The 288,358-nt window shown below is 43.7% G+C and overlaps 1 protein-coding gene across 1 annotated transcript; it reads left to right on the top strand.

Moving 5' to 3' along the window:
- Positions 1-84,953: 84,953 nt before the first annotated feature.
- Positions 84,954-225,943, top strand: LOC309388801 (carboxyl-terminal PDZ ligand of neuronal nitric oxide synthase protein-like). The gene is given in 13 exon segments (XM_081946444.1): positions 84,954-85,264; positions 113,702-113,773; positions 124,015-124,107; positions 139,142-139,146; positions 139,148-139,213; positions 140,454-140,562; positions 166,358-166,499; positions 177,378-177,535; positions 178,462-178,629; positions 181,494-181,659; positions 202,809-202,961; positions 215,482-215,779; positions 219,054-225,943. Coding segments are annotated over 13 exon segments (2,016 nt in total). The 5' UTR covers positions 84,954-85,141; the 3' UTR covers positions 219,517-225,943.
- The last annotated feature ends 62,415 nt before the right edge of the window (positions 225,944-288,358 follow it).

Genomic DNA, 288,358 nt, shown 5'->3' with positions numbered 1-288,358 from the left:
TACGAGGACTGTGGTAAATCCTGAAGATGGAGGCAGTTCTGTCAGCAGGTCCATGGACACGGCACCTGTCCGGGGTCGGCAATGGCTGAAGCAGCCCTGGAGGAACTCCCGTCGCTGACTCGGCCTGCCGACACTGTACACAAGAGGTGACGTACATCTGCATGTCGTGTCGTAAGCAGGGCCACCAGAAAGTATGGGAGACCAGATTCAAGGTCTTGAAAAGGCCAAAATGTCCCGACGCCAGATTGTCATGACACTGGGAGAGAATAAGTCCCCGAGGGGCCCCGCGGGCACATAAAGCCAGTCCCAGTACCTCAAGAGGTCATTGTCGAAGGTCCACGGGGAAGCCGGCCCTACCTCTGTCCTCCATTGCTCCACCCACTCGTCGCACCACTGCGCATCCTGTATCTGAGGCTGTAAGTTCATGGGCTCATGAACTGCAGCGAAGGATTCGACGGGCAAAACTGTCCGGGGTGGTAGCGGGTCTGCAGTGTCAGAGTACTCTGGTTTCTGGGACAGTGCATCCACCCTTTGGTTTTGTGCACCTGGGATGTAGGTCACCCTGAAGTTGAACCAGGCAAAGAACAGAGACCACCGGATCTGGCGCTGGTTCAACTTGCGCGCCGTTGTCAGGAACTCTAGATTCTGATGGTCTTCCGGACCTCGGCTTGATGCCTGGCCCCCTCCAGGTGATGCCTCCAGGCCTCAAACACCACCTTGATGGCCAATAACTCCTGCTCCCAGATGGTGTAATTGCGCTCGGAAGGATTCAGTTTCCGTGAGTAATAAGCGCAAGGGAAAAAGGTACCACCAGGTGCATGAGCCTGCAGTAACACCGCGCCCATCGCGATGTCAAACGCGTCTGCCTTCACCACAAACAGACAATGGGGATCAAGGTGTTTCAGGATTGGCTCCTTTGTGAAGGCATGCTTCAGGCCCTCGAATGCATGTTGCTCCGTGGGCCCCCAGCGAAACGGTACCTTCTTTTGCAGGAGCCGAGTGAGGGGCGCGGTCAGGAAAGCAAAGCTGGGGATGAAGGTCTGGTAGTAGTTGGCAAACCCGAGGAGTCGCTGGACATCCTTCACACGCTGAGGAGGTTGCCAACTATGCAGCGCCTCTACCTTGCCCGGTTCCATCGCAATTCCTTCAGTGGAGATACGGTGCCCCAGGAACTCGATGGTAGACTGCCAGAACTGACACTTCTCCAGCTTTGCAAACAGACGATGCTCCTGGAGTCATTGCAGGACCAGGCGTAGATGTTGCTGATGATCCCTCCGAGACATCGAGTAGATCAAGATGTCATCCAGGTAAATGATGACAAACTGATCCAAGAGGTCCCAGAAGATATCATTCATGAAGTGCTGGAAGACTGCCGAGGCATTGGTCAAACCAAACGGTATGACCATGTACTTGAAATGTTCATACCGGGTGCCGAAGGCCATCTTCCATTCGTCCCCCACCCGGACTCGGACCAGGTTATAAGCGCCACACAAATCCAGTTTCATGAACACTGTCGCCTCCCAGAGCCGCTCCAACAACTCAGGAATCAGGGGCAGCGGGTAATGGTTGCGCACCGTGATGGCATTGAGGCATCTGTAATCGCAACAGAGTCTCAGATCCCCGGTCTTCTTTTTGACGAACAAGACCAGGGAAGACAGTGGTGATGACCAGGGCCAGATAAAACCCCGGGTGAGGTTCTTGTTCAGAAAGTCACGCAATGCGGCCAACTCCGCCTCAGACGTTGAGTACAGGCAACCTGCATGGAGCTTGGCGTCTGGTACCAAGTCAATGGGGCAGTCATAAGGCCGGTGCGGTGGCATATGGTCCGCCTCCTGCTCACTGAAGATGTCCGCGAACTCCGCTAAGTCCACACAAACACCCTGGGCAAGCTGAGCACCTGGCCTGCACAGAAGTGATGGGTGTGGTCGACACATTGCAGGGACAGGAACGTGATCAGGTTCTGGGACCAATAAATCTGAGGGTCGTGTGCCTGCAGCCAAGCCAAGCCCAGGACCATGGGGAAATGCAGGCCAGAAGCAACATAAAACTGGATGGCCTCTTCGTGCTCCCTGAGGACCAGACACAAGGGCTGCATGGTGGCCATGATAGGCCCAGCCAGAAGCACCCATCCCTCAATGGTCTCGACCTGCAGTGGTGGGTCCACCGGACACAGAGGGACAGCGTACTTGGTAGCAAATGCCGTGTCAATAAAGTTCGTGGTAGCCCCGGAATCGACCAAGGCATGGGCTGGAATCCCCGGCAGACCAGCCAGAAGGATCATGTGCCAGGGAGGGCCATCAATCTTGGTTTCGGCGTGTGCCCGACCTAAAGTCTCCCTCAGATTGGGCTCCGCCCATTTCCCGACACGTTGTTCCATCACTGAGTGGAGGCCGCAGAACTTGCAACCCCCCTACTCTTTTTTGGGCAAACTGTGGCCAGGTGTCCAGGATCCCCGCAATAAAAGCACAACCCCCCTGCGCACCATCTATCCATCTCAGATTGTGACAAGCGGGATTTGGCAGCACCCAACTTCATGGGCTCCTCCCATGAAGCTAGGGTCTCCTGTGGGATTGGCACCGCACTGGTCTCCTGGGACGTGTGGCAAGGCCTCCGCCTCTGCAGCCCGGCGTCTGTCTGGAGGCACAGGTGGATCAACACGTTGAATGTCAGTGGCCTGTCCACCCACACCAGCTCGTCCTGCAGGTTATCCGACAGGCTGTCTTGAAACGTGTCCATGAAGGCTGCCTCATTCCAGGCCGAATCTTGACTCAGCAGCCGGAATTCACTGACATACTCCTGCAAAGAACCCTGGCCCTGCTGCAGCATCTTGAGCAGTCTGGTAGCTGTTTCCTCCTTAATGGGGTCCTCATACATAACCCTGAGGTGCTGACAAAAACCCCTAAAATCATCCCGCAAATGGCTTGACTGAGACAACGGGAATAGCCCAACGAGCTGCGGTGCGTGAGAGCAAGCTGATAATAAATCCCACCTTCGTACAGTCAGTGGGAAAGTCCTCCTCTCTCAGGCTGATAAATAGCTGACATTGTCCCAAGAACGCTGGGAACATGACCTGGGTGCCATCAAAATTGTCTGGCACAGCCACTGGACACTTCCTCCGAGGCTGGGGGGGGGGATAGCAGGCCCCTGCAGCTGAGCCATCTGTCCAGCCAGCAGAGCCAACTGCTGTGCCAACTGGGCATTCTCAGCACGTAATTGCTCCATCGTGGCTTAATGAAGCTTTGTTTGTTTGGGGCAGGACTCAACTGTTCTGATCCCTCTCCATCCGGCAAGGAATGCCGACACAGGCTTGGCTATTTGCCACGTTTTAATCACAAAGATTACAACTCTGTTGGCTGCAAACCCAGGCAAGAATCACATACAAGAATAGTTGGCAGCAATCCAAATCAAACAGAACAGACCAGACAGAAGATCCTCAATACTGTTATGAGCGGTTGAGTCCTGCAAAACCTTCCTCCCCAAAGTCCCATCTTATATACACTCTTGGGAGGGGCCACGCCCCAACCACCTGAGCTTCATTATCTTTTATGAGCTTGTTTCCGGAGCAGCTGTTGCCTTCGTTTCTCCGCCCTTCTTAATCTGGTGTCAGAGACAAACTCCCTCTGATCTTCCCCACTGCTCCATGCCTCAGGTGCCTCCTGGTGGCCAACCAGCCTCTCTGGTCCCTGCTCTGCATCTGAACCCTGCTCAGGGTCCTCCACCTCCTCCATAGCTGACACATAGGGTTCGTGGCTATCTGAGTCTCTCAGCAGCTGCAAAGGATCCTGCTGAGTCACAACAGATAATGATATCTCAAAAATTGAAAATAGTCTTCCTGAATGCTGGACAGTGCCACAATTTAACAGTTTTAAAGAAAAAATATGACAGACTGGTAATTTCTACCAAAAAGTTAGGTTGCGAGTATTGTGCAAAGCATAACTTCATAAAAGAAAAAAATGTTCATGTGTCAAAAGAATGGAAATATTTTCAGATTGAGGCATCAGGAAAAATAAAGAGGTACAACAGGCTTTTCTAAGGAAAAATTGAAAGAATTTTTTTCATCAAAATCTTATAACATTTGTAAAGAGAACTTAAAACAATGTGAGCAGGATTCAATAACAAAAGAAATAGATAAGATCAATGAAAAATATGTACGTACTACTTGTAGAGTATTTAATACACTTTATATCCTGGCACAAAGATATAAACCATTTTCAGACATAGATGATGAGATAGAAATGCAAATTAAAAAAGTATTAGATATGGGAATAGGATTACATTCACAAAACTGCAGTGAAAATAGTTGATTTCATTGCAAAAGAAATATAAAAAGAAATATTTATTAAAATTATTAAAAATAAACTTTTTAAAAAAGTTTTTTATTTTTTATTTTTCTACAAATATATTGTTGTGTGAACAGTGTGGAACCAGAGTTACATTTTGGTACAAATAAAACAATACTCTTCATATTTAACACTATTTACAATCTCATAGACTTTTAGTTGAATTATTGATATTTTGTTGAATTATAATCTTTCCTTAATTATTCCATATTTCAGTATATTAATTTTATGCTAATCTCCATATTCTTGATATCACTCATTTTACTACAGATAGAATACTGATAATCATATTTGTGTCAACTTCTAAAGCGTTGCCATGACTATTATCAGGCTGGTATGGGAAGGGGGGGGGGGGGAATTCCATGCATGCCTTTGGCCGGAGTCGGATCTCATGTCTACAGCCTAGTTGGAGAATATGAGTTATGACGCAGGACAGAAGGGAGGGGATACAGGGGTAAAGTTCAAATGCAATTAAGCAAAAGCAGTTTTGGCTCCACCGGAGTCCACGCCAGAATATCGATCCTAATAAATGATTGGATTTCCTTTGAGCTATGTCTGGAGGCTTGTAAATTAATTAGGCCATCTTCTGGGAACTTCAGAGAGCCAAAAAAAAATTCCGGGTTTCCTGAAGCCCAGGCGCTCCGAGCACTACCCTAATGTTTAGGCTGCTTGGAGGGAAAATCAGGCAACAAGAGATTGATTGCAGCTGGAGGTATGCAGCAATGCCAAGCCTTTCTAAGAAGCAGAAGCAAGAGAAGATAAATACTGGTGGAAATTCCCTTGCCCTAGTCCCCAGATACAGGGAAGGGTCTCAAGCAAGCTGGCAAGCGTGGACTGGAGGTGGGACTGGCAACAGAGGGAGGATTTTTACCAAACCACCCTTCATGATGAGGGATCATCATGCCACCCAAAAGAGAGGGGAGGGATATCTGATCCTGTTGAAGGGAGGAGATGCAGACTGGAGTGCAGCCCCCCTCCCCCTCCTGATAGAAGGAGAAGGAGCCCTAAACGGCAACCAGTGCCTCTCCCACGCAGCAGGCAGGCTGCCAAGAGCAGGCAACCCCCTCCCTCTCTCCGAACTAGGGGTGAAGAAGATGACCAGCCATATCAGGTGCAAGCATACCAAGGCCGACAGGAGGCTGGAGGATTAGGGCTGAATGACCCACCCCAATTTAGGGGAAAGTTTCACGGAGACTCAGACCAGCTAGCCCTATTCCTTGATTCAGCTGATATCCACCTAGAATGCTATGGGCACCTCTACCCATCCAGAGCCATGATGAATGCCATCACAGAGCATCTAGAGGGAGAAGCAAGGGAATGGCTAGCAGCCCTCCACAAGAGGAGGTCCCCCCAACTGCAAGACATAGATGACTTCCTGCAACTGCTAGAGGGCAGATTTGAGGAGGAGGAGGACCCATATGCAGAAGAGGAACTCAGCAACGTAAAGCAGAGGGGCCGCCCCATCAAAGAGCATATCTGTGAATTTAGGAGGGTTATAGGAAGGCTACCCCCTTTACCAGAGCAGCTGCTGGTGCATTTTTTCAGAACAAGCCTGGACAAGCAAATTCCCATGCCTGAACTACCTAAGGAACCTCCCTCATCCATGTCCCTGAATGAATGGCTGGAGACACTAAAGAAGGGATGGGAGAATACCAAAAAGGCGCTAACAGATGCGGCAGAAGCCTACAAGAAGCAAGCTGATAAACATCGTTCCCTACAACCCCCCTTTCGAGTGGGGGACAAAGTTTTTTTGTCTACTAAATACATAAGATTAAAGATGCCTAGTAAGAAATTAGGTCCAAAATTTCTAGGTCCTTTCCCAATAGAAAAGATAATTAACCCAGTGACAGTTCGACTCAGCCTACCCAGACTCTTAGGGAAAATTTACCCGGTATTCCATTGTAGCTTATTGAAGCCGGTAAGGGAGTCTAGCACGAGACCATCCACCCAAAATCCACCTCCTCCCGTAGTGGTAGAAGGGGAAACACATTATGAAGTGAAAAAAATATTAGATTCCAGTCTGTATAGAGGTCGTTTACAATATTTAGTGCATTGGAAGGGATACCCTTTGTCAGAAGCTACGTGGGTGAAAAGTTGGGATCTGAAAGCAGATAAATTAGTGAAGCAATTCCATGAGAAATTCCCTGATAAGCCAAAGGGTTCCCCTGGGGGAGGAAGAGGTGGTTAAATTTTGATAGTTAACATTTATGTTATTCTCTTTTCAGGAAACGTTTTTCTCTTGAGGAGAGGCCGCCTGTCAGGCCTGTAATTCTGTTCCTTTTAGGATCTTTGGCCTGCCACATAATTAAAACATATATATTATGCTGTTTCATTGGTATAGTAGTTGGGAGGGGGGAATAGAAAGGAGTAGGATTGTGGAATGTATTGTTATGGATTTCTTAGAAGCTCAAGGTCGTCTTTTGTCTCCGCACCTCGACACCTGGCCGGAAGAAGAGGGGTGTACATGCCAGCATGGAAGATGAAGATTGGACCATGTGATGAATTATGGGGTGTGGGGATAGATGATGAACTTTTAACTTGGGGAATTCACCGGATGTACCTTAGAGTTGAAATTTCAACAGCATAATGCCAACATGCCTGTCTTATTAAATTGGAGTTTTAAGGACTACTTTGCCTTGGACAATGATTTAATTCTGCATGATATTTGGAACGCTGACACTCAGGCTGCACAAGGTGCTTGATCAACCTAACCACAGTCCTGAAACTGGGGATCAGAGCAAAAAGACTGGCCCACCTGATCCGGTTCAAGCAGGTTGATGGTCCCTAATGGGAGGAGCCTATGCCACCCACTTGACTGAACCAGTGAGGCTAGAGCTAGCAGATCACTGGGAAGTAATTCGATTCATAATAGCCCCCAAAATAACAGACGCAGTCATACTGAGACTTTTCTGGCTAGACAAGTGGGGAACAACTATCTGGTGGCAAGGGGATACCTGCAGATGTAGGATATCAAGAGGCCCCCAACCCCTCCCACTCCAGCAAGCAGAAGCACCACCCACGCTGGAAACCCCCCAAGAGAGCCCATGAGAACAACTGGCAACCACATCCGACAAAACCCCAGAGGCCGAACTGATTCCGGTAGAATATCAGGACCTCGCAGAAGTATTCAGCGAGGCCGAGTGCGATGTTCTGCCTCCCCAACGGGAGACAGACTGTTCCATCGAAATCATCCCTGGGGCAAAACTACCCAAGCCCAAACTGTATGCCATGACGCCCCAGGAAATGCAAGAGATGTGCAAATACATAAACAAAAACCTAGCAATGGGGTTCATTGAGCCAGCCAAGCCATGGGTCGCGGCACCAATCCTCTTCAAAGAAAAAAAAGGATGGCACTATGATACTGGGTGTGGACTTTTGAGGGATAAATGGGGTGTGCGTACATAACCTATACCCCTCCCACTCATGAAGGATATGCTGTCTCATCTGGCCAAAGGAAAAGTCTTCACCAAACTAGACCTCAGAGAAGCATACTACCGAGTACATATCAGAGAGGGAGATGAGTGGAAAACAGCGTTCAACTGCCCCCTAGGGAGCTTTCAATTCAAAGTGATGCCTTTCGGGCTGCAGGGGGCCCCAGCGGTATTCATGCAGTTAATAAATGAGGTGCTGCACAAGCATCTCTACAAGGGGGTCCTCATCTACCTAGATGACATCCTTATCTACACGGAGACCATGGACGACCACGTACCCCTGGTCCGCCAAGTTCTGGAGAAACTTCTGGCAGCCAACCTGTACATCAAGGTATCAAAATGCAAATTCCACTGTGCACGGTTAGACTACCTGGATTACCGAGTGTCAAATGAGGGAATAAAGATGGACCCAGCGAAAATGCAAGCCATCCTAAGCTGGCATCCCCCTCGCACCCACAGACAGCGACAAAGCTTCCTAGGGTTGGCAAACTTCTACAGGCAATTCATCCCCTCCTTTGCGAAGATTGCCAAACCCCTGACAGACCTCCTGAGGACAGGGAGCCCAGGAACGAAACCTCATCCAGGACAACCCCTACCATGGGACCTAACCTGCCAAGAGGCGTTCGAGACACTAAAAGAAATGTTTGCAAGGAGCCGGTGCTGAAGCATCCTGACCCTGAGCAACCTTTCGTGATCCAGGCAGACGCCAGCGATGTGGCAGCGGTGCTACTTCAACCAAGGAAACTTACAACCTACACCTCCCGCAAGCTCACAGACACAGAGAGACGATGGGCCGCAAGGGAAATGGAGGCTTTCGCAGTGAGATGGGCAGTGCTAACCTGGAGACACATGTTGGAAGGGAGCCAGAAACCGTTTGAAGTCTCGACTGACCATAAAAATCTGGAGGCGCTTAGGACCCCACAGAAACTATCACCCAAACAAGTCCGATGGTCTCAATACTTCAACCGTTTTGATTTTGTCTTAAAGCACATTCCAGGCAGGAGGAACTTTCTAGCTGACGCCCTCTCCCGCATGCCTCAGTACAAATGCGAACAGGAGCACGTACTAGACACCATCATTCCCTCTACTCAAACAGCTGCCCAAGTAACCAACAGGGAGCAACGCCGTGACCAGCAAGGCCAACCCGCAAGCAAGCTAACCACTCAAAACTGAACTGTTAGCAAGTCCCTGGTTCCAAAACAACCAACACATCTTGACGAAAAGAGATGACCTTGCATGGAAGGGGACAAAACTCTATGTCCCAGAATCCCTACATTTCCTAGTTCTCCAGAGGAGTCATGATGCCAAACCGACAGGCCACTTTGTGTTCCTAAAGACTTTACACTTAGCCCAGAGGCAATTCTGGTGACCTGGTAAAAAGTAAGATGTGGATAATTACGTGAAAAGTTGCACCATCTGCGCAACAATGAAGAGACAACCAGGAAACCCCCCCACCCCCGGACTGTTGAAAACAGTAGCAGAGCCAACAAGGCCATGGGAGGAGATCGCAATGGACTTTATAGTAGAGTTGCCAAAAAGTGGGGGAAACACGGTGATTTGGACTGTAATCGATCTGTTCTCCGAACAGGCACACTTCATACCCTGTAGAGGACTACCCTCGGCTCACAAGCTGGCTAAACTGTTCGGGAAGCATATCTACCGATTGCATGGAGTACCTCAAAGAATTATCTCAGACAGAGGGGTCCAGTTCATGGCTAAGTTCTGGAGGGAGTTCCTGTGGTCCTTTGGATCATCTCAGGGTCTTAGTTCAGCTTTTCATATGAGCACCAATGGGGCAGCAGAGAGACTGAACGCCATGATAGAGCAGTACCTGAGGTGTTACATGAACTATCAGCAGTCCAATCGGGCAGACCTTTTATCTTTTGCTGTCCACAGTAGCACAGGACTCACACCGTTCAAAATAGTGAGCGGTATGGACTTGGTCCCAATGCCTGAGTATCCAAGGGATCCCCTCTCCTCAGTCAGCTGGACTTATTGGATGTCGATGCTGAAATCAACCTGGGAAAATGTCAAAAATGCACTGGCTAAAGCAGCACAAACCTATAAGAAACAGGCAGATAAACACCGGGCTCCACAACGGCCATTCCGTGTGGGAGAGAAGGTTTACCTCTCCACAAAATATTTGAGATTAAAACTGCTTAGCAAGAAACTGGGGCCGAAGTTTATGGGACCGTTCCCCATACTAAAGATCATCAACCCAGACACAGTGCAATTGAAACTACCTCGATTGTTGAGGAAGATACACCCAGCATGTCATAGTAGCCTCTTAAAACCTGTGATCAGATCCACTCTGAGACCACTACCCTGGGAATCCCAGGGCCCTATGGTCATAGGGGGCCAAACCCATTATGAAGTTCTGCGAATCCTCGATTCAAGGTGGCACAGGAGACAACTCCAATACTTAATCAAGTGGAAGGGCTACCCATTATTGGAGGAATCTTGGGTGAAAAGTAGAAATATCCAGGCTGATCGCCTCATAGCAAAATTCCATGCAGAAAATCCAAGCAAGCCTGGGGGAGGGACACATCCCTAAATTATATATCTGTAGTCAAATTTTCTTTGTGTCACACACGTTGCTTTCGGGAAGTAAGGGGAGCCAGATGTCAACTTCTAAAGCGTTGCCATGACTATTTTCAGGCTGGCATGTCGGGGGGGAATTCCATGCATGCCTTCGGCCAAAGTCGGATCTCAATTTTGGCTCCACCGGAGTCCACGCCAGAATGTCGATCCTAATAAATGATTGGATTTCCTTTGAGCTATGTCTGGAGGCTCGTAAATTAATTAGGCCATCTTCTGGGAACTTCACAATTTGTTATGTTTATCAGACTTATATAATTTTAATAGTAATACACATATTTATATTGAATTATAATCTTCCATTGTTCCCCTTTCTAATTTTAAGTTATGGCACTGTTTTTTTTAAAGTTTTTTTTATTAGATAAACATTAAAAACAGTGGACATAGTGTAGCATTTCTGGCATAAACATTTCCATATAGTGATTAGATCTTGCAACAATTATATTTTGTATCCATTACATAGGTATGTGTAGTCAGTCAGATTACCTGTCCATTGATCCTTTCTTTTATATAATTACTAATCATACAAGTACATATCCAATTCCTACCTATCACACATTCTTAATACCATATTTTCCAATTTTTAACTTGTCTGTGTTTTTCTGTCCTGGCTTTTCCCCCTCATTTCTAACCATTGTTACCATTTGTCCAGATTTCATGATATTCCGTCTCAGTTGTCTTTGAGCTCTAGAGTCGGTCTGTCCATTTCTGCGCACACCAGTATCTTATTTATTATTTCTTGTTCCGAGGGAGTCTCTTTATTTTTCCATTTTTGTGCAAAAACCAGTCTTGCCACCATTAAAATATGCAGCATTAAATATAGTCCATCTTTGCCATGTTTTTCTTTTGTGATCCCTAGTAGAAATAATTCTGGCCTCAATTTCATCCTTTGATTTAACATCTCTTCCAAATACTTTCCAAATACTTTCTTATCTGATACCAAAAATCCCTAGTTTTCCTGCACTCCCACCATATATGGTAGAAAGTCCCTAGTGCAGCATTACATTTCCAACATCGATGCCATGTTATATTTAAAAAATTATGATCTTTCATTATTATCTTGTTCAATATGTTGTTTTCATGCCAATCAAATTCACTATATAATTCCTTTCACTACACATAAAATGTTGATAATCATATTTGTCACATTTTAACAAATTTATATAGTTATACTAATAATACACATAGTTATATTAAGTTATAACCTTCAATCTTTTGCTTATTCAATATTTCTGTTATTTTTATAGCCATCACCGTTTTATTCAGATGTATTCAAAAATTTTCATCATTAAAAGCCTAGATTCCCTTCTTATTATTAATTCAACTGAAAAATATATATTATATTAATCCTCCATTCTCTAACTTCCAGCCATATTTTAGCTTATCTCACTGTTATTTTAAGGAAATGCCCCGCTTTTTATCCATCATCTCTCACCTACTTTACAGCTTTAATTTTCCATTTCTTAGCTTCTCCCATATATTTTTTCTTGGATCTTCTTTATCTGCTTGCACTGCTTGGCCAATCCTCTTAAATATTTCTTTGTTCTCTACCTTACTCCATTGTCTAAGTTTCAAATTATCTACTCTTACCCCTGTTTCTCTCCCAAAAAAATATTTTTGTATTTCCAGTTTCTGTTTAACTTTGCTTAAAATACAGTATTTTTTGGAGTATAAGATGCACTTCCCCTCCCCCCATCTTATACTCTGAATGTAGTTTTTTGGAAGCTTTTTTTCAGCCCTAATGAGATGCTAACAAGTGATGTGATCTTCCATTTCAGGCAAAGCAGGGACGATCGGAAGATCGCTTCACTCGTTAGCACCTCATTTGGGCTGAAAAAAAGCTTTGAATATTTTTACTGCAGCATACTGTTGGAAAAATGTCCCAGTTTGTTTGAGCTGGGAGAAGCCAACGGTGAAAGATTTGAAGACTGCCTTAAGAGGTACTTTTGTCCAGTTTCTCTTTTTTGGAGGTAAACCTCTCAAGGACAAGGCAGAGAGTTCTGTGACTACATGATTTCTATTCTTTTGGGGATAATCCCTTTAAGGGCAAGGCAGGGATTTTTCCTATCAGCTATCTGAGTTTTCTCAATGGTTTCCTTCAGGCAAGCTCTGGGCTGGTTTGTTGATTCAGCTTTGTTACATTTTTACAGGTGTGAACTGCTTTTGGCTGAATTCCCAGAGTTAGGCAGATTTTTCCCTCCTATTTTCCTCCCCAAAAACTATGGTGTGTCTTATACTCTGAAAAATACAGTACTCTCCCCTTGGTTTATTTCATCAATCATTCTTATTTTTATCTTTTTTGTCTTGTCTTCTTGCTTGTTGTTTTGTCTGTTCTGTTTTTCCAGCTGCTCTTTTAGTTCCCAAGTGCCCTAATTTCTCTTTGTCTTTTGTGTTATAATTTCCAGCTTTTCATCTATGCTCTGCATTTTATTCAAAATCTCCTCACATCCTCTTGTCAAGATATCTTTAACACCCAGGATTAACAACACAATTTTTTCCCAGTTTCCACTCATTTTTTATTTATTTATTTTGTTTCTTTTTGTCCAACAGTCCAACAATCTTATTTTCAAACCTAAAACCACTTCTCAAATGATTCGATATCCAATGTCTAAGAGATTTTGTATCCCAAAATTAAATTAATCAGTCAATCAATCTGTTCCTCTACCTTTTTTCCTTGGGTGCCAAAATCTCTGGTCCTCCCTATTCTATTATTTTCTTCTATGTTTTTGTACTGCCTCATTTAAGAAGGCAGTCTTATCTCTTCTAGCTAATCTCTGGAATTCTGCATTCAATTGAATGTATCTTTCCCTTTCTCCCTTGCCTTTTGCTTCCCTTCTTTCCTCAGCTATTTGCAAAGCTTCCTCAGACAGCCATTTTGCTTTCTTGCATTTTTTCTTGCAGATGGTTTTAGTTGCAACCTCTTGTACAATGTTGCAAACCTCTGTCCATAGTTCTTCAGGCACTTTGTCTATCAGATCTAATACCTTAAATCTATTTGTCACCCATACTATTTATTCATCAGGGATATGAACTATATGGCCTAGTTCTTTCCCCTACTTTCTTCAATTTAAGACCAAATTTTGCAATTAGAAGCTCATGATCTGAGCCACAGTCAGCTCCTGGTCTTGTTTTTACTGACTGTATAGAGCTTCTCCAACTTTGCTGCAGAGCACATAGTCAATCTGATTTCTGTGTTGACTGTCTGGTGATGTCAGTGTAGAGTCATATCTTGACCATCATATTCTCTTGACAAAATTCTATCAGTCTGTGCTCTGCTTCATTTTGTACTCCAAGGCCAAACATGCCTGTTATTCTGGTTATCTTTTCGCTTCCTACTTTAGCATTCCAATCACCCATGATGATAAGCACATCAATTTTTAGTGTTAATTCTATAAGGTGCTATAGGGCATCATAGAACCGGTCAATTTCATCCTCTTCAGCACCAATGGTTGGGGCATAGACTTGGACTACTATGATGTTGAATGGTTTGCCTTGGATTTGAACTGAGATCATTCTGTCATTTTGGGGATTATATCCCAGTATTGCTTTTCTTACTTTTTTATTGACTGTAAAGGCTACTCCATTTTTTCTGAGAGATTCTTGCTTGCAGCAGTATACCTGATGGTCATCTGAATTAAATTCACCCATTCCTGCCCATTTTAATTTACTGATTCCTAAGATGTCGATGTTCAGTCTTGTCATCTCTTGTTTGACAACATCCAGCTTGCTGTCAGGCCTGCAGCTGGTTCCTTTTAGGATCTTTGGCCTGCCACACTAACATTCTTTTCTACTATGCTTTTCATTAGTGGGGAATTGGGAGGGGGAATAGTAAGGAGTAGAATGTGTTGTCAAAATAAAATATTCCTTTCTAGAAAGCCAAGGCCATCTTTTGTGCTCTACACCTCTGAGCCTGACTGGAACTGGATGGGTGGAACTGCCAGTGTGGCAGTGGAAGATTGGACCATGTGATGGACTTGTGGGTGTGGGGGCAAGATCATGACATTTCAACTGGGTGGGAAACCCCAGGAACCTTTCAGATTTGGGTTTCCCCAGATGTGCCAACGTGTCTCTCTTAATAAATTGGAACTTAGAGTAATACTTTGCCTTGGACTCTGATGTAATTTTGGATGATATTTGGAATGCTGACAATTGCCTTGATTCACGGATCTTACATTTCAGGTTCCTATGGAGATCTTTACAGCATCGGACTTTTCTTTCACCATCAGATATATCCACAGCGGGGGAGGAGGAGCCAATGTCACAACAAGACAGCATGCAGTCTTGATTGTCCAAGACCGCCGTTGATACTTTTACTGCTGTACGGTCCATATGGACCTGTCAGGCCTGTAGTTATGTTCCTTTTGGGATCTTTGGCCTGCCACACTTTCTATTAATTTCTTATGATGTTTCATTAGTGTAGTAGTTGGGAGGGTGGAATAGAAAGGAGTAGAATTGTGGAATGTGTTGTTGTCATTCTTTCTAGAAGCCCAAGGTCATCTTTTGTCTCTGTACCTCGACACCTGATCGGAAGCGGAGGGGTGTAGATGCTAGCGTGGAAGAAGTAGATTGGACCATGTGATGGATTATGGGTGTGGGGATAAGATCATGAACTTTCAACTGGGTGGAATCCCAGGAAGCAAATCAGATTTGGGATTTCATAGCACAATGCCAATATGTCTTATTAAATTGGAGTTTTAAGGATAGCTCTACGTTGAATTCTGATTTAATTCTGCATGATATTTGGAATGCTGACATTATCCCAAATCTCCCTTTAAAATAAATCTCCAGCACCCTCCCCCTCGCACGGGGGGGGAGGGGCTGGAAAGGGGTGCTGAATTCCCAACGCTGCCAGGGACAGCATAAAATATCAGCGAACAATTATGAGTAAGCTTTTGGAGATAAGAAGTTGAGATGAGACACTTCTCTGCAAATCTTCAAAGGCAAAGGAATTTCTGCTTCAAGATTTATTGCATCTGGGAAGAGGCACAGCCTGATGGGGATGGAACGGAGGGGGCTGGAAAGGCTTTTTCTACATCCAACTAGAGGATGGCCAGAAGATTTGATAAATGGAGATCCCAGCCATCCCCACGCAGTCATCTCTGATGGGCTTCCCGGACCATTTCGGACAACTAAATGTGAGTGCATGCTCCCCCTCCTTCCCCCCAGTTTGGAAGCAAGGCTTGGAAAAAAACCTGGAGTGGAGGTTTTGACTCCTTCCAGACAGCGATAAATGAAATGACTTATTATTCTGCAACTGAGTTGAAGACAGATTCCCTATCAAAATGGGAAATTCAACCCAGCCAGCAAGAAGGGATTTGGCCAGCATCTTTCACTTGCCAGCCACCGCAAATTGGGCTGCAGCTTCTGAATGAAGCACCCCCAGATTTGGTTTTCTTCCCAGAGTATGGATGGATGAGATGCCACTGGGCACCTCCTGTGCCATCAACATGGGAAAATGCTCCAAGCCAGCAGAGGGCACCTACTTGGCCCATCTCAAAGACAGCAGAAGGGTCCTTGGCACATAAACCCCCCTAGCCAGCCATCATTGGTTGAACTGAAACCTGTGAATCAGGCAACCCCAGGATGGGTCTTAACCCCAGGTCATGGATGGGAGGGATGCCAGTGGGCACCTGCCCTCCCTCAGCAGATGGCACCATGGCAAAAAACTGGGCAGTGGCCACCCGAGGGATTGACCTCCCCACCGGTTCCAGTCTCCCCTGAAATGCCCCAAGAGGTTCTTACCCCACCTTCCTACAGAGAAGCAATCTCCACAATGGAAGAAGGGTTTACTAAAGGGAGGCCTGCAGGATGGATGGCAGGACAATGTGCATCTGCAATGCCCCAACAGGTTCTTACCCCACCTTCCTACAGAGAACCAATCTCCACAATGGAAGAAGGGTTTACCAAGGGGAAAGCTGCAAGATGGATAGCAGTCCAATGTGATGAGGCGGTTCCGAAGTTTAGAGATGTAACTAGGTTCCTTTCCTCGGGGGGCCAATAAAATGCCACCGTTGCTGTCAACTTGGCCACAGAACATCAGAGTGCTTGGCTCCAGCCCCAATGCCACAAACGTGCACACCAACCACCAGGGTGGTAAAGAGAAGGCCCCAGATGCCACCACAAAAGAGTCATCTGAACCACCAACCTCTGGAAGAGGATCCCCAACTTAAGGTGACAAAGAGTCCTACCAAAGGGGAGGCCTTGGAAGAGGCAAATGCTGAAGAACAAACGTGTGTACCAATCGCCACGGCGGTAAAGAGAGGGCCCCAGATGCCACCTCAGAAGGGTCATCTGGGACAACAACCTCTGGAAGAGGATCCCCAACTTAAGGTGACAAAGAGTTCTACCAAGATGGAGGCCTCGGAGGAAGCAAAGGGCAAACAATCTCTGGAGGAGGATCCCCAATTAAGGTGACAAAGAGTCTTACCAAGGGGGAGGCCTCAGAGAGGGAAAAGCCCAAACAACCTCTAGAAGAGGATCCCCAACTTAAGGTGACAAAAAGTCCTACCAAGGGGGAGGCCTCGGAGGAGGAAAAGGGCCAGCCGTGGATGATTGAATTCAAGAGCCCAGAACCTGCAGCATCTGCAGCAGAGAGCCCTAACCGGCCATGTGAAGAGGTCACAATGGACTTCATTGTGGAACTCCCAGACAGCAGTGGGAATAAAGTAATCTGGACAGCTATTGATTTGGTTTCTAATCAGGCACACTTCATTGCTTGCTCAGGGTTGCCATCCGCAAACGAATTAGTGAAAATGTTTGTAAAACACATTTATCGCCTGCACGAATTGCCCAAGAGGATCATTTCAGACCGCGGAGTCCAGTTCACAGCCAAGTTCTGGAGAGAGGTCCTGAGATCCATTGGGTCCACACAAGAACTGAGCTCAGAGGTTCATCCCAGCATGAACTGCGCAGCAGAGAGAGACAATGCGGTGGTGGAACAATACATCCAGTGTTTTGTGGACTATCAGCAAGACAACTGGTCGGACTTGCTACCCTTTGCCGAAGTGGCGTACAACGATGCAGTCCACATCAGCACTGGATTTACTCCTTTCCAGATTACCAGTGGCATGGAATTTGTTGCCATGCCTAAGTTGCCGAGAGAACCTCCTTTCTCCATGTCTTTGAATGAATGGATGGACACGCTAAAGAAAGGATGGGAGAATATGAAGAAGGCTCTAGCAGTTGTGGCAGAAGCCTACAAGAAGCAAGCTGATAAACATTGCTCGCTCCAAACCCCCTTCCATGTGGGGGACAAAGTTTTTGTATCTACCAAATACATGAGATTAAGAATGCCTAGCAAGGAATTTGGTCCAAAATTTCTAGGTCCATTCCCAATAGTGAAGATAGTTAACCCAGTTACAGTTCGACTCAGTCTACCCAGAAGTCTAGGGAAAATTGGCCCAGAATTTCATTGTAGCTTGTTGAACCCAGTAATTGGGTCTAACATAAGAGCATCCACCCAAGCTTTCTCTCCTCCTGTAGTGATAGAAGGGGAAACACAATCTGAGGTGGGGAAAATAGTAAACTCCAGGGTGAATAGAGGTCGCTTACAGTACTTAGTGCACTGGAAGGGTTACCCTTTGTCTGAAGCTACTTGGGTGAACAGTGGGAACCTAAAAGTGGAGAAGTTAGTAAAGCAATTCCATGAGAAGTTTCCCGATAAGTCAAAGGGTCCCCCTGGGGGAAGAAGAGGTGTTTAATTGTGTTGTGTTAACTTTTATGTTATTCTGTTTACAGGAAACCTGTCAGGCCTGTAGTTATGTTCCTTTTGGGATCTTTGGCCTGCCACACTTTCTATTAATTTCTTATGCTGTTTCATTAGTGTAGTAGTTGGGAGGAGGGAATAGAAAGGAGTAGAATTGTGGAATGTGTTGTTATCATTCTTTCTAGAAGCCCAAGGTCATCTTTTGTCTCCGCACCTCGACACCTGACCGGAAGCAGTGGGGTGTAGATGCCAGCATGGAAGGAGATTGGACCATGTGATGGATTATGGGTGTGGGGATAAGATCATGAATTTTCAACTGGGTGGAATCCCAGGAAGCAAATCAGATTTGGGATTTCATAGCACAATGCCAACATGTCTGCCTTATTAAATTGGAGTTTTAAGGATAGCTCTGCCTTGAATTGTGATTTAATTCTGCATGATATTTGGAATGCTGACACCTAAACCATCCTGTAGAGACAGTGAACCGGGAGACAAATCCTTGCTGGTCTCAGGGACATCGCAAAGTCCCTGATTGACCCAAGGGAAGCTCTCCAAGCTGGCAGTAAACAGACAGCCCCCAGGCTGACAAAGTCGGAAACAGCTCCGGAAAAAAGGCAGTAACAATGAGTCTATCTGGTGAGATTTTTTCTTTGAGAATGATTGCCCAAAGAAAACCTTTTTTAAAAGATAATTTAGTCCGTTAAGCAAAAGAATAAAGCGGCGAAATTTATCCCTATTGGACTGCCTTAGAAAGTTTTTTTTCCTTTTTCTTTGCAATAATGTTTTGTGGATTGAAGTGATTGTAACGCTTCCGGTTTTTCCTCTTAAGTGAATGAATTGATTTTTTTTCTCCTATTCTTTGCTACCTTATTTTTTGGCTGAACTAAAACCTTTTTTTATTTTAATAATCCTCCCTTCTACTGCTTATTAAATTTTATTAAAGACATTTAGAGACTTTTGTTTTTCTTAAGCCTGAAACGAATAAGAGTAAGTTGAATCTGCCATTTGGAAGCCAGAACTTGTTTTTTTTTAAACAATGTATCCTTTGTTCTATTTCCTTTGATTCTAATGATGTAACTGGAAGGTTTGCAGCTTACTTGTGGAGACTGATAAGAACTCAAGGGCATGGACTGTTCTTTTGCAGGTGCCTTTGTGAAATATTTTGGGCAAGGGAAGGAAAAGAAAAGAAAAAGATAGAAGCCTTCCTTTTTGAAAAAAATTAAAAGAAACTTGTGCTTAAGTAAATTCAAAATAAAAGTACTTTTATACATAAAAGAGACATTGAAGGCGAGAGTGGCAGTGGATGTTAGACTTTTTTTCTCTTTTTTCTCCTCTCTCCTCTTTCTTCTTCTTCTTGGAAATATGTATAAATATGCAGATGAGGAAACCCTAAGTTTTCAAGTTTTTTTGGATGGAATTCAAAATATATTGGAAGGATTTGAGAGATTTGAGAAGAAGTTGGATAGACTATTGTCTTGCACAGCAAAAGATGAAGGGGTTGGAGCCCTAAAAATTAAAGAAGAGAATGAAGATATAGAAGATAAAGATAAGATAACAGATGAACTTACTAATGGAGCATTCATGAGTGAAAGTGGAAAGAAAGGAATATGGAAAAGTGAATTTGATAATCTGGAGCGCTATCCCTCTTGTCAAGATATGGATTTGATGATGGAATTAAGAAGAGAAACAGCTTCAGAAATACGTCTGATAATCATAGACATGTTAATTTCAACACCAGCTCCAGGGCAACGAGACTATATGAGAGATCTTTTAAGCAAAAAAGTGCAGAGAGAAGTTTTTAAAAACCTTATAAAGAAGTTAATAAGAAAATTGACGCAACAACTGGCAAAAGAGATAAGGTTGTTTTGTTACTAGAAAGATACAGGCTGATAATGAATGTTGATAATTAAAAACTTAGTTAATTTTTGGTGATTAATAAGTAGGATTTTGTAGATGCTTTTAGAATGTTTCTTTAAATGTTTATTCGTTAACAAATAATTCATTATGATAATAATAATGAAATAATAATTTCAACTAGTAAAAGCAATTTTGATATAAACTACAAATTGGGACCTGGGAAAAAGATTTATCAATTTTACTAATAAATTTTTGTTTAGATTTTGCTATAAAGATGTAATCTTTCTCAGGTACTTATAAACTCTACTAACAAATTTTTGTTTAGATTTTATTATAAAGATGTAATCCTTCTTGGGTCGGATGAGAGGAGATGTGATATAAATAGTAAAAAAATTTAGATAACTACAATAACAACAAGGAAATGTTAATGGATAATGTTTAATGATTTCTACATGTGTTGGCAATGGTAAAAGCAATCAGATATAAGTTGGGAGGAAAAACGAATATGTTATAAAAGGGTAATTATTTCAGGTTTATTGATATAGTTAATGAATGCCAGTAGGTGGTTGTGTCTTTAAATACAAATGATTCCAGATAAAAGCACGTTTAAATAATTCTAGTCAAATGAGAATGATGGTACATTGATAGTAAAATACATAAAGATTTTTGATTTAAAATGTACAATTCAATATGAAGGAAGTATAAATAATGATTGTGGTAGTAACGCACAAAATCTATTTGTCACCAATCAACATGCTTTCTACAAGATGTAATGAAGAATGATTCTTTTTTTGTGTTTTTGTTTAATTAAAACAATAAAAAATTCAAAAAAAGGATATATCCACAGCTGAGCGTCTTTTCGGCTTTGTCCCAACCACTTCACTCTTTCTGGTGCTACTAGTACAAGCCCTCTGCTCTTCCCCAGTAGCATATTGGACACCTTCTGACCTGAGGGGCTCATCTTCCGGCGTCATATCTTTTTGCCTTTTGGTACTGTCCATGGGGTTTTCATGGGAAAGATATTGGAGTGGGTTGCCATTTCCTTCTCCAGTGGATCACATTTTGTAATATATATTATATAATATATTATATTATATAAAATATATTATATAATAGTTTTTCATTAATATTTTAAAACTCTTGTAACAAAATCTAGTTTTCTGTACCTCTTTTATTGTTCTTATTTAAGTACTAGCTGTACCCGGCCATGCGTTGCTGTGGCCCAGTCTGGTTAAATGGAAAAGAAAGAAAAGAGAAAATGCAAGTCCCCCGGCAGAGGTGGCCCCCGCATGGAAGTGAGCCACGGTGGCCCCTGCAAGAGCCGCCACGGAGGATGCTCCCACAGGCCCCAGCCTGGCTGAGATGAGGAGGAGAGGAGGAGAGGAGGAGGAGATGGGCGCCGCCCCTAACCCGGCTTTCCTCAGCGGTTGCGGCAAGAGGAGGTGGCCGGTGTCCCCTGAGGAGGAGGAGGAGAAGGAAGGAGCCACCCCTGGTGACGTGGACACGAGGCAGCCCCCACTGGCCGCAGCCCCATCCAAAGACGCCGTCGCCACTGCAGTCGCCACCTCACGGGGCACCCAGCAGCCGCCCCAGCCCCGCTGCGCCTCAGGCTGACACCGCCATCACCCATCGGAGCCGCCTTGGCGAGGCCGTAGCTGGCTCCCTGTGAGGGGGCTGGAGAGCGCACACAGACGGCTGGGCTGAGGAGACACTCTGCCTCCACTTCCTCTGGAGCTCCACTGGGCTGGGCGGGGGGAGGCTGGCTTAAGGGTGGGAGGAGGCAGCTGAGGGATGGGGCAGGCACTGTCCTGCCGCAGACAGCAAAGGCCTGGTGGGAGGGGAGGAGAGAGAGGGGAGGGGGAGGCTGAAAGTCTTCAGCTCCCCTTGGTGGAAATGGCAAAGCTCATTGGAGGAGGGGCGGAAAGGGGAAAGGGTGCAGCCGCAGCCCAGCCACACATATAAAGGGACCATCGGGACAAAGCTGTAGAGAGGCTGAACTGTTCCGAATATACTATACTGAAGAAATGAATGCTATGGTATAGCGTGTGTTGCTTTTACATCCAGCAGATGGTGCTGGTTTTCAAAAAAGCATGTTTTTACAAAAAAGCATGTTTTTACCTGTTACAGGTGTGACATCTATATAATATACATCTATAAAAACATGCGCATAGTTGAATGCAAAGTTGTGTCAAAATTTCAAACAATCGGTGAAGAACTTTCGGAGATTTAAGATTTTGAACAAACAAACATTACATTTTTATTTATATAGATTAAATGCATGGCATAAGATGAGGTGAGAAGTGGTTGGGAGGGGAGGGGTGAGAAGAGGCTGGGTGAGGCACCCCTCAACATGAGTGACATCAAGTTAGCTATGCCCACCAAGTCACATGATCACCCAGCCATGCCTTCACAGCCGGTCATTAGGGCAGAGAACTGGTTGTTAAATTATTTGAACCCCATCACTGCTTATAATTTCATGTGAGTTTGGGTATCTGGTTGATGGGAATAGACATGTCATAATCATATTTAAGTGGTAGATGAGAATGAGGAGCAAATTCAAGTCAGGCTTGCGAGAGCCCCAAATGACAAACAGCAGTAGGAACAGCAGCACTGAAGGTTTTCTTGATTTGGAAAACCTATATAATCCCCCAGAAACAGACTATTAACTGTTGAATGAGACACATCCTTAAGTTAAGGAAAGGTTGAATTATGACAGTATTTTAGCTGCTGCTTAGTACAAATGAAGCATTTTGATTTCCCATTGCATTCCTCAAGAAAGTATTCATCCAGATATGTCCATAAACTATTAGTATAGTAAGTTGCAAGTATTGGAGGGCTCAGTCAACAACAGATGATTCAGGAGCTCTTGAAAGTACAGGTCTGTTGAGATGGGCCAAAATGAATATAAGAAAAGAGTGTGTTGCTCAGTGAACTTCCTCTTGCCTGTTTCTCAAAGTTGGCCCAACGTTTTTTTAAAAAGAATTTTATTAGTTTTTAAAAACATTTATAGGAAAGGGTAAGTAGGTATACAAAAAATTTTGACAGCTACATCGTGCCAAACGTAGAAATCCCCCCAAATCTCACAACTTTTACAAAAGAGAAAACCAAAAAGTAAAAGATAAACAGTAACAGCTTTTTGTTTTACATTGTATCAACCATATGTTCAATCATCTCTTGTGTCACTTCCAGCAATTACATTATATCAACAATTGCAATAATGTTTCAAATATATTTATTTTTGTGACCTGAGTCTTTTCAATATTGCTTCCTCCCCCCTGTTTTCTGGCAGAGCCACGGCCCCTCCCTCCTTCATATCTTGTGCACTGTCCCCTGTTTCATCTAGGAGAGCACTGTATTTTTTAATGAAGGCCTCTGCCTCCGCAACTGTATTAATTCTAATTCTGCTACACTCCCAGAAAATCAACATTCCTTCTGGCAATAACCATCTAAACCAAACTCCTTTATTATATAATTTCTTTGATAAAGAGGAATATATATACTTCTTCCTCTTATCTCTTATTTTTTTCGGAATTTGTTTAAGAATGGTTATTTCGTTATCTTTATATTTTAATAGTCCCCCCCTCTTTGAGCTCCTAAAACCTCATCTCTTGTAGTCTTCCTAAGAAATTTAACATGTACTTCCCTTGGAACATTGTGTGTTCTAGCATATGCTGAGTTGATCCTATAAATCAAATCAATGTCCCACCACAGCTGTTCTTTATCCCTTTTAATATATTCTGCTAAAATTGTAGTCATAATATCCTTAAGATCTTCATCTTCTGTCTCCGGTAAATTTTGAAATCTAAGAAAAAAGGACATTCTTTCAAGGTCCATCTTTATCATAAAGTTTTCAAGTTCTCTATTCCCCTTCTGAACTATCTTAACCTCCTCCCTCAACCCAACAGCGCCCTCCTCCAACACCCCAATCTTTTGTTTATTTTCTGTTGTTTGCTGTTGTGTTTCTCTGAGACGTTCATTTAAGTCTGCCAATTGTTTTTTCAGTTCGTCTTGTCCCTTCATAATAGTTTGAAACACTTGAGCAACAGATAAGTCCTTTGAACTCTCTTCAGTTGTTTTTGGTTGTAAAAATGAAGCAATTTTTGTCTGTTGCGTAGTCGGGCTAGACGTAGAAGATGTCGGCGCTGAAGATGCCTTCCGAGGCGGTGGCTTTTTGGGCCCCATGTTAAGTTCAGAGATACCTATAAATCTTATACAAAAGAAATGGCGTCTGTGGAATGCACCGCTGAGAGAGATCGTGGAGGCAAACAAGCCCAGAGGTAAAAGTTAATCCTCAATCACAGCTCCAAGCCAAAGGATAAGAATCAAATACTCCAAATCCAGAGGGACCACATAACAAGAGAGGCTCCAGGAGATCTTCAGGGTATAATAATAATATAAAGCCAGAAATTCTTTCAAAGGGGAAGCTTCATTCATAAGAGCAAAGAAGTTGGCCCAACGTTTTAACTTAACATGCTGTCCAACTGACCACCTATCAGATATTTTCAAACTTGTACCATAAAGTAAATATTACCATTAACTGATTTCAGGAGGGGCTACTTACATGAATACAAGTCATAAGGTGATCTATAGATAGATGTGAAGCCTAATGGTAATGGAATCAAATAATAAATTTAACCTAACAGGGAGTTACAAAAGATGTGTTATCACTTGAAAAGGACATTCTTAGAGATCAAGTTGAGAAGTAAGGTGGGACAACTGTAAACTACTTCTTTAATTGATAATTATAATTTTCTTTAAAAGATCAATCTAAATCTTGCTATATAAAAGGAAAAATCCCTTAATTTACTGATCGGAGGAAGCATTCCCATGTCTGGGAGAGAGCTTCCAAGGTAGGGGTGGATTTCAAATGTTTTTACTACCGGTGCTATGGGCGTGGTTTATTTTGTGGGTGTGGCCTATTTTGTGGGCATGACTTGGCGGTCATGTGACCAGATGGGCAGTGGCCAACTTGTAAAATGTGGTGAAACTCACTTAACAATGCTTAGCAACCAAAATTTTGGTCATAAGTTCTCTTTCTTTTCTTTCTTTCTTTCTTTCTTTCTTTCTTTCTTTCTTTCTTTCTTGTGTGTGTCTCTCTCTCCCTCTTTCATTTTTCTTTCTCTTTCCTTCTTTCTCTTTCTCTCTTTCTTTCTCTTTCTTTTTCTTTGTCTCTTGCTTTCGTTTTTCTCTCTCCCCCTTCCTTCCTTCCTTTCTTTTTTTTCTTTTTCTTTCTCTTTCTCTTTCTCACTCTCTCTCTCTCTCTAACACACACACACACACAAACACACACACACACACACACACACACACATGGTCTGAGCACATAGATGAGGCCCTTCCTTGGGAGTTATCCTGCGTGGATGCGTCTGGCTGCAGCAGTGGCAGCAGAGCAGACCCTGCCCTTTGGCCCATTCCCCTGGCCGCATCAACTGCGGTGGCACCAGCGGACGGTGGGATATTCTTTCTTTTGGTGGAGAAGGAAGAAAGTGCTCTGAGGGGGCAGGCAGTGCACACCTGCAGGAGCCCTGGGACATCCACCTGATACCTGCCCAAAAGAAAGAATATCCCACTGTCCGTTGGTGCCGCTGGGGGAATGGGCCCCCTAAGGGCATGGTGTACTCTGACACCACTGCTGCTGCCACTGCTGCCAGGCGCATCCATGCAGGATAACTCTCCAGTGCAACACGGTTCTTGGAGGGTGGGATATTCTTTCTTTCAGCAGCGGGAGAAGGAAGAAAGTGCTCCAGGAGGGCAGTCACCAGGCGGATGTCCCGGGGCTGCTGCACATGTGCACCTCCTGCCCTCCTGGAGCACTTTCTTCCTTCTGCTTCCAAAAGAAAGAACATCCCGCTGTCCTACTGGTCCTGCATGGCACAGTTCCGGGACAGCAGGATGTTCTTTCTTTCGGCAGTGGGAGAAGGAAGAAAGTGCTCCAGGAGGGCAGGCGGTGCACATGTGCAGCAGCCCCAGGACATTCGCCCGGGAAAGAATATCCCACCATCCATTGGTGCCACTGCACTTGATCCAGCCAGGGGAACGGGCCCCCAAAAGGCAGGGTGTGCTCTGCTACCACTGCCATTGCTGCCAGGCGCATCCATGCAGGATAACTCCCCAGTTCAATGCAGTTCCAGAATGGTGGGATATTCTTTCTTTTGGCGGCAGGAGAAGGAAGAAAGTGCTTCAGGAAGGCATGTGCCAGGTGGATGTCCCAGGGCTGCTGCACATCAGTGGTGGGATATGACTGGTACTCTCCGCTGCCTGCTGGGAGCACCAGGTACTATTCCGGTAGGATGCTCCAGAGGGCCCACTTGCCCGCCCTCTCTCCTTACCACTATTTGAGCCGACTGGGGCATTTGCACATGCGCACAAGGCATATGGTATCTGCACGATGCTCCGCCAAGAAACTGGAGCGTTGTGGGGGGTGGATATGCATACCAGTTGCAACGGGAGCCAGAACCCATCACTGCTGCACATGTGCACCACCTGCCCTCCTGGAGCACTTTCTTCCTTCTCCCGCTGTCAAAAGAAAGAAAGAACATCTTGCCATCCTGCTGGTCCTGCATGGTGCAGTTCCGGGATGGCGAGATGTTCTTTCTTTCTTTTGGCAGCAGGAGAAGAAAGAAAGTACTCCAGGAGGACAAGCTTAGGGGAATGCTGCAGAAAAGGCTGCCTTCCACCCAGGCCCATGTGCCTCTCATGCTGGCTCCACGGGGCTTTGGGCTCCAAAGCAGCCCACTGGCTTTCCACCCAGCCACCTGCCTGCTCCTTGTAGATCAGCCCATCCGAAGACTGAAGCCCTGCAGAGCTGGTACAAGAGACACACGGGCCTGGGTGAAAGGCAGCCTTTTCTGCAGCATCCCCCTCCCCTCTTTGGATCACCCTGCAGTGGGGAGGGCTCTGCCTTTGCAGAAATGTGGTGGGTGCATGTGCAGTAGCCCCGGGATGTCTGTTTGCCCTCCCGCAGCATCATTGCTGCCACCATGGCCCACTCAGCCCCACCACAATGTCTGTGTTTCCACCAAGGGCCACCCACCCACCCACTGGCTTGGCCGAACTGGATGCCGACCACAGATGGCAAGCGGGCATGGGGACTGCCAATAGGGGCCATGTGGAAGGCAGGGAAGCATGGTAGTGCCACAGGGAAGGGAGTAGGCTGTTTGCTCCCTTCCCCGCAGCCCTGCCATGCTTCCCTGACTTCCACGCAGCCTTCTGCTTGCCTGCCTTCACAAGCTGGCCACCGGGAAGGGGGCAGGGGCAGCTAGCTAAGCAGTGACTCATAGCCTTACCTGGCAGACATATTTGGTGCAGCGCTTCAGGCAGACAAGCTGCAGAGCAGAGACTGGGTGGGGTGAGTGAGTGACTGGGGAACCGGTTCATGGGTGTGGCCAGCCAGCAATCACTACCAGTTCGGCTGAACCAGTCCCAACCGGTAGGAATCCACCTCTGGTCCTAAGGGCCTCCAGATTTTTGTGATCAGTCCAAACTTCAAATGGCACTTGGCTCCCTTCTAGAAAGTGCTGCCAGGTTTTTTTAAAAGTTTTTTTTTAAAATTTTACTACAAACACATTGTTGTGTGAACAGTGTGGAACCAGAGTTACTGTAAAGGCTCCTCTCCTAACTTAAGGAAGTGAAGACTCTTGAAATGGAGTATTTCAAAAGGATTCTTTTATTAAGAAGATTGGAAACCATTAGAGTCAAAGCAACATCTGAATCCCCTTAGGCAATGCAAGTAGAATTAAAGCAGTAGAGACCCCTCCCATTTGTTAGAATGCAGATTCTAGCCAATACACAAGTGTGAAGATGTTTCCTTTATCAACTGCACTGAGAGCCAAATAAACATACATTTCCATGGCTATCTTCCATTACACAATAAAGTGCAATGCCCCAGATGGCCACCATAAACATTCTCCCAAAAGGTGATTTCGGCGCCAGGAAACCAGTTGTAAAATATCAGTTGTCACAGGCACTGCTAATAAATTGACTCCAAGGCACCCCTCTTTCCAACTGAATGGCAGTATCACTTTTAGGGATCTGACAGTTACATTTTAGTACAAATAAAACAATACCTTTCATATTCAACACAATTAACAATCTTATAGACTTTTAGTAGTAATAAACATATTTTGTTGAATTATAATCTTTCCATAATTATTCAATATTTCAATATATTGATTTTTTTTGCCAATCTCCAAATTCTTGATATCACTCCTTTTACTACAGATAGAATACCAATAATCATATTTGTTATGTTTAACAAACTTATATAATTCTAATAGTAATACACAGATTTATATTGAATTATAATCTTCAATTGTTTCCCTTTCTAATTTTTAATTATGCCACTGTTATATTTAAAAAATATCCCCTTTCTAATTCTAAAAAAAAAAGTTCATCTAAGTTATATTTGATAAGTTATATAATTCTAATAATAGTAATAATACACATATTTTGTTAAATTATAATCTTTCATTATTATCTTATTCAATAATTCAATATGTTGTTTTCATGCCAATCAAATTCTACATATCAATCCTTTTACTACAAATAAAATGTTGATAGTCATATTTGTTACATTTTAACAAACATGTATGGCTATACTAATAATGCAAATATTTATATTAAGTTATACTCTTCAATCTTTTGCTTATTCAATATTTTTATATGTTATTTTTAACATATATATATATATATATATATATATATATATATATATATATATATATATATATATATATATATATATATATATATATATAATATGTTATGTTATTACCATTTTATTCAAACATATTCAAAATTGTCATCATTAAAAACCTATGTTCCCTTCTTATTATTAATTCACCTGAAAAAAATTATATTAACCCCCCTTCTCTGACTTCCAACCCCATTTTAATTTATCTCACTGTTATTTTAAATAAATAGCCCCCCCTTTTTTTTAATCCATCATCTCTCACTAGTTTTAAAGCTTTGATTTTCTGATTCTTAGCTTGTCTCCCATGTTCTTTTCTCTATCTGCTTGCAGTGCTTGGCCAATCCTCTGAAATATTTCTCCCTTCTCTATCCTATTCCATTGTCTAAGTTTCAAATTATCTACTCTTACTGCTGTTTCTCTCCCAAGGAAATCTTCCTGTATTTTTATTTCATCTTTAATTTCCCTTAAAATATTCTCCCCTTGGTTTATTCCATCAGTCCTTATTTTTATTTTTAACTCCTTTTTGTCATCTTCTTGCTCATTGTTTCCTCTGTTCAGTTTTTTCAGCTGCTCTTTCAGTTGACTCCTCTCTTCCTGAGCGTCCAGGTTTCTCCTTGCCTTTTGTGCTATAATTTACAGCTTTTCATCTATGCTCTGCATTTTATTCAAAATCTCCTCACATCCTCTTGTCAAGGTGTCTTTAAAATCCAGGATTAACAACGCAATTTCTTCTCGGATTCGACTCATTTTTGTTTTTTATTTTTATTTATTTTGTTTCTGTCTAAAAGTCCAACAATCTTATTTTCAAACCTAAAGCCACTTCTCAAATGATTCGATATCCAATGACCAAGAGATTTTGTACCCCAAAATGAAATTAATCAGTCTGTTCCTCTAATTAGTCCAAAAATGACACCTTCATAAATCCCTCTGCCAATTCATTTTTATTTTGAAGCTTTCAGGGGCCTTTTTAGTAATTAAGTTTTCTTAATCCTGCACTTAAATTTCCACAGCCAGGTCTTTCCAGGATTTGGGGGGTATGTGGTACCTTCCTTTATCAACAGTTGGCACTCTTAAATCAGCTTTCAAGCTTATTCTTCTTTATACAAATGTACTATAATACTCCAAAATTTAAATGTGGTATTAACTTTTTATATAAATAGTTCCAGCATTTTAAAATGCCTTTCCAAGGCCCAATTCCTGTCCATTTTAAAAATCCAATCTTCTGTATTTTAGCAAGTTTTTTTATTTCCTTCCTTTAATTCTTTTCTCTTCCATTTCACAAATCTAAAAATTTTCTCAAAATAGCTCTGTCGCCACCACTTTAAAAGTGATTATGAGTCTCTCTTTCCTGAATATTCTTTTGGGGTTACACTTTGAATTGAAAAGGATTCTTCTCACCTAGTTCCAAACACTGTTCACCAAATCCACCCCAGCACTCTTCTTGGATGTTAAGCTGTCTCTGGCTTTGTGACAGCCATTTTAGGCTGTTTCTTCTCTTGACATGGCATAGAAGAAAAATGCCCCAGGGCTCTGCAGGAGAGTTGTAATCTCCCCTGAAACCTCATAGTATGCTCTTCCTTAGGTTTACCCTCCCAAGGGTTTTTTGGCTTTTTAAAAAAGCCCACGAACAAGCAGAAGCCAGCACAGGGGATGGAGAGCTCTGTTCCTTCAGCTGTTAGACACTGGGACATCACTTCCTCTCCCAGGTTAATAGTGGCCAATGAACTGTGAAAGCCTCTTTCTCCTGCACTGCCCAGCTTCATTCAGTGTCAGTGACTTTTCTGGAAGTGCAGGCGCATGGTTGGAGGTTTCCCTCCTTGTTGTTCTGGAGGAGGACTGCCCCTATGGCCACTGGCTTCTGTCTGAATGACTAATGGCTCCTTGGGGTTTGGCTGCTTTAGGACAGGTTCCTCTGTGAATAGCCATTTGAGTTTCTCAAATGCTCCCTGGCACTCCACGGTCCATTCTAGTGGTTGGCTGGGTCATGGTTCCCCCTCCCTTTTTTTCCTGTTTTTGGCAGTTTGATGATGGACAGGCCTGTTTTGGCAAAAGATGAGATGAACTGTTGGTAGAAGTTTCCAAACCGCAAAAAGCTCTGCAGTTGGTTGTGGGTTGCCACTCCAGGATGGCTTTGACTTTTCCTGGGTCCATTTCTACCTTCTTGCTCAACACATAGCCTAGGTAGTTGAGGAGGGTCTTATGGAACTCACATTTGGATAGCTTGGTGTATAGGTTTGCAGCCAGGACATTTTTTTAGTACCTGCTGGAACAGTTTGATGTGCTTCTCCATCATTTCAGTGAAGATGAGAATATCATCTAGGTACACTAGGACCCTCCTGCAGCACTTCGTTTATGAGTTGCATGAAGATCACAGGGGCCCTTGGAACCTGAATGGCATTACTTTGAATTGGAAGCTTCCTAGTGTGCAGTTAAATGCAATATTCCATTCATCCCCCTCTGTGATCCTCATCCTATAGTATGCCTCCCTCAGGTCTAGCTTGGTGAAGATCTTCCCTTTTGCTAGATGGATGAACATGTCTTTCATTATGGGAAGGATACATTCATGATGGTGAACTTATAGCACCCAGCGCCTTTCTTTTGGGGTCATGGAGTACATTTTTGGCTTAGAGAGCTTTGCACCTGGTAGGATCTCAATGGCACAGTTGGTGGCATGATGGCAGTGTAGCACATTACATTCTTTCTCACTGAACATCCCTGCCAGGTCTCAGTACTCTTTGGGGATTAGCTGGGTTCCTGGCAGTAGCTCGGAGGGGCTTTAAGGCACTCAATTCCTTCAGTTTCTGCCCAGTGCTGGACAGCTCCTCCCTTCTGCCTGCCCTGAAAAGGCAGAGGGCCTCTTCCTAGCCTCATTTTTCTTTCTCCCCCTTCCCACTAGATGGTTTGGTCCCATTTGTCTAACCAGGACAATTCCAGGATCACTGCCTCTGTCATGTTCGGGACTATTACAGACTGGATTATCTCCCAATGTCAGCCCATCTCTAGTTGCACATGCTTAGTATAGTGTATTGCAGGGGAGCCTCCTATCAGTGATCTATCTACTGGCTCAAATCTCATAGCTTGGGGCAATCTCCTCACTCTGATCCCTAGCTTCAGCACTATTGGTAGAAACCTGGTGCAGCCTGAATCTATTACAGCATCCATCTTTCCTTTAATTCCTGACTTTGGCACCATTATTCTTGCAGAGATGGCAAAAGGACAGATGGCCTCACTCACCATAGGGTCATTTCCACCCTCTTCATTGCTGTCATAGGGGGCAGGCTGCTGGTCCCTCTGGGCCTGAGTTCCCTCTCCCTCACTTGAAGGGTGTGAGACCTTGATGGCCTGGCATGCCAACCTTGACTTCTCCATCTCTGATCTTCCCTGAGTCTTTTCCACCCCTCCAGTATTGTTAGAAAGGTGGCCAGGGCTCAGGACCCCAGGGTAGGCTTATGAAATTTGGTTTAATGTCAAGGCTCCAACTAATGAACTCAAGCAAATCAGAATCCTGAGACTTGGCCCCTTCTCAAAGATCTTCTTTAATAAACCCATCAGCACAGCTTCAACTAAATCCCACAGTTTCAGTATATATAAACTAGAAAATAACTCTATCCCCAAATGTCACAGATCACAGTTGGCCAATTGAGTTAATTGGCAGGCTCTTCAGGCACTCCTTTCCCAACCTTCTCTGTTGCCAGTGAAGATGATCTCAGTTCTCATGAGAAAGTTCTCTATTGTGTCTAGTAAGGCATTCCAACCTCCTTCCCATCTTCCCTCCTGTATGCCAACTGAGGAAAAGAGAGATGGCTGCAGCCAGGTTCAATTCAAAGTTGACAACTTTACTGAAATCTAAGTATACTAGGTCTATAGCATTTTGCTGGTCTAAATAGCAATTTAGTTGCTATGTCAAAGAATGAAATAAGATTGATTTGGCATGATCTGTTTTTAACAAATCCATGCTGGCTACTAGTTATAACTTTATTTCCTTCTAGTTGTGTGCAGCTCTGTTTTTTCATTATCTTTTCCAGGATCTTCCAAGGTATTGATGTTAAACGGATTGGTCTGTACTATGTTTTCCTGAAAATAAGACCTATCCCGAAAATAAGCCCTAACATGTTTTTTCCTGTGTATGTCTAATATAAGTCTTACCCTCAAAATAAACCCTACTTAAGCACCTGCATAGCCAGCTGCCCACCCATTCTGTCTGGCTGTGGTGCCACATCCATGAGGCAAGATAGATAGGTGGAGCTGCACCAACTTATCTCAGGAACCCCGTAGCCAGGTCATCCATGCCACAACACCTGCCTTGCCTCGTGGCAGTGGCAGTGGCTCCAGCAGCCCTGTACAGCAGGACCTCACATGGCTGCTGATCCACTTCTTCTACTTGCTCGTGCAACCGCAATGGAGCAGGATTGCCGAGTGATGCACTGGTGCCACACCTACTAGGCAAATGTTGTGGTGTGGATGGCCTGGCTGCAGAGGCCCTGAGATAATCCAGTGTGGGTGCCTGGGGCTACTCCATCTCCACCTCGCCTTGCGGCCATGGCACCACCACATCACTCAGCCTCCTGCTTTGTTGTGGCCATGTGAGCAAGCAGAAAAAGTGGGCCAGTGGCTGCGCATCCTGCTGTATGGGGATGCTGGAGCCACAGCCGTGATGCAAGGCAGGTGTTAAGATGTGGGTGGCCTGGCTGCAGGTGCCCTGAGATAAGCTGGTGTGGGGTGTGTGGGGCAGCTCCAACCCCCACCTCATGGCAGTACATGGCCTCCTGCCCCACCATGAGCAAGCAAAAGATGTGGGCCTCCCATGTACTCTTAAAGTACATGGGGGGGGGGGATAAGATATTCCTCAAAAATAAACCACGGTTCTTATTTTGGAGCCCAAAAGAAAATAAGCCCAGATCTTCTTTTTCGGGAAACATGGTAGTTTCCTGGGTCTGTTTCCCCCCCCCCTTTCTTGAAGATGGAAACCACATCATCCCTTTTCCAATCGTCAGGTACTTCCCTGGTGCTCCAGGATTTTTGAACGATATTGTACAATAGTTCTGAGACCATCTGCTACCATTCACAATCTGCCAATTCTTTCAGAAATCTGGGATATAATCTGTCAGGTCCTGGTGATTTATATTCATCAAGGTCAAATAGGTGTTCTCTTACCATTTTCTTGTTTATTTTAATTTTTATTTCTAATTTGTCTTTTACAGTAATTTTTTTTGGTATGTTGGGCTATATTCTTTTGCATGAAGACTGATGCAAAGAATGAATTAAGCATCTCAGCTTTCTCCCTACTGCTTGTTACTTCCTTGCCATCTTCTCTCTTTAGTATATGTGGATGGTCTTGAGAGATAAGGGAAAGAGATGCTGCATAGGAAACAGACAATAGAAAAGGCTTAAAGATAGGAGGAAAAAATTATCTGGGACCTGCCATAATTGAACAGACATTAAAAGTGGTGACCTTGCATCTTTAGACTTGCAAGATTCTTTTAATGTAGCCTTAGAGTAAAGTAATATTAACTCACTGAATTGTGTTTCCTGTCTGGTTTATTCAGGAGGCATGACATCATCCCAGTTAGGCATACCAGATCTGAGCTGCAAAACTCAAGAAGACCACTAGATGATAGCATAGAGATTAAAATACTCAACACTCTCTTTTGCAGCTGAGATCTGGAGTACCTAAATAATGGGATGGGACACCCCAAAACTAAATATGCTTGGCAATATGTGTACTTCTGTACTTCCACCTAGCAAGTAAGAAGCCTATAGATCAAAGCTATAAATAGCTTCATTGTGAGTCATCTGAATTGCTCTCATTCTTGCATATTGCTGTGATTTAATTGTTGAGTTGAATAGAATAGAAAATTAGTGCTCTCTCAGCAGTTACCATGGTTACTCATGCCAGCAGGTCCAGATGCACATTCTAATTACTGCTCTGTCTCACTCTTTATGGAAATAAAATATAAACCAATACAAAGTGCGTTTTAAAAATGGCAAAGAATGCAAGTGTTAGGATATACAAACAGAACAGATGGGTTTATTGTCATGGTAACATGGCTATCTGGAGGGTTCCTTCAATGCAGAAGTAGACAACTAGTCAAATATAATATTGCCTGTGCAAAAACAACATACAATGGCATGCTTTTCTTAATCCAATTTGGGATGGCAAATTATTTGTATGGATGTATTCTTATATTGTTATCAATATCCCACTTTTACTTATCTTGGATGCTTCCAGAAACAACATCTTTGTTATGTAATTGCCCTATTTATTTCCTTTATACTAGTGTACTTATTCTATTTGAAATCATATTAGATTTTTCCACATCAGTATTCTCAACATCTTTTTGATTTAGCTATCAGAATTACTCATCTGGAAGGGCAGCCACCATTCATTGCTCAGCATCAGGTTAGTAGAACTATGTGTTCCAAACTGCTAAACTCTAAAGGTTTAATTTGGATTTGTTTCAGTGCTGTCTGCCCATCATCTTGGCCACTTTGGATTTGTTTCATTGGCTAACAATAATTACATTTATTTACTTCATTTTTCTACACGAGGAGTTGGCAGCAAACCAATTTAGTATACTACCACCACAATAATGTAGGAACTTATAATTCAAAACAATTAAACTAAAATATTTGTATAATAAAAGCCATATTTGCCAACATGTCAAAGCATAAACATGGTTTGTTCAGTGTTCTATATAGAAGGTAATACATAATATTTTATATATTTTTTATATTTATTGATCTGTTTCTTTAGGTACAAAGTAATAGATCCAAGTAAGACATTAATAACAGGCTGAATCAGTGTTTGGTGCTGTGGAAGCAATCTTCCAAAAGATTGTCCCAGAAAGCTATCTTATTCAGTAAAAGTGGTTTTTATAAATAACCAAATATTATTTGTTGCAGTATGCTTCCAAATGAATATTTTTTAAACAATTACCTTGCCTGAAGACACATTGGAAATGTCTATTTCATATGCTGACACTGAATTGTATGGCTTGCTGAAGGATTTTGAAATTGTTGGAATTTCCACATTTCCCCTCTGTTCTTAGGGCTCCTACGAATCTCACATGGAATACTGTTTTGAGGAATAACAAACGCATTTCATGTTAATTACACATGTTCTTTTTCTGAATGACTTTATACATTTTCTGTCCTCTCCTGTAATAATCATTTTAGACATTGTCTATCCATTGCAGGATGAAAACCTCTTTTGTAGATGGTTCCACCCCAGGCGACTGATGGAACCTGACAGGTTCCAGACAGAGCTTGGGCCACTTCCTGTAGCCCTGACCCGCTCCCGGATGGAGGACCTGGTGGCCGCATGGAATAGTGCGGCGGCCGGGGCCTTGGACCGGGTGGCGCCCTTGCGGCCTCTCCGGTGGCAGGGAACCACCCTGGCCCCTTGGTTTACCGAGGAGCTGAGGGTGATGAAGCGCCACAAGAGACGCCTAGAGAGCAGATGGAGATCCTCTCGCGCCGAATCTGACCGAACACAGGTAAGAGCCCATTTATGGACCTACCTTGTGGCACTAAGGGTGGCTAAATGCCGATATTACGCCACCCTTATTGCGTCCACAGAAAACCGCCCTGCCGCCCTGTTTTGGGTGACCCGCTCCCTCCTTTCACAGAGGCCGCGGGAAGCCCCTTTGCAGGGTAGGGCAGAGGAATTTGGGGAATATCTGCAGGACAAAATCGCTCAGATCCGGAGTGAATGGGTCCCCTTCAGTGATCCTGGGGAGACACCGGAGCCGAGTCTTGAGGTAGCACTCTGGGAGGAGTTTGACTCTGTTGCCGCCAAGGATATGGACAGGCTACGTGGGCGACTGTGGGCCACCACATGTTTATTGGACTCGTGTCCCTCCTGGCTTGTACTGGCAACCTGGGAGGTCACACGAGACTGGCTCCTGGGACTGGTGAACGCCTCACTGAGGGAGGGGTTCCTACCAGCCGCCTTGAAAGAGGCGGTGGTGAAGCCCCTACTTAAGAGGCCTTCTCTGGACCCAGTAGAGTTAGCCAATTATCGTCCTGTCTCCAACCTTCCCTTCTTAGCGAAGGTTGTTGAGAGTGTGGTGGCGCAACAGTTCCCTCGACACCTGGAGGAAATTATCTATCTAGACCCGCTCAGTCCGGTTTTCGGCCCGGCCACAGCACTGAGACAGCTTTGGTCGCGTTGGTGGATGATCTCTGGAGGGTGAAGGATGGGGGTTGTTCCTCCATCCTAGTCCTGTTAGATCTCTCAGCGGCTTTCGATACCATCGACCATGGTATCCTACTGCATCAGCTGGAGGGGATGGGGATGAGGGGCACCGTTTTACGGTGGTTCTCCTCCTTCCTCTCCGGTCGGACACAATGTGTGTTGACGGGGGAGCAGAGGTCGACCCTGAGGCTGCTCACGTGCGGAGTGCCACAGGGGTCGGTCCTCTCACCTCTCCTGTTCAACACATACATGAAACCGCTGGGCGAGATCATTCGAGGATTCGGGGTTGAGTGCCATCTGTATGCAGATGACACTCAGCTATATATCTCTACCCCGAACCACCCCAACGAAGCCGTCGAGGTGATGTCCCGGTGTCTGGAAGCCGTCCGGGTCTGGATGGGTGACAACAGACTCAAGCTCAACCCTTCCAAGACGGAGTGGCTGTGGCTACCGGCGCCCCGCTTTAGCCATCTCTGGCCATCGGGGGGGGGAACAACTGCCCCCGGTGGATAGGGCACGCAATTTGGGCGTCCTCCTAGATTCCCAGCTGGCGCTAGATGATCATGTGACAGCCGTGGCTAGGGGGGCGTTCCACCAGGTTCGCCTGGTGCGCCAATTGCGCCCCCTACTAGAGCGGGACGCCCTTCACACAGTGACTCAGGCCCTGGTGACTTCCCGTCTTGATTACTGCAATGCTCTCTACATGGGGCTCCCCTTGAGATGCACCCGAAGGCTCCAGCTGGTTCAGAATGCAGCCGCGCGGGCTATTATGGGGAGTACTAGGTACTCTCATGTAACACCGTTCCTGCGCGAGCTGCACTGGCTGCCTGTGGCTTTTCGGGTGCGTTTCAAGGTGCTGATTGTCATCTTTAAAGTGCTCCATGGCTCGGGACCTAGTTACCTGCGGGATCGCATTCTACCCCACACATCCCTGCGACCAATCCGCTCTCACAGAGTGGGACTCCTCCGGGTACCTTCCGCTAAGCAGTGTGGGTGGGCGGTGCCTAGGAGTAGGGCCTTCTCTGTGATGGGCCCAACCCTCTGGAATGACCTCCCCCCCGATATTAGAACTACCTTGGACCTCCGCTCCTTCCGTAAGAAACTCAGGACCCACCTGTTTCGACTAGCCGGCCTGGCCTAATTGTAATTACAAATAACACTCACTACTGACCTTCCTGGATGGCTTTTTAAATTTTAAATTTTGGGGTTTTAAATTGGTTTTAGAATTGTTTTAATTATTTAATTAGTTTGGGTTATATATATAGACTGTATGTTTGTGTTGTTCTGTCTGGTGTTTTATGTCATGTTTTGTTGTTTTTATATATGAACGGTCTGTACACCGCCCCGAGTCCCTGCGGGGAGAGGGGGCGGTCTATGAATTTAATAAACCTAACCTAAACCTAAACCTTTGTAGTTTCAAAACTATATGATCCTGAACTTTCTTTTGCCAATTGGGCCTACAATACTTGCTGATGTTGTTGATCCATCTTGTTTTAGGTGTCTCGTGGGTGCTTTTTATCAAGTAGGATCCATTCTATGATTGCCTTGGTACACTTGCCATCAATTCTTCTTGCTATGTGACCGGCCCATTTCCATTTCACTTCTTTTACTCTCTTGATGCTATTGAACAAACGTTTGTTTCTTCTCTGTTACATGTGAAGCAGGGGTGGATTTTGGCAGGCACTACTGCCAGTTCGCTCATGTGCATGCCATGTGTGTGTGTGTGTGTGCTGCATGTGCATGCACAGTGCTATTTAAATTGTTCTGCGCATGTGCAGAACTGAAAAACAAGATGGCGGTGCCTATGGCGCCGCCCGAGGAACCAGTTCAGGAGCGTGGCAGGGGTCGCTGCTGGTTCCAGCAACCCAGGCCACCAAACCACTACTGGTTTGGCTGAATTGGGTCCGAACGGTAGGAACCCACCACTGATGTGCAGGTCTTTCTATGTTGTCTTGCAATGCAACATAATTTTTCCATGGCTCTTTGCACCACTCAAAGCTTTTAAATCAATAGTGAGGTTATGTTTCATTGGCATGTTAGCATGGGTAGCACACCCTGAACAAAAACTTTCTCTTCAGGCATAGGGGGAGCTTGTTTTGAAAATGATGCTTAGCTTGCCAAATGCCAGTCAACCACATTTAATACCCATTTATCTTTTATTGTATCACTTTCCATTGAGATCCATTGCCCAAGGTATTTGTAGTGTTCTACTACATCTAGTTCTTCTTCAGATATATATTTCTTTCTTTCTTTAGTGAATTTATTAAACAGAACCTGGCTCTTTTTCAGATTTATTTTTAAGCCAAATGGTTCACATACTTTGTGCAGCTCTTGTATGCATTTTGTAGCTCTTTTTTTAACAGATTAACATAATTGAAAGGGACCTTATAGGTCATCTAGTCCAAGACCCTGCTCAAACAGGAGACCCTACATCATTACTGACAAATGGCAGTCCAATCTCTTCTTGAGAGTCTCATGTATGGAGCTCCCACAACTTCTGAAGGCAAGCTGTTCCATTGGTTGATTGTTCTCACTGTCAGAAAGTTCCTCCTTATTTCTAAGTTGAATCTCTCTTGGTCAGTTTCCATCCATTATTCCTTGTCTGGACTTCAGGTGCCTTGGAAAATAGCTTGACCCCTCTTCTCTGTGACAACCCCTCAAATATTGGAACACCGCTATTAGGTCTCCCCTGATCCTTTTCTTCACTAGACTAGCCATGCTCAGTTCCTGTAACCGTTCCTCATATGTTTTAGTCTCCAACCCCCTAATCATCCTGGTTGCTCTCCTCTGCCCTTTTTCTAGAGTCTCAACATCTTTTTTATAGTGTGGTGACCAAAACTGAATCCAGTACTCTAGGTGTGGTCTTAGTAGGGCTTTATAGAGTGATATTAGTACATCACTTGATCTTGATTGTACCCTTCTGTTAATGCAACTTAGGTATTGCATTGGCTTTTTTTGTTGCCACTGCAAACTGCTGGCTTATATTTAGCTGGTTGTCCACTAAGACTCCAAGATCCCTCTCAAAGTCAGTGCTATTAAGCCTGGTTTTGCCCAGTTTATATGTGTACTTTTGGGTTTTCTTCTGGGAGAGCTATTTTTTTGGGAGAGCTACAAAAATGAGAAGAGAACAACATAACCGGCAAATCTTAAGTGACTTAAATTTAAGTGACATTGATTTTTAATCCATCTTTTTCCCAGTCTAGTTTATGAAATATTCTTCAAGACAGGCTGAGAATAGGATAGGTGGTATTGTATCATCTTGTTGTCTACCTCATTCTATGTTGATTTCCACTTTAAGATCATTAAGGCAAATTGTCACCATTGTTTTCTTTTATATATTGATTGTAGTAAATTTATGTAATGTGCCTACATCTTGGTTGAGCAATGCATTAATTATTGCTTGCTGGAATACTGAGTCAAAAGCCTTTTTGTAATCAATGAAAGCCATGCACAGGAGCATGGTGTACTTATTGTGCCTTTCAATGACTTGCTGAATTACTGGATGTTATCCATTGTGCTGTAGCCACTTCTTTTTTTTTCCAAAACAAACAAAACACATCATTCTTTACATACTGTAGAAAGTGTATCAGTTGGTTACAAAAAGGCTTTCGTGCATCTCTTCCTCAGTCAACAAACATAATTCATATTAACTCAAGTATTTTAACTCAGATATTTATACATGTTACCATCATCACACCTCCATTTTCATTTGACTATAATTGTTTAAACATCCTTCATCATAAAATATACCAAGATTTAATACATAACCACATACTGGCATTTCATTTACTATTTCTAAAATCCTCTAATAACACTGAATCCTTATGTCCTATTCTAGCTAAACATCCATAATATTTAATAACAAAATTTTCTAATCCTTCTTTCCAAATAACTGTTTACAATTTACATCCAGTTTCCTTATGTGGGTATACATATACCGTGTTTCCCCGAAAATACGCCAGGGGCTTATTTTATTTTGACCCACGAAATATGGCCTTGGGTTTATTATCGGGGGTGGGTGGGGTGGGAGTCTTATTTGCGCCAGCCGAGCGAGTGGCCGGCACTGCTCTGATGTGTCCTGTTACCGCCCTGCGTCGGGCTGGGCTTTCTTTGCGAGGGGGACAATCTGGGGAGTGAGAGAGTTAGGAAGCCGGGGCTGGCGTGGGGCCAGTCAAGCGTCTGATTCATCCCCAGGGGTGAGCGTTTTGCCTCCTCTCTGCCCCGGCTTGGAAGCTGCAGAGGAAGCCTGCCATGCCCGGCGAGGGGGGGAGAAGAGACGACAAGAGAAGGCAGGTCTCGCTCCACACCTCTCACTTCTCCTCCACCCCACCTGCCACCCCTCTCGCTAAAGAGACGGTGGGGAAGGGAAGCAGCCTGGATTCTGTTAGCATTGGGGCGGGGTGGGAGGAGTTGGGCTGCGACATACGCGTCCTACCCAAGACTTGCAGCTCCGTCGTGTTTCTCGCTGTTTTGTCCAGGGAAGCACCCTGTAAAAAAAAATCTCGCGAGTTCAACTTCCCTGGGCAAAACAGCAAGGAACACGACGGAGCTGCAAGTCTCGGGCAGGACACATGTCTCGCAGCCCAACTCCTCCCACCCCGCCCCAATGCTAACAGAATCTAGGCTGCTTCCTTTCCCCACCATCTTTTTAGCGAGACGGGTGGCAGGTGGGGTGGGGGAGAAGTGAGAGGTGTGGAGCGAGATGTGCTCCTCTTGCTGTCATTTCTCCCTCCCCTCCCCGGGCATAGCAGGCTTCCTCTGCAGCTTCCAAGCCAGGGCAGAGAGATGACGAAGGGTGAAACGTTCACCCCTGGGGATGAATCAGATGCTTCACTGGAGAAACGGACACACGCCAGCCCAGGCTTCCTAAATCTCTTGCTCCCCAGATTGTCCGCCTTGCCAAGAAAGCCCAACCCGATGCAAACGCCGCCTCCAGCCACCTCTTCATCCTGGTGAAACTACGTTTTTAAAGGATGATCTGCGGGGGGGGGGGATTTCCTGCACATTGGCAGTGGCGTCTCCTCACAGGGCTTCTCCCGATGTCCCAGGGGCGAAGCAACATCCCATAAAGGAAGGCATGGAAATCCATACAACTGGGGATGTCAGAAGAAGCCTTGTGAGAAGACGCTGCTGCCAACATGCAGGAAATCTCCTCCCCCTCCCCCTTCAGATAGTCTTGTGGGCTGGCCGGAGAAGTCTTCAATGAAATTCGCTCTGTCTGTGCCTCTGCAGGCAGCAGTATCTCCTCGCAGGTCTCATTCTTCCTTCTCTTTGGCCGATTCTCATATATTTTCAAGCAAAACACTGCCAAGAGAGGGAAGTATCTCTTCTCCCTTCCTTGCCAAACTTTGAGTGTAGACGTAACGTTTCACAAAGCTCCTTAATCCGCGGCTGTTGGCTCCCTCGCTTTGTGTTTTTTATACACATACCGACATACCCACCCTTCCTGGGAATGCCGTTTCCCAGTCCCAAGATTCCGTTTCCAAGGAAAGAAGAGCACTGGACTTTCCCCCCTGCCCTGACTCCTGTCAGCCTCAACTTTGCTCCTGAAACCCTGCGGGCCACTTCTCTGCTTGAGCTCAGCCGAAGGGGGGGTTGAGGGCAAGGGCAAGATGAAGCTGATTGCTTCCCCTTTGCCTCCTCTCCCAAAAGCAATCTCGGGCGGAGCCACTTTTGCAGCAGGAGACTCAAGCCGGCCTTCTGAAGGGTACTGTAGCAGCAGCTATCCACAATTTTTTTACCCTTATTTTGTCCCGATCCACGTGGCTCACTGGGCCACGTGGGTCGGGACGAAATAATGATTTAAAAATTGTGGATAGCTGCTGCTACAGTACCCTTCGGAAGGCCGGGGCGAGGAGCGTCGGGTGCATTATTGGCCTCCTGCTGCTTTTGTGGCCGCAATCGATGGCAAAGGCAGCTGCACCTGCCGGAGGCCACGGCCTGAGCAGCACCCGCAAATCAGCTGTTTTTTGAATGGAAGCCGGATCAGCTCAACTGATCCGATTAAGGAGCTGAGAAGCGCTGAGGTGACTAGGGAAGGGAAGGGCTTCCTTCTGTACTTGCCATGGCACCCTTTCACTTGGGCTTATTTTCGGGGAAGGGCGTATATTTACACCCATCTCAAAAACCAGGCAAAAACCAGGCGTGGGCTTATTAGCAGGACATGGCGTATTTTCGGGGAAACACGGTATTTGTTATCATTATCCCTCCTTTATTTAACTATATCCTGTATCATAACATTTCCCCCCTAATAATCAAGACTTAACTGTATTTAACTTAGTTCTTTTTTATTAACCTTTATATATAATCCAAAAGGATTTCTAATCTTCCTTTCATGGGTACCATTCAATATTCATATCCAATTATTACTTATCATAACACTACATATTATATACATTATTATCATTATCAATTATTTATTTAACTATATCTATTGTTACTAAATTTCGCTAAGTTTAACTAGTTTTAAATTATACTCTTCCATCAATTAACCTATATCTTTCCAGTAGCAAAACAGTCTCATATCTTCTGCCATTCATGGTGTCAATCCTCTAATCATCTCCTTAATCAACTTTGTATGGACTCCTCTTAGCAACTCTTTGCTTATAAAATCTCTCATGTAATTTTGATGCCCTTCTTCTGTTTCCTTAATCAGCTTATCTTTGATTGGCGGTAGTGTTATCAATGATATTGCTAATAAAATTTCTCTCTTTAAATCTATAAATTCTTTTGCTTTATCTTCTTCCGTATCTTTCCATCTGGGGTAGATTTCCCTTCCATTTAATTCCTCTTTCAGTATTCCACTCTTTCCATTTTCAGAGACAAACCAATCACCATAAATATCAGCAATTTTAATTTCTTTATATTCATTTTCCTCTTTGATTTTTAGGATTTTAACCACCACTTTTTCCACTTGATAAACATCTCCAACTTCTTCATCATATTTTGCTGTTAGATGCTGTAAGTCTTCCAACTTCTTCTCTATCCTCTCATATGTGTTTGATAATTTCTGTATTTCTGAGAATATCTTTTGCAGATTTAAAGTTTCTTTCTGCTGTTGAAATTGTGCCATTATCTCCAGCTAACAAACACTGCTGCTCTAGCTTGGAAGGTTTTAACAAGATTAAGCATAGATTCACAATAATGTTTTATTTTCACTTTTCACTGGTTAAAGATATAGTTCAAAGGGACATCTGTATGTTTTTCTTCTTATCACTCTCTATAAACAAGCAGTGAGACCTTGGAGTGCCAAGCCAGGATAATCAGTGAGAAAAGTAAGAGTGTTTCGTTTCCAATACACAAACCTCCAGCCTCCGAGTAGTACTGTTATTGTTGCAATTTTCTTTGTTTCTTTTTGTTTCTTTTTTGTATTTCAAGTTTAAAAAAGTCCGATTCTTGAATGAGTTAGAAGAACACCCACAGTAATGAAAGAGGAGAATTTTAGTCCATAGGTTACAAAGAATAATAAAAGAAAAAAATAGAAGAAGAAAAATTCCATCCATGAATTCCGGTTAATTCCGCCACTTATTTCTTCTGTTCTCCAATTTAAATTAATTGTAAGTTTTTTATAGGCAGTCTTTTTTAAAACGATAAAAATTCCTCACCAGCTGGAAACACTTTCTCTTTCCGTATCCTTCCATTATGGAGCCACCCCGACTTCATCAGCTTAATGGCTGGATTTTTTGTCGCTGGCTTAAAGAACTTCTCCTGGATTGATCAGGGACTTTGCGATGTTCCTGAGATCAGCAAGATGTTTTCTTCCTGTTCATCGTCTCTGCGGGATGGTTTAGGTCCGTTTGGACCACCCAGCGGCAAACATATCGACGGCGATCTTAGAGCATTGAGATTGCAAGTCATCTCATCGCAACATTGGCTCCTCCTCTCATGCTGTAGCCACTTCTGAACCCTGCTTGCTCCTTTGGCTATGTATCTTTTAATGTTCTCAGTAATCTTTTTGCTATTATTTTGGTAAAAACCTTGTAGTTGACTGAAAGAAGGCTTTATTGGGTGATAGTTCTTTAAATCATCTTGGGCCCCTTTTTTGTGTATAAGAATCACTTCAGCATTTTTCCATGCATCCGGTATTTTTTCTTCTCTGAGGCATCTTGATTATAGTGTGATAGGAAATTCCAATAGGAAACAAAGGCAACAACAGAAGCAAAAATTCTTACTTTAAGATCAGATGTTTATTGTTTCTAATAATTTGGAACATTAGAAATGAATATATAAAAGACATAATAGCAATAATACACTGCATTAACATATTAATGCAGAGGGCCAATGAGAAATAGCAAGTCCTACAAGGACTGCTATAAATCACAGAGGCACGAGCCGATCCTTTATACTGTTCTTCTAACCACATACATGTTTCACAACTTCACTAACTGTCACATTCTATGAACACCTGTGTAACATTACCTTCAATTTCTCATTTCCAACAGTTTCATTCTTCCTGTTTTAAACAAATCCATATAAGTGCATATTTTGCAAAAACATATTTCACAGTTAGCAACAGTTCAGCAGGATTACAAATATTTCTGGTAAATTTTGAAATCACCCTAGCTGAAAACTTTGGTTCATATCTCTTTCTTCTGGGGCCTTCTATTATCCATAGGACTTACTGAATCTAATAGATCAATAGGCAATATTTCTTGGTTCTCACAATAGTTTTGCTAGTATGTTGTATAAACTATGACTGCTTTCCGCACTTCAACTGTAACACAGTTATTTCCTGAAGCTTTGCTATTTTCAATGATTTATGACACTTGATACTTCTTCCACTAGGACAGCGATGGTGAACCTTTTTTGGCTCGCGTGCCACAAGTGGGGGGAGCGCAGGGGGGATGTGTGTGGGCGTGCCGCACCCATAATGCAACACGTGACCCCTCCCCAGTGCGCATGCGCGCACAACACACGACCCCCCCCATTTTAACATGCTTTTTTCGCCCTCCCCAGGCTCCAGAGGCTTTATAGGAGCCTGGGGAGGGCGAAAAGAGCCTCCCCTGCCCCCCAGAGGCCCTCTGGAGGCTTCAGGGATGGTCTGGAGGATTCACTGAAGCCTTCGGAATGCTTAAAACCACCCTCCGAGCAAACCGGAAGTCACTTCCGGTTTGCTCGGAGGGTGGTTTTAAGCGCTCCAAAGGCATCAGGGAAGCCTCCGGACGGTCCCTGAAGCCTTCGGAACGCTTAAAACAACCCTCTGAGCAAGCCGGAAGTCACTTCCGGTTTGCTCAGAGGGTCGTTTTAAGCGCTCCGAAGGCATCAGGGAAGGCTGCGGACGGTCCCTGAAGCCTTCGGAATGCTTAAAACAACCCTCCGAGCAACCCGGAAGTCACTTCCGGTTTGCTCGGAGGGTGGTTTTAAGCGTTCCGAAGGTTTCAGGGAAGCCTCCGGACGGTCTCTGAAGCCTCTGGGGGGGGGCAGGGGGGCTCTTTTCACCCTCCCCAGGCTCCTATAAAGCCTCTGGAGCCTGGGGAAGGCGAAAAATAGCTTTTAAAAAGGTGAACTCAGCTGGTCAGTGCGCACATGCACGCTGGCCAGCTGACAGGGCAGCGCCTCACGTGCCCTGACAAATGGCTCCGTGTGCCACTTGTGGCACGCGTGCCATAGGTTTGCCATCACTACACTAGGATATCTGGCATTTTCTCTTTTGTGGGTGTTTTTACTTTTGATCTTTGTATAGCTCTGAATAGAATTTTCTATTATTTCCGCTTTTTGTTCTACACACAGAACCTTCTTCATGTTTTAATGCAAATACTTTTTTGTGTTTATAAGCTTACATTTTGCTCTATTAATCCCTTTTGCTTCAATTGCCTTTTTCACAAGCTTCACATTAAACTCTGTTTCTTCTTGGACAGATTTTCTTATGGTCTTGCAAAGTTCAACATACTCCAGTTTATTAGTGAAATTTCTGATATTCTTCATTGTCTGTCATTTTTTCATTAAATCAATAGTTTCATCAGAGATTTTTGATTGTACCAAGTATGTTTCCAGTGGTGCTATAGATGTCTCCTATATACAATACAATACAACAGCAGAGTTAGAAGGGACCTTGGAGGTCTTCTAGTCCAACCCCCCTGCATAGGCAGGAAACCCTATACCATTTCAGACAAATGGCTATCCAACATCTTCTTAAAGACTTCCAGTGTTGGGACATTCACAACTTCTGGAGGCAAGCTGTTCCACTGATTAATTGTTCTAACTGTCAGGAAATTTCTCCTCAGTTCAAAGTTGCTTCTCTCCTTGATTAGTTTCAACCCATTGCTTCTTGTTCTACCCTCAGGTGCCTTGGAGAATAGTTTGACTCCCTCTTCTTTGTGGCAACCCCTGAGATATTGGAAAACTGCTATCATGTCTCCCCTAGTCCTTCTTTTCATTAAACTAGACATACCCAGTTCCTGCAACCGTTCTCCATATGTTTTAGTCTCCAGTCCCCTAATCATCTTTGTTGCTTTTCTCTGCACTCTTTCCAGAGTCTCCACATCTTTTCTACATCGTGGTGACCAAAACTGAATGCAGTATTCCAAGTGTGGCCTTACCAAGGCATTATAAAGTGGTATTAACAGTTCACGTGATCTTGATTCTATCCCTCTGTTTATGTAGCCTAGAACTGTGTTGGCTTTTTTGGCAGCTGTTGCACACTACTGGCTCATATTTAAATGGTTTCTACTTGGACTCCAAGATCCCTCTCACAGTTACTACTATTGAGGAAGGTACCACCTATACTGTACCTGTGCATTTCGTTTTTCTTGCCTAAATGTAGAACCTTACTATTTTCACCATTGAATTTCAGATAGTGCCCAATGTTCAGATAGTGCCCAATGTTCAGGTTTGTCAAGATCCTTCTGTATCTTAAGCCTATCTTCTGGAGTGTTGGCTATTCCTGCCAGCTTGGTGTCATCGGCAAATTTGATGAGTTCCCCATTTATTCTCTCATCCAAATCATTGATGAAGATGTTGAAGAGTACTGGGCCTAAAACAAAGTCTTGGGGTACTCCACTGCATACTTCCCTCCATGTAGATGCAATTCCATAGAGGACTACACGTTGAGTGTGGTTGGTCAGCCAGTTGCGAATCCATCTGGTCGTGATGCTCTCCAACCCACATTCTTCTACTTTATGTAGTAGTAGGTTATGGTCTACCTTGTCAAATGCCTTACTGAAGTCCAAGTAAACTATATCAACGGCATTCCTCTGGTCCACTAATTTTGTCACTTTGTCAAAGAATGCAATAAGATTAGTCTGGCATGATCTGTTTTTGACACATCCATGTTGGCTTTTGGCTATTACTTTGTTTGCTTCTTAGTGTTGCTTGATTATCTTTTCCAGAATCTTTCCTGGTATTGAGGTCAGGCTGGTAGGTCTCTAGTTTCCTGGGTCTATTTTTTCCCCTTTTTTGAAGATGGGAACCACAACAGCTCTTTTCCAGTCCTCTGGCAGTTTCCCTGTACTCCAGGATCTCTGAAAGATATAGTTTAGTGGTTCTGCGGTCTCGTCTGCCAGTTCCTTCAGAACCCTGGGGTGTAATCCATCCGGTCCTGGTGATTTGAATTCATCTAGGGTAGACAGGTGCTCACTTACCATTTTATTCCCTATTTCAACTTGCATTCCTAATCTGATTGTTGTGGTGCTGCTTTTGATAGGTTGGACTGTTTTATCCCTTTGTGTAAAGACAGATGCAAAAAAATGAGTTAAATAGTTCTGCTTTCTCCCTGTTGCTTTTCATCTTCTTGCCACTTTCTCCCAGAAAATTGTTTCCTTAACCTTTTTCTTGTTTTTAACATGTTGGAAGAAGCTTTTTTGTTATTTTTTACTTTTGTGGCAAGCCTTTCTTCATTGTGAGCCTTAGCTTTCCTCACTTCATCTTTACAGGGTCGGGCTATTTGCTGATATTCTGCCTTAGTTATGTCCCCCTCCTTCCACTTTTTATACTTATCTTTTTTGTCTTTCAATTTGTCAGAGAGTTCTTTATGCAGCCATGCTGGTTTCTTTTGGGAGCTGTTATTTTTCTTCTTCATTGGTATTGTGCTAGACTAGATTACTTTTGTAATCTCATTTTTCAAAATTTCCCAAGCTTCTTGAGTTGTTTTCCCCTTCAGGAGTCTCATCTATGGAATTCTTCCCAAGATCCCTCTAAGTTTATTGAAATTAGCTCTCTTAAAGTCCAAGACTCTAGTTTGACTTTGTTCTACTACTTGTGTTGCATAATGTTGAATTTCAATATTGCATGGTCACTTGCCCTCAGGGTTCCTGTGGCTTCAACATCTTCTATCATTTCCTCTCTGTTAGTGAGAATTAAGTTCAATATGGCCAATCCCCTTGATCCCTTCTCTACCTTTTGGGAAACAAAGTTGTCTGCTAGGTTCGTTAGGAACCTATTGGATCTTCCACTTGGTGCAGAGTTTGTTTCCCAGTTGATGTCAGGGTAGCTAAAATCCCCCATTACTATTGTAGTGTGCTTCCTACATACCTTAGTTAGCTGACTAGCAAAATGTTCATCTACTTCCTCTGCTTGGTTGAGTGGCCTGTAGTATAGACCTATGGCAATGTCATTTCCCCCCCAACCTTTAATATTGACCCAAATGCATTCAAGATAGTTCTCATCATTGTTGTGCTCTATTTCTGTAGAGATGTAGTTATTTCTTATATATAGTGCAACTCCACCTCCTCTTTTATTTAGTCTATTTCTTTCAAATAATTTAAATCCTTCTAGCTGTATGTTCCATTTGTGGGTTTCATCCCACCAAGTTTCTGTAATGGCAACAATATCCTATCTGCCCTCTTTTACTTGAATTTCTAATTCACCCTGTTTATTCCTCATACTCTGTGTATTGGTGTATAGACATTTGAGTCCATTTTGATTGACCCTGTGTTTACTGTCTACATAACCTGTGTTATGCCTGACTGCCCCTATTTTCTTACCACTTGTATGATTCATGCACATGGTGTGGCACTCACTATTTTTTTATTAAAGGTTTTGACAAATTTTACAAATATTACCCCTTCCCCTTCCCACCCTCTGACCCTCCCTCCCCCCAACCTCCCAGAGTAAAATACAGGGTATAAACATTTAACAATCATACGCTAACATAAGCTAACTGATTTTGACATTCTACCTCCTCTTGTGCTTTAATTCCCCTTTTGTTAAGCTAACTTTAGGTAAATTGTAACATTCTTTGTGCCTTCACTCATAAGCTAACTGAAATTTCCTAGTCTGATATTTATTTTGAATATAGTCAATCCAGCTTCTCCATTCCAACTTACATTTCTCATCCGAATGGTCCTTTAAATATGCTGTCATTTTGGCCATCTCTGCTAGATTTACTACTTTTATCGTCCATTCTTGAATAGTAGGCAATTCTTCCCTCTTCCAGTACTGCGCCACCAACAATCTTGCTGCCGTCATTAAGTTCAAAATCAAATTAGTCTCTATAACTGTACAGTCTGTAATTATACCTAATAAAAACAGCTGGGGGGTGAACTTTATCCTTTTTTAAAATATATTTTGAACAACCCACCATATTTTTATCCAAAATGCTTTGACTTTTTTGCAAGTCCACCATATATGGTAATATGTCGCATCAGCACAATCACATCTCCAACATTTAGGTTGTAAATTCGGATACATACAAGATAATTTTTTGGGATCTAAATGCCATCTATACAACATCTTATAAAAATTCTCTCTCAAATTCTGAGCTTGCGTAAATTTTACATTTCTTACCCAAATCTTTTCCCATGTTTCCATCATTATTGGCTCTTCAAAATTTTGTGCCCATTTTATCATACAGTCTATTAACTAACTCTGTTTCAGAATTTATTTCTATCAGTATATTATACAACCTTTTTATATGCATTTGACTCTGGTCCCTAATTTGTTTTACCAAACTATCCTCATTTTGCGTGATACCAATTGTCTGATCTTTTTTCCATCTAGCTTGTAACTGTCCATACTGGAGCCAGGTTTGAGTTACCCTTTCCTCTCTTAATGCGTTCAAAGGCTTTAACTGTAGTACACTTCTCTCTATATTAAGAAGTTCTCTATATCTTATCATTTAACCTATATTGGTATTTTTTCCAGACACGCAATAGGGCATTCCTTAATATATGGCTTTTAAAAATCTTATCCACCTTCTTATCATATATTAAATAAGCGTGCCAACCATATACCAAATCATATCCCTCAATATTCAATATTAAATCCTCTGTTAGATTAATCCAATCACTAATTGTTGATAAAACTACTGCTTCATAGTACAATTTTAAATTGGGCATTTTCAAACCTCCTCTTTCCCGTATATCTTGCATTATTTTAAGTTTTACTCTTGGTTTCTTCCCCGCCCAGACAAAGTTTTTAATACCTTTCTGCCATTCTTCCAAATTTACATCTTTTTAAAGTATTGGTATCATTTGAAAGAGAAATAGAAACTTAGGCAAAACATTCATTTTTACTGCTGCTATCCTTCTCAACAATGACAATTGTAATTTTTTCCATTTATTCATCTCTAACTGTATTTTATGCCATAATGGTTCATAATTATACTTATATAATTTCCCATTTGAGGTTGCAATGTAGACTCCTAAATATTTAACCTTTTCTACTATCTCGCATCCTGTTACTCTTTCTAGTTCTTCTTTTTGATTTGTGGTCATATTTTTAACTATCATCTTTGTTTTTCCTAGATTTATTTTGAACCCAGATACTTGACCATATTGATTAATTATGTTCATTAGACCTACAGCTGATTTCCCCGGTTGGGTTAAAGTTACAACCAAGTCATCTGCAAATGCTCGTACTCTATATTCATAATGCCTAATCTTAATTCCCTGTAGGTCATCTGACCCACATATTCTATTCAACAATAACTCCAAGGTTAATGTAAACAATAATGGAGACAGGGGGCACCCCTGTCTTGTTCCTTTTTCAATTTTGAAGGATTCTATTAAACTGCCATTAACTATAATTTGTGCTGTCTGTTTCTGGTATATTGCCTTGATAAATTGAGTGAAATACTCTCCAAGATGCATCTTTTGTATTATTTTTATTAAAAATTGCCAATTCACTCAATCAAATGCTTTCTCCGCATCTAAGAATAAAAGCGCTGCGGGGACTTGGTTGTTCTTCCCCAAATATTCCAATATATTAACAATTTGTCTTACATTACTTTTCATTTGTCTCCCCTGTATAAAACCGATTGATCATTATGAATCGTTTGTTGTATAATTGACTTCGGATTATGATCTGTTAGAGTTCTCGGGCATATCTTCGTCTTCTTCACCCTAGAAAGTAAATCATTTGTAATTAGTATGAAATCAATTCTGGAAAAGGATTGATGCCTATCGGAGAAAAATGTAAAATCCCATTCTCTAACATTCCGTTCTCTCCAAATGTCTCTCAGTTCCATATCATCCATCAACTCAAAAAAGGATTTAGGGAGTCTTGTTCATGTTTGACTATTTTGCAGTAGTCTCTTCTTGTCTTTGATGGTGTCCAGTACTCTGTTCCAGTCACCCAATAGTATACACAATCTATAATCCCATTGTATTAATTTAGTATGAAGCAACTTGTAAAAATTTTCTTGTTGATTGGGAGCATATACTCCTGTTAAGAGTGTTTTCTTTCCTTCTATTAGTAGTTTGATTGCAATATATCTTTCTTGAGGATCTGCTTTGATTAATTCAGCCTTTAAATCTTTTCTTAAGTATATAACTATACCATTTTTCTTCTCTGGAGCAGATGTCACAAAGTATGGTCCCAATCCTGCGTTCATCAAGTATTTCTGATCCTGTGTTCTAATGTGTGTTTCTTGCAAACAAATTATATCATTTTTAAATTGTTTCAGATATTGAAATATTTTTTTCCTTTTTTGTGGTGAGTTTAAACCATTAACGTTCCAGTTTAGAAATTTAATTGTCATCTTCAGCTCCCTGAAGCTTTCTAAGAGCTGCCTGGAAATCTTGCTGGGATTTCGCCTTCGGTCTTGCTCCCCCCACAGCTTCTGTGTTCGTATTTGTAATTTCTTGGATTATTGTCTGGGCTTGCTGCATCTCTAATTCTTGCTCTTTGCTTTTAGTGGCCACTCGAGTTTGTCTTTGTTCCCTAATTTCTTCTATCTCCTCAGTAAGTCCAGAGCTTGCTCCCGCTTGTACCTGAATATCTTGTTGTCTATTCTCGCCTGCTTCTTTTCTTCCTTTAGGTCCTGGGGATGGGGGGCATCCAGCCTTTAATACATTGCTATAAAAATCTCTTGCTTTCCAAACTGTGTTAAGACGATATCTTTGTCCTTGATAATTCACCACCAATCCGACTGGGGCCTCTCATCTAAATTGAATCTGGTGACTTTTAAATTCATCCACTAAAAATGCATAATCCTTTCTGGATCTCAACATTTTTGGGGGGATTTCCTTCAATACTACCACATCTTGTCCTTCCACTTGTAACTTATTTTTGTAAATTGCTTGCAGTATTTCATTCCTAGTTTTCCTGGTGACAAAATAAATTACAATATCTCTTGGTAGTTGTCTTGGTAATCCATGAATTTACACAGTAAATTTTATCGATCTGCCAGGCACACTCCACCTTTGATTCACCAGTTAATTGGGCAAAAGCTTCGGCAAAAATATCACTCAGATTTTTCTGGTTCTGTTCTTTCAAACCTCTTATTCTTAAAGCAAATTCCATTGTTCTATATTGTATCATTGTAACTTCTGCCTCTGATTTATCGATTTTACTTTGTGCCTCCTCAACTTTATTCTCCAACCTGATGTTAGAGTGATTAAATTCTTCCACCTTCTCATCCAGATATGTTACATAACCAAGTAAACCCTTAAATGCATCTACAATGTCCTCCCTAATCTGTTGATTACGGGTTTGGATTAAATCCTTAATTCCAGACATTTCTTCAGACACGTTTTTAAAAGCATTTGAAATCCTTTCCTGCAAGACAACAGCTTGATCCTTTAATGACTTTTGGAGATCTTCAAGTGTCAGAGTTTTTGTTTCTACTGGGAGTAATAAAGATTGTAATCTCTGTGTCTGGGCTGGGGAATTTCCAGTGCTCTTAGAAGCGCTTGGGTTTGCTTGCTTTGAAGCCATTTTGAAATATTCAAACAAACTTTTCAGCGGCCAGTTTATTAAATCCAAAAAGTCCACCGTTTCCCCCACGTTTGTTAGCCAATACTGTTTTCTTTGATCTTAAACTCTTGAATATTTTAACATCGTTAACAGGCAGTTAACAAATGCTGCCCCTTTTAAGTTTCACTTTCGACACACCCTTTATTATTCAATCACCATTTTTAAGTCCTTTTGTCTTCACAGAGGGAAGTATATTACTCCGGAATTAAGGTATGGCACTCACTATTAAATGCTTGGTTTTGCTTGACAGCAGGAGTGATAATCTTACCCACACAAACATCTATGTTATATGCACTGATAACCCTATGAGTTTTAGATGGCTGGGGACAGAAATGTTCTGTATCAATTAATACTCTGTCCCCGGTGTTCAGCTTAAATGTTTATCCAGAAAATCTGTGAATTTAATGCCAAGTAACTCAGTCCCTTTCTTGGATGGGTGCAAACCATCTCTTTTGTACAGTTTTTCATTGGACCAGCTGCAGACACCATGACTAATAAAACCAAAGCCTTCCCTTTTATACCACTCCTTTAGCCACACATTAAACTCTGCTACATGCTGGCCCTTCCCTTTTTGTTCCTTATATACTGGTAAAACCTCTGAAAAGATAAGCCTACAACCTATACTACTAAGTTCATACCCCAACTCTGGAAATTATTCTTCCCAGAAAGTACAACTTTTTGGGACAGATCATTTGTACCAAGATGTATAATAGCATCAATGTCACAGTCCTTACTTGCATTCTTGACTATCTTAAGAATACATCTCTTGTCTCTGCTGGCAGTAGCACCTGGCAGACACCTGATCTCTTTTAAAACCTCCATATCCTTTCCTAAATTTACATCCCTTACGATTGAATCACCAACCAGAAGGTGACTTCTCTTTTTGCATACCTTGCTCTTCTTGTGCGACTGATGTGTGATACCTGGTTCCCCATTTCACCTTTCCGAAGAAAGTTCTTCATTTTGGACCATGATCCCCTGCTTATTTGAGTCATCATTATCACAACTACCTCGACCTGTCTCTTTAGTGTCCCCATTAAGGTCAGCAAGGGCGCTATATCTGTTATGCTGTGTCACAGCAAAAGCTTTGTGTTTATGCTTCACAGCTCTCATTCTGCCAGATCCTACAGTTGTCCAGATTGCTCTTCTCCTGCAGGATCTTTGCGGTAGAGGGGGCTGATAGCGTGGTATCATCATAGAATGGAATGGCCGAATTGGACACCTAATTTCTGCTTAGAGAGCACAGATTAAAGATTGTAGATAGGTAATCTGTCTATGTAGACTAGTAATTTGTTTACAAAGGGGACAATATCCAAATTTGAAAAGAGTACTGCGAAAGACAGGTGCAAAACAGCTATTACATATATCAGGAACAAAATTTTATAATGTTTTTCTTTACATTTCTCATTAGCATATTTGATCACCAAAACCTGTCTTCTGATCAACAGGGCTGCCAAATATATTGTAAAAGCAAATTCAGTGGCATGGCCTTCATCACCTCATCACCTTCAGACTACAAGAGCATAGCCAGGTGTAGACAGAGAATTAAGGATTTATTCTGTGTCCCTTCTTTGTGTATCTTTTGTGCACTATTTAGCCACCAGATTGCTAATATGAGATCCCTTCCTTCTACTTTTCCTCTCACATTCACATCCAGAGCTCAAGTTCTTAAAATCCATTCCCAATAATTGCTAAGGTACTAAACATTGCCTATCCTTGTGAAACAGTTCCTGTTAATAAATCTCCTTTCTCTCAGGCTTTACAGTTATAAAACCTGAGTCACTAATCATTGCTCAGGTCAGATTTCTATGGTCAAGAATACATACAAGCACATACAGAATGCTTTAACCTCTGTTAGATGAGAGAGAACACTTAAGATGAACTACTCAAATCTCAGACTACAGATCAGCTGGTTCAGATTTAGATACTAAACACTCTTATGTTCTCAGTTCCTGATTATTTCTATCATATGACAATAAAGCCCTTCTCTTGTCTTGCATGCAACCAGATGAAAGGGGGAAGAGAGAATAGTGAGATGTGGGTAAATAAGGATTCTCAGAGATCAGAAGCATGACTGGAGGGAGGGGGATTTTTCCCCACCCTTGGACAAGCGGCTTTAAACGGTTTTGCTCTCTGCCCCCAGAGGAGGGGGGGAGCCATGCAACGAAATCACGCTCATAGCAAAGGCAGATTTTGGACTGCAATTGTGTAAATGAGGTGATGGTCTGAAAACTTTGAAAACTTTTGGTTTTTGCCTTCTGATCCCGAAGCTGGCAGGGCAAGATGTCACACTTCCGTCATCTTCATAGACACTGAAACGTGACTCCACCCATAGAAGCTTCAGGCATCTTGTCTTTGTCTCCGTGGCACTCAGACAAATCTCTTGTTACATTGGACTCTGGGCTTGGAACAAAGGACTTTATTACTTTATCGCCAGGAGCTGAATATAGAAAAGGTTCCTATCTGCTTGGACTCTCTGCCTCGTAACCTCCTCGGCAGTTTTCCTCCCTAATTGTTTCCTCTCTGTATTGATGTTGTTATCTCTTTGTTCACTATAATGCCACCCAAAAGACCACCTCTGGGGAAGCCGGGCTTTGCAGTCTCCGCCCCGACATCCTCAGTGTCCAGCCCCAGCGGACAACAGACTTTAACCTCCCTGCTTCAACCCAAGCCTTCTGAGGTGGACTTTCAGCAGATGTTCCAACAGATTTTAAAGGGACAGGAGGATTTAAAAAATCAATTCAAGGAGATGAATGAGCAGCTTAGAGAGAACCAAGACCGGGCGATTAATAATTCACAGAGATTGGATCTTTTGGAGGAGGAGACGGCTGAGATGAGGGGGGGAGGTGGGGGGGTGTGCATAAAGGGAACCAAGAGCTAGAGAACCACCAGATAAAAATGGAATTTGAAAGAATGTCCTTTTTCCTTAGGTTTCAAAATGTGATTGAGGCAGATGATGAAGATTTAAGGGACATTATGACAAACCTTTGGCTGAATACATTAAAAAAGACAAACAACAGATGGGGTGGGACATGGACCTGGTTTATAGAGTAAACTCAGCATACGCTAGAACACATAATGTTCCAAGGGAGGTACACATTAAATTCCTTAGAAAGACTACAAGAGTTGAGATTCTGAGTGCACAAAAGGGGCAAGCACTAAAATTCCAGGATAGAGAAATAGCCATTCTGAAACAGATCCCTAAGAAAGTGAGAGAGAGAAGAAAAAACTATTCGCTATTAGCGAAGAAATTATACCATAAAGGGGTGTGGTTCAGATGGCTGATGCCTGAAGGTATGCTAATTTTCTGGGAGGACACAAGAGTCAAAATTAATACAACCATAGAGGCTCAGGCCTTTATGGAAAAAAATAGAGCCCTCCTAGATAAGCCTGATGATATTACACCAGATACACAAGACACGGGAGGGGCCGGAGCTCTGCTGGCGGGGGGAGAAGGGGCAACATCGAGAAAACTCAGATCACAAAAATGAACAAGAAAATCTGTTTGACGTAAAGTGATTGAAATTATTTGAAGATAAAAGTTTATATGCTGACAAAATATTATCGATGTGTAATAATCTAATGTATTAATAAATAAAATGTATGAGTATGGGGGGAGGGACCACCTCCTGCATATTGTAACTGCCAAAATTTGTAACTTATTCCACTACCCCTTTCCTTGTTTATTTTTTTAAAAAACCAATAAAATTTTGTTTAAAAAAAAGGATTCTCAGAGATCTGCAATAATGTCTGCCAATTCTCATTCATTTGTCAGAATTATGAAAGCTGTGTTATAGTGTTGTGTCACTAGCTCAAAGGGAAGCTGGTTGAAACCTTTCAACCTTAGGCAACAAGAAAATTGGTGGAATGGTGGGACTGCCCACATTAGAAAGGAATATTAGCAACAACAGCAATAACACAGTAAAAGGGGAAAGAACAAACTTTTTTTTAAAAAAACCTGTTAAGTTTTGAATCAGCAACCTCTAGATTAGAAGACATTTTTGCGGACTGTACAGTTGAACAAAAAAAACCCTTAAAGCAAATATTATGACATGAAAGTTTTTTTTAAATCTATATGCATTTTTATGTTTTAGCTTTGTTTAGCTCCCCAAAAAACAGGACCTACCCAAAAAATAAGCCCTAGCCAGTTTTCCATGTCTATGCTGAATATAAGCCCTACCTCTAAAGTAAGCCCTACTTGAGTCTGTGCAGCCAGTTATCCGCCCATTCTGTCTGGTTGCTGCTGACACAAGGCAGGGGGTAGAGTGGAGGATGAAATGAGGTGGGGGGGATGGAGGATGAAACAAGGTGATGTGGTGGAGGATGAAGCTTCTTCTCCTTGCTCTCCACCAGAATAGAGCAGGAGCAGATTCACCCAATTGGGCAGCTTTGTCCTTCACCTCATTGACTTGTTTCGTCCTCCACCCTCATAACCTCTCTTAGTGGCTGTGGCACCAGTGCATTGCTCAGCCTCCTGTTTCATTGTGGTGGCAGGTAGAACGTTCGTCCTCCACCACTGCTATCACCTTGCTTCCTGCTCTGTTGTGGGCATGAAAAAAATAAGGGGGAGAGACCTCCTGCCAAGTTCATCTTGTGGAGACTGACGCTTGACTCATCGTAATGCGGCCAGCTGGTGGGGAGAAGTGACAGGTGAGGGGGTAGAGGCCCCACCCTTGACTCTCAGCTCTCTGGGGTCTGCCTCGCACAAGCTTGACCGATCAGGGCTTCTGCCGAGTCTTCTCACTGGCATGGTGGGAACTTCTCCTTGCCGTAGGGGAAACCGCTGGCTTAGGTGGTGCCTCGGCTGCAGGCATCTGTCAAGTGGGAGGGGGAGTGGCCTGAAGGGGGATGGATGGGCTGACTCTGGTGGCTGCTCTGGGAAAGGGACAAAGGCCCACTGCTGCCTGATCCTGCCGTAGGCCACATCGTATCCTACTCCTGGCTGCATTTGGGTCGCTGGTGTTGGCTGATAGGTGAAAGTCCATGAGGAAGCGAGCCAGCCACAGTTGGCATAGTAGCTTTCCCCATGCTGCATTGACTGTGACAGCTGCAGCGAGAGTGGGACAAAGTTCCATATTGAACCAAACCCACTGCAGCCTGAGTCATATTCCCTGCCAGGCAGCTTCAGTTCCACTGGCTGGGGTCAAGGACTGTCATGGCTTGTCCTGCTGGGGTCCCATGGGAGGATTCCCAAATGACGGTCATGGGCAGGCCCCTGGGGATCATGCAGCTTCGACTCACCCAGGACTGACTAGCACCACTCTCCTCTTCAGGCGGGTATGACCATCAGCCTCTTTGGCGACTCCTCTCATAAGCTTCCCACTGGCTGAATGTGTCTCAGCCAGGTGCCCTCCATCGCGGATCCAGCCCACCACTAGGCATTCGCAGGGGCTCACCATTAGTTCAGGCAACCTCCACTGCCATTATCCAGTTCTTCATCTTCCCGAGTCTTCCTACTCCCTGGGCTGACCAGGGAGCAGCCAGGCTCAGGACCCCAGAATGTAGTTCCGGTTGGAGCGAAGTGGTTTTTGGAGTACTGGCTTAATGTCAGGCTCCAGATTGTGCACCCACCACAAATTGAACTCTAAGGCATTTTGTTTTCTCAAAGAACAAATTTATTTAGATGTATCATCTTGACGCTACTGGTGAAAAGCCAGTACTAACATTCCCGGGCTTTTCACCCCAATATAAGTTTCAATTTTCTTAAGTTTCCAAAATAATCGGTCACATTGTCCAAGATGAGAGTTGGTTGCTTGGCGACTTCTCTCCTCTTCTTCTAGTCCGTGAGCCATTGGAATGTGCATGACTCATCGGCTAGTTACCATATTTTTTGGAGTATAAGACACACTTCTCCCCCCAAAAGAGGGTGAAAATTTGGGTGTGTCTTTTACACCGAATGTAGCCCCCGCCCGCCTGCCCCCACCCTTTGGTCTCTGCCTCCCAGCAATTTGCCTCCTTTACAGCAAACAGCAAACAATCTGTTTCAATTTCAGCATAGCCTGATTAGCACAAGCAGCTGATTGTCGGTTGGATCGGCCTCCCGACCATTAGCTATTTCAAGCTGCAGGGATTGCCATTGCCTATTGCAGCCTTCACTTGCCCCATTTTCGGCCTCCACATCCCATTTTTGGGTTCTGCACGCCCTGTTTTCAGCCTCCGTGTGCCCAATTTTCTGCCCATTCTGATCCCCGCTGTCCAGAACAGGTGGAAAATAGGGCGCACAAAGGTGGCAATAGGATATGGCAATCCCTGCAGCCTGAAACTGCTAGTGGTTGGGAGGTCTGACGATCAGCTATTTGTGCTAATCAGGCTGTGCTGAAACTGAAATGGGCTGTTTGCTGCAAGGAGGCAAATTGCCGGGAGGCAGAGGCAGATTTTTTTTCTTGTTTTCCTCTCAAAAAACTAGGTGCGTGAAACTAGGTACTGTGAAAAATACAGTATGTTGTGGTTATTGAAGGCTCCATCCTCCTCCAGTTCAAAGCTGTGTCAAACTGAATCAATGTTAGAACACCCCAGGATACAAACAATCCCACATCTACTTAAAATTCAGATTTGACATCAGGAAAACATCGGTATGTAAATTTAACTTTGTGTATATGAGTGTGCATGTATACCTATACCTACAAACATATAAAGTTATATATAACCAATGTTATATATAACCAAGAAGATCTACCTATTAGAAAGGAAGCAATTGGCCATTGCTTTTCTGGAACAGAAAAATGAAAGGGTATAGCACCAAGGGAATTCTTCAATAAGAGGATGTGGTAGTCTGCAGTCTGGACTGAATACCTTGCAAGCAATTGTCAAGAGTGTTTCATTCTAGACAAATTTTCTTAAACCAACTTACAGCTAAATCAGGATAAGCACAGAATAAATTAAACACAAAGCAGATCCAGATTTTCTGCTTGGCCTGCCACCAATACAGGCTTCAAATTGCATACAGAAAAGAGAGCAACGTTCTCCTATTCTCAGCCCATTAATTGAACCCTGTAACTATATTTTCCAGCTTTAATTTAAAACTGCCCTTTTCTCACTACAGTTGTCTTAAACTCTTCAGAATAGATTGTCTCCATGCTTTGTTATATTCTATTCTAAGTCCCAAATCCTACTGGTTGCATGTCCCCTCCTCTTCAGCAGCTGGTCACTGTCCTTGTCAGCCCTGCTCCAGCTGGCTCTGTAGAAAAGACAGATGCTTGACTCCATCAGAAGGTTACAAAGCTCTTTTACTAGAGACAACTGGATGTAGCGAAAACAAGGCCAGATCTGGAGAAAATCCACGCAAACTGTTACATTGTTCCAAAACCTTTGCCCTCCCCCATTTGATAAGTTCATCAGTGCCCAATAGGATGATAGCTGGATTTTATGAGAACAGGACACATTGAGAAGTAGCTAACATTCTATTCCCAGGTCCTGAGCACCCAAAAATCCTTGAAGTGGGCCAGATAAAACAGGTTCACTCCTCTGCTTCCTGTTCAAGCTGGTCTCCCTGCCTCACCATTTCCCGCTTTCACAACAAGCAACCCCCATCTCCCTCCTTCTCAGGATTGTAGCAGGCTGCAGTACAAGTGATGGGGAGGGCAGCCTGACATGCTGCCCCTCTTCACAGAAATATTAGTCCGGGAAAGAGAAAGAGATATAGAGAGTGGTTAGTTGGTGTTCTGTGGTTTACGTGGATATTGGTTGTGGAATCTCTGGAGTTAGGAGTGTGCACATGCTGTATATCCATCCATTCATTTTCAGAAGGTGGGAAATGTTTCAAGGTTATGAGAGCCTATGGGAGTCAATAGTGTCTTTAATTTCAAAATGCTGTTCCTCTTCAATTGAGGTTGGATTTGGAGGTTCCTGGTTCCAGCTACAGGGAAAAGGAGAGTGCCAGTTTTAACAAGCTGCAATGAAATATTGGATAAATTCATCTGAGGTTTCGGGGAAGTTTCAACTGTACTGTGACAGGGCTGATAATGTTAGAAATGGGGAAAAGACCAATGTATTCAGGGCCCAGGTTTTTTTGGGACTTTTGTCTAGGTATTTGGTGGAAAGGTAGATTTTGTGTCCAACTTTAAAATCCTTTGGTTTAGCACATTTTTTGTCAGCTTGCTTTTTATGTGTCATATGCACATGATCTACCACCCAGAGGATCACAGACCAGGTGATTTGTAGTTGGGTGATCCAGTCTGCCAGTGAGTGATCTGGGATGTATTTTGGGGCAGTTCTGGCATGGAAACAAATCCCTGTTCCATGGCCACTTTTAAAAGAGTAAAGCCAGTGCTATTATGCACAGATTTATTGTATGCCACTTCTGCAAATGGGAGGCGGTCTGACCAGTTGTCTTGGTAATTAATAAAGCATCTCAAGTGTTTTTCTAGGAACCCATTACTTCTCTCACATGTCATATTAATCTGTGGATGATGGGAACTGCGGAGTTTGATTCAGTTGTCATCGAGGATTTGGACAGGTTACGTGGACGTCTGCGACCTACCACATGTTTATTGGACCCGTGTCCTTCCTGGCTTGTACTGGCATCCTGGGAGGTTACACGCGACTGGCTCCTGGGCCTAGTGAACGCTTCGTTGGGCGAGGGGTCTCTGCCGGCCACCTTGAAAGAGGCGGTTGTGAGACCCCTACTCAAGAAGCCTTCCCTGGACCCAACGGAGCTAGCTAATTATCGTCCGGTCTCCAACCTTCCCTTTTTAGCGAAGGTTGTAGAGAGTGTGGTGGCCCAACAGTTTCCACGTCACCTGGAGGAAGATGATTATTTAGACCCGCGCCAGTCCGGCTTCCGGCCCGGGTACAGCACGGAGACGGCCTTGGTCGCGTTGGTTGATGATCTCTGGAGGGCCAGAGATAGGGGTTGTTCCTCTATCCTGGTCCTATTAGATCTCTCGGCGGCTTTCGATACCATCGACCATGGTATCCTGTTGCGCCGACTGGGGGGGTTGGGAGTCAGGGGCACCGTTTTACGGTGGTTCGGCTCCTACCTCTCCGGCCGGACGCAACGTGTGTTGGCAGGGGAGCAGAGATCGACCCTGAGACCCCTCACTTGTGGGGTGCCGCAGGGGTCGGTTCTCTCGCCACTCCTGTTCAACACATACATGAAACCACTGGGCGAGATCATCCGTGGCTTTGGGGTGGGATATCATCTGTATGCTGATGATACGCAGGTATACATCTCCACCCCGAACCACCCCAACGAGGCCGTCGAAATGATGTCCCGGTGCTTGGAAGCCGTACGGATCTGGATGGATGACAACCGACTCAAACTCAACCCCTCCAAGACGGAGTGGCTGTGGCTTCCGGCCCCCCGGTTCAACCAGTTGCTTCCATCTCTGGCCATCGGGGGCGAGCAACTGGCCCCCATGGAACGGGCGCGCAATTTGGGCATCCTCCTAGATGCCCGGCTGTCCATGGATGACCATGTAACAGCCGTGGCAAGGGGGGCGTTCCACCAGGTTCGCCTGGTGTGCCAATTGCGCCCCTTATTGGACCGGGATGCCTTGCGCACAGTCACCCATGCGCTGGTGACGTCTCGCCTGGACTACTGCAATGCTCTCTACATGGGGCTTCCCTTGAGATGCACACGGAGACTACAGTTGGTCCAGAATGCGGCCGCGCGGGTGATTATGGGGAGGACTAGGTACTCCCATGTAACACCTCTCCTGCGCGAGCTGCACTGGCTTCCTGTGGTCTATCGGGTGCATTTCAAGGTTCTGATCATGATCTTTAAAGCGCTCCATGGCACAGGACCTAGTTACTTGCGGGATCGCATCCTGCCCCATACATCCCTACGACCAATCCGCTCACACAGAGAGGGACTTCTCCAGGTGCCGTCCGCTAAACAGTGTCGGGGGGCGACACCCAGGAGCAGGGCCTTCTCTGTGATGGGCCCAGCCCTGTGGAATGACCTCCCCCTTGATATCAGGATTACTTCCGATCTCCGCTCCTTCCGTGTAAAGCTCAAGACCCACCTCTTTCAACTGTCTGGCCTGGCTCAACCGTAGTTTATCCTTTTCCTCCTGACAGTCCTTTTTTAAATTGTATTATTATTTCGGGGTATTTTAATGACTAATTTAATTTTTATTATTATTAATGTAATGTATTTTTAATTATTACCTCCTCCATGCATGTATGTATATGTATGTATATGTGTGTATTTTTATGTTTATATGTATGCATGTATATTTTATTGTACGCCGCCCCGAGTCCCTTGCGGGGAGGGTGCGGCTAACAAATTAAATTTCTATTCTATTCTATTCTATTCCTTGTTTGGTGCCTAATAATTTTAAGAATTCTTACCAAAATTGGGAAGGGGTATTGAACTCCCCGGTCTGAGATTATGTGCTCTGGCACCCATGTAATCTGTACATGTGCTACACGAAGAGCTTTGCTAAAATGTGGGCTGAAGGGATATTTGAGCAGGGTCTGAAGTGTATCTGTTTGGAAAACCGATTTGTCATGATCTAAATAACTGAGTTCCCTGAGCTTTCAGGGAGCTCGATAATAAAATCCATAGAGATTTCCTTCAAAGGAGCCTGGTGATTAGGAGTCCTGGCTCTTTTCCTGGGCATTGTTTTGCTATTGCACATACCAGACAACTAGCCATGTTTGCCTTTTTCAGGGATGGCCACCAGAATTGGCGTTTTATCAGCTGTAGGGTTTTTTATGAAATGAAAGTGCCCTGCTGTTTTTGAATCATGACTTTTTCCCCTAGACTAAAGTCCATCGGCGTTTAGGGATGTACAGTTTCTCTCTAAACCATGAAAGGCCCTCACATAGTGAAGTCATTTCCGTGGTCATTAAACCAGTTGTCTTTTAGTTGTTATACTGGAATTCAATATGCTGGAATGCAAACACGCAATAAAATATAATCCAACCAGTGTCTTAAACTTTAAAATAGCTGATTTTAACAAACTCAGAGAGAGCGTAAGCAAAATTTCATAGATAGAAATCCTAAAGTGGAAAACAACTGAAGAAGTGTGGAAAACACTGAAAAATATGACCATAAAAGCCCAGTCCAATACAATACCACTAAAAAATATAACAAGAAATCCAAGAAGAAACCAGCATGGCTGCACAAAGATCTCTCTGACAAACTGAAAGACAAAAAGGATAACTATAAAAAATGGAAAGAGATACACACAACTAAGGCAGAAAAACAGCAGATAGCTAGAATCTGCAGAATCTGGTCAGGAAAGCAAAGGCTCAGAATGAACAAAGACTTGCAACAAAAGTCAAAGATAATAAATATGTTTCTTTTTATATAAAAATAACAAGACAAAAGTCAAGGAAACAGTTGGTCCACTAAAGAGAGAAGATAGCAAGGAGGTAACAGGCAGCAGAGAGAAAGCACAGCTGTTTAATTCATTCTTTGCATCAGTCTTCACATAAAAAGAAACTATAGTCCAATCTACCAAAAATATAAGTATAAGACAGACTAGAAATAAAAATTAAAATAAGTAAGAAAATGATAAGAGAACACCTGTCTGACCTTGGTGAATATAAATCAACAGGACCTGATGGATTACATCCCAGAGTTCTGAAGGAGCTGCCAAATGTTTTCTCAAAATCATTGTATCATATCTTTAAAAAATCTTGGAGCACTGGGGAACTAGCAGAGGATTCCCTCTGCTGATGTGATTCCTATCTTCAAAAAAAGAGGGGGGGGGAATGACCAGACCCAGGAAATTACAGTGCTATCAGCCTAACATCAATACCTGGGAAGGTACTAGAAAAAAAACAGATGTGCGAACATCTAGAAAGAAAGAAAGTTATAAGTAGACCAATCAGCCTAATAGGAGTAGCCAACCAGTAGCCAACATGGGTTTGTTACAAACAGATCATGACAAACCAATCTTATTTCATTCTTTGACAAAGTGACTAAATTAGTAGACCAGAGAAATTCTCTGGACATAGTATATTTAGACTTCAGCAAGACATTTGACAAAGTAGACCGCAACCTGCTTCTTGATAAGCTAGAAAAATTGGGAATAGATATCATCACCACCAGATGGATTTGTAAGTGGCTAACAAACTGTACTAAACTAGTAGTCCTTAATGGTACTACAGCTACATGGAGGGAAGTAAGCAGTAAGAAGTAAGGTTCCATCTTAGGCCCAGGGACAAGATACACTAATATCAATGAAATGGTGGAATAGAATTATTAAAGAAAGGATGCAAAAAGAGTAACATATTAAAATGTGACTGGCAAAAATTAAAATATCTTTAATTTATTTTAAATAATTAAATAGAATTGTTACATTGCCCCACAGCGAGTTGTCCTGTGGCAATTTGGCCATGGCAAGTTGTCCTGCAGCAAGTTGGCCGTGGTGAGTTGGCTGTAATGCATTCGCTGTGACATGTTGTCCCATTCCCCACCTGGAATGCTGCATTCAGTTTTGGTCACATTACAAAAAAGATGTTGAGACTATGGAAAAAGTGCAGAGAACAGCAACTAAGATGATTAAAGGCCTGGAGACTAAAACATATGAAGAACGGTTGCAGGATTTGGGTTTGGCTAGTCTAGAGAAAAGAAGGACAGGGGAGACATGATAGCAGTATTCCAGTAGTTGAGAGGCTGCCACAAAGTTGAAGAGGTCAATTTATTTTCCAAAGCATCTGATGGCTGGACAAGAAACAATAGATTGAAACTAATCAAGGAGAGAAGCAACCTGGAATTGAGGAGAGGCTTCCTAACAGTCAGGACAATTAACCAATGGAATAGCTTGCCTTCAGATGTTGTGGGTGCTTCATCTCTGGAGGTTTTTAAGATAAGAGTCACTTATCTGAAAAGGTATCTCCTGCTTGAGCAAGGGGCTGGACTAGAAGACCTCCAAGGTCCCATCCAGCTTTATTCTGATTCTGACTATTTTCAGCATGTCAATTACTTTGTTATGTGTAGTTTTAGGCTGCTTTTCTTGAGCTCTTGTGGGGCTGCTATTTGCCATATAGGGATAACTGGCCAGACAAGTTCCAGCTTAGCCCTGTTGTATTGTGACAGTCTAGATAAAGTGTCTGCCAAAAAGGTATGGCTGTGCCTAGTAGACCTGTTTGGGGGACAGTTTCCTAAGGGTTTTAAGGGCCTCCAGATTTTATAATCCATCCAGATCTCAAGGGGACTTTGCTTCCCTCTAGGAAGTGTATCCAGATCAGGAGAGCCCATTGTACCACATAAGCTTCCTTTCCCCATATTACTCACGCTGCTCTGTTTCCATGAGTTTCTTTGAAGTGTATGCTGAGGGTTGTAGAGCCTCTTGTTCATTTTTATGCAGTAATACAGCTCTCATGGCTACAATGCTAGCATCTGTTGCAGCATCCCTTTGGTAATGTGATCAAAATTCAGATGCTTGGCAACTGATTCATACCTATGATAGTTGCAGTGTCCCAGAGTTATGTGATCACCTTTTGTGACCCCCTGACAAGTAAAGTTAATGGGGAAGCCATATTCACTTAGCAACTGTGTTACTAGCTTAACAACTGCAGTGATTTACTTAATAACTGTGACAAGAAAAGTTGTAAAATGAGGCAAAACTCACTTAACAAATGTCTCGCTAAGCAACAGAATTTTGGGGCTCAATTGTGGTAATAACTCAAGGAATACTGTACTGCAATGTTTCCCTTCCCTTCCATCCCCCTTTTCTTTAAAATGCAATGTAGGGATCTTGCCACTTTCTTTTTATGAAGAAATATCAGTCTTCTGTGCGAAAAGTGATTAATGGAACTACAGAAGAATGTAAGGGGAAAAAACCTTCCTGTTCCTTTGATTATTATAACATTAGAGAGCAAGAATGGTTTCACAAGAGGAGAAAAAAATATAGAAGGGCCTGCATTACTGGCAAAGGACACCATGTGAGAATGTAGCGTGAGTGTGTGTAAAAAACTGGAAAAGCAAGGGAGAGACATGGACATAGGGAACAATCACTAAAAAGGAAATAGAGTCAATGTTCCATGCCTTTTCTGTACTAGTGAGAAAGGTAAAAATCAGGAATGACTAATCAGATCTTGCAGGGGCTGTAGTTTGGATTGAGCACCAGCCCACTATATTTGTTCAACCCAGACTGGAATTTTGGAAGTTGACTTAAATAGCGAGAAGTACCAAGAGAGGCTACAGTACTGAATTGTCCTTAGATGAGATCACCACTACTTTCTACTCAGCCATGAGTCAAAGCTTCTTCTTACTGTTATTACAGCACAGGGCAACATCAGGGCAACATCCTTCACCAGGGACTTGGACAGATGCAATAGAGACAAGGCAGGGATTGGCAAGCTGCTTCCATACTTCACTTGTTCTCTGAGACATAGGTCAGTTATCTAGGTCTTCTGCAAAATAGGAATCCCAGCTGCGAAAAGTAATACATAATAGGAAAAGGCATACATAATAGGAAAATGGAGCACCAACTCAGGATTTGTGGTACAAAAATTGTAGGAAGGTTGAATTTAAGATTGGAAGAAAAGCTAAAAAGCAAAGATATAACAGTCATGTGAACTACTTCTGAAAAGGAAATGAAGGTAAGATCAGTCTCAATATCAGTGAATAAGAAACCAGAAGACCTCTTAAAGAAGCCAAAGTGGCTAACCAGGCAAATTATAAAGGAATTCAAATTATAGAAGGAAACTTACTGGAAATAAGACAATTCAAACAGTCTACGGTTTCAGCCAGAAATATAGGAATGAAATCAGAAAGGCAGGGCTGAAATAAGTTAAGACTAACAAGAGAAGCAAAATCTAACAAAAAGGTTTCTTCAAATATTATAACAAAAAGACAACTAGAGTAGTGGACTCACCACTTTCTTGGAGTAGTGCAAAAATCAAGAAAATCTAATCAAAAATCTAATCAAGTAAAATTAGAAAGTGGCATCATGGTAAAGACTCTCGACTCCCACTCAGAAGGTTGAGAGTTCAATTTTAGGTAACGGCAAATGTTTCTCTCCTTTGGTACAAATAAAAAATATCTGCTGTGTGCTTCATGTAGCATAATGAAAGGTATCCGGCAGTAGTGGGTTTCACAATTTTTTACTACCTATTCTGTGGGTGTGGCCTGTCTTGTGGGAGTGGCTCGGCAGTCATGTGACTGGGTGGGAGTTGCTTGGCAGTCATGTGACCGGGTGGGAATGACCAAGATAAAGTCACTGAATTCTTTGCCCCAAAGAATGACCTACAAAAAGAAAATATATAAAAAAGGAAATTTATTATTTTGTGCACTTACTACTTAAATAAGAATAAAATAAGTACACAAAACAATAAACGAGCTACTTACAGAAGGAAGATGACTGTCCTTGCCTGTCTTCAATATCACTGACCACCTTGCTCCAATGACCTGCACAAAGAAGAGACACAGAAATGAACTCTTCAATTGAATGCACTGCATTAGGATGAAACCAGCACACAAAACAATAAAAAGCTACTTACAGAGGAAAGATGACTGTCCTCACTGGTCTTCAACATCACCATTTCACTACCTTGCTCCAATGACCTGCAAAAAGAAGAGACAGAGAAAGGAAGACTTTAATTGCATGCACTTAGACCTTACATGAGAATAACACAATGAAAGAGATACACTCAAGTACTTACTTGTGTTACTGGTTTTGTGGTTTAAGATATTTCCAGATTGTTCTTAGGCTTCCAGACTCCTCAGCTGCACTTTTCTTGGTCTTCACTTGTGGATCATCAGCCGTGTGATGGTGTGCTCTGAGCCACTTTTTGACTGTAGGAATATCTCTTAATAGGCATGCCAACAATGCTTATTGTCATTAGATTGCTAATGTTTAGAACAGTTAGGCGGGTTCTTTGTTCTGAACATATGAGGTTCATTTTTGAGAACCCCCTTTCTGCCTATGCTGAACTAACAGCAATTGTCCTGACAATATCTCTAGCTTTTTTGATACTGTCAAGAATTTTGTAGGTCTTTGGATCTTTGAGCACATTTTCCAAAGAATCTCTGTAGTCGTTCAAATCAATTTCATAATTAAAAATTTCACCAAAGTCTATCAATCCTGCCTCTGCTTCTGCCCATGGAACGGCTACATCTTCAATGTTCCAGTAATCCAGCTCCAAATATGTGAAAATTGTAATTTGTTTGCGTCTGGCAATTGGCTACCTGTTTTTAGATGTTCGCAATCCATCAGCCTTTTCTTCAAATTGGTAATGATGCTGGAGAAAAGATTTTCACGAGGAAGGGCAACAAATCGTTGACTTGGAACTAATTTTATGTTTTTGAAGGCTTCTGAAGCTAGCATTCAGTCAACTTTTTTCATATGGACCATTTCCCCTTCTAAGCATTTCAAATGTTTTAATTGATTGCAATACCAATTTTTTTGCCTTGATGATATGTTTCTCTCCTACAGGGCATTTGACAGAAGAGAAATCTCATTTAGAATATCAATCATGAGGGCCAAATCATTTTAAAAAAATTTTCAAAACAGGAAGCCATGCCTGGGAATTTTTCATTGCCCAGAAAAAATTGATGTAGCGCTAGATAAGCACGCCACACAGCTATGGTTGACCTTAAACTACAGGCAGCCCATCTTGGTCCCAAAACTCTGCCAATCTTCACGATTTCAATGCCCAGTTGTTCAGAGATCTGGAAAAGTTCATTCTGGCTCTTGCAGGATTTCTGGAAAGTGGTGTGTATCTTGTCAAGGAATATCTTGAAGTGGTTCACTTGTTTGATTTCTTTTATCGCATCATCCAGCACAAGTTGGAGGCGGTGGTTCAAGCAGTGCCAGATTACAATGTTTGTGAAGTCTTGAGCTATGGTACTGACTTCAGATTTTCTCCCAAGCATAACGCTGGCACCATCGGAGCAGGATGCTATTAAATTCTTCTGCAGATATTCGGTGGTAAACCCAACTTTATGTAAGCTTCCCATCGCTGCAGAATATATGGTCTCCTTATCTTGTTTCTCCAATTCCACCAGCTCAACAAAAATGGTTGCTGGGCATTCTGAATCCTCAACTTTAACAAAAACTATCAGAACTGCTTTCACTGATAGCGTTGAACCTTCATCGATTATTAAACACACCTTTAGATTCTTTGCAATAATGCTGGCAAACACTGTGGTTTTAATTTCATTTTCAATGAATCCAACTATTTTCACTGCGGATCTCCGTGAATGCAAGCCTACTTCCATATCTACTCCAATCGCAGTTAGCAAATCTATCTGCCCTTTGATGTCTGAGAATGGTTTGCATCTTTGTGCCAGATTGTAAACAGTAAAAAATATTTTGCTAGTACTGGATAAATGTTTGTCAGTTGACTTATCTATGGATTTGGTTAAAGCATCCTGCTCCTGTTGTTTACTATTCTCTCTACAAATAAGGTGTGCTTTTGATTGAAAATGTTCCTTCAATTTTTTTCTGAGAGATGATTGCTGATTCTCCTTAGTTGTCCCTGCTGCCTCAACCTGGAAATGTTTCCACTCTCTAGAACATTTCTCTAATGAGAACAGTACTCACAACCTAACTTTTTGTCGGATACAGGCCGTCCATCATACTTGTCAAACTCCAGTTGTCAGGAAGTTTTGGAACTTAAGTGGAGGAGATGGACTTGCTGCTTTCTCCAACTTACATGTGCGCCTAATATAAGTCCTACCCGTCCAAAATAAGCCCTACTTAAGAGTCTGCCCAGCCACCCATGCCATCTGGTTGCTTGCTGTGCTGCAGCCATGAGGTGAGGCACGGTGGTGGTAGAGCTGCCCCATGCACTCTGCACTGGTTTACCTCAGGGCCTTCACAGCCAGACCATCCATGCCTTAACACCTGCTTCACTATGGCAGCACTGGCAGCCGTGTGCAGCAGGAGTATACATGGCTGCTGGTCCACTTCTTCTGCTTGCTCATGGCTGCAATGGAGTAGTAGGCTGAGTAGTGTGATGGTGCCACGACTATGAGGTGAGGCAGGTATCAGGGCATGGTCTGGCTGTGGGGGGCCCTGAGATAAGCGTGTTGGGCAGCTTCACCCCATGCCTCGCAGCGGCAGTACTAACACATTGTGCAGCCTCCTGCCTCACCACAAACAAGCAGAAGTGGCCTCCCATACAAGGGGATAACAATAAGACACCTTCCAAAAATAAGTTCTAGGGCTTATTTTGGGGCCCAATAGAAAATAAGACCTGGTCTTATTTTGTGGGAAACACGGGTACGTATACATATACACATACATACAGGTTTTATAGTTCAGCAACATAGAGTAGCTGTGTGAGCCTGGGTCTCCACAGTGCTTAGATTTTCTTATCAAATCCAACAATCCAAGAAATACTTAATCCGTATTTGACAATGATCACTTCCTATTTGTTTTCATCTGGTGTAAATATGTTGTTAGGGAAAAGGTGCACAGCTGTTAATTGAACCATTATGTTATACAATAAACAACTGTCTATACATGTAGAAATATCTGTAACTTTACAGATCTCCATATTTAGAAATAATCACCACCACTATTATAAATTGTGTACAATTTGAGTTTTTTTTAAAAATGAATATGGTTGGTTGGCTATGCTCTTATGCTCTTTTCCTATGTAAATAATTCTCAGTGGATCAGAAAACATCCAGAATTGTTTTCTTTCTTCCTTTTCTATTACCTTATATTTATTAAAATCTTTTACCAGTCATGCCCTCCAGATGGCACAAAAAGATCAGACTTCAACTAACCTAGATTAGACCATAATCTTTTTAATAATTAGTATTTAATGTCATTAGTTGCAAATCAGTACTAATTAAACCTATTAGGTTTTATGTTTGCCATTTAGAAGAGTTAAGCAATAAATATACACTTCTAAGGAGTTTACTATTGGCTGTGTTGTACATTTCATATCTTATGGAAATGTATTTTGACTTTGCAGACACAAGTAACTGGACCAAACTTGACTGAGTCATTGTCAGAGCAATTGCTCCCTTTAACTCACTTTTGGTTTCTATGACATTATCTCAAAATGATAATCAAGTGTGATGAATTAATGGTCACCTGGATTATTTTAGCTAAATCAGTTTGAATAATGGAACTTGAAAAAAGCTAAAAAGAACACTAGGTGTGGATGGGGAAAGGAGAAGAGCCATCAAAGGAGAGAGCAATTGTAAGGCTTTTACTTCTTAAAATTTGTTAAGTATGAAAAAGCCATGCATTACAAGATAATTTTATCTTGGCTGAGATTGAAAGCCCCTGTTTACGCATACTATATTGTCCTTATGCATGTCTCATCACTATTTCATGCTTTACAACAAACTTCCTGAAGCTGGAAATTAGCAAGTAAACAGCCTTCTTTTATCCTAATCTTTTCTGTCTCCTGCAGATATAAAGTTTTCCTTCTTGCAATACAAAGTTAGGGGCTGTCTTATCCTAATGATCTGATTCTTAGCCACTCTTCTGAAGGCATTTTCTTCTGGCAGTCATTCTCCTGCAATATCCTGCCACAGTCAAATCTGGCAGCAGATCTCCAGGCTACAGGGTCTTGGAAGGATGGGGAATGAAGTGTGTGTCTAAATTGAAAAATGCTTAAGCCTTCTGTGACTATTATTACTTTTCATCTTGCCAAAGAACTGGGTGGGGGTGGGGGTGGCAGAAGAGTGAGATGGAATGTGGAGGTTACAATCTTTAACCGTGAGAGCCAAGCACACTTCTGCAGGTGTCAGCCAAGACGTGAACTATTATCAAAACAAAAGGTTGATTCCTAATTGGACAATGTGATCCATTCCATGGGAGGAGGGGATGAAACTCATTTTTAGTTATGCTGGGTTGCATGGGAAAATTTAGAGTTGGTTTTGCTTTCTTCAGTGCCAAAATAAAGTTTTGCTCTTGGGATTTTAAAGTTCCTGAAAATGTCTGCTATTATTGAGCCCATAAGTCAGATGGTCGACATTGAAGCAACTTTCCTAAAACTCCGCAGCTTGCTGGGTTACCTCCAAGAATGCTGTGGGGAACTCAGGGAATGATGTCTGGAATGGAGTGTCAAGGTGGAAGTGGCAATGAGGACCAGGGTGGCACCAGCAAAGGAAGGCTTGGTGGTGGCACAGACAGACTTTTCAACCAAGTGGTCATGACTCGGTTGAAGGTGTGAGCAGAGAAAGCAGAGCAGTCAGTGACATAAGACTAGGATGCGATGGCTGGGGCTTTCTACCCTGGCACCATGGAAAGGTGTGGTGGAAAAGTCAGCAGAGACTGAGTTTCTGCTGATCCCACCCAGGGTGACACTCACCCGAGGATCAGATTGGAAAGCAAAGAGGACAGTGGAGTGGATTGGAAGTACTTGACCGCATGCCACAGCCCATCAGTGGAGCAGCTGAGGGAGGGGTTCATGGGAATGGAGATGTGAGGCTTGGTGCATATACCCCAAGCAGCAGGGCCAGGCCAGCCAAGTCTTAGCAGTCCCTTTGTCCCTGCAGCCCCAGCTGGGGCCTGGGGGTGCAGCACCATTGGGCACTATTGCTCTCCAGCAAGGGGTGCAGCAGGCCAGAGTATGGTCAGTCCCCCAGGGGTGGCTGCTCACCCACCCAGCAGTGCTGGACAGCCTCAAGTTTCACCTGTGGCTTCAAGCTTCCAACCCCAGCCATTCCCACATGCAGTGATGTGACTGCTGCTGTAGTGGTTTGCCCCAGGACACATGGAGCCCTCCCAAGATAAGAGCCATGTTCAATGGGAGACCAGAGAAGCTGGCTTTCTTCCTGAATCAACTGTGAAGCCATATGATCGATTTCGGCCCATTTACCTGGATGACGTAGCATGCGTGAATGCTGTTGTGGTGAGCCTGGAGGGAGACCTGGAAGAGTGAGTGACACTTCTACATGTCAAAGGGGCTCCAGAGCTGAGGAGTCTCGATACTTCCTGGATGAATTCCGTGCCCAGTTGGAAAAAACATGCAGATCTGTAGAGTGAAGTCCGAGATCTGAGCCATCAAGCAGGGGAGCAGACCAGTGACGGAGTACATCTGTGAGTTTTGGAGCCTAGCCTGGAAGTTGAGGGGATGGCCACCATGGTTGCTTATGTCCTACTGTCATGATGGCCTAAACTGTATGTGCCATGGTCTCCCAGATGATATCTACGTGTGGTACCAGATGGCAACAAATGTGGAGTTGGATCTGAAAGATTACAAGATGCATGGAGGAGCCGAAGGCTGACCGAGAATAAGCCAAGAGAGGCACTCGCTGGGTTGGAGAACACCAGCCACGGCATCCTCCACCCTGAGGGAGGCCCCTAGATGCGAACCCAGGCTGTTTTTCAGATGTGGAAAGGAGGGCCATAGGGGTATAAACTGTCCAGAGTCCAAAACCATGACAGCCCCAAAGACTCCAAGCCCATTGAAGACCAAAAGGACACTGAAGAGGGTGAGGGAGAAAACCATGGGCAACACTGCTAATCATAGAGGTCTGTCTCCCAACCAGTGAGGGGAAGGAAACTCTGACTGCTGATGAGGCCAAGCTGACCCTTTATGAAAGTGACACCGAAGGAGAAGATGACCCAATGGTAGGTGGAGCCATTGCTCCTTTCACTGCCTAGGTGGAGATTGTAGTGCCCCACTTGGAGGTGAGAGGAATCGTAATGGCCCTGATAAGCTCAGGATGCACCTGAGGCTTGGTCAACCTGCAGACAGTGAGGAGTATAAGATTAAGAATAAGGAAGCTACGCAGCCCAAGAAGTTTAAGCAGGTCAGTTCAATAATAGGAGGGCTACCTGCTTACTATCTGACTGAGCTGGTGAGCCTGTGAAATGGGAGTCACAAAGAGACTATCCAATTTGTGGTAGCCCCCAAAATGGAGGAGGCAATAAAATTGGGATTGGCATAGCTGAAGAGATAGAGCCCAACAGTATACATGGGAAACCTCATGGGGTGCTTAATGATGGCCCCAGGGAACCCAAAACCTACAGGCATAGCAAGCTGTGGCCACAATCAGGGGGAAAGGAAGGGCCTGGGCACACTAGAATGGCTACCAAAACAGCACCCTGGGAGCCTGTCATTCCTAAGGAATAGAGAGACTTCACTGAACTGTTTAGCGAGAAGGAATCCAATGTCCTGCCCGCCTCCCCCAATCATCCTATGGACTGTGCAATTGAGATTTTGCCAGGGGCTAAGCTCCCTAAGCCTAAGATGACCCCCAAGGAGATGGGGAACTAAGAAACTTTGTCAATAAAAATCTTGTTAGGGGCTTTATCCAACCAGTGAAATCCCGAGTGGCTGCCCTCATGCTGTTTAAAGAGAAAGAAAATGGCCGTTGAGGCTATACATGGATTTCTATGGGATCAACAGGGTCTGCATGGAAAATATTTACCCCTCTCTCTCATGAAAGACATGCTGGGATACTTATCCAAAGGATGATTACTAAGCTGGATCTCATGGTGCCATGCTACCATGTGAGAATTAAAGAAAGGGACAAGTGAAGAATGCATTTAACTGCTCTTTGGGATGCTACCAATTTAGAATGATGCCTTTTGGGCTGCAGGGAACACCAGCCATTTTAATGCAACTGATAAATGAAGTGTTGCATGAGCATTTGTACAAGGGAGTCCTTGTGTACCTGATTGACATCTTCATCTGCTCTGAGATGATGGAGGAGCATGTGAAACCAGTGTACCAGGTGCTTAGGAAACTCCTGGATACTAAACTGTATGCCAAAATACGAGTTTCATAAAACCAGTCTGGACTAATTAGGGTACCGGGTGTCATGTGAGGGAATAGAGATGGATCCAGGGAAGGTGAAAGCTATTTTGGAGTGGCAAGCCCCCCAAACCAGAAAGCCACTGCAGAGTTTCTTAGGGCTTGCCAACTTTTATAGGCAGTTTATTCCCTCATTTGTTCAGATCACCTTGCTGATCACAGAGTTGCTCAAGACTGGGGGAGGCAGAGTGAAGCCTAAGCCTAGCCAGCTGTTAACTGGACTATGGAATACCAGGTGGCATTTGAAAAGTTCAAATGGCTTTTTGTGGCTAAATCGGTCCTCAAATACCCAAACCCAGAAGAACCATTTGTAATACAGATGGAAGCTAGCAATCTGGCAGTGGGGACAGTCCTGCTCCAGAATAATACAGAAGGAAAGTTGCAACCCTGTGCCTACATGTCTCACAAACTAAATGAGAGAGACGCTGGGTAGCGTGGGAGAAAGAGGCTTTTGTGGTTCATTAGGCCTTGCTAACATGTAGGCAGTTCCTAAAAGACAGCAAGGTCCCCTTTGAAGTTTGGACAGATCACAAAAACCTGGAGTCTCTGAGGACCTCTGTAAACTCTCCCCAAAGCAAGTGCGATGGGCTCAATACTTAACAGATTTGACTTCACACTAAAATACATTATGGGAGGAAAGAACTTCTTAGCAGATGTACTCTCCCAGATGCCCCAATACAAGAACACTTGGGAAGAGGAAGTTAATTCTATTATATCCTCCAAGCAGCTAGCGAACCAAATCTCTATGAGATGGCAGATGTGAGGGACCCTGAAGCTTTGGTTTGAGACCCAATGGGGAGAGATGACAATGAGAGGGGAACTGGCCTGGAAAGGAGGCAAATTGTTCCTGACAGCCTGAAAATGCAAGTCTTGCAGCAAAGTCACAACGCTAAGCAAGCCAGCCACTTCAGGTTTCTAAAGACCTACATTGGCCAGAAGGCAATTTTGGTGGCCGAAGATGAAAAAGGACACAGAGAGCTATATGGCGAGTTGCCCCATGTGCGCTTCAATGAAATGACAATCAGGAAAGACCCTGGACTACTATAGCAAGTAGTCAATTCAACCAGACCTTGGGAGGAAATTGCTATGGATTTTATAGTGGAGCTACCAGAAAATCAGGGGGAACACTGTAATTTGGACTGTCATGGATCTATTTTCCAAGCAGGCCCACTTTGTGGTGTGTCCCAAACTCACATCAACCCAGAGACTGACCACGATGTTCAGGCAACATATCTACCGACTGCATGGAGTGCCAAGGAGCATCATCTCTGATTGAGGAGTGAAATTCACAGCAAAATTTTGATGTGAATTTGTAAAACTAGGATCCTGTCAGGATCTTAAGTCCAGGTTCCATCCAAGTATGAACAGGAATGTAGAACAAATGGAACAAATGGTAGAAAATACCTACGTTGTTATGTTAACTGTTAGATACTCCCCCCTCTAGTTGTTGCAAGGACAATAGTAGTTTCCAGTCAGGTCCTCTCTTTTCAGGCGGGAACAGAGAGAGACCTGATTGGCTGAAGCGCTGGCCAACTCCCCTTTAAAAAGGGAGCTGCCAGACCTCTCACTCAGTGGATGCCTGTACTTGACCAAATAAAGAGCTGTTGTTATCTTAGCCTTTTGTGCCTTTCATTACCCAATCTAACACTGGCAACGAAGGTGGGATTGGAAGACAATTAGGCAGACAAAAGAGCGAAACTCACTAACAAAGAGCTCGGTCACAAGGCAGTGATTCCACCTGGAGCGCAGGAAGGCATCAACCGGCCATTACAAACCCAGAGAGAGTCACGATGGCCACCTATGCCCAACCACCTCCGTTCAACTCAGCATCGGACGACTGGGACGCTTATCTGCTGCGGTTCGAGATTTTCTTGGAGGCGAACGATCTCGGTGGCGTTCCGGAACCCAGGAAAAAAAACCTGTTCCTGAGTTACTGCGGCCCCGAAGTTCTAGAGACCGCCAAGAACCTTTCCGCGCCGATGCTGCTACACGCCGTCTCCTGGACCATCCTCCAGCAAATGTTGAAGACGCACTACACTCCGAAGCTGTCCAAGTACGTTCGGCGCTATCACTTCAACATGAGGAACCAGATGGACGGCGAGACAATAAACGAGTACATCGTGGTGCTCTGGAAAGCCGCAGCCCATTGCGAGTTCCACGAGCTAGACGACGTCATCTTGGACAGGATCATCATGCGGGTCCGAGACCAGAGCCTACAGGCAAGACTGCTGGCGAGAAGCAACCTCTCCCTCCAGGTCGCTCTCGATGAGGCAAGAGCAGCCGAGTCAGCGCAGAAGTCCGTCGAGACCCTCCAGCGCCTCCACGCACCCGCTGAGGCAACCAAGAGCACACGCGTCCACCATGAGACCATCGAGCAGGAGAGCTCTGAAAGTGACGAAGAGAGCAGCCACCGCATGCGCAGTACCCGCGCAGTGCCAGTGCGAAACTTCAAGTCGCCCGGCCTGCCCTGTGCCAGCTGCGGAGGCAACCACGCAAGAGCAACCTGCCGGTTCTGGGACGTGACCAATGTTTCCTCTAATTTTTTTTCAGTCGGAAAAGTATAGTGTTTGAGCGGCACATTTTCATGCCTGAGCACCTGAATTTTTTTCAGATGTCACCCAAGACAACAACGAAATCAGTGTTATTTGAAACTCAAAGTTATATTTATTCAAGATACACGTTTAATTAAAAGTGTTACACATCAGTATCACTTATAACTGCAAGTCTGCAATATTAAAATACTTGTATAGTGTTTATGGTAACAATGTTTACTCCAGCTTTATGTTTCGACATCAGCACTGCTGATGATGTACCTATAAGGTTATTACAATTATCTTTTCCAATTCATTTTGGATTAAATAAAAAAGAGCTTTGAAATGAATATATAAATGGCACTTAATACCAGTAATATTAAAATAGTAAATGTTTGATATACTTCATTTTAATGAATTTCACTTGATATACTTCATTTTAATGAGTTCACATTCAATTGCAAAAGTTGCCTATACACTGTATGCTTCTGTGAATGTATTGTGTGCAATTTGCTATTTTAAATGTGTAAAATTATTAAAATCCCCATACATAAAGTCTCATTCACATGTAACAGTTTTCTTCCATCATTAATTTGTAAACTCAAGGATTTATTGCCTGCATGTTCAACAATGCTTGCTGATTGTTTAAAAATTTGTGGGAATTTGTTCCTCTCTATACAGGTGGTTTCAGTAACCTACTACTACTGCAAAACTAATTGCAAAACATTAAATTTTATTATTTTTAATATGAAAAAATAATTTGACTCATAAAATCTTATTTTTTTCATGATGGCTCACACAGAAGTTGCTTGCTATTGGAAAAAGTACATTCTAATAATGAATAGCTAAACAGAATAGGAAACTGCATTATCCAAAACTCTAAAAAAATGAAGTGAAAAATATTTTAGCCACACTTTTTTCAAATCTTACTCCTCCTACAACCCAGTGCTTATATTGTAGTTAAGGTTTTAATTCTAAAGAATTTCTAAACTCCATACTATTTGCAAATATAGATTGTTAAAATGGCTCTACCATAACAAATAAGAGAAAAAACACACCTTCCTTTTGTTTATAAAGTAGTGATTTTAGTTTGCTCCAAATGATTTAACTATGGAAGTCACTATTTTAAACTGACAGATAAATTTAATTAGATTAAAAGCAAAAATATTCTCAATGACTTTGAAAATCTCAATGAGTTATCAAATATAGGTACTCCTTCATTACAACGTGGGACTGGAATTTTTATTACTCAGCAATGCGGTCACAAAGCGTGATGTCATGTCATGTGACTGGGCTCTCTCGCCTCTTTCTGACTCCGAGGGCAACAATCATGTTAGCCCAGGGGTCTGCAAAGTTGGCTGTTTTAAGACTGGTGGACTTCAACTTCCAGAATTCTGAGAGTTGAAGTCCACCAGTCTTAAAACAGCCAACTTTGCAGACCCCTGTGTTAGCCCAAAGCCTGGCGCTGGGCCTTGCTCCCCCATTGGTGGAGCCCCGAGAAGCGAGGAGGGAGAAAAAGAGATGGAGGCCAAGGAGCTTCCCCCCCAGCAAAAATCTAACCGGGGAGCCGGCCAGGCAGTAGCAAATTAGCCGATCACGCGCGGAAAGCGAGGTCCGACCGGGTGGGCAGCGAAACTCCAGGGCTCTCTGTTCTACTTCCCCGTGAAAACTGTTGCCTCTGAAGTGTTTGCTCTACTGTTTTGAACCTTTAAGCGCCCCTTTCTCTTTTTTCTTTCCGACTCACAATGATTAGGGAGAATCCTGAAGTCGGGCGGGGCCGAGAAGCGAGGAGGGAGAAAAAACCTCAGTCTCTTTTTCTCCCTCCTCGCTTCTCGGCCCCGCCCGACTTCAGGATTCTCCCTAATCATTGTGGTTCAAAAAGAAAAAAGAGAAAGGGGCGCTTTTTTGAAACCTTAACCCCCCCCCTTTCCCTTTTTTCTTTTTGACCCACAATGATTAGGGAGAATCCTGAAGTCAGGCGGCAATGTACTGCGGTAGGAAAGGTTTAGCAGGAGCCTGGAGGGTGTTTGGATTGTGATTCCCTAGCCGTTCTGTAGTCCGTGTCCAGCAAATATGCGACGCTGCGCAGCACTTAGAAACTACTGCGTGGCATATTCCAGGCATGTGCACGGCCGCGCAGGCGCGCACCTTAGAGGGAACAGTGGACGTGACGTGCCAGCAATGCGAGTGGAGGGGACATATCACCAGAGTGTGCCGCAGCGAGTTCCCGGTGACAATCAGTCGCCCCGAGAGACCGGAGAAGGGGGCAAACCAAAGACAACGTCCCAGCCAGAGACAACTCCGACGGTCAGAGGCCGATGACCAAGTGGCCAACCTCACTGCATCTGCCCAGGAACACCAGAGCCGCCACCCGAAACCGAACGTCCCGGTCCTAGTAAGGCACATCCGAATCAGCTGCCCCAGGAAGCTAAAAGTCACAGTCTTTCTCGAGGGAGTCCCCTGTGAGATGGAGATAGACACCGGGTAATCTCTCACGATCATCTCATGGGCAGTGCTGAAACGGACGATCCCCACAATGCGGAAGGAGGACCTCAAGAGCCCCGATGTCCGCCTCCGCAACTATCAGGGAAACCTAGTTCCCCTCATGGGGCAAGGCACGTTCACCGTCCGCTACAAGCGGATCACCAAGAAGCTGCAGGCAATCGTGGTGCGGGATAACTCCAGAGTCTTTTCGGACTAGACTGGTTTCAGGCTCTAGGGATGGTCGTGGCCGAAGTCAACGCCCTAGACGAAGCAGGCCAAGCATCAACCGCTGCCACCCCCCCGCAGCAGAAACCATTTTTAGGGAGTTTGAAGACATTTTTGCCTCTGGTATGGGTGAGTACAAGGGGGACCCCATATCATTTAGCCTAGACCCCAATGTGGCCCCAATTCGGCTCAAGTCCAGGAGAGTGCCTTTTGCCCTCCGACCGAAAATTGACAAAGAAATAGACAAACTGGTGAGCCAGGGGATCCTCGAACCAGTTGATGTTCCATCCTAGAGGGGAGGGGTGTTAGATACTCCCCCCTCTAGTTGTTGCAAGGACAATAGTAATTTCCAGTCAGGTCCTCTCTTTTCAGGCGGGAACAGAGAGAGACCTGATTGGCTGAAGCGCTGGCCAGCTCCCCTTTAAAAAGGGAGCTGCCAGACCTCTCACTCAGTGGATGCCTGTACTTGACCAAATAAAGAGCTGTTGTTTTCTTAGCCTTTTGTGCCTTTCATTACCCAATCTAACATTAACTATCACCAATCCAACTGGCCTGAGCTCTTACCATTTGCAGAGGTAGCAATAATGTGATGCATAGTAGCACTGGGTTTATCCCATTTAAAGTAACCACAGGAATAGCAATAGCATTTAGACTTATATACCACTTCATAGTGCTTTTCAGCCCTCTCTAAGCAGTTTACAGAGTCAGCATATTGCCCCCCAACAATCCCCTCATTTTACCAACCTCAGAAGGATGGAAGGCTGAGTCAACCTTGAGCCTGGTGAGATTCGATCTGCCAAACTGCAAGCAGCCAGTGATCAGCAGAAGTAGCCAGTAGTACTGCACTCCACCCACTGCGCCAACACGACTCCAGATATTTGCTTATGCCAAAATATCTAAAAGAGCCTCCCTCCTCAGTAACTCTTACAGAGCGGCTAGACTCCCTAAAGGAGACTTGAGGAAATGTGAAGAAAGCCCTAGCAAAAGAGAAGGACAGAAGCAACAAGCTGATAAAAAGAGGACTCCACAAAGAGAGTTTAAGGTGGGATGGAAAGTGTATTTTTCCACAAAGCACCTGAGGTTAAGGAAATAGTGTAGCAAGTTAGGTCCCAAGTATATAGGTCAGTGATGACTATCTTTTTCTGGACCAAGTGCCTAAAGCATGTGCATGCATGCGAATGCATGTATGCCTGAACCCCAAAATGCAATGCATGCCTCCACTACACAGGTGCCCCACCCCCTGCACAAGTGTGTGCCCCCTGCGCATGCATGATCCCCTACACGTTCCCCCCATGCATGTGCTCCCCCGCATGTGTGTGTGCCCCCCGCACATGCCCCAAACCCAACACATGCATGGCAGATACTCGAAGACTAGCCAGCTGGCAGGAGGCACATGTGCATACAAGGCGGAGCTGAAGTGGGACAACAGCTCACGTGCCCACAGAGAGAGCACTGTGTACCACCCCTGGCACGTGTCCATAGGTTCGCCATTATGGATATAGTCCTTTTCCTATTATGAAAATCATCAATCCAGTTACAGTGGAGCTACAGCTGTCCAAAATATTAGGAAAAGTGCACCCCGATATTCCATTGTAGTTTGTTAAAACCTGTTCACGGGTCTAAGTTGAGATTTGTAGGAAAAGAAACTAATCATAGTGGGGGGAGAAGAACACTGAAATAAAAAGGATCTTAGATTCTAGATATTGCAAGGGAAATTTGCAGTACCTAATGCAATGGAAAGGGTAACCTATATCAGAGGCAGAATGGGTCTGTAGGAAGTTATCACCTAGCCCTCATCAGGTCAAAGCCCACAATGTTAAGGCAGATCGATTAGTGACCAAATTCAACTCTAGGTATCCTCAGAAACCTGGGAAGCATGTCAAGGGGAAGAAAACGAAAACACGATGTTAATATGTGTTTAATATTTTTCAGGTATCTTTTTTTCTCAGGGTGTCTGCATGTCAAGCGTGAAAAATGCTTAAGCTTCCTATGACTATTATTGTTTTTCAACTTGCCAAAGAACTGAGGGGAGGGAAGGGTAAAATGGAATGCAGAGGCTACAATCATCAACCATGAGAGCTAAGGACACTTCCACAGGTGCTGCCCAAGGCATGGACTATTATTAAAACAAAAGGCTGATTCCTAATTGGACAATGTGACCCGTTCCATGGGAGGGAGGGGATGAAACTCATTTTTAATTCTGCAGGGTTGCAGGGAATTGGTTTTGCTTTCTCCAGTGCTGCAATGATGTACTCAATATTAAGTTTTGCTTTTGAGATTTTAAAGTTCCTGAAAATGCCTGCTTGTGAACAGAACACTCTACTGTTTAATTGTCAAAGAGGAATTGTGATTGAAATGTGACCAGCATACTTTTCTGCAGTCTCGAGGACTTGAGATTTTAACACAGGGAACTGGATGTGCTGTCTGAGCAACATGTTTAGCGAGTAAATTATCATTACTGCCTGAATAAAACAATAACAGATCTAAGTTTCCTTTTAGTGCCCTAAAACTAAACACATTAGTATGCGCAGCTTTGTCCGTCCTGCCGCCCACGTCTAAGGGCAACGTAACTGCTGAAATGGCCAGCGACAAGAATGGAAGACGGCTTCCAGGAAAGCAGATGAGGTAGGATCGAAGATGCTGCCCGAAGAGACTTAACTGTACAACTGCATTGCCTCCCTCCCTGAGTTTCTCTGGGAACCCCGATGTCCTTTTCTATTTATGCTTCTCCAGCGAGTTTGAAGTTATATCTCTACTGTGGCCAATACTACATAAATACGCTGAAAACAGAATAGCTCGGGCGCATCTTCTTCCACTTACTCTTCCTTTTTTTCTCCCCCTTTCCACAAAGATGCTTCTAAACAGAGCTACTTTCATCGCCCAATAGTTCCCCGCAGGGAACAGCGAACCTCAGGCCCTCACTTTTACGGCGTGTGGTCTGCTATCCACAGAGAGCGCGGCGACCAGACGCCTCTGCAGTCCCGCCCCCGCCTGCTTCGCCATTCCTTCTCGCAGGAAGGAGAAAGCCCTCCCACCAGACTATTGGGTCCCGGCTTTGCCGGGCTTGGCGCATGCCCTGGGAACGCGCTGCCTTTCCTTCCCGGGGGTGTCCCTCTGTACTTGAGGCACCACCGGGAGAAAGCCCAGATCCCGCCTCCAACCAGGTCCCGCCCCATTTCGAGATCAGGCAGAGGAGGCGGATAGTGCCGTCGCCGCCACGGCCGCCGTGCCCTTCACTCCGTCGCCAGCTTGTCGCGCGCGGTTCGCCAGGTTCTACGCGGCTTGGCCGGGGAGCCGCTTGTTTTCCCTCGCCATGCCGGTGGGAGCCTCTCCCTCGGTCAGGTCTCGATACAACCTAGTGGACGACAGACACGATCTACGCATCCCACTGCATAACGACGACGCCTTCCAGCATGGCATCGGCTTCGAGGCCAAGGTAGGGGCCGACTGGCCGAAGGGGCGCCGTCTGATGGGGCCGGGGAAGGAGTGTTTAGCAGCCTCTGGAGCGCCTCCAAAGAATGGGGGGGACGGACTAGAATTGGGCAGGAGAGGAAACGGGACTTTCGGCGATTTGAATTTCGGCTTCATTGGTCTTTCGGAACTTCCTCCGCTCTGATGTGGAACAGTTTAGGTCGCTCTTCCTTTAGTCGTTCTCGACTCACGTTTGGATGTGTCTTTGCGGTCCTCTCATACTCTACACTCGGATCCCGACGCCAAATGTAAGAAAGGTTGAAATGAAGCTTGGGGCTTCGGCTTCCAACGCAGAACACCTTCGGGGAAAGAAAACGCCGGTTCCTGTTGATTAGGTCGGCTCCGGTGGTTGTCTTTCCTGCTGAGCTTCGCCGTTGCATCTTTGCGCAGCTTTTCGGGGTGGTGGTGGTGTCAAACTGTTGTGGTTACGATACAAATGGAGGCTTATTCCTCCAAGGGTAAGTCCGGAGATGGCATGAAGTTGCTTTGGATGGGTAGATGGTTCTGCAAAAGACGCTTCCAAGGTATGATTCCTCAGTAGCAGAGTCTGCCTCGTTGGCTTTTCTAGCTGTTCATTGGTTCATCTTCCGCTTGCATTCTGGGAATTCAGTTTTCAGGTTAGATTACACCTGCAGGTACTTCCTCATTTTATTTCGCTAGGATTTAATGCCTGAAGTTTTAAGAGCAGGTGCTTTTCTCGTTTGACTTTATTCAGGGACCCAGCTTTTCCGAGTTCTCTTTTCTGGATTCACGTAACTATGCAGCAATTGTACTGTGACTATTTTAGAACTTATAATTCAGGGTAGCAATAAGGGCCAATGGACTATGGCTTTTTACCTTACTGTACTTCTAACCTACAAATCTCATGGATATCTTTCAGAGAACTGTCACTATGCAAGATTACTTTGGTCTCTAGAACTACAACTACAATCTACAACTCTACAGAGTTGTAATGAAAAAATGAAGTAGCCTATTGAATGTATCTTTTTCTAATTAATCTTTAATATAAGGAATTAAAATGAAATTAATTAATTTTTGTGATGCTCTTATGACTGTTAATTGATTCTTTAACAATGTAGAAGTGCAGACTTGCAAAACCTAGAATCAACTTTATCACAAAGAAAACAAAACTAACTTCATATTCAAGTGTTGTTGGAAAATTGCTGGAAACATAGATGAGGAGGTGACTTCCCAGTCTTTTGCCGCATCATGTATATTCTCCAATTATCCTGACAAAATAGACAATCAGAAGGCTTAATGAAAATAATACAATATAGAAATAAGCAATTGATCCAGTGAAAGAGCTGAGTGTTGGGTACCAGGGATGGATGGATGAGTCAAAAAACAAAGATAGCAACCAATCACTTGGGTATAGGGATCATTGTGGAGACAACTGGTAGGTACCCAAAAGGAAAAAGTTCAAATATTTTCCCTAGGCTCCTTAAAGGTCAGCTGCTTGCAGCAAGGGCATTTGGGCTCTGTGGAACCTGCATAACACAAACAAGCTCAGAATTGGTCTTTTCTTTAGACTCTGAAATTATTTTGCTGTATATAATCTATGCTAACTATTTCTCAGTTAATAAAAACACTTTGAATTCTTGAGAATTAAAAGGGCACACGTAAGATAAATTAAATTGCATTCAAAATTATGTTGTCTTGCACTGATATTCTATTACACTCATCATTGATGGTCTCCTTGCAAGGTTCTTTTTTGTTTAACGTAAGTTCTGGTTAGGTGTCTAATAAGTATTATCTATTTATGTCTGAAGTAGTCATTTCTACTTCAGACAGAGAAGTTCCACCCTTAGGGACTGAAAGGAATGAGTAACTAACAACATGTTATTTACAGAATCCAGGTTCTTCTTCTACTATATTATATGTTATGTAGTTATTTATTTGGGCCAGATATGATGCCCCTGTAAATAGTGTTCACAAGAGGAGAAAAAAGAAGTTGAGTCTGTCCCTGCACACTGCAGGAGATTTTCCCTTATGCAGTGGCACAGAACCTCAGTAAACTGGCAGATGTGAGGGAGGAAAACACACCACAAAACGTTAGATATCATTACTGCATTGATTCTATTAATATTATATTTCTGCCAACCCATATACAAAAATATTTGTGAAATTTACAGGAATATAGCTATATTGTTATTGGAAAAAGGCACCATAAATGGTTATTTTTGAGTCCATCTTAGGGAAAATGTTCTCCTTGGCATGTGGGTAATGATCTGTATGGTCAGATGTATTGATAAGTACTTCATCCAGTGAAAAAACTGGCTACTTTCCATTCAGAGCCTTCACTTAGTTATTAATATTTGGAAATAAATTTGGTGAGTTGATATGCTATATAAATTTGGTGAGTTGATATGCAATATAAATTTGGTGAGTTGATATTGATAACACAATTTTGCTATATTTTTGCTATTAATAACTTTATGGCACCCTTAACAATGCCTTGTGCTTAAAAGAAACAAGCAACCAAATGTCTTATAAGGAAGGATATTTTGGGGAAAACAGAATTTTGCATTCCATGAAGAGCTTTACTCACACTCCTATGAATGACACCACAGTCGCACTTCAGGTCTCCTTGCATTATTCAGGTGGTGGAGGACTTGGACACATATGCATATTGCATAGAGTATAGAGTCAATTGAAGGAGCATCATTGTGTGCCCAATTTTGAGATTTTGTAATTTGACTTTGTGCATGAAACCAGCTTTAACATCAAAGTGCATGATTATTATTGTATGACTATTGTACACTGTAAAAACTTTGCACACTATTTGGATGAATAACCCTATAAGGTGTGAGAGGGACCTTGGAGTCCTAGTGGATGATCATTTGAATAAGAGCCAGCAATGTGCAGCAGCAGCCAAAAAGCTAATACAATCCTGAGTTGTATATACAGAGGCATAGAATCAAGTTCACATGAAGTATTAGTGCCACTTTACAAAACCCTACTAAACCACACCTGGAATACTGCAACCAATTTTGGTCACCATACTACAAAAAAGATGTTGAAACTTAGAAAAAAGTTCAGAGAAGAACATCTAAGCTGATCAAAGGCCTGAAGACTAAACCATATAAAAATGGCTGCAGGTTTTGTCTGACTAATCTGAAGAAAAGAAGAATTAGGAGTGACATGATAGTAGTATTTCAGTATTGGAGGGGTTGCCACAAAGAAAAGGGGGTCAAATTATTATCCAAAGCACCTGATAGCAGGACAAGAAGTAATGGTTGGAAACTAATCAAAGGGAGAAGCAACCTGGAATTAAGGAGAAACTTCCTAACAGTGAGGGAAATTAACCAGTAGAACAGGTTGCCTTCAGACATTGTGTGGGTGCTTCATCACTGGAGTTTTTAAGAAGAGATTGGAGAGTCACTTGTCTGAGATGGTATAGGTTCTCCTGCATGAGCAGGGGATTGCACTAGAAGACTTCCAAGGTACCTTCCAGCTCTATTCTATACTAGTAGCCTCTCTTGTTATTCTAGTGTCAGCTAATTTCCACTTTGTCTTTATCTCCTTCATAGTTCATCTGGTTTTGAACTGTTGAGCAATTAATTTTTATAGGATACAACAATAACTAAAAGTACATAATAAAATGCATGAGAAGATAAAGAATGATCTAGAGCAGGGATAAAGAATGATCTAGAGCAGGGGTGGGTTCCTGAACCGGTTGGTACTGGTTCGCTGTGTGCACTCTTTGTGCGTTGCTCGTGTATGCACAGTTAACTAAAAGTTGTTCTGAGCATGTGCAGAAACATGCTGGCAATGGCAGAAGAGACCGGGGAACTGGTTCGGTTGAGTGGCCGGCCTGGGTCGCTGCCGGTTCTACCACCCAGGCCAAATCATCACTACCGGTTCGGTCGAACCAGGCCGAACCGGGAGCAACCCATCTCTGGTCTAGAGTGTAAAAATGCTAGAAGCTAAACTTAAAGAGAAAAGAGTCAAATGATATATCAGTGACAAAGGGAGACGCGTGGATGAGAGGGCAAAGTTTATACAATAAGCATAAGTTGGAGGTATCTATTGTCAGGCCTGCAGCCATGTTCCTTTTGGGATCTTTGGCCTGCCACACTTCTACTATGCTGGTCTATAGTGGGAAGTTGGGAGGGGGGATAGTACGGAATTGAATGTTATGTAGTCAAAATAAAATTCCTTTCTAGATTGCCAAGCTCATTCTTTGTCTTGGTATCTCTGCACCTGACTGGAATTGGATGGGTGGAACTGCTAGCATGGCAGGGGAAGTTTGGACCATGAGATGGACTTGTGGGCGTGGGGGCAAGATCATGAACTTTAACGGGTGGGGAAAACAGAGAAGATTCAGATTCGGTGTCAGGCCTGCAGAGGTTCCTTTAAGAATCTTTGGCCTGCCACACTTTCTTATAATTTCCTATGCTGTTTCATTAGTGTAGTGATTGGAAGGGGGGAATAGAAAGGAGTAGGATTGTGGAATGTGTTGTTGTGATTCTTTTCTAGAAGCCAAGGTCATCTTTTGTCTCCACACCTCGACATTTGACCGGAAGAAGCTGGGTGGAGATGCCAGCGTGGAAGAAAAGGATTGGGGCATGTGATTGATTATGGATGTGGGGATAGATCATGAACTTTCAACTGGGTGAACTCTCAGGATGTAAATCAGAGTTGGAATTCCACAGATGTGCCAACATACCTGTATATTAAATCGGACCTTTAAGGATGATTCTGCCTTGGACTTTGATTTTCTATCTGCATGGTATTTGGAACGCTGACATTCAGGTTTTCCCAGAAGGTTGACAGCATGGCTCTCTTAGTAAATTGGAACTTTGAGCAAGACTTTGCCTTGGACTCTGATTTAATTTTGGATGCTATCTGGAATGCTGACATTAACCCGAATCTCCCTTAAAATACTTCATCAGCTACTCCAAGATTGGAGCTCTGTTCGGGGTTCTGAGAGCCAGCACTGACCCAAATCTGGGCAGTGTAAAATCTCAGTGAAGATGGAGGAAGAGAAGAAAGCCACAGAGAAAGCATCAGATGACGGATCGCCTATCTATGTCGAGACCATTTACGTGCCTTTCAAGTTGTAAAACTAATTGTATTTTCTCCTGACTGCTGCATGTGGAATATTTTTTAATCCATATTATTTACCTCCTTCTACAACATCCCTATGTAGGATCTTAGTCAGTCTGGGTTGAGGGTCTTGTGTTGACAATTCTTACAGCTGTATTTAAGTAATAACACTTCTGTGAGTGTAACTTCATATTTCCTACATTTACTGTATCCGGACTCAAAATATAGAAATCCCAGACAAGGTACCTGAAATCCTGTAAGAAACTTACAAGAAAGGAGTTTTATAACATTGTCATGCTGCTTTCTTTAGAAAATGCATTCAGGGAAATTATTGCTTGCCCTTTTCAAGTTTATTTTATAGATGGAACATTAGTTGAACTGAGTTATATGTCTCAGTAACTTTTGAATATGACTTCTAAATGTTAATCGAGTTATTCTAATAGAATAGATTCCATCTATGTCCCAAGGGACTATTGGATACTTTAGGGTAAATTATACATGGAGCCCAGCTAGTAGTGAGGGGGTGAAGTAACAATAATGAGACAGTCTTCTTCCTTTCTCTACTTCCATAAATTTCAGAATATTTCAGGCTGAGAGCTTCCATTCTACATACTATGACTTCTCAGCAGACAGCTGGTGATGATAATCCAGTACTAGCATTTGGCTCTGTAATTTAAAGGGATTTCTGTTTCTAAATTACAGGGAGGAAGATTCTGAATTAAACTAGGAGCTTAGAGGAGGCATGTCGTGTACTGGAGCTGGCTGGCTGGGGAGGTTCTGAAATCATATCAGTTTTTCCCAAAAAGGAAGAGAGCTTATATTCAAGAGATAACAATTGGTTGGAGAGCCTGATTTTCATCTTTTAAATATTCTGAACAGTTAGTTAGCAACTCATATCCTCTTAAGTAATTATATAGCAGGTTTAACAGAAGCTCTGTTTAGATATTAAAATTATGGTACAACAAAGTCAACCAAGTGTTGTTTTTTGAAAGTCACTGTTTTCCATGTGCCATTCATGTACGTACATGTATAATATAAGTTTTAGATGGATGTGGAAATGTATATTTGTGGAAATGTATATTTCTGAAAAGGTTGCTCTGTCTTCTGGAACCAAATAGTCACAATTAGACAACTGTACTTGTTCCTGCATATCACAACTGATTCTGCTTATTTTGTGCATATTTGTTCCCCTTGGTCTTGTGCAGCTCCTTCAGATTACACACTTTGTTTACTTGCTTGAGTGATTCAGTAGTTCCAGGTTGAAAAAGAAAAGAACTGGCTTGCTCAATGTCACAGGATAATCTGACTTCTTTTCACCACTGAGTCTCCTCCTTCATCCTGTCTTTTGAGACAACATGCCATTTATCTCCAGAGTTATTATATTAACAAACATTAATGTAAGGGGGTGGGGGGAGGAAGGCAAAGTCGGTACCTTGTTTGGGTTGCAGCACTAGATTCCTGCTTTATATTTAGATTAATCACTATAATTTTTCATTCCATTCTTGAATGGTCTGCTTGAAGCCAGAACTAGCCAATATGCTATGAATCAAAATCATCGAATAGTAGTTAATTGCACACACCATTCTTCTCCTCTCATAAACTAACCACTTTATTAAAGTAAGCAAATGACTAGGTTTCTATTAATTTTTCAGAGTTATCATCTGATTGTTGGTTTTTATACAGGTTGCCAAATGGCATGAAAGTTGGAACAACAATTTGTAAAATTATCTTCTATAGGAATTCTGTAGAACTTTGAATGATTATATTAAGCAAATGGAATGGAAAAACTCACTGCAATGGCTGCTTTTCTGGCCAAGGGCCACATAAATCTAATGCGATGGCCATCCATCTGGTATCCTTTTATTTTATTGTTTAAGTTTAAACACTGATTAAGAAGTATTTTCCTGTTTTTCTTTTTAAAATAAAATTCAAAGGAAAGTGGCAGCAGTGAACTAATTTGATTGAAAGCTAAAATTTGGCCAAGGATTATTAATTTTATCTAGTGCTCTGTTTTATTTTTAACATTGCCATTTCCTACTTTCTCTCCACTATTCAAAAGTAACTATCATTAAAATATAAAATTAACATAGAGTGGATACTACAAACAAAAAAATCTAGGTTGTCAGCAATACACAATGTCTATTGATTTAGTGTGTCCCCTCAATTTTATTGGATTTTATACTTTGATTTTCCTATAGTGCCCAAAGTAAAAATATAGTGTAGATGTAGCTTAACTGCCTTCTTTCGAAATGGGATCTTTTAAACAGTTATAAAAATAATATAGTACGCTGAGGAATGTTGTGGAGAAAGTAATTAGAGCAGATCTGGGCATTTTACAACTGCCAGGTCACATCTGGCCCTTTGGCTATCCCTGTCTGGCCCACATGAAGTCAATTGGATATTAGAAATCAGATAGAAATAAATATACATCATGTGTGTAATACAACTCCATTGCTTTTATTTTGAAAGCAACTATTTTTTCAATTTACATAAATGTGTGTGTGCATGTACGACTGCACACCTTCACAGCCCTATTGGTTTTATCCTCCACAACAGGACCAGTTTCTCATGTGGCCCCTTGGGAAAATTAATTAGCCACCCTGAATTAGAAAATGCTATATTTAGACCTTCTTCAAAGTAATACATGGCCAAATGTTAAAAAGAAAGACTGCATATTCTATTGTGTACCAAACCTTAGGTGAAGAACTTTAGAACCTCTTTGCTTGTCCTCTGTGTGTGTTTTAGTTCCTCATAAGGAATGTCATTTAAAGGAAGGTTGTTGGGGAAGAAATAATGTACCAGTGCATGTGTAGTTAGCAATATATATCACATGTGGCAGGCTAAGCAATGAATAACTCAATTTAATCCTCGTGTTCAGGAGTTTTGTCACATTCCATCCCCCAAACCTGAACCTAAGAAGTATTTTTACAACTTTTTTCTGGAGATAATAGAGTAGCTTGAAGTGGTGATGGGTAGACAATATTGATAGGCATATCAAATCAAGGTAACGAAAATCTAGATAATCACCAAGATATAATTGTCTGTATTATTAAAATCTATACAGTTCTGCAAATTTTCCGTGCTGTTTTCGTTTTCCAAACTGAATTGTTCTCTACTACTATACTATGTCTCTACATTCAGGGGTATATGCGTCTATAAAGACATCATAGAAGAAAATAAAATTGTGTATTTAAGAGAGGCAAGAAATGTTTCAGATAACTAATAGCATTATTATTATTATTATTATTATTATTATTATTATTATTATTATTATTATTATTATTATTATTATTATTATTGCATCAACATAATTGTATCACAGCGGCCAGTTGTTTCGCCGGATTTGGCATTAATTACTAGTCGGGCCCCACCCAGGGGCCTAGGACGTTGTAACGTATTTTTGTAATATGTGTGCGGATCCAAGCAGTGCGGCCTTTTGCATTTGACTGATGATTATTTTATCAATTTTTAACTGTTTTAAATGTAATTCCAGTGCTTTTGGAATAGCACCCAGTATGCCGATTACCACTGGAATTACCACTGCTGGTTTGTGCCATAATCGTTGAATTTCGATTTTTAAGTCCTGGTATTTCGCGATTTTTTCATATTCCTTCTCGGCGACCCTGCTATCACCTGGTATTGCGATGTCTATGATTGTAACCTTATTTTTTTCCAGTGTAGGAGGGGGAGTGGTCACGTGTGGGTATTCTCACAGCATGATTGGTCCAAAGACTGAGAGCAAACGCTTAAATACTCTTGCTTTCCTTTCCTTCCCTGTTTCCTCTCAGTCTTTTTTGGTCCAATCACTTGAGAATCTGTAAGTAGATAGAAGATTTAGTAATTTGTGGATTTCCTTATCTAATTTGGTCTGGATTTGGCTAATTGTGCATTTAAAAACTTTTTATATTTAGAATAAAAGTTTGAAAAGTTTGCAGCTGCAGTCCAAGAGGCAGTTTCTGCCTCTGGGCGGTCTGGGGAGGGTCCCTTGGGGATCCAGATCTCCCATCCACGAGCACAGAGCCTAGACCGACCCCCGGGGCCGCGGGGGTGCCGGCTCTTGAGCAGCTGCAGCCATGCCGACCGTTCCCGTTAAAGAGGACAAATTCGGCTCCACGAGGTTGTTGGGCGGCGAGAGAAGCCGCTGATCGCTGGAAGCGGCGTTTTTTCGCCCGGGTGCGATCCTTTGTGAATGAGATGGGCGAGCGAAGGGGGAGCGCGCGGGCCTGCCGTGGGACCCCGGAGAGCCGCCAAGCCGTCACCACTGCTACTGGAGGCCGGGAGAGCCGGGACGCGTGGTTTTTTTGGCATTCTTTGCCGCGCCAGAGTCCCGGCGGCCATGTTGGATCGCGCCACGTGCGCGAGGATCCCGCCATGTTTGGAGGCCTACTGGGGGCCTGGTTGGAGGTGGGCGGCCTAGCAGCACGGGTCCAGGCTCTGGTAGAGCCTACAGCGGCCTTCTCTCTGCAATCTCCGGAGCTCCAGGACACGTGAGTGTGGGCGATGGAACAGAGCGCGACTACTCCCCAGGGCCAGGCTGAAGGCCCGGCGCGAAGGGAAGTAAGTAAGGGGGGGCCAGGGATCCCTCAGTTAATCCAGGGGCGGGCCCAGCGATCTTCCAGGGCCTCCACCGGGGGGAGGCTAGGAGACATAGAGTATTGGAGAGGGCCTCTACCGGGGCTGGAAGGCAGGCCAGATCTGTGGGGCGGGGTTCTGCCAGCAGGCCTCGTTCACCCATCAGGCCCTGATCGGAATATTCCTCTCCTAGAGGCTTCAGCCCTTCCTCCCCCTCTGTCTCTCCGCCCAGGTTCCGCAGGTACAGTTTGGCGGTTCAAATCCCTAGTACAGGACTCCTGTGTGAGCAGGGGGTTGGACTAGATGATCTTCAAGGTCCCTTCCAACCCTACAGGCGGGGGAGGTCTCTTTCTCCTTCCCCCTCTGTCTCTCCGGGGTTGGCGTGGTTCCTCACGCAGGTTGGCACCCCAAGGCCTGACCTTAGCCTATAGGGGGGGAGGATTTAGATCCACCCCCTAAAAGCTTTAGGAGCCTCGTTCATCTGCCATTGTTAGGGCATCGCCCAGGGGGATAGGGGCTCACGCCATGCTATATCTCAGTATAGAGCATCGTTTCCGTCTATGGTAGGCGAGACCTCTGCCATGGGGGAGGGGACTCCCCGGGATGTGGGGTTCTCTGAGGACGTGGGGGAGCTCTAGGGCCAAGAGTTCTCCGCCCAAGGGTTTTTTTCCCCCGGCCATGCTCTAGGTCCTGCTGAGCGAGGCTAGAAAGGCCACCAAGTGCGCACGGGTGACCCTATAGTCCCTTCACCCGGGGTCACTGATATGGCCATGGTCTCGGAACTCGGCCACAAACAAGGAAGAGTCCAGCCCCTCCCTTATTCACGGAGGTTGCTGACCTATCGGTAGTCCCGCCCCTGCAATTTTTCTAACCCTGGGGGTAAGGATAGTCTCCTCTATACTGGTGAACAGGCCTTTGCAAAGGCCGTTCATCTGCCCTCCATTGACGGTCCGGTGTTCACCCTGGTCTTTTCCTCCCCAGTGGGGTCTGGGGACGCGGCAGATGAGTGGAAGCCTGGAGTTAAGCGGGCGGGACTTACCTGCAGGAGTATTTGATGCCACGGCTTGGACCATTGAATCGGCAGCCGCGGCTTCATATTTCAACCGGGCTTCAGTCGTGGGGATTCACCAGCTCCAGGATCACATTCCGATCCAAGACGAACGGTTACACCAGGGCCTTAAAATTGTTGCTGCTGCCCAATTTCAGCGGGCGCTGCTTTGGACTCAGTGGAGTTGGCGTCCAGCGCCTTGGCCTCCTTGGCGTCTTCCCGCCGCCATTTTGGGGCTCCGTAATGGAATCTAGCGGCTGTCCCTTTCAGGGGCACCAACCTTTTTGGGGCGATTCTTGATCCAATTCTTGTTGGAATCAAGATTCTAAAGCGGTCTCATCCTTGCCGCAGGCAGTCTTACAGGGCCCCTAAGTTTGATCATCAACAACGCTCCCTTCCTTTAGGTCTGACAGGCAGTTTTCGCGGCAGCCCTATTGGGACCGGGGTAGGTTCCAGCATCAGGCCGGGCGGCCTTTTCATGGGGGCGGCGGTCGCCCGTGCCGCAGAGGTGGTGACTCGAACCCGAGTCGTCCCACAGGCGGCCGTCTAGCTATCTATGCGGATCGTTGGGACGGCTTCACGTCCGTCTCTTGGGTGAAGTCCGCGGTGCGCCAGGGCCTCAGGTTAGAGTTTCTCTCCATGCCCCCGGACCTTTCAGGTCGTTCCCTCCGACGCGGAGCCTGGAGTGCCGCCGCCTGAGGGATCAGGCAATCAAACTTCTCCTGGACATTCAGGCGGTGGAGTTTGTTCCCCGGTCAGATCGGGGACTGGGCCTCTGCTCCATCCTGTTGTGGTTCCGAGGAGTTCGGGGGGTTGGCGAGCACTTCTGTATCTCAAACGTCTGAACCGTTTCTTGGTGTATAAACGTGTCAAAATGTCTTCACTCTGGTCTATTCTGCAGGGCATCAGGAGAGGGGCCTTCCTGGCGTCAGTAGACCTCACAGAGGCCTATCTTCACATCCTGAGCTTCCCGCCTCTCCGCAGGCTCCTACGGTTCTCGCATGGGAGCCAACGTTATCAGTGCAGGGCTTTTCCGTCTGGGCCTGGCCTCGGGCCCCCGCACCTTCACGAAGGGCTGGCAGGGCTGGCGGCGCTGGCGGCGCACTTTCGGGCCATTCCAGTGAGACTTCATGTTACCTGGACCTGCCTTGGGCCAGGTGGGGTCCCTTCCGCAGGCGATTTCAGGCCTTCAGCTCACAATCCGGATTCTTCAGTCCCTGGGGTTCTCAGTATACTTCCCCAAGAGCCATCTGTCCCCCTCCGCTCGCATCCTTCCTCTGGGGTTGGTGATAGATTCGGAGGAGGGGGTGATGCGCCTATCTCAGGGCAGTCAGGTCGGGTTGCGCCAGTTGGCGGAAAGGGTCCGTGTAAGTCGGGCCATATCTGTCCTCACGTTATCACAGTTTCTGGGCTGGATGGTGTCGTGCTTTGGGATGGTGCCGGGGGTCCAGGCTCCACCTCCACCCTTTGCGGTGGGAGCTCATTCCGTTCTAGAGGGACTGGATGGGCGACTATCTCCGTGCTCTCCGCCCCCCGGCGGGGGTGCGGGCGTCCCTGCGGTGGTGGTTGTCACCGGCCATCCAGATGGGCTGTTCTCTGGGAGCAGGAAAGAGTGACAGTCACCACGGCCGCGAGCCTGTTCGGGTGGGGAGCTCTGGTGGGCTCCCGCATAGCTCAGGACAGGTGGACCCAGACAGATCTCTGGCTCAATATAAATTGGCTAGAACTGAAGGCGGCCAGACTCGGCCTCCAACACTTCCGGTCCTCGGTGGAGGGCCGGCACATGCTCCTCTGACGGTCAGTGTGGCCGCCAAGGCTCACATCGATCGTCGGGGGGGACGTGGTCTTGGGCGCTCTGGCTGGAGGCTCTGTGGCCGGGCGCCTGGGGGGAGAGGCACCTCTTGTCCTTGGTCTCGGAGCACATCTCTGGCCCTTCCAACCGTCAGGCGGAGTGGCTGAGTCGAGCCACCCTGGACAATGGCAAGTGGCAGATCCATCCGGACCTCTTCCGGAAGATTTGCCAGCAGTTTGACATGCCTCTGGTGGATCTCTTCGCGTCTCCAACGTACGCGCATCTGTCCCGGTTCTTCACTCGTTTTCAGTCCCGGGGGGCAGAGGGGACGAGCACTCCCAAGAGCTGGGGGCCGGCGGGCCTCATTTACGTCTTTCCCCCCAATTCCGCTCAGCCCGGGGGTTATCAGGTAAGTGGTGATGGAGAAGGCTCTGGTCATAGTGGTGGCCCCCTTTTGGCCAGGTGACATTGGTTCGCGGGTCTCACCCAACTATCGGTGGCCCCCCCGTGGAGGATCCCACGGGAGGAGGTGGTCTGGCGACAAGGGGTCCTGATCCCTCCGGGGCCCCGGGGCTTCAGCTGACCGCATGATTGCTGAACGGGGTTTGCTGGGGGCGGCCCAGCTGTCCTCTGGGGTCTTCCGTACCACCGAGGCTTCCAGGCGTCCGTCCATGAACCGTATCTACAATTCGACTTGGGACGCGTTCGTGAGGTGGTGCTCCCCTCATCAGATCTCTCCGACTAGGGCCACCATTCCTAATGTTTTAGATTCTTACAGAAGGGTTTAGAGAACGGTCTGTCACACAACGCCTGGCGGCGCCAGGTAGCTACTTTATCTTCGGTTCTGGGGGGAGCGGGGTCCCCCTCGCTGTCTCATCTTCCCCTGATCAGGAGGTTTCTTAAGGGGGCGGCTGATCTCCGGCCTCCCCCTGTTCACAGGTTCCCCACGGGGGACCTGCTCCCGGGTCCTCAGTGCCTTGCCGGGGGCTCCATTCGAGCTGCTCGGGTCGGTTCTTCTCAGGCTCTTGTCCCTTAAGGTTGTTTTACTCGTGGCATTACATCTGCTCGGCGTATCTTGGAGCAGGGCACCTTATCATCCAGGAATGATCTCTGTCACTTTCACTCTGATAGGGTAGTACTTCGACTTGTCCCTACCTTCTCCGAAGGTGAACACTCCTTCTCACAGGGATCAGGAGATTGTTCTGCCGGACTTGGTCTGGGGCCGTCTTCAGGTGGGGAACGGCCCTGGCATTGGCTGGCTGTTCGTCAGGCCTTGCGCATTTTCTCCGGCGAACGGCGGAGCTCCGCGGGTCGGAGGCCTTGTTTGTTTCCTTTCATCCTAGGTCCTTGGGGGCTTGGGTGTCTTCGGCTGCCATTGGCCGTTGGCTGCGTCAAGCCATCCAGGGGACGTATGCGGGGGCGGGGCGTCCCGTTCCCTCAGGGATAATGGCCCTTCCCCACTAGGCGTGCCGCGACTGCGGCGGCGTGGGCCACTAGGGCCCTCCTTGAAGACATCTGTCGGGACTCCACTGGGGCGTCCCCGACACCGTTCATCCGGTATTATCGTCTGGGTTTGTTCGCTTCGGTGGAAGCTTCCTTGGAGGAAGAGTGTTGCAAGGGGTGGTAACAGATGCTCCCCTTGGGCCATAGTTATTGGTTAGGTTATCCCTCCCTTGGGACTGGGCTTTGGTATGTCCCACACGTGACCACTCCCCCTCCTACACTGGAAAAAGAACGTTGGTCTTACCTGAACGTGTCTTTTCAGGGTAGGAGGGGGAGTGGTCACGACCCGCCCTGGGTTTGGTGTTGGGGCCAAGGGGAGCCCGGGGTCCTCCGGGGGAGGGAGGTGGTGTTGTTTGTGTTTGTCGTTCCAGTTCTGCTGTTCGCCTTCGAGGAAACTGGGAAGGAAAGTAAAGCAAGAGTATTTAAGCGTTTGCTCTCAGTCTTTGGACCAATCAGGCTGTGAGAATGCCCACACGTGACCACTCCCCCTCCTACCCTGAAAAGACACGTTCAGGTAAGACCAACGTTCTTTCTCAACCAGTGTGATGTCTGGTGTGTTATGCGCCAGTATTTTATCCGTTTGTATGCGAAAATCCCACAAGATCTTGACCATCTGACCCTCGACGACTTTTTCAGGCTTATGTTACCAGTTTGTTGCTGTTTTAATATTATAATTTTTGCACAAATTCCAGTGGATCATTTGTGCCACTGAATTGTGCCGCATTTTATAGTCAGTCTGCATGATTTTTTTACAGCAGCTGAGTATGTGGTCAACAGTTTCATCAGCCTCTTTGCAAAGTCTACATTTGGCATCATCAGAGGATTTTTCGATTTTGGCCTTAATGGCATTTGTGCGGATAGCTTGTTCTTGCGCAGCCAGGATTAGTGACTCTGTTTCTTTCTTTAATGTACCTGCTGTTAACCATAACCAAGTTTTTTCACTGTCCACTTTATCTTTTATGTTTTCCAGAAATTGGCCATGCAATGCTTTGTTCTGCCAACTCTCCATTCTTAATTTTATCACATCTTTTCTGTATTCTTGTTTCGACTGTTGGGCCTTCAATAGATTTTTGTTCTTTACTTCAATTAATAGATGTTCTTGACTTTCTTTTAAATAATCAGCCAGTGGATGCTTTTCTTCTTCAACTATTTGCCTCACTTGTAATAATCCTCTGCCACCTGATTTTCGGGGCAGGTATAGTCTATCAGTGTCACCGCGTGGATGTAAACTGTAGTGCATTGTCATTAGTTTCCTGGTTTTTCGGTCCAAAATGTCCAAATCAGCTTGTGTCCAGTTAACTATACCAGCTGTGTATCTTATAACTGGTATTGCCCAGGTGTTTATGGCCTTGATTGTATTTCCACCATTCAATTTAGATTTCAAAATTTTCCTAACCCTGTTGGTGTACTCTCCCCTGACAATAGTTTTTACTTCTCCATGCTTGATGTTATCCAACTGCAGAATGCCTAAGTATTTGTAGGCTTCATTTTCATTGCATTTAATTAGTTGACTGTTCTGACCCCCCTTCCTCCGTTGCCCACACAGCACACACACTCCGGAACAGTACAAGGGAACAAGGTTTATTACACGAACAGACAAGAGGTTTCATGGCAGCAAGCCACCAAGTCAAAACTCACAGGGACAGAACACAAAAGCAGCTATCCAGCTTGCCAGGATCCCAGACTAGAGCTTCTGGCATAAGTCCTTTGTTGACTGCTACGCAGAGCCTCTCCAGAGTCAACCCTTTTATAACCTAAAAAGGGCGTCTCCCAAACAGCACCTGAGAGCTCTTTACTGCCTATAATTACGCCCACGCTCCTTGCATCTCTGGGCGCGCCGGAAACGGGCATCTAGAAACGCCCTGCTAAGTTCTGAGTCACTGTCACATGAGTCCTCCCCGCTGCTCCAAGGCAGGGCATCGGGAGTCCTCCTCCTCTGGCTCTCACCGCTGCTCCATGCCTCTGGCGCCACCTGGTGGCCGACCGGACTCTCGGATCCCTGCTCAGCCTCCGAATCCTGTCCAGGATCGCCCATCTTCTCTGGAGCTGACTCGTATGGACTATCACTCTCGGAGTCTGGTGGCAGCGGCAGCGGCACCGGCTGGGCCACAACACTATCCCTCACCGCAGGGCCCTTCCCCCGGGCCTGACACTCGGGATGCGGTCGGGAGGGAAAACGTCCATGATAGGCCCGCACCAAAGCTGGAGCATGCACAGCCGTCGCATCGGTCCAGGTCCCCCCCGTCCGAGTCCTCGTCCGCCCAGTCAACCAAATACTGGAACCGACCCTTGAGCCATCTCAAGTCACGGATCCGGGTCACTCTGTGCGATGGCCGTGCGTGCACCTCAGGCGACGACGGCAGGGACAAAGAGGGACGTCGGAGAGGACAATCCGTCCGCTCAGGGATCAGGAGCAAGCGATGGAACACTGGGTGTACTCGTATCGAGCGCGGGAGGGTCAGGCGATAGGCCACCGGATTGATAACGGCCTCCACAGGGAACGGCCCCAGATAACGGTGATCCAACTTCCTCGTAGGCCAGTGGGACGGAAGATGCCGCGTGGACAACCACACGCGATCACCCACGGCCAATTCTGGCACCGCACGGCGAGACCTGTCCGCCACCCGCTTGTAATCCTCCTTTGCCTGATTCAAGTAGCGGCGCACCATCTGGTGAACCGCCTGAAGCTCAGAGAGGAAATCCTGCGCTGCGGGGACCGGAGAGTCCACGGGGGTGAGAGGGAAAAAATGAGGGTGGTACCCGACGTTCGCCATGAAAGGCGTCATCTGTGTGGAGGAGTGCTGCGAGTTGTTGAACGCAAACTCTGCCACGCCGAGGTACTCCGCCCAATTGTTTTGCTGCTGGTTCACGAAGCAGCGCAGATATTGTTCCAAAATCCCAATCACCTTCTCCGTCCCTCCATCGGTTTCGGGATGGTGCGCCGAGGACAGACAAACTTGGACGTCAAGAGCAGCCATCAGCCCTTTCCAGAACTGGGCCGTGAATTGTGTACCACGATCGGAGACGACCTGGTCAGGTAGGCCGTGCAGCCGGAACACGTGCTGGATGAACATGCAGGCGGTGGCGCGGGCTGTCAGCAATCTCCGGCAGGGGATGAAATGCGCCATCTTGGTGAGCATGTCCACCACCACTAGGACCGTAGTGAACGGACGACGGAGGAAGTTCCATCAAAAATTCCATGGACACAGCTTCCCAGGGTCTGTCCGGGGTCGGCAATGGCTGTAGCAAGCCTGGAGGAGCTCCCGTCGCTGATTTGGCCTGTCGACACTGCACACACGACGTGACGTACGTCTGCACGTCGTGTCGCAGGCGAGGCCACCAAAACGTACGGGAAACCAGGTGCAATGTTTTGAACAGGCCAAAGTGTCCCGCTGCCGGAGTGTCATGACACTGGGAGAGAACCAATCCACGGAGCGGTCCTGCAGGCACGTAGAGCCGATCCCGATACCTCAAAAGGTCCTCATCAAAGGTCCACGGGGAAGTCGGCCCTACCTCTGCCCGCCATTGTTCCACCCACTCGTCGTTTCGCTGCGCATTCCGTATCAACGACCGTAAATCCACTGGTTCCTGGATTGCAGCGAAGGACTCGACGGGTAGGACCGTCCGGGGGGGGGGGGCAGTGAATCAGCAGGGTCTGAGTACTCCGGCTTTCTAGACAGGGCATCCGCCCTCTGGTTCAAGGCACTGGGGATATACGTGACCTTGAAGTGGAACCGGGCAAAAAACAGAGACCACCGGATCTGGCGTTGATTCAGCTTCCGCGCTGTTGTCAAAAACTCCAGATTCCGATGGTCTGTCCGGACTTCGACCTGATGCCTGGCCCCCTCCAGGTGATGTCGCCAGGCTTCGAACGCCGCCTTGATAGCCAGCAACTCCTTCTCCCAGATGGTATAATTGCGCTCGGAAGGATTGAGTTTCCGAGAGTAATAGGCGCAAGGGAAAAGGGTGCCATCAGGGGCGTGAGCCTGCAATAACACCGCCCCCACCGCGATGTCGGACGCATCCGCCTCGACTACAAAGGGGCGATGGGGATCAGGGTGTTTCAAGATCGGCTCCTTTGTAAAAGCGCGCTTCAAGGCCACGAACGCCTGTTGTTCCGTGGATCCCCAGTGAAACGGCACTTTCTTTTGCAGGAGCCGAGTGAGGGGTGCGGTCAAGAAAGCAAAGCCGGGGATGAAGGACCGGTAGTAGTTGGCAAACCCGAGGAGTCTCTGAACGTCTTTCATCCGTCGAGGAGATTGCCAACTTCGTAACGCCTCCACCTTGCCTGGCTCCATCGCAATTCCTTCAGGGGATATACGGTGCCCCAGGAACTCGATGGTGGTCTGCCAGAACTGACACTTCTCCAGCTTGGCAAATAAGCGATGCTTTCGAAGGCGCTGCAAGACCTGACGCAAGTGCTGTTGATGATCCTTCCGAGACGTAGAGTAGATCAAGATGTCGTCCAGCTAGATGATGACAAACTGATCCAAAAGGTCCCGAAAGATATCATTCATAAAATGTTGGAAGACAGCTGGGGCATTGGTCAACCCGAACGGCATGACCGTATACTCGAAATGTCCGTATCGGGTACCAAAGGCTGTCTTCCATTCGTCCCCCGCCCTGACTCGGACCAGATTGTAAGCTCCACGTAAGTCCAGTTTTGTAAACACCGCGGCCTCCCGGAGCCGCTCCAACAACTCGGGAATCAGAGGCAACGGGTAGCGATTACGGATCGTGATGGCGTTCAAGCGCCGGTAATCGCAACAAAGTCTTAGATCCCCAGTCTTCTTTTTGACGAACAAAACCGGGGCAGACAAGGGCGAAGACGAAGGCCGGATAAAACCCCGGGCAAGGTTCTTGTCAATGAAGTCCCGCAATGCGGCCAACTCCGGTTCAGACATGGAGTATAGGCGGCCCGTCGGGAGTTTCGCATCAGGTACCAGGTCAATGGGACAGTCGTAAGGCCGGTGCGGTGGCAGTTGGTCCGCCTCCTCATTAAACACGTCCGCGAACTCCGCTAAATCCGGCGGCACTGTCACCTCGGCCGAACTGGGCATCTGAGCCGCGCAAACATGACGGGTGTGGTCCACGCATTGCAAGGCCGGGAACGAGATGTGGTTCTGCGACCAGTGGATCTGGGGATCGTGCGCCCGCAGCCAAGCCAGGCCCAACACCACGGGGAAATGCAGACCCGAAGCCACGTAAAATTGGATGGCCTCCTCATGCTCCCCGAGGATCAGGCACAAAGGCTGCGTGGCGTTCTTGATGGGCCCAGACAGAAGCACCCGACCGTCAATGGTCTCCACTCGCATCGGAGGGTCTACCGGGCACAGAGGGACGTGATATTTCGTGACAAACGCTGCATCCATATAATTCATGGTAGCCCCGGAATCGACCAAGGCATGGGCTGGAATTCCCTGCGGACTACCCGACAAGAGAATGTGCACTGCAAGAATCAGATGTCGTGGAGGCCCCTCCGCCTCTGTTACGGCCTGTGCCCGACCCGAAGTCTCCCTCAGATCGGGCTTTCCCCGTTTCCCGAGATGGAGGTCCATCGTTGAGGGGAGGCCGTAGACCGTGCAGCCCCCCCTACCCTTTTTGGGGCAAACCAAAGCCAAGTGTCCAAAATCCCCACAGTAGAAACACAACCCCCCTGCACGCCGTCTCTCCATCTCCGTGCGTGACAAGCGGGGTCTGGCTGCACCCAACTCCATGGGCTCCTCCTGTGGGACAGGAGTCTCTCGTGGAACTGGCACTCTCAGAACCTCCCGGGACGCTCGGCGAGGCCTCTGCCTCTGCAGCCGGCCGTCAATCCGGAGGCATAAATGAACCAACGCGTCAAACGTTGGAGGCCTGTCCACTCTCTCCAGCTCATCCTGCAGGTCCTCTGACAGGCCATCCTGAAAAGCATCCATAAGGGCTGGCTCATTCCACTCAGAGTCCTGACTGAGCAGCCGGAACTCGGTAACGTAGTCCAGTAAAGAACCACGCCCTTGGTGCAACTCTTTCAGGAGTCTGGTGGCTGTTTCTCCCTTGATGGGATCCTCAAACGTCAGCCGAAGATGAGTACAAAAACCCTGGAAGTCGTCCAGCAGGGGGCTCGGCTGAGACAGCAAAGGCGTAACCCACCGTGCTGCTGTGCCTGAGAGCAAGCTTATAACAAAGCCCACCTTCGTCTGGTCGGTGGGAAAGTCCTCCGCTCTCAAGGCAATGAACAACCGGCATTGGCCCAGGAATGCCGAGAAAAGTTTCGGACTGCCATCAAACTTATCCGGCATGGCCACTGGGCATTTCCTTCGTTGCTGCTGGGGGGGTGGGGGGTTGACAGGAGCAGACAGCTGCGCAACTTGCGCTGTTAGCAAGGCAAGTTGCTGTGCGAAGAGAGCATTCTCCGCCTGAAGTTGTTCCATTACAGCTGAATGGAGATACGTTTGGGGTAGCAGTCAATCTGTTCTGACCCCCCTTCCTCCGTTGCCCACACAGCACACACACTCCGGAACAGTACAAGGGAACAAGGTTTATTACACGAACAGACAAGAGGTTTCGTGGCAGCAAGCCACCAAGACAAAACTCACAGGGACAGAACACAAAAGCAGCTATCCAGCTTGCCAGGATCCCAGACTAGAGCTTCTGGCATAAGTCCTTTGTTGACTGCTACGCAGAGCCTCTCCAGAGTCAACCCTTTTATAACCTAAAAAGGGCATCTCCCAAACAGCACCTGAGAGCTCTTTACTGCCTATAATTACGCCCACGCTCCTTGCGTCTCTGGGCGCGCCGGAAACGGGCATCTAGAAACGCCCTGCTAAGTTCTGAGTCACTGTCACATGAGTCCTCCCCGCTGCTCCAAGGCAGGGCATCGGGAGTCCTCCTCCTCTGGCTCTCACCGCTGCTCCATGCCTCTGGCGCCACCTGGTGGCCGACCGGACTCTCGGATCCCTGCTCAGCCTCCGAATCCTGTCCAGGATCGCCCATCTCCTCTGGAGCTGACTCGTATGGACTATCACTCTCGGAGTCTGGTGGCAGCGGCAGCGGCACCGGCTGGGCCACAACAGTTGGCCATTGGGCATTTCAATTCCCTCATATGTAGTGATTTTGCCCCTTTTTATGGATACAGTGGCACATTTTTCCATGCCAAACTGCATTGAAATATCGGTGCTGAATACTCGGACTGTGTTTGTCAATGATTGGATTTCTATTTCTGACTTTCCATAGAGTTTCAAATCATCCATATATAATAAATGCAAAAAATTTTCGGCTTCTTTGGCTGTTTGGTAGCCTAATTTCATTTTTTTAAAGATTACTGATAGTGGGATCATCGTGATGATGAAGAGAAGAGGTGAAAGTGAATCACCCTGGAAAATTCCTCGCTTGATATTAACCATTATTATTATTATTATTATTATTATTATTATTATTATTATTATTATTATTATTATTATTATTATTATTATTATTATTATTATTATTATTACATAATACCTGCCTGCTGATTCTGTAGAACATTCAATTTTTATACTGCTGTTATCAGACTTAAATTAAAACTCTTTTATTTCTTTATCTAAATTACCGACACTTTTCATAGAACTTCCAGTAAGATTGGAAAAATTTTCTACTTGAAGTTAAAATTTATTTTTCCTGTATTTTGCAGAATATTATTAAATTTGAGTTGTGCGACATTTGTACATTTGTGTAATTAGCTTCTCCCTCTAACTGTGATACTGGGATATGAAAAAAAAGGTGAAAGTGCATTGTACTTTGTCACCTTTATAGTATACTAATGATAATTTTAGAACTGTTTTATGGCAGTTTTTGATTTTTCCATCTTGGATTTGAAACATGAAGTCATCCAAGTCATTCAGAAATTACATAATAAATGAGATTATAAATCTCATTTGTCAATGGTTTAACTGAAATGAATGCAGTGCAATTTTATGACTAAATATTTTTAAAAGAAAATAGTAAAAAAAGGGAGAGAAGTTGACATTGTTATTAATACAAATGCTAATCTTTATGATGATATTAAAATTTAAGTGAATCTCACAGCATGCATATATGCTGAAGGTGCATGAAATGCTGTTACCTTCCCACTGAAGTGGTACCTGTTAATCTACTGGTATTTTGTATGTTTTTGAACCGCGAGGTGGGCAGGAACTGGGGCAAGTAGCCCAGGCTGTCAGTTCTCCAGCTGACAAGCTCAGCATCTTTAACCACTGAGCCATCACAGTTAAGATATACAGGATAAATTTAAAGGAACTATTAGCTGATAAATCAGTGTTTAGTAGTTGTTTTCTTCAGGGAACAGGCACACAACTAGTGAAAATTGCCCCCAACCAGAGCCTAAACTAGGAACACAAAGCTGAGAACAAATTCCTAGAGCTTCCCAAACTGTTTACCTGTTCTTTCTAGGAGGTGCAATACAGTCCAGAAGAAGAAAATTACCCCATTTGTTTGCCTTTCTTATATTCCACTTCAGTTTATTACCCCCCATCCAGCATAAAGACAGCATTGGAAAACAATGATGTGAAGAAATAGGGCTGCTCTACGCCTTCCCCCCGCTACCTCTTCTTCCCAGAGTAATCAGGAAGATCCTGTCAGAAGAGGCAGAGGTTCTGCTGGTGGCACCGTTCGGGTCCAGGAGAACCTGGTTTGCGGATCTGGTGAGTCTCTCGGTTGCACCACCGTGGCGGATCCCTCCACAGGAGATCTCTCTCAGCCAAGGGGTTCTTCAACATCCAGAGCCCCAGTGGCTGCAACTGGCCGTCTGGCACTTGAGAGGGATCTCCTGAGCAGAGGCAGTTTGTCAGACAAGGTGATTGGCACCATTCAGGCGTCCAGACGGCCGTCTACGACACGTATCTATGATGCCACCTGGAATACCTTCGCCAGATGGTGCACTGCTCGTGGTACGTCTGCATCTTCCGCTACAGTTCCTGTCATCCTGGACTTCCTACAGGAAGGTTTGGACAAAGGTCTGGCGCTTAACACTCTGAGGCGTCAGGTGGCAGCTCTGTCAACCATCCTTTCAGTTGAGGGTTGCTCCTCACTTGGCCGGAATCCTACCATCCGCAGTTTTCTCAGGGGGGCGACCAACCTGAGACCTCCAGTGGTTCACAGATATCTGTCTTGGGACCTCAATGTAGTGCTGAGGGCTCTCATCGGTCCTCCGTTTGAACCACTAAACTGCCAGTCTCAAACATCTCACATTCAAGACAGTCTTTCTGGTCGCTATCACTTCAGCTAGATGCATATCGGAGCTGGCTGCCTTGTCAGTCAGGGAGGACTTATGCCTCATTCGGCAGGACAGAGTGATCCTCAGGTTGGACCCGTCCTTCATTCCGAAGATCAATTCCTGGTTCCATCGGGCACAGGAGGTGGTCCTTCTGGATTTTTGCCCGCACCCTCGTCACCCGAGGGAGAAACACTGGCACATGCTGGATGTGCGCAGGACTATTCACAGATACATCAAACGCATGGCCAGATTCCGGAGATCATATCTTTTCAGCCGGCCTCCCAAGGCAAGAAGGTGTCTTCGTCTACCATCGGCGGTTTAGAAGTTTTCCAGTTTGATGTGGACACGGCTTATCTACATGCTGACCTAGATGAAGAGATCTACGTGAGAGGCCCTCCAGGATTCCGACAGCAAGAAGGGGATACCTGTTTCCTAAACAAAAGTCTTTATGGTCTGAAACAGTCAGGTTTAATGTGGTACTTATGTCTTACTGACAAACTAAATTCAATGGGCTTTATTAAGTCCGAAACTGATGAGTGCGTGTTCACAAAAAGATCTAACAATGAGATAATTCTTGTTTATGTTGATGATATTGTTTATATTGGCCCAAATAAGAAAATGAGTGAGATTTTTGCTAAAAGTTTGCAGAAATACTTCACATTGAAATCTTTAGGTCATATTAGCACTTACTTAGGTGTTCAGATTGACAAAACACAGAAGGGGTTTAGTCTTTCACAAGAAGAGAAAATTGATCACATTCTGCATCATTGCAACATGAAAGATGCTAACACAACAAAGACACCCATGCAAACAGATTTTCACAACTTGACACATGAATCAAGTCCTGAGTTTGAGGATCAAACACTTTATCGTTCAGTCATTGGGTCACTATTGTACATTAGTAGTTGGACCAGATCCGACATTGCACTTAGTGTTAATCTCTTATCACGACATGTAGGTAAGGCAAACAATTTCATTGGACATGCGTTAAGAAGTTATTGAAATACCTGAAACATACTAAACACATGAAGTTATTGCTAGAACCAACACATACTGATTATGCAGGATTATGTTGTTATGCAGATTCTGATTGGACAAGTGATAAGAAATCACGCAAAAGTACTTCAGGTTACATGATGTTCCTGAATGGATGTCCTGTTTACTGGCAAGTGAGAAAACAGAATTTTGTTTCTTGTTCATCTACTGAAGCTGAATATGCTTGTGTTTCGGATGCATGTAATTCTCTAACATGGTTTGATGCTTTGATCGCAGATATCTGGACACGTCCGATTCGACCGATCACCGTGATGGAAGACAATGAATCAGTGGTTTATATTTCTGGGTCACATTTCACCGGTTCTAGGTCCAGACACATTGCCATTCGTTATCAAAACACAAAGCAATTAGTTAAGCAAGGTTTTGTTAAATTGCAATATGTATCTACACATGATCAAATTGCTGATATGCTTAACAAACCGCTTCCAGCAGCTCAACACGAGTATCTGCGGAAGAAAATGTACCTTATTTGATGATGCCCGCTCAACTGGCAAAAGAAGGGGTGTCACTGCGTTTATTTGGTTTGCCAGCTGTGCCTACATTCTGTGCAGCATGAACTGTCTCTTATCAGCAATGATTTACTGCGCATGTCATTACATCACATTCCTTCTTCCTTCCTTCCTTTGTCTGCATGCCAGGCAGATAGAGGCTCTACCAAAGATGTAATTAATTTAGTTAATAAGTTTGTATTTTTACTTTGTTTACAATTAAAATGTTTTTTATTAGATTATGCCTCGTTTTATTTCGCTTACTTCAAAGGTATGCTTTCAAGGAATGCCAAGATTCACACCTCGTTAATTCAGGGTGGAATTCACACCCTGACAGGCTTTCCAGGATGTGTTGATGGCCTGTTTGTGGCCTCATTCTGGTCATACCCTGGGTGGTGGGTCTGGCCTTGGTTCCGGGGCTGGGGTTGAGCACACACATGCCATGTGGCCCATCCCCCTTCATGTGTAGCATTTCAGCGGACTTCGAGGGAGGGCTGGTCTCAGGGCCCGCTGTGGTTCCTCATCGGTTGGGCGGTTTCAGGTCAGGTTCACCTTTCTCTTTCGTGTCTGGTTGCTTTCTCATGTCATTGGTGTGCAGCCCACTGTTGACTTTTGTTGCTTTTTGGAACCGCTCAGAGAGTCGATTTGGGATTTCATGGTGTGCAGTTACCTGGGCAATTTGCTTGTCCAGGCTTGGTCTGAAAACATGCACCAGCATCGGCTCTGGTAGAGGGGGTACCAGAGCCTCCTAAATGACCCTCCTAAATTCACAGATGTGATCTTTGATGGGGTGGCCCCTCTGCTTTAGGTTGCTAAGTTCCTCTTCCGCATATGGGTCCTCCTCCTCCTCCTCAAATCTGGCCTCTAGCAGTTGCAAGAAGTCGTCTATGTCTTGCAGTTGGGGGGGGGGGGCTCTCCTCTTGTGGAGGGCTGCTAACCATTCCCTTGCTTCCTCCTCTAGCCCCTCTGTGATGGTATTCATCATGTCTCTGGGGCATGGGTAAAGGTGCCCATAGCATTCTAGGTGGATATCAGCTGAATCAAGGAATAGAGCTAGCTGGTCTGAGTCCCCATCAAACTTTCCCCTGAATTGGGGTGGGTCATTCAGACCTACTTCTCCAACCTCCTGCTGGCCTCTGTATGTTTGCGCCTAATATGGCTGGCTGTCTTCCTCACCTCTAGTTCGGAGAGAGGGAGGGGATTGCCTGCCCTGGGCAGCCTTCCTGCTGCGTGGGAGAGGCACTGGTTGCAGTTTCGGGCTCCTTCTCCTTCTATTTGGTGGAGGAGGAGAGCTGCGCTCCTTTCTGCATCTCCTCCCTTCAACAGGATCAGATGTCCCTCCCCTCTTTTGGGTGGCATGATGGCCCCTCATTATGAAGGGTGATTCGATCAAAATCCTCCCTCAGTTGCTATATTGCACTCCCCAGGGCTTTGGGAACCTGGCTTGTGGCCAGTCCTACCTCTAGTCCACCCTTGCTAGCTCGCTCGAGACCCTTCTCTTTATTTGGGAATTGGGGTAAGGGAGCTGAACTTCAGCTGCCTTAGGGGCCAATTTCCAACAGTACTCATCCTTTCTTGCTTCTGCCGCTGGAAAAGGCATCGCAGCTTGGATGTCTGGAGCTTGGATGTCTGGAGCTTGGATGTCTGGAGCTAGCCACATTTCTCCAGCTGCAATCAGGCTCTTGTCTGCCATGGTTGCCTGATTTTCCCTCCAAGCACCCCAAATATTGGAAAGTGATTGGAGAGCCCGGGATTCAGGAAACCTGGAATTCTTGATAAGAAGCAAAGGATAGAAGCTAGCCAGAGGGAGATCCAACTTGGAAATAAGGAGGAATTTCCTGGCAGTGAAACAGCTTGCCTCCCAGAGTTTTCACTGATGGTTTCCAAGAAAAGAATGGATAACCGTTTGTCAAAAATGATATGGAACACCTGCCTTGGGCATGGGGTTGGACTAGAACCGTGATGGCGAAACTATGGCACACATGTCACAGGTTGCATGCAGAGCCCTCTCTGCGGGCATGCCAGCCATTGCCCCAGCCCATCTCCACTGCGCATACACATGTGCCTCCCACTGCCCAGCTGCTTTTCTGGTCTCTGTTGAACATGCACGGGGGGAGGCATGCACAGGGGGACACTTGCATTGCATTTCAGGGCCTCGTGCAGTGCCCCTGCATCCCATTTTGACTTTCAGGCTGATGCAGAAGGGCTTCCAAGCCCAAAATGGGGCACGGGGGGTGCGCGCATGTGGCCCCCTGAACCCTGTTTTGGGCCTGGAAAGCCTGTACCAATCTGGAAGCCAAAAATGCCCCCCCCCCGCAAATGTGGGAGTTGTATATGCATTGCATTATGGACATGGGAGCGCCGTGTGAGGCCCCCCATGCTCCATTTTGGGCTTGGATAGCCTCCAGCACCAAACTGGAAGCAAAAAATGGGTGGGGGTGCAGTGCATGCATGGGGGTGGGGTGCATATGGGGGGTGTTACACGTATATTGCATTATGGGTGTGGGTGCCATGCGCACTGTCCTGCATTCGACACGCGATGACAAAAAGGTTAGTCATCACTGGACTAGAACATCTCAATGGCCCCTTCTATTTTCTATTATTCTAAATGTATGTTATAGCTCAGCTATGGCAAACCTTTTGGCTCGCGTGCCATAAGTGGGGGGAATTCAGCGGGGTTGTGCCTGAGCGTGCCGCACCCATAATGCAAAGTTCGACCCACCCAGTGCGCATGCATGCATGAGAGGCGCTCCCCCCCATTTTTTGCATGCTTTTTTCACCCTCCTCAGGCTCCAGAGGCTTTATAGGAGCCTGCGGAGGGTGAAAACAACCTCCCCCACCGAGGCAGTGACTTCTGGTTTGTTCGTAGGGTCGTTTTAAGCCCTCCAGAGGCTTCAGGGACTTTCAGGAGGCTTCCCTGAAGCTTCTGGAGGGCTTAAACCGACCCTACAAGCAAATCGGAATTCCGGTTTGTGGCCCTACGAGCAAACGGAAGTCCGTTCCCGAACTTCCGGTTTGCCCATAGGGCCGTTTTTTTGTGCTCCGGAGGCTTCAGGAAAGCTCCTGAAGCCTCCGGAGGATCTCCAGGGGCGGGTGGGGGCTCCTATAAAGCCTCTGGAGCCTAGGGAGGACGAAAAATGGCTTTAAAAAGGCTGAACTCAGCTGAACTCAGCAGACAGGGCAACACCTTGCGAACCCTGACAAATGGCTCCGTGTGCCACCTGTGGCACGTGTGCCATAGGTTCGCCATCCCGGTTATAGCTTATTCAATAAATAGGTATCTCTCTCCCACCCCAACCTGTCTCTTTGCAGATACAATGAGAATGTAGATACAGCGGTGAAGTACCAGTGTCCAGAGCAAGCCATCTGTGCATAGTTGTATCACATACAAGCCTTATCCTTATATACTTGTATCCAGATTTCAGTTACAATTGTACAACTTGCAATGTTTGCAGCATGCATCCTCTTGTCTCCACCTTCACTCTACAAATGAATGTGCCTGGAGGATACTAGGTTGGAGAAACTGATTTATGTATTTCCTGGGTACAAAGAGGAGTAGCAATAAATATTTTCTTGCTGAACAAATTTTAGCCATCCAGACTTAGAATACTTTGGTACTCTGATATTCTGCTGTAACCCTTCTATTCTTTCTCCTCCTCCAGTATATTGGCAGCTTAGATGTACCTCGGCCAAACAGCAGGGTAGAGATTGTGACTGCTATGAGACGCATCCGGGTAAGTGATGGCAATACTATTCCAGCTGTTTATACATCTTTCAAACATCTCAAAGAGAGATTGAGTTACCCTAGTCGCTATCTCTGTTATTCAAATGTGTGCACTTTTCCATTAAATACTGGCTATCTGCATTATTGCATTCGGAATATTCTTCATCCTGTAAATTCTTCGAAATATGGCTGTTTCCACATGGCTGGAAAATCTAATGCGCTGAATTAACACTGGTGTGATCAGTTTTGAATGCCTTAGAACCGGGATGGCAAACCTACGGCACGCGTGCCACAGGTGGCATGCGGAGCCATTTGTCAGGGCATGCGAGGCGTTGCTCTGTCAGCTGGCCAGCGTGCGTGCGTGCGATGGCCAGCTGAGTTCAGCCTTCTTTAAAGCCATTTTTCGCTCTCCCCAAGCTCCAGAGGCGGACACCCCTTCCGCAGGAATAAATGAGCGGGCCTCGGCTGCCCCCATTGGTGGCCGGTTGGTGTTGTTTGCCGACCGATGGGAGAGTATTACATTGGATCTATGGGTCCTAAATACGGTTTGATTTGGTCTACGGCTGAATTCCTCTCCATCCCCCCGAATTTCTTTCGAACATTCACGTCGTACAAGTGTGAGGTTAAGAAGGAGCTTATGCATCAGGCAATTGCTTACCTGGTGGAGATCCAAACTGTTGAGTTGGTTCCTCAGGAGGAACGGGGCATGGGGTTCTACTCAAACCTCTTTGTGGTTCCAAAGTTTTCAGGGGGATGGAGAGCAATTCTAGGACTTTAAAAGATTGAACCGTTATCTAGTGTATAAGCGTTTTAAGATGGCTTCCCTTCATTTCATTCTGGAAGGTGTCAGGGAAGGTGATTTTTTGGCCTCCATTGATTTGACAGAGGCCTATCTTCATATTCTAATTCTCCCCAACAAAGGAAGTTCCTTAGGTTTTCCTACGCTAGTACTCACTACCAGTACAGGGCTCTTCCCTTTGGGCTGGCGTCGGCCCCCAGGACCTTTGCGAAGGTCCTGGCAGCCCTAACAGCTCATCTCAGGGCAGTCCATATCAGATTACAATGCTACTTAGATGACATCCTCCTCCAGGCGAAGTCGCTGGAGCGGTCGCTTCAAGATCTGGGCCTAATGGTGGAGACACTGCAGAGGTATGGGTTCTCTGTTCACTTTCAGAAAAGTCACCTGAGGCCTTCTACCAAGTTGTTGCATCCGGGTGTCATAGATACTGCCACGGGAATGGTTTTCCTGTCCCAGGACCGGTCGCCCCGTATTGGCTGCACAGGCCTTGGTTCGCGGACCTTGTAGGTCTGTCCACTGCCAAACCCTGGAGGATTCCGCAAGATTCAGTGTTATTGGAGGATTTTAGAAATAGCAAATGAAATGCCAGTATGTAGTTATGTTTTAAATCTTGATATATTTTATGATGAAGGACGTTTAAACAATTGTAGTCAAATGAAAATGGAGGTATAATGATGGTAATATGTATAAATATTGGAGTTAAAATACTTGAGTTAATATGAATTATGATTGATGACTGTGGAAGAGATGCACGAAAGTTTTTTGTAACCAACTGATACACTTTCTACAGTATGTAAAAAAGGAGGATTCTCTGTGTTGTGTTTGTTTTGAAAATTAAAAATTAAATAAAAATTTAAAAAGAAAAAGGGAGCTCTTGAGGGAGGCGAATTTCTCCTCGCAGGTAATCCAGACCCTCATTGCATCTAGGCTCCCCTCCACAGCCAGAATTTACAATGCTACTTGGTCTGCTTTTTGTAAGTGGTGCCGTATGGCGCACGTGGACCCCAAACGCCCTTTCCTGCCACACATCTTGGAATTCCTCCAGGATGGGCTGGAGAAGGGTCTGTCTCATAATACGCTCCAGAGGCAGGTTTCGGCTCTGTACACTGTCCTGGTGTTGGTCGTCCAGGAATAATAATAATAATAATAATAAATTTATTTCTTAGCCGTACCCTCTCCCGAAGGACTCGGGGCGGCGTACAATAAAACACATAAAAAACAATATGGACAATACACACACAGAATAAACGAACACGCGTACATGGAGGAGGTATGAAGATAAGAAAAGACAGTTAAAACATAGGAAAGCCTGGGCTGCCCACCCAGTGGTAAAACAGTTTATCAGGGGGGCGGCTAACCTTCAGCCCCCGGTGATTCACAGGTTCCCATCTTGGGATCTGCCCACGGTCCTTTTTGTTCTTGTGGATCCCCCCCTTTGAGCCGCTGAGGACCGTCTCCTTGCAGTTCCTTACTTTGAAGGTGGCCTTCCTGGTCTCCATCACCTCTGCAAGGAGAATTTCCAAGCTGAGTGCTCTGTCGGTGAGGGAGGACCTCTGTGCCTTCTATCCCAACACAGTCGTGCTGAGACTTGATCCCACTTACATTCCCAAGGTTAATTCTTACTTCCATAGGGCTCAGGAGATTGTCCTTCGGACTTTTGTCCCAATCTCACTCATAGTAAGGAGAAATCCTGGCACAAGTTAGACGTGCGGAGGGCTCTCCGTATTTACATCAAGCGGACGGCATCCACTAGGAAGACAGAGGCATTGTTTGTGTCATTTCAGTCGTCTGCTGCAGGATCTAGGGTGTCCCCTTCCACCATTGGGCGTTGGCTGCGGGCTTGTATTGCCCGGACTTATGAGGCACAAGGTGCCTCAGGGGATTACTGCACATTTTACTAGCAGTGCGGCCACCATGGGTGCGTGGAATACCCAGGCACCTATTGGGGATATTTGCAGAGTGGCTACATGGGCATCTCCATCGCCCTTCATAAAGTACTACAGGTTGGATGCCTTTGCGTCCGCTTCAGAGAGTGCTTACTCCCTCGGGAACTACGGACCAGTGAGTTCCGGCCCTACGGACTGCCACTTTGGTATGTCCCTTTTTGACCGTCCTGCACGATCAACTGGAAAAGGAACGTTGGTCCTACCTGAACGTTCTTCTCAGCATGGCGCAGGATGGGCCAGTTCACCCACCCACCCCAATTGGTTAGGTCCGTGTTCCTCGGGGCTGGTTATGCTGTGGGGCAGGGCCTGCTCTTCTTTTGTTTTCCATGGTTGGAGCTGCACTTCGTTGGAATTGGAACCAAACAGCGGGGAGCTGGAGGCATGGCTTCAACTATGACTTAGTCTCTTGGGCAAATATGAATTGAACAACCCAGGCCTGTCCTGTGCCACGCTGAGAAGAACGTTCAGGTAGGACCAACGTTCCATTTCTTCAACTAGGAAGTTGCGATGGCCAGCTGAGTTCACCCTTTTTTAAAGCCATTTTCGCCCTCCCCAAGCTCCAGAGGCTTTATAGGAGCCTGGGGAGGGTGAAAAGAACCCCCCCGCCCCTCTGGAGGCCCTCTGGAGGCTTCATGAGCTTCCCTGAAACCTCCAGAGCACAAAAAAACGGTCCTATTGACAAACTGGAAGTTCAGGAACCAACTTCCGGTTTGCTCGGAGAGTCGTTTTGAGCACTCCGGAGGCTTCAGAGACCTTCAGGAAGCTTCCCTGAAGTCTCCGGAGCAGTCAAAACAACCCTCTGAGCAAACCGGACTTCCAGAGGGCCTCCAGGGGGGTGGGGGAGGCTGTTTCCACCCTCCCCAGGCTCCTATAAAGCCTCTGAAGCCTGGGGAGGGTGAAAAAAGCATGCAAAAAATGGGGCGTTGCGCCTGTAGTGCACGCATGCGCACTGGGGGGATTCGCACATTGCATTATGGGTGCGGCACACCCGCACACAACCCCCCTGCATTCCCCCCACTTATAGCACGCGAGCCAAAAAAGGTTTACCATCGCTGACCTATAAGGTCCCTTCCAACGCTGTTAATCTGTTAAATCGCGCCATATCACAATGTTTTGGGTTTTTGTGGAGCTCGGGTGGGCATGACTTCCATGTGTCGCATCCAGCTTGTGGGCTGCCAGTTTGGAGGGCCTGCTCTGAAACAATGCAAATGACCAGCAATCTGCAAGGAATATAAATCTTTCCATTCCCCACCATCCAGTCAGAGCTGAAGAAGATTCTTGGATGACAAGGGAAACATCCAGTTCCCTCTTGGAAAAGCATCTTTGTGGAAAAAAATAGTCTTTTTTATTTAAAATGGGTATAAATAGTTACTGGAATTTATTTTGTGTATTTCAATAAGATAAATCTAAACTTCCATGGAATTGTGAACATCTTTCTAGATAATGTCCAGGTCAGTAGGTTCCATATTTTGTAATCACACTTACTTATTGTTATACTGATTGTGGCATAAATCTTGAACTAAGCTATTGTTTCAAGAATATATGTTTAATTAAAACTATATATTTCTATATGACTATTACTTTTTAAAAAAGAAGACAATTCCCCAATATACATTATATACCAAAGAGCAGACCAGGCAGGGCCAATTATTCTGGATGACTGATGACATCATCCAATTATTATTGTAATTGCCACCTACTATTTGTGGTGAAGGTATCACTATAGTGATCGATGTGTGGTTCGAAGTTATCATTACTCAGTGTTGAAGAAATAGCACTAACTGTTGCCTGTAGGCCTTGGCAATAATTTCTCCAATCCCCTGCCCAAGTTCCCCAGGCCTTTCTATTATTATTTTTTCTGAAAGACTACACATAGTAAAGGACAATCAACTTTCTTGTCTGCTCTGCCCCTCAACTTGATCTTTATTATTCCTCCTAATGGAATTAAACAGGGAGAGAGGAGAGGCGAAGCAGACGAGCAAGTATTACCACAAGAACTTGAGTTAATTATAAAATGTCTTACCATAACCATGAAACTGCTTGGTTGGACCTATGTAGTCAACAAAAGTTCAACTTGCATCAAGGTCATCTTTACTCTTTATTTTACTTTGTAGTAATATTGAAAAAATAAAGTTAGACCAGAAGGAAAAGTCAGTAGTGGACAGGGACGTGCGGTCAGGGGAGGCAGGGGAGGCAGAGCCTCACCGCTCTCATCATGAAAAGAAAAAAAAAGGGGGAAAGGCGCTGAGGAGCCTTGGGGAATGGGACCACATGTGCAGGAGGGAGGTGCAGGAGGATCCTCTAGCCTCAGCCTCCCTCCTGCACACATGGTCCCATTCCCCGCCTTCTGTCGGGTTCTGACGCCGGAGCTCATGGTTCCAGGGCGAATGCCCATGTGCGAGCGGCTCCCTTCCTTGCACTGAGCAACGGCGGGTTTATGGGAAGTTGCTCGCGAAAGCGGAAAGTGTGACGGACTTTTCGGACCAGCGGCTACCGTTTCCCTGCCAGCTCGCTCGCGAAAGGACCCTGGAAACCGAGTTGTGGCCGGCGCCTTGTTAAGAATTGCGCTGCTGAAAGAGACAGAAAAAGCAGATGTATTTTTTTTACAATTATTAATTTGTGATGCGATATTGAACGTAGCGCTTAGAAGGCCATGACTGATTCCAAGAAAACTAAGTGGGGTCAGATTTGATTAATCTTCGGTTAAGATGGGGACCCAGGAAATACTAGGCGGGGAATGGGACCACGTGTGCAGGAGGGAGGCTGAGGCAGCCTCAGCCTCCTGCACACGTGGTCCCATTCCCCGCCTTCCTGATGACGTCACCAGCCTCACCAGCCATAAACCTCACCGCACATCACTGGTAGTGGATCATGCTCAGAACAGTGAGCTTAGGAGGGAATAAATCATATGATATCCACTCCAGAAAATTTTGTTAGCTAGAAGATCTGTATGGAAGAAAAATCAAAACCAGCTTTAAGCATGTTCTGTATTTACAATATCAGAAGAGGCTTAGAAAATAAAATGGTGGGTATGTGTAGGTCAGTACTTCGTTTCCTTTTTGGTATATTGGTGCTTTATGATTGATAGCACACTATGGCAAAGGTTTTGTGAAAGTGCCTGTAATATGCTCTTAACATTTTAAGTATATTCATTGTCTCAAAAAGGTTGGGCACCTCTGACTGAGTAACTGAGAGCTATACCAGTATTCTCAGTTCAGTTTTCAGGAGAGCTCTTGGGACTTTCAGGTGAAAAGTTGTTTCATCTGAAAGATGAAGAATTGTTTAAGTTTTCTCCCTGTTCCTTCAAGTCATCTGCTTGTTTGTCTCTACTGAAAACTAGAAAGGACAGACTGATTTGCTATTCTGCTCATGCTCTGATTTTGCCAATTGGAGTACTTCCCAAATCCTCCGTTTCCTACTCTGATTTATATTTCTCCCACCTCTCCTTGCTTTGCATGAAAAGTAGCAGCGTGTGTGTGTGTGTGTGTGGTTTTGGCATCTGTCTGGAATGCTTGGAATTGCTGTGACCTTTCACCTTTTCCTGTGTTAAGGATTTTGTGATCTGCTGCCAAGATGCTACATAGTGTTTGAGAATTAACGTGAATTACATTTGCTAACTCCATTCTACCAAAACACTAAACATTAATGCAGTTCTCTTCTGATGATATATCTTAGGGTCCATCCTTTCATTTTATTTTGCTCTGAAATATGTCCTCGATTAATTGTGTGCTCACAACAATGAAGCAGTGTGGTGGAGGGTTGAAATATAAACTTTATATTTAGTTTAGCAGCATATGCATTTTAGCAAACTAAACTTTATACCTAATAAATTCTATATCTTTTTTGCCTTTACATAAAGTTCAGTACACAAGACTCAGTGGGTATGTTGGAAAATATTTGTAGCTCGGGTGGTAGATAATGGTGGTGGTTTGTTCTCCGAGCTTGTTGCTCAGAATGTTTCTGTCAGGCCTGCAGCTGGTTCCTTTTAGGATCTTTGGCCTGCCACACACCCTATTATTTTACTGTGCTTTTTCATTAGTGGGGAATCGGGAGGGGGAATAGTAAGGAGTAGAATGTGTTGTTGTCAAAATAAAAAAAATCCTTCCTAGAAGCCCAAGGTCATCCTTTGCCTGTACACCTCTGAGCCTGACTGGAACTGGATGAGTGGAACTGCCAGCGTGGCAGTGGAAGATTGGAGCATGTGAGGGACTTGTGGGTGTGGGGGCAAGATCATGAACTTTCAACTGGGTGGGAAACCCCAGGAAGCTTTCAGATTCGGGTTTTCCACAGATGTGCCAACAGCTCTCTTTATTAAAATTGGAAGTTTGAGGAAATTTCTGCCTTGGACTCTGATTTAATTTTGGATGATATTTGGAATGCTGACAGTATCATCATCAGGCTAGGTAACATCATGAGCAGAACTTCGGTTGAAATGTTTCAGTTTTCCTTTTATCAGTCTTATGTATTCAGCTGGTTCCTCACATGACATGATCAGCCAGGGTGACCTCACCACCAGATGATCTTCACATAATCTGACCATTAAAAATATCTCATAAGCGTGTATCTCATATTTTTTCCTATTTATCTCTCTTTCACCTTTTACTTTCGTTAGTGGATTTTGAAAAATCAGTACAGAGAGTATGTACCAGTGTTTCTAATCTTTGGCTGCTTGAAAATGTATGGACGTTTCCCAGCCAGCTTTAGCTTTGCTGGCTGGGGAATTCTGGAAATTGAAGTGCAGCCAATGTTGGGAAACATGGTCAAAGCACTTTGATACTTACAACGTTTTGAGAAGATAGTTAATTGAGAAGAATACACTGGGTATTTTGAACCCACCAAAGCAGTCTTTCTGAACATTCATAAAGATTCAGAATTTTATCATACACAAGAGAATGTTCAATATCCCAGTATGGTTCTGCTACAAAAAATGTTTTCATCCCCAATTACCTCAGGGAAAACCAAGATATCAAATATATTCTGGTTGATTATTAGTTTCTTGTTCCTTATTTGCATGAAATACCAGCTAGGAGCTAACTGACCTTGGCTGATCTTGAAAAGCCAAGTAGAGTCGGATTTGATTAATACTTATTTAGGAAAAGAACAGGAAATTCCATGTCCTAGTTTGCAAGCTACCTAAGAAGTTGAAAAACTGTCAAAAAGGAATGAAATTTATTTAATCCTGCGCTAAAATTATGCATACACTACTTCATGTCATATCAGTTGAATGTGAGATACTATAAATAATGTTATTTCAACAGAATAACAACACTAGCAATAATAGAAACCATAACACACGAATCAGACTCCTAAAGCACTTTTCATGATGATTAAGCCTGAAAAGGCAGAGTAAAAATTAGAAGAAAGTCAAAAGGCAATTTCTCCATTTTCTGTCTTTTAAAATAACATGAATTCTAAAATAAAAGAAATATCTCAGGATGGAAAGGGTAATAAAGAAGTAACACAGTATGTTGGCTTGATAAAGTGTACACCTCAGAAGAGCTTAACAGATGTGTTTCTATCTTTTTTTATGGTACTGAAAAACCACATTATGGAGAGCAAAACTGAACTTCAGGTCTTGTGATAATTCACAAGGCATCAGGCGAGGCAGATGGCGGAACAGGGATGGTGCAATGCCGCAGCCCCTGCACACTCGCCCTCCCCACATCTAACTCGTCCTCCAACTCCGCCACACATGCAGGATGAGCCTCCTGCTCACCTCTCCACCTGCAATGGCAGGAGTTCTTAAGAGGCAGCCGAGACTCCACTCCCTTCCCTTTCGTCAGGGCCATTGTGGGTGGAGTGGGGTGGGCTGCATAGCCGAAGAGCAAGAGGCTGGCGGGCTGCAGCTGCTGCCAGACACTGTTGGCAGCCACACACTTGCTGCCTCTTGTGTGCGTGCTGAGGAGCTGGGTCGTCTGGCTGGGCAGGGCCACAGTCAGTGCAGTGGAGGCCAGTCCCTCACCATCTCCGGTATCGTGTTTCCCTGAAAATAAGCCCCAATGCATCTTTTGGAAGGAAAAAAATATGACTGAGTCTTATTTTCAGGGCAACGTGGTAGAACTAAGGAAAAATTTCCTGACAGAACAATTAACCAGTGGAATAACTTGCTTTCAGAATTTGTGGGTACTCCATCACTGGAGGCTTTTAAGAAGATACTGGACAGCCATTTGTCTGAAATGGTATAGAGTCTCCTGCTTGAACAGGGAGTTGAACTAGAAGACCTCCCAGGTCCCTTCCAACTCTTATTCTATTAGAAGAGCTCCAAAATCCCCCCTTATCTGTTATTCTGTATACTTTAAATCTTCATTCCAGCTGTTGGTAGCAAAAGAAAATGGGAGAGGGAAAACTGCAAAGCTACTTGTCTATTGAGATTCTCAGTCATCCAGGTGATGGTTGTCCCAAAAGTGCTTTTTCAAGAAGTTTATCTGTGTTGTCAAGGTCATCTGAGTAGTGCAAATGGGTGTGGAGCCTTCTTGGAATTGTTGACTGTGTTGTAGACTGGAGATAGATTATGTCATATTCTTCCCCCTGTTGAGAGAGGGCTGTTCAATTTTGACATAGATGGCCTCTTTGACCCCCTTTCAAACCAGCCGTTTGTTAGGGTTCTAAATACCATGCAGAAATAAATCATTGTCCAAGGCAAAACATTCTTAAAGGTGCAATTTATTCCGCAGGCATGTTAGTACGGCTATGGAAAATTCCAACTCTGGAAGTACATTCTCTAAGTTCAACCAGTTGAAAGTTCATGATCTCTCCCCACACCCACAAATCCATCACATGTTCCAATCATCATCTTCCACGCTGGCATGTACACCCATCTTCTTCCGGCCAGGTGTCGAGATGCGGAGACAAAAGATGACCTTGGCTTCTACAAAAGAATATCAACAATCCATTCTACAATCCTACTCCTTTCTATTCCCCCCCTCCCAACTACTACACTATTGAAACAGCATAGAAAATTATTAAAAAGTGTGGCAGGCCAAAGATCCTAAAAGAATATAACTACAGGCCTGACACCGTTCCTCTCTGTCCAAAGTTTGGACTTTGTTGTCTTCAAAAGAATGGCCTCTGTGTTTTAAATACAGATGGACTGCTGAAACTAGTCCTGATGGCTTTGTTCTCCTATGTTGGGTCAAATAGCAAAGCTACTTCTCCAAAGATTATTGGCAAACTGCAAGGGAGTATGGAAATTGCAGGAAGTGGCTCCTTCCAATGGGAAACTGCCCATTGTAAAACTCTTATGTTCCCGCTTTTCTTTGGAGCAGTTACTGAATTGAATTGAATTGAGTCAACTTGGAAAGACTCCATAATTGCATCATAGAGACCCAGAAATGCAGATTATTTGTTGTGGAAGGGGGTTGTATGCCTTAATGATTAAGTGGCTATAAGAGGGACAGTAACAGTGGTGAGAAAATGTGGTAGGCCAGCACAGGTTGGCATGTCCTAATGTTTGCTGAGCAGTACTGAATTTAGGCCTTACTAACACCTGTGTTTCACACCTGACAGTATGAATTCAAAGCCAAAAGTATAAAGAAGAAGAAAGTGAATCTGTTGGTATCTGTAGATGGTGTGAAAGTGGTACTGAAGAAGAAGAAGAAGGTAAGTTTTTCATTTCTAAAACTTGTATCCTGTTCTACAATTAAACATTCCTTTTTGTAAATTAGAAGTGCTTTGGAAATTTTGGTCTCTGAAATAATATCTGTACAAGTAATCTTCGATTATGGTCAGTTGAATAGCAACCATTAAAAGGTACTACAAATCCCTCTCCGAAAAGCTACCTATGGCTTGGTTTCAAAGTTTTGTCTGTTGCAATGAGACTGTGGTTGTTTACTCTTGTAGCCAACATCAGGAACCACCTCCCACCACAGCTTGCTGGTTCTCTACAGACTTTTGGCCTGCTCAGCCATCAGCTACCTAAGGGAACCTAAAGCTAGGCAGTAGAAGCTGTTGGTCTTTGTGGAACTTTGGAGCTTGTAGGCTGAGGCCTTCTTCCCATCCAGCCAAAGGAGCCTAAAGTCGGGCAACAGAAGCTACTAGTATGCTTGGAGCTGTTAGAGCAGGGGTGTCAAATTCTATTTGGGGCTGCATCAGGGTTGTGTTTGACCTTGGAGGGGCGGAGGGCAGGGGATGTGGTCAGTAATGGGTGTTGCCAGCTTGATGTCACTCGATTAGGCTCTGTTTTCAGCTGCAACAGCCTCCTGTAGTCTTCTGCCAGCAAAAATGGAGCCTGAGGGCCTGCGCACAGCCTTCCCAAGTTCTGTTTTTGCTGGCAGAAGGCTGCAGGAGGCTGTTGCGGCTGAAAATTGAGCCCAAGCACGCCGCATATGGCCTACCAAAGCTCCGTTTTCACTGGCAGAAGTGCTAAGTCTTCGACTTGCAACCGGTCCTAAAGTCCTCGACTTACAACCAGCCACAAGTCCTCGACTTACAACTGACAGCCAGCAACAAGCTCAGCCGCATCTGATTGGCTAAAGCGCGGCTATCTAAGCATATCTATTGGTCGCCCTGCTTGACAGCTCTAGTATAAATAGTTGTCAAGCAGGGCAAGGTGCTGAATTCGTCTGTACATATTGTTCTACTGAATAAATATAGCTGTTCTCTTACCTCAGCTGCCTTACGCCTCTTCTGTTAATACTGAATCTAACACTGGCGACGAGGATGGGATGCTGAAGGTTCAAATCTGAACAGTCAAGAGGAAAGGAAAATCAATTAATTTCCTTCCCATCTACCAACCAACAATTTTTTACCTCAGCTCAGTTCTAAGACAACTATGGCTTCGCTGCCGCCCTTCGCACCCTCTGGGACCGCTGGCGAGTCCTGTGATGGCTTCTTGGAGCGTTTGAGTGCTTCCTCATCGCTAACAATAACCATCAATTACCCTCGGACCGCAAATGCAGGGTTTTTTTGAAGTCGTGTGGTCCCGAGATATTTAATACAGCCAGAGCTCTCGCTTCGCCTTTATTATTATTATTATTATTATTATTATTATTATTATTATTATTATTATTATTATTATTATTATTATTATTATTATTATTATTATTATTACTTGAACTTATTAGTCGCCCCCTCTCCCCACAGGGACTCGGGGCGACGTACAAAAGTATTATATAGCGTACAGAGGAGGTAAGAATAAATAAATAAGTTACAATACCTAAAAAAGTTAAAACCCCAGTGAAATTAACCCTTAAAAACTAAAATTACCAATTAAAAATGCCCTGGGCTGGAGAGATTGTAGTATTATGCCAGGTCAGCTAGTCGAAACAGGTAGGTTTTCAGCTTCATACGGAAGGAGCGAAGGTCGGTTGTTGTCCTGATGTCTGGGGGGAGGTCATTCCAAAGGGTGGGGCCCACTACAGAGAAGGCCCTACTCCTGGGCGTCGCCCTCTGGCACTCTCTGGAGGACGGCACCCGGAGTAGTCCCTCTCTGTGTGAGCGGACGGGTCGCAGGGATGTATGGGGCAGGACGCGATCCCGCAGGTAACTAGGCCCTGTGCCATGGAGCGCTTTGAAGGTGGTAACCAGCACCTTGAAGCGCACCCGGTAGGCCACAGGAAGCCAGTGCAGCTCGCGCAGGATAGGTGTTATATGGGAGAACCTCGATCTCCCCATAATTACCCGCGCGGCTGCATTCTGGACCAACTGCAGTCTCCGGGTGCACCTCAAGGGGAGCCCCATGTAGAGAGCGTTACAGTAGTCCAGGCGAGACGTCACCAGCGCGTGAGTGACTGTGCGCAAGGCCTCCCGGTCCCAAAGGGGCCGCAATTGGCGCACCAGGCGAACCTGGTGGAACGCCCCCCTCACCACGGCTGCCACGTGATCTTCCATAGACAGCCGGGCATCAAGGAGGACGCCCAAATTGCGCGCCCCTTCCACCGGGGCTAATTGATCGTCCCCGATGGCCAGCGATGGCATATGCTGGTTGAACCGGGAAGCCGGAAGCCACAGCCACTCTGTCTTGGAGGGGTTGAGCCTGAGCCTATTGTCATCCATCCAGACCCGTACGGCTTCCAGACACCGGGACATCGCTTCAACAGCCTCGTTGGGGTGGTTTGGGGTGGAAATGTACAGCTGAGTGTCATCAGCGTACAGATGGTATCCCACCCCAAAACCACGGATGATCTCGCCCAGCGGCTTCATATATATGTTGAACAGGAGAGGCGAGAGGATCGACCCCTGTGGGACCCCACAGATAAGGGGCCTCGCGGTCGACCTCTCCTCTCCTGCCAACACACATTGCGTCCGGCCAGAGAGGTAGGAGCGGAACCATCGTAATACGGTGCCCCGACCCCCAACCCCTCCAGACGGCGCAATAGGATACCATGGTCGATGGTATCGAAGGCTGCCGAGAGGTCTAATAGGACAAGGATGGAGGAACAACCCCCATCCTTTGCCCTCCAGAGATCATCCACCAACGCGACCAAGGCTGTCTCCATGCTGTGACCGGGTCGGAAGCCGGACTGGCGCGGGTCTAGATAATCAGCTTCCTCCAGGTGGTGCGGAAACTGCTGAGCCACCACACTCTCAACAACCTTCGCTAAGAAAGGAAGGTTGGAGACAGGACGGTAATTTGCTAGCTCCGTTGGGTCCAGAGAAGGCTTCTTGAGCAGGGGCCTCACCACCGCCTCTTTCAAGGCGATTGGTAAAAGGCCCTCACCCAGCGAAGCGTTCACCAGCCCCAGTAGCCAGCCTCGTGAGCCCTCCCAGGAGGCCAGTACCAACCAGGAGGGACATGGGTCCAATAAACATGTGGTGGCTCGCAGTCGCCCGCGCAACCTGTCCAAATCTTCGGTGACAACAGGGTCAAACTCCTCCCAGCATGGTCTCTCAAGACTAGCCTCGGACGTCCCCACTGGAGCACTGAGGTGGGTCCATCCCCTTCGGATCCGATCGATTTTATCCTGCAGGAACTCTCCAAATTCCTCTGCCCGGCCCAGCAATGGGGGGTCCCACTGCCCCTGTGACAAAAGGGAGCGGGTCACCCGAAACAGGGCGGCAGGGCGGTTCTCTGCGGATTCTATAAGGGTGGCACAATACTGACGTTTGGCCACTCTTATTGCCACAAGGTAAGTCCTTACATAGGCTCTTACCTGTGCTCGGTCGGATTCGGAGCGGGAGGACCTCCACTTGCTCTCTAGGCGTCTCCTAAGGCGTTTCATCGCCCTTAGCTCCCCGTTAAACCAGGGGGCCCGGGTCGATCGTGGCCTTTGGCCGTGTACGAGCTCAACTGGGACACTCTTATTAGCAAGCTGAGGAACCACTATGACCCAACGCCATCCGGAATAGCCCCTTTCAGACAATGTGTACAGAAGGACACTGAGGCTGTAAGCCAATTCTTACAGTCTCTCCGTACGGCGGCTATTCAGTGTGAATTTGTCGACCTCGATGATTCTTTGTTCGAACAGTTTGTCTGCGGGGTTCGCGATCTACGCCTGAAGCGAAGATTGCTTGCCCGGGCAGACATCACCCTACAACAGGCAGTGGAGGAAGCCAGAGCCGCCAAACTCCGAGCAATCAACAGCTGAGATGCACTGCTACCAGTAATCGCTTGCTCCTCCCCAGAGAACCTGCCTCATCGATGAGCTGGTTCCCCTGGATGACCTAGAGGAGGACCAGGTAGACCGCCTCCGAGCTCTACCCAGAAGGCTGCCACCTCAATCGGCAAATCGCGCAGCTGCAAGCGCCTGTTTGGGCTGTGGGGGCAACAACGCCCGCTCCGTTTGTCCCTTCAAGGCTCCTATTTGCTGCGCGAAGAAGGGCCACCTCGCCCAGGTATGCCGTGCCACCCTGCCACCTGCACCTCAGCCAGAGTACCAGCCACTGCTTCAGCCTTGCGGTCAGCCACCGCCATCGCGCCAATAACAACGCCGCCTGCAGCCGCGGCGTCACCAAGCATTCACCGGATGCCCCTGCAGTGTTGGTCAGCAAGGCATTGGCTGACTCCAAGAAGATCTCCGTATTTCTACTGGTCGAAGGGTCGCCCAGCACATGGAGGTCAACTCGGGATCCTCCCACTCCCTCCTCTCCTGGACCGCACTGACCAAGCTGTGCCCTGCTGTCTCCCGTGACCAGCTGACGCCGCCTGATACGACCCTAAAAGACTACCAGGGGACTCAAATTCCCACCCTGGGCAGTTACTCTGTGTGGGTTGACTATGGGGAGTTCCACGGAAAACTCCCCATCTTGGTGGTAGGGAAGCCATTGCCCGCCCTCCTGGGGCTTGACTGGTTCCCATCTCTGGGCCTGTCCCCATTAGGGATGCATCAAACCTCGGCCACTTCCCCTATCGTGGAGGATGTCATTGCTGACTTCGCTGACATCTTCGACGGTAAGCTGGGGGAATATAAGGGTAACCCTATATCTTTGAATTTGGACCCCCAGGTTGCTTCAATCAGGCTCAAGTGTCGCAGGGTGCCTTTTGCCTTGAAGCCGATGGTCGATGCCGAGATAGACAAGCTGTTGGCGCAGGGAGTCTTGGAGCCCGTCGACCACGCTAAATGGGGGACCCCCATAGTGGTTCCCGTTAAGGCGACGGGTCTATCAGGATCTGCACCGACTATAAGTTGACCATTAACCTCGGCCTCCAGGCAAACCCCTATCCAGTCCCTGTTGTGCAGCATCTGCTCCATTCTTTGGGGCAGGGCTGCATATTTGCCAAACTGGACATGGTGCAGGCCTACCAGCAGCTCCCGGTGGATAACGAGGCCGCCACTGCCCAGACCATTGTCACCTACCGAGGGCCTTTCTGCTGCCACTGGCTTCAATTTGACGTATCCGTTGCCCTGGGGATCTTCCAAAGCCTCATGGAGCATTTGCTCCATGGACTCCCAGGCATCATACCCTACTTCGATAACGTTCTGATCGCTGCCCGCAGTCGATCAGGACTCATTGAAGTTATACGGAAGGTCCTCGAGCGTTTCAGGGACACGGGATTAAAATTAAAGCGCAGCAAATGTTCGTTTGCTGTGCCAAGGGTGGAGTTCCTGGGTTTCTTAATTGATGCCCAGGGCATCCACCCCACCCCTTCCAAAGTAGCTGCCATCCGGAACGCCCCCACGCCCACCTCTAAGACGGAGCTGCAGGCGTTCCTCGGCCTTCTGAATTTTTACTCTCCTTTTCTATCTCATAAGGCATCACTAGCCGAGCCGCTGCATCGGTTGCTCGACCGATCCATGGCTTGGTGCTGGGCCAGCCGTGAGGCGCATGCGTTCATGGCTGTCAAAGCAATACTTACGTCAGCAGCTGTCTTAGTACAATACAGTGGCAAGCTGCCGCTGACGGCATGTGACGCCTCCCCTTTTGGTCTGGGGGCGGTTCTGAGCCATGTACTCCCCAGTGGCTCAGAAGCCCCCATAGCTTTTTATTCCCGGACACTCTCCTCTGCTGAGAGGAACTACAGCCAGATCGACAAGGAGGCTCTGGCTGCTGTGTCTGGGATTAAAATGTTCCATGGCTACTTATATGGACGGCATTTTATGCTGTTCATTGACCACAAGCCTCTCCTTGGGCTTCTGGCCGGTGACCGTCCTACCCCTCCCATTCTCTCTTTTAGGATGACCCGCTGGACGGAATTCCTCGCAGCGTATTCCTATACGCTGCAATACCATCCGGGCAAGCAGCTAGGGCATGCTGATGCCCTCAGCCACTGTCCCCTCCCTACTGCTGACCTCACCCTGTTCCCTCCACGTCCATGCTGTCCATCGCATCCCTGGACCTGCCGCTCATGGCCTCCGATGTGGCGGTCCACTCTCTGGCTGACCCCATCCTTTCTCAAGTTTTCACTTGGGTCCAGAGAGGGTGGCCATTGGGAAAGGTCTCTGAGGAATTCCACCCCTTTAAGACCTGTCAGATGGAGCTCTCCCTCCACAGCGGGTGCTTACTTTGGGGTGACTGAGTCATCGTCCACCCTCCCTTCGCCAACAGGTGCTCCACCGCCTCCATAGGGACCACCCAGGCATAGCTCGCATGAAGGCTTTGGCTCGCAGCGATGTCTGGCGGCCCCGCATGGATGAGGAGATAGCATCTTGGGTAGGCCATTGCCACTCCTGCCAGGTGTCCCGGCCTGCTCCGCCCTCTGTACCTGCCCGGGACTGGGTGATTTCTAGGGGGCCCTGGTCTAGAATCCACCTGGATTTCGTGGGTCCTTTCCATGGGCAGGGCTTCCTCGTGGTCGTGGACGCATATTCCTGTTGGGTGGAGCTCATCCTTATGTCTTCCACTACAGCGGAGAGCACCATGCAGGCTCTGTGGCGCCTCTTTGCGACACATGGGCTGCTGGACACTATCGTGTCTGACAACAGCCCCCAATTTACGTCCACAACCTTCCAGGAGTTTCTGGCCATGCAGGAGATCCGCCGTGCTCCAACCGCCCAGTACCATCCTGCTTGCAATGGCCGGGCAGAGCAAGCTGTCCGCTCGGCCAAAGAGGCATTGGGCAGAATGGACTGGGGCGACTGGCCGGCAAGCGTGGCTGCTTACCTTCTAGGTCAGCACTCCACCCCTTGCCCCTTAACCAATAAAAGCCCCGCCGAGATGCTGATGGGCCACCGCCTGCGAACCACCCTGGATAGGCCGCACCCACTCTATACTGGGCAGCAGCCTTGCAACCTGGGCGCCCCTTCCCGCCTTTTCAGGGAGGGGGACATAGTTTATGCTAGAAACTTTTCTGGGGATCCAAAGTGGGTGCCTGCCACCATCACTACTGTAACCGGCCCCTGCTCTTGCAGGGTCGGATTCCCAGATAGCAGCGAATGGCGGCGCCATGTGAATCAACTGAGGTGCCGCCTTCCACCCGAGGCCTTCTCACAATCAGGCCCCACCTGCCCGGCCACCACCGTCCAGCAGCAGCTCCAAGTTTCGCTTCAACCCATTGTTCCATTGTTACATGGACTTCCGCATGAGGCCTTCCCTCAATCAGGCCTCTCCTACCCAGCTACCGCCTTCCGGCAGCCTGCCCAAGTTCAACTTCCGTCCACGGTTGCACCTTCCATCCATCCTCCGCATGAGGCCTCCACCCAATCAGGCCTCTCCTACCCGGCCACCGCCTACTGGCAGCCACTCCCCGCGTCGCCTCCATCTGTCGCTCCACTACGCCCAGATTTACGAATTCCACTGGATCCGCCTCCGGGGGTAGGCCTCGATGACGTCACCCGGAGCTACACTCCCTTCAGGGAGGAGCTACCACAGGGACCTCTTACCTTGTTGATGGCGCCGCTACAACTGGAGCGTTCTGGGCGTGTCCAATGCCGGCCCACCTACTTAAGTGATTACGCATGCGCTTCGTTTGCACATGCGCCTGCGCTAGGGGGGAAGGAGTGCTAAGTCCTCGACTTACGACTGACAGCCAGCAACAAGCTCAGCCGCGCCTGATTGGCTAAAGTGCAGCTGGATGAACGCGGGCTGTCTAAGTATTTCTATTGGTCGCCCTGCTTGATAGCTCTAGTATAAATAGCTGTCAAGCAGGGCGAGGTGCTGAATTCGTCTGTACATAGTTAGTTATTGTTCTACTGAATAAATATAGCTGTTCTCTTACCTCAGCTGCCTCATGCCTCTTCTGTTAATACCGAATCTAACAAGAAGCACAGCTGGCGGGTCCTTTGCTGTTTCCAGGGCAGTCCCTTGGGCCAGATCTAAGCACCCCTTGAGCAGGATGCAGCCTGCGGGCCTTGAGTTTGACCTCCCTGTGTTAGAGCATCACATCAGCCAGGTGCCTCTTTGCAAAAACCAAAAGTAAGTTGGGTGCTGCTAGGTGAGGAGCAGGCCAAGTCCTGCAAGTCCCTGGGTGGCTGAATGGAGGTAGACCTCACCCTCCAAGCTCTAACAGATCCCGACACACTGATAGCTTCCGCTGCCCAGCTTTATGCTCATTTCGATGACTGAATGTCCAAATTGGGAGCAGACAGAAGCCTGCAGAGATCCGAGGAGCAGGGAGCAGAGCATTAGAGTGCCTTGGGGTGGGGAAGGCCTTGGGAAGCTCAAGTCAGGTGGGCCTGGGCCTATGCTAGACCTTCCTGGGTCTCTACTCCTGAGGCACCTAGGTTCCGCATAATGGCTCATGTATTTGTTTAACGGCCACATCTGGAAGAGTAGGGAGTGGGGGGATCATTAAGTGAGGCTGTCTCATTTACTGTCACAACTCGAAACCATAATGGGGAGACTCCAGTACAGTTGTAAGACAAGGACCTCCTGTATTACTATTATTTTCACAGAACTGTATGAAACCCAACAAACCTCACTCTTTCTTTGTTAGATGCCTGCAGCACCTAAGACTTGTTTCTGCTGGCACAGCACTTGATCAATGTAATTCTCATCAATCACTCTAACTAAAGAACTTTCCGAAAGAGGAAAAAAAAGTTTTTGCACTCTGTATGAAACCCAACAAACCTCACTCTTTCTTTGTTCCTTATTGTAACTTAAAAACAGCTCTGGCTATTAAAAGTTAGGTAGCCCCTCTCCCCGCTATGTCACAGATCACATTGTCCAAGTGGGTGCTCTGTCATCTCCTTGGCAACCAGGTTCAATCTCTGGTTATCACCTGTTGGGATGACCTGTTGGTTCCCAGAAGATATCAAGTTGTTTTGGCTGGTGTGCATTCCAAGCCTCTCTCCCCCATCCCCAAGCTGTGTGGCAGCTTTGGAAATGGAAAGATGGCTGTGACAGACTTGATCCGTTTCAGAGCTGACAATCAGGTGGATAAACAACAAAACTGAAATGCCATGAAACAAATTATTAATATATTCCCATACTTCTTTAGAAATATGACATATTTCATATCCACATCCTAGTCAAAATCCACATCTCCATTAAACATTAAACTCAAAAATACCGTATTTTTCGGAGTATAAGATGCACCAGAATATAAGACGCACCAAGGTTTTGAAGAGGCAAATTTTTAAAAAGCAGGTAAGTAGATAGAGGGAGAGAGAGAGAAATACAGTAGGTAGGTAGGTAGGGCGAGAGAGAAGGTAGGTAGGTAGGTAGATAGGTAGGTAGGGATAGAGAGGGATAGAGAGACAGAAATACAGTAGGTAGGTAGGGAGAGGGGGAGAGAGAGAGAGAAAGAGAGAGAGAGAGAAATACAGTAGGTAGGTAGGGAGAGAGAGAGTAGGTAGGTAGGTAGATATTTCCAGGTATATTTATCCATGTGCTGGAGAAGGAAATCGCTGACAGCCTGCAGCACCTAAGACTTGTTTCTGCTGGCACAGCACTTGATCAATGTAATTCTCATCAATCACTCTAACTAAAGAGCTTTCCGAAAGAGAAAAAAAAAGTTTTTGCACTCTGCAAACTTTCCAAAAACAACCCGTTTTTTGTGAAAATGGGCCTGTTTTTTTTTCAAATAAAAGGCATGAATAGCCTGGGGGGGGGGCTTGCAGAGTGCTCCTTGGGGGGGACACCCAAAAATGAGCAAAAAATGACCCTTTTTGTCAAAGAAATTGCATGCATAGCCTTATGGAAGCTTATAGAGTGCTGCTGGGGGCAGGGGGGGCAAAAAACGGCCCATTTTTTGCTCATTTCTGCCCTCCCCAGCCCCCAGGAGCTCTCTGAAAGCCTCCATAAGGGTATGCACAGCCATTTTGGTGAAGGGGCGGGGCTTCAGGAGGCAAAAAAATGCTCTATTCTGTTGTGTCCTGTGATTGGTCAATGCGTCTGTGCTGGCTCGAGGAAACAGACTAGTATTCCTATTGGTTGTCCGTCTGACAGTTCTGCTATAAAGAGCTGCCAGACGAGAGAGTTCATTAATTCCGTTACTTGTTTCAGTGTTGCTAATAAACCGTTACAGTAACATCGCCTTCGCAGTTAGTGTACTCTTCAAGTAGAAACATAAAATATTCAATGTATAAGATGCACCCAGATTTTCAGCCTCTTTTTTGAGGAAAAAAGATGTGTCTTATACTCTGAAAAATACGGTACTTGGTTAACATTGTTCAAATCATCAAGAGAAATTACATAATGTCCCCCATTTTTGTTTCCTCAAAGCTACTTCAATTCTTCCATTGGCATTCTTCTTTATACACTAACATATATGATGACATTCTTGAGGTATTGGTCATCATTTGTCTGACTTGGCAATCTCATTGGTTCACCCTATGGCTCTGTCTAGCTTATCATCATTCTTTATGCTGTATTTCTTTAGCCCATGGAAGCAATTGTTTTTGTGTCTTATCCTTGGGTTAATTTTATTAACCTTTTTATCCCAGTTTTGGTCCTCTTTCTCCACAGTTCCTTTGCAGACAATCAATTCCTATTTGCGTATTAGACTAAAGTACCTCAGACTCAAAGCCTTGGAACATGAGTTATTTGTTTCAAGAAATATTATTTCTAGAGATCATTCTTATATTTTCTTTACTACCTTTACTGTATTTTCTGTACTTCCTTTCCCATATTTTCAAAAGACATATTATTATGCATATTTTATATAATATATCAAAAGTAATAGCTAGATATAAAGATTAGATGGTGAAAGATGGTGATAATATGCATGTTCTAATGATACTGTTATTGTTATACTGTTGTACTATAAAATGGGGATTAAAATGTTGAACAATTAAATAATGAAGGCTTATATTTTAATACAAATATGCATAAGAATATTGTTACAATTATATAAGTATGATTTAAATAACAAATAATATTAACACTATTCTTATTATTTGTATTCAAATGAATGATACCCAGATGCCTCACTGTTCATGTATTGATATTGATGTATATTCAAAAATAATAATTTTTTTAAAAAAAAGACATAACTACATGAAAACATTATTTTGAACACTTACAGTGGGGCAAAAAAGTATTTAGTCAGCTACCAATTGTGCAAGTTCTCCCACTTAAAAAGATGAGAGAGGCCTGTAATTGGCATCATAGGTAGACCTCAACCATGAGAGACAAAATGTAAAAAAAAAACCCCAAACTATCACATTGGCTGATTTGGAAATAATTTATTTGTAAATTATGGTGGAAAATAAGTATTTGGTCAATATCAAAAGTTCATCTCAATATTTCGTTATATATCCTTTGTTGGCAATGACAGAGGTCAAACATTTTCTGTAAGTCTTCACAAGGTTGGCACACACTGTTGCTAGTATGTTGGCCCATTCCTCCATGCAGATCTCCTCTAGAGCAGTGATGTTTTGGGGCTGTCGCTGGGCAACACGGACTTTCAACTCCCTCCAAAGGTTTTCTATGGGGTTGAGATCTGGAGACTGGCTAGGCCACTCCAGGACCTTGAAATGCTTCTTACGAAGCCACTCCTTCGTTGCCCGGGCGGTATGTTTGGAATCATTGTCATGTTGAAAGACCCAGCCACGTTTCATCTTCAATGCCCTTGCTGATGGAAGGAGGTTTGCACTCAAAATCTCACGATACATGGCCCCATTCATTCTGTCCTGTACACGGATCAGTCGTCCTGGTCCCTTTGCAGAGAAACAGCCCCAAAGCATGATGTTGCCACTCCCATGCTTCACAGTAGGTATGGTGTTCTTTGGATGCAACTCAGCATTCTCTCTCCTCCAAACACGACGAGTTGTGTTTCTACCAAACAGTTCTATTTTAGTTTCATCTGATCATATGACATTCTCCCAATCCTCTTCTGGATCATCCAAATGCTCTCTAGCAAACTTCAGATGGGCCTGGACATGGACTGGCTTAAGCAGGGGGACACGTCTGGCACTGCAGGATCTGAGTCCCTGGCGGCGTAGTGTGTTACTGATGGTAGCCTTTGTTACGTTGGTCCCAGCTCTCTGCAGGTCATTCACTAGGTCCCCCCGTGTGATCCTGGGATTTTTGCTCACCGTTCTTGGGATCATTTTGAGCCCACGGGGTGAGATCTTGCGTGGAGCCCCAGATCGAGGGAGATTATCAGTGGTCTTGTATGTCTTCCATTTTCTAATTATTGCTCCCACAGTTGATTTGTTCACACCAAGCTGCTTGCCTATTGCAGATTCAGTCTTCCCAGCCTGGTGCAGGTCTACAATTTTGTTTCTGGTGTCCTTTGAAAGCTCTTTGGTCTTCACCATAGTGGAGTTTGGAGTGTGACTGTTTGAGGTTGTGGACAGGTGTCTTTTATACTGATAACAAGTTCAAACAGGTGCCATTGATACAAGTAATGAGTGCAGGACAGAGGAGCCTCCTAAAGAAGAAGGTACAGGTCTGTGAGAGCCAGAAATCTTGCTTGTTTGTAGGTGACCAAATACTTATTTTCCACCATAATTTACAAATAAATTCTTTCCAAATCAGCCAATGTGATTGTTTGGTCTTTTTTTTTATATTTTGTCTCTCATAGTTGAGGTCTACCTATGATGCCAATTACAGGCCTCTCTCATCTTTTTAAGTGGGAGAACTTGCACAATTAGTAGTTGACTAAATACTTTTTTGCCCCACTGTATACTCTAAAGATGAGTAAGATTGACTTTGGGCAAAGTCCACCTTTTCTAGATGCCATACTAGGGCCATCAACTTTAGCTAAAATAAATTCTGGACATTCCTCCTGTGTAACAAATGACATGGAATGTACTTTTCTATGTGTGCATACAGATGTGTACATCATTGGTGGGGTCCAGATCCCATTGCAACCAGTATGGTGCAATGGGGCCGGGCGCCCACCACATGCATGCATGCAGCACACTCATGCATACCCACTGCCCGCGACGCTCCAGCTGCTCAGCGGAGCGTCGCACAGGCGCCGTATGGTCCATGCGTGTGCGCAAATCCCCCAGTTGGCTCAAAGGAGAGTGAGCGGGCAGGTGGGCCCTCCGGAGCCCGTACCAGAGCGTACCGGTCATGGTGTATATATACTTGTCAGAAACAATTTTTCTCAATAGCAAAGCCAAAACAAACTATTAATTAAATAAATTTCTGATTTAAATTAATTTCCTATGAATTAATGGAACTTAAAATAATTTGACCCCCCTCTGCATATAGCAACTGTTTTTCTTACTCTCTCACATACAGAAACATATCACACTTAGAATACTGCATCCAGTTTTGCTCATTATTAAAAAAAAGATTCTGGGAGGAGTGCAGCAAAGAACAACAAAGATGATTAGGGAGCTGTAGATTAAAACATGAGAAATGGTTTCAGGAATTGGGTTTGTCTAGTCTACTGAAAAGAATGACTGGAAGTGATATGATAATAGTGTTTCAATATTGGAGGGGCTGCCACAAAGAAGGGAGGCTCAACCTATTTTCCAAAGAATCAAAAAGGCAAGACAAGAAACAATGGATGGAAACTAATCAAGGAGAGAAGTAACCTAGAAGTAAGGAAAATTTCCTAACTGTGAGAACAATTAACCAGTGAAATGGCTTAGCTTCAGATGTTGTAGGTGCTACATCATTCAAGGTTTTTAAGAAGAGACTGGACAATCACTTGTCTGGAATAGTATAGGGCTGTGATGCGAACCTATGGCATGCGTGTCACAGGTGGCACACGGAGCCATTTCTGAGGGCACATGAGGTGTTGTCCTGTCAGCTTCAGTGCGCATGTGTGCGCTGCTCAGCTCATTTCCGGTCTTGATTTTCAGCCGTTTTTCGCCCTCCGAAGGCTTCCCTGAAGCGTAGTGAGGATGACAAACTACCCAACGCGCAAACCGGAAGGGAGCTGAAGCCTCTGGAGGGAGAAAAACAGCCCAATGGACAACCCGGAAGTATGTTCCTGAACTTCAGTTAGTGCGTTGGGCTGTTTTTGCTCTCCCCAGGCTCCTAGAAAGTCTTGGGAGCCTGGGGAGGGTGAAAAACGGGGCTACCGGGCCCACTGGAAGTCGGGAAATGGGCAGTTTCCAGCCTCTGGAGGGCCTCTGGGGGGTGGGGGAGGCCATTTTCGCCCTCCTCAGGGTCCAAGAAAGCTGTGCGTGCATGCACGGGGCAGCCGAGGATGTGTGTGTCACGTGCACATGGACAGGGGGCATGGCGCAGAGGGCATTAAATTATGGGTGGGCATTCGAGCGTGTGTGATAGCGTGCCCGTGCTTTTGGCACCCGAGGCAAAAAAGGTTTGCCATCACTGGTATAGGATCTTCTGCTTGAGCAGGGGGTTGGACTAGAAGACATCCAATTTCTGTTCCAACTCTTTTATTCTGTTATTCTTTCTTCTGGTCAGCAAAATAGCAGAAGGCGTGAGGGAGCAGAGAAGACTGGATATGGGGTAAAGAGAAGAGCTAATAGCACTGGGAAAGGAAGAAACAGAAAGATTGGACTGGGATGAGTGGGAGAATGTAAATACAGAAAGAAAGAAAGAAAGAAAGAAAGAAAGAAAGAAAGAAAGAAAGAAAGAAAGAAAGAAAGAAAGAAAGAAAGAAAGAAAGAAAGAAAGAAAGAAAAGAAAAGAAAGAGAAAACCTGCCCAAGCATTACCAAAAGGATTAAAATAATTAAACAATCAACAGGGATGAACCCAATTGGTGGCCGACAGATAATCTTCAAAGGCTTTCATGCTTTTCAGCTGCAGAGAATGCAGTCATTGGCTCCTATTCAGCAATATTTTCCATTCTCAGTGAATATGATATAACCACCTTCCCAGAACAATGTAGCTATGAAAATGCTTGTTCTTTAGTAATACTGTCTCAAGGACATTCATTTCCTTAGGAGTTTTATAAATGTTATGTCACTCAGTGAAGCATCTGTCCTGCTTATACGCAGCTCTCTTTTACAGAAGAAGGAGTGGGACTGGGATGACATCAAGCTACTGGTGATGCATGACCCAATCTACAGGTAAGAGATGCGAGTAAGCAAAGCATGGGTTAGCAGCCTCAGTATTGGCCCCTGGGAAAAAGAAAAGTTAACTAGCAGTGTTCATATTATAGGCAAGTCTCCAATGACTTAAACAAGGTTCTATTTTGCAGACAGGTCTATTGAGAGCAATATCAATAGTACTGGGACTTATATACTGCTTCATGAACAAACAAAATGTGAAAAAGCTATGATATTTATGTAGTTACTTACCAAGCACATCTAACTTATGTTAAAGTAACCAAAATATCTTTACAATCTCCAAGGTCCTTTTGAGTACCCGTTTGGAAATTGAAAGTTCAAAAATTTGACACACCCTACCACTTCATAGTGCTTTATAGAACTCTCTAAGTGGTTTACAGAGTCAGCATATTACACCCAACAATCTGGGTCCTCATTTTATCGACCTCAAAAGGATGGAAGGCTGAGTCAACCTTGAGCCAGTCAGAATTAAACTCCTGGCTCTGTGGGCAGAGTTAGCTTATAAGACTGCATTTTAATCACTATAGCTCTGAAAAAAGGTATAAACTGCTGGTAGAAAACTGATCTTTACGTGGGTTTGTCTCTCTTTCCCCAGGTCATTTTGTTCCAGGTTGTAGGATATTTGGACTCTGCACACAGTCCAGAATGAATCCAGATTGGGACCTAAAATCAAGCTAGCACTTGGCAGAGGTTTTTAGGTCTTGATGTGACAGTGACGGCACTTTGAATGATAGTGTCTATTTCAGACTTCCCTTTTCACCAGTCCAACTTCATGTTTTAGTACATGAGCACTGTACATGCAGAAGTATTTGTAGGAGAATTAATAATCTTTTGGATGGAATTCTAGAATTCATATTATAATTCTATCATGCTGCAGCTATAACTTGCATGACAGAAAATATTAATTGGTAACTGACCATATGCATTTTAAGAGTCAATCTAAACAGAAAGCATTGGAATATTATTACAGTGTATTAATCATATTAGCAGGTGGTAATAACATACCCTGATTAATAAAGTATCTGGTTAAAAAAATAACGTGTAAATGATAGACTAAAGGAAAGGAATAAATTGCAAAATGGTAATAATGGAAAGATATGATTACATTTGCCAGTATTAATGAGACAATCAATGAGAATCCATACCTTGTCTTGGCTTGCTTTTCTCCAAGACAGTGACAGAATAGCCTGTTTCCTATGTGGCATGTATTATTGCATATATATTTCTGCTATTTTTGCAGGATATTTTATGTGTCCCACGATTCCCAAGATCTGAAGATCTTCAGTTATATTGCAAGGGATGGCTCCAGTAACACCTTCCGCTGTAATGTTTTCAAGTCCAAGAAAAAGGTATGTTGCAAATTGACAAGATACAAGCTTAGGGCCTCTTATAAATCCCTCTAATAACTGAAGGTTATTAGAGTTTGTATCTCTATTTACATGGAGTCTATTTACATGGGAATTGTAAACAGGTTTTCAGTATTTTCCTCTCATTAGGTAAAGGGGATTAGGTGTTATGGGGAAGGAGCTTCTTTGTATTCTCTAAACAAAATATTTACTTATGCTCTGTGTTGATGGTACTTGAAATAATGCATTTCCTCCAGCATCTTTCCTCAACAACTGGTCAAGTAGCTAATAAAAAGATGTCTGGAAACAGGTCAAAAAGTGAAAGTCCTGACAAGATGGAGGATTCATACACTGTTCTCTTACAGAGCAATGAATTAAAATGGTGGCAGCAAAGGGAGCAGTATCAGATCACGGGGAGAAAAGTTACTAAATTAAGTGGGAAAGTATAAGGAGAGGGGGGAAATGGAGAATAAAAGAGCAGAAAGTTAAATAAAGAAGATAGATGGTATAAAGGAAAAGAAGAAATTGGGGCAAGGAGGAAAACTCCAGCAAAATAGCAGTGCAGCAAATGAAAGAGAATAAATCTCACTCAGGAGCCCAACTGAGCAGCTCAATGCTAGAAAAGAGGCAACAGAGTAGTGAACCAGCAGTTGAACAGTGAACAAGAATGGAGGATGTTGGAGGCAGCAAACCGGTGGATTATAGTATATTCGGTAATTGCCTAGACCCATACTCCAATCTAGGCTGTCCGGCTTGAGGGGGCAGCCAGGCATCCCAGGGGCCTAGCAAACTAGAGGCATCCCAATTACCACAGCCCTCCCACTGTGAACTTTCAGCCTGGCATCTCTCCCCAGTGACCTGCCCCAGGTGGCGGTCTTGATCAACATTGCCTCCCCAGAAAGATCAGCAGATCACTACCACCCGCTCCTGCTAGCCTGGCAGTCCTTCCCAGTGGCCCATGTGGTGGAGTACAAAGGGCCTGGAGCAACCATCCAACCAAGGGAAATGGTGGCTGAGAAATCAGTGGTGGCAGAATGGGTAAGAGGAGAAACGCAGCAGCAGAATCGGAGGAGGGGAGAAATGCAACAGCAGAATCAGTTGAGGGGAGATCATGCTGTTTCCCTGGAAAAAAGACCTATCCTGAAAATAAGCCCTAGCCCGATTTTTACACCTGCGCCTAATATAACCCCTACCCCCCAAATAAGCCCCAGTTAAACCCTGTCCACTCCATCTCACCATCTGGTTGCTTGCAGCCGCAGTGGGGCAAGAGGACACGCGGCACCACCACAAGGTGACGTGAGGCGAGACAAGTGGCAGGGGGAGCTGCCATGACCCCTGTACATGCGCACCTCAGTGCCCCCGCAGCCAGGCCACTCCTTGCTCTGTGACCTTCCCAAGCCCATTCAATGACCCGGCTGCCCAGCCTGTCATTTCCCTCCTGTGCCAGACTGCCATGCTATGGAGGATGGGTGGGTGACACTTGGTCCCCTTACCTGCTTCCCCCTCCATTGTTTCAGAGCCAAGGGGGAATAATGGCGAAAGGCCTCCGTCGCTGCTGTGCATCAGCTGTGGTTGCCAGAGTAGGGGCGTTCTTCACCCACCCACCCCACTGCCACCACCCCACAGATCACCTGCCCAGGAGCTGCTACCTCCTCCCCCTGCTGCTTCAGTCCTGCGGCACCATCTTGCACTGCCTCGGCCCTTTCTGCTGTTTCAAACGTGACAGCTCAGGAGGCCTGCAGCTCTGCCACTGCATTTCAATAGATGCCAGCCTATACAACTTTTCTCTATATGCAGTTGACATTGTCATTTTATAACTTTGAGACCACAATTTCTGCCATTTCTCTAAATCTATTCCATACCCAAAGTTTTTCCCCCAAGCTATCATAGTTTCTTTAACTTGTTCCTCTTGTAATTTAGCTTCTAATAAATATCCATATAGTTTTTAATTACTTTTTCATCAGTACCTGTTAAAATTTTATCTAACTCAGTCATTTCATTGTAAAGACTTTTTGATTTTCTATCTTCATTATATCTAGATTGTATCTGTACGTACGAATACCAATTCATTTCTATTCCTTCTTGTTTCAACTCTTGAATAGATTTGAGTTCACCCTCTGTATTCAATATTTCAACATATCTAACTGTTTGTTCCTTTTTATATATTATTGGATATGAAAATGCTTCAATAGTTGATATCCAGGCTGGAGTTTTTAAGTAGTGTAATCTTTTAATCTTTTCCCAGTTTAATAACAAGGCCTCCCTTATATAATATCTTCTAAAATAACCATGTGCTTTAGTTCCCTTATACCGTAAAAAAGCATGCCATCCCAACAGTAAATCATGACCCTCTACATTCAATAATCTAGAGTTTTTTAGTGTTACCCACTCCTTAATCCACATCAGATTTGTTGCTTGATAATATAACCAATCAGGTAAGCCCGATCCTCCTCTTGTTCTAGCATCTTGTAACAATTTAAGTTTTATTCTTGCTTTTTTCCCTTGCCAAATAAACTTCAAGACTATTTTATTTAGATCTTCAAAAAAGTCCTTGCCCAATCTGATTGAAATTGTCTGGAACAGGTATAGGATTCTGGGTAAAATGTTCATTTTAATTGTAGAGATTCTTCCTATCATTGATAGTTGTAGGTTTTCCCATTTCATCACGTCAGTCGCAATTTGTTTTAGTCTAGTATAATTGTCCTCCTTGAGAGTGCTATATCTAGCTGATAAGTATATCCCCAAATATTTAACCTTGCTTGTAATTTGAATCTGCAAAGCTTCTGCCAACTTTTCCTTTCGTCTTGATGATATGTTCTTTGTCAAAATCTTTGTTTTGTCTTTATTTATTTTCAAGCCTGCTACTTTTCCGTACTCCTCTATTCTTTCTAACAATTTGGGTGCTGTCTCTAGTGGGTCTTCAAGAATAAAAACCAAATCATCTGCAAACGCTTGTAGCTTGTATTCTTCTTTAATTTTCATTCCTTTTATTTCTTCTTCTTCTCTAATCTTTCTATTTAAGACTTCTAATGTTAAGACAAAAAGTAACGGTGATAATGGACAACTTGTCTCGTACCTTTCTTTATTTCAATAGAATCTGTCAATTCTCCATTTACCATTATCTTTGCTGTTTGTTTATGGTATACCATTTGGATGGTTTGGATAAATTTCTCATCAAAATTCATCTCTTCCAATTGTTAAAAACATGAATTGCCAATTCACGTTGTCAAAAGCCTTCTGTGCGTCAAGAAACATCAAAGCCATTTGTTTTTCGGATGGGCCGCATAGTATTCCAAAATATTCAAAATCATTCTCATATTGTCTTTAATTTGCCTCTTTGGTAAAAAAAAACCATTTTGATCAGAGTGGATAAAGCTATTTAGGTACTTTTTGAGTCTCTCTGCTAGTATAGATGCAAATAACTTGTAATCTGAATTTAATAAAGATATTGGTCTATAGTTCTTGGTTTGTGTTAGATCAGTCTCCTCTGTAGGTAGCAATACAATGTATGCTTCTGACCATAATTTAGATATTCTGTTCTCTAATATCACTTCATTCATAACTTCTAATAGTGGGAGAGACAAGGTTTCTTCAAATGTTTTGTAGAATTCCGCTGCTAATCCACCTGGACCTGGGGCTTTTCCATTATTTTGTTTTTTAAGTGCTTCCGTTAGCTCCATCATTGCTATTTTGCTTTCCAACATTATTCTAGTTTCATCTGATATCTGGGGAAGATTAGTGTCCTGTAAATACTTTTTGACTCCTCCCTCTTCCATTTTCTCTTGTTGATAGAGCTTAGCATAGTAATCTTGTATAAATTTCTTTTTCTCAGCATTTCCATAATGAATTGCTCATCTCTTAATTGGAATATTTTCTTTGCTACTCTCTCTCTTTTTAATTTATATGGCAACCATCTACCTGGTTTGTTTTCATTTTCAAAATAATTCTGTTTAGTGCCTCTGATTTTTTGTGCCAGTTCTTCCTTTTCCAGTAGATCCATTTTATGTTTAATTGTATCCATTTTTATTTTAACATCTTTTTTTTGTGGCGATCTTTGTAGCTCTTTTTCCAGTTTTTTATAATCGTTGTCTAGGGCTTTATGCGTTTGTCTTTTCTTTGAATTTCTCTTCCTTGTGTTGTCTATTATCAGACCTCTAATAACAGCCTTCATTGTGTCCCAAAGATTCTGCATTGATGTGTCTTCTTTTCTATTTTCTTTAAAGAAAAAAGCCAATTCTTTTTCCATTTTCTGTACAAAGTCTTTTTCTTTCAATATGATATTATTTAATGTCCATCTAGATCTTGTCTTTTGGCCTTTCCATTTAATTGTAATTGGATTATGATCCGCCCATGTGCTTGTTTCAATCTCAATTTCTTGTACATTGCAAATTAATTCTGTTGAGGCCCATATCATATCAATTCTGGAAAATGATGAATGTCTATTTGAATAAAAAGTATATTGTTCTTTTGTAGTATTTCTTTCTCTCCATATGTCTTTTAAGTTTATTTCATCTATCATCCTAAAGAAGGATTTCGGAAGCAGTTTTCTATTTAACTTTGTTGTTTTGTGTGTTTTATAGTCCATGTTCTGGTTTACAACGCTATTAAAGTCTCCCATCATACAAATATCAACATATTCCAAATCCGAGATTCTTTGTGCAGTTTTTTATAAAATTCATCTTGCTTTTCATTAGGAGCATAGATTCCAATTAAGAGTATTTTTTTAATATTATCCATGATTTCCACCATCAAAATTCTTCCCTCTTCATCTGCATAAATTAATTTCGCTGGAATGTTATCTTTGATATAGAAGATCACTCCTCTTTCTTACAATTCGCCAGTGTAGTAAATATTTTCCCAAGCTTTGGTTGTGTTAGTAAGTGTTCATGTCTCTTTTGAATATGCACTTCTTGTAGGCAGATTATGTCGAATTTTAGTTTTTCCTGTGTACCGATTGGAGTGTCCAAGCAATGGGTTAATTCAGTCTGGTTGCTCTTGGACTGAGGAACTTTTTTTTCCTTTGACCACACCTCCTCGTGTGGCCACTCCCCAGAAGTTTTCCTCAGTCAAGCCCGTTCGGATGTAATAGCTTGAGTTCCAGCTGAATTAATCCCTTTTTTGGCTTGGACTCTCCATAATTCATTTTATTTTTTCCTAAATTCTTCCCTCTACTTTACTACAAGTCGTGCTTTGTTGTTGTGTCTTTCTTCCAGCAGTTTCGTTCTCCTAGAGGCCAGGAGGTAAGCGTGAAGGGGGGGTGCTCCTCAGCCGCGCCGCCTTGGACGGCTTCGGAGACCTGCCGCTTGCCTTTTAAATAGGCGCGGCAAGAGCAGCGAGGTCTCTGTACTCCTCAGCCCCTCGTTTATTGTTTTGCCACAGTTTTTTTGGTCCCCGGCCTGCCTCCAGACCTCAGCCGCCGCGGAGGAGCGTGCAACCACCGTTCCAACATGCAGTCGCCGCTTTCGCCTCCCTTCGCCTCCACGCTGTAGCGGTGGCCATTTTGGGCATGAAAAAATCGCTCCCTTTTGGCAACGGCCATTCTGCTCAGCCACGCTACTTCAGGAGACCGCTGGGGAGTTGGGAGGGGCTGGCAAGGGTCTCCAGGCCGGCCCACCAACCTCCTTTCCCCTTTTATAAGCGGCGCTGGCTCCCGGGCCATTTAATGGCCATCGCACCGGCACAGGGAGGGAGCTTTCTAACATGCAGGCCACCACCATTTTTTCTCTTAGCCCTGTTCCTCCCTGATTCTCCTGAGGGGCCTTGCACTTGGGTGCAGGCCCCAACCACCTCTGGGGCCTATGACTGGTGTTCTTTTGCATTGGGCTTTTTCCTTTTCCTATGTCAGCCAGACTGCAATTTTTTTCTCTGTATTTAACATTGTGCAAGCACTAATTTTCTCGGTCTTTTGTTCTCTCTCCAGCTCAGCCAGTCATCGCCTCAGGCTCTTCAGCTTTGTCATAGCCTTGCACCATCTTGCGTGGTCATTGACTATGGAACTGCCCAGCCCCCCAGATTCCCAGGATACTAGACCAGGTCTCTCCCAGGCCCCTAGTAAGGGATCCTCCTCATCAGGGAGTGGGGGAGTGGGCAAAGGCAGGGGGCAGCACTGGGAAACATCGTTCCAAAGCCCCTTCCGCGGCAGAGGCCAAGGATGCCGAAAGGTGCCAATGGGCTCTTGATAAGCAATTCGAAAAGGCACGGCGCCAGGCAGGCAGGGAGCCATCCCACTATGATCTTCCCCTGTCTCGGGATGATCCCCTGGTCTTGATGTCCGAGGAGGTGGAGTCTCAGGATCTGTCCCCAAACAGGTCACTGGAAGAACCAGCTTCCCCAGCCCCCTCTTGGTCTTATGAGCAGGCCCCTCCCCCAAGGGACCCGTGCCAGGATGACATGGCCGAGGATGCCCCCCCTCTCCTGGAGGAGGTTCTGGACCCCGAGTCCGACCAGGAACCTGACTTGTCAGCTCACATGCAAGTGGTAGTGGCCCATGCCATTGCCAAGGGCATCGCTGATGGCATGAAAACACGTAATCAGCCCTCAGCGGCACCCAGGGCTGCTAGGCCCGACCAGGCTGCTCCTCCTCCGGCCAAGCGGGTCCGCCACCCCTCCCTGGAATCCTCTGTGGTCAGTGAGGCCTCCGCCCTCGAGGACCCTGACCAGGAGGGTCAGGAGCTGTCGGAGGACAAGGACCTCCCTCCTGATGCCCCTGCCTTCGTGGGGCTCTTTAAGCCTAGCCTCTTTAAGTCAGTCCTCCACAAGGCCAAGGTAGCTACTAAAGTGGGGATCAAACCCAAACCGGCTCAGCCTGCGCCGGAGTTGACCCCTGTCAACCCTAACGCAATCATGTTCGATGTACCCACTACCCAACAGGAGCTGGTACCGGTCCCTGGATTGTTCCTTGACCTCATTCAATGTCAGTGGGCCCAGCCAGCTACGATGTCCTCTCCCAGCGGAGTGGACAAGAAACTTTATTCTATGGAGCCCGCCCTGGAGGACCTCTTGGTCCTGCCAACCGTGGACCCGCCCATTGCTGCCCTCACCTCCAATTCTTCCCTTCCCGCAGACCTATTGACCTCCGTGCTGTACCTGGGCCTGAAACCCGACCGAAATGGATCCAGGTAGACAGCTTCATCCAGGTACTGGGGAAGCTGACGTGCTACCACACTCGACAACCTTCGCTACAAAGCGAAGGTTGGAGACCGGACGATAGTTGGCTAAAGAAGCTGGGTCCAGGGAAGGCTTCTTGAGGAGGGGCCTCACCACCGCCTCCTGCAAGGCGGTGGGAAAGAACCCCTCTCTCAATGAAGCGTTGGTAATCGCCTGGAGCCAGCCTCGTGTCACCTCCCGGGAAGCCGAAACAAACCAAGAGGGACACGGGTCCAGCACACAAGTGGCAGCACTGAGTCTCCCCATAATCCTGTCCATGCCTTCAGGGGTCACAGGGTCAAACCCATCCCAGATAGTCTCCTCAAGATTCATCCCCGTCGGCTCGCCCGACTCTACCCAGTCAGAGTCCAAGCCTGTCCGGATCTGAGCGATTTTATCCTGCAGATACTGAACAAATTCTTCAGCCCTACCTTGCAGGGGTAGGCAGCAGTTCGGCTTCCACAAGTACAATCGCAATGGGGCCTCCAGCAGGCAGTTCCGCAAGTCCAAGTGACTGCCCAAACTCATCGCCCATAGGAGGTCGGCTACAGCTCTTTGCTTCCCATTGGGCTCAGACCACGGAGGACGCCTGGGTCCTCCAGATTGTCCGGAAGGGCCTCTCCCTGGAATTCCTGTCCCTTCCACCCCGGAACTTCATCCTGTGTCCCACTCCAGCCTGTCCTCTGAAAAGGGAACGCATGAATCAGGAAGTCAACCCCCTCTTGGAGATAAATGCCATAGAACCGGTGCCCCCCGACCAGGAGGGGAGGGGATTCTACTCCATCCTCTTCCTGATCCCCCAAAATTCTGGGGGGTGGAGGGCCATCTTGGACCTCAAGAACCTAAACAGGCACATTGCCTATCGGAGGTTCAAGATGCAGTCCCTCCAGACCATCCTTGTGGGGATCTGTCAGGGGGACCTCCTCACCTCTATAGATCTGAAGGAGGCCTATCTTCACATCCCCATCTGCTCCCAGCACAGGAAGTTGCTGCGCTTCTTCTACGCCGGCCGGCACTTCCAATACCGGGCTCTCCCGTTTGGCCTATCGTCGGCACCCAGGACCTTCACCAAGGTCCTGGCGGTTGTGGCGGCCCAGCTCAGGCGCAGGCCCATAAGGCTGCAGTGCTACCCGGATGACATCCTCATTCAGTCGTCGTCCAGACAGCAGGCCTTGCGGGACCTCCGCGTCACCATGAGGTCCCTCAGGAGTCACGGCTTCTCCCTAAACCTAGAAAAGAGCCATCTTGTTCCCACCGCCAGACTCGTTCACTTGGGGGCGGTGATAGATACCACCTTGTGCAGGGTGTTCCTCTCCCAAGACAGGTTGGAGGGCCTGAAGTCCATGACCCACAAGGTGATGCACGCGAGGCAAGCTCCAGTGGTCCTCCTTTCGCAGCTGCTGGGGAAGATGATTTCCTGCATCTCGATCGTCCCCTGGGCCCGGCTACACTCCAGGGCACTGCAATGGCTGCTGCTACCGCACCAGAGGGCTTCCAGGAGCAACTCGCCCATGCTGGTACGCGTCCCCCCACAGGTGAAGAGGTCTCTGCGTTGATGGGTGTCTCTGGCGCTTCTCAAGGGCCACCTCTTCAAGGAGCCTGAGCGTTTGGTCATCACCACAGACGCCAGCCTCGCCGGCTGGGGGCCACACATAGGTCACCTCGTCATTCAAGGCAAGTGGTCCCCAACAGAGGCGACATACAGCATAAGCCTTCTGGAGTTGCGGGCTGCACGCCTGGCCCTATGCCACTTTCACCAGTCCATCCACTGGCGTCACGTGCTTCTGATGACCGACAATGTGGCCACCAAGGCGCACATCAACCGCCAGGGCGGCACCAGGTCCAAGAAGCTGATGAGAGAAGCAGAGACCCTGGGCCGCTGGCCGGAGAGTCACCTGGCGTCCCTCCGCTCTGACCACATCTCCAGAGTGGACAACACCCAGGCGGACTGGTTGAGCAGGACCACCATAGATTCTGCGGAGTGGAGACCGGATCCTGCTCAGTTGTCCCGCAGATTGGGCATGCTGACAGTCGACCTCTTTGCATCCAAGGACAACGCGCAACTTCAGCGGTTCTTCTCCTGCTTCCACACCCCAGGGGCGGAGGGGACGGATGCCCTTCGCTGCAGCTGGCCCCGAGGTCTACTGTACGCCTTTCCCCCTCTGCCCCTCCTCCCGCAGGTTCTCAACAAGATCATCATGGAAGACGCAGAAGTAATCCTCGTGTGTCCCCATTGGCCCCGCAGATTGTGGTTCGCCGACCTCGTCTACCTGTCGGTGTCTCCTCCGTGGCGGATTCTCCGAGCCAGGTCTCCCTCAGCCAGGGGGCCGTTGTCCATCCGGCGCCTCAGTGGCTTCAACTGGCCATCTGGCACTTGAGGGGGACCTGCTAAGGGGCGAAGGTTTGTTGGAGGAGGTGGTGCGCACCATCCAAGCGGCTAGACGTCCTTCTATGACAAGGATGTATGATGCCTCCTGGGCCGCCTTCGCCAAATGGTGTGAGGAATTGCATATTGACGCGGCCGCTGCACCTGTTTCCCGGGTTTTGGACTTTCTGCAGGGTGGCCTCGACAAGGGCCTGGCTCCTAACACGCTTCGTCGCCAGGTGGCGGCCCTTTCCACCGTTTGGTCTGGCGATCCTGCCTTGCCCCTCAGCAAGGTCCCCAGGGTGCGCCATTCTACCTGGCAGCTGTCTGTGGTCTTGCAGGCGCTCACCGTTCCACCCTTTGAGCCCCTGCGCACGGCGTCCCTACACCACCTGACTCTCAAGACAGCCTTTCTTATTGCCATAACGTCCGCCTTTTGTATCTCAGAGCTGGCGGCCTTGTCCGTTCGACAGGACCTGTGTGTGGTCTATTCCGACAGGGTGGTCTTGAGATTGGACCCGGCCTTCACCCCGAAGGTAAACATCGTCTTACCGAATTTTTGTCCACACCCATCGCACCCCAAGGAACGCTCCTGGCACATGCTGGATGTTAGGAGGCCTCTGAAAGTTTACATCGCCCGCACTGCGGCGTTCCGGAGGTCGGAGGCCCTCTTCGTTTTCTTTTCAACCTGGCTCCTTGGGGAAGAAGGTCTCGACGCCCACGGTTGGCAGGTGGCTACGGGCCTGCATTGCTTCGGCCTATGAGAGCCAGTCCAGGTAAGTGCCTCGCGGCATTACTGCACACTCCACTCGGAGCGCGGCCACCTCTGCGGCCTGGGACGTTTTTGCCTCGGCTGAGGCGTCTTTCGGCAGGAGAGTGCTCCAGGCGGTTGTGTCTGTGACCGAATCCCAGGAATCTTCTTCTGCCCGCCAGATGGACAATAACTTGGGTATGTCCCATTGCTTGGACTCTCCAAGCTGTGCACAGGAAAAAGACCATTGGCTTACCTGAAGGGTCCTTTTCTGTGCACCGCGGGAGAGTCCAACCCGCTCTGGATGTTCCGTCCGGGATTCGGGTTCTTCGTGTCAACAGGATTGTCTTCTTGGGCGCTTTGCTCCATCCTCATGTTCCTGACTTTATCGAAATTCTGGGGAGTGGCCACATGAGGAGGTGTGGTCAAAAGAAAAAAAAGTTCCTCAGTCCAAGGGCAACCAGACTGAATTAACCCATTGCTTGGACTCTCCCGTGGTGCACAGAAAGGGACCCTTCAGGTAAGCCAATGGTCTTTTTCTAATTTGTGAAATATTTTCCTTTTTTTAATTGCTGAGTTGTCCATTTATATTGATTGTGATCATTTTCCCCCCTCCATATTTATACTTTATATACAGGATTTATAGCTCTAGTTGATCTGGGTTCACGTTGTTCTCTAAGATTTACACCACCCACCACATCTTCTTCTTTATCAATTCTGCCTACGGCTACTTCTACTTTTTCAATCTCAATTATGGGTGTCTCCAGTAGTTCATCACCACTAATTCACCACTAATTCATCTTTTCCAGTTTTCTCAGCCATTCTCAGTTGCATAAAAAGCTTCTGCCTTATCAATTGCATCTATTCTATGTCTTTGTCCTTGCCATGTAAATAATAGACCTTCTGGTATAAGCCATCTATAATTAACACCTTTTTTAATCAGAACCTTAGTCAAGAATTGATATTCTCTTCTCTCTCACTCTTCTCAGAATTTGTTTCAGAACTACAATCTTCTTGCCTTTATATTCTAATTTACTATCTCTCATTTTCTGCAGGATTTGTAGTTTGATTGCTTTTCTGATAAATCTTACGTGATATTCTCTTCTCTTCTCTCTCACTCTTCTCGGAATTTGTTTCAGAACTACAATCTCCTTGCCTTTATATTCTAATTTTCTATCTCTCATTTTCTGCAGTATTTGTAGTTTGATTGCTTTCTTGGTAAAACTTACGTGGATTTCCCTTGGAAGAGCATTTCTCATTGCATATCTTGTATGTACTCGGAATGCTTCATCTATGCCATCCATCATCTTCTCTTGGGATATCTCTAATACATTTATCAATATCTCAGATATTATCTGTACTAGATTCTCTCCTCTTTCTTCTTCTATGTTTTGAAATCTTAAGAAGAATTCAGACCTATCCATCTCCCATCCTAATATTCCACTGCTCTACCTTTCCATGTCACTCAATCTGCTGTCTAACTCCTCAACCTTCTTCTCTTTTTGTTGAACCTTTTCTTCAATTTTTTGGAGTCTGTCTTCGTATTTCATCATCCAGTTTTGCATATCTTCCATTTTTCCTTCCATTTTAGCAACTTTTTGTTCTATTTTTTTGAGTTTGTTCAGCAAAGACCTTGAGTAAAGGCTTTTCCTGGCGAAAACAGTGCTGCAGAGCAACGCATGCTCCCTCTGGGGGCTCTGTGTCAGCAGCAAAGGTTTTCTGCAGTAATGGCAAAAGGCTTTGGAAATTGAGGGAAAGCTCCGATGTTTCAGACTTTTCCTCCATTTACAAAGCCTTTTGCGGTAGCTCTCATCTCTTATAAATGTATGTAGGAAGCATACCACGGTTGTAATGGGAGACTATCCAGATATCAACTGGGAGACCAACTCTGCAGCAAGTGGCCTCCGTTTGCAGAGATCTAAGGTTGAGATCACACGAGATCAATAGCATGAGTTCTCACGCTACTGATGTAGTGTGATCTTGCAGTGCTTTAGGCCTCCAATCTCTGCATACACACTGAAGACCTGAAGTGCCAAAACAGGCCAAGAAAATGAAGGCTCTCTAGATCTTTGCAAGGTATCCACAGGCCTAGTGCCTTTAAAGATCCAGTGCAGGGTGAAGGGGGAGGAATAGGCAGGGCAAATTTTGCAGAACCTCTGCAGTTGTTTGTAACAACTGCAGTGGTGCTGTCATAGTTTCGGGACTTGTTCGTAAATGCTAGGAGGTGCCTATTATGTACCTTCAAACGTTCACTAAGGGAATGCTCATAACCTGAGTATTACTTGTATTAATTTACATTTTTATTCTGGGGAACTGTGGCAAAATCTTCCACATCCTTAAATGAACAACCAAAATGAAACATTTTTAAACTATTTTTTTCTCTTTCTTCAAACATATATTGAGATAAAATATCCTACTTTTACATAATTTTTTACCCTTAAAAGAACCAGCAAAAAGAAACAAACTCATGGAACAGATGACTGATACTATTGTGGTATGCAATATATGTTCTTATGTATGTATGTGCTTATGCCCAAAGAACACTCAAATTATAAATGTATTAAATGTAAACTTTGTGAGCTACTAGAGGAAATAGTAAAGAATCTAGGCAACTCTAGCCAAACTCCAACCTACACAAGAAAGCTATACCCAAATTGAACCAATAATGAACAATTAACTCCCAGAGGATTTTACCCTGCTGATAAACCCTTGGAGGAAGACAAATGGAGGTATGTCACACATAGAAGGAAACACAATAATCTAACAAACCTCTACTGCCTAATCTAACCCAACACAACCAGAAGCAGCACCATTAAAACTGAGCAATCAATTTCTCCCCCTAGATAAAAATATGCAGCCCCACAACTAGGCAATAAAGTTAAGGAGCTAGGAGCACAAATAGTGTTCTCATTAATACTTCCAATGAAAGGTCAACACCCATTGAGGAAAAAAGACATCTAGAAATAAACCACTGGCTAAAGGGTTGGTGTTGCCAAGAAAACTTTGGTTTCCTGGACCATGGACTGCATTACCTATAAAAAGGACTATTGGCAAGTGATGGGCTGCACCTCACGAAAATAGGGGGGAAATTTAATCAGAAAAAGACAGCCCAACTCATCAGAAGAGCTTTAAACTAAAATTGAGTGTGGGAGGGTGACCAATCTTTAGACTCTCTAGAACACAAAACCAGTCATAATTACCAAGAAAACAAATCAAACAATGAGGTAGGAAGTGATGAGAAAAAAGAAAAGCTTAAACAACAATTAGGAGATGCAGTAATCATACCCATAAAGCATAAAAGTCTTAAAGTCTTAAATCTTATATACAAATGCTTAAAGCTTGGGGAGCAAACAGGGTGAACTAGAAGCAGTAGTACATGAGGGTAGATATAACGTAGTTGCTATTAAAGAAACTTGGTAGGACAAAACCCATGACTGGAATGTACTGATGGAATGAATACAAATTGTTCAAAAGAAACAGAACTACAAAAAGAAAAGGTGGAGTTGCACTATATGTGAGAGATCACTACCTATCTACAGAAATGCTCATGATCAAAGATAAAACCCCTTCAGAATGTATATGGGTCAGTATAAAAGGAGGGGAAAGTGACATTGCCATAGGTGTATATTACAGGCCACCCAATCAAGCAAGAAATAGATGAACTCTTTGCCAATGTTAACAAATGTATGTAGGAAGCATACCACGGTTGTAATGGGAGACTATCCAGATATCAACTGGGAGACCAACTCTGCAGCTAGTGGGAGATCAAACGGACTCTTAACCAACCTAGCTGACAACGTTATCATTCAAATGGTAGAGGATAGAACTAGAAGTAAAGCTATATTGGACCTAATTCTAATTAATAGAGAAGAAGTGATAGATGGAGTTGAAGTTGCCAGAGGTTTGGGTGAAAATGACCATATCATACTGGACTTCAATTAAAAAAAGCAAACACAAGCAATAGAAAATAATCCAACCAGTGTCTTAAACTTTAAAAGAGCTGATTTTAACAAACCCAGAGAAAGCATAGGAAAGATTCCATGGATGAAAATCCTAAAGGGAAAAATAACTCAAGAAGCATGGGAACTACCGAAAAAGAAATTCAAGAAGAAATGAGCATGGCTGCACAAAAATCTCTCACAGACTGAAAGAGAAAAAGGTCAAGCATAAATCACTGGGAATTGACAGTTTACACCCAGAATTCTGAAAGAGCTGGCAGATGTTATCTCAAAACCATTGTATCATATCTTTCAAAAATCCTGGAGTACTGGGGAAGTATTTGAGGATTGGAAAAGGGATGATGTGGTTCCCATCTTCAAGAAAGGGGGAAAAAACAGACACAGGAAACCATAGACCAATCAGTCTAACATCAATACCTAGGAAGAGCCTGAAAAAGGTAATAAAAAACAGATCTGCGAACAACTGGAAGAAAATAAAATAAAACTAGTAGCCAGCATGGGTTTGTTAAAAACAGATCATGCCAAACAAATCTTATTTCATTCTTTAATAAAGTGACTAAATTAGTAGACCAGTGAAATGCTGTAGAAATAGTATACTTAGTATACAGTAAGGCATTTGACAAACTAGACCACAATCTACTTCTTGGTAAGCTAGAAAAACATGGAATAGGCAACATCACCACCAGATGGATTTGGCTAACAAACCATACTCAATGAGTAGTCCTTAATGATACTACATCCACATGGAGAGAAGTAAGCAATGGGATACCATAAGCCAGAATACTTCACTATCTTCATAAATGACTTAGATGAGGGAATAAAAGGGGAATTCATTAAATTTGCAGATGATACCAAACTGCCAGGAATCACCAACATCCCAGAAGACAAACTCGGGATCCAAAAAGATCTTGACAAACTTGAACAATGGGCCTTTCCAACAAAATGAAATTTAATGTGGAGAAAAGGAAGATTTTATACATGAGCAGGACAAACCAAATGTACAAGTACAGGTTAGGTGACACTTGACTCAAGAACAGTAATTATGAGAGGGAACTTGGAGTCCTATTGGATGATCTCTTGAATATGAGTGAGCAGTGTGCAGCAGCCGCCAAAAAAACTAATACAATCATGAGTCAATCCTTACGAGAAAATGGGGTTACTGGGTCAAGTGCCTGAACTGGTAGCGACAATATCACCATGGACCAACACAATATAATAGTAGTAATGATGTCTATATAAAATAAGACAAAACAATAATACAATGCATGTGACGTTGCCATACAATGTCCTCAACTTTCTCCCTATATTTAGGGCTTTATATGTCAGCGATGAAAAACAACTCTCCTTTTTTAGGGGGTTTGAAACATGCTCTTTCTAATGAGAATGATTTAACAGAGTTTCCAGAAGGTCTTTTTTGTAAAAGCAGACTGAAAATACCCTATTTTTGGTATTTTTACAAAAACCGTCAACTTTACACTCAATTTTTGAACTATTGGAAAGCAGAAGGAGAATAAAATTTTGTATTGAAAACTTTGTATTGCTAAGTTATTGCACATAAAGTTTCGCGTTTCTCATACCTTTCCTTCCAGAGATAAAAAAAAGCCAAACTTTAACCTTTTTTCGAGCCGCAGTCATTTTTGACCAAATTATGTAGATGGAGATCCCTCATGAGAATGATTTTATTATTTTGTTTAATAGAATCAGATCACTTGACATGGAATGACCCTTTTAGCAGATGGCCTAATATCATCTGTCATCACCACTTAGTCAGAAAGATTCCTTTTTTTTTACAGGGAAAATAGAAAATAGAGTAGTATACCGTATTTTTCGGAATATAAGACGCACCTTTTCCCCTCAAAAAAGAGGCTGAAAATCTGGGTGCATCTTATACACTGAATACAGCATTTTTTGCCCCCGAAACCCCACCCCTTTTGCAGAAATGGTCGTGCATAGCCTTTAGGAGGCTTCCAGAGTGTTCCTGGGGGCTGGGGAGGGCAAAAATGAGTGAAAAACGGGCCATTTTGGGAAGGTCTGCAGAGTGCAAAACCTTTTTTAAAAAATTTGCCTCTTCAAAATCTTGGTGCATCTTATACTCCAGTGTGTCTTATACTCCGAAAAATACAGTAAGTTCTTTTATTGGCAGGTTCAATCATAGACTTGGCCTCTACAGAAAACTCTTTCAATAAATGAAATGAAATGAAATCTTTCATCCTGTTGTTTCACTCTCCTTTCCCAGAAGTGCTCCTAATTCTACATGCTGGGCTTGTGTTCCTATCTTGATATAACTGCTTGGTTCTTAATGTTGCCATTACTTGTCTTCTAAGGGGATGCTTTTACCTGCTCTCCTCCTCCTTAACTCTGAGGTGTGGGATATTCTATACTCTCATTGGCAAATAACAACAACATCTCATATTCTATACTCTCATTGGCAAATAACAACAACACAAGCAAATAGAATTATAATACATTTTATAACACCACCTCCCAGGACTATAGTGTGTGATGTGTGATTAGGGCATGATGGAATATATAAAAATTAATTCAATTGTTTTACATAACCATCTGAAAATATAATTAAGGTTAGGCTAAAAAAACAATGCTACTTAAATCACAGATGGGGATCTGTTCCTGTTATAGAGAAAACAATAAGGTTGATGGTAGAATGGATCTGCTATTAATATAGGGCATTCTGCACAGAGTTCCCAGAGTGTCTCATATATACAGTAACTGAGCTTGCATAAATAAAATAAGCACTGGAAACAAAAATAATGCTGTTATGTTTTTCTTTATTTTTGTTAATTAGTTTAATACATTAAGATAAAATAAATTCAGATTGTACAAAATTGAGTGAGTGAGCTCAAGCCTTAGAAGGTAGAAATAAAACTTGAGAACCATATTAGATGGGTTAGAGAGATTGGTGAAAATAAAAGGATATGTCTACACAAGTTAGGAATTTATTTGAATCAGAAGGATTCAATTTTACTTGTTTTTTAATTTTTTAGAAAATCCAAGGTTAAATCTGGGCCTGAATAATCTTAGCTTTCCCCTTCTCTTTATCCCAACAGATCTTCCTTATTTTCATTCCATTGCAGCTCTCTCTGTTTCAAATAGACAAGATTATTTTTAACCAGAAGGGATTAGGCAGACTCTTTTCTTCTTAAAAGAGCCAGAGCATGTCACATTACTTGCTTTGAAGCAAAGCCAATGTGTTTTGGTTGTCTGGGATGAAAGACTGAGAGAAGATTATCCTTACACATTGAGTATTGGTGAGAATTATGGAAATTGACACCCCATCATCTTGAGAATTGCATTACTCTTAAAGATGCTGAGCTTGACAGCTGGAGGGCTGGCAGCCCAAGTTCAAGACCTGAGCTTCCATGCAACAAGGTGAGCTTCCATTACTTGCCCCAGCTCCTGCCCAGGTAGCAGTTTGAAAGCATGCAAATGTAAATAGATTAATACTGTATTTCCCCAAAAATAAGACAGGGTCTTATTTTCTTTTTACCACGGAAATATGGCCTTGGCTTTATTATCAGGGGGAGACTTATTGTTATGAGGGTGCAGAAGGCACTGAGCATGATCACCTGGCTGCTGTGTTGCGCTGCTGCGACAGCACAACACAGCCATTTGCCCCTGAGGCTGTGCCCGCATTGTCCTGTCCCCATGCCAGGCTCTTTGAGAGCCCGCTCATAAGAGAGCAGTCACCTGGCAACCCCCTTCTCCAGCTGGGCAGAGTGCCACTCCCTGATCCAGCGGTATCTTGAAGGCACCAAGACATGGGGACAGATGCTTGCGCAGCTTGGTGCCTTCGGGATACCGCTGGGTCAGTGAGTGGCACTCTGCCTGGCTGGAGGGGAGTTGCATGAGTGCCTGTTCCGCCCCTGCTCATGAGCCTCCCAGCCTCACCACAACCTGGGCCAGCTCTCCCTGCAGGGCCAGGGCCACCTTCTTCCAAATCCCAGAAGTCTGCTACTAAGTCTTCCGGGAGCCGGGGCAGACAGTCTTCTGGAAGTGGCCACTCTGGGACTGCGCTTTCCACACTATGGTTGTGGTCTGGCTGCTGGAAGACTGTGTGCCCCGGCTCCTGGAAGACTCGGCAGCAGCCTTCCGGGGTTTGGAAGCCGCAGAAGAAGCCATCCTCAGTGCTGGGTTGGCAGTGGTGGCCCTGCCTTGCAGGGAGAGCTGGCCCAGGATGTGGTGAGCCTGGGAGGTGTGCGAGTGGGGGTTGCAATGGGCCCACATGCAGCACCCCCCCTCCGGCCAGGCAGAGTGTCACTCACCAACCCAGCGGTATCCTGAAGGCACCAAGCCACACAGGTACCTGTTCCTCCTAGCTCCTGTAGCTTGCTGCCTTCTGATACTGCTAGGTCAGTGAGTGGTGCTCTATCCGGCTGGAGAGGGGGGTTGCCGGATGGCTGCTCTCTTGTGACTGGGCTCCTGAAGAGCCTGGCCGGAGTGGGGGGGGGTTGTCCAATGGGCTTATTTTCAGGGGAGGGCATCTATTTTTGCCCACAACAAAAATCTGGCATGTCCTTATCTTCAGGACATGTCAAACACGGTGGGTGCCACTTCGGTGGAAAGATAACAACTTAAATTGCGCCTGTGGCATATAACTATGCTGCCCACATGACCATGGAAATTGTCTTTGGACAATGCTACTTCCCTTGGCCAAGAAACTGAGATGAGCATCATACCATAGAGTCAGACATAACTGACAGGGAAACCTTTACCATTACCTTTTACGTTAAATACCCCCTGTTAAGTAATTAAGCTCCCTGTTAGAAGAGCAAGTATGCAGAGAAGCGCAATGAGAGTGATATGGAATAACAAGCACAAACCAGCATACAGAGACACTGAATAGTATAAAAATATAGTAGTTTACTATGTAGAAATATAGAGGTATTCAGAGTCCGGTTAACAGTCCAAGTCATACACGGTTCAGTAATTCAGTTATCAAAATAGTCAGTCTAACACACAAAATATAGCTAAACAGTAGCAAACCACAATACCTCAAAATACACGGATCAGCTTCTAACAAAACAGAGAGCTAACAGCTATTCTGGCTCCCTCTTATGGCTGCTTGAGGTAACAAACCAATTACATCTCATAAGCATTTAAAGTAACAGTAAGGTAATCATAGCTTACATACATTGCCAAGCCAAGCCTAGGGTTACATCCCTAACACACACACCCAATTTAAACTTAAACAATACCATAACTTTTATGACAGTTATTATTTGGGCTCTCGGGATATAATTCAGGAATGGCCACTCCAAAAATGTGTTCTTTGTTATGCCCTCTTGTCTAAGTGAAAACTACATATTTCAAGAATGTATCTAGCTTGTTGTTGCTTACTCAAAATTCAGAACAGTGTTCTATATCTGCCTTCTTTTTTTTCTTTTTTTATTAAATTTTTAAAATAAGTTTTACAATTATTTCCCCCCTTTCCCTCCCTCCTCCCCCAACCATCCTCCTCTTCCCTCCCCCCGACCTCTCAGAGCAGAATACAGGGTATAAACATTTAACAACCATACGCTAACATAGGCTAACTAATTTTAACATGCTACCATTCTTGTGCTTTAACTCCCCTTTATTAAACTAACTTTAAATAAGTTGTAGCATTCCTTATGCCTTCATTCATAAGCTAACTGAAATTTTTTAGTCCGGTATTTGTTTTGAATATAGTCAATCCATCTTCTCCAGTCCAGCTTATACTTCTCATCTGAGTGGTCCTTCAGATATGCTGAAATTTTGGCCATCTCTGCTAAGTTTACTACTTTTAATGACCATTCTTGGATAGTGGGCAACTCTTCCTTCTTCCAATACTGTGCCACCAACAATCTTGCTGCCTTTGTTAAGTTCAAAATCAAATTAGTCTCTATAACAGTACAATCTGAAACTATACCTAACAAAAACAACTGGGGCATAAATTTAATCCCCCTTTTCAAAATATTTTGAATAACCCACCATATTTTTATCCAAAATGCTTTAACTTTTTTACAAGTCCACCAAATATGGTAATATGTGGCACTAACACAGTCACATCTCCAACATTTAGATTGTAGATTCGGATACATACAGGCTAACTTTTTTGGATCTAAATGCCATCTGCATCTTGTAAAAATTCTCTCTCAAGTTCTGAGCTTGTGTAAATTTTACATTTCTTACCCAAATCTCTTCCCATGTTTCCATCACTATTGGTTCTTCAAAATTTTGTGCCCATTTTATCATACAATCTTTAACTAATTCTGTTTCAGAGTCTATTTCTATCAATACATTATACAACATTTTTATATGCATTTGACCCTGATCCCTAATTTGTTTTACCAAATTATCCTCATTTTGGATAATACCAGTTTTCTGGTCTTTTTTCTTTTCTTTTCTTTTTTTTTGTAAAATTTTTTTATTGGTTTTACAGAAAATTTCAGGGAAAGGGATGGTGGATGAAGTTACAAATTTTAACAGCTACATTATGCAGGAAATGGCACTCCCCCCAGTTCTCACAACTTTCACTTATTAATACATTAAGTATTCACTACTTAGCAATATTTTGACAGCATATTTTTACCTTATATCTTCAAATAATTTCAATCTATTTTATATCAAATAGAAAAAAAATTCTCTATATTAGCAATTGCATTATTTTTCTAATTCACTTTTATGATCTAAGTTTTCTCGGTGTTGCCTCTTCTCCTCCCTCCAGCAAGGCTCCAGCACCTCCCGTGTCTTGTGTATCCCATGTGGTGTCATCGGTTTTGTCTAGGAACACTTTGTTTTTTTCCATGAAGACCTCCGCCTCCATGGTTGTGTTAATTCTAACTCTAGTGTCCTCCCAGAATATCAGCATACCTTCTGGGAGAAGCCATCTGAACCAAATCCCTTTCTGGTATAATTTCTTCGCTAACAACGAATATTTTTTTCTTTTATCTCAGTTTTCTGGTCTTTTTTCCATCTAGCTTGTAACTGTCTGTACTGAAACCAGGTTTGAGTTATCCTTTCCTCTCTTAGTACATTCAAAGATTTTAACTGTGGTACAACTCTATCTATACTAAGAAGTTCTGCATATGTAATTACATCTTGTATTTGTTCTATACTTATGTTCTCTATAGCGTGTCTGGGCACCTTCCACATAGGTATCTTATCATTTAACCTATATTGATATTTTTTCCAAACACGCAATAAAGCATTCCTTAAAATATGACTTTTAAAAATCTTATCCACCTTCTTGTCATATATTAGATAAGCATGCCAATCATATACCAAATCATAACCCTCAATATTCAATATTCTATCCTCTGTTAGGTTAATCCAATCGCTAATTGTTGTTAAAACTACTGCTTCATAGTATAATTTTAAATTGGGCATTTTTAAGCCTCCTCTTTCGCGTATATCTTGCATAATTTTAAGTTTTATTCTCGGTTTCTTCCCTGCCCAAATAAAGTTGTTAATACCTTTCTGCCATTCTTCCAAATTTGCGTCTTTTTAAAGTATTGGTATCATTTGAAAGAAGAATAGAAACTTAGGCAAAACATTCATTTTAACTGCTGCTATCCTTCCCAACAAAGAAAATTGTAGTTTTTTCCATTTATTCATTTCTGTCTGTATTTTATGCCATAATGGTTCATAATTATACTTATATAATTTCCCATTTGAAGTTGTAATATAAATTCCTAAATATTTAACCTTTTTTACTATCTCACATCCTGTTACTCTTTCTAGTTCTTCTTTTTGGTTTATAGTCATATTTTTAACTATCATCTTTGTCTTCCTTAGATTTACTTTAAACCCAGATACTTGACCATATTGATTAATTATATTCATTAAACCTGTAACTGATTCCCCCGGCTGGGTTAAAGTTACAACCAAGTCATCCACAAATAATTCCTAATCTTAATTCCTTGTAGTTCATCAGACCCACGTATTCTATTCAACAACAATTCCAAGGTTAAAATAAACTATAATGGAGACAAGGGACATCCCTGTCTTGTTCCTTTTTCAATTTTAAAAGATTCTGTTAAGCCTCAGTTAACTATAATTTGTGCTGTCTGTTTCTGATATATTGCCTTAATAGATTGAATGAAATGCTCTCTGAACTGCATCTTTTGTAATATTTTTATTAAATATTGCCAATTGACTTGATTGAATGCTTTCTCCGCATCTAAAAATAAAAGCACTGCTGGGACTTGATTATTCTTTCTCAAATATTCCATTATATTGATAATTTGTCTTATATTACTTTTCATTTGTCTCCCCTGTATAAAACCAGTCTGGTCAATTCTGAATCATTTGTTGCACAATTGGCATTAACCTGTTTACCAGTATTTTAGCGAAAATTTTATAATCTGTATTAAGTAATGAAATAGGCCTGTAGTTGTTTGGCTGGGTAGAATCCTGATCTTCTTTTGGAATCAAGGAAATAAAGGCTGTTTTCCAGTATGGGGAACCCTTCCTTCCATTTGGATTTTATTAAATAATTCCCTAAGAGGTTCTACCATTTCTAGTTTTTTATAATAAACTGCTGTCAAACCATCTGTGCCAGGAGCCTTGCCAATTTTTAACTGCTTAATTGCCAGGAAAATTTCCTCTGTAGTTACAAGTTGATTCAATCTTCCCCTTTGCTCATCTGTGAGTATAGGAATTTTCTCTTTCTCCAAATATCTATCTATGTCTGAACCTTGTATTTTATCACCAGCATACAATCTAGTGTAAAATTCTAAAAAAGTCTTTTTAATCATATCCTGTTGAAAAACTTCTTTACCTTTGTATTCTACTTTCTCTATAATACGAGACTTTTGTTTTTTCCTTAACATGCATGCTAACCATCTACTTGGTTTATTGGCATTGCAAAAAGTGTTGTGTTTAGCATATAGAAGATTAGTGGCTATCTGGTCTGACATCAACATATTAAACTGCCCTCGCAATAAGGTAATTACCTCTTTTATCTTCTTATCATCTGGTTTAGACATTAACTCCTGCTTTTTTTTAAATCTCTTCCTCTAATTCCCTTTGTTTCTCCCCTTGTCTGCGCCTATAAATATTATTCAAATTTATTAAAACACCTCTCATGTATGCTTTACTTGCGTCCCAAACCATTTCCACAGATGTCCCTTATGCATATTAAAAGCAAAATATTCTTTCAATAATTTTTTACATTCCGTAACATTTCTCTCATATCTAAATAGATTTTCATTTAATCTCGAAGACCTCCTAGGTCGCTCTCCATATTCAAATTCCATCCAAACCGGGTTGTGATCTGTTAAAGTTCTCGGGCATATCTTAGTCTTCTTCACCCCAGAAGAAAAGTCATTTGTAATTAGTATAAAATGAATTCTAGAAAGGGATTGATGCCTATCAGAAAAAAATGTGAAATCCCGTTCTTTAACATTCTGTTCTCTCCAGATATCTCTCAATTCAAAATCGTCCATCATATCAAAAAAGGATTTAGGTAATCTTGCTCGTGTTTGAGTATTTTGCAAAAGCCTCTTCTTGTCTTGAATTGGATCCAGTACTCCATTCCAGTCACCCAATAAAACACAGGATCTATAACCCCATTGTGTTAATTTAGTGTGAAGCAATTTATAAAAATTTTCTTGTTGTTGATTGGGAGCATATACTCCTGTTAAGAGTATTTTCTTTCCTTCTATTAATAGTTCAATTGCAATATATCTTCCTTGAGGATCTGCTTCAATTAATTCAGCCTTTAAGTCTTTTCTTAAATATATGACTATACCGTTTTTCTTCTCTAGAGCAGATGCTACGAAGTGTGGTCCCAGTCTTGCGTTCATCAAGTATTTCTGATCCTGTGTTCTAATGTGTGTTTCTTGTAGACAAATTACATCATTTTAAAATTGTTTCAAATAGTGAAATATTTTTTTCCTTTTTTGTGGTGAGTTTAAGCCATTAACGTTCCAAGTTAGAAATTTAATTGTCATCTTCAGCACGCTGAAGCTTTCTAAGAGCTGTCTGGAAATCTTGCTGGGATTTCACCTTCGGTCCTGCTCCTACCACAGCTTCTGTGTTCATATTTATATTTTCTTGGAGTATCATCTGAGCTTGTTGAGACTTTAATTCTTGTTCTTTATGTTTAGTGGCCGCACGGGTTTGTCTTTGTTCCATAATTTCTTCTGTTTCCTGCAGTAAACTCACAACCCTCACTATCTTGCTGCCGGGGGTCCTCTGCCTCTTTTCTTTCTTTGGGACCTGGAGATGGAGGGCATCCTACCTTTAATACTATGCTATAAAAATCTTTTGCCTTCCAGACAGAATTGAGACGATGTCTTTCTCCCAGGTAGTTCACCACCAATCCGGCTGGGGTCTCCCATCTGTATTAAATCTGGTGATTTTTAAGTTCATCCACTAGAAATGCATAGTCCTTTCTAGATCTCAACATTTTGGGGGGGATTTCTTTCAATACTATCACATCTTGACCTGCCACTTGTAGTTTATTTTTATAGGTTGCTTGTAATATTTCATTCCTAATTTTCCTGGTGACAAAATAGATTACAATATTTCTTGGCAGTTGTCTTTGTCTGGCAATCCATGATTTAATGCGGTGAATTTTGTCAATTTGCCAGGCACATTCGGCCTTTGGTTCCCCAGTTAATTGAGCGAAAGCATCTGCAAAAATCTCTCTTAAATTTTCTTGGTTATGTTCTTTCAAACCCCTTATCCTCAGGGCAAATTCCATTGTTCTATATTGTATCATTGTAAGCTCAGCCTCCGACTTATCAATTTTACGTTGTGCCTCCATAAGTTTATTGTCCAACTTTATATTAGACTCATTAATTTCTTCCACCTTCTCATCAAGAGATGTTACATAACCAAATAATCCTTTAAATGCATCGACTATATCCTCCCTTATCTCTTGGTTACGCATTTGGATTAAATCCTTAATTCCAGATATTTCATCAGAGACATCTTTAAAGGCATTTGAAATTTTCCCCTCCAAGACAACTGCCTGTTCTTTTAATGCATTTTGTAAGTTATTTTGTAGAGTCTTCAGTGTCAAGGTTTGTGTTTGTGTTTCCACCGGAGGTAGTAAAGATTGCACCTTTTGCGACTGCGCTGGAGAACTGCCAGCGCTTTTAGAATATCTGCCTTCTGATTCAGATAGAAGTTTATAAATTTGTATTAGGTAAGCCTACCAGGATGTATATTTATGAAATAAACTCAGAATGAATAGCTTAAAGTCGAAGTGCAGCTTCTGAATCACGCAGTACAGTATTCAATAGAAAGACTTGCGAATTTGGAAAACCCATTATGTTTCTTTCCATATCACTAAACAGCAAGACTCCAAAGTTGAAAGGGAGGAATATAGGAAAATAGGCTCCTTGGAAGCAAATTGTCTAATTGAGACAATCTGTTAGCTACAGAAATCTGAGAAAATCAAAACTTTAGTAGCACATGGAAGAAAATGGGTTATTACCAAACTTGACAGTTTCAAACTGTAACTAGTTTTCTGGTACTTTACATAGCTGAATATTAAGAGAAGGCATAAACCTTTTTCCTTAGGAATAGCTGTTAGCCTTGGCCTTCAGATGGAATGTTCTTATTGCCCTTTTTTTCTCTACTTTGCAGAGTCAAGCCATGCGCATTGTCCGAACAGTGGGGCAAGCATTTGAAGTCTGCCATAAATTGAGCCTTCAGCATACACAGCAGAATGCTGATGGCCAAGAAGACAGTCATAGTGAAAAGGGCAGCGAGGATTTGGAAGCATCAGGTAAAAAAAAAACAATGATGGGAAAGGTTCTATCTTTCTACTAACAGAAAATTCTCCTCTAGAAATTTTTTATTTTTGTTCTCTTACATACCATTTTAAGTATACATTCTTCTTCTTTACATTTGTCATTCTTATACATTTATTATTCCATTTAATAGGTTATAATATAGTTTGGGTTGCTTTATTTACCATCCCTTCCTCCTGTTGTGACACCACCTTATTTTCCCTTTCTTTTCTCTCTCCCTCCCTTCTCTACTTCCTTCCTTCCTCCTCTCCTTCCCCTTCCTTCTTCCCTTCCCTTTCTCCTACTCTTCCTCTTCCCCTCCGTATCCTCTCTTCTCTCTTCCTCTCCCTTCCATCCTCCTCTCCTTACCTCTTTCTTCTTTCCCCCGTCTTCCTTTCATTCTCTCCTCCTCTCCCCCTTTCTTTTCTGTTGTTGTAGGTGTCTCTTTCAGACCTCATATATTTCCTTGGGGTGGTATTCCTCAAACCCAAATAAAATTTGGTATCATTTCTTATTCCCTTACCTTCGCGAATCTATCCTAACTATGTTTTCCCTTCTTTTATATCTCACTCTTGAATATATACTTATATATTTAATATTTTATTTTCTGTTTTCCCCTTCTTCCCCCCCTTTTCCATTTAACAGTGCATAGTCTAGGTTCTATATCTTCTCTCTACTTTTTTTTTTTATTAAAAGAGTTTTGTACAAACAAATTTTCCCCCTTTTCACCCCCCCTCCACACAATATAAATCTCATACAAATGCTATACCCCCCCAACCCCCCCGCAAAAATTCACATTCAGATATTATACCAAACACTTTACCCCCTCCTCTCCCCCCATCTTAAAATAGATTACTCATAACCCCTCTCCTCCCAACAAAAACTATATAAATTACTCTTAAATTAATAATAACACATTGATCATTTTCTAAGCTAATTTAACATCTATAACTCTTAATATAAATTTCTCCTAGCCTAACAATGTTTCATTAGTCCCATCTTCTAATTTATTCATACATATATATTGCCCCACCCTCCACCCTAACCCTCCCCCACCTCCCACACAAACCCACCCCCCTGACTTCCGCTGTATACCACTCTAACAATTCCAAACATCCCATATACTATTTACTCAGATCATCTATCGGTCTAAACATTCTTACCTAAAGGCTAGGTAATAACTCCTAGTCTGGTATTTATTCTGTATATAATCAATCCATTTTGCCCATTCCTGTGTGTAATCCTCCTGTTTCTGAGCTTTTAAGAAAGCTGAAATTTTTGCCATTTCAGCGAACCCCGCCACCTTCTGAATCCATTGATCAATTGTCGGCAAAAAATCTTTTTTCCAATGTTGCGCAATCAACAACCTAGCTGCTGTAACCATATACAAGGCCAATTTTGTTTCCCCTTTGGTAAAATCCTTAACTATACCCAATAAAAACATTTGTGGAGTGAATTGTATTCTTTTCTTAAATACATTCTGCATAACCCACCATATTTTTATCCAAAAAGCTTTAACCTTGTTACAAGTCCACCATACATGAAAAAAGGTAGCATCTAGACACCCGCATCTCCAACATTTTGGTTGAACATTTGGGTACATGCATGATAATTTTTTAGGATCTAAATACCATCTGTAAAACATTTTATAAAAATTCTCCCTTAAATTCTGTGACTGTGTAAATTTAACATTCTGAACCCATATTTTTTCCCACGTTTCCAACATAACCACTTCACCAAAATTCTGAGCCCATTTAATCATACAATCCTTAACCAATTCACTTTCTGAGTCTCTTTCTAACAGTACATTATATATTCTTTTAACTTGTTTTGGACCAGTCTCTTTTATCTGCTTAATCAGTTCCACTTCTTTATCCATAAAGCCGACCCTACGATCTTCTTCCCATCTCTTCTGAAGCTGTATGTAATGTAACCAATTTAAAGTAATTCCTTCTTCCAACAGCTGTTCCAAAGTTTTTAACTTCCATTCGCCCCCATCAGCAATAAGCACATCTTTATATAAACACCCCCCGAGTGACTTAATATTCATAATCCCCATGGTGTCTGCAAGATCCAACCAAAGCGGTATTTTATAATCCCAATTGGGCCGGTGCTTCTTCTCTACTTTTTTTTCTAGTTTCCTTTCTCTAGCCAATCATAAAATCTTCCCCATGTCTTGAAGTACTCCGATTCCTCTTTATTCTTTATTTTCATTGTCAACCTAGTCATCTCTGCACAGTCTAATATCTTTTTTTATTATCTCTTCATCTGTTGGTAGCTTATTTAATTTCCAATTTTGGGCAAATGCAATCTTGCTGCTGTAGTTACATTCCCCCCTTTCTGTTAAGATGTCTTTGTATCTAATAATATTTTTCATACTACTAATATTTGGATGTGTCAGTGCTTCCATTGTTGAAAGCCACATTGGTATTTCTAAATAGTGTTTCCCTTTCACTCTTTCCCATATTGTTAACAATCCATTCCTTACATAATGTTTTTGAAAATAGCTATGTGCCTTGCTTTTACCATACCACAAAAAAGCATGCCAACCTAGTTGCTAATCATGACCCTCCAATGTCAATAATCTTGTATTTCTCAGTATGATCCATTCTTTCATCCAAGATAATCTCGCTGCTTGATAATACAATTCCCAGTTTGGTAATCCAAATCCACCTCAAACTCTTGCATCTTGTAACATTTTTATATTAATTCTTGCTTTCTTCCCTTGCCATGTATATTTCCCCACTATTTTATTCATACTTTCAAAGTATTTTTTCGCTAATTTTATCGGTATTGTTTGGAATAGGTCAGCCAACTTTTATTTACCACTAGCTGACAATGCAGACAAGTAATTCATCATATTTATCTTTTAAATTCTCATCTTCGAAAGCAAATCATAGAGATTGTCAAAAGTTATGAGAAAGTCAAAAGTGCAGAGTAAAAGTCAAGATTCCAATTTGCTTTCTAGCCCTTAAACAGTTAAACAGTTCTCAAGATCTATCGTTCCTTTTGTCTTGCTAATGGCTTCGTCTGTCTGTTCGTTGCTAGCCCATGGGTACGAGAGCTTTCTAGCGCCTGGTCTCCCCTCCCTCTCTCCTGCCACTCTTTCTTTAAAAAGTTTTTAGCCAGAGGTTAAGGTTAATTACAGGAATGTTGTATTTTCAAGCAATCTTATTATCTCACCCAGATGATAACCACTGATTTTCCGTGTTTTGTTGCAGTCTCTCAGCCATGGTAGCTCATAATGGCTGCCTTCCTTGCTTTGGGTCCAGAGGCCATTGCAAGCAATTGCAGGCATTTTAGGGGATTGTGGGTTCCCCAACTACACCCACCTGTGCCCCTCCTCTTCACTGCCCCCCAGGGCAGCTATGGTTAAACACCCCACAGCACAGTAGAGAATCTGATGGTTCTTCGGAGAGCCCCCCCCCCCTCCGGAGAACACATCCTGTTGCTGAGATTCAGGCCATACCCCGTCCTACAAACAGAAAATTGAAGTCCTCCACAGATAGAAAAAGAAGTGGCAAAATTTTATTTTAGTGAAGAATGACTTACCCAGAGCAAGTAGAAAAATGCCCTCACCTCTTACATACAGAACTGAAAGAGTGGAGCTAATCTTTCTCTGCATGGAACTAATCTTTCTCTGTAGGCCTACTGAGACTTCACTTTTACCTCTCCTAAACCCGAAGTTAGGAACTTATCTTAGAGTCTGCCTATATTGCTCCTATAATTGACAATGGTCTGACTAGAAAACCTAAGAAAAATAGACTGTCAGGGTTCCAAGTAACCCTGGACTAGAATCTGTTGTGGGACCACGATTGGAGGTTGAAGCTGCAGCGGTGTCTGAGCAATATCGGCTGCAGAGCTATAACCAGCAGCTGGAAATATCCGAGCTGATGGATGGGCATTGGCTGCAGGATCAGGGCAGGCTCCACTGATATTGCACCCACCCTTGCCCGGGGTAGAATGCCCATCCATGAGGGATCTGGTTTGCTGGAGGCAGTCTAAAGACCAGCTGCTCTGGTGGAGTACTTAGGCTGCAGAGTCTTTGCTGCAGTCCCTGTGTCACCAGGCTGGGCTGGTTCTGGGTCATCTGCAATCCCATGGTGACCGTCACCCCAGCAGGTCTGGTCCAATGCATTGAGGCTATGGGCCGAATCGCTCCGTGCTGAGTGAAAGGAGGTAGACACTCTGCTCAGTAGCACTGTGGCCTCTTTGCCTGGGAAGGTGAACTTGGGCTGGGCCAAGGTTCATCTGGGCTGCTCAGTGCCAAAGGGTTGACCAAGCTGTGTTGGCCAAACTGCTCCAGGAGACCAGCTAGTGACTGGCTGTGTTACAGTGGTGGGAATCCCCATTCTCTGGAGTGCTTGCGGCGCATCTGCTCCTGTATTCTCCATTCGAGGGTCAGGATTTGTTTCACTCAGCTCCCACTCATCTGTGGCTCCGACAGGATCATCCCGGTCATCATCTTCTGGAGTGATGAGCTCCTGCAGCTTCGCTTCATAGGGTCAGGACCAGTTTCACGACTTGCTCAGGTGCTGGCTCTTTGGGTCAGACACCCAGCTGGTGCTCCCTTTCTGTGCCTTCTTCTGCCTCTACCACGGCTTGGGAAGGGGAATAGATGGTCTCAATAAATTGCTGAACCATCTCCTGTGGCTCTATCCATGGCTTCCTTGTCTTCCTACATCTTCCCTGAGTCTTCGCAGTGGGTGGTTTCAATACAGGAGCTGACACACAGGATTTCATTAGCTGAATGAATATTCTCACCAGGTTCTTGTCCATAAAACTGCTCAGCTCCTCCATCTCCCTGGGGGTCATTGCATACATCTTGTGCTTAGTCAGTTTCACCCTCAATTGCACAGTTCGTGGGATGATGTGGAAGGATCATCTTGGACTCCTCTTCACTTTCACCAGGTGTTGAACTTCATAAAGTACTCTCTTGGGATGTGTGGCTTCCCTGACCTGGGGTCTGCCAGGGCATTCACTAGTTTGGCCCTCTCTTCCTCTCTCATCCATGCTCCACCCGTCCCTCTTATCTTTTCTACTAACTCTGCCATTTTGGGGGCTACTATGTCTCTTTGTAGCTCCCTGCTCTCATGCCCACTGGTTCCATCAGACATGTGGCAGGCATCCCTCCACTCTTGTGATTGAGCCATTAGCTTGCTCGAACTTCATAAACTGTCTCAGCTTCCTTACTCTTAGTCCTAACTTCTCAACCATCTGCAAGCTGACCAAGCAAAAGGTGCAGCCTGAGTCTACTAGGATGGTGAAATCCCCCCAGGCTCCTGAGTGGCACACCTCAATGTCCACTTGAGCAGTGAATGGGGCAATGGTTCCACTTACCATTGCGCCAGCCTCCCCCTCACTGGGTTTGACAGGAGTCAGAGTTCCCTCTCCACTGAATTGGGGAGAAACCTCCACAATCTGATGCGTCAACCACATTTTCTCCTTTGCCTTATTTGGCACTTTCTTGGTCTTTGGTTGGCTTGAGACTCTGGGCTGCTATTGGTTGTGACACTGGGAAAGTAGCAGCCTGATGGTCCTCCTTTCCACACAGAAAATAGGCTCCTGCTGGGTGCCATGGGCTCTCCCTCAGGGTTGAGGAGCTCATCCGGGATCCCTTGGGATAGGCAGTTTTGGTACAGCTCCCAATTCAGTCCATCTTGGAACTGTTAGACCAGCAATTTCTCTGGCCCCCCTCTCAGCTTTCCTGCTAAGCCTTGGAATTCTCGGATATATTCGGCCACTGATCTGGCTCCCTGGCAGATGGTCCAGATCTCTGCTTCAGCCCGGCAGCATGTGAGGGGTCCCTGAATCTGGCCCGAAGCTTCTCCATGAAGGCATCAATGTTCCCCAACTTCGGAGCTCCTTCATCATGGAGGAATACTACCCAGTCTGCAATGTTCCTTTCCAGACTCACAGTGATGGTGTTCAAGCATGCAACATCATGTGGATAGTTGGCCCCGTACTGGTCCATGTGGCTTCACACTTGGTTTAGGAAGTCGGCTAACTTACCTGGCTTCCAGTCGAATGTTCCTCTCAAGGGAGGGGGTTCTCAGTTGTACCGGATCAGCACCTAACCTTGTGGCACCCCCACTGCCTATGGAATCACTTGTGCTTGTAGTCCTGCAGCACCCTGAGGCACTTGGGATGGCAAGGGGCACATGGAAGCTTGGGCTTGTCCAGTTCCCGCTTCTGGAGCTAGTGTTGCTTGGTACATTAATGCCGCTTCGTGCACCTCTATCCCAATGAACCTCTCTCTCAGTTGTTCCACTGAAGGGCTGTGGCATGCCGTCAGGTACCTCCAGTCCATTGGTTTCTCCCAATCAACAGCGCTCTTGGTTTTCTACTTCGATCCCTGGGTCACAGCCACCCCTGGTGGGATAAGAGGTAACTCTGCCTCAGCGGTCGTTCCCACTTTACCCCACCATAGTTTCTTCAATCCAAGGAAGGTCCCCTCCCCAGTTACCACACCTTCCTCTCATGCTGGTGACTGTTCCGTTTTCTCCATTCACCCTTTGGATCGAGTTATGACCACTTGCACTCCAGAGTCCACACCGGTGCTTCTTTTGAAGGGACTGTATCATCTTTTGCAGCCACCTGTGCTCTCCACTCCATGCTAGGCATCTGTTCTGATCTAGGCTTCCCAAGAGCATGAAGCAAACTCCTGGTCCCAACAAAAAACCCTTTTATTAATTTACTGCTCATTCACATACAGCAAAGTCTTTCAAGGGAGAATTTACCTTATCTGGCATAGAGAGCTGCCAGGCTGATATCTGCAAGGAGTCTCAGAGTCATGAGGCAATTAAGTGGCATGCGAAGAAGAGATTTCTTAGGGGTTATTTACAGGGGTATTTTAACCAAATTTTAAGGGGGGGTTGATTCAGATGGCTCAGACAGGCTTGGGGGGGAGTGTGCCAGGGCACAGGCCAGAGCTAACTAATGGGCGCGGGTTGGGAGTGCTGGGAAGGGTTGGGATTTGGGGGAGACATTAAACCATTCCATTGGGGGGGTTCACCATCCCTACTGTTTGTGGGAGAGGCAGATATGGTGGGGGCCGAGGGCCAAATTATGTTCGGAGGACGCAGGTTTGCTGTTTAAGAGTGATTGCGTGTTCCGACCCTCATCGCTCTTCTCGCACCCCCGGGTGTTCGGGATTACAGGACCCTGGTCTCCAGCTGGTGTCACTTAACGCCAGGTCTGTGGTACATAAGGCTCCCCTCATTTACGACCTCATACAAGAGGGTAGAGCGGACCTGGCGTGCATTACGGAGACCTGGCTGGGCCATGAGGGGGGTGTTCCCCTTAGCGAACTATGCCCACCAGGCTTCTAGGCGTTTCACCAGCCAAGAGCCCAGAGCAGGGGCGGGGGGTGGCGGTGGTTATTAGGGAAAGTCTCAGGCCTCAGGAGGTCACTGTGCCTCAGATAGGCGGGTGTGAGTCCCTTTTTGTGAAGTGGGGCCTTGGAGCTCAGGTGGGCCTTTTTGTTACATACCTGTCTCTCTGCTACATTTCATCGGCCCTGCCGGAGCTGCTGAATGTATTAGCTGGATTGGCGGTTGATTTCCCCAGGCTTATGGTCCTGGAGGATTTCAGTCTGCCTTCCATTGGCGAGACATCCGAGTCAGCTCGGGAGTTCATGGCTTCCATGACGGCTATGGACCTAACTCAGTTAATTCAAGACCCCACCCATAATGGGGGACACACGCTTGACCTGATTTTTGTCTCTGGGCAGTGGATGAATGATCTAGATATTTAGGGGATATTTCTATTCAACCCTTGTCATGGTCTGATCATTTCCTCATCAGGCTTGACTTCCATATTGCTACCCCTCGCTGCAGGGAGGCGGAACCGACTAGATGGTTCTGCCCCAGGCGCCTGATGGACCCCAAAAGGTTCCTGATGGAGCTTGGGATTTTTCCTGAATCTCTTGCTCACAACTCAACCAAAACCCTAGTGGAAGCCTGGGATAGGGCGGCCACTGGGGCCTTGGATCGCGTTGTGCCTTTGCGGCCTCTGACCCGGTGTCAATCCTGGGTGGCTCCCTGGTTTACCGAGGAGCTCCGGGAGATGAAACGCTGGTAAAGACGCCTAGAGAGTGGCTGGAGGGTCAGCCGGTCTGAATCTGATCGAACACTAGTAAGAATTCATATTAAATCCTACTTAGTGGCGATAAAAGCGGCAAAATGGCAACATTTTTCCGCTCTTTATCGCGTCCGCAGATAACTGCCCAGCCGCCCTGTTTAGGGTGACCCGCTCCTTACTTAACCAAGGAACTGGGAAATACCCCTTGCAGGGTAGGGCTGAAGAATTTGTTCAGTATCTGCAGGATAAAATCGCTCAGACAGGCTTGGACTCTGACTGGGTAGATTCGGGCGAGCCGACGGGGATGAATCTTGTGGAGACAATCTGGGATGAGTTTGACCCTGTGACCCCCGAGGGCATGGACAGGATTATGGGGAGACTCAGTGCTGCCACTTGTGTGCTGGACCCATGTCCCTCTTGGTTAGTTTCGGCTTCCCGGGAGGTGACACGAGGCTGGCTCCAGGCGATTACGAACGCTTCATTGAGAGAGGGGTTCTTTCCCACCGCCTTGAAGGAGGCGGTGGTGAGGCCCCTCCTTAAGAAGCCTTCCCTTGACCCAGCTTCTTTAGCCAACTATCGTCCGGTCTCCAACCTTCACTTTGTAGCAAAGGTTGTCGAGAGTGTGGTAGCCCGTCAGCTTCCCCAGTACCTGAGTGAAGCTGTCTACCTGGATCTGTTTCAGTCGGGTTTCAGGCCCAGGTACAGCATGGAGACGGCATTGGTTGCATTGGTTGATGATCTCTGGCGGGCCCGGGACAGGGGCTGCTCCTCTGTCCTAGTCCTATTAGACTTCTTGGCGGCTTTCGATACCATTGACCATGGTATCCTACTGCGACAACTCGGGAGGTTGGGCATGGGGGGCACCATTTTACAGTGGTTCTCCTCCTACCTGTCGAATTGGTCGCAGTTCGTGTTGACTGGAGTGCAGGGATCGACTCCCAGGCGCGTCACTTGTGGGGTGCCCCAGGGGTCGGTTCTCTCACCCCTCCTGTTCAACATATATATGAAACTGCTGGAAGAGATCATCCGTGGTTTTGGGGTACGGTATCATCAATATGCTGATGATACCCAACTTTTAATCTCTACCCCAAACCACCCAAACGATGCCTTCGACGTGATGTCCCGATGCCTAGAGGCTGTGCGGATCTGGATGGGGAGGAACAGGCTCAAGCTCAATCCCTCCAAGACTGAGTGGCTGTGGTTTCTGCCATCCCGATTTGTGCATGTTGTCCCATCTTTGATGATAGGGGGAGAAATTTTAGCCCCCTCAGAGAGGGCCCGCAATCTGGGAGTCCTCCTGGATATGCGGCTTAGTTTAGAAGAACACCTGACGGCCGTGACCAGGGAGGGCTTTTACCAGGTTCGCCTGGTATGTCAGTTGCGCCCCTTCCTGGACCGGGATGCTCTGTGCACAGTCACTCATGCCCTCGTCCTTTTTCGCCTGGACTACTGCAACGCTCTCTACATGGGGCTGCCCTTGAAGAGCACCTGGAGGCTTCAGCTGGTCCAGAATGCGGCCGCGCGGGTTATCATGGGGGTACCTAGGTACTCCCATGTTACACCCCTTTTAGGTGGCCTGCACTGGTTGCCGGTTGTTTTCCAGGTGCGATTCAAGGTATTTATTATGACCTTTAAAGCGCTCCATGGCTTAGGCCCAGGGTACCTGCGAGACCACCTACTGCCACCAGTAGCCTCCCACCGTCCAGTACAATCCCACAGAGTTGGCCTCCTCAGGGTGCCGTCAGCCAGACAGTGTTGGCTGGTGACCCCCAGGGGGAGAGCCTTCTCTGTGGGAGCGCCTTCCCTCTGGAATGAGCTGCCCCCGGAGCTTCGCATAATCCCCGACTTCCGGTCCTTCCGACACGCCCTAAAAAGTTGGCTTTTCCAGCAAGCCGGCCTGGCCTGTTAATTTTATCCAATTTTTTAAATGTTATTGTCATATTAATTGGGTTTCTTTTTTTGGATATTTATCTAATTTCCTTTTAACTTTTGTGATATGTGTTTTTTAATATTGTATGCCGCCCTGAGTCCTTTGGGAGAAGGGCGGCATATAAATCCAATAAAACAAACAAAACAAACAAACAAGCAAGCAAACTAATTGTCTCTTGCAAACTCCACTCCCCTTTAGCTTCTCTTTTATTTCCTCTGGGAGGGGCCATTCATCATCCACCTGTGGCCTTACCCCCATGTCGATCCCTGTTCTTTAGCTGTTCCCTTTGTCCGGCAACTCTGTGCATGTGCACACTGGAACAGGCTTCAGCTGTTCATCTGCCTCACTGATGTTTGACTCTGAAGACAGCTGATAACTGACATATGGCTCTGGCCCCCTCTCTGCCTCCGACACAGAGCCCTCATCAGAGCCTTCCCCAGACTCCAGGACTGACCCATGTTCTTCCCCAACCACCTCCCTGTCTGAATCTGCTGCCAGCTTTACTGGCCACTGACGGGCCACAACAACATCGTCCTTTTCCTCCCCTCACAGCACTCTTGAAGGTGGCCAAATAGACTGCTCTGGCGTTGATGACTGAGTTGGTTTAATGTCAATGGTCTGACCAGTGAACCCAAGAAAAATAGACACTTCTAAATCCCCAAAGCAAAACTTTGGGGCAATAAAGAATCAAAGCCAACTCTGGTTTTCCCATGCAATCCTTGTATAGTTAAATAATAGCTTCTCCTTCTCCCACCCCAGTTTGGTCACAGTGTCTAGTTATGAATAGTCCATTTGTTTTGGGAACAGTTCACTACTTGGTTCAACCTTGACAATAATTTTTACTACTGATAATTTCTCACAGCCTGTGGTTTGATTGAACCTGAACCTGTCAACACTACTGAGGAAACAGACATTGATGCTGTGGACATCAGACCGGGGAGTGATCACTTGGAGTTTACCAGGGGGGTGACAGACCTTGACGCTGTTGGTAAAGAGACGTCTGGTCTTCTTTGCATCAAGGTATATGTATCCTTGCCAGTGTTGGCTTATGTTCAAAGAAAACAGCTCTAGGAAGAGTATAGCTCTGCCTTTTATAGAATAAAAAAATCTAACTGACACATGGTCCGCTACCTTCCGTACGCTATTCTAATCCTAAACTGAAAGTCATCAGGAAAATAAATAAAATTCTTATGTTTTTGAATTGAAAAACTGATTTTTACTTTTTCTTGCATTGTTCATGAAAAAAATATCATTTTATTAATGGGAATTACCTATTCATATTTAATTTGTGGGGAATATATCATTCATTGGAAATAAATCAACCCTGCTCAGCATAGCCTTTCCCAAAGGAAGGTTATTGTAATACATGTTAGCCCATTCCAAGTGTTCTCAGCAAATGAGCTCTATTCTTGATGCCACACAATATTTAAAAACTTTGTACTTCAGAAGCACAGCATTTTCTGTTTTGCTGCCAGATGTCTACTCCTTTGCCTTCTCCATCTCCTCCATTTGATATTGGCAGGAAACAATGATATTTTAAAGTCTCTGATGTTAAAATGGCTACATATGTAGGTGACAAATTACTGGATACTTTCCATATTAGCCAGAATAATAGTATCAGATCCTCTTGGATCGAGGCCTCTCTGCATCGTCATGGTTAAATTGGGCAAAGAGAAAGTAATATGGATGGTTTCCCCAAAACTATGAATGAGCTGGAGTAGATTATCCTGTTTAGCTGTGCTTGCTGAGCTATGTGAGCACTAGAATCTCTGTGGTCTCCTTCCTAAAGTAGAGTGTAACTGTGTTTTGGTTGTGCCACTGTAGCTCCTCCGTTCTGCCTATTGGGTGGGGAAGAATTATGTTTCTGAAAAATAAGAGATATATACTGGGTATAGGAAAGTCTAAGCTGAATCCTGCATTGATCACTGCATCTGCTTTTTTCATAGGACTTGGTTCACAAAGATAATATCCTCATGGCTTCTCCTAAGATGCTTCTCTCTTCTTCTACCCAATTGCCTGTGCCAGAGGTTCCTCTCTCTGCTCATCACCAAATGCAGTTTCTGCAACAGCTTCTGCAGCAGCAGCAGCAACAGACTCAGTTCACTGTGGCTCAGGTTATTATCTGTTTTATAGGAAGATCTAATTCAGGGGTGTCAAACTCATGGCTCACAGGCTGGATGCATCATGCACTGGCCACGCTTACGTGGTTTAGCGAGGGGGAAAAGTTGCGATATGTCACAGGATGATGCCATGACAACGCGAATTTGAAACCACTGATCTAATTGAAGAAGGGACTGCATAGAAATCCTATACAAAATAATCTGAACCACATTAGTGTTCCAACCTGAGCTTGGCTAATAGCAGTTGCCTGTTCAATTGCAATCCTTTAGCTAAGGAAGAGCAAAATATTTGAAGGAATAGAACACTAGACCAGCAGTTTCAATGTCAACTTCATTGCATAGCTGTCATGGAATATCCTTGTCTTTGCTGCCAAGATACTAATGAAAATTTAAGAATATTTGGTGGTTGTTGAGAGAATACAACATTTGTTTTCTTACTGGAGACTGATATCACACTGAATGTTTTTATTCTTAAGCAAATATCTTGATTTCTCTTTAGTATCCAAGGACTTTGCAAATCATTTGGTGAGTGGGATCTTCCCGTTCCGAACTTGACCGAACACAGGTACGAACCTATTTAAGGACATACCTTGTGGCAATAAGAGCGGCCAAACGTCGACATTGTGCCGCTCTTATTGCGTCCGCAGATAACCGCCCTGCCGCCCTGTTTCGGGTGACCCGCTCCCTTCTGTCGCAGAGGCTGCGGGAAGCCCCTCTACAGGGCAGGGCAGAGGAATTTGGGAAATATCTGCAGGATAAAATCGCTCAAATCCGGAGGGAATGGGTCCCCCTCAGTGGGCTAGGAGGGACGCCCGAGGCGAGTCTTGGGACACCATTCTGGGAGGAGTTTGACGCTGTTGCCATCGAGGATTTGGACAGGTTGCGTGGGCGACTACGAGCTACCACATGTTCATTGGACCCGTGTCCCTGCTGGCTTGTACTGGCATCCTGGGAGGTTACACGAGACTGGCTCTTGGGACTAGTGAACGCTTCATTGGGCGAGGGGTCTTTACCGGCTGCCTTGAAAGAGGCGGTTGTGAGACCCTTACTCAAGAAGCCTTCCCTGGACCCAACGGAGCTAGCCAATTACCGTCCTGTCTCCAACCTTCCCTTTTTAGCGAAGGTTGTAGAGAGTGTGGTGGCCCAACAGTTCCCACGTCACCTGGAGGAAAATGATTATCTAGACCTGCGCCAGTCTGGCTTCCGACCCGAGCACAGCACAGAGACGGCCTTGGTCACGTTGGTAGATGATCTCTGGAGGGCCAGGGATAGGGGTTGTTCCTCTATCCTGGTCCTATTAGATCTCTCAGCGGCTTTTGATACCATCGACCATGGTATCCTACTGCACCGGCTGGAGGGCCTGGGGGTAAGGGGCACCGTTTTACGGTGGTTCTGCTCCTACCTCTCCGACCGGACGCAACGCGTGTTGGCAGGGGAGCAGAGGTCGACCCTGAGGCCTCTCACTTGTGGGGTGCCACAGGGGTCGGTCCTCTCGCCTCTCCTGTTCAACACATATATGAAGCCGCTGGGTGAGATCATTCGTGGTTTTGGGGTGGGATACCATCTGTACGCTGATGATACACAGCTGTACATCTCCACCCCGAACCACCCCAACGAGGCCGTCTAAATGATGTCCCGGTGTTTGGAAGCCGTACGGGTCTGGATGGGTGACAACAGACTCAAGCTCAACCCCTCCAAGACGGAGTGGCTGTGGCTTCCGGCCCCCCGGTTCAACCAGATGATCCCATCTCTGGCCATTGGGGGCGAGCAACTGGCCCCCATGGAGTGGGCGCGCAATTTGGGCGTCCTCCTGGATGCCCGGCTGTCCATGGATGACCATGTGGCAGCCGTGGCGAGGGGGGCGTTCCACCAGGTTCGCCTGGTGTGCCAAATGCGCCCCCTATTGGACCGGGATGCCCTTCGCAAAGTCACTCACGCATTGGTGACGTCCCGCCTAGACTACTGCAATGCTCTCTACATGGGGCTTCCCTTGAGATGCACCCGAAGACTACAGCTGGCCCAGAATGCGGCCGCGCGGGTGATTATGGGGAGTACCAGATACTCCCATATAACACCTCTCCTGCGCGAGCTGCACTGGCTCCCTGTGGTCTATCGGGTGCGTTTCAAGGTGTTGATCACCATCTTCAAACGCTCCATGGCACAGGACCTAGCTACCTGCAGGATCGCATCCTGCCCCATACATCCCTACGACCAATTCGCTCTCACAGAGAGGGACTTCTCCGGGTGCCGTCCACTAAGCAGTGCCAAAGGGCGGCGCCCAGGAGCAGGGCCTTCTCTGTGATGGGCCCAGCCCTCTGGAATGACCTCCCCCCCGACATTAGGATTACTACCGACCTCCGCTCCTTCCGTTCAAAACTCAAGACCCACCTTTTTCAACTAGCCGGCCTGGCTCAACCATAGTTCCATTTTAATCCTCCTGGCAATCTTTTAAACTTGTAATTTTATATTGGAGTATTTTAATTTTTAATCTTATTATTACTATTTCTATGTACTGTAATGATTGTTGTGTGATTTTTTTACCTCCTCCGTGGAATGTTTAATTGTATAATATGTGCTTTTTTATTTATTGTACGCTGCCCCGAGTCCCTTCGTTGAGAGGGAGCGGCTAACAAATCTAATAAATTCAATTCAATTCAATTCATCTTCTTCTCACTCTAGTGCAGATCCTAAAGAGAGTTTCACTAGCTATCTCAGTGAAAGTAATCTTGAAGTATATTCAACCTCTATTCATATCTATATTCTGAGTGTGAGTTTCTGTCGGAAAGACAAATCTTCTTTATTGTCTACTTCTCACTGCAGTTGTGTATAACCATGTGCATTTTGTCTCTGTTCTGCAGGTACATCTGTTGAAAGACCAATTAGCTACAGAGGCAGCTGCCCGCCTTGAGGCCCAGGCTCGAGTACACCAGCTCTTGCTTCAGAATAAGGACCTTCTCCAGCATATATCACTTCTGGTAAAGCAAGTGCAGGAACTGGAGGCAAAACTGCTCAGATTCAACACCAGTAAGAGCTCTTCCTTCTCCTGTCTATAAAAACCATTTCTTTTCCTGTTTTAGTTTTCTGTTCAGAACACACTTTCCATTTGTTTTTAGTGCTGTATTCTTTTTTACAGCAAGTTATATTTGTACCAAATGTAAATTAATTGAATTACTTGAGGAAAAATTAAAGTCCCTATAGGAAAAAGCAAAGGGTCCAGAGCAGTGGTGTCAAACTCAAGGCCCGTGTGCAGAATCCAGCCTGTGGGGTGCTTAAATCCAGACCATGGGGTTGGCCTGGAAATATCAACTGACTGGCCTGCAGTGCTTCTGCTGGCCAAAACGGGCCACATGCGGCCCTCCCACAGCCAGTTTTTGGCTGGCAGAGTCTTCTGGAGGCCAGATAAACCAAAAATGGGCTGAGGGGGGACTCCGGAGGTTCCCTTGTGGCCCATTTTTGGACAGCACAGTCCTCTGAAAGCCTGAAAGGCTAAAAACACAGTGTGGGAAAGCCCCCTGCATCCCATTTTCATCTGGCAGAGTGCTGCAGGAGGCCATGGAGGATGAAAAAACTCATCTTTAATTAAGGACTCTTTCAGCGACATTAGTAGGTTGTCAGCTACCTCTGAAGTAGATTTTTTTTTGAGCCCTGGTGATATCAGAGGCTGAGAGTTGATTAGAGGGGATGACTGGGCTAATGACTTCTGTTTTGGAGCTATTTTATTGAGGCAGCTGGGAGAGGGCATGCCCCCCCCCCCGAGATAGCATGTGAAATTAAATTGGTTGAAGTATTGAGCCCATCGTAATAGTTTGGGGGATAATTTTCAGGTGTTTTCAAAGCCTTAATACTTTGAAGGGAGGCTTACTGCCTTTCAGAAAGTGTCCCACATGAGGAGGACCAGCGCATGATGTAAGCCTCATTTTCCCAGACCACCCATTGATGCTCAGCATTCGATAGTTTTCTAGAGATGTAAGTGCATGACTACAAAGCCTGTCAATGGTTTTTTTGTAATAGAACAACTCCGAGTGCCACGTCAGTGCATCGGCTTGGATAACAAATGGGGCATTTGGGTCTGGGTGTTTCAGTACAGGTTCGGCTGCAAGCAAGCATTTGAGTTTCTCAAAATCTACTTGGTGTCAGGCCTGCCTCCCTTCAATATCCAAGAAAGAGAGAGTCGACAGGAAGTTCTTCAGCTGGACAGGCATGGGGGGGGGGGCTCTCAAGAGCCTCACATGAACCCTGTCTGACAAACCAACTTCAAGGTCCGTTTGGACCGGAACTCCCCCTGGAGGGGGGGGGGCAAAAAGGACAGCGTCTCATTAGACCAAGGGGGAGGCAACAGAGCTGTCGCAGGTTGGAGATTTGTCTTTTGAGTTGGAGTCGGGGTGACAGCCTATAAATATAGCTGACAAGATGCTGAACTTCTTGTTAAAGCAAAAGTAGAGATGAACGGCCGGTAAGATCATTTATCTAACCCATAGCCATAAATCAAATCTGGAAAAGGCAAAGAAATCTTGAGAACATAAATAATATTGATGGTCAGATTGGGACTTTTCCAGAAAGAAGGAAGGAAGGAAGGAAGGAAGGAAGGAAGGAAGGAAGGGAAAGAAAGAAAGAAAGAAGAAAGAAAGAAAGAAAGAAAGAAAGAAAGAAAGAAAGAAAGAAAGAAAGAAAGAAAGAAGAAGAGTTAAAACACCAGCTCCCCCCCCCCCCCCAAAAGAAAGTTATTTACTCGAAACAATTTTTGGACAGAAAGGAGGAAGCAGAGAAATGACAAATCCACTCAAATATAAATTTTAAACTTGGTTTTGGATTTGAAAAAGAAACCAAACAATTTGAAAGATTTATTCTGTTTGAACTTTTTCCATATTTTTTTTATTTTTGAATAAACACAAACAGACAAAACACAACAAACACCACAAAAATATATTCCATTACAAATTATAAAAAGTGTGTCAATTGGTTACAAAGAGCTTTCGTGCATCCCTTCCACAGTCATCACCTACAATTCATATCCTTATATATTTTAAATTAAATATATTTATGTATATGTATATTACTATCATCATACCTCAATCTTCATATGACTATAATTGTTTTTATGTCCCTTTATATAAAATATTCCAAAATTTAAAGCAAAACCACATGAGGGCATTCCATTATCTATTTTCAATATCATCCAGCAACATTACATGTTTATAACACTTTCTAAATAAAAATTAATTATGTTTAATAACAAAGTTTCTAAACCTCCTTTCTTAATCACTGTTTACAATTTATATCCAATTTCCCTTTTATCATGTCAATACAAATATTACATTATTATCATTATCAATTATTTATTTAGTAATATCCATCATCATTTCATTTTTTTGTCTTAGTTTAAATTTAACTTACTCTTTTTTTAACATTATAAGCTTTCATACATAACAGAATTTCTAAACTTCCTTTCATGATCACCAAATTTCCTCTTATCAAACCAATACATATACATACATTGTTATCATTATCAATTATTTATCTAACTATATCCATTATCACTTCATTTTTAACATAATGCTCTAATTTTAACTAAATTTGACTAATATTTTGTTATTAGTTTTCATATCTCAACCTGTGTCTTTCCAGTAGTAGTGCAGTCTTATGTCTTTTGCCATTTGTGGAATTAGTCTTCTGGTTATTTCCTTAATCAAATTTGTGTGGACTTCTCTTCGCAACTTGTTGCTTTTTATGTATCTTGTAAAATCTCGACCCTCCGTCAGCTTCTTTAATCAGCTTATCTTTGATTATCAGTAGTGCTTTTGTTAAAGATTCTCTCCTTGAATCCATCAATTCTTTTCTTTTTTCTTCTTCTATACCTTGAAATCTGGGGTAGAGCTCCTTTCCATCTATCTTCCCTTTCCATGTTCCACTCTTTCCATCTCCAACCACACTCAGTTCACCATCAGCATCCACAATTATCTTGCCTCTTTGTTCATTTCTTCCCTGGGATTTTAGGACTCTAACCTCCACTTTTTCCATTTGCTGGATATCTTCAACTCTTCCATTGAATTTCACTGCATTACAATCTATATTTTCCAATCTCTTCTCAATTCTCTCTGTTGTTTCTAATAATTTTTGAATTTCCGTTGCAACATAATCTGTTGTAATGTTATGGTTTCTTTTTGGAGCTCTGCCATTCTTCCAACTAGTAAACACTGCCACTCTAATTTCAAAACAAGGTTTTGTTTTCACTTCTCTCCAGCTGCCAAAGAAGCATCCAAAGAGCACCTGCATAAACAACCCATGCTCTTCTCCTTATCTCTTCTGTAAACAAGCTGAAGGCTTTGAAGTGCAAAGTCAAAATGATCAAAGAGAAAAAAGAGAAAGCAATATTTCCAGGACTCAATCACCAATCTCCAAGTGGCAGTGCAACTTCTTTTCCCTCTGATATTACTACCCTTTTTATATTCCTTTTATATCTTCTTTATATTCCAGGCTTAAAAGAAACAAAATTCTTAAATGGAGCAAAATAGAGAGAAAAAACCCATCCAAACCAATATTATAAAAATAAAGAAAAAGATTTAATCCATAGGTAAAAAAAAGAAATAGAAGAAGAAAAACCAATACTTTCACTTTAAAAAGTAGAAAATATTTGCAAAACTTCCATCCATAAAAGAAAATGAAAAAAAAAGGATAACAGACTGTCCAATATAGCTTAATTTCGCCGCTTATTTTCTTTTCTTTGCAAGTTTAATTTAATTTTGATTTTCTTTTGGGCAGTCTCGTTTATAACAAAATTTCCTCACCAGATGGACACACTTTCTCTTTCCGCTTTCCTCCTGTTGTGGAGCTGTCCCAACTTCAGCAGCTTTTGACTGCGCTTTTGTAGCCAGCAAGAAGAGATTCTCTCGGATCAATCAGGGACTTTGCAATGTCCCTGAGATCAAGATGTACTCTTCCCTGTCACCGTCTCTTCGGGATGGTTTAGGTCCAAAAGGACTGTCCAGCGGCAAAAAAATTGACTGCGATCTCAGAGCTCCGAGATCGCACGTCGTACCGTTGCAACGTCAGCTCCTGTCTCCAATCATTGCTTTTTATATTCCAATATTGGGTCGCTTATTATGAATCAGGCATCGTTAGGAAACTTGACAGCCATCTTTTGCTTTTAAATATCGGGGGTGGCAAAAGGTCTATCCAAAGAGAGCTGGGGAGCAGCCTGACATCAGACATTAAAGCCGAGATGAGCGAAGCAGGAGGAGATAAGTAATCAACCCTTAAAAACAACTAAAGCTGAGCCCCCATCCCTATGCCCAGAAAAAAGGGAAAGGCCCTAAGGAAACTGGGAAGAGTGGAGGGGATGCTGAACTGAAATCAAGCCAGGCTCCCAAAGCCCCAAATGGAGCCCCTGCGAAGTTCCGTAGAGCAACAAAGGGAGGAATTTGACTGGGTCACCCTCCATGAAGAAAGGCCATTATGCATGCCAAAAGAGAGGGGAGGAGCAGTGGATCCTCTTGAGATGACGAGAAGCACACGGGAATGCAGCTCCTCTTCTCCACCCATAAGAAGGAAGATGAAGCCAGTGCCTCTCCCACATAGCACAGGGCAGACAATCTCTCCCCTCCCTCCGAACTAGAACTGAGAAGTATCTTCAGACATAACAAACGCAAGCATACAGAGGCCAACAGGAGGAGGGAAGGGCACTGTTGATTTAACCACCCCGGTTAAAGGAAAGTTTGATAGGGACCCAGACCAGTTAGCCCTATTCCTTGACTCAGCTGAGATCCACCTAGAATGCTATGGACACCTCTACTCATCCCCCAGAGCCATAGTGAATACTATCGCAGAAGCACTAGAGGGAGAGGCAAGAGAATGGCCCACCCAATCCGGTTCTAACAGGTTGATAGGTCCATAATGTGGGGAGCCTATGCCACCCACCTGACCGAACTAGAGCTAGTGAATCACTGGGAAATAATTCGATTCATAATAGCCCCCAAAATGACAGATGCAGTCATATTGGGACCTCCTGGCTAGACAAGTGGGGACTGACCATCTGGTGGCAAGGAGGTACCCGCAGACTTAGGATACAAAAGGGACCCAACCTCTTTTCCGCCAGCAAGCAGAAATACCACCCAAGCAGGGAACCCCCCAAAAGAGCACACCAGAACATCTGGGAGCCACATCCAATGAAACCCCAGAGACCAAATAGACCCCAGGAGAATATCAGGACCTCGCAGAAGTATTCAGCGAGACCAAATGCAACATTCTGCTGCCCCCACCACCACCACCATGAGGCAGATTGTGCCATTGAAATCATCCCCGAGGCAAAACTACCCAAACCCAAGCTGTACGCCTTGGCACCCTGAGAAATGCAAGAAATGTGCAAATGCATAGACAAAAACCTCACAGAAGGGTTCATCGAGCCAGCCAAGCCATGGGTCGCGGCACCAGTCCTCTTCAAAGAGAAAAAAGATGAAACTATGAGACTGTGTGTGGACTTTTGAAGGATAAATACTGTGTGCGTACACAACCTATACCCGCTCCCCCTCATGAAAGATATGCTATTTCACTTGGCCAAGGGAAAAGTCTTCACCAAATTAGACCTCAGAAAGGCATGCTACCAAATAGGGATCAGGGAAGGAGATGAGTGGAAAACAGTGTTCAACTGCCTTTTACGGACCTTCCAATTCAAAGTGATACCTTTCAGACTACAGAAAGCCCCAGCAGTGTTCATGCAGTTAATAAACGAGGTGCTGCACAAGCACCTCTACAGGGTCCCTGTCTACTTGGTTGACATCCTCTGAGACCTGAGACCATGGACGACCACATATCTAGGACGACCAAATTGTCCTAGATGGTTCCGCCCCAGGCGTCTGATGGAACCGGATAGGTTCCAGACGGAGCTTGGGCCACTTCCTGTGGACCTGACCCGCTCCCAGATTGAGGACTTGGTGGCTGCATGGAATAGTGCGGCTGCTGGGGCCTTAGACCGGGTTGCGCCTTTGCGGCCTCTCCGGTGACAACGAACCGCCCTGGCTCCCTGGTTTAATGAGGAGCTAAGGGCGATGAAACGCCACAAGAGACGCCTAGAGAGCAGATGGAGATCCTCTCGCTCCGAATTTGACCGAACACAGGTAAGAACCTACTTAAGGACTTACCTTGTGGCATTAAGAGTGGCCAAACGTCGATATTGCGCCACTCTTATTGCGTCTGCAGAGAACCGCCCTGCCGCCCTGTTTCGGGTGACCCCCTCCCTCTTGTCACAGAGGCAGCGGGACCCCCCTTTGCAGGGCAGGGCAGAGGAATTTGGGGGATATCTGCAGGATAAAATCGCTCAAATCCGGAGGGAATGGGCCCCCTTCAGTGCTCCAGGTGGGACGTCTGAGGCGAGTCTTGAGAGACCATGCTGGGAGGAGTTTGACTCTGTTGCCACCGAGGATTTGGACAGGCTGCGTGGGCGACTGCGAGCCACCACATGTTTATTGGACCCGTGTCCCTCTTGGCTTGTACTGGCATCCTGGGAGGTCACACGAGGCTGGCTATTGGGACTTGTGAACGCTTCATTGAGTGAGGGTTTCCTGCCAGCCGCCTTGAAAGAGGCGGTTGTGAGGCCCTTGCTCAAGAAGCCTTCTCTGGACCCAATGGAGCTAGCAAATTATCGTCCTGTCTCCAACCTTCCTTTTTTAACGAAGGTTGTAGAGAGTGTGGTGGCTCAGCAGTTCCCATGTCACCTGGAGGAAAATGATTATCTAGACCCGCGCCAGTCCGGCTTCCGGCCCGGGCACAGCACAGAGACGGCCTTGGTCACGTTGGTGTATGATCTCTGGAGGGCCAGAGATAGGGGTTGTTCCTCTATCCTGGTCCTATTAGACCTCTCAGTGGCTTTTGATACCATCGACCATGGTATCCTACTGCGCCGGTTGGAGGGGTTGGGGGTAAGGGGCACCGTGTTGCGGTGGTTCTGCTCCTACCTCTCCGACCGGACGCAATGTGTGTTGGCAGGGGAGCAGAGGTCGACCCTGAGGCCGCTCACTTGTGGGGTGCCACAGGGGTTGGTCCTCTCGCCTCTCCGGTTCAACACATATGAAGCCGCTGGTCGAGATCATCCGTGGTTTTGGGGTGGGATACCATCTGTACGCTGATGATACACAGCTGTACATTTCCACCCCAAACCACCCCAACGAGGCCGTCGAAGTGATGTCCCGGTGTTTGGAAGCCGTACGGGTCTGGATGGGAGACAACAGACTCAGACTCAACCCCTCCAAGACGGAGTGGCTGTGGCTACCGGCCCCCCGGTTCAACCAGTGCATTCCATCGCTGGCCATTGGGGGCGAGCAACTGGCCCCCGTGGAGCGGGCGTGCAATTTGGGTGTCCTCCTAGATGCCCGGCTGTCTATGGATGACCATGTGGCAGCCGTGGCGAGGGGGGCGTTCCACCAGGCTCGCCTGGTGCGCCAATTGCGCCCCCTATTGGACCGGGATGCCCTCCGCACAGTCACTCACGCGCTGGTGACGTCCCGCCTGGACTACTGTAATGCTCTCTACATGGGGCTCCCTTTGAGATGCACCCGGAGACTGCAACTGGTCCAGAATGCGGCCGCGCGGGCAATCATGGGGAGAACGAGGTTCTCCCATATAACACCTCTCCTGCGCGAGCTGCACTGGCTCCCTGTGGTCTACCGGGTGCGCTTCAAGGTGTTAGTTACCACCTTTAAAACGCTCCATGGCACAGGACCTAGCTATTTGCGGGATCGCATTGTGCCCCATACATCCCTGCGACCAATTCGCTCTCACAGAGAGGGACTCCTCCGGGTGCCGTCCACCAGGCAGTGTCAGAGGGCGGCGCCCAGGAGTAGGGCCTTCTCTGTGATAGGCCCAGCCCTCTGGAATGACCTCACCCCAGACATCAGGATAACGACCGATCTCCGCTCCTTCCGCACGAAACTCAAGACCCACCTGTTCCAACTAGCCGGCCTGGCTTAATCAGAACCTTCTAAACTCCCTGGCAATTTTAATTTTTGTAAATGTAAATTTTGGGGTTTTTTAAATTGTTTTAACTGTTTTAACTTATTGCTATTTATTTTAACCTAGTGGCTATTCATTTGTATCTGATGTGTTAAACATTGATGTTACCTCCTCCATGCCACACCTGTATATTTGATTTGATTGTACGTCGCCCCAAGTCCCTTTGCGGAGAGGGGGCGACTGATAAATCAAATAAATAAATAATAAATAAATAAATAATAAATAAATAAATAAATAAATAAATAAATAAATAAATAAATAAATAAATAAATAAATAAATAAATAAATAAATAAATAAATAAATAAATAAATAATAAATAAATAAATAAATAAATAAATAAATAAATAAATAAATCTCTGGTCCGTCAAGTACTGGGAAAACTTCTGGCAGCCAACCTGTATGTCAAGCTATCAAAATGTGAATTCCACCGTGAGCGACTAGACCAGCGATGGCGAACCTTTTTTGGCTCGCGTGCCATAAGTGGGGGGAGCGCGGGGGGGGGTCGTGTGCGGGCGTGCCGCACCCATAATGCAAGGCGCCCCCCAGTGCGCATGCGCGCACAACGCACCCATTTTTGCATGCTTTTTTCGCCCTCCCCAGGCTCCAGAGGCTTTATAGGAGCCTGGGGAGGGTGAAAAGAGCCTCCCCCGGCCCCCGGAGGCCCTCCGGAGGCTTCAGGGAACGTCCGGAGGCTTGCCAAGATTGCCAAACTCCTGACAGACCTCCTGAAGACAGAGAACCCAGAAACAAAACCTCACCCAAGACAATCTCTACAGTGAGACCTAACCTGCCAAAAGGCATTCGAGACACTGAAAGAAATGTTTGCAAAGGACCCAGTGCTGAAGCATCTTGATCCAGAGCAACCTTTTGTGATCCAAGCAGATGCCAGTGACATGGCAGTGGGAGCGGTGCTACACCAAAGAAACAACCAAGGAAACTTACAACTATTCACCTATACCTCCTGCAAGCTCACAGAAACAGAGAAACGATGGGCGTCTTCTTTTGTCTCTGTACCTTGACACCTGACCGGAAGCAGAGGGGTGTACATTCCAGCGTGGAAGATGAAGATTGGACCATGTGATGAATTATGGAGTGTGGGGATAGATAATGAACTTTCAACTGGGTGAACCCACAGGATGTACATTAGAGTTGAAATTTCACAGCATAATGCCAACATGTCTGTCTTATTAAATTGGAGTTTTAAGGATAACTTTGCCTGGGACAATGATTTAATTCTGCATGATATTTGGAACGCTGACATTATTTCAACTCTCACATAATTTTTTTTTAACTTTCATAGGGGTACTGAATCCCAGTTCTGACCCAATCCTGGGCAGGACGAAAATTCAGTGAAGATGGAGGAAGGAAAGAATGCAGCAGAGAAGGCTAAGGATAACAGATCGCTTATTTTTGTCGAAAATATCTATGCACCTTCTAAAGAAATAGTTCAACTTGCAGAGGTGAGGGAAAGGGAACTTCAGCTGGGCGCCCGGCGAAAGGAACCGAAACCAAGATTTTCCTCACAGACGGAATTAGACCTGCGAGATGAAGCTTCGGGATTTATAGCTTCTCAGGAATGCCTGCTAGAAGGAGAGAGCCCCCCCAAGGGAACTCCGACAGACGACTGGAGGATGGGGAGAAGAGCTAATGAATGGAGGTCTCAACCGCTCTCACCCAGCCATTTGTTGATGGGCCTTCAAGACCAATTCCGACGCCTAAATGTGAGTGAAGAAAAAAACCTGGGGCCCCCAGAACCACCCGGGTGGAGCCTAGCAAAGCCCACACTATCCTTTCGCAGCAGAGAAACTGCTGCGCAGTGGAGTGTAGACCTTGGTTCTTTCCACACAGCCACCAGCGAATCAGCACCCCCCCCCTCCTGGAGTGCAACCAAGTTGGGAAGTAAAATCTAACCAGCCGAAAGGGGCCTGGAGCACTTCCACCTCCCCCCCTCTGCAAAGTGGTGGCTCTGAACCCATGAATCAAGCCAATCCAGGTTGGGCTTTCTTCCCGGTTCATGGATGGGCTGAATGCCAGTGGACGCCTGCCCCTTCCCAACTAATGGCGCCACCCCAAATAGCTGCCCCTAGGCAAAGCCAGGGACTGGGACCACCACAGGGTCCAGCCCCCCCACCAATGCCTCAGCAGGCTTTTGCCCAACCGATGGGTGTGGCCCGACAAAGGGGCTTACCACCCCAAGCAGCAGGCCAACAGGTTGCTCCGGTTCAACCACCAGCACCCCCTCCTCCTCCAACACCCCCAAGGTTCCGTGCAACCTACGATGGAAGCCAAGACAAGCTAGCTTACTTTATGAATCGAGTATTGGCATACGTTGACCAAGTAGGCCCACAATACCTGACGGATCGAGAACTGATCCAAGAAATAGCAGAGGGGATGAATGAGGAGAGGCTGCACAATGGATAGCGGAACTCCATGAAGAAGCAGCTCCTGAGTTAGATAATGTAACGGGGTTCATCCAACTGATGCGTGCCCGATTTTACGATGTGGCCCAACAGGTAGATGCTGAAGACCAGATCCAGGAATTACGACAGGGGGGTCGGCCGGTCAAAGAATTAGTTTGGGAGAATAGCTGGGAGACTACGATACTGGCCAGAAAGACTATTGGTCTATACCTGTGATGGTGAACCTATGGCACACGCGCTGGCCAGCTGAGTTAACCTTTTTAAAAGCTATTTTTCGCTTTCCCCAGGCTCCAGAGGCTTTATAGGAGCCTGGGGAGGGTGAAAAGAGCCCCCCGCGCCCCCCGGAGGCTTCAGGGACCGTCCAGAGGCTTCCCTGACGCCTTCGGAGCGCTTAAAACCACCATCCGAGCAAACTGGAAGTGACTTCCAGGTTCCTCGGAGGGTGGTTTTAAGCGTTCCGAAGGCTTCAGGGACCGTCTGGACGAGGGAGGGAGGGGGGACTCTATAGCCTTCCTGCCATGCGTCCCGCACAGGAATCCGTCCCCTCGGAGCTTTGCGTGGGCGTCGCAAGGGTTAAGCCGAAAGGGAGGGGGAGGGGGAAAGCGAAGGGGGATTTGTTGTCCTCCTTCTCCTTCTCCTCCTTTCCCCCTCCGGCTCGAACATGGTGCCGGGGCCCGGCAGGCAGCGAACGAGTCGGAACCTGCTGACCGGAGGAAGAGGGCAAGAGGCGGGTCCCGTGAATGGCGGCGGCGGCAATAGTTGTAACTCGGCGGCGGGCCGCCCTCGCTGGGAGACAAAGGAGGGGAAAGGCGGCAGGCAGCCGAGCTCCGAGGATGGAGCCGCCCACGGGGCTGAGCACGATGCGGCGCGGGGCCGCCCGAGGCCGGGATCGAGGCGGCTGCGCGGCCTGCCTGGTGTGGCACGGCTAGAGGAGGAGGAGACGGCGGCGAGGGCAGCGTGGCCGAGGCCCGATGGACTTCCCTTCGGCCAAGCCCGTCCTGGCTGCGGCAGTGGCGGCGATGTGAAGGTCGGGCCCTGGCGAACGCGGCGAGGCTCGGCGGAGCGGCGCAAGGACGCCGGGCCCAAGGCGCCGCGCGGCGGAGTCGATCCGGGCCCGGGCGATGGAGACACACGTCTCGTGCCTGTTCAGGGACCGTCCTGAGGCTTCCCTGAAGCCTTCGGAGCGCTTAAAACGACCCTCCGAGCAACCGGGTTGCTCAGAGGGCGGTTTTAAGCGTTCCGAAGGCTTCAGGGAAGCCTCCGGACGTTCCCTGAAGCCTCTGGAGGGCCTCCGGGGGGCGGGGGAGACTCTTTTCGCCCTCCCCAGGCTCCTATAAAGCCTCTGGAGCCTGGGGAGGGCGAAAAAAGCATGTAAAAATTGGGGGGGTGCGTTGTGCGCGCATGCGCACTGGGGGGTGCGTTGCATTATGGGTGCGGCACACCCGCACATGACCCCCCCGTGCTCCCCCCACTTGTGGCACGCAAGCCAAAACGGTTCGCCATCGCTGGTCTATACGTTCAAAAAGGCCTTAGATCCCAAACTGAAAGAAGCTTGTGCCGTAAGGGGGACCCTAGATCGTCTCCAAGAATGGTACACCACTGCAATCATACTGGACCACTAGATTAACACCTATCCAAAGCCGGGTACCAGAAACTCTGCCAGAAAACCGTTAACCCACCAAACGCAGAGGCAGCAAACTGAAAAGCCCCCACCAACCCCTCGTTCCTGAGGCCCCAAAATAAAGTGCTACCGTTGTGGTCAGCTTGGGCACCGGGCATCTACATGCCGGGCTCCAGCCCCAGTTCCACAACCACGCCAACCACCTGCCAGCACAATCAAGAAAACCACCAGAAAAAAGTCATCTGGCACAACAGCCAGCAGAGGCAGAGAGCGAAGCCACTGAAAACGCCCCGGCCACCTCAGAGGAGGAAGAGGAAGGAAACCTGGAAGACGACCCAATGGGGAGTGCACCTATCCGCCCCTTCCAACTAAAAGCCAAACTCCAAATACCAAAAACGGGGGTAGAAGGGGAAGTTGGGGTGATTATAGATGCCGGCTGCACCCAATGCTTAATCAGCATGTCAATAGTGGAGCAACTAGGTATACGCACTAGACCCCTAAAACGTCCCATTCCGTTTGAGCAAGTGGATGGAACCCTAATTGGGGGAGCTCTGGCTACAAAGATCACTGAGTTAGTAAAGCTAGTGATAGGCCGCCACTATGAGTTCCTCAGATTCATCGTGGCCCCTGGAAAGCAGGAGTCAATTATCCTAGGGCTTGCATGGTTGGATAAGTGGGAACCTACTATAAAGTTGGAGGATGGCGTTAGAAAGGTGACTATTGGACTTGGGCCGTTACCACCGGGGAACCAAAAGGCCACCCAGGAACGTTGGAACCTAACAGCCCAACCCATCCAGAACCTGCAGCAACCGCAGCAGACACTAAACCTCCGGGAATCCAACGAGTCCCAAAGATCTATTGGGATCTGGCGGAGGTGTTCAGTGATGAAGACGGAAACTACCTTCCACCTCACCGCGCCACAGATTGTGCAATAGAGTTCAAACCTGGGGTAACCTTACCAAAGCCCAAAATGTACTCTATGACGCCTAAGGAGATGATAGAATTGAGGAAGTACATCGACACCAATTTGAAAAGAGGGTTTATTGAACCAGCAAAATCGAAAGTAGCGGCCCCAGTGCTCTTCAGAGAAAAGAAAGATGGGGGAGTTCGCCTCTGTGTGGACTTACGAGCTTTGAATGCGGTATGTGAAAAGAATACCTATCCCCTCCCTCTCATGAAAGATTTGTTGAACCATTTGGCTAAGGGCAAGATCTTCACCAAGCTGGATTTGAGAGAGGCGTATTACCGTATACGAATCCGGAAAGGGGATGAGTGGAAGACCGCTTTTAACACTCCCTTAGGCAGCTTCTAATATAAAGTCATGCCTTTCGGACTACAAGAAGCACCCGCAGTATTCATGCAGTACATAAATGAAGTGCTACATGACCACCTGTACCGCAGAGTACTCGTTTATTTAGATGACATCTTGATCTTCTCTGAGACCATGGAAGAACATGTGAAACTGGTACGGCAAGTCCTGAAAAAACTTCTAGCTGCCAAACTATACGCAAAATTGTCAAAGTGTGAATTCCACAAGACCTCGCTAGTTTACCTGGGGTATCGCATCTCCAATGAAGGAGTAGAAATGGATCCAGGAAAAGTGAAAGCGGTGTTAGATTGGAAACCTCCAAGCACTCGCAAACAATTACAAAGCTTCCTTGGATTTGCAAACTTTTATAGGCAGTTTATTCCAACATTTGCTGAAATTGCCCTACCATTGACTGAACTATTAAAAACGGGGCCTTCCCCTACTAAACCAAAAGCAAACCAACCATTAAAATGGACAATGGACTGTCAAAAGGCTTTTCAGAATTTAAAATGGTTCTTTGCCCAAGAACCCATATTGCAACACCCCGATCCAGAGCGACCTTTCATAATCCAAACGGATGCCAGTGATGTCGCGATAGCCGCGGTGCTACTGCAAAAGAATAAAGAAGGCCACCTCTTACCATGCGCTTACATCTCCAAGAAACTCACCACTACTGAAAGAAGGTGGCCCATTTGGGAGAAGGAGGCATTCGCGATCAGGTGGAGCATGCTCACCTGGAGACATCTGGAAGGGGGGGATATACCGTTCGAGGTATGGACTGATCATAAAAACCTCGAAACTCTCCTTGCCCATCGAAAGTTATCCCCCAAACAAGTTCGTTGGGCCCAATATTTCAAAAGGTTAAAATTTGAAATTAAACACATCCCCGCAGGGAAGAACTTGTTAGCAGATGCACTGTCGAGAAAACCCCAGTTTGACAGTAAGAAGGAAGAAATTTTCCACCCCATCATATCTCCTTCTCACCAAAAGGCAGCTCAAGTCACCAGTCGAAGCCAAGATAAACTGAAAACCGAACTGAAAGCGGCCCTCCAGACAGACCCATGGTTCAACAACAACAAGGACATCCTAACGATTAATGATGGCGTAGCCTGGAAGGGATCCAAACTGTATGTCCCTGCACAGATGAGATTGCAAGTGCTACAGCGGAGTCATGATGCGAAACTAGGAGGTCATTTCAGATTCCTGAAAACTCTCCACCTCGCTAGACGTCAATTTTGGTGGCCAAAGATGAGGTCGGAGGTGGAAGATTATGTAAAAAGCTGTGCTACTTGTGCAACAATGAAAACCCGTCCGAGAAAGCCCCCTGGACTATTACAACAAGTGGCCAACCCTAGCCGACCATGGGAAGAGATAGCAATGGACTTCATCGTCGAGCTTCCAGATAGCAGTGGTAATAAAGTAATCTGGACAGTTATTGTTTTGTTTTCCAAGCAAGCACACTTTATCGCTTGTTCAGGCCTACCATCCGCAAAGAAATTAGCGAAAATGTTTGTGAAACACATTTATCGCCTACATGGGGTACCAAAAAGGATCATTTCAGATTGCGGAGTTCAATTCACTGCCAAGTTCTGGAGAGAATTCCTAAAATCGATCGGGTCCACGCAGCATTTCATCCCAGCACAAATGGGGCAGCAGAGAGGGCCAATGCGATGGTGGAACAGTACATCCGGTGTTATGTGGACTATCAGCAAGACAATTGGTCGGACTTGCTACCCTTCGCCGAAGTAGCATATAATAATGCGGTCCACAGCAGTACCGGATTAACTCCTTTCCAGATTACAAGTGGCATGGAATTCGTTCCCATGCCTGAACTACCTAAAGAACCTCCCTCCTCCATGTCCCTCAATGAATGGCTGGAGGCACTAAAGAAGGGATGGGAGAATACAAAAAAGGTGCTAACAGTTGCGGCAGAAGCCTACAAGAAGCAAGCTGATAAACATCGTTCCCTACAACCCCCGTTTCAAGTGGGGGACAAAGTTTTTGTGTCTACTAAATACATAAGATTAAAGATGCCTAGTAAGAAATTAGGTCCAAAATTTCTAGGTCCTTTCCCAATAGAAAAGATAATTAACCCAGTGACAGTTCGACTCAGCCTACCCAGACTCTTAGGGAAAATTTACCCGGTATTCCATTGTAGCTTATTGAAGCCGGTAAGGGGGTCTAGCATAAGACCATCCACCCAAACTCCACCTCCTCCCGTAGTGGTAGAAGGGGAATCATATTATGAGGTGAAAAAAATATTAGATTCCAGGCTGTATAGAGGTCGCTTTTAATATTTAGTGCATTGGAAGGGATACCCTTTGTCTGAAGCTATGTGGGTGAAAAGTTGGGATCTGAAAGCAGATAAATTAGTGAAACAATTCCATGAGAAGTTCCCTGATAAGCCAAAGGGTCCCCCTGGGGGAGGAAGAGGTGGTTAAATTTTAATATGTTAACTTTTATGTTATTCTCTTTTCAGGAAACGTTTTTCTCCTGAGGGGAGGCCGCCTGTCAGGCCTGTAGTTCTGTTCCTTTTAGGATCTTTGGCCTGCCACACTTTTTATTAATTTCTTATGCTGTTTCATTAGTGTAGTAGTTGAGAGGGGGGAATAGAAAGAAGTAGGATTGTGGAATGTATTGTTATGGTTCTTCTTAGAAGCTCAAGGTCGTCTTTTGTCTCCGTACCTCGACACCTGACCGGAAGCAGAGGGGTGTACATGCCAGCGTGGAAGATGAAGATTGGACCATGTGATGAATTATGGGGTGTGGGGATAGATAATGAACTTTCAACTGAGTGAACCCACAGGATGTACATTAGAGTTGAAATTTCACAGCATAATGCCAACATGTCTGTCTTATTAAATTGGAGTTTTAAGGATAACTTTGCCTGGGACAATGATTTAATTCTGCATGATATTTGGAACGCTGACAGAGACACCTTTTGGAAGGAGCCCAGAAACCATTCAAAATCTGGACTGACCATAAGAATCTGGATGCTCTCAGAACCCCACGAAAACTATCACCCAAACAAGTCCGATGGGCTCAATATTTCAACCGCTTCAACTTCGTACTAAAGCACATTCCACGGCAGAGGAACTGACGCCCTCTCCCACATGCCCCAGTACAAATGCTAACGGGAGCAGGTGGTGGACGCCATCATTCCCTCTACCCAAATAGCTGCCCAGGTAACCACCAGACGACAACACCGTGACCAGCATGACCAACCAGCAGGTGACCTAACCACGAGACTCAAAACTGAACTGCTAGCAGACCCTTGGTTCCAAAACAACCAACACATCTTGACAAAAAGAGATGATCTTGCATGGAAGGGGATGAAACTCTACATCCTAGAATCCCTACACACTGTAATTCTCCAGAGGAGCCACGACGCCAAACTGGCAGGCCATTTTGGATTCCTAAAGATGTTACACTTAGCCCGGAGGCAGTTCTGGTGGCCCAAAATAAAGAAAGACGTGGACAGTATGTGAAAAGTTGCACCATCTGCAACACAATGAAGAGGCGACCAGGAAAAAACCCCGGATTGCTGCAGCCAGTTGCAGAGCCAATGAGGCCGTGGGAGGAGATCGCAATGGACTTTATTGTAGAGTTGCCAAGAAGTGGGGGAAACATGGTGGACTGTAATAAACCTGTTCTCCAAACAGGCACACTTCATACCCTGCAGCAGACTACCCTCAGCTCACAAGCTGGCTAAACTGTTCCTGAAGCACATCTACCGCCCGCATGGAGTACCTTGAAGAATTATCTCAGACAGAGGGCTCCAGTTCATGGCCAAGTTCTGGAGGGAGTTCCTGCGGTCCATTGGGTCATCTCAGGGCCTTAGCTTGGCTTTTCACCCGAGCACCAATGGAGGGGCAGAGAGACTGAACGCTATGGTAGAGACGTATCCGAGGTGCTATGTAAACTATCAACAGTCCAATTGGGTAGACCTTCTGCCTTTCACTGAGGTTGCATACAATAATTTTGTTCACAGTAGCACAGGACTAACACAGTTCAAAGTAGTGAGCGGCATGGACTTTGTCCCAATGCCTGAGTATCCAAGGGATCTCCCTTCCTCAGTCAGCTTGACTGACTGGATATCAATGGTAAAAGCAACCTGGGAGAATGTGAAAAAAGTGCTAGCTAAAGCAGCACAAACATATAAGAAACAGGCAGATAAACCCCGAGCTCCGCAATGACCATTCTTGGTGGGAGAGAAGATTTACCTCTCCACGAAATATTTGAGGTTAAGATTCCCTAGCAAGAAACTGAGACCAAAGTTTGTGGGACCATTCCCCATAGTAAAGATCATCAACCCAGTCTCAGTGCAACTGAAACTGCCCCGACTGCTAGGGAAGATACACCCAGTATTCTATAATAGCCTCTTAAAACCTGTGGTCGGATCCACTCTGAGACCACTGCGCCGGTAGCCCCCAGGCCCTGTGGTCATAGGGGGCCAAACCCATTATGAGGTGCAACACATCCTTGATTCAAGGTGGCACAGGAGGCAACTCCAGTACTTAATCAACTGGAAGGGCTACCCTTTGTCAGAGGCATGTTGGGTAAAGAGTAGAAATATCTAGGCTGACCGCCTTATAGAGAGATTCCATGAAAAAATCCAAACAAGCCTGGGGGGAGGACATAGCCTTGAATCCTATACTGGTACTCAAATTGTTTTTGCTTGCACAGATTGCCTTTGAAAAGTGAGGGGAGCTGGATGTCAACTGTGTTGACATTCCATGCGTACTGTCGGCAGAGCCGAATCTCAGATTACAGTAGCTGGGTTGAGATGGATGTAACTATTGGGTAATGTGATTTACACAGACTGAAGGGAGGAAAAGAACATGGGCAACGTTCAGAAGCAGATAAATAAAGCAAAAGAGATGGCTGCAAATAAGAAATGCCTAATAAAGAATGCCTAATGAAGCTGTTAATAAATCACTGCTTTTTGTATTACAATATTGGGTCACTTATTATGAATCAGGCATCGTTAGGAAATTTTACAGGGAGCTTGTAAAGCAGTGGTTTGTGATTTACCTTTTTAACATGATAATTACATTGAGTTGTGAATTGAGTGACTGTGACAATAGAAGGACAACTAATCATGGGTCAAAATCTATGTAACATGGACATATATAGAACCTTTAAGATGATGAACAAAGTGAGATGCTTACTCCTTGTTATTTTATATAATACATTAAGGGAAGTGCAATGAACACTGAACAGTGAAGATTGTCATCTAGAGATAACTAAGGGTAATCTAATTCAAGGTATAGAAAAATGGAGAGAGAATATGAAATATACCTACAATGAGAAACTATTGTGATAAAAAGACAGAATCACAAATTGGGGGCATGTAAGGATGTATAATTATATAAAGATAATGATGAGAATAGCTGGGAATTGTAACCAGGTCTACAGTTCGACCAAAATTAGTTTGGAGTGGGTGGGTTTAAAAGCATAATGATATGTATACTTTTCTGTTATATCACTTTTTTTTACTAAAAAAGAGGAGAAAAATTAAATATGCATATTGAAAAAGAATTATAAATACCATCAACGTAAAAGGGAGCTTGCTCAGGAAGTGAAATACACCAAGTAAATGAGATGAAGAGTGGGAAATAGAGGAGAAAGGGAAGGGAAAAAGAGAGGGATAGGAGAGAGGGCAAAAGGGGGGAGGAGAGAAATGAGTGGTAAGGGGAGAGCGGAGAAGGAGAGAGGAAGGGGAAGTGGAGAAGGACAGAGGGAAGAAAGGAGGTAGGGAGGAGAGAGGGAGGGAGAAGAAAGTGATGGATAAAGTACAAATATGGTGTATGGAGAGCAGAAGAGCCAATAATTGGTTTTTGGGAGTTGTTGGTAAGATGAATTGATGTAAACATTTAACAATACAATATAGCGTTGGTTATGTAATAGTATACATGTGGTTATGTTATGAAAATGGAAAAATAAAAAACTTTAATCAGAAAGAAAAACTCGGACTCCATTGAAGTAGAGAAGAGGTACTTTTACTGAGTTTGAAATGATAGTGGCGAAAGAAAAGCAAGATATGAGCCAAAAAAAAGTTACATATTGAAAGTTTCCCCAAATCAAGCAAGCATCAAAGGATAAACCCATGCTGGAGATCTGGCTGACATTTGGAACTCCATTGTCCATTTGAATGTTGGCTTGGCTTCAGTTTTCCCTGTCAGTGGTTGGTAGCACTATTGGTGCGAATGATGGGATGAATTGCTGATAGAAATGGGAAAATCCCAGGCAAATTCCAGCTTTGAAGCTGTTTTCTGGTAAGTGATATTCCTCATTTTAATACTGCTCGCAGTTTTTCGGGGTCCATCTCCATCTCCTCGTGGGAAATGCAGTAACCCAAATAGTCGATCTCGTTTTTGTGAAACTCACATTTGGTTAGTTTTATGTATAACTGAATGGCAGAGTTTTACCACTCTAATCAGTTTCACATGTTCCTCCATAGTTTCAGTGTAAATCAAAATATTGAGATAAACTAGGACCCCTTTATATAATTGTTCATGTGGGACTTTGTTAATTAATTGCATAAAGACTGCAGGCAGCCTTAGAGCCGGAAGGGCAGCACTCAGAACTGAAAACACCCTAAGGAGCAATTGATGGCTGTTTTCCACTCATCTCCTTCTTTAATGCATACCCGGTAACATGCTTACCTTAGATATCATTTGGTGAAGATGTTCTCCTTGGCTAGGTGGGAGAGCATGTCCTTCATCAGTGGCAGTCGGTAGATGTTTTAAATGCAAATTGCATTTAGCCCACAGCAATCTAGACATAGACAAAGGGACCCACCCTTTTTCTCCTGAAAAAAAGTATAGGTGTTGCCATAAATGACTTTGCTTGTTGAATGTGTGGAGGCATCCCCTGCTACTGAGCCGTCCAGTTGGCAGAATGCTACATGGACCCTGAGTTCCCTGAGACACATCCTCAGTTTTTCTACTATGCTAGGACTGGCTATAGTCAATCAACCTCTTTGACTATGAACATCATTCTTTAGGTATACCTCATGGGGCATTGGGCACATCCACAATATCTGATTTTATGGGATGAACAGAGACAAATGCAGAAAGATTGTCCTATAAATACAAGGCCCAAATCTATGTGAGATTTTATAGATAACAACTGGATTAAACAGCAAAATAAACTTCTGGGACATTTTTTTACCAAGAGTATAACTTTACTGAAAATTCCATATTAGTACAGAAGTAAAAAAAAAAGCCAGTTCTAACTATTTTTTTCTTGGAAAACAGCATAGAAAAACCTTCCCTTTTTCCCCTGGATCTCCCATTGTCCCTCAATCATTTGCACTCTCTTTGTTTTGGGAACAATTTGTCTGCTTCGGATATTCTCAGCTGGTAACCTTGGGGTGCTGGGTCCTTCTCAGGCTTCCAATTGGCACACTTGCTTTCCACATTTCCCTCCCAAGCCTCCCTTACATTCCAATATATTCCCTCCCCCTTCCCATTACTGTTGTCTGGTTGCGAGAGGAGCTATGTAGCGAGTCAACCATGACAAGTATGCTTGTGACACACCTCCATTCTGTGACCTGCATTGATTACTAGTGTGCTTATGAATAATCAGTGCAGCTGACAGAATTGAGATGTGTTATAAGCATACTGTGATGCACCTCAAACTGTTTTTGCAGTCATACCCTTGGATCAATTATATATTCTCAGTAGTCTTCAAGAGCAGCAGAAATAATTGCAACAGGTAATTGTTCTCTTGGATGGTTAGGGTAGCCATCTTCACTGACATAAACATAGCAAAGGTAATTGCTCTGATGCACCATTCTTTCTTGTTGTCTTGCAGTGGACTCTCAAGACAACTTGTTGGAAATCACTTACCCATCAGGTGCCCTGCCTCTTCTGTGTGATCCCACTACCCCTATGCCTGAGGACACTCACCTTCTTCAGCCTGACAACAGCTTCTCCAATGTTTCCAGTTCTCTGGGCAGCCCTTTAGGTAGGAGTGACTATTTGGTGAAGTTGGAATGCTTCCATTTCCTTCCTAGTATGGACCCTCCTTTGGGCAGCCTGGAGCTCATCAAATTTCATGAGTCTGGTATTGCCTCTGAGTATGAATCCAACATGGATGAGAGCGAGGAGTGGGACTCATGGGCCCAAAAGGAGCCACGTCACCTGCTTAACGTCCTGAACAAACAGGGGCTGGGAGATAGCCTGGAAGATGAGGTTGCCCTTTGAAAGGAAAAGGAAGTATTATAGGTCTGATGATATCTAAAATGATGTTTACATTTCCTTTTAAAAGGTCTCAACAAGCATGTCTATTTCTGTTCTCTCTTCTGAGTACAGATTTTTCCTGTGAAAGAGTGGATTTTTGGAGGAATTATGGTTCCTGGTCCATACTGTTAGGCCACTTGAAAAACTCCTCTTTTTCTACTGACAGAACAGGTATTACCTCAGATGTCTCACATCTCTGATCTTCCATCAATTTAGAACATTGGAATCTCAAAAATTGGGCTTTCTTTTAGAAAATCATTTTTTAGAGTAAAAGGCTAGTATTGAAAGTGCATGAATAAAAACCCAAAGCCAGCAATGGGAGTGAAGAAGATACTAGAGGCCTGGAGGCATGTCTTTAGTGTACAATATTTTCCTTTGCCTCTCCCTATAAATGTGGGAAATAGAATGAATTATGCAAGTCAAATAATGTATTTCATTTGCCCGATTTTCAAAATGCCATTAGGAAAGAGAACATGTTGTATACAATGTGTTTGACTTTGGTACAGAATTGCCTTGTTCGTATTGTGCTGCCTTCTGTGGGTAAAATATGTAGAGTCCTGTTCTTAGCCAAAACTTTTCAACTTTCTGCCTTTTCTGTTTAAGCCTCCCTATTTAATCTTCAGTCAGGACTGGTAACCGCCTCATGTCTATAAAATTTAAAGAAAATGATTCAGCTTTAATCAAATTACATGTGGATAAATTGTTCAACCTGACATCCATATCCTTTTGGAATTTGAACATGGTCATTCATGAGTACATTTAAAAAAGGCACCCACAATTTCAAAAGAATAGCTATAGTATTTTTTCTTTGGAGTAGAAAGTTCTTGTCAAATCAATTTCTCCATCATCCATCTCAAACAAATGCACACTATGTGGCTAGCCTGACACCTCAATAAACCATCTCGTGGGAGTGGTTTATTTGGTTCCAATTTAACTTGTGTAAACATATCTACTGTCTTTCATTTGGTTGCCCTCTGCAATGTATGAACCCAGTTGTATCTTTGATGCAACAAGGTTTAGCACAGCCAATCACCTATGTCTGCTCCACATGATAGATTGTCACATATAACTGGATGCTGATTATCTAGTAAAGACTCTGCTCTCATAATTGTGTGGCTGATATGTCATTTGCATATAGCCCAAATACACAAGAGGCCTTTGTGCCTGCAGTGGATGTGGAAAAGGGTTAAATTGACATGTGAAGTTCCTTTCTAGCTTGTATTTTAATTCAAATGATAAATAATGTTCTTTAGTGCTTGTTTTATGTTATGGCAGTGTGATACATTTACATGGATCTGTCCTTTGAAATGTACCCAAATTAACTTCTTAATCATTAGCAGTTAAAATATTTTCTGCTCGATATTGTGATTGCTGCTTGGGAATTAAGACCGCAGAGCTTGAAGTCTGTGATGTCCAGAGCTGAAGAAGCTTCTTGGATGAGAAGCAAAATGTCTTCAAAGAAAAAAACAGAGTCCAGTTGCCTGCTGAAAAAGCACTTTTGGAACACTGTAGAGCTTGCTTTTGTTCAGAAATAATTTCTGCAAAATGGATCACTAGATTTTTAGTTTTGATTGTAGTTACTAAGGAATATAGTAGTTAGGTAAAGCTGTAGAAGAGTTAGGCAATGTCAGATGACAGGAAAAGGGCTGATGTGGTTCCAATCTACAAAAGGGGGGGGGGGAGTGGATCCAATAAACTACAGATGAATGAGCCTGATATAAATAGCTGGGAAAATTCTGGAAAAGATAACCAAGCACTGCATTTGTAAGCATCTAGAAACAAGCAAAGCTATTACTAGAAGTCAACATGGGTTTGTCACAAACAGATAGTTTACTTCGAATTCAGTAAGGCATTTGACAAAGTAGACCACAGCCTACTTCTTAGTAAACTAAAACAATCTGGGATAGACTGCATCACCACCAGCTGGATACATACCTGCACTCAATGTCTAGTCCTCATTGGAACTACATCTAAATGGAGGGAAGCACGCAGTGGGGAATCTCAGGATTCTGCCCTAGGCCCAGTGTTCTTCAACAACTTCATAAATGATTTAGAAGGAGAACTCATAGAATTTGCAAATGACATCAAGCTGTGGCAAATAGCTAACACTTTAAGAAGATAGACTCAAAATTCAGAAGGATCTTGACATACTTGAAAGCTAAATCCTACCCAACAAAATGCAATTCAGTGGTGAGAAAAATAATATACATAGGCAAGAAAAAACAAATGCACAAGTATAAAGTAGATTGTACCTGTCTCAACAGCAGTAACCGTAAGAATGAGCTAGGTGTCCTAGTAGAGCCCCGTTTAAATATGAGCCAACGATATGCTACAACTGCCAAAAAAAGCTAATGCAATCCTAGGTTATCTATCCTAGAGGGATAGTTTCAAGATCACATAAACTGTTAGTACCACTTTATACAGCACTGATAAGATCACACTTGGAATACTGTCTCTAGTTCTGTTCAGCATAATGCAAAAATGATGTTGAGACCCTAAAAGAGTGCAGAGAAGAGTAACAAAGATGGTTAGGGATTTGGAGGCTAAAACATATGAGAATTAGAATTAAAGAATAGAATAGAATAGAATAGAAGAATAGAATAGAATAGAATAGAATAACAAAGTTGGAAGAGACCTTGGAGGTTTTCAAATCCAAATCTCTGCCAAGACAGGAAATCCTATACCATTTCAGACAAATGGTTGTTCAATCTCTTCTTAAAAACTTCCAGTATTGGGGCATTCACAACTTCTGGAGGCAAGTTGTTCCACCGATTAATTGTTCTAACTCTCAGGAAATATCTCCTTAGTTCTAGGTTGCTTCTCTCCTTGATTAGTTTCCATCCATTGCTACTTGTCTTGCCCTCAGGTACTTTGAATAATGGATTGACCACTTCAAGATCATTAAAGAGAGATCCAATCTAGAACTAAGGAGGAATTTCTTGACAATGAGAACAGTTAATCAGTGAAAAGGCTTACCTCTGGAAGTTGTGGGGACTCCATCACTGGAGGTTTTAAAGAAAGTGATTGGACAGTCATTTGTCCAGATTGTTATGGCATCTCCTGCTTGAGAAGAGTTGGACTAGAAGACCTCCAACCCTATTATTCTATGTTCTAAATTCTAAATTGTCACTGTGCAAAGAAAGTGGAAATTTAATTTGTACTGAATAGTGAGAAATATTCCAAATTATGCTCCTGTATATAATTATGATTGGTGGTCAGTGGTAGTGGTGGCCCTTTCTTCATTCCTACTTTTACCATTGGAAGTCCTCAAACTGAAATTGTGGTTCAATAGGGGTCCATGACAGAGAATCAAGTATATTTTCTTTTCATTTTTCTTTTTCAAAAATTCTCAAACAAATTCTGCTTTGCTTTCCTGTTTTCATTTGTCAGCTGTGTCATTTCATTCAAAAAACATCTCCTAAGATTAAGGAATTGTTACCTCCAGACTTTCTAATTGGAGTAGGATTAGCAGCAATAGGAGGTCAGAAGTAATACATATCTGAGCATTTTGTATGTTCCCAAAATCAGCAGTTGCTGGTTATAGGAGGTAGCCAAATGGACCTCAGGTGGCCTCAAACATTCAGCAGATGGCTGTTATGTTTTTCCATTAAACTAATTATAATATTATTTATATTTTTGATGAATTGAAATTACTGAGAACTCTTGAAGAGAATTATGGAGGAGGTTATGTGCAACATAGTTTTCTGAATATCTCCTGGAGCAGCCCTGAATTCTAATGAAATTGTAGGAAGTTTGAAAAGTGTGGTAGCTGACTGAGGGACAAGAATGGAAGCGTTCCTGGCTGTAAGGGCTTACACTAATGGCATTGGACATTGTCCTGCCTAACCTGAAATGGGTATTTGTGAAGAAAACTGAGGTGAAAATAAAGCCTTTCCTTTATGTTGCAGTGTGTGTGTGGTGGTGGTGGTGGGTGTTATCCTTCCTCCCTAAACTCCCCTTGCTTTCCTCTGAAGGTCTACTTTCAGAGATCCAGGCCATTCAGGTGAAAACCTAGGGTAATGGCCCAGGAATAAGGAGAATGCCCACATGTTCCTTTCCTGACTCTTCCTTTCTTGCTTGGTGTGTAACTTCAGCAAAGCTTCTTTGTTTTTCTAAATTAGTTCCCCATAAAGCCAAAAATGTACCCTGGTCTCCAAAAAACATTTAAATCACTATATCTCAAAGAAATATATCAAATCAAATCAGCTTCATTGTGGCATCACATGAATGGGAAGTAGAGAGAACATAGCCCATTCCTGCATTGCTAAAACAGGAGCAGATAAGCCATAAATCAAGGCCCATTCTTAATTCATCAGGTTTTCAGGAATGCAACTCAGGGAGAAAGTGCCTTCTGAATGAATTGGATGAGTGACTTATTTCCTCACCATTATCTTTTATCCTGCAAACCTAGTTGAAAGATAGAAAGAGAGCATTGTGGCCTCTGGTGTCTGACAACCATGATAAAAGTAGTGGGAGAGGAGGAAGGACTGTTCCCAACTCCTGTGGGCTACCCCTCAGGCCAGGTGCTATTGTGAAAAATTAATCTCAGGACTGTGCTAAGGACATAGGCAAGGCAAGGAAGTGAGTGGTCATAAGCAGGAAATAAATGTTGAGAAATGGAAAGAGTATATATAGATCCAACTGGCAAGAAAGCAAGTATGAGGATGTGGAGATGGAGATGGGACACTAAGAAGATGAGGCTGAAAGCAGCAAAAGCTAGAGCAATCAATGCGGCAGTAGCAATAGCATCCTCAGCAGTGGTATTCACAGATACATTAGATGAACATACAATTGTAAAAAGAACACCATCAGCTCTACTTAGCAGAGTCCATTTCTAGCAGGCTTCCATCCACCCACTTGGAAATCCAGAACTGAATCCCTAGGAGTCACTCAGGTTGTCAGTCTGATCTCCTAATATTAGTGTATTTTTATACTGCATGCATTTTATTCAGAAAGCCCCCTGGTATTTCTATATCTCTTGTGTTCTTTTGCTAGATCAGTGGTTATTATGGAATTACTTTCTCTGTAAGTGCACTTAAGCCCAGGGTTGTGATGTTAGCTTTTGGCTTTTGCTAAATAAATCTTCCTTATTTCTAAAGCAAAACTGTCGTTTCTGCTTTCTTTGCTTCCTTTACTTTCCCTGTTCTTTGCAAACATGCTTTTTTACATTTTGTGAATTGAATCACGAAAAGAGATGGGTGATTTGTTCAAGGTACCTAAAAAGCTGCAGCTAAGGCATCTTCTGCAGAGAAAAGCTGCATGGGAATCAATGGCTAATGTTGTTAATAGAGAGATGTCAGTAAGAAATATCAGACCTGTATCTCTCCTATAAAGCAACTTTCTTTCGCACAAAAAGTTTCCTACAGCAATCCCCTGCCCCAAGGCACTTACTAAGAGTGGCAGGTCAGATTTCACGAAATGATGGTAACATATCCATATGATCATTCTTGTCATGTTAGCCTGGAAATCCTCCTGGGAGGATTCAAACTGAGTGATTCCTTTGTTGTATCAAAGGCAAAAACTTCCCCATCCCTCTTTATCCAAGACTCAAGTATCCAGAAAAATATAGCGGCTCAAAGCTACTTATAATATTTTGGTAGACTAATTCCACTAGACTGTAACATCCTGAGTTAGTCTCAAATGCAGACAACATCTATGACCAAATTTGGGGTGGGAACTGATTTGTTCTGAAATGCTGATACATTCCCCCTATTCTATGAAAACCATTTAATGAATGTCACTATCATGGAAGATAATAAATATTTCTTTGTGAGAAAGCACATTCAACAAGATACAGAAGTAGAGCAGCAGAGAATGTATAAGCAACCAGAATAATGTGGTTGGACTAGTTGAATGTTAACATACAACATATGCCATATTTTAACAGGAACTGATATTTAGTGACATCATTTGGGGCCTGTTGACTTCCCATGACCGGAAGTATTCAGATTCTACCTCTTCCTTAATGGGGAAATATAAGAGAAATGATGGTGGCCAGTACTTTTGAAGTGATTCTGAGAAATGAGACTCTACAATGAAGTAACTTAAGATCTTTTCAGAATGAACTTAGCGAGCTTCTAAAGCTCTTGGTGGCTACATAGCAGTTATTCCTGTATAATGGAAGACAGAGGTTTCTGTGCTTAGGCACACAGTAAATCAGAAATTGAACGCTTTTCTGTTCATAAACAATATCAATTAAACATGCAGGAAAAGAGAGTGATGCTTTCTTTTACTTTTTCTAAGAAATCATTTGTAATTAATCATTTGTTCCATTCTTTCAAATGCTTAAATGTTGAGGGTTTTTTCTTGCAGTGTAAAAGAGAAATAGCACAGGAAGAAAATTACTCTGAAAATTCACTTGGAGTATTGATATATTTGTCATAAATTGCAGTGAACTCTCATGTTTTCAAAGCAAGTTGTCCTTTCTTCCTAGAAAGAAGTTAAATATACAAAGTGCTGTTAAAAGGATGAGAAATAAGGATCAAGCAGAAATACAAAAAATGTTTTAAGAGCTGTTATTATATCTACTTTTCAATTAACATAGGTTATGCTTCATATTTTCAGGCAATCATTTCAGAATAGGAACATTATAAAATTCTTACTAAATATTTGCATTTAGAATCTGAAGATATATGAAAATGTAGACAATGTTAATATATTCAAATACTGAGGTTATTCATAACCCTCCATCTTAACAAGGTATTTAAACAATCTTCTTTGATCATACATGGAATTACTTTTACTGCAGGTTTAAATGCTGAAAATCTTAGCCTATGTCAGTACAGAAGCCTTCTTCCATAATAGTTTCAAAAAAATTTACAGGATCAACTCTCAGTAATAGGCAAGCTGAACAGTATACAGGATGCTCCAAAATGAGCTAGTTATTTTGAATTGGTGCTTTCTACAGCAAACCTGTAAAGGAGTGGACAAGTATACTCAAGATTTTTAAATGTCTTGATTGGACCAAGTCCTGAAGTAGAAGCATAAGATTTTTTTTTCAAATGCATTATTAAACATACACTGTCTGCACTTTTTTAGTTTCTATTTTCCTGCAAAATAGTTCACCATCAATAGGTTTGCCACTTAACATGGGTCTTTTAAAATTTTGCAAAGTTCCAAAATGTATAGCTGGCAGTAAAGTTGGGTACATCGCATAGGGTGTTTAATCTTAATTGAAATTATGAATTATTAAACTTTTTAAAATGCCAGGCAATACTAATGTGGTACACAAGGTCACTATGTTTTGCATTTCCACTCTTAAAAACAGAAATGTAATGTGTTTAACTGTTTTCCTCTCACATCTCTTATGTAGTAATTCCCTTCAAAATTTGTGCAAAATGGAGAAGAAATCAAAGACATTGCTAGCCTAAACAACTTAACAAATGCACCTTTGCTTCTCTCAAGACATCCATCTCTTGTTTCCTGTGCTATGTGCTGGAAAATGTGCTATGCAGTCTCTTCCAGTGGTTGAATGCAACATTTATCTGCTGAAATTAGAATTTGGGCTTCTGACTCAGTCTGCTAGGCTGGGGGAGGAGGAACAGAGCTTGTGGGATGTTTCCTGAAAGTGAATGAGTGCATAGAAGAAAAATGAGGGAGTTTTAACTGAATCTGTTGAGGGATTTGTAAATTTGGTCCTCATATTTGAAACTACATAAATTACAACCTTTTAAAAGGAAAAATTAAATATATAGTCTTAGTTATTCTGCTGACATAGTCTTTTTCTTTCTTTCAGATTTTCTCATTTTCAAGCACTGGCTATGTTCACACACTATATTAAACCATAAACTAACCATATAGGCTAAACTAATGAAACATTCTAAGTTACAAAACAAAATAAAACAAGGATAACGTTCTGTACAAATTCAACCATTTATTGACCCAGAGAAATATTTGTGGGAATACTATCTCTGGTCTGAGACAGTCTGAGACCAGAGACAGTATTCCCTTTTGTTTAGGTTCCTGAAATATACTCTCAGCCCATTTCTCAGTTTGCAATTTTGTTTATTCCTTGCAGTTTGGGCATTTCTCCAATCCCATCTACTAGTAGGACCTGCATTGCAAACTACCAATGATCTGAATCAGCTTTCGCAGGAAAAAGAGCTTATCTCTTTTATCTCAAGGTGTTTTATCTCAAGGTGACCTTTTGGTAATGTCTAGCCTGACTGTGGTGAATTAGGGGTGATATGATAACTTGTTCGAGTACTTAAACAGTTACAGAGATGAGGGGTTGACTTATTCTTCAAAGCCCTTGAGGTCAGGAACAAAAACTTGTTGGGTGGAAGCTTGTTAAAGAGAAATCCAACCTGGAACATAGGAGAAACTTCCTGTCAATAAGGATGATTAATCAATGGAACAACTTACCTTGTGGATGTTCCATCATTGGAGATTTTCAAGAAAAGATTTGACAGTCATTTTTCCAGGATGCAATTGGGCAGGGAGTCCTCCAAGTTCCCTTCTAGCCATATGATTCCATGATTCCATAAATCTAGAGGGAGCTATTTCAGTGACCAGCAAGACATCTGCCAACTTTGTATCTGAGGATAACATGAATAATGCTTTCAATGAAAGCAAGATTGAAGAAAATTGAAAATAAAAACAATAGGATCAGGCTTAGAGGAATGTTAATAAGCTCTTTGTGTAGAAATTCAAGATTTTGAGAACAAACACCTGTTCGATTGCATCTGAGTAGGAATATAAACAGAGAACAGCAAAATTGGTCTTTTGGAGATTACACAGACACCTTTGTATGCCACATTTTGCAAATTATTCAGCCAACTGGAAAACATGGATGGTTCTTTTCTAATAAATACCTTTCAGATGAATGAGCTTTAATAATAAGTGATTTCAAATATTCTGAGATAAGCTGAAACTTTAATTCTATAAAAAATAGATCATCAAATAATGCTTCAGATTGTCATTGAAATTTTATCAATTAGAATGTAAAAATGGTAATAAAAATTCTCTACACACACACACACACACACACACACACACACACACACACACACACAAACAAGGAGACTTATTGTCCTAACTTAATTTTATAAGAAGAAATGTGTTGAATAAGAGAGGCAATAGAATGTAGTAGGCTGAATTCCCAGGAGGGAGAGGGTGTATTTCAGAGGAATAAGCAACAGCTCATACGAGATATTTTGTGTGAAAGAACGAGTGAAGACAGCCCCTCCCTAATCTCAGAGAATATAGTAGATGCAGATAAAATGCTCCATTTTGGCAAAATGCTATCTATAGGAGTGGAACAATGAAGAAATCAGCTTGAAAAATCATTTGACCATCTTCGTTTTTTGGCGTGCCTGACAAGCGTCAATTGAAGAAATTGGAGAATGTAAGCATGTTTAGTGTGGAATCTAACAACTCAGTCTAATCTGCCATGTAGTTTGAAGTGTAGGAAGGTCACATGGTGGAGTGTTAGCTTCCCAAAAGAGATATATTGAAAAGGTAAGCAACCTGAGCCATGACAGCAGTAGGAGAAGGGTGTGGGACCCAGTGGGGTGGGAAGTAGGCCCAAGAAGGGTAGGAGTAGGAAATGGAGCATAGGTTGCTTCAGAGGGTGGGAGAGACCTGGGACAGACCACATGTGAGCTGGGGATGTGCTGCAATGCAGGCCCCATCCCTGAGACAGCACAGGCTTAACTGAAAGGGGGAGAGTTCTGATTGAGATGGTTAAGCAAAGTAATTACGTGCATGCCTTTCTTTCTTTCTTTTTATAGTAATCTTTATTGGTTATACATTTTCTTTTTAATAAGACATACAAATACAGCTTTAAACATACAAACCCTCCCCTCCTTCCCCCCTGACAGTCATTCACAGCCCAACATTCTTTTCTTCCTCATTGTTTAGTTTCTAACCAGCATCTCTTGTTACAAAGTTCAGGGATCCATTACAATACCCACGTTCACTTTTAATTCCCATTGTTAACAGCTGCTATTTAACTTTTCCAGTTTTAAGTCCCTGCTGTTCTCTTTGTCGCCCACATATACCATAAGTTCCAGCTAAGATAATGTTCCGTTTCTCCTTTGTCTCTCAGCCAACCCGTCATTCTGTCCATTTCTGCACATTCATAAATCTTTTTAATTATAACATCTTCCGATGTTATGGTAGTAGATTTCCAAAATTGCGCATAGGTTACTCTTGCGACCACAATTATATGTAGGCTCAAATGCCATATAGATTTACTCATGTTTTCTGGTTTTATGCTTAGTAAAAAAAGTCTCGAGTTTCTATTCCACACTTGCCCGGGTAACCTCTCTTAGCCAGTTTTGAATCTTTCTCCAGTATTACGTGGCCTCAATACAGGACTACCAAACGTGGTAGAATGTGCCATCCCTTCTTCCACATTTCCAGCACAGTGGGGATAACCCAGGAAACATTTTGGCTAACCTCGTTGGGGGAAAATGCCATCTAAAAGCCATCTTATATATATTTTCTTTAAACACTGTAGATATCATGAGTTTAATAGTCTTACTCCATAGATCCCACCATTTACCCATTTCAATCTCATGGCCAAAATTTCTCTCCCATGCTAATAAAGGGCCTTTATCCATCTCTTCTTTAACACCTTGACAGGTCAAAAATTGATAGATCTTCAACAACAATTTATTATCTCCGCCGAACAAAATCTTATCCAGCTCCTGAGGATTTGTGTAGATTCCAAACCGTTCCTTATCATTTTTAAGCCTATTTCTAATCTGTAAATATTCCCACCATTCCAGATTCCTACCCTGCTGCTCTAATTCCACCTTTGTTTTCATGTTGTCATCTTCTGTCATAATGTCTTTATATATTATGTTTCTTGTCCAGTTAAATACACTGGGATGCGTTAAGGCCTCCAACGGTGCCAACCAGCACGGAACCTTAAGATAATACTTTTTCCTCACCTTTTCCCATACCCCCATCAAAATCTTCTGAATATAATGTCCCATAAAATACCCATGGGGGGTATCTTTTTCTTGCCAGAGGGAGGGATGTCATGTCTCGTGGGTGCCTTTCTTAATGACCATCTCAACTTGCAACAATAATGGGTAGACTTCATTCCATGAGAAATTGAGGACTACCTATAAGTCTTCATGGTATAGTATACTAACGTCAGTGATCTTCGCTTACAACTCTGGTTAGCAATTTAAAAGTTGCTGGTGAGCAGGCAATTGGCCTGTAGTTGCCTGGTGCTACTCATATTGCTGAGTCTTCCATTATCACATAGATTTTACCAGATATTAACCAATGTTCAATTTCACCTCCTTGCAGTTTGTTGACTTCTATGGGAGTTCTGGCTGCAATCATTAGTGAATCATCTGCAGTTGTTAAGTGCAATGCCATGAGACCACCACTTGCAACTTCTTGCTTGCTTTTCCAATGACTTTGCTTATTGGAAGCTAGCTGTGAAGATCAAAAATGGTAATCATGTGACTGTGGGACACTGCAACCATCGTAAAGGTGCCAGAAATATGAATGGAAAATTTTGCTTCTCCTAATTTCTATTTCTTAAGAACCAAAACACAGATCTTTCTACCTTGAATTTTCAGTTTTGAGCTTTTCCAGTCAATACAAAGAATAGTGTTTCAGTGAACCATTGCAAAAAAACCAACTTTTTTTCTTTATTCCCTCAGATATAGTCTATTTCTCTACAGATCATTTGACAAACAAATCTCAAATTCCTTTACTGCCTCAAAGCTATCCCTGAAGATGCATTGATTATAAATAAAATATGACCATTAATGGTGATCAATTAATTTGTTACTACTTTTATGTTAATTTGCTTACTTATTTCTATATGGCAGAAAATTCCTAAATCAAGATGAAAGAAAGACAGATACATGAATTTAGCTGCTGCAGAGGACCAGATCTATGGAATACAGTTCCCTCTTTGCCTCCACCAGATTTTTCTCTTTTGTCTTAGGATAAATTGGATCAGTGTTATGATGGATTAAAGATATTTAAAAATATTCACTAAAGTTGGGTTTTCTAAATAGCAGGAAAATAAATTAAGAACTAGGGGAGGAGCAAGAAAAAAATGTTACAGGCCTTGCACAAAGTCCATCTTTTGTTTGTAAATATTAAAGTTGCTTTTAATTTAACACAGCAGATCAACAAGAAAAAGAAAGAGAGATTTTTCCACATTTTTACAACAGGTACCAACCTGAATTCCATTACTGCTTCCATTGTTTTCTTGGATATCTCTGCCTGGCACTACTCCTATTCACAGATAAATTCTCTTTCTTTTTTAGTTGACAAAAGTATGTTTGAGAATTCAAACACTACCCTGGAAGCAAAGTTGCCCATTGTCAAATCTGCCTTCCAATCCTCCACTTGTACAAATCTGCGAGTTCAGCCAGAGTGGAAAACTGGCAGCCAACATCTAAAAAACCTCAGCATGACTGTTGGTGCAAAAGTCAGTGATTTTCTGCGCAGGAAAGAGTCCACCAACCACAGCATCTTTGGGGTAACAGAAGTCAATGAACGTGCTGAGGCAGCCCTCTGTTGTGGACAAGGCACATTGCTGGGAGGTCAGCACCAGGCAAATAGGTAAGTGGCTCAATGAGGTTTGTTAGCAGTTATTTTTTCATCTTTCCCAGATCTGGGGTATATCAACAAGGGCAAAAAAATTTTAAAGCAATCATTTATTCCTGATTCTCTGCCACTAACTAATCAAACCCTAGTCTTACCTTTGCTAAGGAAAGAACTAGAGGAGAAGATCCAGTTAAATGATTCCATTTACATTTCACTACTTCGAGAAGTTAAAAATTAAAGAGATATTGCTATAGGCCAAGCCAGAGGACTTGAAAAGCAAATAACTTTTTTATAACAAATGCAAAGCAGAGGGGGAATTCTGACTAATGAAATATTCAAGAGCATATCTTTGAACCTAAATTTCTTCCCCTCCTGAAAAGATTTCTGCCAGTTGGGCGTGGCCAGCGCGTGACTCATCTGGAATTTGGAGAGGAACCTGAGGCAGAGAAAAGGATAGGATAGGGGAGGCTTCTGTGGGTCAAGCCTGAGGGAGAGAAGGGGATGGGATAGGGGAGGCTTCTGTGGGGCAAGACTGAGAGAGAGAAGGGGATGGGATAGGGGAGGCTTCTGTGGGGCAAGCCTGAGGGAGAGAAGGGGATGGGATAGGGGAGGCTTCTGTGGGGCAAGCCTGAGGGAGAGAAGGGGATGGGATAGGGCAGGCCTCTCTTTTTTTTATAAAGAGTTTATTATTTTTCAGTTACAAAAATAAACATTCCATCTTTCCTTATGCAGTGTGTTGTCTGGGTACAAACATATCTGTGCAACATCGTTCCTCATTTACCACATCTTTCACATTCATATTAATATTATTTCCTAAGTTTAGTATTGTAATATATTAAGCATTTAAACATGATAAAACTCATCTTTTCTTCTTAATATCTTCTAGTAATCATATCATATTAACATATTAATCATTATTCTCATCATACACATACTAAGTTTTCATTTTATTTATATCTCTATCTAAATATATTGTCTACTTATTTTTTAGCCTTCATTTTCAAATGCGTTTTTTATTCTCAAACCATTGGTAAAATACTTCTGAAATCTTATAATATTCAGCTTGCTCTTTCTCCTTAAAGCTAATGTTAAACTGTTTATTTCTGCACATTCTAATATTTTCCTTATCACCTTCTCATCAATAGGAATCTCTATACTTTTCCAATGTTGTGCAAATACAATTCTAACTGCGGTTAATACATGAACTCATCTGGTCTGCTGGCAGGGAGTTTGGAGAGGAGCCTGAGGCAGAAAAAGGGATAGGATAGGGGAGGCTTCGGTGGGGCAAGCCTGGGGGAGAGAAGGGGATGGGATAGGGGAGAATTATGTGTGGCAAGCATGAGGGAGAGAAGGGGATAGGAGAGTGGAGGCTTCTGTGGGGCAAGCCTGAGGGAGAGAGGGGGATAGGATAGGGGAGGATTCTGTGGGGCAAGCCTGAGGGAGAGAAGGCAGATAGGATAGGAGAGGTTTCTGTGGGGCAAGGCTGAGGGAGTGAAGGGGATAGGAGAGGATTTTGTGCGGCAAGGCTGAGGGAGAGAAGGGGATAGGATAGAAAAGGTTTATGTGGGGCAAGCCTGAAGGAAAAAGGGGGAGGGGAGAGGCCAATCCGTAACTACTCATTAATTTTCAAGCTGTAAATGTCAATTTATCAAGGCCGATCAAATAGTTTCGTAGCGGAGCATGGGTATTCAGCTAGTCAGGCATAAATTGCTTTACTGGTGGTGGCTTAGAATGAGACATGAAGGAAATCACAGTTGGGTTTTGATGGAAGAAATGTGGAAAGGGGGATGTTGCTAAGTTTTTTTCAAGTATACGAGCACTAGGACTACTGTGTGGAACCTTCAGAAGATGCTTTCTCTAGAGACATAAAAAAGATGTCTTCTCTAGATATCTTCTCTACTTCCCGAAGGTAAAATATTCCAGTATTGAATGTATTTGAGTTTGAGTTTTATTAAATTTATATACCGCCCCCCTCTCCCCGCAGGGACTCGGGGCGGTGTACAGACAGTACATATAAAACAACAAAGCAGGAACAACAAAACATTAGACAACCAACATAAACATACGGTCTGTATAATGCCCAAACTCATTTCTAGTTAAAAACAGTCTAAAACCAAATTAAAACCCCAAAATTTACAATACTAAAAAGCCATCCAGGAAGGTCAGTAATAGATTGTACTTGTGATTACAATTAGGCCAGGCCGGCTAGTCGGAACAGGTGGGTCTTGAGTTTCTTACGGAAGGAGCGGAGATCAACAGTAGTTCTAATATCAGGGGGGAGTTCGTTCCAGAGGGTTGGGCCCATCACAGAGAAGGCCCTACTCCTGGGCACCGCCCGCCCGCATTGTCTAGCGGAGGGTACCCGGAGGAGACCCTCCCTGTGTGAGAGGATTGGTCGTAGGGATGTATGGGGTAGAATGCGATCTCGCAAATAACTAGGTCCCGAGCCGAATGTATTGAATGTTTCTTGATTGCCAAGAAAAGCTTTTAGTAATTCTAAAAGTTGTTTCTTAGTGAAAAAGCTGTTGATAATCAAATCTGTAACCTGAGATTAATTGCAAAAGAATTGATAGTTATTAGTTTATTAATTGCAAGATAAGGGTAGATACTTTATTAATTGATTAGTCTTATGACAAAAATATAAACAAAATAAAATGCAGACTAACTCCAGGATAAAGTAGATAAAAGAAAATACAGTAATAAAATACATATGTGTAAAGAATCAACATTCAACATCATCTTTATAGGATACCTTAATTTCACTGATATAATGGGTTCTTAGATCAACTTCCTTAACTGTAAACTTAGCAGTTCTGCTCACAGAGTATAGGTTAGAGCCCAAGAGGAAATAGGACAATTTGCAAGTCAAATTCTAGTGGGCTGTTCTTTCAACTAGGGATGTAAACCTAAGAGCAGCACATAGTTGCCAATCATGAACAATATCTTTGGTGGCTAAACGTCACATTATACACCTCCTCTCATGATATAGCAGATAGTGGAAGAGCTCATATTTGGCCACAAAATTTAACAACTCAGACCTGGGTCTAGAATAGGCTCAGTGACAGATATTTTTCAAATTGAAAAATAGTTTTGTTCTTAGCCAACCAACTTAAAAACTTAATTTTGCCAATAACTCCATGTCAATTTGAGCACTGATATTTAGGACTCTGTTTAACAATTTCCCTTGCCTGGGAAGCAGTTGAGAATAAATACTGGATGGAAAGGAGATGTTTTTGCTTAAATTAAAGTTTTAATGTAATACTTCTTTTAATCTTTCCTGAACTTTTAGGCAGACACCAAGAAGTGTAATTCCAAGACTTAATCCACCCCCATTAAATACCAAAAAGCGTGCTCCAAGAGCTCTGAAAACCACTCAAGATCTGCTGATTGCTTCCGAACCACAGGTGAAGACTACACAAACCTTACTTCCTGAGGAGCTCCGGAAACTTCAGTGCCTACCCACTAATTCAGAGGCAGCTTTTAGAGAGATTAATTCATTGACCCTGATGGAAGTTGGAACCAGCAATAGGACATGTGTGCCTGATCTTATTCATAAGGAGAATATGGAGCCCAAACAAAGTGCAATTCACAGTATATCTTCTTCCACTCTCCCAGAAAATGTGGCTCTTAGACTTGATTTAAGTGCTGGTAAAAACATTCCTGAACACCAAAGCTGTAAGACGCCTTTAGAAGCAAAGATACCAACCGTACAAAGTGAAAGTCATAGTTCAGACTTGTTGTCTTTTGAGTAAAACTGCCTTTTATTTGCAGCAGTGCCTCACTTATATAGCCAAAATGGTCAACAATAGCAGTTTCTTTATGAAAACTTCCTGAGTCAGGTGTTGGAATTGACCCTACATTCCCTGAAAGCAGCTTTCTAGTCTCAGGAAGTGATGGCAGGAAGCATCTTGAGGAAAAAGTTGGTCTCTTTTAACAGATTTCTTGCATCTGAGGAAATCTGAGGAGGAATCTACTCCACATGCTATTTCTGTTTTAGTTCCTTGTGTCAACAGGGAACTTTCCTTTGTGCTTCAACAAAGATAATCTGCATAACCTGAATGTGAGAATTTTTAGTGGTGAAACTGCAACCCAACTAGAACATTGTTGATATATTCTTCAAATGCACTTTTAAATATCTATAGGGTGAAAATGATTCAAAAATGAAATTGCCTTGCATGAGCCGAACAAAAATGCAGCAGTATTTCACATGAGATTCTCTATGCTGGATTATGATCACTAACATGTTTCTTGTTTCAAAATTTCATAAGAATTGTTAACTGAAAATGCAAATCAAAATCAAAGCATTATTTTTGGAGAGAGGTAAGAGGAGGAGAATGCACTCTGGTCCAAAAATTATGTTGTATTCTCTTCAGTTTCCCTGGAGAAACCTATGAATGTATTTCTTTAGGCATTGATCTGATTGCTCTGAGTGGACAGGTTTTGGACTCCTGCTATATATAAAATGGCTTCATTAATAAATCTTTTCATTCCTGAGGGTGAAAAATAACAACAACATCTTTGTATAGTCAAGTCCCTCAGAAGCAGGAAGAAACTCAATATGGGCCTTTCCTAACTTAGATCAACAGTTCCCTTCTGTTTGGGCTGGGTTTGACTTCTATAAATGTGATTAAATTGCATCCAAAAATCTAGCTGGAGTTCTGTTCATTCAGGTGCCAAGGGATTTTGCTTGACTTTCTCAAAAAGCATAGCAAAAAAAACCTAGACCTAATCCAAGGTGGTGAAATTCTTATAAAGCTGTATGATGCTTGAGTACACAAAGGTTGCCTGCCACCCAACTGTCTGGCAGTAAGAACAATCTTTGCTAGTAATGCCTTCCTGCCAGTCCATCAAATAACCCTTCAGCCCTTGATATCTGTATCACTTGCTATGTAGACATATTACCCTGTTTCCCCAAAAATAAGACCTCCCCAAATAATAAGCCCAATCGGGCTTTTGAGCGCTAAAATAAACCCTCCCCCAAAAGAAGGCCTCCCTGAAAATATTACAACACAGCAGCAGCCATGAAGTGACCACGCCCGCTGCCTCCCACACCTCAAAAATAATAAGACCTCCCTGAAAATAAGGACAAGTGCTTATTTCGGGAGTCAAAAGAAAATTAGACCCTGTCTTATTTTCAGGGAAACATGGTACTCAATAGTGGGCATTTGAAATAAAAGAAAAGGGTTCATGAACTGAGCATACTATACTGAAATTAATCTGCTCTCTGCTACCTTTTCATCTGAGAGTTGTCTTTCCTGCTCAGTATTAACTTTCTGAAAAATTGAAATAAGGTTGGGAGGGATTGTCAATGAATATTTCCAATGCATTTTTCTATATGCACCTATAACTGGTATCAATCTCATATAGGAACATGTCCAAATTTGAAAAGCAACATAAATCCTCATACTATTATTTTTAATATTGGAATCAGCTTGGAATCTAGCTATTTTTGCAAGTTTACTTCTGTTATTACTCTAATTCCTAGCTCTCTTTTTCTCACAGGGATTTTTATCAAATCTAAACAAATATGCATGGACATCTAAAAGTCAGTAAATTTCCTGTTTGATCATCCAAAGTGAACATTTTAAAATTTGAGATTTCTATTGGATTTCTTGATTTTAGTAAATTTCAAATATGAAATCTATTTCAACTGTCAGTTATTGTTGAATATTTCTTTTGATTGTATATTATTTCCCCAGTGCTATACACAGTAATTTATTCAGTATCAGCTTATTGGATGGTGATTTATACCAATCAACTTTCAGTGGATTCTTTGGAAACATCTTTTTTCTTCTTATATGTACCATAAGCTTCCATGAAATACTATTTCCTAACTACCACCCTCACCTTTTATGGTTTAGCCACAAAATAATATTGACTGTTTTTGTAGTTAGGTCTACAAAAGTTACTCACTCTATGTTTATGATGCATCATGCTGAAGGTAGAAGTGGTTTTGTGTAAACTGAGCTTCAAGCTCCAAGATAAGTCTAAATCAGGGGTGTCAAACTCAAGGCCTGAGAGTCAGATCCAGCCCATGGGGCTGCCTTGGAAACAGTGAAGGACTGGCCTGTAGTGCTTCTACCAGTGAAAATGGGCTCCTGAGCTCTGTGGGGAGTTCCTTTTTCACTGCCAGAGGGTTGCACGAGGCCATGGCAGCCGAAAATGGATTTCTAGAGCCTGTTTTTGCTGGCAGAGCATTTGAACCACCATAGGTGCCCCTGACAGGAATGCGGTCAGGCTGGGCACGTTCATCCTGGCCATGCCTACCTCAGCCCCCCAAGGTCAAACACAACCTGATGCGGCTCTCAATCAAATTGAGTTTGACACCTCTGGTCTAAATCATCAACTGTTAGTAGAGGTTCCTTGATAGTTTCACTAAAATGGGAAGTGCTGACGAAAAAAAGGGAACTAGAAACACATTGTGACATTCTACTGCATGTTAGTTTTCAGTGCGATCAAACACTAAATAGCATGCATGATTACTGTAAAAAAATCAACTACTGAAATAAAATACCACTAAATGTCAAATAGAGACATTGGTTGCTTGAAGAATATATCTTCAGCAAAGATTGTGAAGAACAATTATGAAAAACTTTGATAGAAAATTCATTTTTGTGCTCTTAAAGCTAGGCAAAAATTGAGTAAATGAAGTTTTTTCTAATGCTGCTATTTATTGAAAAAATTGTACTTCTTGAATCATTACTACAAAACACATTGCCTTTGTTGCAGTGGTAGGTTCCTACCGGTTTGGACCAGTTCGGCTGAACTGGTAGTGATTTTGCGGCCTGGGTTGCTGGAGCCAGCAGTGACCCAGGCCTGCCATGGCCCCGAATCGGTTCTCCGGGTGGCGCCATAGGCCCCACCATCTTGTTTTTCACTTCTGCGCATGCGCAAAACAATTTTTATTGCACTGTGCATGTACGCATAGTGCACATCAAGTGCGCGCGTGCCATGCACACAAGTGAACCAGCAGTAGTGCCTGCCAGAACCCACCCCTGCTTTGTCAGAAGGGCAAGGAGCCAATTCCTATACAGAAACTAACATCACATGAAAATGAAGAGTTCTGAGCCATCCATTCATCTCCCTCTCAACTTTAATCAGCCCCAGAAGAAGGCCATCTGTTGTCATGGCATAAAATATCAGTTTGATGCTGATACTTGATTTACCTCTCAACCTTGGGTCAAGCAGGAGATCCTGTTGAAATGTTGTCCAGATGTTCGAAGCCTAATTAGTTGTGGATGAGGAGGATCGAGTTGAGGCTTAATTCCAGTGAGATAGATTGACCTTGGTTTATAAGTCTCTCATTCCCAATTTCAGAAATGCTCTGATTTTAACTCTGCACCCAGCATTGCTCTGAAAGGGATTAGCCATAACTTTATAGTTCCTACTCAAGGAGTGAGTGGCAAATAAGTGCAATAGTTACAACTACTCCTAGAATGAATAGTTTTGCTTGCAATATTCAGATCTTAATCTCCTCTCAACTGGACTTTTGCACGTTTCTTGAGAAATTTTGAAAACTGATGAGGCAACCCAAATAGTCACAAACATTTCTCATTGCACCAAAGTAATTGCTGTTGCCCTTAGTTATCGGTTGGCTTCTGGGTGTCATTTAAGCTGCTGGTTGTCACTTTTAATGCCCTTCATGCTTCAGGATCTGGATATCTGCCTTTTCTCAATAACATCATCCTGCCTGGGAAGATCAAGTAGGTAAGGTTCTCTTCATATCCTCTTGCTCAGGGAATGTCACTTTGAGAAGCCACAAAAGCATGACTTCTCCATTGCTGCCATCCTTCTATGGAACAGCACTTGCTAAGCTTTTAATTCTCTTTTTGGCATTTAGGATGTCTACAATTTAAGTAGGTCCAGAGGTTTGAACAATTGTTCCCTCAATTAATTTGAAGTTATTGTTTTGCTGATTGTGTTTTATTCCTGGGTTTTATACTGATTATTATATTCATTACATTGTATGGCTGTTTACTGTCTATTGTTTTGCTTTATCCCAATTTATGAAGGGGGAATTCTGCACAACTCTTGTCAATTGTGACTGGAAAAATCTATTTTATTCCTAGCCTACAAACAAAGTGTATCAACCTAGACCTAAAGAGACATTTCCCGTCAGAACAATTAATCGTTAGAACAGCTTGCCTCCAGAACATGTGGGTGCTGCACCACTGAAGGTTTTTAAAAAGAGATTAGACAGCCATTTGTCCAGAATGGTATAGGGTTTCCTGCTTGAGCAGGGAGTTGGATCAGAAGACTTCCAAGGTCTGTATGTAAATATATATAGATAAGATAAGCAAGTTGAAGCTGCAGTTTACAGGTGGTCTTTGATTTATGATCACAATTGGCACCGGAATTTCCATTGTTAAGCAATGTGTCATAAAGTGAGACATCATAGGATCATACTAAATAATGACAAGAACTCCAGCCCTCCCCCTTGCTATCATTAACTGAAAATAGTGGGTTGTTAAGCGAATGCCCACTGGAATCCGAGCCATTCTGGACTTGGTTTCTTCAACTCCTCTCACTCACCAATGTCTTCCCTTCGGCTGCCCTGCATCTGCTTTGTGTGGCGGCAAGCAGCCCCAGACCTGCATGGCTCTGGGACTGCTTGCCATGCCCTGGGAAGCCAGAGCCATCCCAGACTAATCGCAGTTACAGCTGCCCTTACCACCCTGCACTCCAGCCCTCTATCACCCTGAGCTCTTCTGCCTCAGCTGACCTCTGCAGTTTTCTTTCTCTGTTGCTGACAAGGCCTGCCCATCCTGACTTCACATATAAAAAACACCCCATCCTAAAAACAGTCCCTGAGCCATAAGTGTGTCAAAATACCCTTTTGCAAAAAAAAAAAAAAAAAAACCTCCTGGAGCAAACCAAACACTTCCTACACATGGCTCCCCAAGCTGGCTCAACAGCATACCACAAATAAGAATGCTACCCAGTGGGAAAGGTCAGAAGTCATTTTGTCCAATGTGAAGGTGCTGAGGGCTAGCTCAGCTTCTGTAGGCTTCCTACATATGGTTTCCTGAGCTTTCAGAAAGCTTCTGAGATCTTGCAAAGTATTGCGAGAATAGGAACACCTACTGTTCTTTAAAAACATGCCACATTCCCAATTCTTTGGCAAGCCTCAAAAGCTTTCTGAAGGCAGCTCAGTTTTCCAAAGACTCGAGGAGCCACGTGTAGGAAATGTTCTCCATAGAAGCTAGAGTGTGTGGGATAGCATGACTGAAAAGAAAACAGCAAAGGCAACAAGGCATTTCTGATTCAACCACAGTGGCTGGATGCAAAAGATGAAAGGCTAGCACAGAAAGAGAAGGCAACTAGGTGAACAAATGTTCACCACAAAGCTGGGCCAGCTGAGGTTTCACACAGTACTGTAGCTCCTGGGCTGCTTGCCACTCCACAAAGCAGGGATCACAGCAGCCAAAGGAGCAGCGGAGGGAGGGGGGAATAGGCAGGTGGGGGAATTGATGTATCCCTATTATAAGTGCAGCCGGCTAGATGAGCTCCCAAGTTGTGATCATGTGACTGCACACTTATTGCAATGGTTGTAATTTTCAAAATGGGTCATAAGTCCATTTTTTTTCAGCAGTGTTGTAACTTTGAGCAGCTGAACAAATGGCTCATCATAAATTAAGGACTCCTGGTAAATTTCTAAGACCATCTATTGAAGTATCCACATTTTCAGACATGTAATGCTGAAACTCAACCCTGTTTTAAAAAGATATTGTGTGCTTCTGTAGAAAATGTATAATGTGTTTTTTTAGAATAGTAATTATTGTGACTATGTGTCGTCTCCAGTATTTTGCTGTGCCTCTCAGTGGGGAACAAAGGGATCTGCTGTGATGGTGCTATTGCACTCATGTCCTTCTTGGCAACTGTCTAAAGACATTTCTCTGGTTGCTCATTATGTGAAGAGATACTGGATGACATATAGGCCTTTGGTGTGATCCTGCAGGACCTATATGTTGATACATAGAAACTTAAGACAAATTCCCTGTTTTAATAAAGGAGCACCTGCAATAGAAGTAGCAGCTAAAATCATACTTTTTAAAATAATGATTTAAATCTTTTTAATTATATAATCTAAGTTAGTAAAGGAATATATGCAGGTTTTGTCTAATTATTCACATTGCACAATAAAAGCTTTTATTGCACCTTAACATTGTTGCAGTTTATAATAAGCTATGATTCAGAATCAATATCTAAAAAGAATACTAAGAATTGTAAACTCCCTCACAATAAATGTTTAAACAGCTGTGACTTCCTAGGAAAACCTCCCTTTAGATCACTTTCCCAGTCTTTCTGTACTGTAATATCACTTAACATTGGTAACTTATTCTCAACAACTTTGTGATGAGCTTGTTGGTCCCTCAGTTGCTCATTGGCTGGCAGCTGGGCTGCAGGGATTAAGGCTCTGGTCAGTTCTGTGCATCTTCCCTTCCGGGCTGAGTTGGGACTCAGTTTCCAAAAGGCTGCAGGTGCCCCACCCAAGGAGAGCAGCTAGAGAGCCAAGTAGGGAGGCTGGGTGGTCATAGCCAGATCATCACAACTAGGTGGGCATGGTCAGCTTGACACCACTCACTGAACTCAGCTGATCGGGACAGCTGGGTTGGGATGGAACAAGTCACACTAGCTAACTCAACATGGGGGCAATTCGGTGGCCCACAAGCTTCTTACTGCTGGCAGCCAAGTGCATGCACATGTGCACACACATACACTCACACACACCACATTTTAAGTTTGGGGACTTTTATCTACAGAGAGGACCTGCAAGAGGGCTGCAGGGCTGCTGGTGGCCAAGTATTAAGGCAGGACTTCCCTCAGACTCTCCCTCCCTCTCATTACAATCTCCCTCCTCCCTTCCTCCCTCCCTCCCTCCTTCCCTCCTTCTGCTTCCCATTTGCTTCTTTCCCTCCTTCCTTCCTTCCTTCCCCTCTTCCTCCCTCCCGCCCTCCATGCCCAGGAAAGGATAGGGGGAGGGGGAGAGGATGGCTATGGCTTTCCCACATGGGGATGGGGGCAGAAGGCAGGGCAGGGGCTATCCTGGTGAAAGGGATTTGCTTGCAAGCTGCAGGCCATGTAGCCGATGGAAGCATCACATTGGCTGTGAAACTCAGACAATATTGAAAAGGAAGATCACATGACTTAAGCAGCAGCCCAGAAGTAGCCAGTAATAATGAAGCAGCCACAAGTTTCCCAAAAGTTATTCCCTCAAGAACCATGGGTACCACCAATGTTCCCTCTAATTTTTTTTTCAGTGTGTGCGGAAAAGTATAGTGTTTGAGTGGCACATTTTCATGCCTGAGCACCTGAATTTATTTCACAGATGTCACCCAAGACAACAACGAAATCAGTGTTATTTGAAACTCAATTCTACCATGTAAATATCCATTAAGTAAAGAAATCTCCCTATACAGGTAATCCTCAATCTACAACCATAATTGAGCCCAAAGTTTCTATTGCTAAGTGAGACATTTGTTAAGTGAGTTTTGCCCCATTTTACAACCTTTCCTGCTACAGTTAAGTGAATCACTGCGGTTAAATCGGTAACCTGGTTGTTAAGTCAATCTGACTTTCCCACTGACTTTGCTTGGCAGAAGGTTGCAAAAAGTGACTACATGACCCCAGGACAAGGACACTGCAACCATCATAAATATGAGGCAGTTGCCAAACATCCAAATTTTGATCATTTGGCCATGGGGATGATCATAAGTGTGAAGAACAGCCGTAAGTCACTTTTTTCAGTGCTGATGTAACTTCAGTCATTAAGTGAACTGTTGTAAGTTGAGGACTACTTGTATTCAAGTTCAATGGATGACTCTCTATGGGAAAAGGATCAAAACTTCCCTCTATCCACATTTTCCATACTATGAATTACTTTATATGCTTTATACTTTCCCTCTTACTATCCAATAGTCTGCAGTGATATTAGCAAGTTATGAATAAATTACCAATTGATGTAGGTTAGCAATTGGGGTACATAAAGAAACAAACAAAGAGGGGAGATGAGGGAGGGGGAGGAAGGAAGGAAGGAAGGAAGGGAGAGAGAAAGAGGGAGGGAGAGAGACAGAGACAGAGACAGAAAAATGAAAGAGGAGAAGAGAAGGGGAAAAAGAAAGGGGAGGGGAGGGAGGCAGGATAAGAAAAAGAGGCAGAAAAAAGGGAGAAAGAAAAAGGAAAGAAGGAAGGAAAGAAAAAGAAAGAAAAAAGGAAGAAAGAAAAGAGAGAAGAGAAGAAATAGAGGCTAAAAAAGCAAACAGGGAAAAGTAGGGAAAAAACTTTCACTGGAAAATACTATTTTTCCATCAGCGCAAAACTTTCCTAAACAAGATTAATTTTCCGGATTTTGACTTTCCAGTCCGGGCGGACCAAGAAGTCTCTATTTTCTTTTTCTTTTCGAGCAATAAAATCAAATAAAATCCGTGGAGCACCAGCTCAACTCCCCATTCCTGCGAAAAACACCTCGAGCCCCAACGCTCCAAATGCAGAGGCTAGATTCAGACAACACATGCACACCCGGCATGGGTTTCCACTTGCTTGCGTGGCCGAGCGCCTCCTGCACACCCGCATCTCGGAAGCGGAGCCAACGGCGGGGAGCCCAGTCATGGGGACTTAGCTGACAATCCGCAATGGAAGCATGCTCCGCATATCCCGCGGAGAGTTGGCTCCCACTGCTCCTGCTGCCCCCCTCAGTAACTTTGATCCAGGATGGAACGGCCTTTCTGTCAATCAGCCGCGCGCTGGCGGAGGGAGCCCAAACATATGCGGCGATGTTTCTGTTGGCCAAAGGCCCACGCTCTTCTGGGCGTGGCTAGGCACTATATTATCCCGGGCCCAGCTGACAGAAGCCTCCGAGCCGCCTGCAGACTAAAGTCCATCATGGTAAAGATCATTGCACGGCAATTGGAAACTGCTGTGCGGTGCTTTGTTGCCACCTGCACGGCTGCGCAGCCTTGCAGCTTAGAGGGAACATTGGGTAATACCTTTTGGACACATAAATTACAGATAATCCCCTTGGCGAACATTCAAAGTTATATGATAGCGGCCCTTAATGTTTGTGAACAAGTTCCAAAATTACAAATCTTGCAGCATCACGGTAGTTGTTTGCCCTTATAAACAACAGCAGACACTCTGCAACATTTGTCCTGAACATTGCTGGCCAAAATAGAGCTTCTGAAGGGCAGATCCACCCCTCTGATGTTCCGTTCAGGCCTCCAGAGGCCTTGCCTGGCATGTTGCAGGCCGAAATGGAGTTTCTGAGGGGCATATCCACCCCTCAGAAGCTCCATTCAGGCCTCATGCTCCCCACAATTTATTTCAACCCACCCAAGCTGCCACACCGGATCACGTAATTTGTGATGATCTAGCAAGCAGTCTCCTCTCCATCCTCTGACACACATGCGCCCCTCTGCAGTTCCATTTGGGCCTCAGTAGACCTTGTCCGGCAGGTTGCCAGCCAAAATAGAGCTTCTGAGGGATGAATCCACCCCTGCGATGCTCCGTCTTGGCCTCCGTGGGCCTTCTTTGCCCATTGCAGGTGAAAATGGAGCTTCCAAGGGCCAGATCCACCCCTCGAAAGCTCCAAAGCTCCATTTCACCCTGCAACAGGCTGGAGGAGGCCCAAGAAGGCCCGAACAGAGCATCAGAGGCCTGGATCTTCCTCCCCGGAAGCTTCATTTTGGCTGGCAACAGGTCGGGGGAGGATCACAGAGGCCCAAATACAATTGCAGAGGGGTGCACATGGCTGAGAGTCAGGAGAGGAGACTGCTTGGTAGATCTTAACAAGTTAAGTGACCTGGCATGACAGTTTGGGGGAGGGGATTGTGGAGAGCATGAGATATTTCAGTGGTTCAGGAAGGACTTGGGTGATCTTAGGCAGGTGACCTGTTCCATCACTAGCCCCCCTGCCTTCCCCACCTTGAAATACCTCATGTGCACTTAACAAGCCTCACATTCAATTAGCGAATGTGTGGGCACAGGGAGTGATCCCATTCAAGGTACAAGATTCACTCCCATGAATCTCTGGGTTATGAATGGAATGGGCAGGCTCCATTGCATTCGTAACTTGAGGACTAGCTGTAGTCCATTTGAGGTACTTTAGCTCAAAATCCTATGACACACTGTTTCGCTAGTTGAAGGTAATGATGACAATTTTAATAGTGTATACCTCCATCACAGTAAAATAGAATTCCAGTAGTTCATACACAGTTTGTTGCCAGATCTGACCTACCTTGAAGAGCTGACATCAGCCATAAGATGACATTGGTTTGCTACAAATTCCTCTTTCTTTTCCTCAAAGTCTTGTAAAAAAAAGTACTTATTAGATAGTTTCAAATTAATGTTACAGATTACAAAGAAACTTTCAAGAAGAAATGCATTTATTCAATTTCTATAGCTGTCCATTTCTGTCAATGACTCTGGGAAGCTTACAATTTAAAAAATATTATAATTAAAAATGCTAAAAATATTTTGAAACAGTTAAAATACTAAAAATATTCAGATAAAATAAAGATAGGGACAAGATACTTGGCCAATTATAACCAGAGCCAGGAAACAGGGCCCTAAACATATTCAGCATCCAGGCCCCAAAACATAGCCATGTTTTAAAGGCCTTATGAAATACTTAATATGGTTGGAGCCATTCTAATATCTGAAGGAGGATGTTCCACAGATCAGGGGCCACTGCTGAAAAAGTTTATTTCCTGGTCCCCTTGCTAATGAGATCTACAGAATGCCCTTTCTGCTTAATCTAGTTCAGTGGTTCTACAGTTCCTCATGTTGTGGTGACTCCCAACCATAAAATTATTTTTTAAAAAGAATTCTATTGGTTTTTAAACATTTATAGGGAAGGGTAGGTGGATATACAAAAAAATTTTGGCAGCTACATCGTGCTGAAAGTAGAAATCTCTCCAAATCTCACAACTTTTACAGAAAGAAAAACAAAAGATAAAAGATAAGCAAAAACAGCATCTTATTATACATTGTATCAATCATATGTTCAATCATCTCTTTTACCACTTTCTAATATATCAACTGAAGGAATGAGAGGTAACCTTACGTAAAGACATGCGTAGGAAGCTACCATGATCTCAGTAGCTGGTTATCTTGGATACCTACAAGCTCACCTAATTAGCAGAACCAGATGTGGGAATAAAGGAAAGGTTACGTACAGACACAGCCATGGTCTCAAGTAGCCTGTTATCTTTTAGCCCACTATCTCACTGAGCAAAAGCAGGAGTTAACCTTGGCCTGAATAGCATTCTGGATTCACTAGGGAAAAAATTGGGGAGTAAACCAAAACAATATATTGTTGCTCTGTGCTTTGCTTGTAAAACTGTATAAAAGCCAAATAAACTCTGCGAAGGCAGACAGACATTTTTGACACCACTGCTTGACGGATTTCTGAAAACCTACATCTGGTGCCGAAACCCGGGAACAAAGACACCCTTCAGGGGAGCAACAGCCAACATACTTACCTCCCGTCTGGAACAGACCCCACGGCATGCCAATCGTTCTACGGGACCCCTCAGAGGTAGGTATGGATTGCAATCTGTCTCACCAGCGGCAAATTGTACAAGAATTTAGATTCTTGATACAGGAGTCAGGTGTTACAACACCTGAGGCATCCATAAGGAAGCTGGCTGGAGAGATAGGGAAACAATGTCCTTGGAAGATAGGACATCTGCGGTCTCAGTGCCGTCAAGCAGTAGAAAAATTTGGCTCTAAAGTTTTGGCAGGACATCAATTGACCACCGAGCCTTCACCTGATTATGATCAAGTAAAAATTATTCCCCTAAAATCATCTTTAATTGGACTTTCAGCTCCTCACAGAGAGGCTAATTCTTCTGCTTCTCCACGGTCAGAGGAACAATTAGGAAAAGAGGAGGGGAAGAAAGAAGATGTGTTTTCTGTCTGTCCACCTAAATTGATTCCACAAGATCATGAAGTAATTGGCTTAAAGGATTGCTTTTCTTCTATCCTTCCTTGCCCCGCTTTGCAGGAAAAGTTTGACTTTACTGCCGGTCAGGAAAAGTCCGTTTTCTCTATGCCTGCTGCTTCCCTCCCCCCACCTTCCCCTCTTCAGGAAGAGTCTGTGCCGGTTGATGGCAAGCAGCCCTTCTATAATACCAGGCAAAAGGCTCCTGATTTTGTTAACAGATTGCAGGATGCTTTAAAACAACAGATAGATAGTTCTGAGACTCAGATGGAGTTGTTGGTGAAATTAGCAAAGGGAAATGCTACTTTTGAATGCCGGAGGGCAATTATTGGTCTTGGGAACGATCCTGATTTGGTAGATATGATTACAGCATGTCAAGATATAGAAACATCTTGTCAAACTAATTTGGAATTTCAAAATCTAGGGAGGGTTATGTCTGCAACCTCCCACAGCCCTTTCCATCAAGGGTTGAAGCTAAAAGCAAAATGTTCAAAGTTATCTCGTTGGTTGATTTATACATTTACTTAGTTCTTTTTTGATTCAGATTTATGTTGCAGAATTGAAGCGTTATCCATTGGCTTTGGTAAATCGTTATATGGATGATATTTTAATTGGAGCCCCAAAGATATAACCTCATTGGATTTCAAAAATAAAAAATGATTTAAGTGTTTATGAATTGCAGATTGCTCCAGAAAAAGTATAACTGCATGAAATGTTACAATCTTTTTTGCTCCAGTTTTTCTTTGTTTAAATGAACATGGAGGTATTTTGCTAATTAATTTATGGCAGTTGTTGGGGACCTTTACTTGGGTTCGTCTGTCTGCGTCTGCCGGTACTTAAAGTTCTTTATTTGATTTATCTTTTTTCTTTTTCGTGCCCTTGTCACAGTTGAAAAGATTAATGAGATTTTGAGCATTCCATTTGTGGATTGTATAAATTGTCAGCTAACTCTTTTGATGCTTTTTAAGACAAAAAGACTCCGTTTCAAAATGTTTTGCCATTTTTTCAGGCAGTTGTTGAATTAATAACCTTGGGTTTGTTGTAGAAATTGGACTGACTTAATTAATATTATTTTTCCTATTCCACAATTTGCTTTTCAATTTTATTTTCAGAAAAACTTATCTCTTAAGTGTGCTTTAACTGACTATGTGGTCTGTATTTCATATCATTTGCCTAAAGATCTTCGGCTTGCGTATTTTATGACTTTTCTTTTCCTATTCGTCTATTGCTTTCGTTTCTCTGCTTTCACAAGACTGTTTTTTCAGATGGAGGGTGAACGAGAGGAGTGATTGCTTACAAGGACTCTCATGAAAGTTTTCTACACTGCAATACAGTTGTTTCTGCAACACTTAAAATTGTTTGTTGCTATTTTAGCTGTTCACATCTTTTCTCAACAAGCTTTTTAACTACATTTCTGACTTTCATTATGTGTGTCAATTTATTTTTAATCTTCTAGGTATTTACATCACACCCAGGATTGATTCTTAACCTTATGGCTTTTTTTTTTTAACTTTGCAGCAACTATTATAAGACTGAAAGCATTTATATTTTGTTTCTCACATATGCAGTCATTTGTTTTTTCCAGGACCTTTTTCTTAAAGCAACAGGTATGCAACTCAGATGCAGCTGTTCATGTTTTAGCTACATTTTTTTCAGATTTATTTTTTGATTACTTTTTTTCATTAGAATGTCACAGGGCTGGCACAATCTTGCCATATGCCACTTGACCAGGCCAAGCAGATTGTTTCATCATGCCCCCAGTGTTTTGGGGCATCTCCCTTTGGGGACACAGAAGTTAATCCCCTGGTTTGGCCTCTAATCAACTATGGCAAATGGATGTCACCTATGTTCCCTCTCTGGCTCCCTCGAAGTAAATTCATTTATCTATTTTTATTTTTTGGCCACATTTCAACGAGGAGAAACAGCTAATCATGTTATATTTCATCTTTTTTCAGCCTTTACTGCCTTGGGCAAACCTTTCTTTTTAAAGACTGATAATGACCTGGCCTATTTTTCATTGGCCTTTTTGCAATTTTATACAAATTGAAACATTGTTTTAATTTTTGGGCTTTTTTATGCTAATTGGTCCTTTAAGGACTGTCTTCTCAAACTAATAAAAAAGGAGGGATTTCGGGTACCCAACAATTTGGCGTACCCCAATTTGGCTAATTTGGCATAGGTAACATAATAGATTTAAAAAGTTTGTTTGCCTCCCCTCTAGGGGGATGAGGATATGCTGTGCTTCCTTCTACAGGTCTTTGTGGATTCTAGCATGTGATGTTCATCCAGCCAAGAATATTGTGGTACCAGTTCCCAAATCCAGTTCCAGAGATGACCGCCAAAGCGCAAACAGTGCTGAAACAACGACACGTGGAACAAATCCCCGAGAACTTATGCGCTGCCATTTTTGCCAATTCCTTCGTCATCATTTGTTTATGTTTACTTGTTCATTGCTTCTCTTTATAGATAGCTGCTGTCATCTCACCAAAAAACTCATTTGAACAGTGACTGAAGTAAAAATCTATGGGTGCAGCTAACATCATCATACACACTGATGTCTCTTGCTTATCTGAATTGTACATGGAACATTTACTTTCTACATGTTTAGATCCTGTTTGAATCCTGTCTGCAGTAATTCAACACTTCACTGGTTTGATGAAAACTTTAACTATAAGACTATATCTAGTTAGGAATTGATTGCCTATGATCTGCCCCCTGATGCAATTGCTTTATATACACCGATCGCAGTTCCTGAGAATACAACGTGTGCAAAAGAAGTTAATTGTTCATCTTCAAGTAAAAAACCTCACTCTTCATATTAGTTCACCTGCTTTAAATTGTACAGCTTTGAGGAGATTTCCTTTCACTTTGCTTATGTTTGGCTCCTGCAAGGATGGTTTTTTACATATGGTCACGAAACTTTAAATTACATTCCTGCTAATATTAGTGAAGCACAATGTTGCTTTAGCTAGTTAAGTCCTGTGTTGCTTTCCAAACAGCAACTTCAGACAGCACTTGTGATTCTGAGATAGCTTTGCTTAATAAAGTGGAATATGTAGTATTGGCTATATTTATAGTGGGTATGCCAGCGCTTGTTGCTTGCATTTATTTTAATATTAATGCGGTTGTATGTAATTTGGTAAAAATAATTAATGCTACCTTTTTAGCTATTTTAGTAATTAATGTGTTGTTTTAATCTTTTAGATGAATCCAGAACTATCCAGCACCAATTCAATATTTTACACAATTTGGCCTCTGATTTGAAAATTGATACCCTAGGATCTTGGTGGGAAAGCTTTTGGGCTTGGTTACCCACAGGTCTGTTGGGAAATGTTCTAAGTTATTTAGTCATCATTTGTGCTATTTTAATTGGTGGATGCTGTTTTATTCAGTATCTTCCCTCCCTTTGCAAAACATATGTATTACAGCTTTTTGCCCTAAACCCTCTCCTGCATTGACTCAGGGTGAAGTATATATGCCCTGTATAAACAATTGCAAGGATGTTCCTTTTTTGATTATGATTCTTTTACTAGCCCCTCCTACGATGCCTTGTCAAACAAAACAAAAAAGAGTGAGATGAAGGAATGAGAGGTAACCTTATGTAAAGACATGCGTAGGAAGCTACCATGATCTCAGTAGCTGGTTATCTTGGATACCTACAAGCTCACCTAATTAGCAGAACCAGATGTGGGAATAAAGGAAAGGTTACGTACAGACACAGCCATGGTCTCGAGTAGCCTGTTATCTTTTAGCCCACTATCTCACCGAGCAAAAGCAGGAGTTAACCTTGGCCTGAATAGCATTCTGGATTCACTAGGGAAAAAATGGGGGAGTAAACCAAAACAATATATTGTTGCTCTGTGCTTTGCTTGTAAAACTGTATAAAAGCCAAATAAACTCTGCGAAGGCAGACAGACATTTTTGACACCACTGCTTGACGGATTTCTGAAAACCTACAATCAACAATTACAATACTATTTCAAATACATTTATTTTTGTGACCTGAGTCTTTTCAGTATTGCTCCCTCCCCTTTGTCCCCTGGCAGAGCCGCAGCCCCTCCCTCCCTCATATCTTGTATATTATCACCTTTTTCACTACCTCTTATAGTTTTATCCTCTAGGAGGGAACTGTGTTTTTTCATGAAGGCCTCTGCCTCCACAACTGAATTAATTCTTATTCTATTTCCCTCCCAGAAAATCAACATTCCTTCTGGCAATAACCATCTAAACCAAATTCCTTTATTATATAATTTCTTTGATAAGGAGGAATACTTATTTTTTTCGGAATTTGTTTAAGAATGGCAATTTCTTTATCTTTATATTTTAGTGGTCCCCCCTTTCGGCTCCCAAAACCTCATCCCTCGCGGTCTTCCTAAGAAATTTAACATGGACTTCCCTTGGAACATTATGTGTTCTGGCATATTCTGAATTGATTCTATAAACCAGGTCCATATCCCACCACAACTGTTCTTTATCTCTCTTAATGTATTCTGCTAAGATTGTACACATAATATCCTTCAGGTCTTCATCTTCTGTCTTGGGTAGGTTCTGGAATCTGAGAAAAAGAGACATTCTTTCAAGTCCCATCTTTACCATGAAGTTTTCCAGTTCTCTATTCCCCTTCTGAGTTGCCTTCACCTCCTCCCTCAGCCAAACCACGTCCTCCTCCAGTACTCCAACCCTCTGCTTATTTTCTATTGTTTGCTGCTGTGCATCTCTGAGCTGCTCTTTAAAATCTGTCAGTTCTTTTTTCAGTTCTTCCTGTCCCTTCATAATAGCCTGAAACATTTGGGCAATTGATAAGTCCTTTGTGCTCTCTCCAGTCACTTCTTGTTGTAAGAATGATAAAGTTTTTGTCTGTTGGGTCATTGGGCTAGATGCAGAGGAGGCAGGTGCCGAGGCTGCCATCCCCGGCAGTGGTTTTCTGGGCCCCATTTGTTAAGCTCAGGGATAAGTGTAAATCCTTATACAGAAGAAATGGGGTCCGTGGAGTGCGCAGTTGGGTGATACCGAGGAGGCAGACAAGCCCAGAAGTTAATGTTAATCCTCAGTCACAGTTCCAAGCCAGAAGAAGAGAGTCAAATAATCCAAATCCTGAAAGACCATAAAACAGGGAAGGCTCCAGAAGTCCTTCAGGAGGTAATAGTAATATAAAGCCAGAAATTTCTTCAAAGGTAGTTTCAAAAGGCTAGTTTCATTTATTAGAGCGAAGAAGAAAAGGAAGTGAGCCATCTTGGCTCCACCTCTCAGAGGAAACCAGGGAGCAAAGCATTCAAAGTTTCCATAAGGCTTTTAAAACAGCTCAGGAATCACTTCTTGCAATTGTGATGTAAATCTTTCTCATAGTTAATACAAGTGGGTAATTCAACGTTTTACTCTCTCACTCCATTCCGAGATCGAGAGATAGTTCAAATGCCGCTTTAACCGAGGGGGGGGGGGGTAAAAAAAAAACCTCCAATCTTGCAACTTCAAATAGATTGAATCCACAACTTGCAAATAGCTCTTGCTCATCCATTAAATGGTGTTAAAAGAGATTAGGGCAAACCTCTCACCTCCAGCACTTCACTGCAACTTCTGATTGATTATTTCCTTCCTGAATCCATTCAGTGAAGGCGCAGGCAGCCGACAGCTACGCCACGCGACCCCCTTCGCTCCCTGGCTCCTGGGGCGAGACTGGAAACCCCCCGATGGCTGCCACCACTTCTGGGGGCTCCAGCAAGCCGCCCTATGGCAGGTGGTCCCTCCAAGACCCCCTGTGCTCCCTAAAGGAGCCCACCGGAGAGACGAGCAGTGGACGGCAACGTCCGTCGCCTCCAGGAACCGGAAGTGATCTGACCATAAAATTATTTTTGTTGCTACTCTATAACTGTAATTTTGCTACTGTTATGAATTGTAATGTAAATATCTGATATGCAGGATGTATTTTTATTGTTATAAATTGAACATAATTAAAGCATAGTGATTAACTGCTTGAAACAAGACCCTCAACTTTGCCAGTCACTCGTCCCCCATTACTTAAGGCATGACTCCCTCTGGGAAGTTTAAGAGCAGGCTCCCAACTCTAAGTGGAAAGCCTGCCTTTCTTTTAAAAAGAAAGAAAGGAAAGAAAAAACAAAACAGCCAACAATTCTTCCTTTCTTTCTCTTTCTCTCTCTTTCTGTCTCTCTGTCTCTCTCTGTGTGTGTGTCTGTCTGTCTGTCTTTGTGTGTGTGTGTGGTTCTTTGTCTCTCTCCTCCCTCCCTCCCTCTCTGTCTCTCTCTGTAATTCTCTCTGTATCTCTCTGTCTCTCTCTCCTCCCGCCCCATCTGTTTCTCTGTGTGTCTCTATCTCTCCCCCCTTCCTTGTTCTCTATCTCTCTATGTGTGTCTCTGTCTCTCCCCTCCCTTCCTCTCTCTCTGTGCCTCTGTCTGTCTGTCTGTCTGTCTCTCTCTCTCTCTCTCTCACACACACACACACACACACACTGTGGTCACCTCACCTCCTGTTCTTCAGCTACTGCACAAACCCACATGACGTGCGCTGCTCTCTTCTCTCTGACACTTGCCTCGTTTCCAATGGAGGGGGTGGGGAATGCATGCATTTTCCTCCCTCTGCATGGATTTCCCACCCCCTATTGGTCCTGTTGTTGCTGGAGCTGCTTTTGCTGAATCCAGCACTGAATTCATGCCCTCGGCTATCGCATGCCTCCTTTTTTTCTCCGCCCAAACTAGCAAAGAAGGCAGGCCACTAAACCGCCCGCTCGCCCGCATTCAAACCAGCCTTTCAGCATGGGCTCTCTGGAGGGGGGAGGGAGGTTCTTTCCAAAGACTGGCTTCTTTCCTCCACTCCTGCAGCTGGAAAACAGATATTTTCACAGCAGCAGCAGAAACACAATCTGGGGCAATCAGTTCCTGCTCTCCCTTCCCCAAGCAGGAGAAGACTGGAACAGCTTCTCACACCTCTGGCTTTCATGAAGCCTGTCACCCACCCCCACCCCGCTCATCTCTAACTTCTACATGCCAATTGCTTGCTTCCCTCTCACACCTAACAATTCATGACAGGATGCCAGCAAAGCACTACGGTGAAGATGCCAGATCTGACATTCTGCCCATCCCCTTTCAGGTACATCAGTCCTGCAAAGGAAAGAAAAATGGGAGGGGAGCAACAAATACATGTGCCAGATATTACTCAAGGATCAATGAGGTTTGTCTAAATATATTGTTTGTGGAACTTTTTGAAGAATTTGGAGGCTCTTCTGTGTCAGGAATCCACCCATTCTGTCTCGGACAGTGGGAAGTCTTTCCATGCCACTAGGTATTGGACCTGCACACTAGTGTGTGCTTGAGTCTAAAATATATTTAACCTCAAAATATTGCTCTCTCTTGCTCATGGTGGGATCCGGCGATTATTTAGTTGCTGGGTGTAGAGGAGAGGTGGCTGTCAGCTTCAGCAGACTGCAATGGAATACCAAGTGGATTCATCTAAGAGGCTTTGGCAGTTCGAGCTCAACAGTCACTGGGTTGATGATTCTCTTTATGGGGAAAGGGCCAACTTTGGATCCAACTTTTTTGAAGGTTGTCTGGACTGCAAGTATTTGGTGCATAAATACACATTGTCACTGATTTTAAATTCTTTTGGTTTAGAGCGTTTCCTGTCAGCTTGTTTTTTGTATGATTCTCTCGCTTCCTCAAGTACCTTCCCTGACTATTGGCTAGTAGTAGTGAAAGTCTTTGTTTGTGGGGTGGCTTGGGGCAACTCAGATAGATACAAAGTGTCAAAGTTTTGAAACATTTAGGTCTTATCACTATTCAACTTGCCAAAGAACTGGGGGAAGGGAAAGGTAAAAGAATGCAGACATCTAGAGACAGACCGTGAGAGCCAAGATCCTACCAAGGACATAGATGCAGGTGTCTGGCAGTGAATTGAACTGTTCTCAAAACAAATGGACGATTCATAATTGGACAATGTGACCAAACTGGGGTGGGGAGAAGGAGAAGTTATTGTTTAACCATGCAAGCATTGCACTGGAAATACCAGAGTTGGTTTTGATTCTTCAGTGCCAAAATGGTGTACCCAATAAAATTTTGCTTTTCAGATTTAAAAGTTCCTGAGAGTGTCTTGGATTCGCTAGTCAGACCATTGACATTAAACCAATTCTCATTCATTAACCCCAGTGCAGCCTACTTGGTCACCTCTGAGATTGCTGCAAGGGAAGAAAAAAGGATGATGTCTGGTGCAGAGTGGAAAGTGGAGACAGCAGCCAAGGCTGGAACAACCCCTTCAAAAGAAGTGCAGGTGGGGATTCTGGTGGATTCCAGAATGCAATGGTCATGACTCGATCCAAATGGTGAGAGGAAAAAATGGAGCAGCCACCCGTGCAAGAGGAAGGAGCTGCAACTGGGAGGCACCATCTTGAGCTATGGCAGGGTAAAGTGGGGAAGGTCACTGAGGCGCAGTTCTTTCTGATTCCACCAGGGGTGGCTGTGACTTGAGGATCAAAGTGGAAATCCTAGAGAGCTGTGGATTGGGAGGAACTAGTCGACTGGAAATATGTGACAGAGTGCAGCAGTCCTTTGATGGAACAACTGAGCGTTCATCGTGATGGAGGTGCACAGAGTGGCACCAATGTACCAAGCAATTCTAGTTCCAGGAACAGGAGCTCAAGCATCCATGGGCCCCTCACCATCCTGTTCCCAGTGTCAGCCTCTGCTTTGCTGCTTGCTTTGGCTGCCATTGAAACGGGGAGGGGGTGATATGGTATTTGGGAGGAGAGGTTTTCAGTGCAGGAGTGAATTGAAGAAGGGAGTGTTTTTCTCACCATCTACTGCACATGTGGCAGATAGTGGATTTGCCGCCAAGGCCAACTGTCCGGCATACCAACCTGATGATGCCTTTTGAAGATGCAACCCACATGGCACCGGTGGGGTGTGCGGATTGGACTGTGGGATGGGGTTACCAGGGGGAGGGAGTTGGGTCACATATTGATATCTATGATTACACGCGCTTTTGCCTCAGATCTTGCTTTGTCTAGCTGCTATCGATTCATAACCAGTAAAAGTACTCTTAATTCTGAAAAAAATGGAGTTGAGTGATTTCTTTCTTGGTTACTGATGGAGTTTTCCCTGACACCCAGCTTGTGATGATGGGAACAGCAACTCGGGGAACAGCAAGTCCCCAAGGGACAACCATCTCTCCTCAGGTGACCTTGAAACAAACCTGAGTGCTGGAGGGTGCTAGAGGACTGAAGACAAAAGCAATCCCCCAGATGATGGGGGTGCCACCCAGTTACGTGCTGGTCTAGGATAACTGAGAACCTCCTCCTTTCAGAGCAATGTTTTATGAGAGGCTGGAGAAGTTAGTCTACTTTGTAAACCAAGTGTGGACCCACATGGACTGGTACAGGGCTTACTATCTGGATGACATTGCATGCACGAGCCTAGAGAGGGAGATTGTGGACTGGGTGGTGTTCCTTCATGATGAAGGAGCTCCAGAGTTGGGGAATGTTGACTTGTTCATGGAGGAACTTCAACTCACATTTGGGGACCTCTCACAGACCTGCTGGGCTGGACCATCAAGCAGGGAGCCAGATCAGTGGCCAAATACTGTATATTCAAGAATTCCGAGGCCTGGTGGGGAAGCTGAGAGGGTAGCTGGAGTGATTGCTGGTCTACCAGTTTCAAGATGTGTTGAATTGGGAGCTGTACCAAAGCTGCCTGCCCCAAGGAATCCCAGAGGAGCTCCATGCCTGGTACTAACTGGTGAACACAATGGAGCTGGATCTAGTAGAGTGCAAGTGGCATGCTGAGCTCGAGAACCAACACCAGAGGAGCCAAGAGAGATGCTCGTCATAGACTTGGGTTGCACCTGCTGCTTGAAGACAGTAGAGGTTAGGACTAAGAGTAATGAAGCTGAGACAGCCATGAAGTTCAAGCAAGTGGATGGCTCAATCACAGGGATGTGCCTGATGTAGCCAGTGAGCATGAGAGCAAGAAGCCATGAAGAGACTATCTGATTCATAGAGCCAGTTTTAGTCAAACCTAATAAAGCAGACCACCAAAAGCCTGCAATCTCTGCAGCAGAGGAAAAACACCACGGGATCTAGCAAGTACCAAAAGAGTACTGGGACTTGGCAGGGGTTTTCAGCGAGGAAGATTGCAACTATATTCCCCTTCATCGGCCCACCGATTGCACAATAGAATTCATACCTCTGGCTACCCTACCAAAACCAAAAATGTACTCCATGACTCCCAAAGAGATGATAGAATTGAGGACATCAATTTGAAGTGGGGCTTTTTTTTTTTTTTTTTTTGCAGATTTTTAAAATTATTTTTTCCCTTCTACAACACATTACAGTCATTATATCAACATTGTTGTGGGAGATCACTGCAGGCGACTGACATTTCGTCTGCTGCTTGTCTTCTCGGTGGGCTCCATTTGGAGCACAGGAGACCTTGGAGGGGACTCCTGCCATAGGGGCGGCTTGCTGGAGCCCCCCAGACTCGGCGGCAGCCGGTGGGGTTTTTCCAGCTTTGCCCCAGGAGCCAGGGAGCAGAAGGGGAGGCATCCTTGCCTCTTCTCCTAATGGATTCCGGAGGAGACAAGTTACATCAAAGGAAACATGGCTGAAATGTTGGCTGTGGAGGATCCTTCCTAATCTCTTCAATTATTGGTAACGGATAAGCAGCAGGCTATTGTAAGTTTTTGTTAAATCTATTTTAAGCTGAAGATTGGAGCGGGGAGTTTTTCTTTTCTAACCCCCCCCCCCTCAGACAAAGCGGCATTCAAACTTTCTCTCTCCACTCCGGAATGGAGAGAGAACAAAGGCTGACTTGTCATTTGAATTAACTATGTGAGAAAGACGAAAATCACAGTTGCAAGAGTGTTTGCTGAGCTGTTTTTTAAAAAACTAAAACTTTTGCTCTTCTCCTTGCAGAAAGGAGGAGTCGAAATGGCTCCCCTCCGCTCTCGTTTTTGTACTTACAAATGAAGTCTGCTTTTTGAAACCACCCTGGGGAAAAAAGAAATGATTTCTGGCATCTTTTAATACCTCCCCCGAGGGTGCTCCGGACCTCTTCTGCTTCGTGGACCTTCTGGATTTGATTTATTTGGTTTTTCCCTTCTTGCTGTACCTCTGTGTCTTGGAACAGTGAAGGAGAACTGACTCTTTACTTTTGGATTTGCTTGTTGCCCTGGACCAGCCCGGCTCCGCGCCCTGGCGATGCCATTTTCTTTGCATAAGATTTACCATCTCTGAACTTAGACAATGGGACCTAAGAAACCCCCAGCGGGCAAGTCACTTTCGGCCCCGGCCTCAGTGGCTTCCAGTCCAAGTACCCAGCAGCCGAAGATTACTTCATTGCTTCAAACAGAAGCTGCTGGAGAGAGTTCAAAAGAACTATCTGTCAACCAAATGCTTCAGGAAATTATGAGAGGTCAAAATGAACTGAGGAAGGAAGTGGCAGAGCTCAAAAATGAACTCAGAGGGGTACAACATGATACAGCAGAGAATAAACAGAGAATTGTAGTACTTGAAGAAAGCGTAGCTGGGATGGAAGAAAGGGTTAAGGAGGTCCGAAAAGGAAATTTAGAACTGGAAAATTTTATGGCCAAAATAGAATTGGAAAGAATGTCTTTTTTTCTCAGGTTCCAGAACCTACCAGAGAGAGAAAATGAAGATCTTAAAGATATTATGAGCACAATCTTAGCAGAATAACATAAGAGAAACAAAGAGCAGATCTGGGGGGATATGGACCTGGTCTATAGAATCAATTCAGCATATGCCAGAATTCATAATGTTCCAAGAGAGGTACACTTCAAATTTCTCAGGAGGGCCACGAGAGACGAGGTACTAGGGGCCCAAAGGGAGGGACCTTTAAAATACCAAGTCAAAGATTTGTCCATCTCTGCACAATCCAACATTTTTTTTTATAACTAATTCATCCAAGGGGGTATTATTTTGTTTCTAGCATTGGGCAAATGCTATCCTAGCTGTAGTTAGCAAATGAGTTAATATGTACTTAATTTTATTTGTATATTTCCCTTTGATTATTCCCAGCAGAAAGATTTTGGGTTTGTATTTTATCTGTTCTCCTGTAATTTCTTGCACCCATTTCCAGATTTTTGTCCAATATTTTTGTTTTTCTGGGCAGGTCCATCATATGTGATAAAAAGTCCCTTGTACTTTTTTACACTTCCAGTAGGTCGGCTTCATGTTTGAGTACATTTTAGCCAATCTTGTTGGTGGTAAATGCCAATGATACAACATTTTGTACATATTTTCTTTAAGTGCTGCTGATCGTGTTAGTTTATAATTTGTGTTCCAAATTCTTTCCCAATCCACTAGATCTATGTTGTAACCAAAGTTTTTGGCCCACACTATCATGCAACCTTTAACTTTTTCTTCTTCTAATATGTTACTTCTAATAAATATTTGTAAATTTTCGTTATGAGTTTATTTTCCGGGCCAATTAAAATTTTATCTATTTGTTGTAATTCTGTGTATATTCCATATTCTTTTACATCTTTTTTGTATCTTGATTGTAGTTGGAGATATGGCCACCAATCTATATTTATATTTTGCTCCTTTAATTCTTGATTTCAAATTCCCTTGGCTGTCTAAAATTTCACTATATCTAACCATTTTCTATAGATCTAGTGTATTGGGATGTGTCATAGCTTCCATGGTAGAAAGCCATGTCAGTATTTTCATGTAATGTTTTTCTCTAATTTTATTCCAGACTTGTATCAATGCATCTCTAATATAGTGTCTGTGAAAGTATTTTTGTTTCTTTTTATCTTCTTCCTGTAGGAAAAAGTGCCATCCCATTTGCAAATCATGGTCCTCTAATGTTAGTATTCTTTTATTTTTTTAATTTATCCAATCCGTGATCCATGTTAGTGCTGCTGCTTTGTAATAAAGCTCCCAGTCAGGGAGTCCCATACCATCTCTGCTTCTGTCATCCTGTAGAACTTTCAACTTTATCCTGACTTCCTTCCCTTGCCATATAAATTTTAATATAATCTTATTCAATTCAGTAAAAAAGTTTTTTCCTAATTTTATGGGGATTGTTTGAAATAAGTATAATATTCTTGGTAGTACATTCATTTTTATCACTGCTATTTTCCCTAATAATGATAGTTGTAGTTTCCCCCATAAGTCTAGATCCTTTTTTTATTTGTTGCACTAATTTTGTATAATTATTTTCTTTTATAGTTGAGCACTTTGCAGTTAGCCATATTCCAAGATATTTAACTTTCTTTGTCACTTGCAGTCCTATTATTCTTTCTAATTCTTTTAATTTTGTTCTTCCTTCAAATTTTTAGTTATCATTTTAGTCTTTTATCTATTAATCTTTAACTCTGCTACCTCTCCATATTTTCCTAATTCTCGCATTTAACTATTTCCTGTTTCTAGCGGATCTTCTATAATGAATACCAAGCTGGGCTTTATTGAACCAGTAAAGTTGGAAGTAGCAGCCCCAGTACTCTTCAAAAAGAAGAACGATGGTGGGGTTCATCTCTGTATTGATCTGCAGGGTTTGAACGCCATATGTGTAAAGAACACCTACCCATTCCCCCCCATGAAAGATATGTTGAACCACTTAGCTAAAGGCAAAGTGTTCATTAAACTGGATTTGAGATAGAATCAGAGAGGGAGATGAATGGAAGACCGCTTTTAACTGCCCCCTTGGCAGTTTTCAATTCAAAGTTATGCCATTTGGGCTACAAAGGCCCCCTGCAGTCTTAATGCAGTACATAAATAAGGTGCTGCATGAGTACCTGTACTGTGGAGTGCTCCTTTATCTCAATGATATCTTGGTCTTTTCTGAAATCCTAGAAGAACACTTGAAACTGGTACGGTTAGAAACTTCTAACCGCCAAACTATACGCAAAGTTGTCAAAGTGTGAGTTTCACAAAACCTCACTAGATTACCTTGACTATCGCATCTGCAACAAGGGGATAGAGATGGATTCAGGAAAAGTGAAAGCTGTCCAAGATTGGAAACCCCCAAGTACTTGCAGACAGCTACAAAGCTTTCTTGGATTTGCCCATTTGTATAGGCAATTCATTCCAGCTTTCGCAGAGATTACCCTCTCATTGACTGAACTGTTAAAAATGGGGTCTGAACCAAAGCACATCCCTCCAAGGAAGAACTTATTGGTGGATACCTTGTCAAGAAAACCACAGTATGACAGTAAGAAGGAAGAAGTGGTTCACCCCATTCTTTCTTCTTCCCACCAAAAGGCAGCCCAAGTCACCACCCAAAGCCAGGATAAGCTGACGACAGTGATGAAATCGGCACTGCCAGCAAACCCGTGGCTCAACAACAAGGACATCCTGATGATGAAAGATGGCTTAGCCTGGAAGGGATCTCAAACTGTGCGGGTTTGAGACTGGAAGTTATTTACTGTGCTTCTAGACCGCCCCATCTCCCAAAAGGGACTCGGGGCGGTGTACAGTCCAAATAGAGAATACATCACAATATAGAAAATAGATAAAATTAAATATGCAAAGTTAAATATGGAGGAGGTTAAAATTAAAGTTAAAAGAACTGTACAGCTAAACAGTATATATAAATACAATTTTAAAACCCTAAAAATATAACACAGATTAACTTAAAAGCAATTCCCTAAAATAACCAGTTAATAATACGTCTACCAGGAGGAATAGTTGAAATTATGCCAGGCCTGCTAATCGGAACAGGTGAGTCTTCAATTTTTGCCGGAAGGAGTGGAAGTCGGTGGTGGTTCTAATGTCGGGGGGGAGGTCATTCCAGAGGGTTGGGCCCATCACAGAGAAGGCCCTACTCCTCGGTGTCGCCCGCTGGCACTGCCTAGTGGACGGCACCAGGAGAAGCCCCTCCCTGTGAGAGAGAATTGGCCGCAGGGATGTGTGGGGGAGGATGCGATCCCGCAAGTAACTAGGTCCTGTGCCATGGAGCGCTTTAAAGATGGTAATCAAGACCTTGAAACACACCCGAAAAACCACAGGCAGCCAGTGCAGCTCGCGCAGGAGAGGTGTTACATGGGAGTACCTAGTACTCCCCATCACAGCCCGCGCGGCTGCGTTCTGGACTAACTGTAGTCTTCGGGCGCGTCCCAAGGGCAGCCCCATGTAGAGAGCGTTGCAGTAGTCCAGGCGGGACGTCACCAGTGCGTGAGTGACCGTGCGCAGGGCATCCCGGTCCAGTAGGGGGCGCAATTGGTGGAACGCCCCCCTTGCCACGGCTCCCACATGGTCATCCATTGACAGCCGGGCATCAAGGAGGACGCCCAAATTGCGTGCCCGCTCCACAGGGGGCAATTGTTCACCCCCTATGGCCAGCGATGGAATCAGCTGGCTGAACCGAGGTGCCGGTAGCCACAGCCACTCAGTCTTGGAGGGGTTGAGTTTGAGTCTGTTGTCCCCCATCCAGACCCCGACGGCTTCCAAACCACATTTTTTTTTTGGTTCACTGGAGTATAAGCCGAAGTGGATTTTTCAGCCCAAAAAGTGGGCTGAAAAATTCGGCTTATACTCAAGTATATACGGTACTCCAGTATGGAAAGCAAGTGCCTAGACCCAGTGAGCCTAAAGGGGAGAGGCAGTTGAAGGCAGCCAAGGGATCCTGTTCAGCACTTCCATCTCCTTTCTCCCCTTGCTGAGACACAATGAGCCATCAAGCCAAACCTCTCACACTGCCTATTCGCTCCTGCAGGTGGAGCAGGCAGGCCAGAGCGCAGGTAGCCACAGATGGGCGAGAAGAGGACATGCTTGTGTTGAGGGGAGGGGGAAATGCCTGCTCAGGACCTGCTTCTTCCTCTCCTGGTTCTCTCTGCATGCCCGCTGTAATTCCCACAAAACATGGCGTCAGCCATAAGGAGGAGAAGTGTGGTGGGCAAGAGCAGTCACGGGTCTAATCCAGCCAACCTTGAGAGATGGCTGAGAGGAAGAGTGGTGCTTGCTGAGGTGACCTGGTTTGTTTTCCCATCTCCCTAGCAGAAGCTTGGCATTCTCCTCCCCCTACCCCTGATTTCTCCCCAGCCTCACTCACCTCACCAGCAAGCACGGGGTATGTTTGTGTGTAGGGGGGGGGGGGGCTGGATGAGACAGATCAGAAGGGGAGGTGGAATTTAAAAAAAAGATTTTGGGAGGGGTTTTCTATTTATCTTTGCTGTTTTTTGTGTTTTATAGTCCATATTCTGGTCTACAATTCCATTAAAATCTCCCTTCATACAAATATCAGTATAGTCCAAGTCAATTATTTTCCTGTGTAGTTTTCTATAGAGTTCATCTTGTTTATCGTTAGGAGCATAAATTGCAATTAAGAGTATTTTCTTAGTATTATCCATAATTTCCACCATCTTCCATCTTCGTCTGCGTAAATTAATTTCGCTGGAATTGTATCTTTAATGTAAAAAATCACTCCTCTTTTTTTACAGCTTGCCAATGCACTAAATCTTTTCCCAAGTTTTGGCTGTGCCAATACATATTCATGTTGTTTTTGTATGTGCACTTCTTGTAAACAGATTGTGTCCAATTTTAATTTTTCTAGTTTGTGGAATATTTTTCTTCTTTTAATTGCTGAATTAAGTCCATTTATATTGATTGTAAACATTTTTTCTCTTCCATGTTCATATTTTATAAATAGGGTTTATAGCTCTAATTGATCTTGGTTCTCGTGGTTCTCTGATGTCAATACCACCTACAGCGCCTTCTTTTGTTTCAATCCCACCTACAGCTCCTTCTATTTTCTTGGTCTCAGCTGTGGATGACTCTTGGAGTTCTATCAATAATTCTTTTTTTCCCGCCTTCTCAGCCTTCCCTCTCAAATGTTCTATGAAGAATGCTTCTGCTTTTTCGGTTGAGTCTATTCTGTATCTTTGTCCTTGCCATGTAAATATTAAGCCTTCTGATATGAGCCATCTATAATTGACACCTTTTAAAGTAAAATCTTAGTCAGGAATTGATATTCTCTTCTCGTCTCTCTCACTCTTCTTGGAATTTGTTTCAGAACAACAATCTCCTTGCCTTTATATTCCAATTTTCTGTCTCTTGTTTTCTGTAATATTTGTGACTTAATAATTTTCTTAGTAAATCTTACATGGACTTCCTTTGGGAGAGGATTTCTCGCTGCATATCTTGTGTAGACTTGAAACACCTCGTCTATACCATCCATCATCTTCTCTTGGGTTGTCTCTAACACATCTGTCAAAATTTCTGATATTATTTGTGCCAGGTTCTCTCCTTTTTCTTCTTCTATATTTTGAAATCTTAGGAAGAATTCTGACCAGTCCATCTCCAATCCCAATATTCCGCTGTTATCTTTTCCCACCATGCTCAGTCTGCTGTCAATGTCCTCAATTTTCTTTTCTCTTTGTTCATCCTTTTCTTCAATTTTTGTAATCTATCCCATTTCATCATGTTGTTGTATATTTTCAATTTTTTCCTCTGTTTTATCTGTCTTTTCTTCTATGTTTTCTGTTCATTGTTCAATCGTCTCAATCCTCTTTTCCATGTTCTCTGTTCTTTTTTCAATGGATTCTGTTCTCTTTTCAATGGTTTCTGTATTCTTTTCAATGCTCTCTGCTCTTCCTTGTAATTTTTGTATTCCTTGCATAATCGCCTCTAATGTTGCTTCCTTGTCTTTTTCCTGTTGGAGCATTGTCTGTATTGATCTTTGCCCTCCTGCAGGTGAAGAGGAGGGGGTTGTTGTTGCAGAGCCAATGGTTGTTATATTTTTTTACTCATCTTCAAAAAGAAATTTGAACAGGGGCTAAAGGGGAATAGCAAAAAAGTCCAAAAAGAGAAAGGAAAAATATGCAATGATATAAAAAACCAAAAAGATAAAAGTCTGTAATTTCTTGTATGCCTTGTCCAGTTGGTTCCAATTAAAAAAGGAAAAGGAAAAAAGAAAAAAGGAACCATTCCCCAATAGAGCTGTTGAAGTATAAAAAAAGCAAAAATTAGAAAGAGGAAAAAGAAGAAAAAAGGAGAAGAGAAAAAAAATAGATTTCCCTTAAACCAATTCACTTAAAACAAAACTAAGAAATAACTCAGATGTAGAGGAAAGGGGAAAAAAGGAAGACAACAGAGCTTCCATAAGAGTAAGATAAACACTGCCACCAAAGGATATAAAAGAAAAAAAAGTTGAATGTTTTTATAAGGTGAAAGCTTTTCTAAGGTCACTCTGAGCTTTCCCTTAAATATTTCTTCTTTATTCTTTCAAGGTAAATTCCCAGACACTGAGAGCTTATAAGAAACACCTTGTTAGGAATGTAAGCTAACAGCAATATATAAACCATGATGGTAGTACTGTTTCTTTAAGTACTGTTGTAATGGGATTGGTTGCTGTTATCTCAAGCAGCCATAAGATGGAGCCAGAATGACTGTTAGCTCTCTGTTTGTTAGATGCTAATCAGTGGATGCTGCTTGTAGGTGTATCGTGAGTTATTGTGCGTTTTGCTACTGTTAGTGACTTTGTGTGCTGAACTGATTATATGATACTGGACTGTGTTCGATGGATAACTGACTGACTGAAGCATGTGTAAATTGAACTCTGAATACCTCTATTTTCCACATAAGTAAAATACTATTACTTTTACTATTCGGTGTCCCTGTATGCTGGTTTGTGCATATTCTTCCACACCACTCTCATTACGCTTCTCTGCACACTCACTCTCCTAATGGGGAGCTTACCTAACACACCTGTATAAACAACTGTGTTCCTCTCACTATCAAATCTTGGCTATGTAACCTTGAAAGAGAGCTTCTCTGTAAACATTCATGCAAGAATAAAAAACATTGTTTCAAATCCACTAGGTGGCAGTGATACTTATTTCCCACTCTCAGCCTTTGTCTCTTATGCTCTGCCTACTTTAAAAAAAAGTGAAAGAAAGGGAAATCAAGAAAAGGGAAATACAATAATTCATTAAGCAAAAAAGAAACGAAAATTCTTAGACAATTAAAACTTAATTATGTCAATATTTCAAAAGAGTCAAGTAAAAATAGTAAAAAAGAAAAGAAAAGTGCAAAGAGCCAGTCCGATTTAGAAAGTGGATTGCAATGAAAGTCCAATCAGGCTTCCGGTAGTAAAAGGGGGGAAAAATGGAAATCTTCAATTGACCATGCCTTAAGTCCGCTGCTTACTCTCTTATCAGTCTTTATTTTAAAAAAGATTTCCAAATTTAGGGTGTTCTCTCTCCAATAAAAAAGATTTAAAACTGGGAGAGGAGGAGCCGAAGTCACGATGACATGAAGTGCAATCTCAATGCTCTGAGATCGCAGTCGATACTTTTGCTACTGGGTGGTCCAAATGGACCTAAACTCTCCCGCAGAGATGGTGAACAGGAAGAATACATCTTGCTGATCTCAGGGACATCGCAAAGTCCCTGATTGAGCCAAGAGAAGTTCTTCAAGCCGGTGACAAAAAATCCAGCCATTTGGCTGATGAAGTCGAGGTGGCTCCAAAATGGAAGGATATGGAAAGAGAAAGTGTTTCCAGCTGGTGAGGAATTTTTACTGTTTTAAAAGTGACTGCCTATAAAAAAAAACCTTAAAATTAATTTAAATTGGAGAACAGAAGAAATAAGCGGCAGAATTAAATTTGGACTGGTTTTGGACACTAGGTTATCTTACTTTTTAAATGCTATCTTCATGGATTGAATTTATGCAAGCCTTTTAAAACAAATGGATTAAGTTTCCTTCTTCTATTTTTTTCTTTTACTATTCTCTGTAATCTATGGACTAAAATTCTCCTCTTTCATTACTGTGGGTGTTTTTCTAACTCATTTAAGAATTGAACTTTTTTAAAAACTTGAGATGCAAAAAAGATACAAAAAGAAACAAAGAAATTGTAACATTGTAACACTGGTACCCGGAGGCTTGAGGTTTGTGTATTAGAAATGAAACACTTTTATTTTCTTTCACTGATTATCCTGGCTTGGCACTTCAAGGTCTCACAGCTTGTTTATAGAGAGTGATAAGAAGAAAAGCACACAGATGTTCCTTTGAAGTATATTTTTAACCAGAGAAAGGTGCAATGTTATTGTGAATCTATGCTTAATCCTGTTAAAACCTTCCAAGCTAGAGCAGCAGGGTTTGTTAGCTGGAGATAATGGCACAATTTCAACAGCAGAAAGAAGTTTTAAGTCTGTAAAAGATACTCTCAAAAATACAGAAATGATCAGATACACGTGAGAGGATAGAGAAGAAGCTGGAAGACTTAGTGCACCTAACAGCAAAATATGATGGAGAAGTTGAAGATGCTAATTGAATGGAAAAAGTGGTGGTTAAAATCCTAAAAATCAAAGAGGAAAATGAATATAAATAAATTAAAATTGCTGATATTTATGGTGATTGGTTTGTCAAGGAAAGAGTGGAATACTGAAAGAGGAATTAAATGGAGGGGAAATCTACCCCAGATGGTTTGTCAAGGAAAGAGTGGAATACTGAAAGAGGAATTAAATGGAGGGGAAATCTACCCCAGATGGCAAGATACAGAAGAAGAGAAAACAAAAGAATTTATGGATTTAAAGAGAGAAATTTTATTAGCAATATCATTGATAACACTACCAACAATCAAAGATAAGCTGATTAAGGAAACAGAAGAAGGACATCGAAATTCCATGAGAGATTTTATAAGCAAAGAGTTGCTAAGAGGAGTCCATACAAAGTTGATTAGAGGATGATTAGAGGACTGACACCACAAATGGCAGAAGGTATGAGACTGTTTTGCTACTGGAAAGATACAGGTTGATAGATGGAAGAGTATAATTTAAAACTAGTGAAATTTAGTGAAATTTAGTGACAATAGCTATAGTTAAATAAATAATTGATAATGATAATAATATATACAATGTGTAGTATTATGATAAGTAATAACTGGATATGAATATTGAATGTACCCATGAAAGGAAGAGTAGAAACCCTTTTGGATTATATATAAATATTAATTTTAAAAAATTAAGTTAGATACAGTTAAGTCTTGATTATTAGGGGGGAAATGATATAATGCAGGATATAGTCAAATAAAGGAGGGATAATGATAATAAAATGTATATATATGTATGGGCACAACATAAGGAAATGGGATGTAAATTGTTAACAGTGATTTGGAAAGAAGGATTAGAAAACTTTGTTATTAAATATTATGGATGTTTAGCTAGAATAGGACATAATTCAGTGTCATTGGAGGATTTTAGAAATAGTAAATGAAATGCCAGTATGTGGTTATGTATTAAATCTTGATATATTTTATGATGGACGTTTAAACAATTATAGTCAAATGAAAATGGATATATGATGATGGTAACATGCATAAATATCTGAGTTAAAATACTTGAGTTAATATGAATTTTGCTTGATGACTGTGGAAGAGATGCATGAAAGTCTTTTGTAATTAATTGATACACTTTCTACAGTATGTAAAGAAGGAAGATTTTATGTGTTGTGTTTGTTTTGAAATTTTTTAAAAAAAACTTTAAAAAAAGATTTAAAACTCTCACCAAAATGACATGCTTCTCTCCTGCCCTTACAATACAATACAATAGCAGAGTTGGAAGGGACCTTGGAGGTCTTCTAGTCCAGCCCCCTTGTTTCAGACAAATAGCTATCCAGCATCTTCTTAAAGACTTCCAGTGTTGGGGCATTCACAACTTCTGGAGGCAAGCTGTTCCACTGATTAATTGTTCTAACTATCAGGAAGTTTCTCCTGAGTTCTAAATTGCTTCTCTCCTTGATTAGTTTCCACCCATTGCTTCTTGTTCTATCCTCAGGTGCCTTGGAGAATAGTTTGACTCCCTCTTCTTTGTTACATTACGGAACTGTCAGCCGTTCCAGCAGCCTAATGGCTGACTCATTGTCGTCGGGAAGAGGGGCTTTTTCCTGGCTCACCAGAGACTTGCGGATGTCTCTGGGATCAACAGGATATGCCCCCCTTTTCACCATCTCTTCGGGACAGGTTAGGTCCAGATTGGACCATCCTGCAACCTGAATTCGGCAGCGATCCCAGAGCCCTGGGAAAGTCCATTTTGCAGCGACATCTAGCCCCTCCCCGGTATTGTAGAAGCAGTGGCAGTGGGGAGGGGGCATGCGTGAGGCAAAATGGGAGGCACCCCACTGGCGGAGGCTTTGCGTGGAAGGTGAGGATGCAGTGACGGGGGAGGCAGGCTGTCCCATGGCACAGGGCTTGCTTCCCTTACTGCTCGGTGACACTGCCCCTGTGGGATGGAGTTTTGGAAGCCAGGCCTGTCCCTCCTACCTGTCCACCTGCCTGCTTGCTCACTCACCACTTTCCCTGCTGGCTACCCAGTTGACCAGGTAGGGTCTGGGTTGCAGCCGGCGGGGAAGGGGGCTAGGCTAGTATGAATGCTGCTTACCTGTGTATAGGCAGGAGGATTCAGTTCTGTGGATCCACATGGCAAAGGCAAGGCAGGGCGAGCATTGGAGCGGGTGGGCATGGCCAGCCAGTGCAATAAAAATTGCTCTGTGGATGCGCAGGAGCAAAACCCAAAATGGCAGCGCCAATGGTGCCGCTGGGAGAACCAGTTTGGGGGCAAGGAAGGCCTAGGTCGCTACTGGTTCCAGCAACCCAGGCCACCAAGTTACTACCTATTCAGCCAAACCGGTCCAAACCGGTAGGAACCCACTTCTGCACCCCACCCAGGTTACGTGTCTGTATAAAAAGAGTGGAGCTTGTGCAATGCTACTTTTAGTCATTTTGACAGAAGCAGCAGAATCTTTTAGATACTATTTGTAGAATTTCTGATTCTGCAGGGGACTCAGATATACCTGTATATTTCCATCCATTATTTCTTGTCTGGCCTTCTGGTGCTTTGGAAAACAGGTTGATCCCCTCCTCTCTGTGACAGCCCTTCAAATATTGAAACACTGCTATCATATCTTGCCGGTCCTTCTCTTCACTAGTCTAGCCATGCCCAGTTCCTGTAACTGTTCTTCATATGTTTTAGTCTTTAGTCCCCTAATCATATTTGTTGCACTTCTCTGTACTCTTTCTAGAATCTCAACGTTTTTTTTATAGTGGATGCAGTATTCTAGGTGTGGTCTTACTAAGGCTTTATAGTGTGGTACATGGAATAGAATGAGCTGGACCTTCTAATCCATCTCCCTGCTCAAGCAGGAGAACCCTTCTCTCTCTCAGTCTGGCCCTACTGACTCCCCTCCTATCCTACCCCCTCTTCTCTCCCTCAGGCTTACCCCACAGAAGCCTCCTCTATCCTATCACCTTCTCTCCCTCAGACTTGTCCCACAGAAGCCGCTGCTATCCTATCCCCTTATTTCCCTCAGGCTTGGCCCACAGAAGCCTCTGCTATCCTATTCCCTTATCCCTCCTTTTCCCCAGGTCTCACCTCCTCTCTCCTGCAGCTTCCCACTTTTTATTTTTTATTTTTTCCCCAGCTGAGCCCCTCCTTCCTTCCCCTACACTCCCTCTGTCTCCTCCCCTTCCTCCTAAACCCTCCTTTTATTCCCTCCCACTGCTGCATAAGAAGTACTAATGATCTGATGGTCATTTCAAAAAATCCTTTCTTAGTAGCACCTAGAAGCTCACTAAGAGGAACATACATGCCAATTTTCAAGTTTGTAGGCTTTACGGTTCTAGAGATTTCATGATGTGGCATGAGTGGCATTTCGCTTTTATATATATTACAGAAGACCATCCAGGCAGAAAACCATATTTTTATTTTTAATGTTGCCTTTTTATATTTGTGTTGTATTTGTGCTGATAAATAAATAAAGGGAGACTAGTATAGATCTATTTCAAGCTATTTAGCTCTCATCAGCTAGCCATACCCTTACTGGGATTCGAACCAGGGCTGTATTACATATTAGGCAGTTGTATTAGCCACTAAGCCACAGGCTCTCCTCCTTATCAGCTGAGCCAGGGAAATAGGTATGTATTTGTCTTCTGTAATGAGCCAAACGACAGAAAGAGGGAGTAGTAAGCTCCCTCCCATATTTGGGCATACCAGGGGTTGTAACACAAATACATACCTATTTCCCTGGCTCAGCTGATAAGGAGGAGAGCCTGTGGCTTAGTGGCTAATACAACTGCCTAATATGTAATACAGCCCTGGTTCGAATCCCAGTAAGGGTATGGCTAGCTGATGAGAGCTAAATAGCTTGAAATAGATCTATACTAGTCTCCATTTATGTATTTATCAGCACAAATACAATATTTACATTTACATTTACATTTATATTATTTATATTTGTATTTGAGAGGCTTTGTGTCCTGAGAGACTTTATTCCCATAAATACTAAATCACTTGCTGTGACTGTGATGATTAAGGACACTAAATGGTCTGCATTCAGTTAATTAATTAGTGATAGAATACTGAAGGTGACTTGTTAAGGAGATGATCATTGCAAAAATAAAACTGTAAATCATACCATTTTGAACTTTTCTACGCAAAAATATGACATGAATTAATATTATGGTTAACAGCTTAATTTTCTGACAAGTCTTTGTTGATAGGTGTTCATAAAATTTACTGTACAGATATAGAGATATAGTTAAATTGTCCTAATGGCATTTGTGTAAGCCATAGAGTTTACAAGGAAGAGAAAGATTTAAGTCTCCCTTCAAAAGCAGGAAGTTAATATACAAACAGTTACAGAAAATTGAATGAAGCCAATAGAAGTGAAACTTTAGGCATGGGGATACAGGACACAATGATAAGGCAGAGTGTAGGATGGAGAAAGCAGGGAGCAGATTTTGAAAAATGATTCATTCTGAAACAGTATTTATTGTCAATATCTGCCATTCTGATTCCACACTGACCAGAATCAACCACATCATCCTTAACAAAAATTCAAACATCAGACTATAACTAAGTACAGAATGTACAGAATTCTATGTACCGAATTGGGAGGAAATTGACAAGCAAATAAATGTAACTTAATATCTCAGTTCACTAAAATCAGGTAGACTACCTCCATTTCAACTCAAATTAAAATATGCTATTATAATATTATTTTAAAAATTGAAATAAAAGGTGGAATGTGGACCATAATATGTAGTTTGTTGCTTGTCCACCTTGCAATATCTATGAACACATGAAAAGAGTTTGGATAGTAGAGAAGAAATGCTGAAGAGTAATGAGGAGGAAATGACAGGACTGTCAGGGTTCCAAATAACATCCAAAATTAAATCAGAGTCCAAGGCAAACTATTGCTCAAAGTTCCAATTTATTAAGAGAGTCATGTTGGCACATCTGGGAAAACCTGAATCTGAAAGCTTCCTGATTTTCTCTACCCAGTTAAAAGTTCACGATCCTGCCCCTACATCCACAAGTCCATCACATGACCCAATCTTCCACTGCCGTGCTGGGAGTTCCACACATCCAGTTCTGGTGAGGTGCAGAGGTGTAGAGACAAAGGATGACCTTGGATTTTATAAAAAGAAATTTTATTTTGACAACATCACATTCTACTCCTTACTATTCCGCCTCCCAATTTCCCACTAATGAAATAGCATAGTAGAATAGAAATGTGGCAGTCCAAAGATCCCAAAAGGAACCGGCTGCAGGCCTGACAGGCAGCCTCTTCTCAGAAGAAAAACAGAATAATGTAGGGATTAACATAACAGAATTAACCACCTCTCCCCCCTCCAGGGGGACCCTTTGGCTTATCAGGAAACTTATCATGGAATTCTTTTACTAACTTATCTGCTTTTAGGTTCCAGCTTTTCACCCAAGTAGCTTCAGACAAAGGGTACCCCTTCCAATGCAGTAAATACTGTAAGTGACCCCTATACAGCCTGGAATCTAAGATTTTTTTCATCTCATAATGCGTTTCCCCTTCTATCACTACAGGAAGAAGGGGAGGCTGGGTGGATGGTCTTACGCTGGACCCAGTTATTGGCTTCAACAAGCTACAATGGAATACTGGGTAAATTTTCCCTAGAATTCTGGGTAGACTGAGTTGAACTGTAACTGGGTCAATTGTCTTCACTATTGGGAATGGACCTAGAAATTTTAGGCCAAATTTCTTGCTAGGCATTCTTAATCTTATTTATTTGGTAGATACAAAAACTTTGTCCTCCACACAAAAGGGGGGTTGGAGCGAGTGGTGTTTATCAGCTTGCTTCTTGTAGGCTTCTGCCACTTCCGCTAGAGCTTTCTTCATATTCTTTCATCCTTTCTTTAGCGTCTCCATCTATTCAGTCAGAGACATGGAGGAGGGAGGTTCTCTAGGCAGCTCAGGCATGGGAACAAATTCCATGCCACTGGTAATTTGGAAAGGAGTTAATCCAGTGCTGTTGTGGACCATGTTGTTGTATGCCACTTTGGCAAAGGGTAGCAAGTCCAACCAGTTGTCTTGCTGATAGTCCACATAACACTGGATGTATTTTTCCACCATTGCATTGGCCCTCTCTGCTACACCATTCATGCTGGGATGAAACGCTAAGCTGAGTCTTTGTGTGGACCCAATGACCTGAGGAACTCTCTCCAGAACTTGGCAGTGAACTGGACTCCACGGTCTGAAATGATCCTCTTGGGCACTCCGTGCAGGTGATAAATGTGTTTCACAAACATTTTCGCTAATTTCTTTGTGGACAGCAACCCTGAGCAAGCGATGAAATGCACCCACTTGAAAAACAAATCAATAACTGTCCAGATTACTCTATTTCCCTTACCGTCTGGGAGCTCGATGATGAAGTCCATTACGATCTCTTCCCATGGTCAGCGTGGGCTGGCCACTCATTTCAGTAGTCCAGGCTGTGTTTTCATCGTTGCTCAAGTAGCACAGCTTTTTACATAATCTTCCACTTCCGATTTCATCTTTGACCACCAAAATTGGCGTCTGGTGAGGTGGAGCATTTTTAGGGATCCAAAGTAGCCCCCTAATTTCGCATCATTGCTTCGCTGCAGAACTTCCATTCTCAAACTTGCGGGAATGTACAGTTTGGACCCCTTCCAGGCTAATCCATCTTTCATCATTAGGATGTCCTTGTTATTGTTGAGCCACAGGTCTGCTGGGAGCACCGATTTCATCACTGTTGTCACCTTTTCCTGGCTTCGGATGGTGACTTGACCACTTCTTCCTTCTTACTGTCATACTGCGGTTTTTTTGACAAGGCATCCGCCAACAAGTTCTTCCCTGCAGAGATGTGTTTCAGTTCAAATTGGAACCTTTGGAAGTATTGTGCCCAGCGAACTTGTTTTGGGGATAGTCTTCTATGGGCTTTGAGAGCTTCGAGGTTTTTATGGTCAGTCCAGACCTCGAATGGCACATTCCCCCTTCCAGGAAATGTCTCCAAGTGAGCATGGACAACCTGATCACAAATGCCTCTTTCTCCCAAACAGCCCACCTCCTTTCAGTAGTGGTGAGTTTTTTGGAGATGTAAGCACATGGCAAGAGGTGCCCCTCTTTGTTCTTTTGCAGTAGCATTGCCGCTACAGCTACATTGCTGGCATCTGTCTGGATTATGAATTGTCGTTCTGGGTCGGGGTATTGCAGTATGGGCTCTTGGGCAAAGAGCTGTTTTAATTTCTCAAAGGCTTTTTGACAGTCCGTTGTCCACTTTAGGAGTTGGTTTGCTTTTTGCTTTGTCAGAGAAGGCCCCGTTTTAACAGTTCAGTCAATGGGAGGGCAATCTGCGAAAGCTGGAATTAATGCCTGTAGAAATTGGAACATACAAGAAAGCTCTGTAGTTGTCTGCAAGTACTTGGAGGTTTCCTGTCTAACACAGCTTTCACTTTTCCTGGATCCATTTCTATCCCCTCGTTGGAGATGTGATAACCCAGGTAATCTAGTGAGGTTTGGTAGAATTCACATTTCGATAAATTTGCGTATAGCTTGGTGGCTTGAAGTTTTTCCAGGACTTGCCGTACCAGCTTCACATGTTCTTCCAAGGTTTCAGAGAAGATCAAAATGTCATCAAGATAAATGAGCACTCCGCAGTACAGGTGCTCATGTAGAACCTCATTTATATAATGCATGAAGACTGTGGGTACTCCTTGTAGCCCAAATGGCATGACTTTGAATTGAAAGCTGCCCAGGGGGCAGTTAAAAGCAGTCTTCCACTGATCTCCCTCTCTGATTTGTATGCGGTAATATGCCTCTCTCAAGAGAACACCTTGTCTTTAGTCAAGTGGTTCAACATATCTTTCATGATGAGGAGGGGATAGATGTTCTTCACGCATACGGCATTCAACCCCCACATATCAATACAGAGACGAACACCACCATCTTTCTTTTCTCTGAAAAGAAAAGGTACTTGTTGGATCCCTGGGAGTTTTGTGTCTGCTGCAGGTGCTGCAGGTTCTGGGCTATTGGGTTCAATTGTCCCTGGGTGGCCTTTTGGTTCCACCGGTGGTAGCAGCCCAAAGCCGATAATCAATTTTCTAACACCATCCTCCCACTTTATTGTAGGCGCCCACTTGTCCAGCTCTGCAAGCCCCAAGATAATTGATTCTTGCATTCTTGCATTCTGAGGAATTCATAGTGGTGGCCTATCTGCAACTTTACCAATTTGGTAATTTGCATGGCTGCCCCACCACAATTAGCGTTCCATCCATCTGATGAAACTGAATGGGATGGACTAGGAGTCTTGTGTATATCTGCTCAAACCAAATGGGAGGGGTTAAGGGTTTATGCGTATGCCTAGTTGCTCCACAATCAACATGCCAATTAAGCATCGGGTGCAGCCGGTGTCCACAATTGCCCCAACTTCCCCTTCCACCCCTATCATGGGCACTTGGACTTTGGATTTGGTAAAGGGGCAGATGGGTCCACTTTGGGTCGTCTTCAGTATTCTCCTCCTCCTCTTCCTCCTCCTCCAAGGTGGATGGGGCTTCCCAATGGTCGGACTCTCTGTCTCCTTAGATTGGGGATTATGCTTCTCAGGTTGTTGTACCAGCCAACTCTTTTCTGGTGGCTTTTGGATTTTTTTTCTTTGTTGTGTTGGCGAGTGGTGGGTTTGCTTGTGGGACTGGGGTTGGAGCCAGGCATTCTGATGCTCTGTTGCCTAGCTGACCGCATTGGCAGCATTTTATTGCCTTGCCCCCCAGGGAAGGGGGGGGGAGATGGTTAATTCTGTTATGTTAATTCCTACATTAATCTCTTTCAGGAACTGTGTCCCTTCTGAGGAGAGGCCGCCTGTCAGGCCTGCAGCCATATTCCTTTTTGGATCTTTGGCCTGTCACACTTTCTATTATTCTACTATTCTAGTATTATTCTATTATTTCTATTGTAGGGAATTGGGAGGGGAGATGGTATGGAGTTTTCGTATCTACCAAATACATAAGATTAAGAATGCCTAGCAAGAAATTTGGCCCAAAATTTCTAGATCCAGTCCCAATAGTGAAGAAAGTGACCCAGTTACAGTTCAACTCAGTCTACCCAGAATTCTATGGAAAATTTACCCAGTATTCCATTGTAGTTTGTTGAAGCCAATAATTGGGTCCAGCATAAGACCATCCAACCAAGCTCCCCCTCCTCCAGTAGTGATAGAAGGGGAAATGCTTATGAGGTGAAAAAGTCTTAGATTCCAGGCTGTATAGGGGTCGCTTACAGTATTTACTGCATTGGAAGGGGTACCCTTTGTCTGAAGCTACTTGGGTGAAAAGCTGGAACCTAAAAGCAGATAAGTTAGTAAAACAATTCCATGATAAGTTTCCCGATAAGCCAAAGGGTCCCCCTGGGGTGTGGAGAGGTGGTTAATTCTGTTATGTTGACCCTTATATTCATTGTTGCTCCAGGCAGACCTATAGTTTAACAATAACAAGGACATCCTAACAATGAAAGATGGCTTAGCCTGGAAGGGGGCCCAATTTTACGTCCCCGCGGGGTTGAGGCTGCAAGTTCTACAGCGAAGTCATGATGCGAAACTAGGAGGCCACTTTGGATTCCTAAAAATGCCAGATACGTGCCAGATTCGGTTTAATGTCAGGGTATGTCAGCCTCTGTTTCGCTATTTGCTTTCGGCTGCCATTGAAACGGGGAGGGGGGATGATATTTGAGAGGGGAAGCTTTTGTACAGGAGAGATTGTAAAGTGGGAGTTTTGGTCAAACTGTCTACTGTGCATGCTGAAGATTGGCGGTTGGTGTTGGGCAAGGCCAACCATCCACATACCTTCCTGATGATGCTCCTTGAAGATGGAACTCACATGACACCTAAGGGATTTACAGATTGGACAGTGGGATGAGGGTTGCCAGGGAGAGGGGGTTGGTCACATATTGATATGTATGATTTTGTGTGCTTTTGCCTCAGATCTTGCTTTGCTTAACTACTATCTTTTCATAACCAGTAAAAGTACTCTTCATTCTGCAAAATGGAGTTAAGTGGTTTCTTTCTTGGTTACTGAGGGAGGCCAGCTTGACATTTAGCAAGATCTCACTTTCACACTCATCCCAGAGCTAACACCTTCCGAGGGGAGTGTAAATAAAACCAAAACCTTCAAAGGAATGTCTTACCCAGGCAGCGACCAAGAGGACGACATGGGGGCAGCTGCATCCTCGTGTCCCTTGGAGACGGAGCGGATGGCGGATCTGAATTTGGAGGAATGATCCTTCCACCCCAGGTGGTCATTGGGAGTGGGACAGAAGTATGACCCTGAGGAAATTCTGGCTGGAGTTACCACAAGGCGACATCGGCGGCTGGCAGCTGCTTGGCAGGACGCCGATGAAGAGAACCTTATGATGTCCCAGGCTATGAAACTCTTTCAAGAGGATTGGGAGAGGCGACGGTTATGCGAGAGCAGTCCTGAAAGAGAAGTTGATCTCCCAGACCCAGAGGAGAGAACTGCAGAAGCCCTGCTCCGCCCAAGGGGGATCCTGGGGGCTGACAGTGGAGCTCATCAGGATGGGGAAGCTCTGGCAACAGCAACAGCAGTAGCTGCGAGAGCCCTTCCAAGAGGAGAAGGGGTCCCTCGCAGACGCCGGATGGCAAAGGTTCCTCCGCTTGGCGTGAAATTTGGAGGTGACCCAAAGGAAGTAGGATTTTTCCTGGTCCGAGTCTGGAATTTCATGCAATAGTTCAGAGAGGATCTCCCCACAGAAGAAGCCAAGGTAAGAGTGGTTACCATGGCATTGGAGAACAAGGCAGCAGCATGGATGGTTGCCCTGCACAACAATGACTCCCTCCTGCTGAGAGACTATAATGGGTTTATGGCTGCCCTGAGGAAACACTTTGATGACCCGCACAAGGAGCGGAAGGCCAGAACCAGAATGAAAACCCTTACCCAGGGGAACAGCCCAGGGGCTGATTACATACAAGAGTTTCGTGAATTGTCCATTTATATGTGGGTTTGGTTGGAAGAAGCTTTAATGGACAATTTTATGGATGGTTTAAACAAAGATATATACTAAAACTGTGTAAACAGCCCCCCCCCCCCCGTATCTTGCAATGCTGGTACGAATTGGCAGCAGACATGGAGATCGATCTAGCCAGAGACAAGTACCGTGAAGATAGTGAGAAAGAGAAAGCCACCCCTCCCAACCCCCCAAAGGAACTCCGAAAGGAGGGAAAAGTTGGTCTACAAGCAAGTCCCGGTCTACCACCTGCTTCCGTTGCAGAAAGGAAGGGCACCAGGCAGCAAATTGCTGCTCCAAGATTGGCCCAAAGCCCTCTGCCTGGTGGGAGAGGAAGCCAGACAAGCAACCCGGGAAGAGAAGGGACACCGCCATGAAAGGGATGGAACCTGTTGTGCAATTCCCTCCCATCCTGAGAGAAGAACTGTCCTCCTCATCGGGGGAAAGTGAAATCGAATCCAATGATGACCGTCTGGTAAGTTCCTAATCAGGCCCCTTGGGTTAGACTCGGGATGCACACGTTGCATTGTTAGCCCGCAAGTGGTGGAAAAAATGGGCTTGAAACTGAGAACGTTGAAAGTCTCCATTGCTTTTTGCCAGCTTGATGGGTCTATAGCTGGGGTGGGGGGCTGCCCATTTTGTGACTGAACCTATAGACATGTGGATGGGAGATCACCAGGAAACATTACGTTTCATTGTGGCCCCGGGAATGGACCAACCTCTCATATTGGGCTTACCCTGGTTGCGTAAATGGAACCCACACATCAACTGGAAGAAAGGGTGGTTGCACATCCGATCTGCTAAACCCCCTGAAGGAGATGGGAGGGTTTCCAATATTACCAAGCTGAACCTAACCTAGCAGCCTGGCTGCAGGAAAAAATTGAGGGGGAGGAGAAAATCCCAAAGGAATATTGGGACCTAAAGGATGTTTTCAGTGAAAAATCCTCTAATAAATTACCCCCTCACCGCGTGACAGATTGTAGCATTGAGATCCTCCCAGGAGTAAAACTTCCAAAATCCCAGATTTACTCTATGACCCCATGCAATTATGGAAGTTTATTGGCAAAAATTTGAAAAGGGGATTTATTGAACCTGCTAGGCCATGTGTGGCTGCCCCTGCATTGTTCAGAGAAAAGAAAGATGGTTCCTTTTGTCTCTGTGTAAATTACATGAACCTCAATTCTGTGTGCATGGAAAATGTGTACCCCCTCCCTCTGATGAAGGATATGTTGTCCCAATAGGGTAAAGGGAAGAACTTCATGAAATTGGACCTAAGAGAGGCCTACTATAGAGTCAGAATCAAAGACGGAGATGAATGGAAAACTGCTTTCAACTGCCCACTTAGGTGTTTTCAATTCAGAGTACTCCCATCTGGCCTACAGGGTGCACCAGCTATTTTCATGCAATTAATAAACGAAGTTTTACATGAACACCTGTACAAGGGCATAATGGTCTACCTTGACAACATCCTTATCTACATGGAAACACGTGATGAACACGTGATTTTAGTACGATCAGTACTCAAGAAACTCCGGGCCGCAGAACTTTATGCCAAATTGTCTAAATGTGAATTTCATCAAGAGAAAATTGATTACTTGGGCTACCGCATCTCCTACAATGGCATTGAGATGGACCCAGCGAAAGTCCAGGCAGTGACTGAATGGGCACCTCCTCACACCTGCAAACAATTACAAAGTTTCTTGGGATTTGCAAATTTTTATCGTCAATTTATCCCCTCGTTCGTCAGCATTGCTCTTCCCATTACAAATCTCCTAAAGTCAAAAGGGGAGGCCAAACCTAGACCGGGTAAGCCTTTGAATTGGACTATGGAGTGTCAAGCCGCTTTTGAGAAATTAAAGCGACTCTTTGCAGCTGAACCCGTTTTGAAACATCCAGATATGGAGGCAGCGTTTATCATTCAAGCTGATGCCAGTGATGTGGCGGTGGGGGCAGTATTACTTCAAACGAACGTTGATGGAAAATTGCAGCCATGTGCTTACATCTCTCGCAAACTGACAGAGATGGAGAGACGATGGGCTGTATGGGAAAAGGAAGATTTTGCGGTCAGATGGGCTTTGATGACCTGGCTACATTTCCAAGAAGGGGTGAAACACCCTTTTGAAGTATGGACTGATCATAAAAATTTGGAAGCTTTGAAGACCCCATGTAAACTATCTCCTAAACAGGTGCATTTGGCGCAACATTTCGACCGTTTCAACTTTACCCTCAAGTACATTCCGGTGGGGGGAGAATTATACAACAGCTCTAAGCTGAGTGTAGTTCACCCAGTCGTCCCAGCAAAAAACATAGCTGCTCCAGTGATTACTAGGAGCCAAGGCACTTCGAATTTAGAGGTCACAACGGACCTCATGTGCAAACTCAAGGAGGGCCTTGAGTCCGATGACTGGTTCAAAGAACATTCAAACGAATGCACTATGAAGGATGGACTGGCTTGGGTAGGAGCTAAATTATATGTTCCTGTGGACCTGAAAACTATTGTTCTTCAACGGGCCCATGATTCAAGAATGGCAGGCCATTTTGGATTTGTAAAGACTTTACATCTGGTTAAGAGACAATTTTGGTAGCCTTCACTGAAAAAAGACATTGAGTTCTACATAGCCAGCTGTCCTGTTTGTGCTGCCGCAAAATGCTCACCGGGAAAATCACAGGGCCTTCTCCAAAGTGTGGCCTGCCCTGAGGCCCCATGGAAGGAGATATTGATGGATTTCATTGTCGAGTTGCCAGAGAGTTTAGGAAACACCTTGATTTAATTACTGACCTGTTTTCCAAACAAGTTCATTTTGTACCCTGTTCCAAAATCCCATCAGCTAAATTGTTACCTAAGTTGTTTAATTCACATGTATACCGCTTCCATGGAGTACCTGAATGCATAATTTTGGATAGGGGGGTTCAGTTCACCTCCCTTTTCTGGAAGGAGTTTCTGAAGCTACGTGGCTCTGCCCAGGGCCTAAGCTCTGCCCACCATCCTCAGACTAACGGGGCTTGTGAACGGACTAATTCTGTTTTGGAACAGTACCTCCGGTGTTTCATCAATTATCAACAAGATAACTGGGCTGAACTGTTACCACATGCTGAGGTGGCATAAAACAACTCGGTGCACAGCAGTACCGGCTTGACACCTTTTAGAGTTGTGTTTGGACAGGACTTTGTACCATTCCTGAATTGCCTCGAGAGAAACCGAGTGGAGTGACCAGCTTCGCCAAATTTGGCCCATGACCCACCAGGCATTGGAGGCTGCGCACTGTGTGCACAAGAAACAGGCTGACAAAAAGAGGGTGAAGCAAAGGGAGTACAAAGTAGGAGATCAAGTGTTTTTGTCCATCAAGTTTCTACAAACCACCCAGCAATCAAAGAAACGGGGGCCGAAGTATGTCGCTCCTTTCCCTATTGTGAAAATCATTAATCCTGTTTCTGTACAATTGGAGTTACTAAAGCATCTCAAGTGGATTTATCCTGTATTTCATGTCAACCTGTTGAAACCTGAGCACATTTCTTCTTTTCATACGCCCCTACCTCCACCCCCGGCCCCTCTTCTTATTGAGGGGGAGCAACATTTTGAGGTTAAGGAAATCTTGGATTCCAGGAAACATAGGAATCGAATTCAATATCTGGTGTCCTGGAAACATTTTTCCCCCTCCCAGTCTGAGTGGGTGGATAAATCTCATGTTAGAGCTCCTAGACTTACAGAAGTTTTACGCTAAGTACCCTGGTAAGCCTTAATCATATTTACATCATACATGTCTTATGTTGTTTTTTCTATTGTTTTATTTTCTTGCAGGGATGACTTCTTTTCCTGAAGGAGGGCCGGATGTCAGCCTCTGTTTCGCTATTTGCTTTTGGCTGCCATTGAAATGGGGAGTGGGGGCCTAGTATTTGGGAGGGGAAGCTTTTGTACAGGAGAGATTGTAAAGTGGGAGTTTTGGTCAAATCGTCTACTGCGCATGCTGAAGATTGGCGGTTGGTGTCGGTCAAGGCCAACTGCCACATACCTTCCTGATGATGTTCCTTGAAGATGGAACTCACATGACACCTAAGGGATTTACAGATTGGACAGTGGGATGAGGGTTGCCAGGGGGAGGGGGTTCATCACGTATTGATATGTATGATTTCACGTGCTTTTGCCTCAGATCTTGCTTTGCTTAGCTACTATCTTTTCACAACCAGTAAAAGTACTCTTAATTCTGCAAAATGGAGTTAAGTGCTTTCTTTCTTGGTTACTGAGGGTGGCCGGCTTGAAAGGGTTCCAAATAGCATCCAAAAGTAAATCAGAGTCCAAGGCAAAATATTGCTCAAAGTTCCAATTTATTAAGAGAGTCATGTTGGCGCATCTGGGAAAACCCGAATCTGAAAGCTTCCCGGTTTTCCCCACCCAGTTGAAAGTTCAAGATCCTGCCCCACATCCACAAGTCCCATCACATGACCCAATCTTCCACTGCCATGCTGGCAGTTCCACCCATCCAGTTCCGGTCAGGTGCAGAGGTGTAGAGACAAAGGATGACCTTGGATTCTAGAAAGGAATTTTATTTTGACAACATCACATTCTACTCCTTACTATTCCTCCTTCCAATTCCCCACTAATGAAACAGCATAGTAGAATAGAATATTAGTATGGCAGGCCAAAGATCCCAAAAAGAACTGGCTCCAGGCCTGACAAGGACATTGTTCCGGGACACTTCCTCTTGTTTATAGCTGTTTTCCTTCAGTTTGTGAAGCAGACCAAAATTATATAGATATACTTTGAGATATGCTTACTGCTATCTTCTGCCTTAGCAACAGATGCTATTCTCAGGTGGATTTTCATGGTATCATCTGCCATTGTTATTCTAAAGCAGCAGTGTCAAACTCGCGTCGTCACGGTGTGTCATCATGTTATGCATGGGAACTTTTTTCCCCTTCGCTAAACGGGGCAGGGGGGACACACATGACACATATAGCCTGTGGGCCATGAGTTTGACATCCCTGTTCTAAAGAGTCAGGTTTGGGAAGATAGCTAGACTGTAGAATGTCTACTTATCTACTGAACAAGAGGAAGCTCTTCACTCCTCATTTCAGACATGATCTAATTTGCCCTGTGTAAGTATATCTTCTGCGGTCTTAAGTACTAAGTTTGTTAAATATACTTTAGAATGCCAAGTAAATTCAGTTTTCTAGACAGTTTTCTGAGACACAACAAAAATATGTAATAACAAAGCTTGCAAGAAATGATAAAAATAAAGTAAAACTACCATAAAATAGTGTGAAGAATTAAAATAATAATGAAGGGAAATGGTAATAAGGATATATCAGAATATAACATACTGGAATAGTAATAAGGATATACTAAATAAAATCAGAACATAAAATATTGGAATACTAGAATTAGTAGAAACTTGTTTTTGTTTCCTGTAACTAACATTATGCTTTTGGATTTGTAACACAAATATACTACATCCAATTTGTAACTTCTTGCAACATCTAGCATTTGTCAAAACATGTTCCTTGCCATTTGAACTCTTATCAATCTCCAATCTCCTCCCTGTAATATGGACATAGATCGGAATGGAACTGGAAAAACCCACACCTTTGATCTGTGAGAAACCTTTAATCTGTGAGAATTCCCTTCCTTACAATACGAAGATGATCAGGAAGAGATAACACTAATGATGCTAATTAAGAGGCTCTATCCTATTCCAGGGAATACACAAATCAAAGATGCCAGAATTGGAGATTTAACTGATGGTTTATAACAGTTTCTAAACAATATGTAGAGTTATGTAGATGTAAGGAGTTACATCTTCTCTGGAGTTTGTAGTTCTTCCCTGCGTATCCTTGGGTATGTTTGGAACAACTGATAATCATGCCTTTAAACTTTGATCAAAGATTAAACACTCATTGTTATTCAAGTCTTCATTTAAGTCATCTTATATTTCGGCTTACTGGGACTTAAGCGTTTCATGGAACTTAACATCAGTATACAATGTGGTGCTTTCTTGATATCCAGATAGAAGATAGAGCCAATACCTCTGGACAAGGCTGATCTAGAAATACGATGTTTTTTAAAATAACTGATAAAATAAGATTATCAACTGGCATAAAAAATAAATTTGAACAGAAGCATCAGGCAGTGTGCATAATCCATCAGGATTCTGCTACTATAAGCTGAGTACTCAGTTACATGCAGATTTTATTTAGAAGAGGGCCTTAAATAAGGTCTTTAGGGCCCAAATGGCAAAAATGAGAGACAATGCCCTTTTAGATAATGTGATCAAGACTTCTGGTGGTGGGAGAAGAAGCTGACATTGCGGTGAGATGATGGACATTATCGGGGCTCTGAGAACACTGCCGAAATTCCAGCCGCAGGACAGTCCAACTGAACCTAAACCATCCTGAAGAGACAGTGATAGGAAGGGGCATATCCTGTTGATCCCAGAGACACCTGCAAAGTCTCTGGCGACCCAGGAATAGCCCTTTTGCCAGTGGCTAGGAAGCAGCCATTAAGGCTGTTGAAACAGCTGGCAGCTTTGGAAGTGAAAGTGCAGGAGAGAGTGTGTCATCCTTGTGGATTACAATTAGAAGAAATTGGAGATGAGTAAAAGAATAATAACTACCAGCTCTGCAACAACAACACCTTCCTCCTCACCAGCAGCAGGACAAAGATCAATACAGACAATGTTGCAACAGGAAAAGGAAAAGGGAGAGAAGGCAGTTACCTTGGAGATGATTATGCAAGGAATTCAGAACCTACAAGCAAAAACAGACACCATTGAAAAGAGGACAGAAAACATGGAAAGAAGAATTGAAAGTATAGAACAACGAATGGAAAATATGGAACAAAAAGCAGTTAAAACTGATGAAAAAATTGATAACATTCAACAAATGGTGATGAAATATGAAGATAGGCTACAAAAAATTGAAGAAAAAGGTAACCAAAGAGAGAAGAAAATTGGAGAGATTGATAACAGACTAAGCCTGATGGAAAAGGATAATATTGGAATACTGAATTGGGAGATCAAAAGGTCAGAATTCTTTTTAAGATTTCAAAATATAGAAGAAGAAAAAGGTGAAAACCTGTTACAAATAATGATAGAAATTCTGACAAATGTTCTTGACCTAACCCAAGAGAAGATGGCTGATGTTATAGATGAAACATTTTGAGTTTATACAAGATATGGAGCAAGAAATCAACTGCCAAGGGAAGTTCACGTAAGATTTACCAAGAAAGCAATTAGGATACAAATATTTCAAAAAGCAAGAGATAGAAACTTGAGTACAAAGGTAAGGAGATCATAGTTTTGAAGCAAATACCAAGAAAAGTGAGAGAATCGAGAAGAGAATACCAATTTTTGACTAAAATTCTACTCAAAAAAGGTGTTAATTACAGATGGTTGCTACCACAAAGTTTAATGTTTGTATGGCAAGGACAAAGATACAGAATAGACTCAATTGAAAAAGCAGAAGCATTTTTTGAAGAACATCTCAGAGCGAAGGCCGAGGAGACTGGACATAAGGAATCAGTGACAGAACTACAAGTGGTGTCTTCAGCCTTGACTGAAAAAGTAGAAGGAACTGTAGGTTGGATTGAGATAGGTGCTGTAGGTGGCGTGGACATTAGAGAACCACAGGAACCTAGAGCAATAAATCTATGTATAAAACATAAACATGGAAGAGAAGAAAATTATTTCAACTAATATAAATGGACTCAATTCAGCAAATAAAAGAAAGAAAATATTTCACAAATTAGGGAAACTAAAATTGGATATAATTTGTCTACAAGAAGTGCATATTCAAAAGCAACATTAACATTTATTAAGGCAACCAAAGCTGGAGAAAATATTTACTTCATTGGCAAACTGTAAGAAAAGAGGAGTGATTCTTTACATTAAAGATGCAATCCCAGTGGAACAAATCTATACAGATGACGATGGAAGAATCTTGATGGTGGAAATTATGGACAACAATAAGAAAATGCTACTAATAGCAATATACACGCCTAATGATAAACAAGATGAATTTTACAGAAAACTACACAGGAAAACAATAGATTTGGATTCCTCAAATATTTGCATGATGGGAGACTTCAATGGAATTGTGAACAAGAATATGGACTATAACTCACAAAAAAACCAAAACGTTAAATAGAAAGATACTCTCTAAATCCTTTTTTAAAAGATGGGTTTAAAAGATGTTTGGAGAGAGAAAACCCTACTAAAAAATAATATACTTTTTATTCAAACAGACATTTATCTTATTCGAGAATCGATATGATTTGGGTAGTGACTGAACCAGCCTACAATATACAGGAAATTGAGATTGAAACAAGTACTTGGGCAGATCACAATCCAATGACAATTAAATGGAGAGGACAAAGAAAAAGATCTAGATCAGTGATGGCAAACCTATGGTATGCGTGCCACAGGTGGCACGCGGAACCATTTGTCAGGGCACGCATGACTTCCGTTTTGAGCGCTCCGAAGGCTTCAGGGACTGTCCGGACAGTCCCTGAAGCCTTCAGAATGCTTGCTCAGAGGGTCGTTTTAAGCATTCCGAAGGCTTCAGGGAAGCCTCTGGACGGTCCCTGAAGCCTCCGGAGGGCCTCCGGGGGGCGGGGAGGCTCTTTTCACCCTCCCCAGGCTCCTATAAAGCCTCTGGAGCCTGGGGAGGGCGAAAAAAGCATGTAAAAATGGGGGGTTGTGCGTTGTGCGTGCATGTGCACTGGGGGGGGTCGCACATTGCATTATGGGTGTGGCACGCCTGCACACGACCCCCCTGAGCTCTCCCCACTTGTGGCACGTGAGCCCAAAAAGTTCGCCATCGCTGATCTAGATGGACACTAAATAATATCATATTAAAAGAAAAAGACTTTGTACAGAAATTTCAAAAGGAATTGACCTTCTTCTTTAAAGAAAATAGGAAAGAGGAGACATCAATACAGAACCTCTGGGATACAATGAAGGTTTATACTAGAGGCCTAATAATTGACTATACAAGGAAGAGAAATATAAGGAAAAGACAAACACTTAAAGGAATTGACAATGAATATAAGAGTCTTAAGAAAGAACTCCAGAATTCCCCAAAAAAGAAGGATATTAAAGTAGGAATGGATGTGATTAAACACAAAATTGAGTTAATGGAAAAGGAGGAATTAGCCCAAAAATTAGGGGGTCTAAGCAGAATTATTTTGAAAATGCTAATAAACCAGGCAGATGGTTGGCATACAAATTGAGAAAAGAGAGAGAATCAAAGAAGATACTGCAGTTAATGGATGAGCAAGGGCAAACTTGTTATGGGAATGAAGAGAAGAAAAAAATTATACAAGATTACTAGGGTAAACTATATGACCAAGAGAATATAGAAGAGGCAGGAGTGAAAGACTATTTACAGGAAGCCAACTTACCACAGATATCCAAAGAAACTGCAATAATGTTAGAAGGCAAAATAACTATGATGGAGCTAACTGAAGCACTTAAAAAGCAAAAGAACGGGAAGGCCCTGGGCCAGGATGGGCTACCAGCAGAATTTTATAAGACCCTGCAGGAATTGTTGTCTCTTCCATTATTAGAAGTAATGAACGAGGTGATGTTAGATCATGGTCTGAAGCATATATTACACTTTTACCAAAAGAGGAGGCTGATTTACTACAAATCAAGAACTACAGACCAATTTCCCTGTTCCCTGTTAAACTCAGACTATAAGTTGTTTGCCTCAATATTGGCAGAACAACTTTAAAATACTTAGGCAATTTTATTCACTCTGATCAAAATGAGTTTCTGCAAAAGAGACAAATTAAAGATAATATGAGGATAATTTTAGACACTTTGGAATATTATGAGGCACATCCTGAAAAACAATTGGCATTGATATTTTTGGATGCTCAGAAGGTATTTGATAACGTGAATTGGCGTTTTATGTTGTTACAACTGGAACAGATGGGTTTTGACAAGAAATTTATTCAAGCCATACAAACTATATATTATAAACAAACAGCAAAGATAATGATAAATGAAGATTTGACAGAGCCTATTGAAATAAAGAAAGGAACAAGATAAGGCTGCCCATTATCATCATTACTTTTTGTTTTAACATTAGAAGTTTTAAATAAAAATGTCAGAGAAGGAAAAGAAATAAAAGGAATGAAAATTAAAAAGGAAGAATACAAGCTACAAGCATTCGCAGATGACTTGATCTTCTTCTTAGATGATCCATTAGAAACAGCACCTAAATTGATAGAAAGAATAGAAGAAAATGGGAAAGTAGCAGGATTGAAAATAAATAAAGACAAAACGAAGATCTTGACAAAGAATATACCAACAAGACAAAAGGAAGAATTGGAGGAAACTTTGGAGATGCAAGTTACGAATAAGGTTAAATATTTGGAGATAAATTTAACAGCAAGATGCAGTGCTCTCAAAGTTAACAACTACTATAAACTTAATCAACAGATTACAATGGACTTGAAGAAATGGGAAAATTTACAATTATCAATGATAGGGAGAATATCTACAATTAAAATGAACATTCTACCTAGAATCTTATATCTGTTCCAGATGATTCCAATTAGACTAGGGAAGGAATTTTTCGATGACTGAAATAAAATAGTGTTGAAGTACATATGGCAGGGGGGGGGAAGCAAGAATAAAATTAAAAATGTTACAAGATGCAAGAACAAGAGGAGGATTGGGCCTGCCTAACTAGGAAATATACTATCAGGCTGCAAGTTTGATGTAGGTTAAAGAATGGATAACACTAAGGAATACCAGATTATTGACTCTTGAAGGACATGATCTATTGCTGGGATGGCATGCCTTTTTATGGTACAGGAGAACTAAAACACAGAGGTATTTTAGAAGACATTATCTATGCGAGGCCTTGCTATTAAATTGGGAGAAGGTTAAAAGACAATATTATTTAAAAATTCCAGTCTGGCTATCAATGATTGAAGCTTTTTCATACACAATAATATACAAAAAGGAACAAACAGTTAGATATGGTGAAATATTGAATGCAGAGGGTGAATGCAAGAATTGGAAAAAGAAGGTATAAAGATGAATTTGTTTTCATATATGCAAATACAAGATAGATATGACAAGGATTGTAAAGAGGAAGGATTTATGATAAGATTTTAGATAAAATTTTGATGGGTACTGATGAAAAGATAATTCAAAAACTCTATGGGCACTTGCTAGAGGTTAAGTTAGAAGAAGAACAGGTTAAAGGATCTATGATAGCCTGGGGGAAATGCATAGACTTTAAACCAGATACTTTTTTATTGGGAATTATACCAGAAATATACAACAAAGATTTGAAATATTTGATTGTAAATGTTTTAACAGCAGCTAGAATTGTATTTGCAAAAAATTGGAAAAATGAGAAAATACCAAAGCAGAAGGAAATTGTCCAAAAAATAATGGAATGTGCAGAAATGAGTAAATTGACATTTGAAATTAGAGAACAAGAAGATGAACAATGTTATAAGGTTTGGGATTTGTTTTATCAATGGTTAGATTAAAAAATCATGGTAACAGAAAATATTGAAGAATGTTTTATGTTTTAAGAATAATAGAATGATATATGCAATACTATAAGGGTTTAGCATTGTTAAACAGATTAGAATGATGTAATGGAATGATGTTGTATGCATGAATTCAATATGTAGAATATTCTATTTAAAATTAAGGAATAATAATTATAGTTGAAGAATTGATATAACAATAAGGTACTTACGTTTATCTATTGAACAACTTGTGATTTGATATATAACTATAAGTGGTGACTATGGAAAGGACACACAAAATTTTGTAACCAAACGACACACTATATGAAATGGCAGAAGGTTGTATATGTTTATGTTTTTGTTTGTCTTTGTCTGTTTAAAAAAATTAAAAAACTTTAAAAAAAGACTTCTGGTGGTGACATCACAGTGGTGCAGTGCAAAGAAATGGCACTCTGTTCCCTTTGCCCGATTTTTCAAGTACAGAGGCCCTTAGTGGTGAAGTTGGATCCTGGAAGGATCAGCGATATAGAGGGGAAGCTTCGGAGGTAAGGAGGAGATGAGCAATCTCCTGTTACTGTATGAGAAACCCCTTGAATTTGGCACGAAATAGATTGGCCTTTATGGCTGATCCAGAGGCATGACAGCCTGACTGATTGAATGGAGTAGGAAGAGAAGAGAGGGAAAACAGCATTAAGTATTGGTGGTGACTGGCGAAATAGATTTTGACTCTTGGGATTTGGAGATCTTGAGATCTTGTGACCTGCAAACTACAACTGTGGACAAGTGAGTCTCCAAGGCGAGGGGGAAGTGGCTCCACAAAGCAGCGACAATTTAGCAGTGGGAGTGGAGGTTTGGAAAGACTGATACTGATACTGAAGGATCAAGAGGAAAGGAGTGTGTGAAAGCTCAGAATTGGTGTTTACTAAAATTTCTAAGGACAGACTAAACATTTGGATAGGTGTTGGATTTTAGTGGTATGAAATAGAAAATATATAAGAAGCATTTTGATAGAAACGGTGGAGTGGAGAAGTGATGGTGACTGTCTTAATTAGGAGGAAACTGACATCTTGCAATAAAGAGACAAAGAGCAGCTGGTGCAACAGGAAGACTAACAGATAAAGAACTACTCTCAAATATGCGGTAGCTTACTGATTACAATTAGCGATCCTAGAAGAGACTATTTTACAACACAATTTGGACAATAGACCATATCTATTTTCAGTAAAAAAAAAAGGGGGGGGAGGTTTGGATTACCAGCAAGAGGGAGCTCACATTGCAATCTTCCATTTCTAGCCTTGGAAATACGGGTGTTGTTAAACTCACTGGAGCGTTCTTTGATATAGGTATATTATACTGTTCTGGCTCAGCAGGAGCCATTGGAGCTATAACCAGACTCCGACAGTGAGGGGCCTTCTGAGTCAGCTCTGGAAGATGTGGAGGACCCTGGACAGGGTTCCGACTCCGAGCAGGAATCAGAGAAGCTGGTGGGCCACCAGGAGGCACCTAAGGCAAGGAGCAGTGGTGAAAGCCAAAGGAAGTGTGCTCCTGATGTCATGCCTTGGAGCAGTGGGGAGGAGACAAGGGAGTTGGTTTTGGACACTCGGCAACGGAGGGCTGATAGACATAGAGAACAACTACGCAGATACAGAAGATAATTGGACCCAGGTGGTTGTAATTAGGCTCCTCTCAAGATAGTATTTAAGAAGGGACTTTCCTGGAGGCTGGTTGCAGAGTTCAACTTATCTACCAATGCTGGACAAGTGTTCTCGTGCCTGTGTCTTATCTTGGAAGTCTGGATTGCTGCCAAGGTCTAGTCAGTGTGTTAATTTACTGTGAATAAATTGTCTAGCAGTATTCTTGTCTTGGAGTGCTTTGATGTACGAAGAGGGGGGTCAGAACAGTATACTATATGTATATACTACTATAGTATAGGTCAGAGGTCCCCAAACTTGGCAACTTTAAGACTTGTGGGCTTCAACTCCCAGAATTTTCCAGCCAGCATAGCTGAGAGTTGAAGTCCATAGCTGTCTGGAGAATTCTGGGAGATGAAGTCCACAAGTCAGTTGGCAAGTTTGAAGACCTCTGGTATAGGTTCTCCTGCTTGAGCAGGGGGCTGGACCAGAAGACCTCCAAGGTCCCTTCCAGCTCATTTATTCTAAAGTTATAAAAGCTCCACTCAATGCTGATTGTGGGTGGATTTTCTTTTAGGATATGTGTTTAGTTTTTGAAATACCCACATTCCCATTCTCTCTCCTTGTGGAATTACTGGTTTTGAATAGTTGGTTCAGCAAGCAGAAGTTTAGCCATTCAAACCACGTAAGCATTTAAAGGCAGAATGTCTGTGTCATGCAAAATAGTTGGCAATCTGAAGGAGATAAGATTATATTGTATACCTTTGTATATGTGGATATGTGCACACATACATTTTGCAGCAGGGTTAACAATGACCAGAGCACCTCTTGGTTAGCATAGCCAATAAGAAACTTGGCCAATAATATTAAGGCAAGTATGAGCAATTATCTGTCCATGGTTGCTTTAAAAAAATGACACCAGAGTTTCTTGCCATTTTTGGATGGGGACTGGATGAAAACAGTAATATAAATCTTAAAATTGAGATTTTTTTTTAAAAAAAGGAAAAATAGATTGTACTTCAGTTTTGCTTAGATGTGTGATGTGAGTCAACTGTTTTTGATATTTAGACCACCAAATCCTAAAGACTATGCAGATGGTTTGGAAGGGGTTAGTAGCAAAGCTAGTGTTGATATTGTGGAAATTAATGAAACTGAAAAGTACAATGTTGTTATTGCAGGGATGTACCAAGAGTTTTGGCTACAGAAAGAAATTTCTGATCGCTATCCTGCACTATGGACAGTAGTTAAGAAGCTCCTTGTTGTATTTCCAACATCATATTTGGAACATGGCTTCAGTGTGGTCATCCAACTTCTTTCCAAGCAAAGAAATCAACTCCAGATTACTGAATGTGGTGGTTTAAGACTCCTGCTAAGTGACTTAAAACCAGACATTGGGAAACTGGTATCACTTCATCAAGCCCATCCATCACATTAAGAATTTACTGAACAGTGAAGTAGTTACTAAATTTTACTGAGTTTACTAAGTTACTAGTTACTAAGGTTCTTGATAAATGACTATTAGACTTTGAAAACCTGGTATCACTGGATCATGTTCAACAATTTTGTTGAATGAACATTAACTAAAAAGGTTTTTAAATTGGATTTTGAATAAATGTGCAATTAATTGTTACAGTTTTGAATTTTTCTGTTGCTATCTTCCTTCTGTCCTGAAAACTGCCCAGTCACATGACCCCCCCCCCCAGCCATGCCCACCAAGCCATGTCCACAGAACCGGTAGTAAAAAAATTGAATTCCACCACTGGGTGAGTGGCACTGAGGATCAGTTTGTAGCACCAAGGGGGCAGTGGACTGAAAAAGTTTGGGAACCACTAATCTAACCCAATACCAATGGTAGCGATGTACCAATGTGATGAGAAATCTACATTGAGTCTGCAGAACATGCAGTCAACCCTTATTATGATCCAAGAAACTATGATGAAAACACAGGAGTCAATAATGAAAAAACATACAGAAATAAAGTGTGAGATGGGAGAGGTAAAAGGAGACATACGTAAACTGGACAATAAAATAGGAACAATACAAGAGGCTATAGCTAGAAATATACAGAAAATACATATAGCAGAAGCCAGAATGGAACAAACAGAGAAGAAACTGGAAACAATGGAACAAAAACTGATGGCAGAGAATAGGGATCTGGAAGAGGCAATAGCTCACTTGGAAATGAAGAAATCAGCCTTCTTTCTTAGATTTCAAATGTAGCAGAAAATAAGGAGGAAGACCTATTAAAGCTTATGGTAGAACTGCTAGCTGACATTCTACAGAAAAGTAAACAAGAGACTCAAAACGACATAGATGAGATTTATAGAATTCATACCAACTATGCACATTGGCACGAACTCACAAGGGAAGTTCATATGAGGTTCTCAAAGAAAACAACAAGAGATTAAGTATACAGGAGGACAAGGGATGAACTGCTGACCTTCAAAGAGAAAGAAATTTTAACTTTAAAGCAAGTTCCAAGAAGGGTTAGAGAACAAAGAACACATTACCATTTTCTCTCCTTGCAACTGGTTAAATATAAGGTGATGTTCTGATGGCTTATTCCAGAAGGTATGCTAATCGCATGGCAAGATAAAAAAATTAAAATTGATACTCAGGATAAGGCACAAGAATTCTATGAACATTACCTAGCTGTTGATGAAGAACAAGATAGTAGAGAAAACATAGAAAGCAAAAGTCAAGAAGAACAGCAATCAGAAGAGAAAGAGTTAGATCAAGATGTAAGAGAACAGATGGAAATGGAATGCCGTGAAAGAGAAGGTGCGAGAACAAGAGTGCAGAGAGAGACAAGGGCAAAGAGAGGACCAAGGCTTACATATAAACAATAAGATGGAAAAAGAAATTAAGATGTTATCAATTAACATCAATGGAATGAACTTCCCAGCCAAAAGAAAACAAATATTGACAAAACTTCAAAAATAGAATATGGATATTATTAACTTGCAAGGGGTACGCATTAAGAGGTACACATGGTAATATTTTAAAATTTCTTAAAATTGGGAGATGTCATCTGGCTCTGGCAAAGCAAAAGAAGAAGGGTATAATGGTATATATAAAAGAGGGGGCTGAAACTGAAACAGATCTATGCCAATGAAGAAGGAAGAACACTACTGATCGAAATAATAACAAATTCAAAACAAATGTTACTTGCAGTAATCTATGCACCAAATAATAATCAGAAGGAATTCTACTATAAATTGCATAGGAAAATAGGTCATGAAAATATATGCCTAATGGTAGATTTTAATGTAGTGCTAGATACTAAGAAAGATTATATAAGTAATTAAAAAAAACAAGAAGAACACTACCAAATTCATTTTTTTAAATGATACAAAAGTTAAACTTACAAGATACATGGAGAGAGTTAAAACCAAAGAAGACTCAATATACCTTTTTCTCAAACCCCCATAACTCTTGATCAAGAATCGACATGGTGTGGATGAATTGAGAAGGGGACAGAAGAAATAGAGATAATGATGAATATTTAGGCAGACCATAACACCTTAAAAGTGAGATGGACAAAAAAAGAGAAGGAGGTGGGTCCTAAACCAAAAGATTTTGAAAGAAAAAGAATATGTGCAAATATATTTCTTATTTCTACTTCTAAATATATAGAAGGTCCTAGATGGTTCCGCCCCAGGCGACTGATGGAACCTGATAGGTTCCAGACGGAGCTTGGGCCACTTCCTGTAGCCCTGACCCGCTCCCGGATGGAGGACCTGGTGGCCACATGGAACAATGCGGCTACCGGGGCCTTGGACCGGGTTGCGCCTCTGCGGCCTCTCCTGCGGCAGCGAGTCACCTTGGCCCTTTGGTTTACCGAGGAGCTAAGGGTGATGAAGCGCCACAAGAGACGCCTAGAGAGCAGATGGAGATCTTCACGCTCCGAATTTGACCGAACACAGGTAAGAGCCTATTTACGGACCTACCTTGTGGCATTAAGAGTGGCCAAGCGTCAATATTGTGCCGCTCTTATTGCGTCTGCAGATAACCGCCCTGCCGCCCTGTTTCGGGTGACCCGCTCCCTCCTCTCGCAGAGGCCGCGGGAAGCCCCCTTGCAGGGTAGAGCAGAGGAATTTGGGGAATATCTGCAGGACAAAATTGCTCAAATCCATAGCGAGTGGGTCCCCTCCAGTAGTCCAGGGGGGACGTCGGAGGCAAATCTTGAGGGACCATTCTGGGAGGAGTTTGACTCTGTCACTGCCGAGGATATGGACAGGTTGCGTGGGCAACTGCGAGCCACTACATGTTTACTGGACCTGTGTCCCTCCTGGCTCATACTGGCATCCTGGGAGGTTACACGAGGCTGGCTCCAGGAGTTAGTCAACACTTCTTTGAGTGAGGGGTCCTTGCCAGCCACCTTGAAAGAGGCGGTGGTGAGGCCCCTACTCAAGAAGCCTTCCCTGGATCCAGCTATGTTAACCAACTCTCGTCCTGTCTCCAACCTTTGCTTTTTGGCAAAGGTTGTAAAGAGTGTGGTGGCGCAACAGTTCGCACGCCACTTGGAGGAAATTGATTATCTAGACCCGCGCCAGTCCAGTTTCCGGCCTGGTCACAGCACGGAGACGGCCTTGGTCGCGTTGGTGGATGATCTCTGGAGGGCCAGGGATGGGGGTTGCTCCTCCATCCTGGTCCTATTAGATCTCTCAGCTGCTTTCGATACCATTGACCATGGTATCCTATTGCGTCGTCTGGAGGGGCTGGGGGTGAGGGGCACCGTTCTGCGGTGGTTCTCCTCCTACCTCTCCGGACGGACGCAATGCGTGCTGGCAGGGGAGCAGAGGTCGACCCTGAGGCCACTCACTTGTGGGGTGCCACAGGGGTCGGTCCTCTCGCCTCTCCTGTTCAACACGTATATGAAGCCGCTGGGTGAGATCATTCGTGGTTTTGGGGTTGAGTATCATCTGTACACTGATGATACTCAGCTGTACATCTCCACCCCGAACCACCCCAACGATGCCGTCGAAGTGATGTCCCGGTGCCTGGAGGCCGTACGGGTCTGAATGGGAAGCAACAGACTCAAACTCAACCCCTCCAAGACGGAGTGGCTGTGGTTACCGGCGCCCCGGTTCAACCAGTGGGTTCCATCACTGGCCATCGGGGGCGACCAACTGGCCCCCGTGGAGCGGGCGCGCAATTTGGGCGTCCTCCTGGATGCCCGGCTGTCGATGGATGACCATGTGACAGCAGTGGGGCGTTCCACCAGGTTCGCCTGGTGCGCCAATTGCGCCCCCTATTGGACCGGGACGCCCTTCACACAGTCACTCACATGCTTGTGACGTCCCCCCTGGACTATTGCAATGCTCTCTACATGGGGCTCCCCTTGAGATGCACCCGAAGGCTGCAGCTGGTCCAGAATGCGGCCATGCAGGCAATCATGGGTAGTACCAGGTACTCCCATATAACACCTCTCCTGCGCGAGCTGCACTGGCTACCTGTGGCTTTTCGGGTGCGTTTCAAGGTGTTGATTATCACCTTTAAAGCGCTCCATGGCACAGGACCTAGCTATCTGCAGGATCGCATCCTACCCCACACATCCCTGTGACCAATTCGCTCTCACAGAGAGGGACTCCTCCGGGTGCCGTCCACTAAGCAATGCCAGTGGGCGGCGCCCAGGATTAGGGCCTTCTCTGTGATGGGCCCGACCCTCTGGAATGACCTCCCCCCCGACATCAGAACTACCACCGATCTCCGCTCCTTCCGCAAGAAACTCAAGACCCACCTGTTCCACTTAGCTGGCCTGGCCCATTCGTAGTTTTAATTTTCAATCCTCCTGGCCGGTATTTTAAATTTTTAGGGGTAGACTTTTAAGCTGTTTTAATTTTTACTATTATTGTACAGACTCTATACTTAATTCGTTTTTAAGGGGTATCTAATATATTTTTTATTGTGTATACGGTTTTTTAGCTTTGTCTGTACACCGCCCCGAGTCCCTTCGGGGAGAGGGGGTGGTCTATAAATTCAATAAATAAATAAAAATAAATAAATAAATAAATGATGGAAAAAGAATTTGAATTATTCTTTAAAGAAAATAAGAAAGAACAAACAATGTTGCAAAATTCGTGGGATATGACTAAAGCATACATCAGGGGATTAACAATAGTCTATGTGGCAAGAAGGAATAAGGAAAAGAGAAAACAACAAATGGCACTTCAGGAAAAATTTAAAGAATTAGAATTTGCATTACAAAAAGAACTCCAAAATGATAAAGTTAAGGAGAGACTTAGTAAAACACAGAATAAATTTAACAACACAAAGAGAAATGGCACAAAATCTTAAAAAGGTGAAACAAAACTTCTTTGAACATGTAAATAAACTAGGGACATGGCTGTCACATAAAATTTAAATAGAGAAAGAGAAAAAACTAATACAACAATTGCAAGACAAGAATGGAAATCTTTATTATTGGACAGAAGAAAAAAGCATTACCCCCAAATTATTTGAAACCTTATACAGTCAAGAGGATATACAGGGAGAAAACATCAAGCAATACCTAAAAGAGAGGGACTTGTCTACAATACCGGATATAACAAGGGCAATGTTGAATGATAAAATTACCAAGATAGAGATGAAGGAGGCAATTAAAAACAAAAAAATAATAAAACACCGTGACCGGATGGAATCCCTGTGGAACTGTATAAAAAATAAAAGAGCCACTTGAAATGCCAATGTTGGACCTATATAATGAAGTGCTAAAACAAGGCAGACTACCAAATTCATGGACGGAGGCATATATCACATTAATATTAAAAGAGGATACAGACAACCAGCAGATCAAAAATTATAGGCCTATTTCACTATTAAATGCCGACTATAAAGTATTTGCCACAGTAATTGTGGAAAGGATTTAAAAAATATTAAATAAAATTATTCACCCTGATCAAAATGGATTTTTACCAAAAAGGCAATTGAGAAATAATACGAGAATGATAATAAATGTGTTGGAATATTATGAAGCCCATCCCAAAAAACAGGTAGCACTGATATTTGTGGATGCGCAAAAAGCATTTGATAATTTAAATTGGCAGTTTCTTATTAATCAATTAAATATCGTGAATTTTGGAGAAAATTTGTAGGGATGATTAGGGTGATATACAAAGAGCAAAAATATTGCTAAACAGGTATATAACAGAAAAAATTAATATAGCCAAAGGGGTAAGACAAAGGGATGCCCACTATCTCCCCATTTTATTTATCTTATCATTAGGAGTACTATTGACGCATATTAGTCAACAACAAGAAAAAAAAGGATTAAGAATAAAAAAGGAAGAATACAAAATGCAAGCCTTTGCAGATGATCTGGTCTTTATTATAGAAGACCCACTAAATACAGGAACTAAATTAATAAAAGAAATAGAAGAATTCGGCAAGGTAGCAGGGCTTAAATAAGTAAAGATAAGACAAAGATAATAACTAAGAACCTTACCCATCATCAGAAAGAGGAACTGCAGGAGAAATTGGAAATACAGATAGTTAAGAAAGTGAAATTCCTTGGAATTTGGCTGGCGGCAAAATGCTCATCCATAAAAGAAGATAAGTATAATAAATTACTACAACAAATAAAAAAGCTCTGGACAATGGGGGGAAATTAAAGATATCAGTAATTGGAAGAATTGCTATAATTAATATGAACCTATTACTCCTATTCCTCTTTCAAAAAGTACCGATAAAATTAGAATTCAATAAAGTAATATTAAAATTTATCTGGCTAGGGAAAAAATCCCAAATAAAATTAAAACTTTTATAAGACAGCAGAAACAAGGGAAGCTTTGGACTCCCAGATTGGGAACTTTATTACCAAGCAGCAGTCGTGACGTGGTTAAAGATTGGATAAATTTATAAAACAAAAGGGTATTGACAATCTGAGAAGGGAAAAACAAATCACACACATACTTTCAGAGGAATCAAGTGAGAGATGCTCTGCTATGTGTTTGGGGAAAATTAAGAAAAACCCTTATATTAAAATTCCAATTTGGCTATCAACTATGGAGGCAGTGATATATCCCAATGTACTAGATCTAAATAAGATAGTAACATATAAAGAGCTATTAGATGAGCAAGGAAAATTAAAATTTAATCAAGAGTTAAATTGTCAAGTAACAGAGATAGACTGGTGGTCATACCTGCAAATTCCGACAAAATACAAAAAAGACTTAGAACAATATGGCTTCTATAAGGAGCAACAAGAATTAGATAAAATAATACAGGGGATGGAGGAAAAATGATAACTAAAACATATAATTACTTTTTGAGATTCAAAATGGAGGAAGAAACGCGACCATGATAATTTGGGCAAATTTTTTTGGCTATATAGTTGAATTAGAACATTTGGGAAAAATATGTTGGAAAAATTACAAATTAATGATGTCAGCAGCATATAAAGAAAATTTATATAAAATGTTTTATTGTTGGCATTTACCTTGGGTGAGACTGGCGTAAAAGTTTCCAAATTGATCAACTGAATGCTGGAGATGTAAATATAAACAAGGCACATTTTTTCACATATGGTGGACCTGCCCAAAAGCTAGGGAATTTTGGATCAAAATAAAGATATGGTTAGAGGAAACTACAAAACAAAAAACTGAACTGAAACCAGAATTATTTTTACTAGGCATAATAAGAGAAAATCTAAGTAAAAAATCCAATATATTATACTCCACATAATAACCATAGCTAGAATTACATTTGCCCAAAACTGAAAACAAGATAACACTCCCTCTGATGTAATGGTACTAAAAAAGGTGCTTGATTGTGCAGAGATGGACAGGTTAACTATGGAATTAAAAGACAGAGAAGTAATGGATTATTACATGATTTGGAACATATAGTATAATTGGCTTGAAAATAGATGTAAAGTTCATGTATAAAGAATTATATCAAAATGGAAAAGTATTGTATGCATTTGTGAATATTGATACAAATAACTAAAAGGTATTGTGTGTGTGTGTGTGTGTGTGTGTGTGTGTGTGTGTAATGAATAATTATACAATATATAGAAGAGTGATGTATATAATTGGAAAGAAAGAAAATAGAAATAGCCATGATGTAAATATGAGTAATACCAATATTGGAATGCTGTAAAGCAGTGGTAGTCAACCTGGTCCCTACTGCCCACTAGTGGGCGTTCCAGCTTCATGGTGGGCGGTGGGGGTTTGCTGTAACTCTGCTTTGTAAATTTTATAAAGTAAAGTTACTTCCCTACTTTATAAATCACCTTTACTGTCAAACCGGTGGGCGTTTAGAAAATTTTACTACTAACAGAGTTACAAAAGTGGGCGGTAGGTATAAAAAGGTTGACTACCCCTGCTGTAAAGAGTAGAAATGTGGTGTAAATGTTGAAATATGCTTAATAATTTTTTTTAAAATAGTTAATGTGAACTAGTCTACATAATGTTCAAAGTTGGAATTACATTTGAGATTGGCAACTATATTGATAGCAAAAGGCTATTATCAGTTGTCACCAATAATCAGTTATCAATTATTACCAATTCTCAATTAGCTGATGGGTTCCCAGTGTAGGTCTACTTGTATTGTAATAACCTAAACAAGAGACTATAATAATAACTGTTGCAAGACATGTCTATTTGGAAACCATTAAAGCTTAGTGAAAGGTATCAGTGTTCCAAATAGCACCCCCAAGGAAATAAAACTCTGAAGCTTGTGTTTCCTCAAAGTTCCACTTTATTTGAGATGTCATGTTGGCATATCTGGGAAAATCCGAATCTGAAAGCTTCCAAGGTTTCCCACCCAGTTGAAAGTTCAAGATCCTCCCCCAACACCCACAAGTTCATCACATGTCCAATCTTTCACTGCCACAAAGACAGATTCCTCCCATCCACATCCGGCCAAAAGCGACCTTGACTTTCTAAGAAGAGTGTTATTATGGCTGCACATCACCCAACTCCATATAATCCCTCCTCCCATTTATCTACAGTAGAAAGTCGGGCAGGCCTGAAATTCAAAAAACAAAAGATGGTTTGCAGGTCTGACAAAGGGACTATTTCTTTGTTCTGGAAGCTTAGGGTTTAAGTAAGTAATTCATTGGCCTGAACTGATTAGGGGTAATTCCCTTAACTTCAGAATAAATCACCTTGTATCTCTACTTTACTTTACTTCATTATCATTGTACATACATGCACCATTATACACATACAATGAAATTCACATAACACCCAGAGACCAGGCCCAACACACATAACAATCCCCAAACACACCCCCACCCACCCCAAAAAAAATCCCTGCCCCTAAACCACTCAAGCATCCACACAACAGATCAAGTAGTGCTGTCCAATAGCTCACTGATGGTGGCCCTTTAGTTCATTGTTGAGTGCAATTATAGCTCTGGGATAAAACCTATTCAGAAGATGTGTGGTCCTAGTTTTAATTGTTCTGTATCTTCTGCCAGAAGGCAACAATCTAAAAAGATTGTGAGCAGAGTCTTTGAGAATGTTATGCAACTTCCTCAAACAGTGAGATGCGAAGATGTCATCCAGGGCTGGTAGCTGGAGCCCAGTGATATTCTGGGCAGTTTTAATTATTCTCTGTAAAGCTTTTTTGTCCGCTGCAGAGCTGCTCCCATACCATGCAAGAATGCCGTATGTCAGGACACTCTCAATAGTGTTGCGATAGTAGGACAGAAGTAGATGCTGAGATAGATTTATGTTCCCTAGCATTCTCAGGAAGAACAGCCTCTTCTGTGCCTTCTTCACAAGTATGTTAGCATTTATGGTCCATGAGAGGTCCTCCGAGATATAAATGCCCAGAAATTTAAAACTACCAACCCTCTCCACCTCCTCGCCATTTATGTACAATGGTAAATGTACATCGCTCTTAGGTACAACAGTAGAGCCAGAAGCCCTCTCAAATTACAAATTTGATCCTTCAAGGACTGGGATTGCAGCCCTAATCCTAAACTCATTCAATATTTGAGTGATATGCTCTGCAGTGTGGTCCCAAATACTTCTGTCAGAGAAACTTAAGTGGCTTCAGGCAATGCTTGGAGGACTGTAACTTGTATTGCCCTGCTTTGGGAAGAATGTTATTTCCTCCAGAAGAAGGTGGTGTCACTTACCAGACATACAAGCCACTGGGAGCAGACAGAGACAGATGCATTAATTTTATGAAGAAAAATATATATAGGAAAGCTCCCTTCAACATCCATGTGCAGACCATTTGAACAATCCCTCTCCCACTTCCAAAGAGAAAATGGACAGAAACTAAATCTTTGCAAAATGTGACTTAACTCGAGGAGGGAATTGATGTTGACTTCATCTCATTCAAATCATCATCTTTCTCTTCCCCCTCAAAGCTACATCCAAGGATATCCATTAGATATATTGGGCCAAGGATCTATTATGACAGCACCATAGTTATCATGACAGTCAAGAAAAATGAATTATCCTAACTGAAAGGCCTTGGGGTACATACTGACATTTTCTTGAAAATAAGGCAATGGAGAATAGTTATATAGCAACTTTTTATTATCTGCTATTTGTTGGTATATTTTCCTTTGCTCCAGTAAGCAGGTATATTGATTTCTATTTCAGACTGGTGAAATAGATGTTACAAGCATTAATTGATATGTGTCTCCCCAATGCCCTCCAAATATTCTACATCATGTTCTTCTCTTTGGATTAAATGTGTTCTTATTCATTTACTTATTTCTTCATCTCCATGCCCTAGTTCAATGAACATATGCACACACACATTCCCATACTTACATGACCAAGACATATTGCTGACATATCCCCAGATACTTTCAAAATGCACTGAAATTGTTGTTTCTTTGAGTTTTTTTGTAGGATATGTAAAAAACCAGAAAAATGTGCATCAAAATTATCCTTTTCCAACATCACATTACATACAAGTAGCATGCCACTGTATTTCTAACACAACTAAAATGCTAACAAGAGAAAAAAACCTGGGTTGAGGCTCCCTAGATAAGGGCATCCTCCCACCCTTGCATGCCTGATTCTCTCTCTCTCTCCCTCCCTTCCCCCTCTCTCCACTTTATATGCAAAGAGAAAATAATGGATTTCATTCTCACTGCTTACATGGCAATATCCGAGTATCCTGAGATTAAATCTAATGAAATTATTTAAAGTATGGGCATGGGTACATTAACATTTGTGTCCTCTAAAGTTGTTTTGTGATTGATTAATGCAAAGAATAACAAAATTTTGTTCTTTTGCTCCATGTTTTGCCATATCTAGAGATGGTGTCATCCAACTTCTTTTGCAGTTATGCCATAAAACAAAGGATACTGTATTTTAGC

This window comes from Natrix helvetica (genome assembly GCF_964273705.1).
Source record: "Natrix helvetica genome assembly, chromosome: 3".
Classification (NCBI taxonomy): Eukaryota; Metazoa; Chordata; class Lepidosauria; order Squamata; family Natricidae; genus Natrix; species Natrix helvetica.
This window is presented reverse-complemented; position numbering and strand designations above follow the sequence as displayed.